The 229,571-nt window shown below is 39.4% G+C and overlaps 6 protein-coding genes and 1 long non-coding RNA gene across 9 annotated transcripts; 1 reads left to right on the top strand and 6 right to left on the bottom strand.

Annotated features, from left to right (window-relative positions):
* Positions 1 to 3,213: 3,213 nt before the first annotated feature.
* Positions 3,214 to 23,309, bottom strand: slc26a6.2 (solute carrier family 26 member 6, tandem duplicate 2). The gene is made up of 19 exons (XM_086159649.1): positions 23,182 to 23,309; positions 22,523 to 22,662; positions 21,334 to 21,444; positions 19,758 to 19,933; positions 19,262 to 19,426; positions 18,814 to 18,966; positions 18,647 to 18,729; positions 18,407 to 18,554; positions 17,592 to 17,705; positions 16,563 to 16,640; positions 15,347 to 15,442; positions 15,004 to 15,110; positions 14,803 to 14,872; positions 13,938 to 14,030; positions 11,653 to 11,775; positions 11,247 to 11,393; positions 10,315 to 10,369; positions 9,381 to 9,508; positions 3,214 to 4,343 (listed from the first exon to the last, which is right to left on the bottom strand). Exons 1-19 carry the CDS (start codon positions 23,307 to 23,309, stop codon positions 4,293 to 4,295), a joined length of 2,166 nt encoding a protein of 721 aa, XP_086015775.1. The 3' UTR covers positions 3,214 to 4,292.
* An 8,675-nt stretch (positions 23,310 to 31,984) lies between these two features.
* LOC147227246 (uncharacterized) lies at positions 31,985 to 32,697 on the bottom strand. The gene is made up of 3 exons (XR_015107115.1): positions 32,600 to 32,697; positions 32,353 to 32,495; positions 31,985 to 32,108 (listed from the first exon to the last, which is right to left on the bottom strand). It is a non-coding gene; the product is annotated as an uncharacterized LOC147227246 (long non-coding RNA).
* Positions 32,698 to 32,917: 220 nt separating this feature from the next.
* Positions 32,918 to 54,478, bottom strand: slc26a6.1 (solute carrier family 26 member 6, tandem duplicate 1). The gene is given in 20 exon segments (XM_086159993.1): positions 32,918 to 32,925; positions 32,987 to 33,041; positions 36,783 to 36,901; positions 37,271 to 37,340; positions 37,342 to 37,368; positions 38,976 to 39,046; positions 39,565 to 39,664; positions 39,792 to 39,887; positions 40,472 to 40,537; positions 40,674 to 40,787; positions 42,403 to 42,541; positions 43,254 to 43,336; positions 44,246 to 44,398; positions 46,441 to 46,682; positions 47,001 to 47,096; positions 47,539 to 47,678; positions 47,810 to 47,917; positions 51,638 to 51,834; positions 52,867 to 52,953; positions 54,395 to 54,478. Coding segments are annotated over 18 exon segments (1,722 nt in total). The 5' UTR covers positions 51,673 to 51,834; positions 52,867 to 52,953; positions 54,395 to 54,478.
* On the bottom strand, positions 53,855 to 61,879 carry wdr6 (WD repeat domain 6). The gene is made up of 7 exons (XM_086159648.1): positions 61,788 to 61,879; positions 61,419 to 61,572; positions 61,175 to 61,300; positions 58,047 to 60,801; positions 57,335 to 57,412; positions 56,939 to 57,055; positions 53,855 to 55,925 (listed from the first exon to the last, which is right to left on the bottom strand). The coding sequence occupies exons 2-7, from the start codon at positions 61,570 to 61,572 to the stop codon at positions 54,917 to 54,919; spliced, it is 4,239 nt and encodes a 1,412-aa protein (XP_086015774.1). The 5' UTR covers positions 61,788 to 61,879; the 3' UTR covers positions 53,855 to 54,916.
* A 146-nt stretch (positions 61,880 to 62,025) lies between these two features.
* Positions 62,026 to 68,202, top strand: fsbp (fibrinogen silencer binding protein). Of its 2 annotated transcripts, none has more exons than XM_086159652.1 (4): positions 62,026 to 62,642; positions 64,941 to 64,993; positions 65,110 to 65,278; positions 66,462 to 68,202. In XM_086159652.1, exons 1-4 carry the CDS (start codon positions 62,381 to 62,383, stop codon positions 66,815 to 66,817), a joined length of 840 nt encoding a protein of 279 aa, XP_086015778.1. In that variant the 5' UTR covers positions 62,026 to 62,380; the 3' UTR covers positions 66,818 to 68,202. The 2 variants fall into 2 exon arrangements, with proteins under 2 accessions (XP_086015778.1, XP_086015777.1); XM_086159651.1 differs by having other exon boundaries at positions 62,028 to 62,675.
* A 922-nt stretch (positions 68,203 to 69,124) lies between these two features.
* celsr3 (cadherin, EGF LAG seven-pass G-type receptor 3) lies at positions 69,125 to 177,180 on the bottom strand. Its single transcript, XM_086159992.1, has 38 exons — positions 174,869 to 177,180; positions 171,391 to 174,742; positions 149,003 to 149,346; positions 146,548 to 146,836; positions 130,072 to 130,294; positions 125,734 to 125,849; positions 125,409 to 125,497; positions 125,088 to 125,102; positions 124,603 to 124,760; positions 118,211 to 118,374; positions 117,956 to 118,081; positions 116,397 to 116,566; positions 116,108 to 116,293; positions 115,007 to 115,117; positions 114,706 to 114,874; positions 105,018 to 105,159; positions 102,230 to 102,350; positions 99,705 to 99,888; positions 98,227 to 98,328; positions 98,034 to 98,128; positions 97,393 to 97,602; positions 92,294 to 92,489; positions 90,660 to 90,842; positions 90,394 to 90,580; positions 89,881 to 90,048; positions 89,275 to 89,401; positions 87,672 to 87,878; positions 84,795 to 84,969; positions 83,977 to 84,089; positions 83,402 to 83,481; positions 80,423 to 80,549; positions 80,207 to 80,326; positions 78,176 to 78,273; positions 77,598 to 77,749; positions 77,322 to 77,513; positions 75,144 to 75,341; positions 72,667 to 73,726; positions 69,125 to 72,308 (listed from the first exon to the last, which is right to left on the bottom strand). Exons 1-38 carry the CDS (start codon positions 176,828 to 176,830, stop codon positions 72,281 to 72,283), a joined length of 11,739 nt encoding a protein of 3,912 aa, XP_086016118.1. The 5' UTR covers positions 176,831 to 177,180; the 3' UTR covers positions 69,125 to 72,280.
* Positions 177,181 to 219,681: 42,501 nt separating this feature from the next.
* On the bottom strand, positions 219,682 to 229,553 carry dalrd3 (DALR anticodon binding domain containing 3). Of its 2 annotated transcripts, none has more exons than XM_086159375.1 (13): positions 229,087 to 229,553; positions 227,658 to 227,965; positions 227,127 to 227,443; positions 226,373 to 226,431; positions 226,163 to 226,264; positions 226,018 to 226,082; positions 224,616 to 224,674; positions 224,442 to 224,524; positions 224,207 to 224,333; positions 222,800 to 222,858; positions 222,429 to 222,545; positions 222,284 to 222,352; positions 219,682 to 221,765 (listed from the first exon to the last, which is right to left on the bottom strand). In XM_086159375.1, exons 1-13 carry the CDS (start codon positions 229,318 to 229,320, stop codon positions 221,646 to 221,648), a joined length of 1,719 nt encoding a protein of 572 aa, XP_086015501.1. In that variant the 5' UTR covers positions 229,321 to 229,553; the 3' UTR covers positions 219,682 to 221,645. The 2 variants fall into 2 exon arrangements, with proteins under 2 accessions (XP_086015501.1, XP_086015502.1); XM_086159376.1 differs by having other exon boundaries at positions 222,800 to 222,846.
* Positions 229,554 to 229,571: the final 18 nt, after the last annotated feature.

Raw genomic sequence — 229,571 nt, 5'->3', positions numbered from 1 at the left:
TCATAGATTGGCTTTACATGTCTGAACTTTGGTAACACTTGGTCATGTGATATTTCCATCATCATGCTTGATCTGCTGGTTCTCTCACTATAGCTGCTTCCGTCAGAACTTTCTTTCTCCTCTCTTTGGAAGGCAATGTAACATGCTGAACACCTAGAATTAACCATTTGTCAAGTTAAAAACATCCCCTCTGAATCTGTACCACAGTGGCATGCCTATCAAAAAGTAATGAGTCTGAATGACGCGGCCAATTAATTTAGTAAAGTGCTGTTTTTCCTTCTGAGGCAGATCAGCTAAAGGGGGTAAATGAGCTCCTGCTTGGGGAAGTTCGACATGCTTGGAGTCACTAACACAGACAATTGGTATTATTACTAGTAAATGTATGTAATTTTGTTTTGTTAAAAAATATCTCCCACTATTGATCCAGAAAAGACAGTCTCGATGTTTAAGATGAACTGCTCAGCAAGGCAAGTGCCTCACCTTTATCTGTGTATGTGCATTTGACGGGGGGGGGGGGGGGGGGGTTCATAAAGGTGAAATGTTCAGGCTAATATTGTGTTGGATTGTTTTTGCTCTTTGGGAAGCTGCAAATTCAAAAAGAACCAATTATGTCATAAACAATCTACCATGTACTTTAAGGAAACTTCCATATCAAACTCTTTGATATGGAAATTGGTGTGTGACATCACACATCACATTCTTTGTAGGACCTTGAAGAGGGTGAGTTGCTTCAGTATATTTTAAGTGTAACTCTTGATGAACATGCACATTCCACGCAGAAAGTCCACCTGTCAGAATTGAACAAGGGACCTTCTTGGTGGAAGGCGGACACGCCAGGTGAAAACATGTACACCATGTGGCACACCTCAAAGTATTTTTACTGTCTTCCGTCACACTTCTATTTAGCTTGTATAATGGGTGTTTTAACCCCATGTTTCCTCTAAAATATAAAAAGTCCTTTCCCAACATTCCCTGAAAAGATCCAGCAAGTTAGGGAGGATAAGTTTGAAACCTTGAGCTGTGTGTTTGTGTGTGTGCGTGTGAATATGTATGCAGTGAAAAAGAGTGAGGAAAATGATTGGTGATGAAAACTATTTATGGATCATTAATATCCCACATAAAACCACCTCAGGACACAGCTGGAATGGAAGTGGAGCAATCAGAAACTTCAGAGTGACCACGCCATTTATGATACCAAATGATTTTGCTAAAATTAGGTGGATGGCATATCTAAGGGGGTCTCCTCAGGATTTTACTGCCATGGTGAGTGGGAACCTTTGGTGATCAACTCTAGTTTCACATGAATACAACAATCGAGAATCATTGCATTTTCTTTCAATGGCCTACAACACTTACAGAGAGATCAAAAATAAGTTGTTTACTTTTCTGCTGTTAGGGTTAGCCGTATGTGGCACCTTGCATCTTAGTGACATTCTTAAACACACTTCTTTTTTTCTCATCATTACAGTGGATGTCACACAACAATGTGATTTGGGAAGTTGCTTATTCATGTTAAATAGTGCTGTTTTGATCAATTAAGAATGAGGACTTGTGATCAAGATAAAAATTGGTATAATAAACAAGAGCTGGAAAAAACAGGGTGGGGTTGCAATGTTATAATAGTCGTTTTAGTTTCACGAGTTCTTATTTTGCAGCTGGATTTTTCACTTATTACTGTGGAAGTCTATAATCAAATGTCTTTGACAAATACATGAAAAAGTTTTTCCCACTCTTCCCCCGAGGCAAAGGAATGGTGGCAGTTGAAAACAGCACTGTCTTTAAAAAAAAAAGTAACATCTTTTATCAATTGCACAACAGAATATGAGCCCTTATTTTATCATTGTTGTAAAACTGTTCAACATGCAATATTAATGAATGGATTTTTCACTGGACCACAAAATGGTCGTGCCCTCTTAGTTCTTGAGCCCAGTGACAGATTGGTTGTTATCCATAAATCTGGCAAGCTGAGTCAGACAGACATGCATGATACATTAGTCATTTATAGACATATATATATTCAAGCAGGTCCATCCTGAACATTTATTGATCCCTAATATCCGTAACATAAAATATTTGGTTCACTGCCTGCTGAAAAGGTCAACCCCCTACTGTATTACACCTTTTGGTCTGTTTCTATTTATGAGCAGATTTGGTGGACATAAGTCCAACAACGCTCTCTTGTGCCACAAATGACATTTACAGGAACCTGGTGTATATTATGACAAAACCTGAGCAGTGGGGTAGCACGTGTTTTAAGTGAAACTTCAAAAATTGCTTTCAGCCTATGAGCATAAAGCATCAAAGGTTGTTGTTGCTGCCATTATCCTTTGTTGCAGAAGCATATCACAAGCTAATTGAAAAAAAACAAACAACTGTACAATCCTGAAAAATAACATTTTATGACATGTCAGTGCTATGGTTAAGGTCTGGTTACAAGTATTTGACTATGAAAACATTATGGCTTGGATTGCTCACACATAAGTCTCTACTTAAGCAAATGATAGGAAAAGGTTGTGGTAAAAGAACAGATGCTATTGAGTCTGCCTTTCTATTTTTCGATCATACCCTGCATAATGGAGACATTATAATTGATTCCTTTATTAAATTCCAGACCACAATCGTCAGTACAAAGAAAGTTCAGCTATGATCCCTATAGAGAAGTCCTGATGGAAGACTCTATTTCTAATGGTGATGGGAAACTAAAACAATGTCAAGTATGTTAGCTTTGAATTTTAAGGAATTTGATGATTTCACCCCAAGCTGAAGTCTCAAATGCTTCACATGTCAGTAAATCTGACCTTTTCTCTGGTTCACTGTAAAGCATTGTTTGTTTTCAAGATTTGTCTGCTTTTTTCACTGATGCATGCTGTTCAAGAAGTATAAAAATAGAAGCTTAGAGTGTATTGCTTAAAATGCGGGATACCATTGTGGGACCCAAACATTTGTTCCAAGTGTTTTTATGTCACGAATTTCTTTGGCAAAGCCCACAACCAAACATTTCCAGCAAGCGGATCATAAAGTTTAAGAAGTAATGTTAACAATAAATAGTAACATAAAGTTAATAGATTAGTATTCGACACTGTAAATATCAACTGCTTCTAAAACTTAATCTAATTTCCATTTCATTAGAATGTAACACTATAAAAGCAGAGGCATTCAATGAGAGCTTTAACTCTCTGAATCTTTATTTGAAAAACATGCCTTAGACTTCCTGTTAGTGACTCAAAACACAAAAACACTTTCTGTTTTTAGTTAAGAGGAGTAATGTGGGTCTAACTTTATAACTGAACACTTATACCGAGCTTACTGCCTCATATTCGCCAAAATAAGGAAATACTCCTTCATCTGTGAAAAAAAAAAAAACATTATGTGGAAAAAGGCCTGAACACAAGAGATTAGATCTGTTTATTGTGTGGGGTTCCTATGTTTAGATGTGGGTTACCCAATAATAAGCTCATATAAACAATTGAAGGAAATTTGACTACCCCCGTTGTGCCTTTAAAAGTTCTTGTAACAAAAATGGCGATACTTAGATGGAAATTGAACAGTTATATTGAATTTACATTCATAAACACAGACATTTATCTTTTCTAATGATATAAATAAAGTAATCATGTATTTAAATTTGTTCTTAAGCAGATGAACAGGAAAAACAAAATAATTATCATCAATCGTATGGAAAAATGTACACATACACAATATAACAGTTTAGGAAACAAATACAGTACATGTTACAAATTGAAATACAACAGACACTATAGACTATGTGAGGTCTTGCAGAATTATTCAAAGAGTGTTATGAGGATTGAACAGGCTCAATTGAAAAAAAAGCACTGCTCTGCCAGTGGTGTTTTGCCATTCATTTGCATCTATAACAGTATTTAACAACAGGCTTTGTCGGTCAAGCTTTTGGTGGAAATCTGTTACGTTCATTTAGGATTTAAAATAGATTTACATTAAATTTGATCCAAACAGTTGTCAATAATTCAAGAAGGCACAATTTGAAATAAAATGAATGGTCCATTATCATTCGGATGATGCAAAGCTGGAGATGTATATAAATGTCCACATTTAAACCCACTCCTGTTTGAGTTCCCACATGAGAAGTCTTTTGGCATTGTTTGCTCTCTGGAGTTTCAGTCTGCATTCTCATTGTCAATGTCACTGTGTTTGCTGCATAGTAACAATGGGTTTGTGCGTCGGCAGTCTCAGTTTTCTCTAGTCAGCTGACACGTATATATACAGTAGATTCCAGAGTATCACTTCATATCCTCCCCTGTTTCTCTCAGGACTCAGAAATGAGTTCCTGTGCTCTCCTGGGAATTGGGGGAGCCAGGGAGATCCTATCAAAGAAATGAGGACCAGAGAGAAGAAAAGAAACACATGAATGCGATCAAGAGAGGATAAAAAAGTGACTAGATTAGTTAGATTAATATGGGGGACACAGCAGCACTATTAACATAGACCAATAAGTATGGGACAGCATGCACCACCTAAGTAAAAATAATGATTCATGTTTGAATTACTGTTTGAATGGGGAAGTGTCTTCTTTTGCATAATCATTTTTGTTATGGCTGCCAGGCTTATTCAATCGTTTTGCAACAATTTTTCCCTTTTTCTGTCTGAGGATTACCTGAAATACCTTGATTTACAATTCCTTTAAATCACATGAACTAATTATAAATATTACCTCGGCACAGTATTGTTTCATATACATGTCAAGACTTTAGTTCACCAATTTATTAAAATGATCTCATTGTCTTTACAAATTCTCTGAATACCACTTTTAATCGATCATTCAATTCTGAAAACAGCAGGTGGATTTGGCATTATTTGTGTGTCTGTGTATTTGTTTCTGTGTGTGGGCATGGGTGTAATGGGTGTGTCTGTGTTTTTTTAATATGATGCAATGATTGATTTAAATGGAAACTAGGCTACATTGTGGGTGTACATTGGCCTGTGCAAAAAACAAAATGAAATAAAAATTACAATAACCCAAGACTGTGAAGAGGTTTGAGATTTTAGACAGGATTTAATTAACTATGATCGCTAATAAAAAGATACTACATTTGTAACTCCCTTGTTCTTCCCCTGCACTGTGATCAAACAAGCAAAACTACAATCCTCAATAATTGTATGGTTCAATGTGCATTTCAAACAAAGAATAGTAAATATCAAAATACGATATGATGTATCTGATATGATATGATATCATATCATATCATATATGTTAAAGAAACCGTCACCTCCCTCACTGCACTTAAACATCCTGTTCATGAAGATCACGAACAGAAATGGTAACAAAGAGCGGTTCTGAGGCCCAACATACAAAGGAAACATACTTGAAATAGTTGGTAGAATAAATCATAGCTCTTTAAATTTTTTTCTACAGAGACTTGGTGACTCATAACAACTCCTATAACAAATAGTATGAAAGTAGCCCTCACAAACAATGAACAACCTCAAGAAAGTATCCTCAGGGACTACCAGGGAGCTGGTTTCTGTTCTGGGACCAGACAGGAATCCACATTATTTCTCCTTAAAAAATGTTCATCAATCAGTAAGAGTTTCTTCCCCAGCACTTTGGCACATGTTTCTCAATGGGACACTTGGCAGTGTAATCTCTCTCTCCCCCACATACACACTGCCATGTAAACCAAGAGAATCCCCAAATTTTGAGAGCCTTCAGCATCACTAGATGAAACTCGTCCAATCCTGGAGCCATGCTCATGAGCCTGTTGATTTCCTCAGTACCCTCTTTTAGGGATATCGGTGAAGCTTTATCTGAGTCTGACAGCTTCGCCTTCACCACAAAAGTAAGGTCACTTTGGGTTTGGATAAGGTGAAAAACTCAACGTTTTTATTCCAATGAACAGTGATCTTGTCTTTGCCTTGACCCAAACTGTGCCTCCAGTTTCTTAGTTGCCTGGCAGTTAGACAGAACAATTTCAAGGCAAAGTCATTGTTGATGGCCGTTCCTATCTCTAGCAAAGTAAGAACACAATGGTGGACACTGGCATTAAAAAAGTTATGCAAACACAATGAAGAAGCCTTTCACCTTGGCTCAGAGGTGCAGTTAAACTACCGATGAATACCAGGGTGCTGAGAGGGCAGACTGGGAGAGCAGAACTCCAGGCAAATGTGAACCACATGCATGATTACCGGACTGCCACAGTCCTTGCACTTTCTGAAACTTTGTTAAACAATAGTAACATCAATGATAATTCACTCCACATAGATGGTGTTGGTCATCCCATAAGACTAGACCGGGATAGTGTTGCCATGGGGAAACATGAAAACTGCCAATGCAGCCTCATCCTCAAACCATATCAAATCCAAACTTGACGGATTTGAGTAGATGTCCCAAATTCATCATTGGTGATTTCAATCACTGCTCATCAGAAAAAGCTCTCAAAGGATTCCAGCAGTATGTCAACTGTAAAACCCATCTGAGGAATACACTTGACAAAGATCCATCCCTGATGCCTACGAAGCGCCCCCCCCTTCTTCACCGGCTCTGAGGCTGAGAAAAAAAGAGGTAAATAAGGAGAACAAACAAGCCATAATAACTGCCAAGCTTAGTTATTAGAATGATGTAAAGCAAACCTTTACAAAAGGGGACCTCTGCTTAGCTTGGCAAGGGATCAAAAATTCGGCCTTGGTGAACATCACCTCCCCCAGTTGTTCACCCATTCCAATCCCAGGGAGTAACCCAACATCACTCCCCAACAACTTCAACTCCTTCTTCACCCACTTTGAGAGTGACAACAGATTCCAGATAGGGGCCTTAATCTCCACTGATAAACTGGGCTGCCCCATCCTGGTCTTCGAATCCGAAGAGGTGTTGAGAGTCCTTAGGAAAACTAGGGTCTCTACGGTGCCTCGTCCAGACAGGATCTGTGGACGTACCCTCAAGCACTGAGCTGAGGAGCTGGGGGTTTTCCATCTTCTTTTTCATAACTCCCTGTCCTGCAGCGCAGTGACCCAGATGTGAAAACACTAAACACTGATTCCCATCCCAAAAAAGAGGACCCCTTAAGGCCCTGAACAACCCCAGGCCAGTGGCTCTCGCCCTTCTGGTGATGAAGGCCTTGGAGAGAATTGTAAAAACTCCCATCTCTATCTCCAATTTGCCTATAGGGCTCAAAGAGGGGTGGATGATGCCAAGATCTTCCTCACTTATTCCATACACAAACACCTGGAAACCCTGCACAACACAGCCAGGCTCTGTTTTGCCGACTTCTTGTCTGCTTTTAATACCCTGCAACCTTACATAGTAGTGGACAAGCTGATTACCCGTTTCTACCTCAACCACCCGCTCATCCAATGGATCATCAGCTTCCTCAGCAACAGATCCCAGAGGGTTCTGGCGAACAACATCTTCTCCGACACTCCTTTTAGCTCCTCCGGCTCACCCTAGGGCTGCATCCTGTCTCCCCTGCTCTTTGTCCTCTACACTGACGACTGCAGGTCCACCCAACAGTACTGTCACCTGGTGTAGTTTGCCGACGACACTGTCCTCCTGTCCCTACTGTCTGGTCCCGCACTCCACCACGGCTCAGCCCTCCAGGACTTCACCCTCTGGTGCAAAGCCTCCTGCCTGAACCTGAAGGTGAGCATGACTCAGGACATGGTCATTACATTCTCCAGGAGGCAGAGGCAACTGGAAGCGCCAATCACCCCCACCTATAGGGGGAGCCAGTAGAAACGGTGAGGGAGTAAAGATACGTGGGCACTGTCCTTGACAACCTCCTGAAATTCTCCTCTAACACTGAGATCATCAGGAAATGTCAACAACGGCAGTACCTGCTCAGGAAGCTCAGTCATTTGAGGTTAGCGGCACAATCCTAACCACGTTCTATCATGCCTTCATTGAGAATGTAATGACCTCCTTCCTCCTTCCCCTGCTGGTTCTATTCCATCACCCAACACGACAGGAATCGCCTGGAGCGCACTGCCTTGGTCTACTCCAAAATAATTGGCCAACCCCTCAGACCTCTTTCCTGCTTCGGTGTCAGTCAAATATTAAAAACAGACAAAAAGATCCTTGCAGATGAGTCCCACATCTGACACCTGGCCTTCGAATTGCCCCCCTCTGGTCATAGACTCTGCTGCCCCACCTGTAAAACTCAAAGAAGGGCAACCTTCATCCCCAGAGCTGTCAAATTCTTCAATTCCCATCAACCCTGCAAACCCATCATTGCCAGACCAGCCCCCTCCCCCACTACGTGTAATTAATGCTGCTCATGATATATTTATGATATAAATGCAGAGCAAATGTAACTACAATTTGCACAAATTTGTATTGTAATTTATAAAGAGTAATTTATATAATTTATATATATATATATACTGCTCAAAAAAATAAATGAAACTCTTAACAACACAATGTAACTCCAAGTCAATTACACTTCTGTGAAAACAATCTGTCTACTTGGGAAGCAACACTGATTCATTTTCACTTGTTTTAAGGACATCACATCAAAGTTGGATCAGTCTGTAGTGTGTTTTTCCACTTTAATTTTTAGTGTGACTCCAAATCCAGACCTCTATGGGTCAATAAATTTGATTTCCATTGATAATTTTTGTGTGATTTTGTTGTCAGCAAATTCAATTATGTAAAGAATAAAATATTTAATGAGAATATTACTTTCATTTAGATCTAGGATGTGTTATTTTAGTTTTCCCTTTTATTTTTTTGAGCAATGTATATACGATTCTCTTTTTAATTTATATTATTTTATTTTATTCTATTTTTTTGATATTTTATTCCTGACGTTCACAATTTTGATGCTGCTATCCCATCTACCCCCCTATTGCTCCTCGGGGACAAATAACTCTTTTCTAATTCTGATTCAGAAGTCACAGTGGTTGTTGAAACAACTTTAAAATCTGTATTACTGTAAAATATTGCTTTGGCTCTGACACAGCGGTTTTCAATCAGGACCTGAAGCATTGAAAAACATTTCCTCTCGATATCTGGCAGGCCTGCTCACAAGATGTTAATGTATTCTATATTTGTAACTTTATCTTATTTCTTCTTAATTTTTAGTAGAGATATTAGATCAGTTTTATTCCTTACTCTATTCTGTTTTACAGTTTATCATGTTGATTTTATGTTTCTTTATTTTCATCACAATTATTAGAAATAATATTTTAAAACCATCTCGTTATTTTAATTTCTGGAATATTGATGGATTAAGAAGCACCTGAACTTCAAAATTGTGATAATTATTGTCACCACCAACAAATTTACCTGTGAAACTAAATGCACAATCATATCAATGTACAATAACAGGTCTCACAGAAACTTCAATTCTTTTCTGTATGAAATGTATTGTTAATATTTCTGAATCTTGTGTGTGTTGTTATTTTGTCACCTGATCCAGGTTCTGTGTTTTTGTAGATTGACATTGAAGAACGGCATCGTGAACAGTTGAGAAGAGACAAGACTTTGTCACTTTTTCATTGAAGAAACCGCCATTTTCCAGGTTTTCCACAACCCCGGCTGAAATGAGATAAATTAAGATGTGAAAAGACAATAGTTCAAATGAGCGATAAAAATTATCCAGAGGAATTAGGGGCAGAAAAGACAGAAGGAGATCATTCTTGTTATTTGTATGTAAATATTCTCTGCTGCCACATTGCAAAAGCAATTTGCTTATGAGATTTTTTTTTTTTCTTTCTTTGAAAAACCAACATATATCCTAATGTACAAAATAGCCCCCATATTTGGGGCAATTATAAGAAGACAAACTTTAACTGCTTCTTTACAGAACAGGGACGAATTTGGCACAGAAAGACATTGATTATACCAATAAGATGCAATGATAACACCCACTATTGCTGAAATTATTTTAACTATGCGTGGCTGTGTGTGTTTGCTTTACAGCTGTGGGACAAAAGGGTATTTGAGATAAATCAGATCACAAACGTTTGTGGTAATCTATCATAAATATAAACAAATGCAGTAAGAGATAGAAAGAGATAAAAAGGCAAATGGTTTGGAACGACAACAAGGGTACCGGTGGCTGTGAATTTAACATTATTTTTGAAAATGAGAGCCATCACATGTTAACACAATCTATCTGCTCCAATGGTGGTGTTGATGTTAACTGAGTATGTATTGTACCCATTTTGAAATTCAGCAATCCTAATGGCCAGGAAAGACAATTAACAACTTATAACATCCAAACTGGCAAAAACATATGTGAAATTGTGGAATTTGATTAAACAATCGAATGCTGACGGGGTCCTTTGGCCTATCTAATCCTGTTCTATTAGATTCTATTTTAATAACCTCAAAGGACCTACTTTGACAGCAAGCGAGGACCACCTCTATACCAATTTCACCATAGTCTTTCATGATCTGAAACAGACAGAGAAACAGGGCTGAAGTCAGATACTAGATCACAGTTTAGTTTACTGTAACTGATTCCCTGAAATGCCAAAATGATGCCGGAAGGAAGGAAGGAAGGAGGGAATGATGGGAGGATGTGATAACAATAGTTAAAAATGAGATTCACCATGTTATATAGAATGTGATGACCTAACAGAAAGTGTGAATTTCTGCAATGTAAACACAAGGATTGGAACAAGTCATCCTGTCATTGTCAGCCTTTTCTCTCCGGACCAATAATGGGACAGAACACAACTTTGAAACAGTTGTTTAGATTACTTTTTTGTTAGGTTTGTTAGGAGTGGAAGGAAATCGGTGTCAATTTTATAAAAGGGCAGAAAAGGACAGCGGAATTTGATCTCGCAATGTATGAATATGTTTATTGTCCCAGGCTTAAGTAAAACTACAACATAGCTAATTTCAGTTAGAATTGTAAAGCTGAAACTCTTAAATGTAAGTAAGTAGAAGAAGACAAAAGCTCAGTTTGCAAATCAATTGAATCCAAAAAGTGGAAGATTTATTTTTAAGTAAATATTTGGGAAATAAAAAAAACAGCCCATGTTGGTTTGCAATTTCAACATTGTAGCTCTCAATTTTTTTTCCTTTCATTTTTCATTTAATTTTTAGAATTGTGAGCAGTCAAATTCTGGGCATGGCACTAGTGCACTAGAAGTCTGCTAGTTTTGACAAATGTGGCCTATCTAGGGTTAGCCCTTTGAATGCACTGGGATAATAGTACAAAGCCCACCTAACACTATGAAATAATACATATATCATAAATGATACATACTGTATCATATATGATACATATAGTATCATAAATGTTTAAATGTCTTTTTTCTCATACGTTACGCAGCATCTTGACTCCAACAGTATCGAGGAAGTTAACTGGACTGAGGTCCAAAATGATGGCTCTGGGGAGCAAGGGATTAGGTGGAGTGTCAATCTCAATCCAGGCAATTTCTTGATACTCCTCGTTGTTTGGCTCCCCCACCTGGAAAGGGCAGAAGCCACAACATGGAATAGATCAACACATGAGGGGTCATAAGACTGAATATTTTGTTCCTTAGATTATGCATTGACAACAATTTTGTCTAAAAGGAGCCTGAATAGGGTGCGTGAGAAAAAAACGTGTTTTCTAATTTGCATTAAATGGTTTTATTAAATCAGTAAGGAAAAGAAGACAGTGATAACTCATTTGCTCTAAAAAAATATGAAGAAAATGTAAATGAAAAAGCTTCTGTCCTCCTTACTTGGTGCACTGTGTTATTTTTTGCGTTTTTTTTGGCCTTTTTAGCTTCCTTCTTTTCGTGCAGCTTTCTTTTGACCTCTCGCTTCCTCTTTGCCGCCAGAAGCTTGGTAATGTCGATGCCAGACTGAAAGACACGAGGAAATCATACTGAGTCAAAAAACAACATTAATTTTTAATTACAAACTCTCACATTTTCTTCATGCGTCATGCTTTCTTTGTATCATTTCCATCTTAAAATATTTGTTCTATAGAACAGCCATCATATATTTGTGCCATAACATAGATTCTTTTTTACTCAGAAGGTATCAAAAAAAAATCTAACAGCTTAGAACCACATGAGAGCATTAGCTCATGGAAGGACATATACAAAGTTTCATTAGTCATTGTACTTCCCCCTCAGTCACCCATGCTAACCCTCAGCGTGACATAACAGTAGGTCACAGTGAGGCCCAAAGAGAGGAAAGAGAGAAAGTTAGCAGGGGGGAGCATCGCAGGCTTTAAATGGATCGCATGTGAATTCACCCATGAAAAAAATTCCAAGATTTAATTACCTAGTTAGATTTTCCTTTTTGTCTGATGTCCTTTTGTCTGAGTCCCACTCACTCATCAAACCTCACCTTGTCTGTTTTGAATATTATAAATGAGTTACTCATGAAATTGAAAAAGAAGCCAAAATGCACAGTGGGAAATTCACTGCACCAAATTAACATAATTGATCCCTTGCTTTCCTCGCCCTTGGGGGGTTGTGTTAACCCGAGATATACAGATAAAGGGAATGGCTCTTGTCCTGGCAGTGGGGGGCAGTGAGAGGAGATGTCTATAGGAGCAGCTATCGAATCTAAGCAGATCATTCACCTCAGACAGTTTAGCCAATGCAGTCATAGTATTTTATTGTCAAACTACATGAAAACAGAGTGTTGCTGGGGAGCAACAAGTGTTGCTGAGGAAATGATCATATTATGAGAAGTCTTAATGGTACTATATATTTTCAAAAACAGCAGCATACATAGGCATTCAGAATTATTATCTCCCGTCTTTGCCTTTGTGAATATTTTATGGCTCAGAACAGGAGAAATTAAAGCTTCAAAATTAAGGATGTTATTTTGCTGAATAGTATATATATATATTAGCGTTCCTCATTCAGTTGTTCCTGCATTTTTGCTGGCACAGACATCTTTGAGAAGACATACCCACCGTGGGATGTGACTGATAGGTACCCCTTTCGCAAGGGAAGAAATTATGATTTAAACTACCGTATCTCAAAGTTAGAGATAAATCTGTAGCAAATGATCATCAAAAAACCAGTGTTCCATAATTCAGAAGAAGAGCAAAGAGACTTCACTTTGAAAATGTGAATCGTCTGCCTTAAAAGTCATTCCTTACACATTGGCTCCTCTCATGAGTAGAGCCCATCAGTCATGGTGCTGGCAGCTCGAAGTATTGAGTGATGAAATACATGGCGGACTAACTCAAACGTCTTCAAGAAAGGAGAATCCTCACATTTTAGTCGCAGACTCACTGATCAGCCAGATCCCCGAAATTAGCCGAATTCATCTGGTGGGAGTTTCACACCGTATAAACAAATCTGCAGCCTCTGCCAGTCCTTTATCCTTTATCAACACATATTTGCACATCAATGATGTGAAAGAAATAAGCGTCTCACAGGCTGACATTTAAATAAATGAGATGTTCCATCATTACTTTTTTTCAGCTTTCCAGCCTCCCTGAATCTTTTACCATCATTTATAACCTTCACTATCCTGTCTCTCTTTTGACCCCAAACAGACAAGACAGAGGAGAGGAGAAGGGTGGGGTTTAAACAGAGTCTGAATTGAACAGGGGTGAGAAAAAAAGAATGGGATGACATTTCGAACCATGCGTGAAAACAAAAGACATGTCACTTGGTAAAATGTCAGGTCAATTATTAATGTGTCACAAATGTTTTTTTTTTTGCTGAAGAAGAGACAATTGTACAAAAATTGTGACGAGATAATAGTTTCTTTTTTTTTGTATAACTGCTTTTCATCATCAGCTGAGTGCATTGGGCCTTATGTTGTATTTTTTTGGAGAAGAACCTTCTAAGCATGTTAGACGCTGCATGATCTAAGAAGTGTGCTAAGGGATTTTTTGTGGGCAATTTGATGGTTAAGACATGGCTTTATGGTTTGTTATAAATATTTTTTGTTTGTTTTTTAATTAGTTAAAAAAACAGCTGAAAACTTTCTTTCCTTGTTTTCTTTTCTGTTGGTCATAAATGCGTGCGTGCATTTGTGTATGTGTCATTACCTTCTCTCCCAGTGCTTCTTGGTACATCTCAGCATTGGCAAAGTAGAGGGTGGCAGAGGAACGAAAGATTAGAATACCAGGCAGCTGCCTAACCTGCAATTTTTGAAATAGAGCTAATCAATCAAACAAATCAAATCTGCATGCAGCACATATGTGGCGTGATGACATCGGCTTGAGATCATAGCATTAACATTTGTTTTACATTCACCTGATGTTGTGTGCATTGTAAGCTGGATGGTGTGTTTCAGGCATTTTATTAGACTAAAAATTACATTGCATTTAAAAAGTGTATATGAAATCTATTTCTGGCAAAATGATAGAAAAATTTGCAAATGTTGTTAATTGTTATACTCTGGCTTCATTATACAATTGCACATTGACAGAGACTGTTTCATTTCTCTCAGAGGCTGTCCCAGTTGGAATTTCATATGTAATGTGTGGGTACGTCAGTTTAAAGGAAAATCCTTATTAGGACTTGCCGTCATTTCCCTGTAGGGATAATGAAACTGAAAAGGTTTTGGTCCTGTTTTTCTATGTGGTGGTATGGCTGTTTCCCCCCTGGTGGATGTACACATCATTCTGCATCAAATTGTAAGCAACTCCAGAGAAAAATACCCACATAACATTTCTGTCTTTCTGATGAGTAGCACTGTTATTAGTAGATGGTGGACTTGTGGACAGAATAGAGAAAGTAACTAATGCAAAAAACTTACACAGGAAATGTGTAGACATCTGTGAGAGCAGTGTATTTGGTCATTTGACTAAATATACAGAATTTTAGCTTAATAATACTCGAGTCTATTGACAACCCCTTCAACCACTTTCCTCATATTAGCTAGAACTTCTGTTATTTTTCTGGTCCCACCTGATTGTAGTCTTCGATTGGCCTGTAGATATCTGTGTCTGGGATCTGTCCTAATATGGAGTATTTAGGCCTGGAAAACAGAAAAACAGTGAACTTTATACTGTATATTGCTGAATATTTTGTTTGAATTAATTCATAACTGAATATTTTCCATATTTGGAAATTAGTGTAGATGTATGATTGGTCTAATTGACTTCTTACAGTTGTGTCCTGATGATGACTGTAAGCATGGAGAAACCGATGGAGGCAGCCAGTCCCAGGTCAGGGTTAAACAGCAAGGTGAGAATAAAGGTGGCGACCCACACCACCTGGAGAAAAAAATTTGAGAATAATGACAATTAAAAAAAAAGGAACTGTGGCCTAAGGTGGTAAAACAGGGACAACAAACTAAGCAGTGATGATAGAACACAAGAACAAACCATCAATTGAAAGAGCGATCAATCAAGTGTCATGATATGCCAATACCCCAAATATAGTTGGATATAATTAATATAAATAAATGAATAATTCTCTGTGGCCCCAGAAAACTTTCTTTTTTACTCACCATGTCCATTCTGTTGCTCTTCCACAGTGCAGGGATGTCAAGGAATTGCTTCATCATACCATGGAGGTTGACAAAGATGATGGCAGCCAGAACCGCCTGCACACAGTTAAAGAATTGTTAAAAAATTCTCTGAAAGCAGATGTAGTGTTGGGGCCAAGCATTAAAAATGAATAAGGGAGAAAGGATTCTTTTAAATTTGTTTCAAGAATCACATTTAAATCTTGGGGTTTCATATCAGTTACAGACCTCCAGAAATAAAAAAATTTTTGGTAATTGTTTGGATGATTAAATTACATTTTGTGCATAGAGATTCATTTTAATAGTATGAAAAGGGCACAACTTTTATTGTACTTTCACACATTGCAGTCTCAAACTTCTTCACACCAGATAGCATTTACCCATTCATACATAAACACAGATAGATAGCTTGATAGATTAAGAAAATGCACCTCTGGCCACTAGGGGTTGCTGTCTTTTTGACTTAATGCTTAACATTTAGACTTAATTCTATGAATAAAAAACCCGAAGAAAAAAAACACAGACCAACATATGAAAAACGCCTTATTTTCTACTTTGTTGCCCAGACTTAACACTCTGCTCTCACAAAATCTCTCTCAGCAATAATACATTATTAATAATCTAATTTTCATGTATTAATGTTCTTCTTTCATTTTCACCTTTTTTATCTATCTATTTTTTTAACACGCCAGCAAAGTTTCAGCTTGAAGCTGTTGAGTTCATTGTTGCAAGAGAAATCCCCAACTACCGGTAAGTGCTGTATCCAAATAGTCTTGTCCATCCCATCTAACCACTCTCTCACTGGAAAAAGTCCCACTTTAAACTATTTTTACTTCTCAGTACAACCATCTCTTTTAGTTTTATTATCAACTCTTGCGGTTTCTCCCTGTCATACAATGCAAGCGATATCCAACTACATCTGTGCGTCCCACCAAACAATGTTCTCATACTGGGTCTCAGCATTGTCTGTAAACATTTCTAAACCAATGTGGTTAAACTGCCTTCTTCTCAGTCTCTTAAAGGCCGAAGTCCTTTGCTTCCAGCAAATTCCTTCTGCTAAACCCTGAGTTAAAACGCACCTCTGCTTTAATGCCACCTTCCAAAACAAGAATCACAATATATACACATACACAAAAATGCACTTACTCGCTCACTCACACACACACGCCACACATACCAGCACACACACAGCAAGTACCTTAGGAAGATCTTCAAATAAAGCTCCGATCCACAGAGTGATAAAAAGAATCACTACGGCTGATAGAGCCCCAGCGACCTGCAGAGAAAATACAAGCCCCGTAAATCCGATAAGAGAAAGAGCATTGACTTGGTTTGTAGGAAATACAAAAGTAATGAACAAGACAACACCTCTGGGAATAATTGATGTCTCCATCCATTTAAGCCTTACCTATAATCTCCTTCGCTTATTTAGCCTTTCAGACAATTTCAGTTTCCGCAGTTAGGGTTGAATGATGGAAGCCAAAAATAAATTGCCTATGTTTTTTTTTTGATGACACTGCTCAGAAGAATACTGTAAGATATGAGGCTAACCTCACTCTTACTTCTGATTGTACCAGATTGTGAATACAGGAAGGGAAAGGAAAGTAGTGCTTTGAAAAAACAACAAAAAAATTCACAAAATTGTCGTCCTTTGGTTTTGAAATTGCTAACCATTTGAGCCGCACCATGTTTTGTTTAACTTGTGGCATCAGAATCAGAATATTTATTGATCCCGAAGGGAGGAATTGCTTTTTGTTGAAAGCAGCTCTTTCTCACAGAAAAAAGTGAAGAAGAATCAAAATAGAATTCTATAAAAAAGTAAAGAATTGTGAAAAATATAAAAATAAATAATAATAATAATAATAAAGAATAAACATAAAATAAAAGAAGATAAAAAGAAATAAATAAAAACCAAGTTAAAGATTCATAATAATATATGTAACTTATAAACTTGTATTTGCAAGTACATATGATTACATGTGGTATTTATATGTGAAACAGGATTATTGCGTAGGAAGTGGTCATTGCACAGAAGGCAATGGAATTATTGCAAAACAGAAAAGTAACGCACATAAATAAATAAATTAATAAATAAAAATAATTATTTATAAATAGAAAAATAAATTAACTAACAAATAAATAAGTAAATAATCAAAGACAAAGAAACGTTAAGATAGACGATAAACATTTCAAACGCTTCAAAAGAAAAATATCAACCCAGACCAACCTGAGTCTTCCCTCCTGTGCTCTCCTGAACCATGGTGCGTGACATGGAGCAACTGATGCTAAAACACTGGAAAATTCCTCCAATGCTGTTACTCAGACCGAAGGCAACAAGTTCCTGAACCAAGACAAGAAAGGTTTTACTGAGTTGGAATACAGTTTTTATGAGGAGAACCTGTAGAGTCAAAAGAACCATAGAATGTGAGCAGAAGTCACAGAACATTAGAAGTTGGAAGGTCATAAAAAAGTACAACATACAGCAAAAACTACAACAAATAAATGAAAAATAGCCAATTGTTACTTAAAATCTGCATTTCCAAAGAGAATTTATGAACTGAGTTTGTCTCCTGATAAGTGATACCAGAATCTACAGTTCTGATAAAATAGACAGAACATCTAGAATTAACAGTTGCCACACTACAGTCCATCAATGACATCACTTGAAATGTGTTGTTCCATGACTTTTATTCCTATACAGTTGTGATGCTTAATTAAAAATGCCAGCATCATATTGATTTGCTCTGCTTAGCCAAAAAACAAGATTTTTCCCTCCACCTTATTTGAAATCTGTCTTGCAAAGGATGACTACCGGTAAATAACAAATTGGTGCTTGGTAGTCTTCTGTCAGAACACGGGACCTAGGACTGTAGCAATGAAAATAATGTTTCAGGATCTGCAGCAACCATATATAGTTAGTTAAGGCCTGTTTGTGCAAATGTACAGTTTTCATATACTGTTTTACTTATTGCACAGCACACAGTAGCGGCTCGAGTGCTAAAACAGCTGCTCATCAGTGTTACTATTTGTCACCTACCCTACCTGATTACTGTCCACCTTGTATCCATATTTCAGGGCAAAGATTCTTCCAAGTGAGATGGCAATGCCATAACCCACCACAGAGATAGCAAAGGCATCCCCAATTATCTCACCAAAAAGGGAAAAAGTTGGGAGAACAGGTGGTTTGAGCCTGGGAGAAAAAAAAACCAAAACAAAACAGACAAGTCCAACAATTACAAATGCTTTTTCCAAGTTATTTACCAAATTTCTCATGTGTCTTACCCAGATGGAATCACTCCTACTACATCTACAGCATACTTTTCATGTATACCGGCATAACTGGAGATCACTGTTGCCAGTATAATCTAGAGAGGAGGTAATGTATAACATGTGGGTACTCATGTGTGTCAATTTATCAGAAACACTTGAACATATTCTTGTATACTTACACCACACAGCTCCACAGGTATGGGGACAGGTATTTTTTTGCTCAAGAATGCATTGAGCTCCTTGGCCAGGATGAGACCTACTATCGAAACAATACTGACAACAAGAGTCCCTATGTTGGTTTGCGGAATAAGATAGCACACCTCCAGTATAGTCTGTATTAAGAAAAGATACCCAATTACAGGTTTGTTGCAAGAATCTGTGAAAATTAATGCACATAAAAATCCATTAATACAGACAGAGAAAACTGTCAGCTATTAATTGAAATAAGGCAAAGTTGCAGTCAAGTAAAGGTGATACATTACAAAGATGCATGAACACACACACACAGTCAGAAAATACACACAACATTTAAATAAATGTACAGAAATACACACAAATTGCTGAATTATCTGTAAAAAAGTTATATATAATATATTTTAAGGAATGAGAGGTTTTGTTGTTTCTTACAAAGATCAAGGAGAAGGGCCCATTGTGCCTTGTAGGGCTAATGCCGAATGTATATTTAAGCTGTGACACGATGACATGGATGGCAGCTCCAGTGGTGTAACCTCGGACTAGTGGCTCAGAGAGATATGTCACCACAAAACCAAAATGAACCAGGCCAAGGAGAATCTATGCAACAAAGAATTGGAAATATAAGCACACAGTTGTATTTACTGTGTGTTAGTCTAAAGTGCATCAGTAGACCAGTGGATATCTGACTGCTTAATACTATCCAAGTACTGTGTCAATTATGTTGTAAGGTATGCATGGCAGCTACAACCTGTAATAATTACAATGACACAAACGTGAGGTTTTAATCAAATAATCTCAGACAAAACTAGCGACTGCAGTTAAAGTGATGGCTGGTTTGTTTTGTAAAGAAGGGAAGTAAAACTTGAGAAAATTGTGATACTAGATTTTATGATTCAACCCAGATATCAGATGGCGACACAAAATTTACCTGAAATAATCCTGATAGGAATGTGACAGCAGCAGCCACTCTGACCCGCTCCTCATCCCGGGAAGCAATGTTTAGTTCACTTGTGTTGGTCACATTGTTCCATTCCATAAAGTCTGAGTTAGGGGCTAATCGCTCTGTGACCCCACCTATCATTACACTCATCACTGCATATGTTCCTGGACAAGAGACAGAATTTACCATTAAACTGAAATAGACTGAGAGCAGAAATCAGCATTTGTGAGCAGCAATATGGCTTCATCCCAAGAAAGAGTACCGGTACTACAGATGCAGTATTTGCTTTGAGAATGCTAATAGAGAGGTACAAGAGAAGGTCAGAGGGAGCTTTTGTGCTAAGCTTTTGTAGACTGAGAAAAAGCATATGTCAGGGTGCCAAGAGAGGAACTCTAGTATTGTATGAGGAAGTCTGGAGTGGCAGAGAAGTTTGGTAGACCGGTGCAGGACATGTATGCTAGCTGTGAGACAGTGGCGAGGTGTACTGTGGGGGTAACAATGAAGTTCAAGGTGGAGTGGAGGTTGGGCTTGATCATGGATCAGCTCTGAACCCCTTTTTATTTGCAATGGTGATGGACAGGGTGACAGATGTGGTTAGTCAGGAATGTCCATGGACCATGATGTTTGCAGGTGATATTGTGATCTGTAGTGAGAGCAGAGAACAGGTGGAGGAAAACCTAGAGAGGTGGAGGTATTCTCTGGAAAGGAGAGGGATGAAGGTTGGTTGCAGCAAGACGGAATATATGTGTGTGAATGAGAGGAACCCGGGTGGAATGATGAGGCTACAGGGAGTGGAGATCAAGAAGTTTGAGGTTTTCAAGTATTTGGGGTCAACAGTCCAGAGCAACGGAGAGTGTGAAAAAGAGGTGAAGAAACAGGTTCAAGCAGGTTGGAATGGGAGGAGAAAAGTGTGAGAGGTACTATGCGATTGAAGACTATCAGCCAGAATGAAAGGAAAGGCATACAAGAGTGGTGAGACCAGCGATGCTGTATGGCCGAGAAACAGTGACATTGACGAAAAGACAGGTGGCAGAGCTGGAGATCGCAGAGGTTAAGATGTTGAGGTTCCCTTTGGGGGTGACGAGGATGGATAGGATCAGGGTTGAGTCTATCAGATGAATGGCACATGTTAGATGTTTTGGAGATGATCTGTTCCTGAGTGAGTTCATGCTAAGTTTACACCAGTTGCTGTCTTTTACTTTGATATTACCAGAGAGTGCGAAAAACTGTTTATACTGCATATGAGAATGAGAAGTTAAAACCAAGTTGAAGAAGATGTCATCTGTATAGAACTAAGACCAGGAGGTAACCAGATGATTCATGTGCTTAATGGCATCTACTGCCTTTCTTTAGTTCATTACTTAAGGACCATTCCCTTGGAAGGTTATGTGCTTTTGTAAGAATACCAAAGAATACTGAAACTCACTGTTGTCTCTGGCTGCTTACAGTGGAGGGAATTTAACACCTTAGTAAGCTTGTGGAGGTCAGTCAGATTTTGTCCCCACATACTTGTGAGGGGACTTACACACACATTTCCCATATTACTAATCATGAATTTACGAACCGATTGAGATGTGCTTGGATGTTCCAAAGATGAAGTAGACCAGGACGGGGTAGAAGGAAGAGTACAGGCCAAAGACGGGGGGAACAGCAGCGAGCAAGGCATAGGCCATTCCTGCAGTGATATAAGAAGTTGAAAATAATCACATTTTAGACAACAAAGTTTTCCAATGAGTGTCAAATGATACAACAAGAAACAAGTACTATTTATATATATATATATATATATATATATGTATATATATACACACACACAAACTGTGTAATTTCCCGGACTATTGAGTGCACCTCAGTATAAGCCGCACCGGCAACCTGATCACTATCTTTGGGTAGTGATATAAGAAGTTGAAAATAATTAAATTTTAGACAACAAAAGTTTTCCAATGAAGACCAAATGATACAACAAGAAACAAGTAATATATATATATATATATATATATATATATATATACACTGTAATATCCGGACTATTGAGTGCACCTCAATATAAGCCGCACCGGCTACCTGATTGCTATCTTGGGCTTCCTCCTGCGCACTAAAACCATTGAAGTCATCCTCATCATTGTCAGAGTTGAACAGCCTCAGAATTTCCCGATCATTTCATTGGTCCGATCTGACGAGGACTAAATATTTTAGCACAGTGAAGCTCGTTAGCCCCCCCCCCCAAAAAAAAATCCATAAATTAGCGGCATCGCTTTTTAAGGGAAAAAGTTGCGGCTTATCGTTCAGAATTTAAGGTATAAATATTTATATCACTCCATCCTCTGCCGCTTATCCTGCACTCAGGGTCACGGGGAATGCTAGAGCCTATCCAAGCTGCCAGTGGGCAAGAGGCAAGGTACACCCTGGACTGGTTGTCAGTCATCCATGGGGCTATATATAGACAGACAACCATTCACTTTCTCACTCACACATCTGGGCAATTTTCCCAATTTACCTACTCCATGTTTTTTACCTGTGGAAACTGGAGTACCCGGTGAAAAGCTATACAGACATGGAGAGAACATGCAAACTCCACACAAAAAGGTCCCCTGTTGGAATCAAACCAGGGTCTTTTGTGCTGTGAGGCAGAAGCACTAACCACTCCGCCCCCCCTGCCGGCCGGTATAAAACAACTGAAAAACAATTTTAACAAGAAGAACATCTATCCTCAGTCCATTTAATTATTTCTACTATCTAAACCTCTGTCTCACCCTGCGGCAGCTGCATGATCCCCACACTGATTCCAGAGATCAGGTCACCCAGTGCATTTTCTCTGAGGGAGTAGCGAGGCAGCCATGATAGGACAGGAACGCTCCCAAGCAGGCAGCTCTTCATCCTGGGACCGGAACATCTGATACAAAAGGAATGTTCATATTGTCCTTCATTGCTGTATTGATATGATTTGACATAAAAATCAATTCTAACCACCAGAGCACTTGGCGGCTGTTTGCAGATCCATCTTTTAGACAAATAAATGATTTATTGAGTACTGAACCCACTTCGTTTAAAGAACAGTCAGACGTTTACAAGTGGGAAATGTTTATTGAAATATTACGAAGTCTGCTCCTTATCTTTTTCATCTTAATAGGAGAAAACAACATTTGCAGGACAAAATAAGTAAAGGCTAAAGAAGTTACGTAATAATACAGTAAAGGCGATTTAAGAAAAAAACTAATTTACAAAATTAATTTGGAACTTTAGAACTGTAAGCTTTGTAGAATATAATTGTTTCTTACCTCTTTGCACGTGTATTTTCTCTTCTCTTAATTATTGTTATATTCATTATCGCCACAAAAAGTAAGAAAACAAAAAGTGGTGGTTCAAATAGACGAATTAAAATAGACAAATTTAGTAGAATAATGATTTTTACCTCATTGAAGTTTTGAGCTTGTCACATAAAGATGTTTTACAGTGAGCTTTTTCTGCTAATCCATCCACAGCTCCTTCATCCAGGATTTCCCTTTGGACGCTATAGTTTGTCCGTCTCCTCTCCTCCATGGCTATGAAAAAGCGGAACATTTGTAAAGTTACAATTTGATTCTAATTTTCAACCATAAAAATGTCAGGATCTGTGAATGTATGAAATTGACACAATTTGTAAATCTCCCCAAAAATTTCAACTTTTTAAACTTATAATTACCTTAAATGCTTTCCTATCTTATGTCTTCTCTGAATAGAAAAAGTTTGTCCAGTGTTGCTTGTCTTGAGTTGACTGTCAGAATGAACTTCTTCTTGGTGTACTCAGTTCAGAGGAAATAAGTCTAACCATAACTCCTGATTCATGCAGGATGGCACAACTCTAAAAAAAAGGTCTCTTCATGATGTCATGTCCATTTTTATGAATAATTAATCCCCACGGTTTAACATCATCCCCAGGTTTTAGAATGAACCTGCAGTAGAGTGCTCTATCCAGCGAGCAATTGATTTTTGCCAAGAAATAGAGTTGAGCACTTGTGGTTGTTGCTTCAAGACAATCAAATATATCACCCCTCTTTTCCCGTGCAAGGTGCTATGTTCAGTTGCATACGGTGTTTTTTATCTTGCATTCTGTTTACAATCAGATTAGTCAGGAATTTAAGCTTGGTCAGGGTTATTCTTGTTCAATGATTACACAATGAGACAGAGGAGAATTGGCCAGCTAATCACTGAAGGAGCAGTAAAAGATCAACCAGGCAGTATCAACAACAAAAAACCAGCAGAGTGCCAGCCGATAGTGAATTAGCCGTAGAGAACTTTCCGTGGCAGGCGATTTTTGGGCATCCTAATAACATGGCCAACCCAGTGGAGCTGGTGAAGGGCCAACTGTGGCCTCAATACTGATGCAGTTAGTCTTGCGGAGTATCTCCATGTGGGGCACTTGGTCCCTCCAGGATATATTGTAGACCAGATGTGTTGCAGGCATCTGATGTATATGGCCTCAAGCATCCTTATGTGTCGTGCGTACATTGTTGTTGTTCGGACAACTGCCTGGTAAACAGATGTTTTTGTGTGGAGGTTGAGGTGTCTGTTCTGAAAAACCCTATTTCTTAGTTGCCCAAAAGAAGATGATGCTTGATTGATCCAGTTTTGTATCTCCCTTTCCATGCTCCAGTCATTGAAGAGGAAGCTTCCAAGGTATTTACAAGATTCTCTAATTGCAAGGGGCTGGACTGAGATGTTAAAAGGTTGATGGGTGAGGTGAGGGAGCAGCTGCCCACTGGAACAGTACCTCGGTCTCGTTTACAGAGACCCAGTCTGCCATAGGCATTTGCAACAGCTGTGAGTATAGCTTGAAGTGCTTCTGGTGAGGGGGCCACAACTGCATAATCATTTAAAAAGTACTGGAGCAAGGACACATCCTTGACGCACACTTGGCCTCCAGTAGTGACACGTGCTATCATCCCAGTGAGGAACTGTTGAAGGTGTGTAACAACTTTTCTTGTGCAGCCAAATATCAGGAGGATAGTTCATAGGAGCTCCCTGTTGAAATCACTCAACAAGAAGACCTTGTCCTCCTTGGGTATGCAATGGAGAGCCTCATCTAATGTTCAGTAGAAGTGGTCCTTTATGTCATCCTTCGATGGAAGAGTCGGAGGATAAACACTCAGAAAGGTATCAATTCTTGGCCAAAGGGATCCTTAGTGACATAAGCCTTTCACTTATGCCAAATGGTGTTTGTAGGTCATGTATGTTCAGATTGACAGGGGTTATTTTCTTCTGTTTATTTCGACCGCTGGATGGAATGTCCCAATGAGTGCGGTGAATAAGGCTGCTTAGATTTACAGGGGTCTGTCGGGAACAGCTGCCACTCAACCCGAGCTGCTAATGACCACTGATAGCCCGGTACCGCAGGTGTGCAGGGTTCTAACTAGGAACCAGCAGAATCAGACCTGCTCCCATTACCAGACACCCCGTCGCCACCTGACGTCAACCATTTCTGGTTGCTGGGAGAGATTAGGGAGATTATTTAGTGTGCCGCTGGGGGTGCGCATGTGCCAGTAGCCCTTCTTCACTGCAGGAGGGTGTAATCCGGTGGCAAGGAGGGCCCAAGACAACCAGCACTCTGGTAGTTGCAGGGGGCTACCGGAGCTCCGGTTTTCAGGAGCACCACCTATCGTGTGCCACCAGCACAATGCTTTTCTGTCAGGATGTGCTCCCTGAAGCTTTTGTCCTCCCAGACTCACTCACAAGGCAGTGGGGCAGAGGTTGATAAGTGCCAGGGTGTATCCACTAGGGTGAGCTTGGGGCTACTCCCAGATCCCCTGCCAAGTTAGCCTGGGTCCACGAGGCACCAGTTTCCAAATGTGCCATGAGAAGGCCTGGCAGGAGTCTTGGTGATGGAGAGCCTTGCTAGCAGGAGACAACTGATGCATGAGTTGCTTCTTCATTCACCACAAGGGCTAGAGAGCAGCAGTTCTGGAAGCAAGCAGTAGCAAGCAAACAGGAAGCAGCCATGCACCTTCCCTCTAACTACTGAACTAGACGCGTCACAACACCCTGTGTTTAGAGACCACACACACGCAGGCACGCACGCACGCACGCACGCACGCACGCACGCACGCACGCACGCACACACACACACAAACACACACACACACACACCCCTATTTTGTGACCTTTAATCCAAGCTTAACTTCAGGACTCATGTCATTGATTGCTCTTACTCTTTCCTGAAGTTATACAATCTGCATGCTCCCCTCCCTAATACATGTATCTGTCAAACATTCAATATCACTCATTGTGATATGCAGCTCCTTAGAGGGGAATAGCTATTAAAGAGATCATTAATAGGGGAGGATTGGTCCTGACTCCTGTTTTTGTCAGAAAAATGAAGAGTTAAATAGGGTTATAGATTCCAGAACTATGAAACAAATAGCTGCAGGATACATATACAATTAATGAACAGGACAAAGGAGTGAAAAAAACAACAACAGAAGAAGAGAGTGTTTAATATGTAAATAAAAATTTGTTGTTACATTCTATGTAAATAAGACATAGCATAACGACTAGTGTGCATACAAAATAGACAGCCAGTATTCAGTTTAGGTATATATTTAGGAAACATGAAATTTAAATAATCCATAACAATAAACATATAAGTGACCCGCATGGGGTAAAATGGCACAAAAGAAGTAAGCTAATAAAATTAATCAGAGCGATTTATTCAAATTTATTAAGTGAGATGAGAAAATGTACCTCCATTCTGTGAAAATGTGTACAGATGCTATTAAACTGCATGAGCAGTGAGGGTTTGATGTGTCACACACGCATTAAGATAACTTAAGATGACTTGTTCTCGGACCCATATCTAATGAACTTAACAACCATGATTCATACTGGCTGATGACAATGTTGAATAAATGCTTGATCCAGACCTGAGCACATTTAAAAAAAAGAAAAACCTTATTATCTCTTACCTTTACTTATAAATGAAGTCCATGCGCCGCTCCTTCTGAGGAAAAGCATCCATAACTTGCTTGTTGAAGTCTTCCTTATCTTTCCTCAGTCTCTCTGTCTCAATAGAAATCACTGCCAGTGAAGACAATCATCCTTGATCAGTCCTGTTCCGACTATATGTTTTGAGTCTTTTCAGTGCTGAGAATGACCGCTCCACCGATGCTGTCCTGGATGGAACAGTGACCATCAGCCGGAGCAACTTTGTCGCCTCAGGAACAGTTTGGATAAGATTCTACTGGGCCAAAAAGTTGAGAAGCTGCCATGGATATTTACATTCATCCCTCACCATTTCTGAGCTATACAGCCCAGTGAGATCGGGAAAAAATAACTGGATGGCTGCACTTGACTTGCTGTTTACTGTAGCTTGCTATTGCTGATTATATTATTTTTTAGCCGAGTAATAAGAAGGATGCCTGGGATCACTAGTGCCCCCTACCACGAGGCACTGTTGCTGCGTGCCTCACTTAATGTCTCTTCACAGTCGTTTTATGATTACAAGAAACACGTAGCAGTTGTCGATGAAAAACATTATAAGCATCAGCTAAACTATGGAAATTTAGTTCATTTATTAAAAGTGTTTGAAAATTTCAATAATGACATACACACAGACAGCAATACGTCTCAGTGCATAGCATGCCAGCACACTTAGCATAATCATTGTGCAATCCATAGTGGCTCAGCTGGTTGCTGTGTCACCGCAAGTCTCTTCTTCATATTTGAATGGTAAATGTGATTTTTTTTTCTTCGATTTTGAAAAAAAAAAAACAACAAAAAACTAAAAATGGTGTAGTTAAGTGGAAAATAACTTCATAGTACAAATCACTGAATTATTTTTTCATTTTACATTTTTTTTCTGTCCATGCTGACAGGTGAGGCCCAGCCTCCCCTATTTCTACTGGCTGCAGGTCACTGAATAGTTCCATTTTAAAGTGGTTTTGCGGCAAGTACCCTGGCTGCAGGTCAAGCGGGAACTGTACTTTGTGTAATCAATGGCTTTTATCTTGCTAGATACTAGGTAGATGACTATTTATAATTCAGTGCAAGTCAAATTACAAACATGTCGCTAATATAGTAAAGATTTATGATGGGAGGGAACACCAGTAAAAACAGAGTAGTGGAAAAAAGAATGTGTATATCCTCCTTCTTTCGGCTTTTCCCTTCAAGAGTTGCCACAGCGAATCAACCTGCTCCATCCAACCCTATTCTCTGTATCATTCTTTCTCACACCAACTAACTTCATATCCTACACCAACTAACTTACAAATTACAAACATGTCGCTAATACAGAAAAAAATCATGATGGGACGAAACACCATGAAAAACAAAGTAGTGGAAAAAAAAGAACCTGTATATTAAACTCCTTAAATACAACTGTGTAATATATTTTATATAATGCCTCAGTTATATGAGTAATATGCATTAATCCTTCTCTCTTATCCTGCATGAGGGTGAAGTAGGTTTTGTGACTCATTTTAAGAAATTATTTACAGCATGTTACAGTGGCTGATGCCTTACAAACAACAAAATGCCATCCACTATTCCATGACAACATTGTAATTTTAACAAAATGAAACACAGATAAAATGCATTATATATAAGGGCAGACAGACATAATGCAATTGTTACATGGAAACAAAGGCATCTCTCATTTCAGTGAATACACAAATGCACATTTTATGGTATTCTGTCTCAGTGTGCAAGTGCAGTTACACCGCAATTCAGGGGGCTAAATACCCCCTCTCCGCCAACTATATTATTACACAACGTGCCAGCTTATTATCTCCGTGGTTTGAGTGGTTTGCAGCATCATTTTGGTCCAAATAATATCTCACACATAGCATACATCTTTGAATCTCTGCCGCTCTAGTTATAACAGGCCTTAGCTTCTGTGATTGTGAGTTTGATTCCAATTTTCATGCGACTGACATCGACTTCTATGCAAATACAGTACAGGCCCATCTCAAAACATTTGATTTTCAGGATAAGTTCAATATTTTTGTCTCTTATTTCAGAAAGTAAACCCATATATTGTATAGATTCACTGCACATATAATGAACTACTTCAAGCCTTTATTTCTTGAAATTTATGATAATTATGGCTTATAGATAAGAACACGCACGTGACGAACACAGAAGTCCAATAACAAAACACCGCTTAGGTTTAGATCAGGGGGCGCATTCCTCCTAATGATGCCCTTCCAAGTCGCACTGTCATTGCCCACGTGAGCGTTTAAGTCTCCCAGTATAACGAGGGAGTCCCCCGTAGGAGCGCTCTCTAGCACACCCTATAGGAACCCCAAGAAGGGAGGATAAACTGAACTGTTGTTGGGTGCATAGCCACAAACAATAGTCAGAACCTGTCTCCCCACCTGAAGGCAGAGGGAGGCTACCCTCTCGCCCTTTGGGTTGAACCCCAACATGCAGGCGCTGAGACGGGGGGGCAAACAATATGCCCACACGGCACCTCTTACCTGGGGCAACTCAAGAATAAAAAAAGGCCAGGCCCTCTGAAGAGGCCTGGTTCCAGACCCCATGCTGTTCGTCGAGTTGAGTACGACTAGATCTAGTCGGAATCTCTCAGGCTCACACACCTGCTTGGGCTCCCTCCCCACCAGAGAGGTGAACCCATGTTCCAAGAGCCAGCTTCTGCAGCTGAGGATCGGACCGCCAAGGTCCCCCGCTCCGGCTACCACCTGGCTCACACTGCACCCAACCCCCTTGGTCCTTCCAAGTGAAGCTACAGAAATAATTTCTCTGTTGAAACACACAATGTTATCTGACAGAATTTTTCACTTTGATGCATGTAGCCCAGTCAAAGTGCTTTACTCTCAGATGGATTTCAGAAGCTTGATACAGCCCACAGTGACCAATTGAGGACAAGAAGACAAAAGTAAGAAAAAAAACCCATAGGTCTTAATGCCCAGCTCTAATTTATACTATGTATTTGCGATGTTTGTTTTTTCATTTTTTTCCTGCTAGCTTACATCTTGTTTTAAATGTGACCCATATCAGACGCCCTGATACGAACTAACTAGCTGCCCAGTAAAGGGAGGACTGAAAAAAGAACAAAAAAATATCCCAACAGGCAAAGCATAAAAGTTACAGAAGGATGAGAAAAGGAATCAATTACACCCTTGCTCTTGGCACAGCAAGGTGCTTTCTAAAGTGCTCGGAATGAGACAGATTCAGCACCAGGAATGTAGCACCTCTGTCTGCATAAAGTGGGAAAACACTTGAGCCTGATGAAAGAAAATCAAACTCCCATGTGGCTCCTAATCATAACTGATCAGCATGTGGGACCCGGGTGAAAGAGAGGAAAGCCCCCCATGGTGAGCATCAAAATATTCTAGCAGTCTCTACAAATGCTTCAATGATTTTTACAAGAACTTTCCATCGACAAGAAGTTATGTTAGTTTGGTTGTGTGTGTGAGTGAGTGAGTGAGTGACGTTTAGGTATGTAGAAGGTTTAAATAGGTCTGCATAATTTTTCAGTTAGTTATGACAATGAGATTGGTATTGAAAGTGTGGTAGGATAAGACTGAATATTGTTGTGTCAGTTCAACAATACAATTGAAATGAATTACTGGTGAAGATACAAACTGTCTCATATTGAACAATTCATCCCTGTCAATGTTTTTGCTTTGGATATTGTTTCAAAGAACAACCCATAGATGTTTTTAAACAGGCAAATACCTGTTACACTAACACATAAAGTAAGAGGAAAAGACACACATAATGATGTACATATTAACACAACCACCACATTGAAGTAGCTGAAAAAAAACTGTTAAAAAAACCCCCTCTTAACCTGGGCCAACACCAACCCCAGAAGTTATATTAAGGAAACTCCCCATGGTCTGTTTGAACTGAAGACTCCTCTCAGATGAGAGGTGAAACGTTTTCAAGAAAAACTCCAGTCCAGTTGCAACAACAACATTTAACAATGATTAACCGTGAGCTGCATGGCTGAGAACCCACATAGATAAAAGGAAGGAGGAAACTCAACTAAATATTTAAGATTCAAAGCGTTTATTGTCACATCAACAGTGTAGAAACGTGTTTCCCTGTACAATGAAATTCTTACTTTGCTGTCCGCAGTGCATTTGGATATGTGCTGATAGGAAGAGTGTAAACATTATTATAAATATGACTATAAGTGTGAATATGAACAGTGCAATAGAACGGGGCAGTGCAATAAGACATTTGAGTGTAGCTTGGTGTGCAACTCAGAAAGTGCAGGTGCAAGGATGAGTGCAGTTTAAGTGGCAGTAGACTTTATATGTGCAAGAAGAATGAGAGTCAGCTGTTTAAGTGTCTGATGGCAGTCGGGTAGAGCGAGTTCTTTAATCGTGTCATTCTACCTTTCACACTCCTGCACCTCTGGCTGGAGGGTCGGAGTATGAACAATCCGTGTTGGGGGTGGGCATGGTCCTTGGCGCTGGAGGCAGCTCTCTGTGAACTCTGCGGTGGTAGCTGCTCAGCGGAGAAGGCAAAGGGGTTCTAGTGATCCTCTCTGCAATTTTAATTCTCGCAGCAGGCGTTTGTGGTCCAGAGCAGTGGTGCTGCCGTACCACACAGTGATGCAGCTGGTCAGGATTCTCTCACCAATGCAGCTGTAGAAGTTGCTGAACATCATGCCAAACCCCTTCAGCCTCCTCAGGAAGTACAGCTGCTGTTGAGCCCTCCTGACTGTCTGCGTAGTGCTGAGTAACCAGATGAGGTCCTCGCTTATGTGGACACCAAGGTATTTGAAGCCACTCATTCTCTCAACCTCAAAACCTTGGAGGAACAGTGGCTGATGGGGTCTCCTCTCCTTACTCATGTCCACTATCATCTCCTTAATTTTGTCGTTGTTTAGGGTGAGATTGTTATCCTCACACCACTTCACCAGACTGGCCACCTCCACTCTGTAGGCCGTTTTGTCTCTGCCAGTGATGCATCTTATCACTGCGGTGATAAGATGCATCTGCAGTTGGTTGCAGCAAAAGAGTCTTGCAGGATGCCCTCTGAATCCAGGGTCCAGAGTTTGATCTTTCTGATGATGGCGTTTTTTTCAGTCTCTGTCTGTACACGTGGTAGAGAAACAGAGAGGTGTGATCTGACTGTTCAAAGTGGGAGCGGGGTGCGGCTCTGTACATGCCACGGACGTTGCTGTACACGTGGTAAAGGGGGTTTTCTTTTCGGGCGGGAATCTCCACATGTTGGCGGTACTTTGGGAGTACGGTCCGCAAGCCGCACTGGTTGAGGGCGGGAACTACAATCACAACGGCATTAGGTGCGCTGTCTGGAGTGCACTGAGGATGTCATGGAGCTTGACCAGCGCTGCCGTGGAGTTAGCCCGCAGCGGGATGTAAACAGTGGCTAAAAACACAGCCATGAATTCCCTCAGTAGATAATAAGGACAGCATTTAAGCAGAAAAAAATCCACATCTGGCAAACAGTGCTTGCTTACAGTCCACAAGTCTCCACACCACACATTGTTCATGATCACACACACACACACACACACACACACACACACACACACACACACACACACACACACACACACACACACACACACACACAGACACACACACACACACACACACCCCTTCACACTTACTGGAGGCTGCAGTCCGGTGCCCTCGGTGTACAGAGTGGTTCTGCAGCTGGATGGCGGATTCCGGGACTTTGAGCCAGGTCTCAGTGAAGATCAGGGTGCAGCACTCCTTATTTCATGCTGAGATGTCTTTAGAGTGGAGGAGTCTGCTCTAATTGAAAAAAGGTGGCATGCGGCTGCATATGGTTGCCTTGGTGGACCATGGGGTAAAAATTTGACCTGGGTTATAGTAAATAATTATAAAAATGACCTTTAAACCCACATGACCTGTTTAGGTCAGATGACAGAAAAACACTAGGATCTCCTTCATTTCCTCATTTGGTATTTTCAGTGTTGCCTTTTTTTTTCCCACCCTGAAAAGTAAAAGTCATGATTTTGATCTCGAGTCAGGCTTTTTCCTGTAACTACATAAAGGTCAGTTTGAAAAACATGTCAAACAGAGCTACTGACTGTTATTGCACGCTCATGCGCACGCATGCACGCACGCACGCACGCACGCACGCACGCACACACTCAACCACACACACTTTCATTGGAAAGCTGAAATGAAACTTTTTTTCTATGTAGCTCAAATGTCTGAGAAAAACACCATGTGTCTTTGTGAACAAAAGAGATTGGTATGAAGGATGAAACTGACCCGGGCAAGTTGCTAGAGACACACAGACACCCTTGGCTTCCAAATTCTCAAGAACCTGTTGAAAAAACACATATACACACTCTGTGACTTCTAGATCCCATCTACAAATGTTTAAACCCATGTTGACTTCAAAGCTTATTAATGGATTACCCTTTGTATCAATTTGATAAAGACAAACCCTTATCAGTACAAATAATATCAATCAAGTGAACTGGTACTGAATGAATTGTCTGATCCTGAGGTCGGCAACCCACGGCTTCGGAGTCGTATGCGACTCTTTCATCCTTACACTGCAGCTCGAGTGGCTTGGGAAAATAAATCATAAGTATTTGATTGAAGTGTATTTTATTTATGTTAGTTCATTTTTTAATTTTAGTTCTAAATTGGAAGATTGTTGTCATCTTGAAATATTAAAATAAAATTATATTTATTATTTTTCGACGCTTAAAATATAAGTCACACTCGCGGAAGTCGGTATACCTGCCAAGACACTGTCAATTTGTCGAGACTTTAAACCACAGGCAGCCAAAATATGAAAAAGAAATACATACAGAGGCACCTTTATTTTAGAAGTCAAAAAGTATCTGCGGCTCCCAGTGTTTTCTTTTCCGTGGAAACTGGGTCCAAATGGCTCTTTGGGTGTTAAAGGTTGCCGACCCCTGGTCTACTCTTACTTACACACATAATGTATTTGGATGGTAAAGATGTACTGCTGTAAGGTGATACAATTACAGAGGCATTTTTCTCATAGCAATAACAAAAAAAAATGGTCTGAGTGGTAGGACTTATTAAAGACGAAACCCATACAACTACCTACTGTATGTCCTTCAAATGGAAAAGTCAAAACATAAAATGAAAGAAATTGCCAAACATTTCACTTCAAGTAGAAAATGGCTGTTAATTTTTCATTTTCATAATATGCCGCTTATCATATAGGCTTGGAAATCCAGAGTCAGGAATAGAATTCATGGTCACCAGATTGTCAAAGATTTTAATTCTTGATTGTTATATATATCTGCAGACTCACAAATCAGTGTACGACACTCCTGGATTAAAACAATGCTGTACTTTTTCTATTTCACAGAAAAATGTTGTGCTCTGTGACAGTTCAAATGCTATGGCCGAGATCAGTGTATTTCAAATGATTGCGAATTTACTCACTGCACAATTATCACTTAGAAACGTTGACGTAGCTGATCAAGACAAGCCCTGTTACCACTAGAAATGGGGAGCCTGGGGAGAAATGGGCTCTAACTTTATTCTATTCATATCTATAACATATGCATATATAATTCTACAGAAGAACAACATCCAAGTTCAGTTGCCCTGACAAGAAGACGTCGACAATAAAAACAACGAGTGTTTGCAAAAGTCTGTTTGTATTTTACTGATTAACTCACTTTGTAAATAGGAAACTTGAATGAATACAATAGGAAAGTAGTGTTAGAAAAGCAATATTTTAGAGCCTAGAAATAAATATGATAATGATAAATGGGGATATGCTAGGTCCCCAGTGCATGGGAAACCAAACATTTAAAGTATCTTGTATTTTACTAAACTGTGGTGCGTGAAAAGGTGTAGGGTGACAAGGTGAGGGTCACCCGATAATGTTTAGTGTACCATTGCAGCAACACATAGTTAACATGAACTGAGGATAAACTGAGTTAATGAGATACATAACTGTTGTCTTTCCTGTGACTGTCAATGTGACTAGACAATGAATATCAGATATAAACCCTGGCTTAATAATGGCTCAATTTTGGTGATATAAAGTGCTTTATTGAAAGTGCACAGTGTAATGATTGTTCATTAATTTAAGGCAGTGCTAAATAATTTAGTGCTTTTCTAATAGTGCAATAAATGTGTCCAAAACCAGGAGTATGATTCAGATAGAATGCTTTAACTGTCTTCATTAAGTTTACTGATTATTATCGGCAAACCCCAATAAACCAGTACAAAAGTCAGCTCTTATTATATCTCATGGTGAAATGATACATGAGGGCATGATAGTTCAAGAAAACCCAGGTGTCTCCAAAGAAATGCCCATGAACAAGTACAAAATCTAACAAAAAGTGGAAAAACAGACCCTTTTTCAAGACAAGACATAAAATAATCCTTTGATAGTCCAATGAAGGTAAAATGTTAGTACCAATAAAATCAATTTTAAGTTCTCAATTGTAAATCCTACCTGACCAAATGCTTCTGACAGCTAAACATTTCTGACAGCCGTTATACCATCATGCCCTGGATTTTGCAAAAATTTCATGCGTTCATCATATAAGTCCTTAATTTATATATTTGGATTCTCCTATCTGTAGGTGAAGCTGTGTCAAAGTTGTGAAATTTTACATTCTAAGCAAAATGAGGTTGTTACAATAGATGTGCCTGTGTGCTCATGTGAATTTAGGATTTTTTTTACATTTTATTATACCTTATCTGTCCCTTACAGGAAATTATTCCTGATCATGAATGAACTATGAGCACATGGTAGCCATTAAGCCGGGAGTGGTTAGGGGTTCAGTGTTGCTCAACAACACTGTGACAGGCCGGTAGGAGCACGGGAATCAAACCACGAATGTTCAAAGGATGACCAATCTAATCCACCGAGCCACACTGTGGCCCGACTTGCACTGCCAAATGAGTTACCTTTCCGGTCACTTCTGTTGCAGTCAAATCTGTTATTTTTAGTTTTGAACATGTATTGACTATACACTTGTGTATATTTGCGTTTTTCATTTTTGATAAAGTCTAATCCAGAAACATGTGTGCTACATTTTTTTAGTGTTAATTGCTTATGAAATCATGTTCATCTTGTGTTGATCCATTCTTTTTGCTTGTTTTTTTGTTATTACCTAATTCTCTTTGTCTCTATCCAACAAGACCTTCTCCTGCCCACTCCTGCGGCTACTCCAACTACACCCGCTAACATAGTCCATGTTTGTGTTCACTGTCTTGTCGGTACCATTAGTACAGTTATACGTGGTGCTGTTACAGCTGTGCTATATCTTCCATGTCTGGCTATATCTGTTTAGTTAACATCTTATTTATATAAATGCATTTTATTTCTTTATTTTTTTTCTTGGTTTCTGCTTGTTCACTTGTCCCATGGACTTGGGTCCACCTGTGTCATGCTTATTGTAATGGTGATACTATTGATATAGGTCATATTCAATACTGCATGCGATTCAGTTTAACAATTACAGTAATGCTAATATACGTTCTTACAAGCTCTTCTTTAAAAGCTGTCATCTTCAACGTAACATGCTTCAACATTCAGTTCAACTATTTTTACATATTTCTAAGCAGCATGGTGTGTAGATTGCCAATTTTTTTGCTTTTGAATAGAGAGAAGTTAGATAAGTTTATGGATTAGAGCAGGTGGCTTTGAAAGTAGAAAAAATCCAAACATTAAAAAAAGGAGTCATGCTATACAAGCCCATTGAACTAAATTCAATTTAGGTGTAAGGAAAGCTGACTTCAGGGCATATCATTACATACTGCATCAGATATACAATTCTTTTAATAGTGTCCATCACAGAGGACACTGCCAAAATATCTACATGTCTCAAAATATATTCAAGGACATGCCATGAATAGATCACCTTGACATTTGATACAGTGTAAGCTCTGCAAGGGGAATTGCAAGGTTATTTCCAAGTTTTCAGAAAAAATGAAAATAAAAAGAACATGTGGGTTGAGTATCCGTCGTTAATATGGGGTTATTTGTATAATTTTAGAAAATATGAAAAAAAGGAATACGTTGCAACTTTTCATGCCACCCACTCTATTTGTTCACCTTGTAAAATGCTGTTACGGCCACAGAGTCCATGAAGTTCACTCAGCTGATATCCAGAACCAGGGGATGAATATGCATCAATAACTGGGCAGAGGAAGACATAGATGTTTGGATGCTTGCTGTTCCTTCAGTTCACGATCCATTGCCTGGATGAGGAGAGCAAAGTTGAAGAAAATTACATCGGTAAAATTTAGAAGTCTAATGGAGAATTTCTCCAAACAATGTTAATATTCCATCCATTTGTGTTCAAACTTGGAGCTCAAACACATGCACATACACATATGCCAAATGCTGATACATTTATTGTACTCAATACAACTCAGGTGTTGTGAACAGTACCGTTTAGACTTTAGTTAAAAGGAATGCTTCCACCACATACAAACTGTGTGTCTGGTATGTGAGAGAGTGTGTGTGTGTGTGTGTGTGTGTGTGTGTGTGTGTGTGTCTGTGTGTGTGTGTGTGTGTTCGCTGCATGCATGCTTGCATGCATGTATCTGATATCCTCACCTGTCTTATTTCTGTGAAGAAATAAATGTCAATCGGGCTTGAGCAGGAGATTAATTGTCTCCCCAGGTACCGGCTTTGCCTTTAAAACATTAATTATTAGTTACACTTTAAATACACATTCATGTAATTAAAGCCTTGTTAGAAGTGTCTACACATGTTAAGGGGCATATCAATTGGACTGTTCCAAATGTCCATATTCTCCCTAAAGAAGAATTATTGTGGCATCTCACTGCCCTTCATAAATGCAATTTCAGTAAGGCGAAGTAAAAGGTTATGTACTAGTTTTGATCAAAAATAAAGACTAAAAAAGAGAGGCTGACTGCATTTACTCAAGAAGTTTGATAAATTCACACCTTAGGGACAAAGAGTTGTTTGCTGCATCTAATCATCACAAATGCATGAGAGCAACTTGATAAAAAGCACTGTGAGGAGTTGCTGAGCATCCACTTGTGTAACAGACTGACGAGAGGAGCAAGTGGAGGGAACCCTCAGAGCCCAGGCAGATTGTCTTTGGTGACAGTTTGCTGTTTTGATGTGTGGCAGATGGCGGTTTTGTTTTTACTGTTTTTGGCTGAGCAACAGTCGTAGGCTCCAGTACAGCATGTTTGAGTGATAATAGACTCACCTTCGCTAGGGAAATTTGCTCCAATTTAAACAAGAAAATTTAACAGCCATTAATAGTGTTCAACAAATACACAAAAGTGCAATTCTTGATCTGAAAAACTGAGAAACTTCAGCTTGTCATCACTTTCACACACGTTAACATACATTATACTCTGTTTGGGATATCAGATACTATGCATTACTTCTTTGGGTATATAACATTTTGCCATCTGTGACAATATTGGGGCGTGGTATTCAAGATGGGAAAAAGCTAGTGGAGAAAAGCCAGATGACAGACTGAAGAGTTTGTGTACTTCACGATTATGCTGGATAAATGACTCCCCCCCCCCCCTTTATTCCAATAAATAATGGTAATTTGTTCTTATTTTGCTAAATTGCACATTCAAATTCCTTGATCCATCATGTTAGAAAAATAATGACTCTTAACTGACATATAATATTAATGCACTAAATCTAAAATGCAGCCTCAGGGCAGCAAGGGCTGAGTCAGCCTCAGGGGAAGGGGGGGCCAGTGTGTCCCTGAGCCGGTCCCAAGCCCGTATAAAAGCCGAGGGTTGCGCCAGGAAGGGCATCCGGCGTAAGACTTTTGCCAAAACCAACCACTCGAATCAAACCTAATAATCAGATCATACCGGATTGGTCAAGGCCCGGGTCAACAATGACCGCCATTGGTAACGATTAGACCAACAGGGTACCAATGGAAACTTGGCTACTGTAGGTCAAAGAAGGAGAGGAGGAAGGTGTGTTCAGAAGCAGAGAGAGAAGAGGAAAGGCAAGAATCTGGGACTGAGAGTAGGGACTTTGAATATCCGGACTCTGACAGGAAAAGGTAGAGAGTTGGTTGACACGATGCAGAGAAGGAAAGTGGATATACTGTGAGTCCAGGGGAACAGGTGGAAAGGTAATATGTAGTATAATACAGGTGGAAAGGTAGTAAGAATATAATCTCTCTCACAGAATAACTTTACTTGTATTTTTACTCTTACTTTGAACTACGATAAATCAGCCAGTTTGATGTTTTCCTGAATGGGCTGTTCTGGGTATGAGACAGATTGAGTTTACCTCAGTGTAGAGTTCCTCTTCTCTGTAACAGTCTGTACCAGGAATATGACCCAGAACAACAGTACAAGAGCCGGAAGATGAGAACATGATGAAAGAGCTGCATATTAATGAGAAGAAGAGCAGGGACAGGATAATATTAAAGAGAATTAGTTGAAGGATAAATGAATGAGCTGGTGAAACCTGTCAGGGCATACACAAAATAAAAAAAATAAAGAAAGTACAATAATCATAGCTGCAATGTGGTCATGACACCTTCTTCTTTTGGGGTTTCCCAACAACCACCTCGGCTTCTCATTGCAGATGTTACAAGTTCTTATTTCTGTATTTCTGTTTTCAATTTCTCATTCAACTAGTTGTAAAAAAAACAAAAAAAACAAAACAAAAACAAACATAGCAGAGCGTGGATTACAAATAGAAAAGTATTATTCATCCGATATCCTCACAAAATCAGATCCACTCTGAGTCTGGTTTTGGAAGATTAACTTTTAAATGACAACTTAAAGTCCTGTCCTAGGTTTTTCAAATGTCGTGAATGTTAAATTTCCATACATCACCAGTGCAATTATGATATGGGACAATAATACTGACTGCTGTGTCCTGTAGATGAACATGAGCAGAGAGAAGATGACTGCCACAGCCAGATCCAGGTTTAAGACAAGAGTCGAAATGAGTGACATGACCCAAACTAACTGAGGAATAAAGGGGGAAAAAAATGAGTCTGAGGGGCAGTCTCTCTGGTGATATTCTATATGAGAGTAAATTGTGTGAGTACTTGCACGTGTCTGAGTAGAAAAACATCTTTGCATGCATGCCCACCAGGTCTAATCTGTCTGACTTCCACAGAACTCACTCATCTTTGAACTGAGCCAGTACTCCCTGCAGGTTCACCACAATAATCACTGCCAACACTGCCTGCAAACACACAACAAACAGACTGGCTGCAACTCAGCATTCCAACTGTTAGTCTCACCCAGCCAGACTATGACGTGGCATGCATCGCTGTCATGTCACCTGATGCATCAGTATGAAGTGAGAAATACAGTTTAATAAACAAAATAGTGAATTCAGATAAAACCCTTTTGGTCACTTTTTGCTCTTATTAAAGCTGTTAAAAATTGCTTTTTCCATCCAAGCAATTATACTGTTTTGTAATTCATAACTGGTTTAAGATTCAGCTATAAATTAAAAAAAAAAATTGTAAAATGTTGAAAAAGAATGACGGATAATTTAAAAGTCCAAAAACTTTAACTTGAGCCATTACCTGACAACTGAAATGTACAGCTTTATTCAGTGAAATCCATTATTTTTTGTTTTATGTATTGATTTTCAGAGTTGTGATCATAGCCATCATATAAGTTATCCAGACTGTTGTACTAGGCATGTTGATATGGCTGTGACTTGAAGGCCAGCCCCCCCCGACCCCAGACATCTCGTTCCTTATCCTGCAGAACAAGAAAGTGTATTGTATCTTATCAACATCAAATATTTGACTTCACCTTTGGCATCTACTCAAAGAGATAACCAATCTTCAACAAAATCGTAGGAATCATCAAACCTGCCATCTAAGATAAGAGATCTAAAAAAGCAGAGTAAAATGGCTGAGAACATTTTAATGGAAAATAAGTACAAAATCAGAGGGACCAATGAAATACTGCACATAAAATGATAAATGTAATGTACGACCTGAAGTATTATTACCTGTGATTTGACTCGAATACTATCCTGAACCATTCTGGGAGGGAAGAAGCGTCTGACAGTGAAGCACAGGAAAATTCTTCTAATGGTGTTGCACAGACTCAGAGCCAGCAGGTCCTGAGGTGGTTCACAAAGTAGGAACACAAACGGTGAACTTGCTTTCACCTTATTAGGCTACTGAATTATACCAGGTTTTTTTTTAGCAATTCACCATACCATCAAACAGACCTTAAAGAGTTCAAACTAAATCTGCCACTTCACAAGTGCATTCAAATATTTTAGTACTTTATTAAGGATGAGGATAATATGAGGATAATTACTGCCAAATCCACTTCTTGTAATTAAAGGGAAATTTAATATAACTGCTAAATGTGTTTGTATTTATATCTGAATATCATCCGGTTACTCATTTGTAGTCATTAATTCTAGGCTAAAAACTGATTTATCGCACTTCTCTCACTCAAATAATTTTAACTAAATGGATAGTCTAAAATGGGGGTAGAATGTTCGATCATAAATGGATCTAACATCTTGGAGGAGGAATGGTTGACCTCACCATTATTATATCTTTACTATGAATTATTTAATGAGCTCTGTTAGCCAATAACAACTATTACAATTACAGACAGCATTACATTCTTTAAAGTCCAATTTTAACATGACAAGGTAGTAGGTTATAGATTTAAACATGTTGAGATTATATTTGTCTTGTCAATTCTGTAATTGACAAACAATTACTGAATTGCCAAGACAATTATAATTGATGGGATAGCTTAAAGTAACTTGATGTTAACCATTGGTATTGCTTTTGTGACAGGTGCACAGTACACATACACTAGAAACGCAATACTTTTACTACTAGAGTTGGTAATGATATGTATGTTGGTGGGTCTTACTTGGCAGTTGTTTGACCTTGCAACATTACCATGTAAAAACATGTTCAACAATTTATACCATTCATAGTTGGTATACACATACAATATCAAAAACTATTCAGTTACTTACTCACTATAATATAAAATGTTTTTATTTTCTTGTTCCCTCCAGATGTCAAAAAGACAGACATGCAGGAATGCAGACTTTTCTTTGTATTTATTCTAGCACCGCTACAATTACTGACCTGTAATTAAAACATCTGTCCGCTTCAATTTGCAATGAAAAGTCCTGGCAGATAAATCCATGCTACAGGGAATACATTCATAAAATATGAACTCACAAACACATTCAGTCTCTGAGAATACTAAAAGATATGTGAGAATACATTTCCTGAATGGATTAGTGAGCTCAATGCATCCAGAACACAACTCCATAAATATCATCATGTTAATCCAGGTCTGTAATCTGCACAAGACTATGACAGCATCATCTTGCCTAGAGGCCATAAAATACCAAGATTGGTAAGAATGGCACGGTGGCACAGTTGTTAGTGCTTCGGCCTCACAGCACAAAGAACCCTGGTTTCCTGGATACCAACAAGGGGACCTTTCTGTGTGGAGTTTGCATGTTCTCCCCTGCTTGGGTTTCCTCCAGGTTCTTGGTTTGCTCCCACAGAGCAAAAACATGCAGGTTAATTGGGAAAAAAGTACCCCGAATGAATGAGTGACTAAATGGTTGTTTGTCTATACAAACAACAAAAATCATACAAAATCCTGCGATTGACTACCGATCAGTTCAGGGTCTACCCTGTCCTCTTGCCCGATGACAGCTGGGATAGGCTGGGATCTAGTCATACTTGACTAGAATCAATGTTATATCCATGTTTCTGGGCAAACATTGAGCCCATGGCTGATAGGAAGCTGAAACCAACGAGAGGTGTCGATAGAGCCGGAATGAATAGCCCCCTGGCCTGGGACAGAGAGGGAAGGGAGAGACTGAAAGGAGAAAAAAAACCTCAAAATTTAAAGCCTTGAATTATTTGATGAAATTACACTACTTATAAGTGCATGAATACCCAGCAGAATTGCAAACTGATAAAAGGGAACATGTGGCTCTTGTGAAACTCTTGCGAAATGACTGTTGTTTTTGCATCAGTTTGATCCATTATTGTGGTTATATAACGTTAAAGGGCAGGTTTCATTACATCCAAAAATTGTCATAGAGAAGGGCACTTGTCTTTTTGCTCAGATCTCTCTGACATTGTTTCAGATTTTCAGCAGGTGTAAATGACGGCCATAGAATAAACACTGTTGGACACAAATAACTCATAGCCAGTCAGATAAATGGAACATGGGATGAAATAATCAATTGGAGAGATAGATATGTTTGAGAAATGCACTTATTTATCATCAGTGAAAGCTTAATTTGCTTATTTTTTATGGTAAATAAACTGTCTGGGTTGTTCAGTCCTGATTAGCAGTATCTTATGTTTACAACTTTCATATTAACATCCCCTCTCTCCCTGCGTTCTAGGCTGGCAGATTGATTACTGAAGATTTATGCGTACACACACATATAGAATTTGATAGAATCACCAATGGTTACCACTAAATGTCACTGCGAGAGTTGCTGAGAAAATACGTCAACACATAAAAAGAGGGGATGAAAACAATCAACAGACAACGGCACGGTTCCAGTTCTACTAACCCAGTGGGTATGTGTCCCGCCACCTGGACCTTGTGCTGTGCAGGCAGATCCATCTGCACTGACACAATGGTGCCCAGGACTATCTGTGTGATAAACAAACAGTCATTAGATACAAATGTCGAATCATTTATTCTGTTTTGCATAGTACATTAACACAGGCACATAAATTAGTATAATCGGATAAGTGTGATGAAGAATGGAGTCCTGGTCTTTGTCTTTTCAGTCAGTTTGTATGTGTTTTTGTGTACAACACAAACATACTGTATGTGGTACACTTTTGTAAATCTGCAGGATCTCACATGTATGATTTCCTGGAAAATAAATGTTCGGTTGGGATGGACCATCATCATAATTATACACTTTTGGGTCACATATAGTCATGCATGGATTCTAAATCTAGGATCCGGAGCGCTTTCTCAAACATCAGACACAACAAATGGGTTAAGATTAGTAATCCGAATTTACAGATTATCTCATTTGAAGATCCAAAACTAAAGTTTTCCCATTTTTCCGAGAGACATTCACTTGTTTGGACCAACTGGGTGGACACTTTCTTGCTCATCCCCCCTGGTAGGCTCTTTACTTCATTCCTGTTTTATTTACAATTGTACTTGTGACTGTTCGGCAAAAGTAAATGGGATTTTGGCACAAATTTATATTTATTAACTGAAATAAAGTCTCACATGACACTAAACATCACCACCACTGTGTCACAATGATGTTTAATATATAAAGTACATCTGTAGACAGCATTGTGACTTAAAGGAGTGATGTTAGATCAGTTTTTGTGTTTTGTAATTAGTGAAAAGGCTGTAAACACTATTATCCATAAGATTTTCAACTTCAGAAAATCTTTTCGAACTGAGGTCTGCAGCTTTGGTTGCATACAGAGCATTGAACAATTTAATTGCAAGCACCATGGATCATAATAGTGTATGTGTGTGTTTGTTTTTGAGAAGGAGCGAGAGACAGAGAGAGGAAAAGAGACTCACTTGTATCAGTTCCCAGGGTATAGCCATAGGCAGCTTGTTTTTAAATTGCTCATTCAGCACCTTGCCTCCTATGAGTATCACCATGGAAACCGCAGAGACTGCCAGAACTCCTGGTACAGCATTGGTCACTTTCCACAGAATGTCTCTTACAGTCTGGATGAGTGCGCGCGCGCGCGCACACACGCACGCGCACACACACACACGCGCGCGCGCGCGCACACACACACGCACACACACACACACACACACACACACACACACACACACACACACACACACACACAGAGTCTTATATGCAACTTGAATAACTGGGGAGCGATCTATAACTGATATTCTTCATGTATTGCCAATAATGAAAAAAACAAAAAAAAAGAAAACAAAGCAAAGCAATTGCTCAATCACAGCGCAGCATTGATGAGCCTTTGAGTTCACAAAGATAACAAATAGCAAGTATTTTAGATTCTATACCTATAAAAAGCTTAAGGGGTATTATCAAATACAGGCTCAGCTGGCATGAGATCCAGGAAGTACTGCAGTAAACCTTGCAGGATTCAGAGTCTTTAAGATTATCATTCCTGTATACATTCTCAAATATTAGCATTATTTTGGTCTTGGACTGAGCCATAAATGACAGGTTAGGCTCAAATATTTGATGTTTGGATATATAACATTCAAATTGCTTCTCACTGACCTTTAATACCCAGTGATTTCTGCTTTTAAGTTACCAACTTGTACTTTGCATTTTCCAGTTTTCTTTTCAGTATGAATATTCCTGTATTATTCTCACTTAGCATAGTCCACTAAAAACACATTATGATGGTTTATTTTCATCATTTTACTCTTGGTGGTTTTGGAGAGAAGGTCAGAGAAGCCAGACTGAGATGGTTCGGTCATGTACAGATAAGGGATAGTGAATATATTGGTAGATGGGTGCTGGAATTGGAGCTGCCAGGCAAGAGGTCTCGAGGAAGACCAAAGAGAAGATTTATGGACATAGTGAGAGAGGATATGAAGGTAGTTGGTGTGAGAGAGGAAGATACAGAGAATAGGGTTAGATGGAGAAAGTTGACTCGCTGTGGCGACCCCTGACGGGAAAAGCCGGAAGAAGAAGAAGACGACTCTTTGTGGTTTTAAGCACACTAGGTTTGACTGATGTGTATGTAGAATTCATGATGATCATGTGAAGCACATGACCACTCTTGAATAATTAATACTTCATGTCTTTTGACACTGTTATATTCCAGTGATGGAGCAATAATTTACATCTAATTATGCCCTGCCCCTGTTGTGGCCTCTCTCTATGTTAGCAACCTGTCAGAAAGTTAGTAGAGGTTCCATGGTGTATTACTCCAGACATTGTCTATTCTTTTCAATACCTCCCATTAAAAGCTGTCTGTGGAGGTTCTCAGTCCTCCGGGTCATTGTTAATTCAAAATCGTTTTCTTATGGCAACTGGGCTTGATTTTCTTCCCTTGAAGCCATTTCACCACTAATCCGAGAGGAGACGCTTGTGTGTGAGAAAAACAAATATTGACAAGAATTTCTCATTAAGAGACGTAATAGCTATAGCTATATAGACAAAATTAGTTCAAAACCCATTTATTATACCAAGAGCAAACAATTGAATGAACATAGATCTTCCTATCTTAATATACAAATTAATCCTTTGAAACATGCAGACCACTTTTTCTATCAATAGAGCTCCAAATCCAAGAGCAACTAAGAATTGACTAAAGCACTTCTTGATTATCAGAACATAACAAACAGAATACCAATTTTTAAAGAAGAAGGCCCTTCATTTTAGTCCAATTCAGTTATACATGCAACACATCTTTATCCACACGTGGATTATGCAGTTTATACAAGAAACATATTTGAAGGAAGGATGGTGTTGAAAATACAGAAAAGGGAGGGTTTCACATGTGTTAGAGCCATCAGTCGGAAATCTTTCTTGTTGCAAATCTGTCAAAAATTGTTTGTTCAGAAAAACCTCCTCTGATTGGCAAAATGTTGGAATAGTGCACACCTTCTAACGTTGCCAATATCTCTTTACTATATGTATATATTAATTACATGTATAAAGTATAAAGATACATACAAATATATAAGTACAAAATGTTAATATGAAATATATGATTTGTAAATATTTCCTCTTAACATAGATGTCTGCATATCGTACTTTTCTATTATCAGACATCGCATACAGTAGATTCCTGGTAGGTAATAGCATTGTTATGTTTATGAAGTATTGTTTCGTGCGTGTGTGTGTGTGTGGACACCTGAATTAGGCCACAGAAGAAGGTGAGTTTAACAGCCACATTTACTTTGACTGCTTCCACATGAACCTTACTCTCTTCAACACTGTTGCTAAGCAACGCCACATTAGCTGTCACAGACCCAATCATGATGGCCAGGACAGCAGAAGTACCTGTGACATGTAAACAGTATATATGACCCTTTTCTCTCTGCTGTATTACTAGTTTGTATGTGATATATAACCACACAGTCAAACAGAATTAGACTTTAATCAATAAATAATAAACCGGAATGTGGGAGTACATTGTAATTCTATACTACTGTACTGGATATTTAAAGAAAATAAGTGCCTTTGGCTTTGTTTTTTCCCATATTCTGTGCAACTAGTAACTTGAAATTTGGATTTTTTAGATTTTTAGGTAAGCAAGCCGCTGAACTTTGAGAGAGCCGAAAATGATTACATTGGGTTATTTGTTTTGTGCATTTGGCATTCACCAATAAAGGTGTCTTGAAGTGCCGAATATGATCAGATGATAGATAGAGGTCTACAGACCAAAGACTGGGGGAAGTCCTGCCAACATGGAATTAGCCATACCTGGGAAAGAAAAATGGAAGAGAAAGACAGAGATGCCTTATATGAGCAACTGATACTTATACAACTGAAAGCAGATCTGAACTAAGAATAATGGAGAACTTATTTATCCATGAATCAGTGATCGTTTTTGTTTTAAACACAGAAAAATGTGGTTTTCTGGGTATCTTTAGTTTCTGAATAACTGTAGGGGAGGAAGAATTAGGAATGTCTGTCATGGAAACAGAGACTGAAAATTCATTGGTGAATTTGGGCTGTTTTGACTGTTGATAAACATTGTAGAAAGCTTGGTGATTTTGACACTAAACTACCCTGTTTTTGCCTTTAATTTGACTTGATTTTGGAGGCTCATAGCCCTTTTTGGCTACAGTTCGTTGGTTTGTAAATATTAAAGATGAGTAAAGTTTTGTAATCGAATTGGTATTTTATTTCATCATTTCCGCACGCTGTGATAGATGCGTCATCCAAACACTGACCCTACAGACCAAATCTCCAATGGTGTTTTCTTTGACGTTGTAGCGAGGCAGCCATGACAGGACAGGAAATAATCTCAGCAATATACACTTCAACTGCGGACCTGAACATCTGGAGAAACATATTTACACAATTATAGACTTGGTTTAACTTCAAAAGCTGTGCAATCATTTCCAGACCCTGAATTCAGGTTGAAGGCCAAAACTGCTACCAAGCAAGATCAAGACAGCGCTTTGACTCACCAACACTGTGCTTTCACTCTTTCCAAAAAGGACAGTGACTTCTTTTCTGCTCGTTGCCCGAGGACCTCCAGCTGCGCCTCGTCCAGGGCAACATTAAGATAAGATTGCCTGCAGAAAGGTTGGCTGTTTTGATTGGTGCTGTTGATTTGAAATCTAACTGATTGATTGCTGGCAATCAGGAACTCTTTTACTTTGTTCCCGTTTCAATGCTGAACATGTGTTTAATGTGTCTGAAGTGTCTGAGGAAGGTTACAGGACAGTCACAAAGGTGCAGTGGTAAACGTAAATGAGAGAGGAAGAGAAAAAGAGAGACACTGACCTATTCTGTATTAGCTCAACACTGTACATGTATGCATGTTTTTTGCCGAAAACCCAGAGAAATGCGGTTTCATAACTCACATGTGAGTCAGGCAAGGCAGCCTTGAACTCTGAACATTTCGGAGAGTTTACAGCCCCTTTTTCTCCTCCCTTTCAACCCCACTCTGAATACCTGAATTGAGAGGGCTCGGCTTTCATAGACCCATTGGTTGTATGTGTGTGCATGTTTACTCATCTGTTCAACTGTGGACCTCAACAGACGCCCTAACAGATGATATTTTGAAGATCCCATACTTTGAGCTATGTGCCAAACTTTCTTATGAATATTTCCACTTTAGATAACAGATGGATGAGGAAGTAGTGCGTCAATACCTAGAACTCCCCCTGGAGGCTTTAACAATGAATATCTTGCTTCTTAAGCATTTCCAATATTAAGAATATTGGAAATGCTTCAAAATACTGCAGTTATCATCTGTCTAAGGGCAAAAAATGCAATAATGGCTGTGAAAGAATTTCTGCAAGAAGTGTTCTTTCAACAGTATAACTTGGTATGTGCAAATATATAACGTAAATAAAAAAAATGAAACCTAATGATGAAACAGCAGAAGCATATTTCATTCCAAAAAATGTTGTATTAAAATAAATCACTTCCATTCACGTTGTGTTCCATTCCATTCACTCAGCGTCATTTAATTGAATTTCTGCTATGGATGTAATATTTATGGAAAGCACAATAACATAGGAGGCGGGGATATTCCAATTCCATTAAATTTCCCTACAATTCTTGATGGAAAACGGTCAAATATGTGCTATATTGAGGTATCTTAAAATGGAAATCCCTCTAATCCCTCAAAGATAAAGTTAAATTAGATTAATATCTTTTGTTTTTATTTTATGATGTTTACTCAACATGTTTTCAATTTGCCGCTTTTTAAAGTGAGTGTCAGGGAGTTGACAGCGGTGTGTGAATATCTTAACCACCGACTAAGCAAAAATGCAAAACTGCTCAACATGCATAGACACATAACACGATAAGATTAATACGTATGTGTAGAGAGGGGAGCATCAATCATGCCTATTGCTACACAATTTAAATTAGTATGTGTATATGACTGTGTTCTATTGTCAGCCAGCAGCCTAGAGTTTAAAATAAAAAGTTGAAATAAAAAAAATTAAATTCAAATTAAAACTGTACTTGAACTCTAAGAAAGTGATGGTCTCTAACCATGAAGAAGATGTTGGATAAAATGCAGACAAGGGTGCACAGAGGATGGTAGACATAAACCACTGTCAAAGTGTATGCATCTTATGTGTGAGTGACAGGCTAGGTGGGGACTAAAGCCCATGAAGAACTGCGGGTATCCATGAATATTTTAATATTTAATCCCCATCTCATATTGCCTTTTGTCAAACACCCATTTCACTGTACGCCTGTTGCAACAAAGAGAAAGAAGTGGACAGTTGCTCTGAAATAGAGAGTAAAAGGGGAGGGGAAAAAAGGGAAATAATGGGTGGGAAACAAAGGGAAATGTATCAAGGGGATCTTATCTCAAAATAAAAGGTAGGGAGAAAGTATGTTGAGAAACAAAGTCAATTAGATGGATAATACAAGGCAACAGGGTTAGTGAAAGCATTGGTGCTGACAAGGTAAAGGCAAGTGAGGGGGGAGGCCAAGGGGGGATATAAATAGAGAAAGAACCTGCTGCACCAAAGCTCACTGATGGTGTCCGATGAAGGGAAGACACCTCCATAGACAAAAAAGAACAAGTAAGAAATCAAGAGGAAAAGAGAGGAAATTTAGGGAGACACGGTTGAACAGTGAGGATCACATGAAATGGAATTTTCTAAAATCCTGAATGCTTGGGATTCATACTGGATGCAGGACAGTGTCTGAATGAAGCTTAATGGATGTAAATCGGCACCATTCTTCAGTGTTGAACTGATGTACGGAGGCAAGTTTAAGAAACAGCTGTGTGTAGTTCTGCATTGCTGGTTACTCGGCACGTGAATTTGTGGTTATTTTTTTTGCCCAATTTAGAATAACCAGGCAAAAGAACCCTTCTGACAGTGTAAAAGGAAATGAACATTTACACCTGCATGATAGCCTCCTGTTACTACCTAGTATTGTCCTTCAATTTGCCCTCAAAGCTTTAACTTAGAGGATAGTGTCATGAACAAGTCCTTTAAGCTCAATGTTTCTTTATTGAATTTCTCTCATGTTTCTCCATGGACTCTTGAGGGGACAAAGCAAGCATTTAAAAAGCTTCTAATATCCATCAAAATATCAGTTTTAGATACTGCTTTAAACAAAATAATTCAACCCATCTTTTTCTTGTTTTTTATTCTTCTTTGTTCATGCAGTCAAGCATGAAAGTGAATATTCAGAGGTTGGCTGTCACCATGCAAAATGATGTAATGAAATTATTTTTGTTTTTAGTTTGGACTCATCAAATTTTAATTCAAAATATCTCCACTTTTAACTCTTTACATTGCATTTAACATCTTTCCTCATGTACAGCTCGTGATCATTTTTATTTAGTGAAATTGTGAACCTTCCTGATATAATGATGGAAAAAATGTGGTAAATTACCTTAAATTTGTTCCCCTCTTAATCATAATGCACGTTAAAGGAAGGTTATGTTCATTATTTCGGCCTTGTGAAATGAAGGCTTGTTTGTTATGGTTGTTTTATTTTTTCCTGGCCTTTATGGAATCTTTCAGATCAAAATAAGAATTAGAAAAACAAGAATTTTCTTTGAAAGCCAAGTAGATTTTTCAAAGATGTCCTTATACTGAGATGGTTTTACTTTGTAGTAACAAAGTAAATCAGTGGTAAAAGTGACACTCCACAAACAAACTGTTTTCCCTTTGTTCTAGTATAGAAAAAAAAATCAGTAAGAATCAACTAAGTTTTCTTTCTTTCTGTTTTTAGGATCAAAGTTGGTGATGTCACATGGACAGCTGCCTGTAATTGGTCAAACTGGGAAAAAAACAGGTGATCCTTAACACCTTCTCAGTAACTTTATACTGAAAGATGTCTGCAAAGATTGTAAACATTTTGTTAAGAATCCCATCATTTTTGACCAGAAGCAAGAAAAATCATATTTACTAATTGCTAAGGTATATTCTTGCTTTGTGTCTTCCTCTGATTGATATCACTTTAAACTGTTCTAATTATTTGATGATTTTTTTTTTGTCCAGTAATTTCTGAGACAGCAGAGAAAATCCTAGCTTTAAAGAGATGATTTCAATATTTCTTCTTATTATTATTATTTATTTTAATCAGATTTAATGATTTGAATAACTAGAAATTACACAACGGTACAAGTACAAATTGACTTCTGGAATTACCAAAATCACTTAGTCATTACTGGAGAAAGTTCACCATCAGATCAGAAGCAATCACTGCAGATCTTTATCAAAACCTCAATTTTCCAATATACTAATTCCAGCACTTATCTACTACCCCATTTCCCACCTTGTATATCCACCAGCCAAGTCCCCTCTTACCTCCCTGGCTCCCCAGCGCCTCCACCATGCCACATACAGACAGCGCAGACAGCACCAGAAATCCTCCTCTTTGTGTCACCTGGGTCCCTCTATTCCCGCCTCAGACACATCAATGTCACCTTGGGGAGGTATGGCTCTCTCTGAATTGTCCTTTGCCTCCATTGGCCTACCACCTTCTCCACCACCTTCTCCATCGACTCCGTATGAGAACCAGACCAAAGATGAAAAAGATGAAAAAGTTAACTCTCAACCATTTCAACCATTGACAGGCCCTACAGACAGCACAGGTAGGATGAGATGAGGAGCACTCCTTATAATGTCTTTAAATTTACTACCGGTAAATTCAAACGAAAACAGCAAGAATGTTTCATTTAATCACATTCTTGATATAGTGCTTGTCATTTTTCAGAATTTACATTTCAGTCTAAATTTCAGGATGATCAAAATATACTGTGTAAATGTCATGTAAATAAGACCCCATTTTCACACACCTTTGAATACAAAATGTATGTGTGCCATGTTGTTTTAATACCACTGAGTGAAATCCACCTTTAAATGTGGAGTTTGCATGGTCTCCCCCCGTGCCTCTGTGGGTTACCTTCTACTCCTACAGTCTAAAAGCATGCAGTAGGTTCACTGAAAGGAAGGAAGTGAATGGTTGTTTCTCTTTACATTGCCCTTCGATCAATTTATGGCTGATCCAAGGTGAACCCTGCCTCTCACCCAATGACATCTGTGATACACTCCAGCCCCTAAATGCAGGATAAGCAGCATTTATAATGGATGAACATTTAATTTAAATGGGATTATTTATTCTGGACGATTAACCTTGGGAAGTAGCTGGATTTGTGAGAACCACAGAAATGAATTCTGCTATCCCAGACTATCTGTTCGGTCTTGTTTTGTGACTATGTTGAAAAGTATGAAATTCAGCAAGTTAGATGGTGATAAAATGTTTTGGTTTTTTTTTTTTTTTAGATTTTAAAAATGTTATTGGATATAAGCAGTGACTTTATGATAACTGAATGGGTGATAGTAACTAGTTTATCCTCTGAAAAGCATTTGTCCCCGGTTTACAGCCACTTACAGCCAACTTAATATTTCAATTTGAAAATTGCATTTGGTGGGTCTTATGAATGCCACTACACTTACAATTCCATGAATTAGCCTAGATTAATATTTTCTGAATCACCAAGCGGTCAAATACATAGCTTTCTTTCATTCCTTACATTTGTGGGTTGAAGCTGGATCTCGAACCATTGTCCTTTATTTAGACTGTCATGCGTGGTTTTATGTTTGATGACACCAAGGTGCAACTGTTGAAACAAATCACATGATCTTAGCAGCTTCGAGAGATGTCACTTTGTATATTATTATAAAATCACTTATGTCAAGAGTTTTCTTCACAAGTAAGGAGCTAGGAACAACACTGCAAGCCACTCTTTAAGGAGGTTCTCCAGGCAACTGCAACTGGTTCTCTGAAATAAACAGCGAGTCATGTTTGGAGGGATTGCTTAATCCCAGTCCGAATTTAGGGGCAGGTAGCTTTTCCTGCTGTAACTTTGTCCACTTTTACCTATGCTATATGAGTCGTGTTATTGCACATGTGGGAAGCAGTTCACTCATTCGCATTTAAAAAAAAAAAACACAAAATAAAAAAACAAAGATTTGTTTGTTTCTTTTTACTCACTTTACAGCATTTTCTACAGACAGAGAATGCCAAAATAAGCAAAGGCAGGTGGCTCAGTATCAGACGTCTCATACTACCCATCTCCCACCACTGCGTCCCATCACCAACCTCAGCTTCTCACGCAGCTTCACCTTCTCCTTCTTTGAACTTCCCCTGCACCAGTCGCCTCAATTTCGGGCTGAACGCTTCAAGAATCTGATGCTGCTTTCGAAGCAGGTACAGTACTGAAGCCAACAGTAATTGCTGCGAGTTCGAGATCTGCTCCTGTTCTGTATTTACAAGACTGGCATTCTCTTTAACTCTCATGTGACGAATATAGCTATTGATTTGGTTATGTATCTGTGACTTTTTTATCTGAAGATCAGGACCAATACATTTGTCACAGTGTAATCTGATATATGTTAGACTTAGATGTAATAAAAAGAATCAATGTTCCTTTACTTACTCTCACCAGGAAGATAATGTATCCCTTTTTTTGTCTCTTGAATTGCATGCATACATGATACAAAACAGTAAAAAGTGTTAAGTTAGGTCAGTTTCCTCTTTTCTTTTTAATTAACCCTCAAAACTTTGTGCTTTCATACAATGTAAAGAGGTAAAACAACACTGACATACGTGCGTGCACGCACACACTAAAATATTCTTTAAAAAGGTTAGATATTTCTTGAGTCTTCAAGAATCTTGTGGATTTCCCTGAAAATAACCCTGACCCTAACCTTACCACTTCATATATTGTGATCAAAATCTATTTTTTGGTATTTCTTCATGATGGAAATAAATTTACAAAAAAAGCGCACAAGTATAATCAGCGCAAGAAACCAAATATGAGTCATATTGCTGTTCAGATACAGCACAATATGCAAATTATAGTTTAGAGTTCCACATCATCCTGGCACGAGATTGGCAATTCATTCACAAAAGATTCTAGCAATAGTAAATTGGAATTTCATAGTACATAATTAAGTTTGTGATTATTCAAAAATCAAGCAATCCTTGATTATACACACACACACATTATATGCATCAAATACGTTATATGTATCAAAGACTTTCAGTGAATTGCTTACAAATTTGTGAGTGGTTGTCAGGGTTGAAAATAATCCCTGTCATTCCTCCCTCCTTGATGCAGAGCTGCTCCCTGAGGAAAGTGGCAGCTGTCCAAAAGATTCAGCATGAGAAATAGGTTGAATGTTACCTTTTCTTTCATCCTGAGCTCCTTTTACCTTTGCATGCTCTGTGAGAAGCAAAATGACTTTTTCTTCTCTTTTATCTGGTTTTGATCATCCAAAAACACAATTCTTTAAATCACTTCTTCACAAGTATTTCTTCACACACTTAAAACTGGAACAATTTTCTGTTTCAAATTTCTGCTTCGTTTTATATTGCCTTTACCAAAGTGTTCAATCATTAAAAACAGTTGTAACACAACAGAGAATGAACACTCTAATAAAGAATAATTTCCTAGCAGACAATGTGAAAATCAATTAAAAAAATTAAAGAAAAAAAAAATAACATGAGCAGCAATAATACAAATCCTACATTTACAACCTTGACAAATTCCAATGTTAGAAATACTTATAGCTTTTAAATCAATTTCGGTTGATTTTTTTTTGGAAAGTTACCTGAATTTTTTCCCATTCCTTCTCTTTTTTTCTTTGACCCTCTGCCCTCGTCTCTTCACCAGTATGTGTGTTTCTAACTCGAACCAGCTGGAAACCTTGGCCACAGACAAGCACCCACCATGTCTTCACCCTTCTTGTCTCATAGGAACGCTTGACCCTGAAATCAGTGTTTACCTCTCTCTCAGTGTCACTCTGGCTGTCAGGCTCAAAGGTTACCTTTGCTTCCTCATCTCTCATCTCACAAACTTGCTCATCTGTCTCACTTGCTGCTTCAACACGTTCTTCCCAATCAGATTTGTCATGTGCTTCCTGCTCCTTCGTGAACCTCCCACCTGTCTCACCGCTTGCTTCTAATCCTGTCTGGCACATTCTCCCTCCCTTGGTTGATGTCTCCAGATCAGACTTAAACCTTGTCTTCCTCTTGGCATCTGCTGCCTCCTCCTCCTCCATCACCTGTCCTTCCCAAACATCAAGTCCAGCAGCATCTGCTACATGGGAGCACAGCACCCTGTGGTGGTTGATACCAGTACTGTTGACTCTCCACAGGCAAACCCTTTGATCTGAGGAAGTGGTAACTATGAAGCCTGGACTAAGGAACTTCAGGGCAGTCAGGGGAGCTGCATGGGCCAGTTGAACATGCAACTGAGAGAGAAGCTGAATCTGAAGATGGCTTTGAGTTTGCAAAGATATCTTCGAAAACCCTCCGCTCCGGCCTTTATCTTTGTAGAGTACCCTTATTGTGGACACTGTGAGCTGTCCATCATCCCCGCCGCTGGAAACAGTTACCAGGCAACCATCATCTTGGTGCTCTGTTTTCTCTGTCCGAACAGCCAATGAGTTAACGCCGCTCTGGTGGGCAGGAATGTCGAGACAGGGGATTGGTGGAATTCCAGTTGATATAGAAGAAGAACAATAGTTGGTCAGATCCCACACGGTGATTTTCCCATCTGTTGCAGCACTGAATAGCAGTTTATAGCTGAAAGAGAGATGGTAACTGATGAAACTTCAATGGACCTCTGCTTCATTTATTCATTTTATTGTTTGGTAAAAAATGATTGTGTCCTAATAGCATTACTATAATGTCACTTGTTCATGAAACACCTTTAGAGGAGTACAGGAGATGTGGTCATTTCTGAGACAGTACCAACGACCCTAGATTTAAACAGACTATTACAATACTTATTCTTCGATAGTAGCAACTAGACAGTAGGCGGAGCTGGAGGTTACAGAAATTATGTTAAGGTTCTCTCTAGGAGTGATGGGGTGGATAGGATCAGGTTTGAGTCCACTAGAGGGACAAGACATTATATATTTTGGAGATAGAGGACAGAGAGTACAGACTGAGATAGTTTGGACATGTATAGAGAAGAGATAAAAGGATGCTAGGCAGGAGGCCTTGAGAAAGACCGAAGAGGAGATATATAGATGGAGTGAGAGAGGACATGAAAATTAGTTGGTATGAGAGAAGAGGATGCAGAGAGTTGGGCAAGACAGCCATAAAAAAATAAGACATAAGATAACTTTTTTCCTTCTCGCTTACTCTGTAAATTGGATTCAATTAAAAAAATTCTATTATCAGAAATCCTTTGGGTCAAAAAGTAGGAAACTGCTTACCTCCTTGTGTTCCTGATGAGATAAAAATGGTTTTATCATTGGGATTCACATCTTAAGCTTTAGGATCCATTTTATCAGTAGTATGTAATTGTGAGGTGTTAGACCAAGGTCAATTCCTGGCATTTATTTAAATTACATTACTGAGAAAGCACACATTCTTAAATGATGGCCAAAATGATAAAATAAGTATTTTAGATGCAACCAACCTGAATAGAAGTGAACGATTGTGGCAAAAAAGAAAGATTCCCAAATGTTTACCGAAATGCACCAATATATTTGGGAAACCCAAAAACGTAATGTATACAGTCAGTGCTTTCACCAGCATGGAGAAGTTTGAAGAACAAAAACAAACCACAACATGAATTTTGTGCTCACCTGTTGCCTTCTCCATATTCCAGACTGCAGGCAGCGACACTAAGCACACAGCGCTGGTGATAAAATGTCTCCCACCACATATCTATTTGATGTTTATCTTCACAAACCGAGAACAATCTGGAAGACAATAATGACAGTATGTAACACAAACAGAGTGATGTAAAACATACCAAATGACAAGAGAAGGAATCAATGCTTTTGTGCAAGAATGGTAGCCATCAAGCAATGCATTAACATCATCATTAATTCGTATGTCTTCTTGCAACCTTTTCACCAACAAAAATATTTATGACTATTGCAAAGATATATTTATATTACATTGCCTCTCTGCATTTCAAGAGAAAGATATGTTTTAGAAAGTAAAAAAGGTTTTATTTCACAATAATTGACAACAACCTGACAGCTCCGTCACTGCAGGCTAGAGCCAGAAGATGGCAATCTGTCCTCTCTGCCACCACTGCTATAGACATGTACCTAAAACCACACAGAAGAAGATTGTAAGGCAATGTCCACAAGAAATTTTTGAGGAAAATGTTAAGAGGCTACTTTTTCCTTTACAATTCAACTCTCCAATCCCCTGCAAATGGAAAATCTCTAACAGATTTATGGACACAAACATTAGGAAACTCAACTTCAGCAGTTTCCAAGAATCAGCAGAATGATTTTTCCTTACATTGGTGTAACTTTTGATCCACTCATTGCAGTGGAGTATCTAATTGAACTGATGTTTTTATATAGCGGACCATCAACTGATCGATGCTGTGCAATCAATACGCTCAGGTGATGGGTCAAGAAAATAGTTATAGCTAAGTATTTATTTTTAAAAACACAAAAACAACATTTTTCTATATTTGAATGTGTATACTGTTAACAGTAGTGGACTTCGGGTCCCATTCATTCTGCTAGCTACCGAGCAGCAGGCATAGTTTTAGCTACCGCTACACAGAGACAGACATTCAATTCCAACACTTGCTACTGGAATTCAGGGAAATTTTCTTAAAGGTTGAATTATTTCTTTCAGTCATCTTTTCACATTTCATCATACAGGTATGTGCTACACAAAACAATGAGTCGATTCAGTTTCCAATCATGCCTCTTATAAACTTGCCTTGTTTCTGGATTCATTTTAACCGTCTTGTGTCGGTTCTGCCTCCTCTCCCACTGTTCGTCCAATCTGTGACTGGACACTTGAATCACCTGGCAGGAGGGAACCAGTCTCTGCTGGTCCCAACTGATTAACAGTCGGTAACACTGCATTTGCGCCCTGCCGCTGGCTGAGACAAGCAGGGCAGAGAGAGACTGGTTTTTATTCCCTCTCTGTGTACACGTCACCACTGCCATGGTCCGAACGCCTGAGATGTGGTCAGTGATTACTGAGAGAACCTCGATCCTTCCAGAGTTGGGATGAATTGCCAGGACAGTTAAGGTTGTGTCTTCCCCCCCTGTCACCAATATTTCCCACTGCTCCTCACTCCCCCTCTCTCCATCTTTGTCATTTTGAGCCATTCCTGTTATTGTTGCCCTCTTCGGAATCCCACTCCTAATTCCTCTCACTCTGCCTAGCCGACAAACACATCCAATCCCCTTTCCATGGATGCCCTCCCTCAGCCCCAACCCTCCAGCCTTTGATGCATTAGCGGCCCAGCCTGACCCCTCTCCAGGAGGTTTGGAGGCTAGGACAGCCCCTTGCTTGATGAAGACCAGCGCTCCATATCCAGGCCAAACCCTTTTGCAGAGAGGCCAGAGACTCCACGAGCGATGGCCGCCACCACAAGGCACAGCTAAACACCTTTCCTGCCTTACTGGATCCCACACCACAAAGTGGACAGCGTGAAAGCCGAGGATGACAAACCTAGCTTCTACTCCCTTGTTCCCTATCGTTAAGGCTTCATCTTTAACATTTCTGTCTTCGCTGCACTGCTGTAAAACACCTAGCTTTTCACGGAAAGGAAACGTGTCATAGCAACTCTCAGTTTTATTTCTAACATCCTTCACTTCTTCTGAAATGTCCGGCTTCAGTATCAAAACCCTCTCCAACCACTGCATACCTTTACAGGCCCGTTGGACTCTAAGAATTTCCAGTTGAGGCCTGTACTTTTCACTCTCTGTAAGTTTTTCTGCTGATGTTTGATTTATCCGAAAAACACGCACGCAGCCGTCCCTCCCTGTGCTGTAGAACAGCCCCTGGTATTCACAAATAGAAGTTACTCCCTGTTTTCCATGAACGCCAAACAGGCAGCTTTGTGGCTGCAGTACTAGGTTAGGCAATTGGTTTCTTTCTGTCCTCTCCTTAAGATCAATTTCTCCTTCAACATCACTGCCGTTTTCCTCAGGAGGTGTGTGTTCTTTGTCTCTACTCTTTTGCTCAAAATTGGCTCCTTCCTGAAACAAAAGCAAGGAGCCTCTCCTGTCACCGCAAACCCACATTGCTGCTTGTGTTGTGGAGTGAAGGCACACAGTAGTTGTTAGCCAACGCTTGGCACATGGGGGCAGTAGAAAAGGAGGGAGGGATTTTACAAGAAGTTCTGTCAAACAGTTTTCATTTAATCTTAACTGAACATACCAGCGATAGACGAGACCATCAGCACCTGATGCAAGTAAATATACACCATTTTCTCCCTCTTGCCAAATCACACTGTGAATCTTTCCTGATCCTGCTTTAAGAAGAATTCCTGATTGAGGATGATAGATCTGGAAGACCTGGATGGACCCACTGAGGTTCCCCACAGCACACAAATAAAACTTTGTAGCAGAGTCTTTCATTCTGATGGCAGTCAATTCCATCACACAATAGGACTGAAATTCAGGGGTCCCTTGCCACATAACTTCCCACTGCCAGTTGCAGAATTGGTAAACAGTTCCTTGATCAGTACATACAACACACCTAGTCTGGCTCCAGTTTGTACTTCCATGTTCTTCATCTACCAAACGAACAACTTTAGGCGTGCCACTCCCGGAAAATTTCAAGTCTGTTAGCTTCTCGACCAGTGTCTCCTCCAGCTTCTCCTCATTCTGTTTACTTTCCTTTGTCCTCCATAACCTCACCCCTCCATCAGCCCCCCCTGTTGCTACCCATTTCTCTTGGGTTTCTTCATTTAATGCTCCCTCACTGATTGCCAGAGCACGAATCCCTCCTGCTCTGTGTCCCTTCAAATTGTGAACCACGGTCCCACCTCCAGCGTAGTCCCAAACCAAACAGGACCCATCCTCTCCAGCACTGAACAGTCTTCCTGGAGAGAGATGCACGGAGAATACCCTTGCTTGATGTCCAAACAGGACCATCAAACAAGTTGGGTTCAAGTCACCACATTCCCCTTCAGGTCCCCCTAAAGCACCTACAGTCCAAAGCCTCACACTTCGGTCATCAGAGGCTGAGGCAAGCCAACCTTTCTCTGGCAGGTAGGCAATGCTGAAGATGACCCCTTGGTGCCCCAGCAATCGCCTTTCAACTGGAGCTTTGTGGTCAGAATGATTCGGCTCTCCATCCCTGCTGCTTACGCCAGGCTTCCACAGAACAAGCTGGTTAAAAACAGTTCCTCCCACTAAGACGGTGTCCATCCAACATTCATGAACCAGGAGAAGGCTTGAGTAAAGAAGACACCCTTCCAAGCAGGAGCGCTGGGCCAATGCACATCCTGTGCTGAGATCAAGAAGCAGTGCACTATTGTGGGCTACAGCCACACATACAAGTGAGTGTTCTTCCCCAGGGAGCCAGCGGAGATCCAGGGCCCAGTCCTGAAGCAGCATGAGGGGTCCCCAGACCTCTAAGTGCAGATGCTCGCCATCGTGGATTCTCACCAGTTGAACAGCCTTTCCACCAAATACTGCCAGGTCGCAGGAGTTGGGCTCGGTTGACCTCAATCCTAGAGTTTGAAATAATTATTTTTGTTAGTTTATGAGAGTAAACAATTAAACTCTGGATAAATAACCAAAGGGCGGTTACAGCTAAGTGTACAGTATAGCTAATTTACTGTGGATGTGTCAGTGTTCTTTGTGTTGTACACATTGTTGTATCACTTAATTGTATTTTTCAGGCTGATGTAATGTGATTAATAGTATTTACTTTGTTTTGAAACCAAGGAGGTTTAGCTGCTACTTTAGAAATACTAACAGGGATCTTCACACTCAGACAAACTCAGCTATGAGTTGTTATGAGCCCATTTTGAAACCTCTAAAAATCTCTCAAAATAACAGATGAACAAAAGTTACTAAAATGAATCATAAACTCTGGCTAACCATGTTCCTTATTCCCAAAGGTCCTTGGTCTTATGCCATGGATTCTGTATTGCTGGAGTACATTCAGGTAGGCACAGGCAGTCGGTCGAGGCTGAAGACGATACACTGTCAATACTGGACCTTCACCTGCGATGAGAAATAGTAACTTGGTTAAATTCGCACTGTGGACTTAATTGGACATAACTGTCTTGCATTAGGATAGTTTTTCAGTATAATTCAATATATTTTGATAGATTTTACTGACCTGTGAGTAACATTGAATCATGAAGGAACTCCAGAGCTGTCACTGGGGCTACAAGTGCTGCGGTTTCCATCTCAAAATGGGTGAGCTCCGTTGAAGACATCATCGAACCCTGAAACATCATTATCTTCGTCTGCATCATCGGCATCAGCAGCATCTACACAGTGGTTCATGGCTGATATATATAGATAGGAGTTTTCAACGAATTGAGTGTTTTATCTTAACAGCAGAGATTTGGGTGACTGAAGTCTCTGTTGACGACTACCGCCATTAGCTCCTCTGCTCACTTTAGCTTAACTATCTGTCAGCGATTCTTCGTAAAATACAATCAATGAAATTGATATTTTTGTTAAATGACGCTCATTGACTTACATTCACAGGCTGCCCAAAATAACTCCAGCGACGTTTTCACCTCGGTAATCAAGACATCTTATTCTCATCCGCGACCAGACATGCGTTTGTTTTCTGGCTTCCGTACTGCGTATTAGCCAATCAGAGAGTATCGCTGTTTTCCTGTTCATTAATTGGCTGTGTAGAGGTTAGGTGTATATTATTGGAGAAAACATATCACGTGATAAAATGCCATGGAACCGTGCTGCCTTCACTGTTTTTTTGGAAAAATTGGACGATCGGAATCGTCAGGGGCAACAACTGAGGATATGTTTTTAAACTGTTTATTGTATTTCTTTTAATCCCCCTTAAAATGATCACATCTTGCACGTCTCGAACAAACGAAATGGCTGGGATTTTGCTTCTTTCGCTCTAACTCGCGAATATCCTGAGCGATCCTAAGAGTAGTTACAGATATAATCTATGTCAAAGTTGGTCAGCTTCGCTGGTGCCGCGTCAGTCGCCGCCTACTTTCCTCTTTTTGATCTGACAGAGACGTGTGTGCTCGGAACTTCCATCAGTTTGTTCGGCGTTGCGGTGGGCTGGGAGTTGGGTCTCGTTGAAGTGGACCGGGAATGCATCGGGAGACGGCATCAGAAGAGGTAGCAGTCCGGCTAACTTCTCGGCGAACTATGCCTGGGAAGTGTAAATTTCAAGATTCCTGGCTCTCGAAGGATATATACAAGGACTGGCTGGTAAAGGACACCCAGGACATTCACTTCGCCCGATGTCGGGCCTGTTGTAAATCTATCAAACTTCAGACCATGGGCGAGGCTGCCCTCACCAGCCACGCAGGGGGAGCTGGTCACAAAGCGGCGGTCCGTAAGCTAGTGGAAGGTAACATAGCTTCACAATTAGCCGGAGAGACAGGTGATGAGATGCCGGCTTTTTTGTTGTTGTTATTGACCCTCCCTTCAAAAGACAGCCGCTATGATGCTTGTGATGTATGTGTGGTTACTTGGCTGTTTTGTGTAGCATTTTGAGGCTGTGTGTGTGTGTGTCTGTGTATGTTTGGCTGTCACAGCAGCCGAGATGTGTGTGTGGAAACTCTGACTCTAAAATCGCCTTCATATCGTCCTCAAAGTCATCTTCATCACCATCGCCCCCCCCCCCCCCCCCCCGATTTACCAGTATTGGTAAATGTTAATGAGAGAAATCGAATATTTAAAAAAAAAAAACAAGAACAAACTGAAATGTCGAGGATTTAGTTATGCAAAGGTATCCGTAAATTTATTTCAACGTTTGAATCGTTTGATTGTTATAAAAGTTAAGATATCTAAAAATCGAATATCATCTCTGAGTTTTTTATGTGAAAACTTCCAAGATTCAGTTTTGCTTTTTTTGGCATTGCTTTGAATCGCACAGCTTGCTCCCAAATCAGTTTGTATAATGTGTGAACTTTAAGAGAAGAATTAACATTTTAACTGGATTTTTAATTTACATATAATAATAATTAAGTGCTGGTGGAAATGAAATTTTATATCTTATTAACCACCCATACCAAATCCAGACTGCAATTACTGCAATTATTGTGTTGTTAAGGTTTTTTTTTATTATGTATAATGGCTTTTTCATTTATTAATTCACTCTGTGAAAGGAATGTCGCTTACATTCTGAAATGGATGGCTCTGGTGTAAGCAATTTTAAAAATTATCTGCTAATCCATGTTATACACCAAATTCGGGATGTAATGTATTTATGAAGATGCATATAGAAAATAGCTTTTAATTATATTTATCAAACTTGAAGTGCTTATTGAACTTCCCTAATCATGAGATTGTTCTCAAAATAGTTTTTAAAATACCCAGAGATGCTCTAACCAGTGACATAGGCTTCCGATGCATCCTGGAATACAGCAGACCAGTTTTCCACTCAAAAAAGCACATGGAAAAATAGATGAAATAAAAATGTCCCGGAAAATCTCATGTCGTCCTGGAAAATGGATTAAGCACTCGCCTGTTTTCCTAATGGAGCTCTCCCATGCATTCAATGCAGCCATTACCCAAGAAAGAGGTCTGACCACATCTGCATTCATATTGATGGACTCGTATGTTGTTGGTATTCTGATTAAACTGTCAGTTTTTTTTTTTTTTTGAAAGGAGCCCAGGTTGTTGAACATTTTATTAAACTTCTTTTTCTTTGTTATTACTTCCTTACAAAGAAATCAAATTACTGGGTTAATAAAAATGACTACAAGAATTACATTTGAGGAAATGAGAATCTGTCACCAGGGTCTTGATAAAGACTGACGTTCTCTTCTCCACCACAGATCTGAACCAATAAGTGCCCTGTCTGTCATACCAGCTTGCTGGACACTGCAATTGTCTTGGAAAATTACTAGGAAATCATCTCCTGAAAGGAGAATTTAGTTTAATTAAAACAATAAGGTTTAGGATTTTCTTTTTTTCATCCCAGCATCAGCATCTGTTTTGGAAAATGAATTTGCTTTAGCTTAAGGGGTAAAATAAACCTCTGGATGGTTTGGAACTTGAAGTCATTTAAGCAGGTCAAGGTGGTCTGGTTTTCTCCAGCCAATATATCCTTTTCCTAAATAATTTCTATCCAACCACCCAACAGAAGAATGTCAGCTGTGAAACTTATAAACCCTAGAACCCAAATAGAATCAAAGCAGAACTGGATGATAAACATGTGCCAGTTTTTGTTGCAGCTGTTATAGTTTTTGCATTTTATACAAAAATATCAGTGTTTTATCACTGCCATTGTTAATCTTTTATGATTATATAATCATAAATATAAATAATAAATAATCAGTTCTACTGCTAACAATGTATTTATTCATTTAGTTAGTAAATGGGTAAGTAAAAATTTCTATGGATAAAACATTCAGAAATGTTTTAATGCATACAGGAAAAATATATGATTGAAATAAATAGGGTCAAATCAGTGAGATGTGTGTTGTGCTGTCTGTGTTTGTTTATTTTCTATTTTGTTAGGGACTTATATCTGAGAAGGCACCAATCCATACATGATATCATCTGTGGTATGATAATTTCACTAAATGTTTTTATGTACCTTCTTTAACCACATGATGGCACCCTCTGCTCAGTTTCCTTATACTCTCACTTGCGTGTCCCCTTCTGACTTTCTGCCTCTCTCCCTGTTTGTCATGAACAGGCAATGTCATGATGATTAATGCAGCTGGGCAAGTGAATGGCAGCTTGAGTCGGGTAAATATTTCAAAATGTCCTGATTTTCAAGACTCTCAAACCAACACTGATAAAGAAGGTAGATGTTCAAGTAGCATGACAGAACAAGTAAAATCCCACTTCGCTCTCCTCCTCAGGCTGAGGACATCAAGGACCATGTGGCCATCTGCCTCCAGCGACACACTTTGGACAGAATAACAGGGAATGACTGGTCAGATCTGCACCATAGCCCCACCACAAATTCCACCTCCCATAATGCAGAGCTGCAGGATGCAGCATTTCCTGCTGCCTTCTTCACAGCACAAGGTACCTACTGACACAGCTCTGCAAAGTTTCCACAGAAGCTTTTTTTCTTGCAGGACATCATTTAGTGAGAATGGTTAGACAAATATTAATTAATGCCCTTGAACATAAAAAGGTGGTACAGGTCTGCCAGGTGTTTGTATAACTTAGAAACAATTTTGGCTTGAATGGGTCCAACATCATTTTGATGTTGTTTTGATAACTTTCAAAGAAGATTTTTGACGCTTTCATTTCTCCGGTGAAGTTTATATATGATTTCCCTCATGCTTTTCAAATTCAAACGGAAATTGATGTTGCTATTCACTAATGTGTATTGCTGCTAGCCTTGCCATTAAGGAAGCCAGATGCAACACAGGACTATTGTTGTTGTGATACAGTTGGTTAAAATAATTGGGGTTTGCTGGCATGAAAGATTTTTGGCTTTACAAGTATTTAAAAGTATGAGATCGGCAAGAAAGAATTTTCTGCATATATTGATCAGATGCATATATGATTGGGCTGTATGATTTTATTAAGTTATCAAGGGGATGACAAAATCTTAACTGTATGAGCTGAGATATTTAAAAAAAAAAAGAGACAAGGAAAGGCTGTATGGAAGTAATGATTTGCAGAACAGAGATATGTCATCCAAGGAAGATGGTGATGGTCAGTTGTGGAGCTTTTTTAAAGACATATGCTGTGTCTGGGAATATATTTTGTTTACTACTGAAGATGAACTAGTCAATTACTATGAAATTGTGAAAAGTTTTGACAGGGATCTGTGAAACACATAGAGGGCAGGTCTAGACCAGTCTTCAGGTCATAGCAGAGTATTAGCTCTAGACTCTTGTACAGAAAATAGCAACACATCAAACATTCACAGGCACCTCAAAGTGATGACCCATTAACCGTTTGGTTGCAATCACATACCCAAGCTGCAGATTGTTAATTTTAAAGCCTTCAACACAAGGAGACAAACAAATGTTCTTCTTTACCAAGTGACATGTCATCACCTGCCAGTGGATTTTAAAAGATTTAAAAATCTTAAGGGTTTCAGTTGTGTGCATGTGGGGTTGTGTGTGACCTGCAGTGTACAAGTTGTGCCACAGGGCACTTTGGTTCATTAGATTTGACATTACGTCGCACCCATAGTGCACAATGCATCAGAAGGTCACTTGGCTTACTTTTTTGAAATGTCACCTCCCAGGCACCTCCCGACTCCTCAGTCAGCGACTCCTCCCAGCAGGCAGTGAGTCGGAGGACCTCCGTGCGCCACAGCAGGACGCTGCTGAGCTGTCACGCCTGGAGCAACAGCAGAGAGCGGAGGCTCTTGAGCAGCAGCAGCAGATGAGAATCCTGGAGTGGGAGAACAGGATGAAGGTGTTGGCATGGGAGCAGGAGCTGGTGAGAGAAAAGAGGAGAGCTGCTCGGCAAAAAGAGAAGGCCTTCAGGATGAAGAAAGCTTACTATAAGGCCAAGCTAAAAAGGATGGGAGAGGACGTGCCACCGTCTTCCCCCAGCAGCAGCGAGGAGGAGGAGGAAGCATCTGATCCCACAGGATGACCTGGTTTTATTTGTTTTTATCACTGTGTGGATTGTTCTTGATTTAATTTGCCTGTATAGAATGCCACTGACATGTTACTGTTTTATACAGTATATTGAATTTGTCCCGAGATGCCTCTCAGTTGCCCCATAAGCCATTTCTTGCCTTTATTTATAGAAAAAAGGACATTGCTTATAATTTTGGTGGATGAATAAGATCCTTTTTGATTCCTCTGAGTTCCAATGTGACTGGTAGGATGTGCAACACGTTCATATGTTTCATGGTTACTGGCAACTGGCTCTATGCGATACAATTATGGCAGGGCAAAATTAAAATAATATATTGAACATCATCAAACTGATACCGCTCCAGCTCAAGATTATATCATTTTACCAAGCCTCTTTTACATCAGTTCTTCTTTCCTTAACAAAATCTCATTTTTTTTTTCTTTTTATTCTGTGAGTAAATTACAAAGAAATCCACAATCAAACAAATCAACAAAGCTATCTACAAATTGGCAAGAAATTAAAGCGCAAAATCATTGAAAAACGTATAGAATGAGCAAAATCTTGGCAGAAAGTTACCGAGACCTCTGAGAATATAGATGAAACGTAATTAGAAAACTCTTTACAATTGTCACACAATTACCCTGAAAATAATAACTGAGAAATTAATTTGAATTTAGTAAAAGATTAGCAAATTTATCTGACACTTCAAAATTAGCAAGTGACAGTTAAAAGGTTCCACATCTCATGGTTATTCACACCGAAGCAGATGGTGAGAAATCAATTTTGAGGAAAGGGCTTCTAAATATCAAAATATTATTTTCTCTCTATTTCTTTCAGCTTAAGTTGCTATTTCCTCCTTCTGTGATGATGATGATATTTACAGTCCAATTCTTTTGCAGCATTATGGATATCTTGTGTATGTACGTTTCCTAAGACAGCTTTTTCCCTCACGTGTGAAATATGTAACTGACTCAGCACCTTATAACAATGACTCAACTCAAGCATGTATCAGGCTTGAGATTAGGTTGTATGATATTTTCAATGATCTATTATTTATCACCTTATACAAGTAGTTCCAGTATTCTTTTTTTACATTGCTATCTCATTTAATAAGCTGTAGAACTGACATCCCTCAAAGGGTATTAAGATAGATGGAAAACATTTTTACTTGCTAAGCTTTTAAAGTGCATGATACCCCTTGAATTGTATATCTGTCTGAACTTAGTAAATGTTTATTACGGCAAAGTCAATACGCACATGCAAAAAAAATCCCCTGTGAACAGGAGAATAAGCCAAAAGGCTGAAAGCATAATTACCTGACCCACAGAGTTGAAATGCAACCAAAACTGTTTGGAGGCAAGTTGTTTGCTTACATATTAAAATTATATATCCTTCTAATCAGTTTTTGTGAAATTCATTAATTTGCTTTCATTTAAAATATGAGAATCAGGACCAATGCATATGTCCCGAAACCTTATTCTAAGCAGCTTGTGGCCTGTAGTTTCTTTTTAGTCCACTGGACTCTAACAGGAAAATAATTTTTTGCCAAATGTAACTCAACATACAGCTGAATTTTGTTTGAAAAACAGTCACCTCTTTTTCAGTTGTATTGGAGGCTGTGACAGGGACTAAAAAGTCATTCCACCCTCCCCTTGGCATGGTAATTGTATATTGTTTTGAATGTATTCTAGTATGTAGCACAGCAGAAACGGTTACCTTCAGTTACCTCGGGGATCAAATAGCCACTGAAATACTGTCGGCTTGTTGAAAGCCAGCAAGTAGAGACCACAGTGTAGGTAACCAAATTCTGCTGTGTTACGTACTAGAATAAAATAATATAAAATTACCATGCCAAGGGGAGGGTGGAATAAGTTTTTAGTCCCTGTCACAGCCTCCAATACAACTGAAAAAGAGGTGACTGTTTTTCAAAGCCAGCAAGTACAGACCACTGTGTTCATAGATTTGAAACATTAACAGGCCTGCAGTCAAGCAATAATGGTAAAAATAGATCTTTTTTTTCTTTTTTCTATACTCTTCATCTTCCTACAGGTTTTAGTCTGAGATTTATTCATGAGTTGACAGACCTTTGCTTTGAACGCAGTCATTCTGTCCAAAGCTGGTCCATCCATTTGACAACCTAAAATCTCTGGTGCTGACAGAAGACTTCCAGCGCCACAGACATTCAGAGAGAACTGGTTAACATGTCCAGCTGTCAATGTCCTTACTTTGATTGTTGCACCTGGAGCAGTCTCTTCCCAGTAACATGTACACACCCCCTTTCTGTGGTGCGCGCACAAAAACGGTGAACACACATTTAGGAATAAGTTCTTTTTTAATGTCCAACATTTCTCTTGTTTCCACAGTAACAGGGGAACAGTTGTTTCCATGCCGTCATACCCTGGCTGACAGCAGGAAAGAAGGCATTTCATAATGAACACGCAAGCAAACAAAACCATCACTTATTCCTCTTCCTCACCCCTGCCCAACTCCCTCTCTCTTCTTCCCCCCCGTCCTGTCCTTCTTTGCTCTTTCTTCAGAGCTTGTTCAACATTTTTATCCAGAATTGGTCTAGTTTTCCTCGGCTGACTTCAGAGGCTCCTGTGTACCCCAGTCAGTCTCAGCCTTTCACTGATCCTGATAACTGTTAGTGTAAAAAAAGTAAATAAAAAGACAATGACTTTGTGTTAGCCATGGATCTTTATAAGTGGAATGGGGGGGGGGTCAGAAGGTTGGATTTGGGACATAACAGCACTATTTACACTTAGTATTCGGCTTGGAAGATATTTTAGTCACCTGTAGAGGATAAAATACATTTTTGTTCTGATTACTTTTACAAGTACTGAAAGGAAACCAATTAAACCAACTCACTTTGTGTGGATTCAATTTCTGAATGTTCTTTGTTCTTTATAAGTGTTTTCAACATCAGATCTTAATTCCATGTATGTGTGTGGGCTTGATGCAGATACTGATTCGGAGCCTATGAAAACTACACATGCAAAAAAATATATTTTGGACAAAGCAAAACAAAACAAAATCCAATATAAAATGGAATCATCAATAATATATCAAGTGTTCATGAGTTATCTGCATGTGTTTAAAAGTAGAATCGTCCAAAAGGTGATCACGTTTACCAAATGCAAACAAGATATTATTTCTTCTGTAGATAACATTTATAGCTAGTTTCTCTTTCTGAGAAATTGGTAATAGGACTGGTCCCACATGATACTCATTAAAACAATCCTTCTGGCAACTTTCAGGGTTCTTACTATTCTTGTCATTTCAGTTGTCTACTGCTATGATAGATTTATGGGAGGCATACTGTGGCAGGAGAACATTATGGGCTATAACAGTCTAAGAACTCTTGAATCTCAGGAATAGCGAGGAGATTAGCTTTTATGAAATGTGTGAGATGAGCATATTTTCAGGGATTTTTTCCTTTTTTTCTGCAAGTGGTCATGTACAAATTGTAATCATTCCTCAGTTTTTATGACCAGCAGTGTTTTCTTGAATCAGAAAAACAAGTTACCCACTATCTCACCAAAGGCTTCTGGAAACAGCCTCTGTTTACATTTGACAAATGCCTGTTGTAACCTGGAGATCTGCACTCAGCACTCTCTCAGTCCATCTCAAGTGCTGTATCTTGAAACCACTTAGAGGCTTTTACCGTTGGGTCTTTTCTGCAAAACTATTCCACAGCGCTGCAGATATGATGCTGGATCTTCAAGGAGGCCCACTCATTGCACTGTGGTGTAAACCAAAAGTAAAACATTGTTTTGAACTAAAACCAGCCCCAAGAGCTCAATTCATTGCAGCTTAAGAAAAACATGCATACAGAAGGTCTAATCCTTCTTTAATATTTCACTGGAAACACCGCGGTTTTGTGTTCCATTTGAAAAGTTCTCCTTCATGATAATAAATATTTTATATGTTGTATGTCAAATTGATCTCTTTCAAATTCATTGTTTATGGTCTGACTGTATTTTCTTAAGGTGCAGTGCATGAAGCTGGTAGAGCCAAAAAGATAATAATTAAAACCTTGTAATCTAGCATTTTTGCGCTTCAAACATATTCTTGTAAAATTTGAGCTGTTTTCATGTCTCGAAGTAAACGTCGGATGATGCACGATTAGTTTTTTGTAGTTCTTTCCACCATCAACAGGTCAAATCACATCCACTTGCTTGTAAACATACAGTATGTTGCCAAATAAAACTCAGTGGGTTTATGTTGAAGCAGAAAATCAACACATCACTTTGTAAAAAATGATGTCCAGGGTTGGACTTGTTTCCATGGCACAATCATTTAGAAACATACCGTAAAAGGAAAACTGGGAAAAACACCTCACACCCTTCACAAGTCATTTTTTGTCACAAAAACAGAAGAACATCAATGTTTCATACTGATTTCAAGAAGTTGTCCCTTTGGCTTGGATTTGAACACAAGTTCTGCTAGAGGACCCTTTATATAAATAAGCGTCTTGGATGTGGCTCCCGGCGGTGTTTCTTGAGGCAGGTTGAGTTGAGAGTGCAAAATACCTTGAGGGGTGTTAAGTAGCTGTCACATAATGAGCCTCACACAAAGAGGCAGACAGATCTCTAACATTCACCCACCAGGTGTCCAGAACACTATAGCTATGGTCTTGTGATATCCATCGATATGGTCTGCTTCAGACAGCACCAGGCACAAAGATACACAGACAGGGGGACACATTCATATACAGAGGTACTTGGAGCACGAAACAGCAAAATCCTCTCAACAAGGTGATACATTTGTGACTGAGCTTTTGTACGTTGACAATGTTGGACATCTTTCTCAGCACAATCATCATGTTCCATCAAAACTCTCGTCTGAAAATAATCCCCTCTATTTACAATCACTTTTTGCCATTTTGATATTTTCCCTTTCTGGTAATCTCATCAGATGCTATTGCCACCTCTCGGATTGCTGTACACCAAGTTGATGGGACTGAGGAATAGTTCGGAGAAACATGGATTTTTAGGGTGGAGGAATTCGGGATTTTTTTTCATTTCTTTTTTCCATGGTCTTCATGTAAGGGACTCATTTTCAGAAATAAATAACACTGCAAGCACACCAACCTCACTCAAAACCTCACACAAACACAGTCATAAAAAAGCAAAACAAATAAAAAAAAAAAAACATCACAAGAGATTTCTTCTTCATCTCCAATGAGAAAGATACAAAATGTATAAAAAAATGTTTTTTTTTTTTTTTTATATTTACAGTCTGTTTCCTTTTAGATCCACTTCTACACCATACTGTTCATGTGGAATATCTAGAGGTTTAGAAGAATGGCATCCTCTATTATGGAGACTCTCTGATTCTGTTTCCTCTGTCCCCTGCTTGTGTTTAGACCCCCGACGACCCCTGGCATTCCAGTGGTTGAGGAATATGAACTTTCAATGTGTCTGTGGTGCATGAAGCACTGTCACAATGCATAAAGGGATCTGGAGGCTGTCATCAAGACTGTCCTTCGCTTCTGTTGGCTCTGAGGTGAAGGAAAGGAGAATGAGTCACTAAAACTTTATGTATAAACTGACTGTGTTTTTACTTTTTAAATCTACACCAAAATAAAGATGAAATTTGTTGGTGGGAGGAAGGAAAAATACAGTCAAAGAAGACATAAAAACAGACTGACGCACAAGGGATGGCAAAGAAAAGGAGCTTTATGTGGAACTGAGGAAGGAGAGAAAAAGAGCTGGGCAAAAAATACAATTACAGAGGCGAAAGAGAGAGTTAGAGAAAAAGAAGGGTATGAAGGGAGGCAAAAGGTAATGCGGATGGAAATTGGGATATGTAAAATATGGTGGAAAGACTAGAAGAGGGCAAGGATTTGTTGGACTTACTCGGAATCAGACACCTCAGATATGCTGTGAGATGTGGCAGATCGGGGAGGGGAGGGGGAGGGTCCCTGGTCAGAGCCATTGGGCCCAGGGTTTAGGGCATTAGGGGGAGGAGTGAGGACATTGGAACTGAAGGATGCCAGGATGGAAGAAAGAATATCCAGGTGTTCACTGGAGGGTTGTCTACCCAGAGGGTTTGGGTTTGGACCTATAACCTGTGGAACAGTCTGTCCAGGGTACCTACATGGAGGTGCTGAGTCCAGCCGTCCTCTGATGTGAGCTGAAGGGGGGAGCTGCTCTTGCTGAGGCTCCTCGGAGATTGGGGGAGGAGGTGAGGAGGATGGAGGTTGGTCAGGGTGAGACGGCTGGCGGGGAGGCAAAGTGCGGAGCCACTCCCGACATGGCTGGGCCTGACCTCCTACACCATTGGACTCGAGCTGCTCTCTCGACCGGCTGCTCATCAACGCCCCCCCAAGGTGCTCCCGGGATGAGGCTTGCCGTCGGGTTAGTGTATTCAACTGCGACCTGGATCCACTGAGATTGCTTTCCATCAACCCACCAGCAGCCCCCCCATTCCCACTCAAGTCCTCCCTGGAGGCATGGGCACTGCTAACATGATGGTTGTCCAGTCTGTCCCTGGATCCTGTCAAGTTCTCCCTGGAAGAGAATCGCTGATGATCCAACCCCAAGCCAGCAAACCCTGCTCCTGGGCCCATCTCTCTCCTCCTTGGTAAGAGGTCCAGGTTGTCCCTGGAACCCCGGGAGTCCAACCGGTCCCTCGACCCCCCAACTGTTTGCCTGCCTAAAGGATCCCTGGACAGCTGCCTCCGGGCCAGTGAATCCAGGTGCTCTCTGGAGGAGTAGCGGGAGCCTGGCTGTGAGAGAGAGCCAGAGCCTCCACCAGTGCCAGCCGTGGCTGAGTACATGCGACCATAAGAGGCCGCAGGAACACCTCTGTGGCCCAGAGTGGAGGTACGGTACCAGTTAAGCTCACTGGGGACACGGCCAACTGTTGAGAGCCCCTGGAGCGCTGGGGGACAGCCGAGGCGATTCTTCAGGATACCTGAAAACCAAAAAAGGCATGACAAGATGAGAGAAAGGCATGTGTCTGAATAAACAAGAAAGAAAACCAAGTGTCCAAAATAGAACTGAATTCAAGAAAGACAGAGGGGACTTAATCCTTTAAGGGTATGGAAGAAGGCCCAAAGGTAAAAGATGAGTGACAGATGATAACTTTGAACTTACTAATGATATTTATGGTGCCTATATAGTGTGTATATCTGCACTGTTATCATTTAATGAATCAAAGACTTGGGCCTGATTTATTTTGGGTTCCTGTGGGAGACTGAAAGCAAATACATGGATCTCGCCAGAGTGAAAATGTCAGCCATTCGTTCATGTCCTTGCCATAATTTGTCACTCACTCTATGTGTTAGTAAAGATACAGATTATTGAAAAAATATATTTAAAGCTTCATCAATACTTTTAGAACCAATTTTAGGACTTGACAGACACTAGGCATTTTTAATCTCCAGATTAGGTTGTCATTCAATAAAATATATTACTAATACTGAAGAAACTAACAGAAATAGCATGACGTAGTTAATTTAAGATGAACACAAATGAATGACTCATGGAGAAGGTGTGGCATCAAATTACTTTCCTTCTCTTCTAAAGGAATGAAAACAAGTTAAAGTTGGTTTAATGATTTCTTGATACGTAAATTTTATTTGTGCATTTTGTTTTCTTTTTTTCAGTGTTTGGAATACAAATTCAATCAATTAATCAACTGATCAATCGACATAAAATTATCTGTGAATCTGGATAAAAGATCAGATAGAAATCACCAAAATGTTGACTGTTGACCCAACATAACAGAATGATTCTGTTGGAGGTCTGGCTTCTTAAAATGGTGACCTCAGCTAATAAACATGAATTAAACAATCAAACAAAACCATGTCGATAGATAGTGATATTTGTGTCTTACATGATACAGAAAGGGCAGTTTAAATGGTTCTGCAGACATATACTTAATGAGCAGTGGTCTGAGTGATGTCTTGCTGAGTCATCATGCGTAGATGACATCTCCTACATCTTCCTGCTGGCAAAATGTGCTATTTTAGCCCCGGTGACTTAGGCAGTGTCAGTCTAATAAAATTCACATTTACCTTTGGTTAACAATTCCCAATACGGTAAAGAATACATTCTCAAGTGCAGGGATGAAAACCTCAGAGACATAAAAGAAAGACATGTGGGATTTTGCCCTGTCATAGATATCCTATACTGAAAAGGAAGAAAATATTTTAGGTACGGTATTCAATATTCACTTTCAATGTGTCATTTTCTAAACTAAACTCAGTATCAAGAAAAAAAAAAGAGACTGACAAGCGAAACCGAAAAATTCCAAAGACAGCGTAGCTTCTGATTGAGAATAACTGTAGATACAAATGGGTTGGTTGTTTTTTTCTGGTCTTCCATACCCTTGCGATGCCTGTGTGGCTGGGTAAGGCCGCTCTCGTCACCACTGGTCAACGCTGCATCTGGATGGTTGTTGTTGTTAGCCGCATCCTTGCTGTAATCTGCCCCTAGGGGGCGCTCTGAGCCCCATTTTTGGAGGGTGTGCGTCTCACAGTCTTCCAAAGCTGGCCAGTAAGACAGAAGATCATTGCCATCCAGATCTATTACACACAAAATTAACAAAAATGCTCAAATAGTTTCTTTTTTTGGTATAACACATGTTGTGTAATCTGTTATCGCAAAAACAGCGAACTTTGCCAAACATTAAAATTCTCAATTGTAGGAAAAGGGTCAGCACTGCTATTCTTGCAGTCAAAACTGCCTGATGACAATTTCATATGAAAACACTAAATTGAATAAAAATTTGAGAAAATACCAATGGTTTTATTCTTCAAGCTCTGGAAGCCTGTTCTTGTGCACCTATAATTGCAACGAAACAGGTGACTTTAAAATAGGGGGAGTTAGCAGACAAATGTGGAATATGAATCAAAGTGTTATACAGCCACAGAACCTATTAAACTGACGGAGAAAAAATTATGTAACTGATTAGCATTTAAAAACACAGCTTTAAGTGTAGCTTCAAATGTTTACCATCTGGGCTGTATAATTTTGAAAACCCTATCATGGTAGAATGGGAATGTCCATCTTCTATCTGCAGTTAGTTTAAAGTAAAAGTAAAAATAAAAGTTAAGGGTTATTTTTCAATCAAAATTTTGTAAACAGAATAATTGAAAGTAATGAAGAGAAAATTTTATCACATTGAAAAGCTTTTATCATTATACAAGTTTTAAGATATATAAAAATGTATAACTTTGTTTGGCCTTTCTTTTGAAGCAGATGCTTTTTATTTTAAAATTATCCATATTCTAATCACAGTGCCAAAATTGGTTGATTGGAATTCACTGAAAAATTGCAGAGATGTGTGAATGAGAGACTGAATAGTTATTGGTCTCTACATGTGGCCCTGTGATTGACTGGTGACCAGTCTAGGCTGTATCCCGCCTCTTGCCCAAATGACAGCTGGGATAGGCTCCAGCATCCCCGCTACCCTGACTGCAGGATAAGTGGTAGATAACGGATGGATGGATAATCATAGTGTCCTGATTGGGTTGATGGCTCAGCCTAATCGATGGGGAAATTAATTGCTCATCACGGCTGATAGGATACATCTTGACAAGGAAGTGACCTTTCAGTAACAAGCTCTCATCCCTCTTATTAGTTGATTGTACCGTTCTTAATCCTCAACCATTCAGCTGATAGCCTTAGTCAGTGTTTCACACCGACATGAGGTCACGTGATCCATGCGGCTAATCAAGCAAGTATTGATTGAATGATCAATTGACTGATTGATTTGAGGCTTTATAGATCAGTCCTTTCACCTTTTTGAAGTATTTCATGGAACTTGCATAACATATCTATCAGGAACTTTGAAGTACCCCAAACTGATAAATCATACATGATGTTCATTTGTATCACAAGAAGTAGGGTGTGGATTCATTATTCAATATTTCATGTTGCCATGTTTTCTCATTTTAAGTGTTTTATGTAACTGGGTGCTGTGTAAAGGGGTCTCTCTGCCAATTTCAGTTAAAACTTTCGGCCTATTTTTATTTGCAGCCGAGTTTTCCTTTTTTCTATATGTACAATATATGTATTTAGCCCTGTTTTGCCTTATCAAGTTTTTTTCTAATAATGGTGAAATATTATTAAGAAAACAGCTCTTTTAATTGAATGATATCTTAAATTAAGTCAACCGAAAAAACAAAGTCAGTATGACCATTGAAGAGTTTCATTTTAGTTTTGGTAAGATCTTAAAGGCAGCATTGTATGATCAAGTCTCATAAGGCAACACTGTTGTCCTGAGAGTTATTAATTATTGAATTAGTCAACGTAAATGAAAATATTTGTGAACAAATCAATCAATCAATCATTTTAATGTGAGCTATAATAATGTTGCAGGGGGCCTTTAGTAAATTATAAAAATAAAAAACGTGAAACCTATGAAAAACGGAAAGAGAGAGAGAGCAAGTGAGCGAGAGACAGAGAGAGAGAGAGAGAGAAAGAGAGAGAGAAATGACTTAAAGGGACAAAAAAGGGACAGTTATAATATTGTTAGTGTTAGATCGCTAAAGGCCAATTACCTTTGGTACTATTGTGAGTTGGTTCAGTGAGGAGACGCTCGCTGTGATTGGACCGTTTGAAGCGTCGCTGGATACGCCCACGGAGACGAACATTGTCTTCACTCTCAGATGATGGGATGGATAGACTGCGTTCCTCTTCCATGGACAGGTCTGAGTCAGAGTCTGAGTCTTCACCTGGGGGGAAAGGAAATCCATTATCTTCCTCCAACATTGGTTAAATATTTGATGATTAATATGGCACATGAATATAGGAGGAGGAAAAAAAAAAGTGAATTTGACAGTACTGCTGCTTGTAGCTGTGTGTTTCTGAATGGTTGTGTGTTTGCATGTGTTTACCTCCATCTCTATGGAACATTGCAACATCCAGATCTGTAGCCCCAGTGTTAACAATGTTTTGTTCCAGAGTCTGACGAGCGAGAAGATTTTCTCTGATTGGGACATGGGAGAAGAGTGACTTTAAAAAACATAGAGTTTCACACACACACATGTTTACAGTAGCAACTACTGCATAACACATGCAGACATAAAGGCCCATAAACACTGAGCTCTAAGGGAACAGCCACCTCCCGAGACCATTAGCGCTGCTCTACATTCATTACAGTGCACTGTTACAGCCAATTTTCTTCATCCCTACCCCACTGACCCACAAAGTACACAACAGGGTTTTTATCAGTGAATCAGTTTTTCCCTGAAGCCACATTACCCCAAATCTAACCACTCATGGAGTCAATGAAATCTGACATGTTGCCGTACAACAGAACGCTGTTCATCTTGGACTACACAAGAGATTTTTATGTTCTGGGCCATTTTTAATGTGTTGGTGTGTATTTGTGTGTGTATGTGTGTGTCCTTACCTTGCAGAGCTGACAGATGAGATAGTTGAGGTTCCCAGGGTGATGCGGTGGAGCCCACTTTGTTCGAGCAGTGATGCATTATGATAAGGGTTCTGTGTCTTAACACAATAACGCACATGAAAGTTAGTTCAGTGAATGATAGCTCAGCACTATCATTTAGCCATTTAAACATTGTCTGCAGCAATGTCCAACTGGCGATGTCAAATACATGGTTAAAACAGTCTTCAATTGTCTTAAATCCATGGCCTTTTCTGTCTCAAGTACATAATTTGTTGTTCTTCACAAGAAAACAAAATATTTTGTTTTTCATGTTTCGCTTGATAGTGGTCTTAGGTCACTCAGGAAAATGACACAGAATAATGCACATCATCAGCTCTGCACCACAAATGTCTTGATCTATTTTCATCTGGACAGATGAAGTGGACTAACTCACCCTGGCCTCCCTGGAGCCAAGTCTCTACTATAGCTATAAAAAGGGGATCAATTATGAATAAAACTAGGGCCCTTGAATTCATGCCACTGCTTAGGTCAAAAACCCTTTCTCATCATGGGCTTCCCTTTGCATCTGCTCCATAATGCAATGTTAAATGCAGGGCTTCTATCTGACTCAAGGTTTCTATCCATGTTCTACATCATAAGATGACGATAAAAATCAGATGACTGAATGCTGCAATTCAAATAATTCACTTTGACTACTGACAGTGAACTTCCATCACCCCAGGACTCCCTTAAGTGTTATAGTGGGGCGATCCTTCCCACACAAAACTTCCTAGAACGTAAATGATGCACAATCTTGTCTAGAAATAGCACATAGGCTCTCTATAGCTTAGGAGCCCAGTGCAGTCATGAATCATATAGTGTGAATCAGAGTAGTGCTCTCATGAATTTACACTGCTGTCCATCAGGAGTTAAAAAAAAAAACATAATCTTTCTGGAGCTAATAGTTGTTTTACCAAGGTACTACCGTTATGCTTGCCATTTTGCTGCCCCATACTGATGGATAGGGGGAGCTTTGGTGTAAATGGAGGGGAGACAGTGAAATACACTTTCCAAACCAGCACACCCCTACACATACTTGGGTTTAAACTTCAACACAAATGACCGATACCAACACATCAAAACCATGTGCAAAGTTTCCTGAAAAGAGAGGACTTAAAAGGGTGGTAGAACTGTGCATTTACACCCACAAACACACACACAAACTCTCTCTAACACACAAACACACGGAGGAAAAGAGAAAATGCATGACTTTAAGAAAACAGCGGTTAGAGTGCAGTGAGCTATGAACAAATAAACACACCCGCAAGATAGTCGAGAAGGAAGAGAGAAGTGACGGAAGGAAAGGGTCACTCACACACAAACTCAAACAAAAACGCAGTGGTCGGTATAGAGTTTTATCTGGGTCAGCCATAAACCCGGAGGGCAGAAGGAGTGTAGGGAAAGAGGACAGGCGAGATAGATGGAGGAGAGGAAGAGTCTGGGCAGGAAGGCTTTGTGCTCTCAAGTAATGAACACAATGACAACATACATCCAGACAGAGAATAAAACATCTAGCTAACTCATTGATAACTTCACATTACGGTCACGCTGAACATTTTCCTGGCTTATCCAGGGGCATGTAAATACCTTGGCTCAAATAAAGTTTAGGTCATATTTTTAAATATATATTGTATTTGATCCTTCCCCTGATGTGGATAAACCGTGCAAACTGAGATGTTGGTGACTCATAAAATGTATGACCAATGAAACCAAGAAAATGTAGAAAACACATTTTATCTTTATAGATAGGTTATTAATTAGGTCATATGTGCCTGATGATTTGTAGTCAATTAAATCAATTTATAAAAGTTTATTGTTTTTTTTCTTAATTCTATTTTTTTCATATTTATTGTCTTTCATATCAGTGTTTGCATGTACAAACACAAGTGAGGAGGCAGAGCAGACCACAAGGACACAATAAAATGTAACAATTTCTACTTTGCGAATCAACAGGCTTTAAGCGCAACACAATATATCAAGATGGAAACTTACGGTGTTCTGTGGGGGTCTGGGAGGGTCCTCCCCAGGAGTTTTCTTTCCCAAACAAGCGACTCTCCAAGCCTCCATCACCTCTGAGTTGAATACAGTGAAGACCAGCATCACTGACAGACCCTGGAAGAGGGAATCAATGCATGAATAAACAACACTCATTCATTAAGGAGTAAAATAATCAGAGCTGTGCTTTCATATCATGCACCTGACTCATACCTGCACGAGGCAAAGGACATCAAATATATAGTAGAAGGCCAGGATGCTGTTGTTCACAGCCATCAGTCCACTTAACCAGGTGGCGGTGGCAACCAGCAGCAGCAGAATGGCATTGCGAATTGTGGCACTGAAGAGAGACAATGTAAGAACATAAACTGGGGGCAAAAAGGCAAGATATGGGTTGAACAAGCAACTAAAACTATACAGAGAAACAGAGCGAAGCTTTTATCGCTACTGATATATATCATATCTGTATAGGCGTTTAGAATCACCAGCATTAACTCAGTTAAAATATATTCAGATATAATATCAATGGTGTGATAAGAATTTGCTGTAAGTACAGTAAACCATGTTCTTATACAGGATATCGTATCAGGTGCCGTATGTGGCTGAAAATTATGACTTTGCACCCTTTCAATTGCTTTTTATTTGTACAAACACTTTTGCCCTCATAAACCCCACAGCTCACTTCCAATTTTGCATTTTATGAGATTGTACTGCTTTTACATTTTTCATATACTGTATACTGAATTCTGTGCTGAACCACTTATGATGCAATTCTTTTGTTTTATTGAAATTTATTTATTTTTGGCTAATTGCCAGATCCACAATTACATATGAATATATAATTAAAACAGTGTCAATCCTCATCACCTGACACTTTGCAAAGTGTTTTCTTGTGAGTCATTGATAATTTTTTTCTGATTTCTATGGAATGTTCTGTTAAATTTAGGGCACTCATTCCTGATTTTTCTGCATTTTTTAAGTTAGTTTTTTATTTGTTTTTTAGCAAGTTTAAGGTCATTCATTGCTGGTCACATTTCTCCTAAACAATCAAATATATTGGGTGAAGACAAATTTGATAAATAAGCATTTTTTCCCAAATGATCAAGAAAAAAAACAGATCCTAAAACAAACAGAATCATTATATTATCGTTAGGGCACATTAACATTACATCAATATATGACCTGACCCTGGTAAGGATGAATTAAGTACCAGTTTTTGAAATCTTTTTCTCCTAGCTAGCCAGATGGTCCACAACTCAACCTTTAATACTACAATTATGGAAAAAATGCTATCTGCTTTTCTCCTGCTGACAGAACAGATGTGCCTCTATTGTCCAGAGTTCATGTATCAGTGCATGTTACCCTCATGCTGTATGCGTTAACTAGATCCCTGAGCAAATTTTACACAATGTGGTCAATCTAGTGTGTCTGTTTGTTAAGCTCTGCCAAGAAGGGAATGACCAACAAGCATTTCTGTACCTGAATACAACTTGTGAACTCTTTGGCAATACCATTGTGGTTGTTCTTTGACATGCATCATATTAGTGATTACACTGGCTACTTTGATGAATTTTTATCTTCATTGTAGACTGCTGCTTTGGAGATGAGCCAAAACTATTCCATTTGAGTAACAGGTGCAAACATTTTTCAGTAGAAACAAATTAAACCATGGACTTATTAATAACTAAAAAGTTAATGACCAAAAATATTTCCTTGGACTTTAAAAAAATGTCTTATTCTTCCTCAAATCTTTTCTTGGTAACTAGACATAGAGGTTTCATGTATCATCCCAGAGGCTTCTCCACTTCTAACAGGTGATCGGGATTTTCTAGTATATACTGTAAGTGCTGGGGTTGGACTTGCACTGCATTGCACTGGTTGATGACGGGTTTTTAACATCAATGCGTGAATTGTGAAGCAATTGGACTGAATGGGGTTGATAGTTTAATGTATGTGTCATTATGTGTATGTCATTTGGAGAACAAAAGTAAGAATTTGGGATCTCACCTGCATGTCAAGCTGCAAAGGTAATTGTTAGGCTTATGTATATATTGTGTAAAACAACAGAGGTCTGTTAATTTACTTGGTAAAATCTCAGACGGGGAATCACTGGGACCAAGTTTCGGTCGTTGACCTTTCCGTGTGAGATGTAGGGTTCAGATGGACCTGCGAGTATACAGTATGTGTGTTCATCTTTCTTGGGACTGAACTCAGCATGGAGACGTATGTTGGTGAAAGGTTGTGATCCACTTGTCTATTCAGTAAGGATCTCTCCAGTTGGAGAGATGGCTTAAAACAATGTCTGTGGAGATTCTCAGAAATCATGGTCAATTCTTGTCAAAATCTTATTGTAGCAACCGGATTTGACTGAAGAAAATCAAATCCAATTGCTACGATAAGAAGATTTTGACAAGATTCTCTCAAACCATCTGTCATATCTGGCCATAATGAAGACATTGCAGTCTTCAAAGGAGTGGCCCATGTCTTTCAGGTGTAGATGGAGTGCGTCCCTGATGATTTGTCTCTCCTGTGTTGAGCCAACTGTTTGTGCAGAGGCGGATTTTTCTGACCAACATAGAGGTCACCACATTCTTGATTTAGTCACTGGGTGTTCTATCCTTAGGGTGTATCAGTTTTTGCCTAAGGGTTTTTCGGGGGATTGAAAGGTACTGGGATTTGATGTTTGTTGAACACCCTTTTTAGTTTTTCATTATTGCCTGAGATATATGATATTGCAATGTTCTTGCCAGTGTTTCAGGAGGAAACCCAAACCAGTCAACTCCTACTCGAGGCCAAACCCAAGTAAATCAACAGATTTATTTAGTTTTGCACAATCAACCTATTCAGAGTTCAAGACAAGTGAGTCCTCTTGAATTCTTTCCTCGTTACCCAAAAAATGCACACAATGTCACATTACTCTAGCAACTTAATTTAATCCAATTACTGTGCAGCAACTTTATCAAGACTATAAGAAACCCTTTCAATTTGAGCCAATGTCCAATAAAACTTAATGAATCCAGACAGTACAGTTATAAAACACTTTACAATGTACATATGCAGAACTGAAATTGCACAAACAAAGAAAGACTGAAGACTCACTATACTATAAAGCAACTTTAGCATTTCCACTATAAGTAAATTATAAGGATATATAACTGTGGAAAGTCAGGTTTTGAGTGAGGGAAAACTCACATGACAGGTAGTTTCTTGGTCTCCTTCTGGGAGGGGTTGCAGGACATCTTGGCTACAATCATGAAAATACCTCCATTAAGCTAGAAAAAGGAAATAAAAAAAACGTAAAATCAAAACAGTTGAATGCAGATAACGGACATGTGACCTCAAAAAAGGGGTTTTACTTAACATGGAATACATTTGGCGAAATTTCTTCAAACATCTTTTCTGCAAGCACACTTTTTTCCCCCCAACATTAATTTAAACATGTTGATTGCTCTGATATAATGGGAAAGTGTAACTTTGTTCTAGCGAATTCTTTATTTAAAGTTTCTCCTTGCACTGTATTCAGTTTTTTTTGTAGTCAGTTTCCCATCAATATCTACCATGAAATATGAGTCCTTTAGGTATTTGTCCGACAAGATATATTTTAGGCATTAACAAAAGGCATATTTTGAGTAAGCCCATTTAAGATGGAGGAATAAGTGTTCACATAATTAACTTCCTATATAACCTCTCAAACAAATAAGCATAATGTTAACTTCTTCATCTAGCATCAACTACATCAGAAGAGAAGATGTCAGAATGGTAGATACCAGTATGACAATAGCGATAGGACCAGCAAAACTCCAGATGAGCTTGTCGTAGACAGAGATCCAACAGAAATCAGGATTTCCATACCCCTCTGGGTCCAAGCCCACAGCCAGACCTAAAGAGAAAAAATAGATCAATAAAATCAAGTTAAAATCGGGGGGGGGGGCGCATCTGCATGCGTGTGTGTGTGTAATTTGGGGAAAACAATGGAGGCAGGTGATTTGATTTACATAGATGATGAGCAGGCTTTGTTTGATGACTGGATCACCATCTGTGGCATGAGACCTTTGATAAAAGTTCTATGAAATGTTTTGACAAACTTGATAGATATTGAGAGAACTTCAACGTGCAGAGTTTCCGTGTGTGTGTGTGTGTGTATGTGTGTGTGTGTGTGTGTGTGTGTGTGTGTGTGTGTGTGTGTGTGTGTGACAGTATGAGATGTGTATGTGCATGTCAAAAATGACTGTGTATAACAAACTGAGAGATTATTTTCTTGCACTTTGTGCTGACAAAGTGATTGGACTCCAGTATGGTTGTGTGTGTGTTAGTGTGTGTGTGTGTGTTCCTGCACTTTTCTATCTTTGTATTAAAATGTCACTGGAACCTGTTTAATACAGGTGTCAGAAGGACACCATATCTACCCAGCCAGACCTGCTGAGTTTGTTTATGTCTGTGTGTTATAGTGTGATGGCGTCACTGTCTCCATGAAGACTACTTCATCTTTCAGCACAGTGATATAATGACAAGTTTCTTACACATGTTGCAGAAACATATATGTCAAAAATTGCATGTTTGTGTGTCTTGAACGTGTGTATGGTACCAGTGATGATGGCAGGGACACCCCAGCCAATGGCGTAGTAGAATCTCATTGCTCCAAAGTTGATGTTCCGTTGTTCAGTCTGCATGCGGTAGATATGGAGGCCTTCCACAAACATCCAGGCGAATGTGGACATGAAGAAGTAATGCAGAAGGATAGCGACCACTGTACACAGGAACTGTGAGAGAATGAGATATAAAGCTGCTGATTCAGGCACACAAGCATAGTAAAGGTTTGCAGGATATAAATGAGAAAGATTGATTAAGGACTATCAGAACAAGGAAAACCAGTGCAAAAAGAGATCCATAACTGAAAAGGGGAAGGAAGACAGGTGCCAGGCAGGCACCCTTTGTGAACACAGATAATGGAAAAAAAAAAGAACAATTGATTGTATTGATTTTCTGACACTTGCAGACCAGATGTCAAGCAAGTGACCAATAAGTCTTTACAACACAACAGATGAAATTATGCACTCATGTTTCTTTTCAAAGCAATAGGCAGCGGTGAATTTTCACCAAATTGGGGAAATCACTGATATGAATGTAAATGACTAATTGTTGAATGAGTAAATAATAACCTGAGTGTAGTCTCTAAAATTATCAATTGAGTTAAAGCTCAATGAGCCTATTCTAATAAGTGCTAAAAAAACAAACTGCATTTCTAACACAGATAATGAAAAAGAAATTAATAGGGAGATTACAATGTCACATTTCTATTATCTCTTGCACTTCAAACACCTTTTTTCCCGCTCATATATATATATATATGATAAAAAGCCAGAAAAAGTATCAATGCCCACCAGGCTTCGATGTGGCATGGATGGTGAAAGGATGCCATAATATTAAATTCCATGGTCAGTTCAATTTCATGAAAATATTGAGGAATCAATCTGAGTAGCTTTTGCCGCAGCGGTAGATTATCCCCCAGGTCCCTTTTTGTCAGCTTGCTGCTTCTCCTTCCCCAGTAAAGTAGGGATTTTACAATAAATGATATCAAATATTAGAATTTGAACTGTCAAATAAATCAGCTCTTGGCTAGCTTCGATCATGTCTTCAGACAATTTTTTTTTTTTTTTTGTAGTACACATAACCAGTTTTGCTTGTGTGGTCAGATAAGAAGGATCTCATTTAAAGGTAATTGGCACAGAATTACAGCATGCAGGTATCTGAAAGTGCCAGTCATCATCTTCCAAGAGCACTGTTTGTCAGGAGTAAGAACCAAACCTTGAATAATGATGAGGAAAAAATAAAACACATGCGACTGTGACTTTAAAAAGATAGGTTGAGACAACTCACTGCCTGGCTTTTCAAACCGAATATAAAAAGCAATCTGAACTTCAGTTGCTATTTCAGTTCTTATCACCTTAAGCAGCAGAGTAGGTAAATCAAAACCTCCCAGTCCATCGTGTTTAGGTTTAAAGAACTAAAATCTGATTTGCTTTAGCTCTATGCCAAAATGTGGCATATCTAACAAAGCACTTCTAAGTGGAGCTGCTTCTTGGTAGTCCATGTGGATGAGCAGTGAAATCTTAAATCGAAAAGTTCCCTCACAAGGATGGGCTTTATACAGCACAAGTTCACATATGGTTTTACATAAAAACCTGACCAAATGAAAACTAAAACAATTCAATAGCTAATTTGTAAGCATAAGATGAAATATACAAATGGTGGTTTCTTTACTGTCATTAGAACATACAGTAGCGTACTTCCCCATGCTTCACTAAATAATCATATCATTATTATGAGAACACATCATAATAAGCAAATACAGTAAGTTAGAAATTCAGTCAGTCTTGTCTGAAAAATACCCTTACATTAAGTTGGGCACTCACTGTTACACGAGGCACATACAAAGTGGATTACAAGACCAAAATACTACATCCTCTGTGAGGACAAACCTGTTCACTCGAGCATGATGTAGATGCATTAGAGATCATATTGTTGAGTTAGAAGTCATGTCGTAGGAGCTACAGAATGGGATGTGTGGTGGTGGTGGGGGCTTAATTAATGTGATTTCATGCTGAGTGAGCACATATGTGCAGCTCACTCATAGCAGAACTCAATGCATTCAATTGTGATATAACAGCAGAAAGACAGCCATCAAGATATGGGATGGAAACGAGCTGTAAATAGAAGATAGAAAAGATAGTACTGGGATAATAGGAATGATGAGCATAGAGACAAAGAAGCAAAACATGCATGTATTTCGTGATGCAAATTAATTTGAGCAGGAATGAAAAGCTGGAGGCATAAATAGAGAAAGAAATACTATGTTTCAAGATAAGAGATCTAACAGGGCCATTATGTTGATAAAAAAAGCAACAAGGGTAATAAAATATCCCATCAATACATGCGAATATGCCTGTGAGATGATAAAGTTGGAAAACAATGTGCAAATAAATCATGATAAATTAGATCTTTCTTTACTCTTTCATGGTAAAAAACCTAATTGCAAGTATAAAGAAAAAAAAGCAATTGTGGTGAATATGGCAAATGCGTGCTATCTCTTGATTCATGATTAAGGCAAATTAGAGTTCAGATTTTTTTTGATGCTCCACACCTCAGATAAGTACACCTCAGTGGTCACTGCACTCAATACACTTCAAAATGCTTTACAAATGGTTGGATTTTTTTGACATATTGCAATCATGCATTTTGCAGAATATCATGACAGATTATAGATGTGAATATTTAATGATATTGTTACATTTTGTCTTATTTGCTGATTTTTCAAATGATCAAAAGACTTGGAGGCAAAACGTACTTCCCATCAACAAAGAAAAGTTAGTGACTGGAGAGACCTTTTTTTTTTTTAACCTCTGTTTGTATAAGCTGTAATGTTACATTGAAAGAAGATAAAACCAAACAACACAGCAGTTACCTGTTGTTCAGTCTGATTGACCCCCAGTAGAAACAATAGCTCTGACAAAAACATGGCAGCCGCTGTGTTTGAATGGATGCTCCTGGTGTTCGACTTGAGACCTCGGAGGCAGGAGAGCACCAGTACAGTGAGGAGTAGAGCCAACATGGAGAGGCAAAGGGAGGAGTAGGTGACCAAGGCCAGTGTCTCCAGATCACCCTCCAACTGCTGCTCAGGGTGAGATGCAGGAAGGGGAAGGATAGAATTGGTGTTAATGCACCCATGTCACATTTGTAGGAGGTAGAGGACTTTATCATAAAGTGGTTGCTGGTTGTCAATTATATTTTACTAAGCTCGCCTGATAAATGTTGTTAATTCTGTTATCATAAACCAACATCTTATTTTGATATATGAAAAAAGCAAGTCACAGGTATGTGAAGAAAGTGTAAAGGTAAACAAATATAAGAATTCTTTTGAAGATGCAGTGATTAATTGAGAGGGTAACTTAATGGCTTGAAAAATCTTTCAAGAAGTAATTAACCATTTACAAACCAAATGAAAACAAAGTATCTGCTAATTAAAATCATTTTAATAATACCTTAAAAGATCAGATCTATGATACTGTCAGATTTAATGGGTTTAGATGTTCAGGCTAATGACCATCCCTGTTCTACAACGGTAGCCCAATTATAATTTTGAATTACACACTCATCATCTCCATTTGGCAAAGGTGGAGACGGAACCCAATTAAAAACTCTTCCATATTATAGAGTTTGAATTTCCGCCTAAAAGTTGAGATTGTGTCCATGACTGCGACCCACTACTTAGCAGGTTCTTTCACTTCATGTGATACCCTGCAAGACCTCTGTCCCAACCTCTGTCAACAAAGGAGTAACTCAAGAAAAGAAGACAACACATATATATATATATATATATATATATATAAAATGCTGATAAAATGCAGCTAAAATGCTGAACATTTATAATGGGAATACTTTCAGGTTTCAGCCAATTGCTTAAGGCTTATAAAGAAGTTGAGAAAAATATAACCTCTATGTATTGATTCAACAAAGCTTAATTGATTGCTTAAGCCTGTTTTCAAGGGAGCCTTGAGGTCATTCTTAGAGGAAAAAGTAAAGCATACATGTGGTATTGTAATTTTTTTTTACCTGCTTTGGCAATCAAGAGTGTTGGAGTTCGTCTGTACAGAGAACGCTTGCAGCAAACATAAATGACACCAGCAGAATTGCATTTTTCTTCTAAAGCTTCTTGCATCGTTGGATGTGTGACACATTTCTTTTATTGTGAAAGACTAATGTGATATAAATTACATTTAAACTGTATCTAGATCCAGTGTCTTATTATTGAGTATGCCACAGCAAGATTGAAAATGGGTTTGCAATAAACCATGAAAATCCTCCACATTTGTGACAAAGATTACTATTGCTTCAAGTATATCAGTCAGAATTGATATTTGTAAGATTTTAAACCTCTAATAACTCATGATAGATACAGCAATCTACAGCAATAATAGAGGAGTAAAAACAAAAACTAAACCCATATGTGGCTCCCTAAAGGGTAACAATGAATACATTATTGTGATGTTGGTGTGTGTGTCACTCACCTCTCTCTGGGAACTGTCCATTAACACCCCAAATGTACCCAGCCTTTGGCACTGACAACGGACATGGGAGGTGTTCCTGTAGACCACCATACAGTCCCTCACTGTCCAGCAGCCTCCAATCTCATGCCTGAAGGGAGAGAGAGGTAGAAAGATAGGTAGAGAGTAGAGAGTCAAATAAACTAATGAAATACTCATAAAATTGACCTGACAAGAAAAAACATGACATTATGTTATGTTTTTATATTAATATTGATATACAAACTACTGATGTGTAATTGCAGGCTTCTTCAAAACATGGTGAGTATTTGTGAACCCATCATTCACTTTTGATCATCAGATACACATTTTCAGTGATTACTCTAAAAAAAAAAATAAATCTTAATTTCCAGTTATTTTCTTGACTGTTCTATTTTTGTTTTCTTTTTGCCTTTCTGTTTTTTTTTTAAGAGTAAAATCCTTGTCTGGTGCCTCTCATTAGCTTTCTCGCCTGGATGCTCACCCAAAGACATATATAGAGAAACCAAATTATTATAAAAACCTTAAACATTTGTTAATGATTCATTAAAACTAATTGTAAAATATTTATATGGATGACTCTGGACTCACTGGCTGCTGTGGTTCCACTGCACACACAGCGGCTTGCTGCGGTTCGTTGTCTCCAACAGTTTGAACTCCAGAAGAATTGGCTGGTCCAAGTGTCCACCCACAAATGTCTGGTTGTTGTAGACAGAGATACTTACCACTGGGGAGTTCATTACTGGGTGCCTGGGAAGCCTTGGGCCAAAGGAGACAAGCGTTACATATACTTGCCGACGACTTCATTACCTGCACTGCCACCAACATCATCCAGCTCAGCAGCCTATAAACTAATCACAATGTTCATTTTGGATTGTTGTTGCCATATAATTATCCTGACACTTTTACATTGGCGATATTGTGAGAATATGAAATTGAGACAATAATGTTTTATAGAATTCAAAGAATAATTCATAACAAAAATGGCATAGAGGTTTGCAGAAAAAAAAAAATCTGAAGTGGACAGGCAATGCCTCCTTCCTCAGAGTCCCTAAAGGCTGCTGTGATTACATTTGGATGGTTCAAGGAATGTCAAAGTCTTACCTCACTCCCCGTCGGTCTGTGTGGTACTTAGGTGGGAGTGCAGCTCCCAGACTGCGATAGATCAGCAAAATAACAATGGTAATGGGTGGTTCAGGCATTGCTACAGTTCGTCTGGCTGCAGTGTATTCTCCCGTCTGATTGGCTAATATACTGACAGACGCAGACACAGTGTTTTGCGGCATGGAAGCTGCAAATAAGGAAATCTGTGTCAGAATATTCTCCTACCAAAATCTTGAATTGATGTGTATTTGCGATTGTGTGCTCACATTCTTTTTCTGTCCGCTCCTTCCAACTGTGTTGCTGTTGACGTTGAGGCACCAGGGCAGCAGGGGGCAGCACCACGTGAGTATAGGGATCCCATAAGGCTTGACCTCGAAACAAGGTGGTGTGGTAACGGGGGAAACGTCGCCTCACGTGAGTGTGGTTTTCCACACGATCCAGGTTCATTACTGAAAGAGATGATATGGTCTTGAACAATATTAAACTGAACTGGACTCAAATTGGACTCAAGATTGAAGCTCCACTTGTTGCCCACGTTCCGATCTACCAAGACCGACCATTCACACACAAATAAAATGACTATCAAATTTAACAAACTTTTGAGCAAAAAACAAGAAAGTGAGTGATGATATTTACAATTCAATCTGTGTCTTTGCTTGTCTGATAGAATGTGCTGATTCGTTTTGTCATAGGTGATTGCTCTTACCTGTCTTTCTTAAAATGGGCCAAATGATAATTAAAAAAGGATGATAACCATGCAATGTGCAGAACACAGGAAATACAAAGCGCAATTCCATAGAATGTTAAATGACAAAAATAACTGAGCACAACCACTAAAACACTTGAGTCTCTACTTTAACTTTACATTCCCTTTTGGAAAACATTTTTCACTTAATAACCACTGATATTCCCTTTTCACATCAAATTTAAGACAAAACCTTACTGTTGATGGATTTGTGAAAAGACAAGACAAACTACTTGGTAGAGAGTGTTTACTCTGTATTTGTTAGGTGGCAATTTGATATTTTATACTGGCTGCTTGTCTTTTGCTTCCTCTTCCACTAATGATATTTAACTTTCCTTTATCTGGGAATCCGCACTAGACTGCTGTTGTTTAATTATTTCAAATTATTTTAGAGTTTTCTGAATAGGCAAATACAGCCAAGTGAAAGATTAGTAGACAAGTGAAAGATTAGTAGACATGCAGAGAATGCGTAAATTGGCTAAATCCAAGAGATATGGGAGTTTCAAAGTTCTCTTCAACACTCCAAGACAAAATGTTGTTGATGATCTTATCACCTCAGCAACACTTCTAGTAGGAATATTAATGTGTTTGAATTTTTTTGTACATGTGTGTGCTTTAGTGTGTGCTCCATCTAACATCTATATGTATTTCTAAACTATCTAAATCACTTTTTGAATGAACCAAATGCTTAAATATATTCATACATTTTGTTCATTGATTTTATTGGCAACGATGATATTGTATTGTGATATCAGTGCATATCAGTGCACTTCTGTCTGTTTGTGTTTGGCATCTGTAAATCCAAATGTTGCAGGCTGCCCAGCTTTCCACTGCTCTAGGATTTTTGTGCATTTTCATTTGCTGGAGGCATTATCACTGCGTGTGTATGTGTGAGTGGGTGTGTGAAATCCATGTCTGTGTGCTGGTGCCAGCTCCCACACTGTGCCATCAGCATTTGCATTAGCACTGCTCATCTCCCAGACTCATTTTAGCTGATTTCACGGCAGAGCTTATCAGTATTATGAGAAAACCTCAGCAAATTGTTTGTAGAGATTTGATTACTGGCTTATTCACTTTTATTGTTTAGAAATCACCATTTACTTGTGATTGTACTGCCTGTGTGGGTTTTTGTATATTAGGTTAATCTGGACTAACCTATGTTGGGAGCAACCAGCGCCACAGGGTTGAGGTAGGTGAGCTTCATGTTCTGGGCAAGGTTCTGTGTGTACTGTTCCAGTAGCTCTGTGAGTTCTGCTGGGCCAACCGGGATGTGGTTCTGACCCTGAGCAAGAGCTCTCCAAAGCCCCGCCGTCCCTGGACCCAACAGCACACTGCAGCCACGCAGGATGTTCTGAAGGAAACAGATGAAAAAGCATTTGTTCAAGGATAATAATATGATGATAATAATCGAAATGCATTTTCGATTACAGTACAGTATAGTATAGTATAGTATAGTATAGTATAGGAAAGCATAGCATACCATAGTATAGTATAGTATAGTATAGTATAGTATAGCACAGTATGGTATTGCAATGTATTTAACATGAATTACCTTAAAAGGAAAAAAACTGCATCAAAATCAGAAAAGCTTTCTTTGTATAGTATAGTATAGTATAGTATAGGAAAGCATAGCATACCATAGTATAGTATAGTATAGTATAGTATAGCACAGTATGGTATTGCAATGTATTTATCATGAATTACCTTAAAAGAAAAAAAAAACTGCATCAAAATCAGAAAAGGTTTCTTAGTATATTAGACAAAAATAACCTACGAATAAGCTACAAATGACAATCAACCTGTCAAGATTTGGCTCAGTTTTGCACAGACAAAGAATATTGTCTGAAGTTTAATACAGTTAAAAGAAATTATTAGACTTCCTTGGTAATTTTGTTTATAGAATTTATACAAGGCACCAAATCCTAAGGTGACTGGCTGTAAAAGTGAATACACAATGTGACTGGGAATACAAATTATAGTACGAACAGAAAAGAAGATGGAAAGAAGTTGCATGATTATTGGCCAAGTCAAACTCAAGTATCTTCTTTTTCACACAGTCACAAAGAAAGGTGGTTAAATATGCCCTGCATATTTGCATGAGTGTGACTGTTTATGCACAGTGCCATACTTCCATACTGTTCATTGAGTATTTATGAATGTGAACAGAAGCTCCTTACACATGTAGGTAACAGCTTTTAGGAACATTTTGAACAAGATTGAGTGAAAAAGAAAGAGAATAATAATTCTTTGACTGCACCAGATCCAATGCTCTGGGGAGAGCGTAGACAGAAAGGGTTCAGCCAAACATGTTGGTATGGGAAGAGAGTAATAATATGTATGGAGAATGAAAGGCAGGAAACTGGGGATAATGAGGAGGTCTCTCTAAGTGAGAAACAAGTAAAATGGATGTATAAAACCAACAGGGGTTTTAGTGAGGTGAAGACACGATGGCATCTCAACATGTACATTTCATATTAAACTGTTTGTGCTCTTTTATTCCATTATCCAATCCCCAAATACTACTTTGGTCCAATTATAGACTCTTGACTCTTATGACTCACAAACATACAAGAATAAATATTTCCAAATATATCTTTGATTTTCTAAAGAGAATACATATTATTTGAATGTGGGTTTTTTACAATGCAGTGCATATCAATGATCTACTCACATAAACAAAACAAGCCGTAAGGCAGCATATGGAAACATGTAATTACTGATGTATTAATGCTGTACACTGGTTTCTATCGAGAAGTAACTTGGTATATGGACCAAGTAGCCTGTTGAAGTTATTTTGATTCATTTGTGCTTTACTGTTATTACATCTAGTAATATGTAAATTTGATGTTTGTCCATCCCTTTAACTGAGTATGAGGGCACTTCCACAACAACAGCAGAAACATAAAAGACTGCAAGATAACTACTGTGTCATTTTAATAATGAAAAAAAAAACTGTCAATGAGAAAGTAAAATCTGAATGACTATTTCTATAAGTTGCTGAAAATCAGGGCTTGTGTAGCCTTTGAATTTCTAGGCCATAACACAAAGAGCAGATCTAGGGATATGTTTTAAAAATATTTTACATGCTACTAAACAGCAACAGTAGTCACATTTAAGTAAAATGTAAGTATTTTCCATTATGTCAAGTTTTAGTATTAATTTCTTCATAGGGATAGCTGAGGGATTACAGTATTTGTAAAGAGGGTAAAACAGTTTGTAGTATCAATTCTGAAAACAACTACTTTGAAAGGCATTCATGGTTATGAAATTATCAGTGGAGTATTTCTCCATATGCTTGGTTAGACAGGGATTTTATCTTGAGATAACAAGGAGAGCCTGATGCATTTGGCTGAAAGCTTGAACATGACGATTTCCATTTTCCAGCATTCATCACAAAATTCCTTGCACGACAACTTGGCTTTCCTTCCTGCATTCCCTTATTTGGTCTGCAGTGACAACGTGCTGTTAGTACCTCTGGGTTACTATAGTAACAATTTTCCATATCCCCTTTTCATCTAGTCTGATAACTGCCATTTAAAGGACAAGTGTGGTGAATTTAAATGGCTCTCGAAGCAGAAATGCACAAAACAGCCAGAACATTTGCTGTGACAAATAAAAATAACTCTCACTAAAAACAAGGGCAGTTCAATAGCACCAACTTTCACAGAATAACAGTAAAATAAACAAATTCCCACAAAATGGCTCAATAAAAAGAGAACATAACAAACCTTGTCAAGTGATGAGACTTTTTTTTTATAGCAGAAATTATACTCTGCAATAAACCAGTCACTGATTTTATAACTGCAAATTAACTGTATAACACATATCTACCATGACAATTCCCCAAAAGTGAAAAAAAAGGTTTACTGCATTATAGGCACGTATAATGGCAGAGCAAATATTAATAGATTAAGTATCATGATGCTGTAAATTTCATAATATTATATTATTGGTTTACTTAATTCATTTCAATGATCATATGAAAAAGCGAGGAGTTTTTGCATTAATTACCCTACGACCACCATAAAAGTAAGCATTGACTAAACTATCATATAGTGTCACTGGCATTCAGCAGGCAATCATTCAATAACATAACATAACACTCTTGGCCCACAGCACTCTTCCCTTTAAAATGTCAAGGATGACAGGAGGGTTACTCGGATAGCTACAATTTTGAACCCAAGTAGCGAAAGCCTCTCAATCCTCCCTTCCCCACTGTGCTTTTGAGGTAAACCAGGATCGACTCATTAACTCAGAATGACGAGTAGGTTCTTGTTCACTCATGGAATTACAATAATGTGTTTAGCCACATATACCCCCTTCCACATTGTACAAACATTCTCAGAAGACATTACTAATCATCATGTTTCTGATTAACTGTCAAGTGTTGTGGTTAAATGTAATGTCAGGCAGGAAAGGATTTTAATTTTTACTCACTGTAGGGTGTCGTTGCTGGCTGTGTTGCCTCGGTAACAATCCATGTTAAAAACTTACATTGGTTATTCAAAGCAAATAAGCTGTATTCTGTCCAAGGCTCCAACCAAGATACTGTTTAGAACATCAACAATTTTCTTTTCTTTTTTTCCTCTTCTTTTTGCCCACAGCCCCACATGTACAGCAATTATGTATCCAGACAGATAAACAATTGAGGCTTTCATATTATTGTTAATATCAGAAAGCGGCAGATGCCACTGTTCTTTACATATTTTTAGAACATAAACCATATGAAATAACAATTTTTTTATCTTTGTGGTAATAATGGTAAGCTCAATATTGTAGGCACATTTGTATAAGAAATGCTATGGTTAAACTGACAATATAGCACAGCTAATAACCTAGATCAGATTCCTTATGTTATGATTTATGAATCGTTATTATAATTGTTACTTCCACAACCAACCTGATTCTACAGTGACCTACTAAAGCTGTATGATAAGAGGATACAATAGAAAAACAGGAATTCTAAATAATAGTATTATCCATCAGATGGGAAAATTCCCCCTTAGCAGAAATATTAAAAAGCTTCACTGTATTGAATGTAAATGTTGAAGAAAATGATTAGAGCCTGAGTAAGTGCTTTTTACAATAAATGGCTTTATGTTCCCATAATGATTATGAATTAATCACTTCCTGGCATCTTAATGAGAAGGTTCATCCTCTGAAGAAGTATTATGTGACACAGTGAAGATACACTTAAAGCTAGAGCAGACCTGGGCATTTTACAGCCCCAGACCCCATCCGGCCCTTTGGGCGTCCCTGTCCAGTCTGAGGTCAGGCAGAACATGAACCATAAAAAACATTTAGTTTGTTGTGTCAAGTGTGTTAATTTAGAAAATAATTAAATTTAAAAAAAATGTTTTTTTTTTATGTTAGGCCTTACATATGCACCTCTATGATGTGGATGCATGAACTGAGGCAATTGATGCTAGCCAGTTAACCCCTCGAAATGTCAGTTTATGCCAAAAAAAAAAGTTGATGCCGAACGCTGTGTCTTCAACAACATATGGGCAGCTAAATATTTATCTGCAGAAGCCAAAGGTAAAGCAGACAATTTGAGTTGTCACTATGTGGCCAAACATGAAGGAGGATGCAAAGACTTGTCTAATGAAAGTCAGATATTTTGCTAGCAAGACTGCAAGACCAACAAGGCTATTTTTGTAAAGCTTTGCACACTAAGACATGTAGCTTTGCTATGCCAAAAATCCACAAAATCCACAAAATCGCCAGAAAAAGTAAGCTGTTTTCGGTTTACTAAAGCTTGTTTTTCAAACACAGCAGCGGTAATATGCTATCACAAAACAATAATAAATAAAATTGCTTTTTAGCGTTTGTGAAGGTCAACGCGTAAGACGTTGTGAAAACACTGATGTAATGACTGATTTTGGTTGTATTGTTTATTATTTTCTTATTCTGATAACCAGCAGCATCTAATCAGGATATGCAATCTACTGCCTTTTTCAATTAGGCATAATGTGATAATAATAATATTGAGCAGAAATAAGTTTAAGTTATCATTGGTTTGGTCCTCCAACACCCTTGTAAATATGAATTGCCCACCTCTGATTGAGAGACATTAGAGAAAAAAAAAGATTACAGGGTCAGCACCATAAATTTAATGATAGATGCCCTTCTGCTCCCTCACCCCTCTCCCTCATCCCACTACTACCATTTTACTAAAACATCTATGCCAAACTAAAGCAAGAAGAGTGTGAGTATGTGTGTATTATGGATGTGTCTGGATGTGTGGTTGTTACCTCATTAAAGTGGGCATCTTGAGTGGCTGTGAGACCAAACCCTGTCTGTTGGGTTTCGAAGGTCAGGAGACGGGACAGCAGCCGCTCTGCTATCTGCAAGTCATTGCCATAGAGACGGGCGGTGGCCTCGGTGACATCACGGAGCTGGTGAGCGAGTTTCTTCTCCATGATGGTGCTGAGCTCTGTTTCATTGCGCTCCAGAGAGTCAAGCTAAAAGTGATATTCAAAGTGATATTTTGACTGATGCAAAATGAAACAGACAGAAATACCATTACAAATTCAACAAATACATAACGATGAAACTTTGTTTATATTAATTCGAGAAAATTATCCATTTTGGTCTTTCAGTCGCTGTAGCCATATTGTGCCCCACCCATTCCCTTCCTGAAATGTCCAAAGTGCCACTGGGAATTACTATGGACCCACCCCCCCCATCCCCAAGCTATTGACCCACCCTTGTATTAAAACTCCCCTTAACAATGAATATGGCTTAGCAGGAATAAAATATGTGGGAATTACACTGACTGGGAGTGAGTCTAAATAATGAAGCAATTTTCTGGTTGCAAGTTCAGAATCTATGAATGCACAAAACAAGACAAAAATGAATACACCAATGCAAAACACAGAATTATTTAACTTACAGCAGCGTTGAGGTCAACAAAAGGAGGCGAGGTACAATTGTAAAGGTCAGGTTCAAGCCACCCTCTCTCCACATCACAGTGTCTGATTGCTGCGCCTTTAGGGAGGAGAAACAGCAAGTTCTGCAGAATTCCAAAACATAATGTCACAAGGACAGGGCCTGTGTTGATTTAATGCGAGTGTGAGAGCACTGACCGATGGAACCCTTGGGACATGGCACGGCAGCAGGCAAGTTGAACTTGGTTCGTGGCCACCAGATCCCCTGAGTGATGGTTTTTGGACAGCCATCATAAATGACTGCAAAAAAATCGGGAACAAAAATTCTTCCTTATCAGTTTGCTGGAAAATTTAGCTCACAGAGAAAATTAAAGTAAGAGGACCAAACACTACCTTCAATTTGCACAGTAAAGTAAGTAAACCAAAACACATCAAAACTGCTAATAAGAAAAGACAAATGGATGGAATGAATTTAAAGATAAACTAGAAGATACATAGTCTGAACTGTTTCCTTCTAGTTAAGGTTTTGACACAATTCTGATTAATTTACCTAATTTTGAAAGACAATCTACAAATGACTCAGAATTTAATTAATACAATGTTACCCCTTCAGTGCTCCTGTTTTAAACTGGATTTGTGTCTGAAAACACTCCACTTGAATACCGAATTTAAATCCACCTTGATAAGCCTTTTTAAAAAATTCCAAAGAGAGTTTTCTGTGGTCTATCTCAGGATTGTCTGTTCGGTTATAATCATTTTCTTCATGCCCTGCATTTTCAGTAGGATGTGGAATAAATGTATACAACATTGCCAACAGGAGAAACTTCTCATACACTATTAGTGTGGCTATTCATATTTGTTGGTTTATTTATGTATTTATCACTTATGTGTTTTTTATCTATATTTATTTACTTTTAATTTGGACCTTCACACAGAAAGTAAAGAGCTCTCTTACGCTGATTCTCAACCATTGTATGGTGGCAAACTACAACTGGTATATCATAGCACATACTGGTATACTAGTAACACAGATTTTACTTTGAAAGGAACTGTTAAAAAACGTATTGTATTGATGTAGTTATAAAATTTGCATTTGAGACCATACTCCTGACCGGAAAGTCTTAATTGACATTTCAGCTAATGTGCTACCAGAAATAGCACAGAACCCCCCCTCCCTTGGGTATATTAAAATTAGAAACTCTCCAGAGGAAATAAAGATGGCCTTGATTAGTTTTGTTTTTTGGCTTAAGTACATTTACAAAACAATGGTAACAAATCCAGTTTGGAATTCATCCCCACATTACCCATTAAACAAAGTAGTGGTTGGAACAAATTATCCTCCCTGATTGATTTACTCCCCCGATGAGAACAAATATGTTATTTTATTCAACAATCAGCACTCACAACAGATCTCTCTCTAGCCTGGAGAACAAACACAATTTTGTATTGCTTTTTTTTGTTTGAAAGAAAAAGGTGATGAGACTCCGCGTTAATGAATAAACAGCATCCATATTGGGTGAAACTACAATGGATTGAGATACATATTATCCTCTTGTTTGATAAAACCAAAATCAAAAACAAACAAAGCACTTGTTCACATCACTTCTGATGAATCCCCTAAAGGCACCATCACACTAAATGGATAAAAATCGAGACAGTAATCTGTCCCTGCTCACCTTCACAACCTGAGTTTGTGACCTCGGCAAAGGGGTTGTCACATGTGTTGCACTGGCGCCCGATCACACCTGGTCTACACTGGCACTGGCCACTCTCTGGGTCACATGACCGGGAGAAGGAGCCTACTGGGTAGCAGTCACATGGTAGGCAGGTGTCAGATCCCTTTTGACGGTAGTGAAACTCCTGGACACAAACACATAACAAGACGGGTGTGAAACCCTGACAAAGTAAACTATATCACCAGGTTTACATTAGAAAACAAGGCAAATGAAACATCTTGACTCTTGCAAAGGAAAAAAAGAGGCAGAAATATAAGTGAAAATTAACAGATTACTTGATAAATTAACTGGACATATCTATAACCACAGCAAGGACATTTCATTGGAAGTCAGTTTTGGCTCCAGAGGACTAAAGTGGGATGAATCGCAGAACCAAGCCCCTTGCATTCTTTATATCTGTCTAGCACATGTATTTGTGTTGGATGGAGAATGGCATCAAGGTCATAATAAGCTAAATTTGACCGGAATTTGTCATTTCAGAACAAGCTTTTTGCTGATTGTGTGACAAGCAGACCATTGTCTTGCTCTCATTTAGAAGACATTTTTGTCCCCTCAATTTCTCTATTTGGAAACATGAGTAAGGGCTTTTGGTGTCTGGAATCTAATGAAAGGCAAAATGTTTTCTGTCAGAATTACAGGGACTTTATATTTTTTATTATATACTTTACATATGATCTCCCTTCTCATCTATGGCTTCACATAGCACAGTTGATCTGGTGTTATGTTCATTGTTGAGTCAATAAACCTGTAGTGTGTAGGTATACCCTAATCTCAATTGCCTGCTGGCACCCTAACAATGTAATGTAAGCAGTTTTAATTGAAGGAGGAGCTGCTGGATATTTAGTGATTTTTAAATCCAGTGCAGTGAGGGAAGGGCAGATGCATGAAAAGGGACAACAGTAATAATTTGACAAAGAATTGTATGTCAGCCTTGACCGACACTGAATGAAAGCTAAATGAAAACACTTGGGCATTGTGAATATTGAATGCAGTCCTTTCTAAAATGGGACACAAGGACACAATTTGAGAAAGGACAAATCATCTACATTTTCCTGATTCAGTAACCCTTCTGAAATAACCTCCTGATGCCTCTGTCAAGGCTTCAGATAGTGTGTGTGCAATCATTAGAGAAAAGCCACAGGAGCCACCCTAATGTTGTCTGATGCGTTCTTATCATGAACCCTTCTTTTCTTTTTGGGTTTTTTTTAACCATGACTGGGTATATTTCTTATTTTTTCTATTAACATCAAAAAAGTAATAATGATAAAGTCATGCTCTGCTGCTTAGAAGGAGCTGGACTACAAAGGGTGAAACATTACAGGGCAGGCCGTTAACACTCTACTGTCCATATCCAACAATTGCATAATATGAATATGGTATCACAGTAAGATGGTATTGAATGTACAACTATATACTTTTAATTATTTAAAAATCATACAATCTGATTTTCTAGATTATTGTTTTCGATTATGTCACTCACAGTTGAAGAATATCAGCAAGTGTGTCAGCAAGTGAAAAATCAGCAGTGTGTCAAATACTTGATATCCCCACTGTGCTTTATATACATATATATATATATATATATATATTAAAAACACACACATATATATATATGTAAACCTATGTATATATAAACACATACATATATATGTATATAAAACACACACACATATATATATATATAAAAACACAGTGTAAACACAGTATATATATATATATATATATATATATATATATATATATATACCCCCCGTGGCCTTTCTTTAATGAAAAAAGGATCACGGAAGTGTCAGTTATGATTTGGACCCTATATCAATAATAAAATTAATTATGGTTTGGTTGAAAAAAAGTGACAATGGCATCAATAGCAATAAAATAATATGTATGTGTGTGTGTGTGTGTGTGTGTGTGTGTGTGTGTGTGTGTGTGTGTGTGTGTGTGTGTGTGTGTGTGTCTATCATGGACACACAACATGTATATAAGGGTTAAACAAGAGGCCAGTATCACAGATTACAGATTAGGGTCAAAAGATCAGATTAATACCATCAGGAGCATTCTGGTTACACTTGAATATTTTAATGCACACACTGACACATTCAGGCAAATGTCAATATGTGGGGATGATCAGCATAGCATGCTTGATGTCTGGACTAGGTCTGTCATTCAGTAAGATGATTATGGTTTGTCTGCTTAAACCAAAGGGATCTGTAGCATTATACTACATAAGTCTTTCTAATACCAAACCAACAGTATTATTATTCAATAGAAAGCTGTACAAAAATCTTATTTAAAAAAACATCAACTCTGTAATGTAAAAAAAACTACCTTATGCTCAAACAAGTTAATGCACCCTTCCAATGTAACATTAGAACTAATATTCAAAATCCAATGAATGTTTTACATATTGCTGAATTATATCAAAATAACCTTTTGAGTCACAATTCTGCAGCGTTTTCTTTTCCTACCTTGCAGTGACAATGACCGCTGGTCTTGTTACAGTCGGGATCAAAACCCTTATTGGCGTCACAGTCACAGGGCCCACAGGTTGGAGACCCCCACCAACCCCTGGGACACTGGTGATCAATCCTAAATGTGCATGCAAAAAAGTATGCAAACAGGAAACACTGAAAACTAGAACCACTTTTTGAAGTTTGATGCTTTTAAATCCTTTTTGTGAGTCAATATATGCAAACGCTTCCTGCATTCAACTTTTGTCATGAAAGGTACCGTGGTTCTCTACCTTAAAAGTCAGAGATTTAAACGCCCGATTACTGCATGTCAGACTTCCTCTATAAGCTCTGTGTATTATATACTGTGCTTTATAAGCTTGTCCTGTCAGACTAATCTGAGAAGCTGATGTTGCCATGAATACAGATTCTCTTTTTCATCTTTTTATTATTATTTTATTGGGGAGCTTTGAAGACAAATTATAGAATCACAGTGAACTAAGGTTATCTATGTTTTTACAGAGATTTCATATTACAAAGCTGAACAAAATCTTAGTTAAAAATGAAATCTCTTTCTCTCTTTTATGTGCGGTTTGGCCTCTTAAAAGAACTAAGAGGGCGGGATAGATGCATCCAGTCAGACATTACTGAGTCTGTTAATAAGAAGCACAGCGGGTGAGAAACTGGGCAACAAAAGACAAATTCTGCTTAAATGCAATTAACTGTACTTCATATTAACAGTTATGCACACAATTAAATACACCATGTAAAGAATGGATTTTACCTGTGCAATGTCAGCAAATACATATTTTTTCTTGAACAGAGTTTGCCTCAGAGCTGACACACATTCTATTTGTAGTTATGTTCATATATTTGTTCCATTTGTATATTAAACTTTGGTTGACTGAGCAGATTGGCCGTGACTTTTTTGTTTTGTTTGGTTACAGGGCAACCCAGTTTAGTTTTAAGAAATGTTATATACCAATAAAATCCTAAAATTTTTCAGTGAAGTCCAGTTCATAATTTTGTGGACAGTGGCTGATAACTGTTATGGCGACTAAGTTAAATTTAAAGATAACATAATATAGGGCACAAGTGTTACTAATTATATCAGATGAATGTGGTATTTCCTGACATTGCAATGAATAATTACATTTTGTTACAAAGTCAAAGTCAGTCTGGAAGCATTACACTGAACTAGTTTTTAATCTGTCAGGTTATGAGCAAAATTTGAAAACTACAGTTTGACCACAAGCTGCTTCAGTTTTGTTTATACTCCACCAACATTTAAAGGGATGGACCAATAATTAAAATCTTATGAAACCTAGTCTTCAATTTTCATTGCTGTGTGAGGAATTTGGCAACAGTAGCTGGTCAATAAACTGGGCTGAGTAAACATTAAAACCAGACCTGCTTCTGACAGCCCGATTCACAAAATGGTGTTCATGTATGAAAACCTGTTTGTGGTTGAGTCTCTATGAAGTTTAAATGAGATCAAAAGGACAGGTAACTCCCACTCCATTTGTAACTCTGAAATTTAAGGAGAAGCTTTTTAATCACGACTAACTGAAATACAAATTATGTCAGATATTGATGAATTCAAGTTAAAAACACAAAGTATGGAGGTTCTATAAATGAATGTCTAAGAAAATTCAGGAGGTACATCTGGTTCTTAAGGAGAATGTGAAGAATGACTTCACTGGCCCTTTCATATGAGAGCCATCTTTTAACAACCTATTTCTCTGACCCCACATCCTGCCGTAGATGGCCAATCAATGCAATATGAAAAAAGAGTTGGTCACATCATGCAGGCCGTACGCTTGGAAATTAGACCCCCACTTGTGCTAGGTCCAAGATCCCGAAAACAGTGCCCTCGGAAGGCTAATTAAAGTTGAGGAGAAAGAGACGGACGTTTGGCACATCAGGGGAAATTAAAAGAGGGTGAGATCTTTATCTGCACCTGACAACGTCCGTGTGTGCTTAAAACCCACATGACTGTGCCAGGCACTCACAAAGAAATTATCTTAATTTATAAATGTTAAGTGACTTGGATTTCTGGGTAAGGAAGCCAAAAAGAATGAATATCAGGTTTGAGGTCAAGCCTGCTTCACACAGTCCAACACACGAGTAACCCTGACGTATGTGTATGTGCAACGTGTATCTACTGTATTTGCAAAACATTATCACGATAAATCTGCATTCATCTCACAGTGGGTTACATGCAAGGCAGGAGATGTGGGACAACATGGCTGAACTAAAGCTACTGACAGTCTGAGGAGGTTCTCAGTCGTCCAGGTCATGGTGAATTCTTGTCTAAATCTTCTTGTCGTGAAACTAGGCTTAAAATTCTGCACTTGACGATGTTCCCCCCTCATCTGAGAGGCTTCTTCAGTTCTGATGGCCTGTGGGGAGTTTTCGAATATAACTGCAGTTTTGGCCAGGTCTAGGTTATGGTGACTTGTGATGCAAATGGAATTTACATGATAACAAGCCACCTACACAACAAGCCCCCAAAACCTAGACCCACCTAAAACACCTAGCAGTTATGTTCAGAAACTCCCCATGGGTAATTAGAACTCAAGAAGGCTCTCGGATGAGGGGTGAAACATCTTCAAGTTAAGAAATTCAAGTCCAGTTGCATGACAAGCAGATTTCAACAAGAATAAAGCTACTAATACGTAAACACTTTTGAGTGAAACTTAGCTGGACTGCAAGGTGCATTAAAAAACTCTAGGCACTGGCATCTCACAGGTATACTTATGATGCTGAATTAAATCTGTCAACAGAGGATGTGTGTTTTTTGTACCTGTGTTGGCAGTACTGTCCATAGTGGTTGTCTCCACAGTCACAGATGTATCCATGGGAAGAGCTGGGCTTCCTGTGGCACTGAGCCTCATTTTCGCAGGGATTTAAATGGCAAGCATCAGTGCAGCCTCTTCCATAGTAACCTGCAACAAAGAGCAAGCAAAAAATTGATAGCACTGTGGTTTTGGTTGCAGTGTCATTATAATCTATCACCATTTTTTGGACTAATTCTCCTTTTCAATGTGCACAGTCTAAGAAGATGTCTTGTTAGTTTTGAAGAAAACAAAACAAACTAAATAAATATCTAAAAAAATTGAAGATTTTATACAAGGGTACAATAAATATTAAAATACACCTGTGGAATAGCTGCTTATTTAAATCAAGGGTATATTCCTTTTCTTACAATATTATTAGTTGTTTATGCCAATTAATCAAGCAAATTTAGGGACTTACAAGGGAATACAAGGTACTCTGATGGAACAACATTCAAATATTTCAATATTTCCAAAGCTATTTTTAATATTTTTAAGTTATATAAAAATAATATAGGGAAAAATGTGCTTGTGATCAAGTCAGGAAAACTGTTAGAAAAGCATTATTTTTTTTTCTGATTTGAAAAAAAAGAGAAAAATTAAGAATTCTGAGTATTGTATTATATTTTTGAATAAGCCCGCACTGCAACATCTTATGACTTATTATGCTCACCAACATACATATTTTTAAATGCTACGACACAATATAAAAAGCAAGCACAGATGAGCACAAACCTGGGCACCCAGCAGAAAACACAAACAACTTATAACACAGTGAGGAAGCCCAGCAAACCCCTCTGTTGTCTGATCACTAAACAAAGTCTTACACACAAAAGCAGATGTGAACCTAAATGAATTAAACACAACCTATTTCCAGATAAAAAGGAACAAACCAAGACATTTTTCTCTTTAAGTACTTGGAATCAGACTTTGTAAATTCTTATGTATCTATGCAACAGCTCAATATCAAGTTTTAAGAATGATCAGTAATCATTCAGGTTACCTCCAAAGAAATTAGCAGATGAAAAGTGTGGCAGGAAATACAGTGGCTGGAAATACAGAAAAAATGGCCAGAAACAATGATACTCATGCTTTTACACCTGGGAATCTGACAGGCGTATGTATTTAAGAGCACTTTTCTGTCATCATCAGAGATTTCCACATGTAATTTAAAGCAAAATCAATGCTTGGGACTCCTCAAATATTTTGTCTTTGTTTTAGAACATTTTCATTGTTCAACATCACATCGGGATGCATTAACAAAGATGTGATTAAACATCTTTAATGTGTCATTGAAAAATTAATTTTAGCTAATTGGAAAATGTTATAGATATCAGTACAAATGCGTCTAGGAATCTAGCCACTCTACTGTCATGAGAAATGCATCAATGAAAACATACAAAAACGTCAAAAGCTGCATAATCATAACTGTACAAAGCTTTGACGGAAACCAAAATGTAGTGTTTCATTGTACGGCATTTCATCAACGAAGCAGTTTAACGTTTGTTATGGGGTAACATTTAGAAAGAAATGTCTACAGTGAAAAGAATGTCAGATAGACCTATGAGTCTGAAATTGGAAATTGAGGGTGTGATGTTCAATATTGTTAGCAGCTATGCCCCACAGGTGGGATGTGAATTAAAGAAAGAAATTGTGGAATGAGTTGGATGAAGTGATGCAGAGCATCCTCAGAGATGAGAGAGTGATAAATAGCGCAGACTTCAATGGACATGTTGGTGCAGGCAATAGAGGTGATGGAGAAGTGATGGGCAGGTTTGCTATCCAGGATAGGGACACAGAGGGACAGAAGGGGGTAGACTTTGCAAAAATGATGGAAATGGCTGTAATGAATTTTTTTTTCCAGAAAGACAGGAACATAGGGTAACTTTAAAGAGCAGAGGTAGGAGCATGCAGGTAAACTACATCTTGTATAGGCAAGGTAACCTGAAAGAGATCCGTGATTGCTAAGTGGTTGAAGGTGAGAGTTTAGCCAGACAGCATAGGATGGAGGTTTGTAGGATGGCTCTGGTGACAAGGGAGATCAAGAGGAGAAAGGCAGAGCAGATGGTGGTGGTGTACAGTTTTCAGGGAGGAGTTGAGAAAGGCTCTGGGTGGTCAGGGAGAGCTTCCAGGACAACTATAGCTAATGTGAGGAGACTTGGTGGTGCAGGTGTATATACAGAGAATGCGGTTAGCAAAGAAGTGGGACAATGAGGGAATAGAAGAGAACAGATAGGAGAACAAGGAGATACACCGTAAGGTAAAGAAAGAGGTAGCAAAGGCAAAACAAAGGGCGTACGATTACTCGGCTGGACAGTAAGGAGGGAGGGAATGATTTATACAGGTTGGCAAAACAGAGAAATAGAAATGGAAATGATGTACAGCAGGTCCGGGTGATTAAGGACAGAGAGGTCAATGTATTGACAGATGCTAGAAGAGTGATGGGAAGATGGAAAGGGTACTTTAAGAGCTGATGAATGAGGGGAATGAAAGAGATTCAAGGGTAGAAGAGGTGACTATTTTAGACCACAAAGTAGCAGAGATTTGTAAAAGTGAAGTGAGGAAGGCATTGAAGAAGATGAAGAGTGGAAAGGCAGTTGGTCCTGAAGATACACCTCAGGGGGTATGGAAGTGCCTAGGAGAGTCAGCGGTAGAGTTTCTGGCTAGATTATTCAACAGGATCTTAGATAGTGAGAAGATGCCTGAGGAATAGAGAAGAACTGTGATGGTGCCCATTTTTAAGAATAAGGGGGGTGTGCAGAAGGGTGCCGGGAGTGGAACTATGTTGTAGTATTGTATGAGGAAGTCTGGAGTGGCAGAGTAGTATGTTAGACTGATGCTGGATATGTATGCAAGCTGTGAGACAGTGGTGAGGTGTGTTAGATGGAGGAGGTTGATTTTCTGTGGCAACCACTGACAGGGAAAAACCAAAAGCAAAAAAAAGGAGAACTGTCTGCAGAAAATACAGAGGCTTTGGCTGCAGGGGAAGAAACACACACAAGTTTCTATCACTCTACAAAACTCGGGTCTTTCATGAAGTTACCGCACATAGACTGGATACAACTACACACACAGGTCTTGCTTTTCCCTTCTTATACACAAACCCTATCAGATTTTTTTTTCCATTTCCAATATTCTGTTCTCATGCCTACCATGTTCTAACAAATGTTTCAGTAATTGCACAAACAAAAAGCAAGAGTAATCAATCAAACCATTCAGCTCTCTTTTCATACATGAACTCAAAGGTATGACTGAGTGGTTGTATACAAACAAATGCTGCTTTCAGTCTGTCTCTTGTTTTCTTATCTCATGATCCCTGTGTATAAAATCAGCCATTCTCAATGACTATTGTTTCTCTCTCTTCCCCCCTCTCTCTCTCTCTGTCTCACACACAGACACCAACTCACACACACACACACACACACACACACACACACACACACACACACACACACACACACACACACACACACACACACACACACACGCACAAACAAAATCACTTTCCATCTGCCCTACACATCTTTACACTTTCACCATGGCAACTGACAAAGAAGCAGCAGTGGCCTTGGTGGTTTTTCCAGACATTTCTAATGGCATAGGCTTAGTCTCAACAATATCAGAAAGAACAGAAAGCCAAACAAACAGACGTGCACACATACAAACTCGTAAATAGCTTGAGACTTTAGCCTGTGACAACAAATTGTGGAACATCACATATGTACTGTATTTTTCATTCATTTTCAAATTACGTAGGGCATTGAGGATATTCTGGTCCACCATCCGGTGGCTCAGGGGGGGAAGCAGTGCTCCATCAATACTGTGTACAGTGCGAGCAGGGCGGTTGACCTCAACTAGTGTTGTGTAGATTGGTGGAAGGAATACTTCCACAATCCAGTTGAAACACCTTCCAATGAGGAAGCAGAGCTATGGGACTCTCGACTGGGCCCACCTATTTCCGGGGCTGAAATTGCTGAAGCAGTCAAAAAGATCTCCAGTAGCTGGGCCCTGGAGGCGGATGAAGTCCGCCCTGGGTTCCCCAAGGCTCCAGATGCTGTGGGGCTGTCCTGGCTGACTCGCCTCGGCAGCATCGCATGGACATACGACGTAGTTACGACGGAGTTGTGGCCATTTTAATGAAGGTTAACATTCGTGGAGAAGTTCATGTGCAACTATGGCTTTTTTTCCTTCATCGTATGAACATGCAATGCTTCAGAGCGAGGTCTGCCGGGTCATTGAACCTCGGCTCAAGTAGGAGCGGTGTGGTTTTCGTCCTGGTCGTTGAACAGTGGACCAGCCCTATACCCTCAGCAGGGTCCATGGGAGTTTCTTCAACCAGTCAAACGTGTCTCATGGACAGTCCTATGAGGGGTGCTCCAGGAATATGGGGTGCCGAACCCTGTTAAACAGACTATGTCTCTCGGCTGGTCTGAGAATGCCAGGGGATCCCCCCAGAAGGGCAGGACCCCCGGAAGAGCAGGACCATGTTACTGGGGAAAGAGAAGTCTGGGTCTCTCTACTCTGGCTGCTGTCCCCGCAACCCAACTTCGGATAAGCAGTAGAAGATGGATGGATTCTGTTTCATGAGTTTCAGGGATAGGTACCTCTCTGTAAATCTTGTTTCACTCACAGCCCTCCAGTGCAACATCCTGATGCCTGGTCAGGGCTACATTTCACAGCAGACCTATTCTATTCTTCAGTGACTATTCTAGTCACTGAATCGTTAATTTATAATACGTTTCCAACTGTGTTCTTTTGCTTTGTAGGAAAAAAAAAAGTATGAAATATCAAAAACATATGCTTTTGTATGAAAAACATTGACAACACAAATTCAAATGGCCCAAATGGCCTTTTTCTCGGAATGGAAATTACGACAAAAGTTTGACCTGGTTCACTCTCTAGCTTAATTTCACCACCTCAACTGTCCTAATTTTCTATGAGAGAAGATGGACCCACTGTGATTAGAAAATGAACAGTATTTATACCCTTAATATATAGAAGAACTTTCACGATCAGTTTATAATTTGCATTGTAATTATAATTGGCTTTTAAAAAAGGAATAGGGATTGAAGGGTTGGTTTGATTTATAGATAATAACTTTTTAATGAAATATAACATACAGTTCATGAACAATAGAAATGTTATTAGAATGTCCAAAGTGACATTTTAATCAAGAATCCAACAGATTAGATCAGTGAATGAAATTCTATTGGCGCCTCCAGGGTGAAATCAAAATCAACCTAAAACCTGAGGTAGAATGTAGAGAGAACGCAGTTTTTATTTGCAGTATTTTTGGATGTCTACAACAGCTAGGTTAATATGAGAGTAGCATTGGCTAGGAAGGAAAAGACACTGTTTAGTTGTTGGCTGTAATTGCACATTGAAATCATTTTGTCGTTCTAAATGGATCTTAAAGCAGCTACATTTCATAACCCCACTGCTAACAAGCCTTGTCCTTGTCATTCTGTTTGTTTGTTTGTTGTTTCTCGGTCTGTTATCACAGCTTTCCAACTCTAGTCTAGCTTTCCAAGTCACGTAATGTACCAAGATATATCATTGTAGATTAGCAGAGAGAGATTTTTCGAGTGATCCCTCAGATTTAGAATGATTGAGTAAACAAAAATCAATAAAATACATATCAAAAAATATGTTGCTTTCTTTTGGATCACTGTTAGTGATCCTTAAACTTATTCAGTGTAGATGGAAACACTGACACCTACATTACACCTTTGGAAGAGGAGGCATATATCATTCGTCTACAGCTTCACCTTGAGTCAGCCCCTTAAGGACTTGGGTTTATTCGAGAATGGAACATAGAAAATCAACTTTTAAAAACTGCTTGAAGCTCCCTGCACTTGCATGATGGGATGGGCCTTGCAGTGCAGGGAACTTCTTCATTTGGCATTTACTACTTTAAGTAGCTATTATATTATTTTGAAAAAAAAAAAAAAAAATGCAGACTCACTTAAAATACTGTGTCATTCAGTGCCCTGGTGTTTGGTTATTTTTAAACAGGTCAGAGCACAAAAGAAGGAGAGCAAGATAAAATTAATCATGTTGGAATTAAATCCCATTTACAATTGTAATTTAGTCTACTAAGTGTAACATGAAGCACAAACGCACACAGTACTCGTACAGTAATTCATCTAAAACACATAAGAGAGCAGGTACCTCTGTACTTTGCTTTGTCATGAGGAGCTTATTGTGTGTATTTCTGCGTGTATGCATTTTCCAGGATTTTGTGTTGCACCAATCAAACATGCTGTCAGTTGCATGAGAGACATGTTAGCTTAGTTTCAGCATCAGAGTAAATCCAAAACGCACAAACACACATGAAAGAGAATTATTCAGATGGCACCTCTCTTCGCCCTTTCTCTCTCCGCTTTTATTAAACTTTGATTTGTCTCTAAGCTGCTTCCATTGTAAAACATTCTCCATATTTAATGCCTATTGTGCTGATGAAAGATAATTTAAATGAGTTGTGGTTGTGTGTGGTTACTGTAAATATGTGCATGCAGGTAGTATTAAATGAGTCTGATCGTATACATGTGCGAATGAATCAAGCTGCGTGTGTGTGTGCGCGCGTGTGTTTGTGTGTGTGTTTGAACAAGATTGTGCTGCAATAGAATAAGTCAAGGTACTTGAATTTGCTCAAGGGCTGGTACAGGATGCTATGGGGTTATCAGCGTGTCTTTGCTTCCTCTCTCTTGCTGCCAGGCCCGAGGTGCTCTCACTTCAACACACTATATCCTCTATGTAACACACACTTAGACATTCTTCAGTTGCTCCCCTCATCTCCGCTTGAAGGTTTTACTCTCAACTTCTCAACTTTTCTTTTATTAACAACTTCTCTTCCACTTTCTCCAGAGTTAAGCATGGCTGTTTAAAGGGCTGAGAGTCAACCCAAGTGCATATGTAAGACTGACTTTGGCTTTGCCACAAGCTGTGAAAATGAAAGTCAGTTTCATCCCACTATGTTGATTTCCCCTTAATTGAGGTGAAGATCATGAACAGATGGTTCTGGAATATTCAACCGCTGTAAAAGAATAAGGAGCTGTTCAAAATTAGTTTAAATAACTTAAAAGTGAAAAATAAATTAGTATTATCTTTAACTTGGGAGATATATTGAATTTTGTACACATAAACAAGGGACCTGAAACCCGGAATAAAAATCCAATAGCTTGAACTGTCCTCTTCTATGTTCTATGTAGATTTTTATCATTTTTATGCGTGATTTGCCTTCACTGTCCATTTGCATTGCAAACAATGACAAGATAAATAAGAGTTAAAAACACCGACCTTCAATAAATGAAAGATTGTTTTAGAGGAAATTGATTTCGCTGTTTACGAAAGAAATTGATTTCTTTATAAAAGAAAAGTTGCATCTTTAGATTGCACAAGGAGTAATTGCCTCATTGCCAATTTGTCTGGCATCGGTATCCTGTTTAAGTGTAGCTTGACAACACATTCTCTTTGTAATGAGGTTGATATTCTTTTACCAAGTATTCAAATTCGTGTCACAGCTTTTCTTCAATCTTATGTTTGTTTAATCATCATTTCTCACTAAATCTTCGACTCAACTCAACTCTCATCAGCCGTTATATATAGATCCTTTCCTTTGCTCCTGCTCTCTGTTGTGGGGCCTCAACATGTTAATTTTTCTCTCTGTAGATCCATCTGGCAACTGTGTCACCAGTGTTTTCAGGCTGTTTGCCTTTCTGACTCTCATTTTTTTCTCATCTCTCCATTTGGCTTCAAAACTTTTAGAGCCCAATTTATTGTATTATCGTCCATGTTCTTTCCCTCTTTTAATGAATCATTAACAACCCCGTTCCTTTTCTTTCCTCTTGTGTCTATATGTTTTCTTTGTCTTCTCCAATGCCTCTGCTCCTCTACTCCGCTTTTAATAAGCTTCTTCCCCTTTACATTAATTTTGCTTCATTATGTTCACCTGACTATGGAGATTAGGGAAGATAACCCCAAAGCTTCCCCCTTTCAGTTTCAAGTGGATGGGATCGCATTCTGCATTACCAAATATCTGTTTAAACCAGCTGTAGTACTTGCACCCGTGGATAGATATGGCCACATTACGATGATTCCTCTCAAACATTGCTTTCCCCACTCATTTCATGTCAGAGGTGAAGTGTGAAGACTTCTGGCAGTGTTGTTTGCAAGCATTTCATAACAACATTTGTTTACATACTCTAGGCTCACTCAGAGCATCAATGTTCAGAATAACTTGTGTAAAATGTTCATACTAGATTTTTTTCACTTGTTTATTTCCCTGGAATGTTCCCCTTTTTTCCCTAGAGGGTGACTATATTTTAAGAAGATGACATAGAAGGTAAAAATAGAGCCCTGACTTTTACTAAAACTAGTTTAACATATTGCATTTCAGTATGAGTGAATCAAAGTATTTGATTCAATACAAGAGTTGGTTAAAATGCAATTTCTTTTTCTTCATGCTCCTGAGGAACTATAGTCTGTGACCAACACAGCTGGAGGAATACATTTCAGTTTTGTTTATGTTTCCCGACCTTCACTATTCAAGATCTGCATTGCGGTTTGTATCTATTCCTTAGTGTATTTTTGCTGTTTTATTCTCTAACGAATATGGCAGAAACAAAATGTTTAACAAATACTGCCAGCACTCCACAATTTTTTATTTATTTTCCATACAGCAATGTCAAATTTTCTTTGTCACTGTTAAGGTTGGATGCTTAAGTGTAAGTAATTGTAATTCTAAGTAGTACAGTGAGCCAAGAGCAGCTCTCTGATGTACTTAAGATATGCAGCTTCTAGTTCTTTTGGTACTGACTTCTTCTGATATACATGTTCTTTTTGATGGTACATTTTTCATTTCCCCAAGCTATACTTTATTGTAAAGGCAGCATAATCCAGATATTCAACACACATGACAAAGATATAAACATTACTTGAATCAAGACCATGTCATCTGATATATTTTTTAACACAATTACATAATGTTTTCTTTTAGACCATTTTTTGCTGGCCAAAGAAATAACTGAGCAAGTCGAGACTACACAATTCAAATTATTCATTAAAAGCCAAATATGTTTATATATGCAAATACACTAGTAAAGGGTCAGTGATCACTTCACCTGTCTGTTCACAAACACACCACAAACAGTGTGCTCTCACACACTTGATCAGCTGTCATCAGTTAAAATAAAAACATTTAATGTCAAGCACATCTACAGGAACAGAGAATTCCAACAGAATTATTTTTTTCCTCATGAGATAGCCTTATAATATATGTCATCAGCAAATGTTTAAATCATATAATATACTCATATTTATTAATGGCTTTGAGTTAAACGCCGTCAGTAATGTTAGTAACTTGTAAGTAACGATTAAGAAATATTAATGATTGAAATTAGTAGCACAGCTAACTTATTGTTGTGTTATGTGAAAATTGTTCTCTTTAATTGGGCCATTTAGCTCTACTTTAACTGAACTATGCGTTATTTTGTATTATGAATGAGAACTTACTGGTAATCAAATGATGTCTGATCAATGAACCTCAAGTTTGCAAAGGTCAGTCACAACAAGTGAGATCCATTTCTTCATCTTACCTCTTTCACAAGATTACATTAGCACATTTGTCACAGTTGCATCATCTCTCGCTCTACTCACCAGGTTCACAGATACAGGTGTGTCGCTCCCATTGGTCAGAACAGTGGCTGTGGCCCGGGCAGGGGGAGGAAACACAGGGGTTGCCGACATTGCAACCAGCCTCCACCTTGATGGATTTTGATGGTCTGGGAAGGGGAGGGGCATCTGGCCGCACACCTAGGCGAACACCCTGTGAGCAGAAAAGAATATAATAAGAATGAATTGACAGAATAATTTAGCAATTATGACCTCTGTCTGTGTAAAATCATGCCTTTCACATAATAATTTTCCAACTTCCAATTATCTCCCCAGTTCCTCTCACCTGTATACATCCTCGTATGCCGCTCTGAACCTCTCCTGAGCCCAGCACTCCTCCCACGTGCAGATGTTTCACTTTTAATCCATGAATCTCACTTCCAACAATCACTGTTCCCTAATGTTGAATGATGGAGTGAGGAAGGGAGAGGGGCAAAGACATGAGGAAAACAGTTATTGTAATTAATAGCTTTACTCATATTGCGTTACACACACAAACACACACACACACACACACACACACACACACACACACACACACACACTCATAATATTTATTTATGTTATTACATCAGAATTTAAATATCGACGAAGTCTGCTGTTTCAGGATCCAGATTTAGTAGGCTTGTGTATGCCTGGCATCGGACAAAGTCACTCCCAGTGACAGTATTGTAACGGATCTAAGAAGACGTCAATATTGTTCAAGCTGCAGTTTATGATTGCGTTGTTGATATAAACACAAACGAAATGACAACACACAATTGATTTTGGAGTAGGTTAAAAATCCTCTTGGAACTCTGACAATGAAGCAATATAGAGAGGCAACTTGGCAGCTATCATGAAATCAGAATCCAATAGTCTTATTTATAGGTGATTTATCAGCTATAATGCAAGGCTGGCTGATAATAGCTGCACATGTCCCCATTCCAGCAGAAATTACTGTCTAAAGTGTAGCTACGGCTATTCAAAAATTCATGCCCTTATGCACGTTCTCTGTCACTGATTCTGTTTGTTACAAGTAATACTTTGAGAACTGCCTGGTAGGCTCTGCGGTGTGTTTGTGGGTGTGCCTGTGTGTGTGTGTGTGTGTGTGTGTGTGTGTGTGTGTGTGTGTGTGTGTGTGTGTGTGTGTGTGTCATTGAGTCGCTATAACTAATTAAAATATGTAAATTAAAAACTTAAGTGGAAATATAGCCTTATGAGTAGGAAAAGTAGCTTTATGTTAGCCACACCAACAAAGTTTTGATTACATCATATTTGGTTAAAAGATGCATGATGGTGCTGTTAAGAATTCGTTGTTCCATCTGCATGTGAATCCATGCTGTCTATGCAGTTTGAAAATTAAAGGAAAACAGAAAATTACACAAATGTTTTTTTTATCTCTTACCTGAAAAAGTCCAAAGTCAAGACGTAGCGTGGCAACATAACGCGTCTCGCGTCCACTAGGAACGTCTCGCAGCTCCAGCTGGAGGTCATGCCAGCGGCCATCTGCCACCTGAACTTGGTCCAACCGCAAACGTACAGGCCTTGTTGAACCACGGGTCACTGAAAACACTAGTTGACCATTTATCACCTGGGAGGAGCCACAAATCACAAGTACAATTAAACAATTGTACACCACAGGTGCTTATGTGTGTTTTGTGTGTGTGTGTGTATGTGTGTGTGTGTGTAACTACCTGGAATAACATGCTAGTATACTGTCCTGCCTGTGCCTGCAGCAGTGTTCCTTCTCGTGCTCTGGTTCGGAACACCAACCCCAGGTACCACGGTGTGGAGATGGTTACGTCATTCTTTAGATCCCACCACAGGGCACTGTTGCCCAGGAAGCGATGGGGGTGTGGCATCACTGAGTAGTCAAAAACAGTAGGTTTTTTTTTGACTGCCAAACTTCTAAGATTTTCTTAACATTTAATCTAGTAACAGCTTTCAAGTGGCTTGTTGACCTAATTTAAAGTTGCCTCTGATAATAGGTCACATTTACTTCACAAAATCTAGTTTTAACATGAAGTGAAGGCAGACTAATTCATAAACCACGATTTAAAAAACAAACAAACACATATTTAAAATCTGATTAATTATGTTACAAATCTATTTTTATCAACAAAATGAATTTAAATCTTTAATTTGTAGGATGCAGAAATATAGATTCAGTCTGTACAAATGGTCTTCCATACAAATGTATGCTTTTTTTTTTAATGTGCATCTTTTCATCTAATGCACCTCAATATGACATATATAGGTTTTGTTTTGGCCATCAAATGGTGTGTTAAGGTTCCTCTGATATGATGTCTAGGTGGGTATAATGGCATGCAGCCGCTGTCTCACTAAAATAGAATTGCCGCTTTCTAATCCTCTTCAGTCTTTCCTTCTTATCTCTACAAAACATATCAATGGAGAAATTGAAACGCATAAAGCAATGGTACAGATTTTGTTGCACAAAATAAATTAATCTTATGACCCACATCTGGGAGAGTGAATAACCACACATACAACTTCAAGCACTGAAAGGCAGAATCTGACTTTTTTCTAACACACTGCTATCTCCGCGTTGTCCAATCCCATCACAGCAGCTGGGTTTTTTATATTAAAGATGATGGTTTAAAGATGTTCACAGATTATTACATTGTACATTATTTACACACCTCTTTATGCGCGCCACATGAGTACGATTTCAATGTTCCTTTTTGGTTACCTTTTGTGAGAATTTTTCCTTCCAACTGATTCAGAATATATATAATACCATTACTATAACTTTTTAATGATACATTATCCCTTTATTTCTATCATTTTACCGTTCCTAAGGACTTAAAAAGTTGCTGCTGCATTGCTTCATTGATAAGCTTAAGTTTAATTGTCACATCATTGTGTAGAGCATACCTACATATATGGTATTATGAACATGTATTAAGATGTGGATCATACATAGGACATAAAGCAAAGTACCTTCTATAATAAACAATCTAGAAATAAAGTGAAGCATTATACTCTAAATTTTCATTATTCAATGCTGTGTGCTCAAAGTATATATTACCTGTAGCATTTTTACACTTGAATGATTTCCCCATCAGATATTTAAGTGCAAATGACAACAGAGGCTAACAATAAATTCTGCAACCGTACAAGAGAAGTGAGCAGAGTTACCCCAACTCTATTTTCCAGTACCTCAACAAATATTAAACTGCTAAAGGATGCCTTTTGTCAAACTGAAAAAAATAAAACCAGGACAAGCTCTTACCATGGCTGCAGTCTTTGCCGCCATACCCAAGTGGGCACTCACAGGAAAATGTTTCCCAGCTCACCCTGCAAGTTCCTCCATTCTGACAGGGGTTGGACTTACAAAAGGAGAGTTTGGCGCTGCAACCTGTAAGAACCGTTCAATACATATGCTGTTCACCTTATCATTTGTAACCATTTAATCAGTACTTTTATTCCACATTTAAATTCTTATATTTGCTAGTTAGTCATGGGTATTTGAAATGAGAGTAATGACCAGGAACTGTTCCATTGTTGGCGATAAATCCAGCGAGGTCTAGTGGCTTGCTGTCAATGTGCAGCTCCTTCATGCAACCAATAAACTCCCTAGCACCAAATGGAAAGTTGTCTGGTACGTTGGGAACACCACCCAAAAACAAGGGACCAGTCAAATCCAGAGACCTGAATAACACAGAGAGAGCAAAGAGAGGAACCAGTAAGGTAAAGGAGAAAAAGACAGAATATGGAAAAAAAAACAAAAGTAGGAAAGGAAATGAAAGAAGACAGAAGGAGTGTAAAGTAGCCAGAGGGATTGAACAAGTCAAGAGATTAAGCCGATGAATGTCAGCAGGAACAAAAACAGCCGTAAAAGGAAGATGTTAGGGAAAAATCAAATGATGATGATCTTGTTAAGGATAAAAATGTTGACAGCAGGGCAAAGAATGAAAAGGGGAGAAAGAAAAGACCGACAGAAAGAATGGTAAAACAGCCAATTAAATATGATTTACACCAAATATTGGGAAAGATGATATGAAGAGGGATGATGCAGCAGAGGAGAAAGAGATTGGAGCAGAAGAATAAAAGGAAGTGGATGTTCAGGAATATCAACAATAATAAGGGAAGAAATATGACAGAGGGGAGATGTGGAGGCAGCTGAAGTGGCAGCTCCATAAAGAGAGTTTAAGCATCAGTTACAGCAAATATCAAGCGATAACATGTCTAGAAGTGGATAAAAAGACACTCGTACATACATTCTGTGACAAAAAATTGAGAGGACATAAGTTGTGTTGTCAAATTTAGAGCATTACATTTCTTTCTCTCTTGTGTGAGCTTTGACAAGTGTCACATTTATGCACTGGAGGGGCTGCGACTTGATATGAAAAGAGTCTAGCACACAGGAGATTAAGTGCAAGCAACAGCTGATATCAACAAAAAAGTGTTATTAGAACTAGACGTCATGACAGGGGAAGCTATTAAAAAAGAAAGTGAGCTGGAATGAAGGGAGAACATCTCAAAGGGTTAGTCTTTGGCCTCCCTCCTTGATCCATCCTCTCCTTTCCAAGGCTCACTTAACACTGACAGAATACAGCAAACATGATTACAGCTTACAGAGCAGAGGCCAGACATCAACACAATTGCAGGGCACTTTTTGACTGCTTGCGTGTGTTGTCAGACAAATAAGGAGGGCAGACCTCAAAACTTTGACAAGGTCATCACTTGAAAGTTATGATGAGTATTTCAAGTTGCCAAATTTAATGATTGTGTATGAAGAGAACAGAGAGAGGGGAACAGACCATGCGTAGGAAAAAATGAAGTTCAACAACGGACAGTATGATATGAGTAACAAGACCATCAGAGAGATAAAGATAGACATGAACATGAAAATTGAAGCCTCATTATAGGGAGGACCTAGTTTTGAGGTCTTCTGAAAATGGTTTTAAAAAAATGCAAACTGTTAAAAAAATGTATCAGCAATTGAAGAAAAGATATTTATTATAATCAAATATAATATAATATGATATCCCCTCCTTGAGCTGCCACCTTATCATGGTGATGGGGTTTGTTGTTGGGGCTTTACGCCCCTGGAAGGGTCACCCAAGGCAAACAGGTCCCTTGTGAGGGAAGCATGGCTAAGAAGACCCATTATGATTAAAAAAGGAACTGGACCCAGTTTTCCCTGCGTCACCAGGGCCCCCCCCGGAGCCAGGCCAGGGGCGGGGCTCGATGGTGAGCGCCTGGTGGCTGGGCCTGCACCCATGGGGCTCAGCCAGGCACAGCCCGAAGAGATGACATGGGTCTCTCTTCCCCTGGGCTAACCATCCATAGGATGTTACTCTGGAGTTGCCACCGCTGAGAGGCACCAGGTAGGTATGGGCATATTGATTGCCCTCCGACTTGGCGCCTGTGCATTGGTGTTCAAGAGGGTAGTGGACAAGAGGGTAGCCTCCCTCCGCCTTCAGGAGGGGAAGGCTTTTTGCCTGTTGTTTGCGGCTATGCACAGAGCAGCAGTTCAGTTTACCCACCTTTCTTGGGGTCCCTAGAGGGGCTGCTTGAGAGCTCTCCTACTGGGGGGGGGCTCATTCTACTGGGAGACGTCGACGCACACATGGGCAACGACAGTGCAACTTGGAAGGGCGTGATTTGGAGGAACTTATCCCTCAGATCTAAACCCAAGCGATGTTTTGTTACTGGACCTCTGTGTTTGTTACGAATTGTCCATAAGAAACACTATGTTCAGGCACAAAGGTGTCCATATGTGTCCGTATGCACCAACGCACTTTAGGCCGCAGTTCTTTGATCAGCCTTGCAGCGATATCATTGGACTGTCAACTGTCAGAAGGAGTTTCAACCCCTCGGCGCCTGTCGGGACGGCAATCCTCAAACCTAGTGGTGAGGAATGGCGTAAAACTGAAGAAGGAGTCCTATTGGCCCTTTCTGGCCTGTGGAGCTCTGGAAGCAGCTGACAGGTACCGGCAGGCAAAACGGCACATGCTCTGTCGGTCAGTGAGGCAAAAACTCAGGCATGTGAGGAGTTCAGGGAGACCATGGAGAAAGATTTCTGGAGGGCTTTAAGGAGATCCTGGTCCACCATCCGGCCGCTCAGGAGGGGGAAGCAGGGCTCCGTCAACACTGTGCACAACGGGAGCAGGGCACCGCTGACCTCAGCTCAAGATGATATAAATTAGTGCAAGGAATACTTCCGAGACCTCCTCAATCCTGTTGAAACACCTTCTAATGAGGAAGCAGAGCTGGGGGACTCTTGAGCGGACCCACCAATTTCCAGGGCTAAAGTTGCTGAAGCAGTCAAAAAGCTCTTCAGTAGCAGGGCCTCAGGGGTGGATGAGGTCCTGGCTGAAGGGCTGTCCTGGCTGACATGCCTCTGTGGGATTGCAATGACGTCAGGGACACTGCAGCTGGACTGGCAGACCCAGGTGGCTATTCCCCTTTTTAAAAAAAGGGGATCAGAGGGTGTGCTCCAACTCCAGGGGGAACACACACCTCAGCCTCCCTGGTAAGGTCTACTCAGCGGTCCTGAAAAGGATCTGTCGGGTCATTGAGCTTTAGATCCAGGTGGAGCAGTGTGGTTTTCTTCCTGGTCATAGAACAGTAGACCAGCTCTATACCATCAGCAGGGTCCTCGAGGGGGCATGGGAGTTTGCCCAACCAGTCTGCAAATGTTTTGTGGATCTGAAGTCGGCATTCGAGCATGTCCTGTGGGCAATCCTGTGGGGGGTGGTCCGGGAATATGGGGCACTGATCCCCGATATATGGGTTGCTCGGTCCCTGTTTGACTGGTGTCAGAGCTTGGTCCACATTGCCGGTTGTACATCTGATTTGTTTCCGGTGATAGTTGAACTCCGCTAGGGCTGCCCTTTATCACCGACTCTGTTCACAACTTTTATGGACAGAATTTCTCAAAGCAGCCAGGGCTTTGAGGGGATCCAGGTTGGTGGCCCCAAGTCTCCTCTTTTTCAGATGATGTTGTTCTGTTGACTTCATCAGTCCATGTTCTCCGGCTCTCGCTGAAGCACTTCGCAGCAGAAATGCGAAATGCCCGGGATGAGGATCGGCATCTCCAAATCCGAGAATGTTGTGCTCAACCGGGGAGGTCTTGCCCCAAGTGGAGGAGTTCAAGTATCTCGGGGTCTTGCTCATGAGAAAGGGAAGGATGGAGCTGAAGATCGACATGCGGATCTGTACCCAGCTGTTGTGGTGAAGAAGGAGCCAAGCCAGAAGGCAAAGCTCTCAATTTACTGGTCAAGCAGCATTCCCACCCTCGCCTATTGTCACAAGCTGTGGGTAGTGACCAAAAGAATGAGATCATGGATACAAGCGGCTGAAATTAGCTTTCTCCTCAGGGATGCCGGACTCTTCCTTAGAGATTGGGTGAGAAGATTGGCCATTTGACACACTGGAGAGACTTTTTCTCTAGGCAGGCCTGGGGACACTTTGGGATCCCAAGAGGAAGAGGGAGGTCTGGGCCTCTCTGTTCCAGCTGCTGCCCCGCAACCTGACTTCGGATAAGCGTTGGAAGATGGATGGATGAATGGATAACATAACATAACATAACATAGCATAGCATAGCATAACATAGCATAGCATAGCATAACAATCATATCATATAATTCCCCTGGTTTATAACAATTCAACAGTTGTCATCAAAAAGAAGCATTTTCTTACAGGTGTCTGTAACACATACTGCAGTTCAACATTTGAACAATTTTGTCAGTGTAGTTATGTCGTGTCCACTTTAATGTTTCTTCTGTAGTATTCTTAATTTGGAAATATGCCTATATTCTGGGACTCCCTTGTCCTCATGCGGCATCAAAGACCACCCACAGGGTTCAGAACCAAATTTGCATCAATGACAACACTGTGGAATTGAATAATTCAGACACAGCATGTAAAGGAGGAGTCAGGGTGGAGGTTGCCTGCAAAGCAGGGTGCAGGAGAAGCAGAAAATGTAAGCTGACAGAAAGACATTTTGCCAGAGCAGTATGAAGAAAGAAATTAGCTGAGCAAAGGGATGAAAATCATCATGCTGTCCAGGTTATGTAGACTGGGATCAGCTGATCATCAGCTGACTCAGCAGAATGGAAAGCAGAACAGAACTGCTTTCCTAGCCATACTGAATTAAGTCTGTGCTTGATTTTCATAAGAATGGACCAGTGAGCGAACAGCGAAATCTGCAGTCAAGTATTGTTTTCAATCCAAGACAACATAAATCCCCTGATTACAGTATTTTTAAGATAAACAACTGCTATTTCATGTCTCATTTGTAAACCACAATATTCAAGGGAGTATAAGGAGACTAACATAAAACCCATTGGGAAGCATCGATTTAAGCACTGAGAAGTAAAAAATATTTGGTGGTGCAGTGGTTAGCATTTCCACCTCACAGCAAGAAGATCCCTGGTTCAAATCCAACAGGGGGTCTTTCTGTGTTGAGTTTCTGTGTTCTTCCTATATCTGCATGGATGTCCTCCTGCAGTAGGTTCATTGCAGAGCCTAAATCGCTCGGATGTATGAATTTGAGACAGTGAATGATTGTTTGTCACTATATGTGGCCCTTCAATCGAGTGCCTCTCGCCCATTAACAGCTAGGATGGGATGGGCACATACTGTATCTCTCTATACAGCACCACTAACAGGAGACCTCCACTAGCAGAGTATGTTAAGTAGTATGCCTTTCTTTAACCTACAAACATGCACATCAACACTGAAAGCAAGCCAGAGATTCTGTCTACTCTTACCAGAATTTTTGGTTTTCTATTTGCTATTAATAGATTTAAATGTCTGCAAATTCAGTCCAAGATGTTTTCTGACAGCTAAGGGTTTGTTATTCTGAAATATATTTATTTCACAGTATTTGTCCAAATACACTTTCCAAAAATGTTGTTCCAAGAATACACTACTTCACAGCCTCAGATGCAGGTATTGGACCCTTGTAGTGGTTTCAAGGTCAGGGCTTAAATCTGACTGGTTTTGCTGTCAGGGCCACTTGACTACAGTGAAAGACTTAGGTTTTCAGCTTATTTTCAAACATCTGAAGAGAGCGGTAAGCACTTTTCACAAAAATAAAATAAAATAAAATAAAATAAAATAAAATAAAATAAAATAAAATAAAATAAAATAAAATAAAATAAAATAAAATAAATCCATCCATCCATCCATCCATCCATATAAATAGCAAAAAAAGTCATTCATTTTGCTCCCTAGTATGTAATGTTTGCTTGAAAAATCAATTAATTGCATGTTTTCTAGCGGTAAATCTGCACATTTAAGCAGTTTCTAAAAAAAAAATTATCATGCCTTAGACTCTTGATCATGTGGCAATCGCTCTGTCCCACAACAAGAACTCAACTACCTTTGAATTTACACAGTTCACAATAAAGTGGATATCCCTGCTAACAACGGAGTGGATATGAAATCTTCTCCTGTCAAATGTCTTTAGCTTTCCTATACTTTTTCCAGCACCGCACTAATGAGGTATATTCCGTCTTCTACTGGTTGTTTTTTTTTTTTGTTTTTGAACAATCACTGTTCAGTTTTCACAAAGAAACAAAGCAGTGTTTTGCATATGAAAAAATTCCCCTTACCTTCTATTAACAAGTAGGAGTGGATAATGTATGACCTTTCACCTGCCAATATTCCATAATGATTGGTAATAAATAAAGTTATTCACCTATACATTTTGTGCTTGGTTAACAAACTACTGTGGAGTTAACTAATAGATGCTTAAATTCATTCCGGTCCTGTTGAATCTCAGTCTGCAGTTTATCAATAATATAACAAAAACTTGCTTCTGCTGCCAGTTTAATAATCCAAAATGAAGATATAAATCATCCAACTGTAGTGTTATAAGGTTTAATGTTCAAAGAATCTATATAGGCAAAAAGATCAACTCACTTCTTGCTGCTGGTCTGTTTTCCTTGGGCCGCACAGCTGTAATTTCCGAGCTGCGTGCCGAAGCGAAGCGACAAGGCTGTATCACAGTCGTCAATGCTCACCACAGCAATCTTTTCATCTGACGGACCCTGGGCTTCACCGCTCATACTGCGCTTTGGCTGACACACACATACAAAAACACAAATAATATTATAATAAACCAAAGCGGAGATATGTCAAGACATGAAGAGGAATATTCATTACGCATAGTTTTACTCAAAACACATTGCACTATTTCAATATACTAAAGAACACATAATGTTTTGAGGAAAAAAGGGAAATATTGAGTTAGTCACACAAGAAATGAGTAAGAATGTAGTGGAGGGCAACAGAACAAACAACAGATCACACTCTCTCAGTACTGTCAGCTAGGTGAAAATGACAGAAGGAGACAAACAGAGAAAGAAAAGAAGTGTATGTGCACTCTGACACACACTCATACTCACATAGCGTATAGCTGGCTGAGGAAAATAAAAGAATATGAAGAAAATTAAAGGATATGCGCAGAGAGTAGTCGTGAATAAAACGGTGATGGGCAAATGCCCACATAATGGTGCACACACAAATATTTCAGCTCAAATCAAAGTGATTTGTCGGCATGAAAAGCATTTGTGGCAATGCAACAGGCGCATAAGAAAAAGTTGAATTATCGCCACAAGAATACTCTGCATGAACCCCATCAAAACAATATCAGTGTAGCAAAATGTGAGCTCATCTATGATATTAAGAAACTAGTAAGTCTCAATCAAAATGATTTGTAAACTCACCTTGTTGTAGTAGTGGATGTGGACTGAGTGCCAGTTGCCATCGCTCACACCTCCGGGCAGGAAGGGACTCACCTGGGTGGAAGATTCACCTTCAAAGGGATATTGGAAAGGGCATTTAGCAGGTAATCAATCAAAAAGGTTATCAAAACAGCTTGTTTTAGAAAGAACCAATTTATTTACTGACTGTTTTTCTTACTTTACATGTCACGGAATATGAAAGTTTGTTATTGTGACTGTGATGCTTTTGACTGTTGCTGTTTTTATTTGATTTTGACATGCAATGTGTGATGTGCAATGGTTGAAGAGACGAAGAGAGGTCGAGTACCTGTGGAATATTTCAGCACCACTTGTCCCTCCTGAATCTCCAGAGCAATGAAGTCATGTTTCTCATTGAAGCGTCCATTATAGAAGAGAAGGCCGTTGCGCTCCAGGGTTGCAAAACTTAAAATGGAACAAACAGAACCCCAAGTCCATTAGAGAAATACAGAACATTTTTGCAATGGTACTATGATTCTAAAGTATTCCTTTAGAACAGCAGTATCCTGAAAACGTAAAAGTTCCTTTTTTTTTACATTTACATATACAATTACAATTTTCTTTACTATTGAGAGGGATCTCTCCTGCCTTAGCAAGTGGAACATTGAATTTCAAATGCTGTGATACAGAATTCTTCACTTCAAATCATAAGCAAACGTTACTCCTGAACTGCCCGAGAGGAGCAAGCGTAATGCATTCAGATTGTATTAATTTTAATAAGCCATACTTCTACAGACTTCCAGCCTCTGAAGATGCTCACACTACATACAATCGTCCTCTTTCTGCAGCAAGGCCATGGGAATGGAACAAGGCTGAGCCTGTCATGTTAACAAAGCCTGATCAAAACCACTCTTTGACAGTTCAGTGCAGATGACATCTCCCCTGGCAACAACATATACTTTAGGCAGGTCTTCACTGCAAAGAAGTCTTTTTCAATGTTTTTGTCAACTATGAAAGAGGCATTAATCAAAATAATGCAAAGAGGCTACATTTCAATTGTGGATTCACGGTCGTAACCTCCTGTCTGTTCATTCTTTAGCAACATTAAAACCAGATGCCGTACCATTCAAAAGATCACGTTAATCCAACACTTCACACATCATCAAATGACAGCACCAGTTATATTCACACACAAAAAGGTCTTTCAGACTTAAAATGGGAATCAATATAGGATCTTTCTGTCACACAGATCTTTCATATCTTTCATCTGTTAAGAGGATTCAACTTCAGGCTTTAACGCAGAAAAAGAAGAGAGGTGTTTTGTTTCCCTCTCTTCTCTGCATGATAATGTATGTCCATAAAATTGAGAAATTTGACTGCAAAGTTATGGACTGTCATCTAGATATCAAGCAAGTACCAAAACTCCAACTGTCTTTTAAATTTACATCTATAACATTCATCATTATACATGTTTGCGGGTGTTTCCGCAGGTGTCTGACACACACCTGATTGTTTTAAAGCATGCAGTATTCTTTTATACTGGAATTATGTGGTATAATTTCTAGCCTCTGGATGTGGCCTGCACCAAAAGTTTCTATCCTTTGCAAGTGCAATTTTAGGTTAAAGACAGACAACTGAATCAAAAGAATCACCGGCAGGTCACACCCTCAGTGGCGTATCAAATATATATCAAATGATTGTGCAATAATCCATGTGCGATCCCATGGAGAAACAAAATAACTTTCATGACGATTAAAGCAAAATATATATTAGTACCAACCCTACTTGTGGGGTAAAACAGTGGGTCAGTAACCAACATTGTCAACATCATCAAACAGTTATATTGTCACTGTAACAACATGTTATTGTGATATAGGAGAGTTTATATGGAGAGTGTAACATTGTGAGGAATATGTTTTTTTTATCATGTCTGTGTGATGTTGCTAGCGTTATGTGCGAGAGGTACTGGTATTGACTAAAGAAGGTTATTCAGTACCCAGCATGAATCTTGTTTTTAGTTTAGCTAGAGCTCTTGCAGAGCACTGCATCATTCTGTCGGGCAACTCGCAGATCTCACCTTGAAGATAACAGAAATACCTGTAAGGTAATGTAACCTGAACCTTGCCAGAGAAATTGAAGTTGTCTTTACTGAGCTTTAGACACCCAAATGTTTTATATCTTTAAGGTATGGTTATTGTTCTTAGTTTCTACTTAATTATGCAACTATGATCATAGTTGGCGATGGTTTGAAAGATGATGGATATCATACATTCATTTGTCTATGATATCTGTGAGCATATGTTACATTTTTTATCCAGAAGACCTCATTAGCAGTAATGAGCTTCATGCTTTTCTTTGTTTAGAGGGCGACTACACATGGATTTCACCCCACATAACAAGCTCATATTTATCTGTTTCACCTCCTCAGGTATAGTTGGAAACTCTCGGAAGGTGAAAGATGAACAGTCGAAAGATGGACACTATTCGCAATAATAAAAGGAAACAGCTTTGGGAGAAAGCACGCAGCATGAATAATGAGCAAATCCTGGTTTGACCTGACGTGAAAGTCAGGCCAAAAAAACATTGCTTGCAGCAAACAGGATGCTAATAAGACATTGACTTATGGATAAGGGTTGACAGTCATAGCAATTTGTATCTACAGCTGAACACCTGTGAGTTAGTCACCAGTGGGCAACGTGGAAGTGAGAAAGCGTGGAGGAGAATGGGATTTGACTGTTTTACAAACTCCCAAGATTGAGACGCCCCTGAGCAAAGCCCAGGTTCCGAGGCTGACACCTTACATTTAGGTGTGAAAGTTTACAACATAAGAACAGACAAACTATCTTTCCTTGCAAAGGTTCATAAAACTATCGAATACTCAACATAGTTTTAGAAGAGGGAAAAACATTTATTGTCACATACAGTTATACATTGTGCGAGAAACAGCACGTTAGATGTTCAGGAGAGAAGGTCAGAGAAGCCAGACAGATGGTTCAGTCATGTACAAAGGAGGAATAGAGAATATATTGGTAGACGGATGCTGGAATTGGGGCTACCAGGCAAGAGGTCTCGAGGAAGACCAAAGAGAAGATTTATGGACGTAGTGAGAGAGGATATGAAGGTAGTTGGTGTGAGAGAGGAGGATACAAAGAATAGGGTTAGATGGAGTAAGTTGATTCGCTGTGGCGACCCCTGAAGGGAAAAGACGAAAGAATAAGAAGAAGAAGAAGAAGAAGAAGACAGTTATACATAGTGCACAAGATCAGCAAAATTCCACCACTGTATTCAACCCATCATAGATGCACCATAAGCTGTAGGTGGCTGAGGAGCAGGACCAGAGGAGCAATTTGGGGTTCAGTGTCTTGCTCAACAACACTTCGACAAGCTAAGAGGAACCGGGAATCGAACCAGGAACGTTCATTCCAAGGATGACCACTCTAATTCCCTGTGCCATGCCGCCACTGGTGTTTAAAAGAAAACACATATTCTTCTTTAACTGCACTTTATTTCTTGACTATGGCTCAAAAAGCCTGGGGTCGCATGTAACTGTTATGCAGCACTAAATGCACATCAGTAATGCACAAAGGCTAATTTGTAAAAAAAAAATATGATGAGCAAAGTTTCTAATATCAACCCCTTTACAGTGGCCACAAAACAACCCAGACGCAATGCCACCATAGAACTATCATTAGACTGCATCAATGTGGGCAGCAATCATAACCTAGTGTGACCACTCCTAAGGACCACTTTAAGTCTCCCACACACAATCATTCAGAATGCCAAAAAATGGTAAAGGGTATGCAGAACAACAGTCCCTCAGCTGTTAAATAAAGAATAACCCCCTGCAGTGTCATTAGCATTCCGTACATATTTACAAGTATCTTAGCGATAAAGAAAAATGAATGCCTATATATTCACGGGCAGCTTGGTATCGAGGAAGATTTTATAGAAACTCATATGCTTTAGTAAGGACAATTGATGTTCATTTTCTGACCTTGCTTTATAAAATTTTGTATTGATTTCGACAATAATTATTTAATGTCATCAATTTTTTTTAGGTAGCATGTTGTTGTATTTAAAAAATGGCTGAATTTGGACTGGAAATTGATGGAGATTATGTGGATTTTGTTGGAAAATAGATAATAAAAAATAGAAAACATAACCATGCATAATGTTTTTGTTTGACTTTGACATTTAAAATCAGATTAACACTTAAACCCTCCACCCTTTTCTGATAAAATCAATGATTAAATGAGTGTAAGAAATATATCAGGTCATTTCATAGAGAAGCATAAGATAAAAAACAGTCTTCTCTGAAAAAGCTATTGAGATGTCAATGCAAGGATGGTCAGGTACATAGAGTGGAAGGAGAGAATTTAGAGATCTTCGCAGCAAACCAGTAAATTGACAGATGAAAGAGGATAAAGCAAGCATTTCAAATAAGGAGGCATTGAAGCAGACAGACACACAACATGAATTACAGCTTCAAACTCTGAGATGGAGATGAAATAGATTAAAGGGAAGAGAAGAGAGACTCTTAGAGGCAGGGAATTGAAACTCGGATTGGTGTGGCAATGGGTTTCTGTCGCATGTCCATAGAATGACCAAGGAATGAAAAACAACACAGAGTTAAGTGCGTTCAAAAGAAAAACATACGTAAGGGTTATTTTATCTTATCTCTACTTACGTTAAAGAGATGGAAAGGTGAAATCTCTGTCTGAGGCCGCGGTACATGGCGAAGGACTTGGGCGGAAAGGAGCGAGCGGTGACAGTGCAGTACGGCCTTTCGTAACCCCCTGGAGGACACTCGCAGCGGAATCCACCACCTGAAACCTCCCTGCATGTCCCTCCATTGCGACACACTCCCGGAACACACCTGCCCTGCCTTCGGTCGAACTCACATCGGTCACCTGGGGTGAGGAAGAATCAAAAGACTGTCAAATCTCAGTGGGAGTAATTGCATTTACAGCACTTTTTTCATTTTTTTTATCACATTATTAACATACATATAGTACATGTCATCCACTTTGCTCACACATTATTAGTACAGCCAGTTCCTTCTTGCCATATGGCATTCCATCACTACTGACTCTGACTTATGAACATGTATATTCGTTTTTCTATTATATGACTACAACATGTTATTGATTCCCGTAGAGCAATAAGAGGAATGTAAATTATTGCACATAATGATTCATCAGATAATGCATTTATAAAACAACATAATTATTTGACAGAAAACTTATGCATGACGATTGGGGTAGCATATAAAAACAAAACCTATTTTTATGTGATTCAGTTGGTATAGACAATGAAAAAAATGAAAAAAAAAATAAACACAAAGACAACACCAGACATATTTTGCTGGCAGAAATGAACACACGCCAGTCGGGAGTGTCTCAAGAGGCAGAAACACCCACGTTACACACACACACACACACACAAACAGACATACAAACACACACAGAAGCTCAAACAAGCTAGTCATACTCGGTTTTCACCTTTCCTTGAGCATATTTGGACACACGCATTGTCTGACGTTTAGCAGCTGCTCACAAAAACCCCAATCCCTCTGCTCGCATATAAACAGAGCAGACAGGGCTTGAATGTAGCCTTAAGACAAAGTGCTCCTTCAGGATCCACTTCAGAACCTGCCAAGGGCTTCAACCACACACACAGACACACACGCACACACAGAGACACACACACACACTAACACAAGTATAGACACAAATCAAAAAATAAAATGCATGCACAAAATTATGCACAAACACACACAAAAATACACATAGATACAGACACAGATCATTGTCCATTTCCCTGAGGCTGTAGGGTTTTATCGTGTACCTGCCTCTGTAGGCACTTTGTCTGGGCTGTTTTTAGATGCCACAGTGCCCACTGGCAGAATCTTTGCAGCCCAAATTCGAAACACATACGCACGCTCAAATACACACATACAAGTAGGTATGCACTGATAGCTAACGTACCACAAATATGAGTCAATAGAAACCTTTATCTTTTATTCATTGTACTTTGGATTCTTATATCATCTGACATTCAAGATATTTACACACACAAAGACTGGCACATTGCTACACAGACACAAACACACACACACACACACACACACACACACACACACACACCTCAGGGTAGGTCATGACAATGCACACCCACACATACATATACACACAAAAAAAAACCTCAAACTCACTTACAAACACATGCTGACAGAAAGCATGGTGCGTAAATTTCATCATCCATTTTATCCCTTCATCATCCAACTCAACATTCTATATACTTTATATGTCTTGATTATTATATGAGCTATTATCATCAACCACTAGTGACACATATTACTTTTGAGATATAGACTATTTTCACATAGTGTCCAGTTACCCTTCTTCTCTTTCCATGTGGACTTGAAGTTGGGTCAGTCTGTTTTTCAGGTGTTTTTTTCAGCCCAATCTAATCTTCATTCCTCCAGCCTTCAAGCCTCAAGGAAAGAGATATGAAACTGAAAGGGCAAGTCTGGTTCGATGTCATTCCACAAGACCTTGCAGGTTTTTAGAGAGATCGAAAAAACAGCAACTCCAACTAGCTGCTTGTATCCCTGATATGGGCAAGAGTTTCACAAGGTTTTCTGGAATAGACTGTTACTTTGAATTCCCTATTTACATATTCTCTTGATGTGTTTGATGGCCTGTTTTGCCGATTCTCCTATATTCCATTTCCATGCCTCTTTCTCTCTCCCTGCCGTTATGTCCATTATTTTTTACTGACATTTTCAGTTTCTCACAACAAAAATAACTCAGAGGTCAAAACAGTCACACACACACATATCTTAGTCAATAAAACCCTGAGGACATTGAAATTACATCTGTCTGTCCTTATTTTACTCTCTGATGGTCTCCCTCTCCAATTTGACATATAATTTCATGTAAGTTGAAACAACAGGGAACCAATTAAAAAAAACCAATCACATATATTCAGACATACACACATGTGGTTCTAACACAGCACGTTTCCCCTGCCTTGGTCTGATGGACCCAGTCATCTGCACAGATCTCCTCATTAATATTAAAATAAATAAATAGACATTATTTCTAATGAATAATGCATTTAGAGGCACACACGCATATATGCACGCACAAACAAATTTAAGCAGACACACTTAGTGATTCATTTTCACACATATTTGTGGACAGGCTGAGATACTAGTAGGAAATAAGTGGATGGAATAAGACATACATATGTATGGTCACATAAACTGTAACTAAAATAAGAGCCACAGACCATAACACAGACACACAGACACGGACGAGACATGCACACCCACTCACACATTAATTAGCAGAACTAAACCAGAAAGAGATCTCAGAAGACAAGATTTTAAGCTGACTCAACATCAGTCTATTTAGTCTCTCCTTTTGCCCAGACAGTATGAAGGCGGTTCCCTTTTCAAGGCCGCACAAACACATATAAACTCACACCCTCTATACACACATAGACACCAATGGACACAAAGACCAAGCACTTTCTAATCAGATATCAGCCTGACACACATTGTCTGCACACACAGGTACACATAGAAATACAGATCAAGTCCCTGAGGGACCATTTTGTTTTACTTTCCTCTTTAGTGTTGACATATTTTAGTGAAATTTCAATTTTGAGATTTGCTGGGTTGCTTGAGTATGGCATGGCTAGTTTTATTTTTACACTCAAGACAAAACAAATAATATATGACTGAGGAGAAAGACCTCTTTCAAACAAACAATAAGAAATGGTATAACACTTCAGACAAGTGCATTAGAATAGTCATTAGAAAATATGAGGGTTATGACTCAAAGGAAAATCTAAATAACACTAATTGCTTTCCACTTATTCATTCTCACACATGCACTTTATCAGTTTTCTTATTCAGTAAATTATCACAGGCCACAGAACAGGTCGCTCAAGTTAAGCTCAGAAATCTGTTCTGGCAGGTAGGACTTAATTGACTGGATGTTAAACATGAATTTGTTTAAATTGTCATGATTTCGGATCACCTTGATGTACTGTCAAATCCCTACATTCTAATGTTGCTACTGGATGTGTAGTTCCCCTCTATCTTAAAAAAGTGACTCAGCATTAATACCCCAAAAATATAAGACAATGGAGACCTTCGATTTCCTTGAAGATCATAGTAAGATTTATAAACTGCCTTGTCATCCCTTTAAAAATAAATGTTCAGCATTTTTTCAGTACAAAAGTGACATCTCTTCTCTGTACTTGCAAAAGATGGCAGAAATTTGTATTTCACCACTCAGGCACTTAGAGAAATAATCGCATCCTAAAGTATTCGGCATGAAGTCCTTGTTTTGTATTAACTAAGGAGATAACAGTGTTATTTGATTTTAGATAATGAAGTCCTATCATGATGAATTTACAAGTCATAATATTTGCATTGGGGATTTTTCAGTTGATCTTTTGAGACAAACAGGCTACAAATGCCAAAAGCAAACCTTCATTCCAAAGAATGGATAATTTCAACCAGCAATATTTCGGTCTCTTTATTTTGCTTGGAACTACACATACTTGACTACTCATTCACTTTGTGGTATCGCCACGCATAATTCAAGTCTGCACATTAAGTGAAGGAAACAAGTCTGACAACTATCACTTGTGTTTTCCATCTAAAACGTAGAAAACAGTTTTCCTTTCAATCCATTCGACTCGGTTCTTGGCTCCTTCCTTCCGTTTCTTACCACCCCCTTAGATCTCTAAATAGAATACATGTCAAACTTTGCTGTTCTTTTCTTCATCCTCTCTTCATCGCTATTCTTTATCTTTTATATTTTTTCCTCCCCTCTTCTTACTCCGTAATGTATTCACACCACCCCTTCATTCATGCAGATGTTTTATTCATCAAAGCCGGTATCTTTCAGCCGCCCCCCGGCATCTTAGTTTGCCCCGCCCTACCTCCCATCCCATCATCCCCCTCCTCCACCCTAGCACATGGTGCATCCCTGAGGGCCGGTACACTCCCAGCAGCTCCTCTTTTTCTTCCTCTTGTCTTGCCCCTGTAGGCCCTGATCCCACTCCTTTTTTTTTTCTGGCTGGTTCTTTTTTTTTCCCTCCAAGACTCCCTCAAGAAAAACATAATGAGTCAAAATATCCCGATTACCCTGATCTGTGACTTTTTACACATATAAATTCTGTCATCTATTAAATTTACACAGTTTAAACAGGATCTTAAGCGATTTCTTCCATGTGCAGTTCAACTGATCAGTAGATGCTGATCCTACAGAAAAACCCTGTGGTATGCATGATTGTGCTTTGTGTTGTTTTCTTTTCTTTTGCTATTTTATATACAAGATGCTCAATAAATTTAATTTATTTTACTCTTGTGATTAATGTTTGCCTGGCTTTCTTTAATTTATTTGCTGGAACAGTCTCTTTTGCCCTTCTGCAGGCATCTTGGTTTATGTACATTTATTTATTGCCGTTCATTTAATGTCCTTGACTCCTGATTTTGTCCTTTTCCTTGCATTTTTTTTCTTTTTTTTCTATTTTTATCCTCCTGATGCATGATTATCATTACTTCTCATCATCTGTACCAATTTGCTGTTTCTGCTCTGTTTCCTTTATCTATTGACTAGTGCATAATTTCCTCTGTATTTCTCTGCCATCAAACTTATCACTCTTATGCCTCAACCTTCTTTCCAGTGTCTTGACTTAGTCTCTTCTTTCCTTTTCCATTTCCACTCTAAATTACCTTGATTGATCTCTCAGTTCCCTCTCTGCCTTTTTCAAACTGATTCCTTGTTATTGATAACCTTTGCTTCACACACTTCTGACACACATTTTGATTATTTCTACCCTCACACCTGTGTGTCTTTCCATATCTTTTATTTCATTTTCCAATTTCTTAATCATTCCTTTGTATCAGACGTTGTCATTTTTTCAATGTTGAATAATCTTTGCCTTGGCCTTTGATATTTTGTCTAAAAGTGAATTTCAGCCCCGTTCCAGTCAATATTCACTACACCCTCAAGTCGATCGATATCTAGTTTCTGTTATTTCACAGGGCCCCCCACAAGCACAGGAAACAACAAGATCATAACCTTTTTCTCTCAATATCTGAATGCTTCTAATAACTGCACTCTATAGAACACCTGATTATTTGGGTGAAGTTTATGATGGAAGTTTCCAGCCTACAACAGGAGTAGAGCCCCCTTGGAACTTTCTGATTTTATAGTTGCAATTGGAATTTTCAAGTCAGCTGAGTGCAAACTTGAGGCTATCAAAGATGTCACTGAAGAACATTTTGAAGAAAATTTTCAATGAGAGAGCAGGAAATAAGTCAGTATCATCAAACAAATATGTTCAATGTTGGATTTGGGAGAGCAATGGGCTGTTTATGTGATTGTTGAGTTAGTGAATTGGTAATATCCTGTGACAATCATGTTGTAATATCCCAGTATTCAGATGCCGTATGACAAATGTGTCAAAGTCAAGGCCTGCGGGCCCGGCGTGTAATCATATTCGGCCCGAAAGATAATTTTACATTATCGTCATTAATGGCCAGTCGATATGAAGCGCTGATAACACAATACTATACAATACTACAAATCCCATAATGCAATGCTTCAGCTGCCTTGCAGCGCTTTTCCCGCATCAATCAAGTCTAGCTTCTGTTGCCATAAGTTATTGCGAAGATAGCCTCTCATGATGCCGAAGAAAAAAGTGGATTCTGAAAACAGAGAAAATAATGGACAATAAATCGACACATGGGACAACGACTGGGAAAGACATTTTTGGAAAAGTATGTCAAAGTGTAACCAACATGAAACTATCCTGGAAAAAACTTATTGGACGTACAACTGATGGAGCACCGGCTATGGGCAGTGGAAAAAGTGGACTGGTAGGAAGAGTGCAACTGAAGATGCAGGAGGAGAACTGTATTGGTGAGTTCAACATCATACAACAAGAAGCACTATATGGCAAAGTCATGAAGATGGATCATGTAACGGGCACTGTAATGCAAACCGTAAACTTTATCCGAGCTAGAGGGTTAAATCACCTGCAGTTTCGGTCTTTTATGCAGCAAATAGATTCAAAGTTTGCCGGCATTCCTTATCATACAGAGGTGCGTTGGCTGAGTCGGGGAAAAGTTCTCAATAGAGTTTTTGAGCTAAGAAACGAAATCTGTCGGTTCATGGACAGTAACGGAAAAGACTCAACCATCTCGAGGGATGAAAAGTGGAAGTGCGCGTTGGCATCTCTGGCTGACATAACACTTCATCTTAACGCCTTAAATCTGCAGCTCCATGTATGTGACCGCATGATCACTGACATGTATGACGCAGTGGAGGCATTTCAAGTGAAGCTGCTTTTATGGGAGACACAAATGCAATCGTGCAACTTGCCTCACTTTCTCTGTTGCCAAGTAATGTTGAACCAAGTCGGCACAACGGTGTTCCCAAAAACGCACTGAGTTTGCACAATGCTTTAGTGACTTTGAAGCACACAAAAAAGAGTTTTCAGTTGTTGCAACCCATTCGCCATCGATGTGTAAACTGCACCTGTGCAGATTCAGATGGAACTGATTGAGCTGCAGTGTAATGGGACACCGAAGGCAAAGAACAACACTGCGGGGCCCACACAGTTCGTTCACTCCATCCCCGCAGCAATGCCCCAGCTCCGTTTACATGCGGCTCGAACCTTGTGCATGTTTGGTAGCACATATCTGTGTGAGAAGCTCTTCTCAGTGATAAAGATTAACAAATCAGCACACAGGAGTCGTCTCACTGATGAGAACCTGCAGTCTGTCCTGAGAATCTCCACAACACAGAACCTCACACCAAACATAAGCCAACTTGCTTCCAAAAAAAGATGAGTGGTGTCCGTGTGCGAGCAGATGACATAAAAGCAAAGAAACTGAGTGATTTAATTTGTTAATTCTGAAAAGCACATCTTTTATGTATATTTCCAGGTTTCGTGGCATGTTCATATTCCTAACTTGTATAATTTTGACATGAGGTATTTTTATCTTGAGCAAAATCTTTTGGAATATTAACAGTTTATTTTTTAATTACATTGACATAGAAGCAAAGAAATTTGAATTTTATTTTGATGTTTAGTTGTTCATAATTCCAACATGTGTAATTTAACAAGATATATTCTTATGGTGAGTAAAATATTAAACACAAATTATTAAATTTTAAGTTTATTCCAGAATAATATTTCTGTCTGTTTTTATTCATATTTATATTCCAAAAACATTTAGTTTTGTGTTTTTACTAAATGTTTATCCTGTTCGGCCCGCAACCAAAAGTGTGTTTTGAATTTTGCCCCCCTGTGCAATTGAGTTTGGCACCCTTGTTGTAGGAAGTGAATAGGAAAATACCCCAGCTGGAATGGGACTCAGACACCACATCTGATCGTCCTGCAAGGGATTGTTATGAAAAGAGGGTGCATTTTTGAGAGGGAGGCTGAAATAGTTAAAACCACTGATAATGCGCCCCTAATGTCAGTGGTCAAGTGATGAGTAGGAGATGACCCTAACTCATTTATCAGCACATTTCCCCCATGAAATACACAGGATATTCCAAAGTCATGAGGGATAATGAGATCATGTCCTAAGGTTTCAATATCATATCCATCAATGTCAACACATTCAGTGAGAGAGAAATCTGTATTAGTGCATGTTAAAGACAGCGCAACTGAATTATAGTCTCTGGTTACCTGATTGTGATGGACAAAAAATCTTGGAAACACTAACAAAATTACCTATAACACAGAGTTGTTACTTATTAGATATTTGATGGCTTTTGCATTGACTAAAGAGATGGCAGTCTCCTGTGCTTCTCTGAAAATATAAAATCATTCTAATCATTTTATAAAAATGTATATGGCTATTGATGTTAAAGAATATCTAAAACATATTTACAGAAAAGTTAATTTTTTCTATTTAGTGTATATAAACATAAAATAGCAAATATTTGATTGTAAATAACAGATGCATTGTATTAAATTAAAATTATGATCCAAGCATTTTGCCATGAGGGAAAATATTGGTAGCTTGTGATTTAATGCTATTGCCAGTATTTGGTAGCAGCTCTGCATCAGGAACAAAGTGGCTAATAATTGTAAATGCTTAATGCACTGCTCAGTGAACTATAAACAGAAAAGGAAATGAAGGTAACATACTGTGAAAATGTGTAAGAATCCCCCGGGGGCATCTCAAAAGAACAGTACAGTGATCCACCGAATAGACAGACATGAAAAGCCTCACTTAACATGTATTTCACCCTTAAACACCTCATAGAGACCTGAGGTACTTTGTAATTGCTCCGAAGTAATTTACTTCACTGCTCTTTAACACGCACGCGGCCAGATACATGCATGCGCTCTCAGTCACGCACGCAGACACACACATACATGCACATGCACACATGCACACACACACATGAACACACATGGGGCATAAAATAGTAATGACTTTTGTCATAACATAAGAGTCATAACATGTTCTATCATACTATACAACTATTGATGTACAATTCCATATAATGTAATACTAAATTTTACTACTATATTGAATGATCATCATTACCCCAGAAACATGAAGTTTTAAGGACTCAGTTAGCAAACCTAAACAAAAAAATAATTCACTCACTCGTTCAGGGCAGTTTTCCCAATGTCTTCCAATTAACCTGCTGCATGTTTTTGGACTGTGGGTTGAAACCGGAAAACACAGAGGAAACCCACGCAGACATTCAAACTCCACACAGAAAGATTTCCTTGTTGAAATCGAAACCAGGGTCGGAAAATCATAATAATAATAGTAATAATAATAATAATAATAATAATAATGGTTACTATTTCTTTTTTCTCTTTTAATTAACATACACCTAACATAGGCCAATATTTTAAGGCAGCTTTTTTTTCTTGTATTCTGTGCATTAGACTCACAAAGTTAACTCAACCATGTTTAAGTAAAGAAATTGATCCGCCTGATTGAGATTGGTGGAAAATAGAACAAATAAAAAAATCTGCAAACCGCATATCTCCTGGCTTTCTTTTTGTTTCAAGCTGCATTACCTCTACCAAGAAATGTAATTTCTACTTGAGCCCTTTCCACCTGCTGCATTCTACTTTATTTCCTCACATACTAATTTAGTGTGTGTCCAAGTTTCTGTTGCTCTCACTGTCTCATCTCCTCTTTCAATCAGTCTACCAAGGCCTATCAGTCATATGATGTCTTATCATCATTCACACAGTTATTTCCAATTATTTTCTCTATCTGAGTCTGCATCCTTAAGTATGTGGGAAAGCTTATTCATCAACTTTTGGCATGTAGTATTTTTTAACCAAAATGTTGACTGAGTTTCTAATTAAGGGGCTTTTGTCTTGTTTCCTTCTACAATATTTGTTTTATTTTTATTCTGAAAATGCGAGGGGTTAGAAATCTAGAGTTTATCTTAATTAATATTATATTCATATTAATTAAAATGTTAATTAATAAATTGATTAATTAATTGAATTAAATTATATTCATAATAATTATCTGAAATGTGCTTCTGCTGAGTTTGGCATAACAGTGGGAGACAGGACTGCAAATTTTATACTGCATCCTTATACTCCAAGGACATGTACTTTGGAAATAGAGGAGCTTCTCTTTTTTTTCTCTTACAACAGTAGATGCTAATTAACCTCATATTAACTACTTCCTCTCATATCATTAAAATACTGTTACTCATTCTATGGACTCAGATTGCTTTATTAGATCTAAACTCCACTTTCGATGATACAGTAAGTGAAAAACTCCCTTTCCAGAATCAGTCAGCTCCTATTTACATTGCACTTTTAAGGCATGTAAATTCTTTAAATAAAATATTTTTAAAATAGCAATACAACAAGAATCTATTTACTTTCCAGAATACCATTAGTTATAAATCTTCAGATGGGTTGATAGGTAATTGTTATGAGACGTAATAAGATCATTAAACTTATTGCTTTTAGTTTCAAAGAAGGACAAACATTAGCTTGTGATGTTCAGACCAGGGAGGGTTTGAATTATCATTATTGATAAATATCAAACAAAGGGCTTTTTTTTCTTTGAAAGCAAGGACTGAATTCTCCATTGATGACTCTGATTAAACGTCTGTTTTCCATTTAGTTATCGATTTGTGTCAGAGCTTCTTCTCTGGGAGAGAACAAAACTGCAGGGACATAATCAGACTTACAGTACTTGCAATATGCAGAGCAAACTGGAATAGCTATTCAAATAAGGCAGGTTAGATGGAGCAGGACGACGAGTAGAAAGTAAACAACATTGACAAGTCAAATCAACTGCGAGATCGATTGGACTAGATACGGACAGCCTATATTTCACACACCTCAAGGTAAGGCTCCTGCAATGTAACATGAAGAAAGCTATGGACTTTCCACAGTTGAATTTCAACTGAAACCTTTACCTTGTAATCCCCCTTAGCACCTAAAATGTCACTGAGAGCCTGGGCCCAGGCTGTGTATTGAGTTTTTGGGTGAAACGTACATAAAGTAGACTGACGTTCTCTCAGTGATCAGACCGCCTCACTTGACACCACATCTCTTGGGTTAAAGCTGTAAAGGTAGTGATAATCTTTTTACATAGCAGGCTTTATTTTCTCTTGAGTGTCCCCTTTCAAAGTGCCACATCCTTCTTATTCCTGGGTTAAAGGTGACAATTGGGAGATGGTTAGCCTGAGGTAAACAGAATTTTTAGAGACGGACGTTCAGTCATACTTGCAGAATACGGTTTTGAGCTACATGAAACATTAATTTCCTGCAGTCACAAGGATTATCTTTTTGAATTGATATCCCTTTTTCATAGTTTATACTGTTGGGGTGCTGGAACCAGTCCCAGCTAATATTAAGGTGAAACGCGGGATTTACCTTGAATACCCCCCGTCAATCATAGGACCACATACAGATACATACAACCATTTACCATCTCACTCACACCAATACATTTTCAGTCCTTACTTAACATACTTGTTATTTTTCAATTGCATCTTTGTGGGATTGAACCAGAGAACTCAGAGAACACAAATAGAGAACATGAAACTCCAGAGGGTCAGAGATTGGATTAGATAAAGTCAAAGACTGAGCCCTCGGCCAGAAGACTGGACGCCGTATTAACCGACTTTTTCTGACTTTATTTGACAAAGCCATCGCCACACAAAACCAGCCGCTTTGGCAGAAACATCACAAGCATTTGAAAGCAAATTACATCTGACTCAGGTTTCTCAGAGAGAACCATTCTTAGCTGGAAAATAGTTCTCACTCTCAAGGAAAAAACGTTTTCCCCCACGGCTTTGCTTTAAAAAGTCAGAGCAATCCATAGACTAAAGAGTGAGAGGTATTCATAGCTACCAAAGGCACATGAGGGAAAGGGTGCAGGGAAGATAGATGGAGGGATGAAAAATCTAGTGGATGACAAAACATGGATGAAAGATGTCTGGAGATTTCAGTATTCTATTCATTCTTGACTATACCCACTCCTATCCCCCCCATTTGCCCCAGGTGTTGACAAGACAGTGCAACACCCTACGCCTACGCAGGAAAAGCACAGCGCCAACTACCCAGAGCCATCAGATTTCATTTGTTTAACACCCCGCCCAATATGCTCATCACAACAAAACCCCTCATCGCGAATTCTCCAGATTTTCCCAGAAGTCTTGCTCTTCCTGTTTTCCTTTGTGATTTCATCTGCATTGCTCTTCTCTAATCATGCTGTCAAGTCTCTCTGTACTATGTCATAAATTTTCAGCCATCTATTTTTTTTCTCTTCCTCCTTTGTCCACTTCTTATCTACCTCTTAGGTCTCTGCGATGATGACAATCGGGAGCTCTGTGGTTTTTTGATAATGCATCTGTTCGTGGTTAACTTGCCTTCTCATGAACTTTATAATTCAGGATGCCTCAAGGACATCCCTCAGTGTTGCTCATGTTGATTGGAACCTAAAGACAGAATAAGTAATGTGTCTTGGTCAAAAGTCAAATCTTATTTAAAATTTGCTTGTTTTTTTTTTCTCTATCATAAGTGGTTTGGTCCAGTAATTAGTAAAACTGAATTTCTCTTGATATAATCTCATCAAAGTGTCCCCAATTCATTTTTAAACATTGGTGGGTTAAAACAGTTATCTCTTTTGTCCTTTTTCTAAATCCCGTGTCATTTCAGAAAGGTGTTTGACAATGGTAAAAATGGTTAAGATATTAAGCATGAATTGGTCTATAGATTTTTTGGTATTCTAATTTATGCTGTTGTGTGTGCGTGTGTGTGTGTGTGTATGTGTGTGATAAAATTTGACATGGTTGCAGTGTTTGGGCCCCCAGAAGTAAACAACTTGTGCAGAGTTTTAAAGCTGATTGAAAACAATTGAAGACAGCTGTTCTTCATTGCCATCATATCCATTTGTCTCCGTTCTATCTTTCTCATTCCATTCCATGTCTTCCTTTTCAAATTATGACCAAAACTAAACATCAAATTTGGGGATTCCAGCCAATCCTTTATCTCTGTCTTTTTCCCTCTCAATCAAGAAGTAGAAAAGAAAGCCCTTTATTTAGTTACATATAAGGCTATCAAGGATGAACCATGAGCACCAGGTGGCCACCAAGCAGCACCCGAGAAGAAGTAAAGGGCTCAGTGCTTTGCTCAACAACACTTTGGCAGGCTAAGAGGAATTCAGGAATTGAACTAAGAGCATTCTGTTCAAAGACAACTGCTCTACCACCTAGCCCATGCCGTGCCTTATCTGCCCCTCTCTCTGCTTCCTTTGTTCTCAACAGGCTCAAAGTTTCAGCTTCCCTTTGCTTTTTTCCTCTGTCTCTCTCTCGCTCTTTGTCTGTTTTTAACTGAAGGTGTCAGAAGGAAGTTGGAAAACACTTTGATTATCTCATGAGAAAATCCGTTGCTTCTCCTCTGCCCAGCTTTGTTTTTAAATGAAAGAAAAGGCAAGGTAAAATATTCAAGAGTTATAGATGCAACCTGATATCCACAGCATTTTTCCAAATTTAAAGCTACCTGTTGGCTTGTAGATGGGAGCAGCAGTTTGAAGGGGCAGATCAGAGGAGAAAAAAGGGCTGAAATTTAAAAGAAGAGGAGGAGCAAGAATGAGGCGTTCATATAAACTGTTGGGGCTGTGTGTGCTTGCATGTGTCAGACTTTTTGAGTTCAAAAGAACAGGTAGCGTGTGGAGAAGTTCTCCCATGAGGCAGAGTGGGTGTTCGTGATGTTGTTCAGCGCAACATGACAAAAGAGCGAAATCAGAGCAGATCATACAAGAAGTCAGTATGGAGCTCAGTCAGCTTTAGTTTCCGCAGCTGCAGTTGACTACAGGCTACCCCACATGAAAACCCCTTCACTTTTTTTTTCCAATGCTTTATCAAACTAAATAAATATTCACATCTGCAGCCATTCCCTTCAAAGGGCACAAACAGGAATAAGAGTCACACTGCTAAAGATTGTTCTTTGATTGACATTAAATTGTTACATTTGCCTTCTACAATTCAAATGGCTCTTGTTATGATAGATTGTTACAAACCCACAGGAAGAAGCTTCAAAACTACCATTCTAGGATTCCCACGTTTCCATATGAGTTGTTCATTTATTTTTATATACATGTATGGAGCCTGGAGTCTATCCCAGCTTTTATTTGGCAAGAGATGGGTTTCACACTTGACCGGTCACTAGCAGATCATACATTTGGGTGATTTAGGGTCTCAATGAACCTACTGAATGTTTTTAGACCATTGCAGGAAACCTAAGATTCCGGTAGCATGCAAACTCCACACAGAAAGGCCCCGTCAGAATCGAACCAGGGACCATCGTACTATAAGGTGGAAGCGCCAATGACAATATGTAGTGAATATATGTATGTATGAATGATTTTTGTTTAGTTCAGGACATCATCAAAATTATGGGAAAAAAAAACAGTGCATCATTTTGATTTGAAATGGTAATAGCTAATACAGTTATAGAACATTTTGACAAAGCCTCTGAAGTCATGAGCACACAGTGTTTTCTGGAGTTACTCCGACGCGCAAAGACTATAGTCCTGAAATATTGTTTGTGGTAGCAACCTGCATTTTATGCATTATCCCAGAGTTTGACAAAATAATCCCATCATTGGGAAGCTTTGACAACGTCCACTCCTAGTTCATAGGCTCATGCCTGGAGGAGACTATCACTCAATGCGAATGGCAATGATGATAGAATTAACTTATTCTACTGAATGTCTTATATTAGAATTGTTAGCCTGTCTTTTTGAAATGTATTCCCATTTTTCACATTTCTTTCTGTCCATGAAAAAAAAGCCCTTTTTACCTTGTGAAGTATTTCAGAACGTTCCAAAACTAGATCCGAATCTGACTGGAGGGTAGGAACAGGCCATATGGCAGTGATATGGTGTTGATATTAATGATTCAGAGAAAGGGTGAAATTATTTCTATCTAATTAAATCCATTTTAATCCGTCCATCTTCTGCCGCTTATCCTACACTCAGGGTCCAGCTATCCCAGCTGTCATCGGGCGAGAGGCGGGGTACAGCCTGGACCAGTCACCAGTCAATCATACATACAAAGACAGACAACATTCATTCACTCATTCGGGGCAATTTTCCCAATTTTTTAAAATCACTGCATGCTTTCTGAGACCCGGAGAAAACCCACAAAGACAGGTCCCCTCGTCAGAATTGAACCTTCATCCTGCAGAGGCGGAAGCACTAACCATTGTGCCACCCGAAATACATTTCGAGTATTATGCAATCTCACCCAGAATCTATGTGGTACAAAGTACAAAAAAAGGAAGTAAATTCATAAACAAATTTAAACAGTTGAAAGAACTAAGACAAATCATCAGTGTCTTTTGCATCAATCTTTTGGTGAAAAAATGTAGTTTTAACGGAATGGGGTTGCTGAAGTTGATCAATATAAACAATGAGATTGAAGTAGCAACTCATAGACAAGAAACAGCATGTGCTGAGCTCCAGGACTCAGATTCTTATATTTCCAGGGGCTTTGATTTTAATAGTGCATTGAAAAGCTGTTCAAAATGCCACATCTTCCAGATTTTCACTGGGATTTTACTCATTTTGCCTTGCTAGTCACAAAGAGTGGAAAATGTTTTTTTTTTTTTTATTGTAGCAATGGATTTTGACAAACTAGCATAAAGTGGTGATTTCATCAGTTGGCATGAATTGAATTTTATGAAAGAAATTCCACAAAATGGTTGTGATTCTTGAATGTTTTCCTATGCAACTAATCAAGGCTACTTATCTTGCAAATCATTCAGTATCTGGGCAGTAGATAACATAAAACTTCCACTCAGACGAAACGTGAAGCACATGAATTAGATGAAAAGCTCTCAGAAAATTTGAACAATTTGTTTTTGTTTTCCTTTAAGTTTGCTGTTCTTTGGTGTTCTTTTAAGGCAGGTCAAAGCCCCCCAAAAATGAGAAGAAACTTCAGAAAAAATTGACCTGACAAGGACGCTGGATTCTCAAGATCGCATTGAGAGTGACAGATGTTACTGTAGCTTCTGCTAAAATCGGTCTTGGAGATTTTGTCATTAAAAGAAGAGCAAAGAAGAAAAGCACTGACATCAACTTCATCAGCAGTAGACAGATGGTTCATCTGGTCACTTGCCTGCCGATGTCTACACTTCACAGGTTTGGTGTCATACTCAGTGCAAAACACAAGTTCAAAAAGATGCTTGTCAGGAAATCAAATCAATGATCTTTTGAGCTTTACAAGTGAATGCTCTAACAAACACGCCACATGTCAATACACAAAAAATCCCAGTCAAATTCATGGGTATAATGAATGGTAACCCCACAGGATGTAGGCAAATGTAGAGTTATTGTTGAAACATTTCATTCCAAGCAAGTTGCTCAGATCAGCGAGACATGCATCAAATTAGCAGTTCGTATTCCCCCTGCCGCTGTCCAAACATATACAGCTCCATTAGTGAATGAGTGGACTTGAATAGAAAATTACCATTAAATGAGTTGGCCCATGACAAGAAAAACATTCTTCCATAATGAAACATTCTCAAGCTGCTAAACTCAGCTTTGACAAAAAGGCATAAAAATGAGTGCACGCAGTCACCACGCATCCCATTTCCCACTCACCAGTGAAGTCTTCACGGCAGATACAGGTGTAGCCTCCCTCTCTGCGGGCACACACGCCTCCGTTTAAACAAGGGTTGGAGTAGCACAAGTTTATCTCTGTCTCACAGTAGTCGCCTGTGAAGCCAACTGGGCAGCGGCAGCGTAGGCCCGCAATGGGGTGGATGGGCCGGAACAGAATGGAAGGTGAGGAGATGAAGGGGGCAGAGCTGTTGAAGCGCAGAACAGAGATGCACTTCATGTAGTTCTGGCACGGCTCACGTAGACAGACATTGTCATCAAACGGGAGGACCTGGAGCAACAGAATAGGTATTGTTTTTCATTAGTGGGAGGAATTTTGTGTTTCAGAATAGATGATTAGTTATGTGTAGTTGCAATTCTTTTCTTTCAGGTGGTCTTCAGTAAATCATTGCAACATTGCGGAAAAATTCAAGAAAGAAAATTAAAATAGATAAGACTCATGTCTAACTGTAATCTGTATGTATATCATCTGTGTTTCAGCTTACATTAAACTTTGCACAAAGATTTCTAACAAATTAAATGTGACGCCTTCAGAATCTTCTTTAGTGAGTCTTATTTTTACATGGAATTATACACAGATTACATGAGATGTGGGATTCACTGAATCAGGACATCAACAGTGCATTGATAACAGAGTCAGCATACCCAAAATAATACCCTGTAAGTTGTTGGATGATGTATATTATTTCTGAATAAATACACAAATGAATGAATGAGCGATTCATTTTTTTTTTTGACGTTTTCCTTTTGGTACTTCTCAATTTTACAGCACTTTCTTAATTGTAATTAGTCATAGAAATAATAGTAGTATTGATATTATTAAACATAGTAGTCTAGGAGATTATTTGACCATGTGTGAGGATGTGAATATGTGTTGTCTTATGTAAAATGTTCCTGGTGTGAATAATTTCTAGTTTTAAAATTGTTGCCGTGACACTGCATTTTCCCCCTATGGGACAAATGAGGTGCTCCATCTATCAATCAATCTATCTATCATCATCATTATTCCAATTATTATCTTATGGTTTGTGTGTGTGCGACGTGCATGCGCGCATGTGTGTGTATGTGTGTGTGTGTGTGTGTGTGTGTGTGTGTGTGTGTGTGTGTGTGTGTGTGTGAGATGACGTGATTGGAATACAGCAGTTTTGAATATCAGCATACTTACAGCGTTCAGCAGATGACCTTTAGTCTACATGTTGTTTCATCACTATTGTTATTCTCCCTCACTTCCAACTATAAGATCTTTTATTACATACAATAAGTCCTGTGTTGATCAGATTCAAATATAAAAATAATAAAAATAATAGCCACCGCTTGGTTGATTTTGCATCCCAAGCCTGAATAAAGAAGATAAGAGACTATGTGATGAAGCAGGTATGCCCTACAGTTTGTGCCAAAAGAAAACAGAGATGCCATGTTGACATCTTTTTGACACGAGTTTTTCTTACAGCAAGCAGGCCTTGATAAAACCTCAATGTGCTATTTAATCCTACTGCTTGCTGTCAGAGTCAAAAAAATCTGATGTTCTGACAAGGTTATGCCTTCATTGGAAGTCAAATTGTGTCTGTTAAGTTTGTATTCATGGACGTTTTCTATGACAGAGCATGGTGGGCGAAGGTCACATACTCTCATCCCTCTCTTAACAGTCGTGTGCTTTTTTTTTCATTTTCACATAAATATTTCCTGCTTTAGTTTCTGTCTCATGCATCCAAAGTGATGTTCGCAAAGTGTGTAACTAATAAGTATGCATCTAATGTGCAAACTGTGTCCAGGTGTATGAGATTTCATGCATGACATTGTATGGTCGTCATATCTGTGTATTGTTGCATAAACCCACATGGTTGTACTGGAAGAGCATCTGTTTCATCAGTTTACATAAAATTTCCTCAGGAGGTTTCTCTTTCTCACATTTTAACTTTCATGTATCAGTACATATAACCCAGATTCCAGCTGCTGCTTGCCTGGCTGTGTTTTTTTTTTTTTCATTTTTCTTGTTTTATTTTGTTTTCTGGTGTTTTTAATGGATTTCAATGAGAAAACATGGTGCACTCCTGCGGATGTGAATACACCTGAAAATGAAAATTTAAGTGTTGCTTTAACAATATATCAATATCAGTCATTTGTACTTGTATGTCTAATACACGGTCTTTCATTTTTAATTTGAGTTTCAAACTGCTAAATACATTTACAGGGGGAAAAAATCTGTATCTACACATTTTATATGAACTAGCCTAATTACATTTTTTTTTAAAAATATCCAAAATATACCACTGGCAAAAAAACACCAAATCATCAAATAACTCAGTGTAGCAGCTACATTTTCATTGAGGCTGAGCTTCTCCAAACATTTCACCCTCTTCTGCTGGTGTATTTTGAGTAGGTGAAACATAGATCCATGTGAATAAAAAGGCTCAAATGTGTTTGCCAGTGAACCAACCTCCATCTGCGTGAGTGACGTAAGCCTTGGCCTGTTCAGGTACAGCTGCTCCTCCAGGGCCTCAGAGGGAAAGAAGTGTCCGCCTGGCAATGCGGCTGAGAAGCTCACATTCAGGATCCCTCCTGGAGCCGCGTCCAGGTCTGGCTGAATATTGAAGATGAAAACATCCTCGACAGGAACTGACAGCACAGCTGACACACCCTCCAGGAAGTGACCCAACAGAGGTGACAGGAAGTGTTCCTGGGACACATTTTGAAGCCGGACAGTGACGCTGCTGCCCAGCATGTCTTCAGTGATGATGAGGACCCGGAGGATGCAATCAGCTGAGATGCGATGAGCACCATCTGCAGAAAAATGAAAAGATCGAGTTGGGAAAACCTGTAGAAGTGAGTAGTGAGGAGTAAACCATGTATGGAGGCCAGAGGATGACAAATTGTAGGAGCGAAATAAGGGGTTTGGACTGGAAAAAAAAATAAAGACAGAAAAAGGAAGGAGATGAATGAATGAGAATTGGGACAAAAGTTCATGTGGTCGCATCTAAGTTATTAGAGATTATTAGGGTGCTCATTCATTCCGTCATGTCTGACAGCTTTTACATGAATAAAATTCATCTCATCCACCCTTTTCAGGAACTTGGGAATATGGAAAGTCAAGCATTCATGTGTGTGCGTGCATTTGTGTGTCACATTACAGAGAAAACTGTGCAGAGGGCCTGAGTAAGAATAGCTCTAGTGAATGAGGTTCTTGATAAATATGTTTAAAATAATGTAAATATTAAGCACAATTAGTGCGTCTGCAGCTGTAATGAACTTTAGTTCTTTAACATTGGTTAATTCTGACCACGAATGTTGTGTCATTTCTAATTTAAAGCAATTTTAGCACACACCCTACATCACGCAGCTTAACGTCAATTTTCAGTCAGTGTCTTGTTTAGTAATGTAAAAGATTCCTTCAATTTCCTCAGGGCAGACTTTCTCCTCTCTTGTTTTGGATGTCCATTTTTTTTTTCCCTGTTCCCCAATGATCTTTGGCTGCTTAAATCTGTTGCTGGTGTCAAGGAGGTTACAATAACATCCTTATAACCCTATATAGTCACTTAGAGTGTCTAATTTGAAAGTATTCAAGTGGACAACTGATAGAGTCTACTAAAAAACACTATAATAGCATCTAAGATTGGGATATCATTGCCCTGCAGATGTTTTTGCAGTAGATTGAGGAGAATAGTTCATTACAAAGTACAGATTGTGTTGTGTAAATCATTAAAGCACATTATGGTTAAATTCTGCTGACTGAGATATCACACCCCATCCTAAGGTTCATCAATATTGTTTTAATATTCAATAATTAACAAGCAAAGTGTTCCCCCAGCTGCTTTTAATATCATCAGTATAATTTTTTGTGTTTCTTTTTTCATTCCATCGTAATGAAAAACCAAACAATAGGTCAGGCTGTCTTTTTTCTTCTTAAATAAATTTCTTCTTTTTGCATCTTAAATAAAAGCCTGCTGCTTTCCACAACATTCAAACTTTAAATCTCAGGTATTATCTTTACCTCGATTATCTCATACATTTTGACAAAATCATTACTTTGTAACACAAGAAACATTTTTTCCCCCTCTCATTGATGAGTTTGATTTCTAACTTGTAAATCATTACTTGCACTCATGCAGTTCATCATTGGATCTTTATCACAGTCCTCAGATGTGAACGATAACAGATTTGTTGATAGTTCTGACATCCATCTCACTTTCCAGCACAGATGGTGATGTATGAAGGCAATGCTTTGGCAAGAGGAATCTACATCTCTATGTGACTTGGATTCAAGCCTTGTGCAAGGGGCTGAAATATTCAGAGAAATACATGGCCCTCTCTTCAAGAATACATCTCCCACATTCAGTGTTGGAAGCAAACAAAGCTCAGCTTTCTCTGAAACCTGTCTGCACAAAATGAGTTAATATAAATCCCAGCAGGTCACAACCCTTCACAAAACACAACAGTGTGTCTTCCTACATGTAACCCCTAGACAAATTTCATCTGGAACAAAAGCCAATCTGGTGTTTGGATGTATGGTGTTGTAGAGATTCTCCACAATAAGTTGGCTAATGGCAATATAGGACTACAAACATGCACAGCCACACAAGCATGAGCAGGCAATTTATTGCAACGGCACTGGGCATTAAGAAGTGATAAAGCAGAAAGAAAGAGAGGAAGGCAGACAGTGAAAAAAAGAGGTCTGGGTGCCCTGCAAGAGCCCTGTATGTGGTGGAAAGAAAAATGAAAATGGGGGAAGGCAGGAGGGGCCTCAGCAGCCATGCATGGGAGATAAGGGTTGAGAAAGACAGGAAGGATGTTGATACAAGGAAGAAGACAACGAGGAAGGAGAGGGTAAAAGAGGTTCATTAAAAATAAGAAGAAAAAAACAGAGGCATATGCTGGAGGAGAATTGAGAAAGTAAATAAAAGTGACCTTTAGGTAGAGATTCATGAAGTAGAAGGGAAAGGATCATGATGCCAGCTCATAAAGGAAGAGTCAGTAATCATTAAACATTCAGGTATTACTGTGAATGACTGATTGATTATTTATATCAGGAAATTTGGGGATATAAAGTGGTGTGAAAATTGTTTCTGTGTGGTGTTTCAATGAGCAAACTATGGCGGAAACGTGGAGGAATTTAGTATTTTAAAATAGAAACACCAAATAACAACAACAACGTTGAACATCCGGGATCACCATAAATAACCGCCTTACCACCCCCCCCCCCCCAGCCCATAGTCCCGTGGGGTGAGAGGCCACGCCCTTAAGTGTCCGCCACAACTGAATATATTATGTAAATTCTGACAGCTATATTGTTTTTCAAAGCAGGAAGCTGCAGGATGAAGGCAACATTAAATCTGAATATAACTGGTTGTATGGCTATGAGTTGTATGAGTAGAAAACTAGGAAAACCATTAATTGTTGCGCGTCTGAATAGGTGAAGCCTAATCCGGACAGGGAGACATAACCCAATGAGAAAGGAAGGACTGGATGAAAGAGAGCAACAGAAGGAGAGAGATGGGAGATAAATTGAGAGATGGGGGTTGGGTTGGGTGGCAGCTGGTTTGATTACCAGATTATGAGGAGCCTTGCTCCCTACTGACCTCTGACACACACACACATACACACACACTCAAAATAGTAGACCCTCAATAATTGAACAGCCAGAGGGAGGAGTGACATATTATAAAAGAAGAAAAAAAACGTATACAAAAAATGATTTTAATGAAAATTACATGAATAAATGCAAAATTAGAGAACTACACCAACACAAAAATACAAAGATAAAATCACAAGAGTTGACATAATTGAATGCCATCCGTCTTTCGGGGCTCGAAGCCAGTATTATTGTCACGCCCTCAGTCACAATGCTAAGATGCCACAACAAATGACACTGATCTTCTATTGTCATTGAAATAAGACAGGGATCTATGAAAAGACCTAAGATTATCTCCTCAAGTAGGACTCAATCTAAAAAGCTGATACATTCACACTAACTCTTGATGTAATTCCTCCCTGACCTTTCACACACCACCTCTTAAACAGATGTGCTTCTGAGACTTGTTTAAGTTCTAAAGGATAAGAAACTGTTTGGCCTCACATTTTTTTTTTCATTAGATGCCATTTCACACTCCAACAAGTCCAGTACTTGAATTGTTTAATTATTTCAGCAGCAGACCAGTAAGTTCAGCAGATATCATAGTGTTGTGCACACAATCCTACCAATAAAAAACTGAAAATATTCTCTCTGAGTCACAAGGTTCCAGGACACATCCTCGGTGACTCATTCCAACAGGAATACTTGACCAGCCATCAATCAGACCAAAGTGGTAACATGGTAATCTAATCAGTTTCTACTTCAATGTGACTTTATCAGCCTTCAGGGTTCTTTTTTTGCCCAGAGCAGCTGTTAAATTCAGACAGTGAAGCTGGCATGCACTTAAATAAACGTACCCAGAGAAATAGCTTCATTTGAATTTGTTTTGTGGCTTTGGTCCAGCTAATTTGGCGACTGGCATCAGCACAGGGATCTTCACTCAATCCTATGTTTCAAAGCCATGTGGCGCCATGAAGCTGGACAACAACAATTTCCGCTAAATTCATTTCAGCAATGAAAACACCAAACTCTGCCCTGTTAAGATCACGATAAATCAATAATAAATCCATCTCGTTCCTTTTTAGCATACCAAGATAAGCAGAAGAAAACCCAAGTCATAACCTACATTTGTTATGTATTAAGGACATTTCCAACATTCATGTTACACACTAATGGTAAAAATGCATCTCCATTATACAGTGATGATGATCAGGTAAAAATACGTGTGTGTGTGTCTGTTTTAAAGTTTAATAGCAGTGGAGTAAAAAAACTATTACACGTGGGGTTTTAAGTTTAAGTTTGGAAGCGTAGCACTGTGACAGGGGCTGCACATATATGTTATGGACCATAATAACACTTTGCTAACCTTAGGGATAACTAATTGGTGTTGAGAAACAGGGAGAGATATCAAGTTTAACATATAGGATATTTGGACCTTATACTGATATTTGTAAATAAAAAAGTATAAGATTGATCTGCTGATATTGAATGAGGTTTGAATATAGTCATGCTACAGCTGATATCAATTTTGAGCAGAAGAAAGATGTCAGTTTGTGTGCCACAGATATATTTTAGCCATATTCAATTTTGATAACTTCCCAATGTGAAAATCCAATGCTGAAGAACAGAAAAAAAATCATCTGACTGTCAGGAAATTGCCTGGTACATGACTCTGAATTATAATTCTAGACATTCATTGAGATCAGTCCAACAGTCCAAAAACTCCAAGATGACTTTTACCATTTATTGCCATGCAAAGTTTTTGTGTGTGTGTGTAACACACACATTTCTATATTATTAATCAAGTACATTTAACTTTCGAGATATTTGAGGAAATTCTATCAGACAATAATATTCCTGACAATATCTGGTCAGTATTGAGGCAGTCCAGAGATGTCAAAAGAAGAATCCGTCCTCTTTCAGGGAACTCTACATTCATGGAGGCCTTGTAAATTACTTTTTGGGCCTGATGGGAGTTGACCAAAGGTGATCTTGTCCATAACTTCCCATTAAAACCGGAAATCTTTAAAAATGCATTGCTTTCTCTTCGCTATTCTGCTTTAGCGTGCGTGGAGACAATAAAACATTAATATCATACAAGTTTAAAACTCCATAAATGGAAGGTTATTTTGGCATCTTTCGCACTACAGGAAAAACAAAGAATTTCGTAAATAAGTACTCTGAGAGGCTTTCACAGCTCCTTTGGGCTTCAAGCCAACAATTTCCTACTCGTGTGTCCGTGCTTCAAAGAGGTAACAAAGCTCATAAAGCCTCTCTGAATGAAATTCTGGTTTGGAATCCTCATCGTGGTCCCACGGTTGCTTGAACATCAAGCAATATAAGGGAGAGACTGGTTTCCGATCAGCGCTCAAGCTTTAAGATGCTTGGTGGGTATGTGGTCCCCAACGTTTCAAAGGGTTGAAGGGAGTTCAGTCCTATCTCTCTGCGCCAGGTAGCCTTGACTAATAGCGCACTCAAAGCTCTTTGAATGTCAGAGCATCCCAAGCTTGCCTCATGGAAATCCAGATGGAAATAATCTGCAAAGTAGTGTACAATAGGAGTCCACAGCTGGAGCTGAAACAGCCTGTGAAACATTTCTAGTTGGAAAGCATTGCAAGAGGAAGGCTCACAAGGCAGAGTCCCGGCATTTCCTTACACGGAAATGGGAATAATGTCACTGTGAAGAGCAATTGGAAGGTTTGGTGGGTAAGAAAGGTTGATATAAGTTTTTAACTAATTGAAGACATAAATAATTTAAAAACACTCTCCCATATGGACTCAGGCTCTATGGAAGCTGGTTGGTTTATTGAGGACATTTTATCCTGTAACAGGATACAGTGCAGATTTGAATATGTTGTGCATTGATACTACCTGGACTGGTCGCTAATCAATCACAGGATCACACAGAGATATACACCCATTCAGTCTCTCGTTCAGACCCACCGACAATTTAGGCTCTTCAAGTAACCTGGTGCAAGTTCTTGGACTGTGAAACACCAAATATCAAAGATTCAGAAATACATATACGCTGGGGAAACTTTAAAACTCATGGGCTATTCAGTAAGTAAACAACCTGGCCTCTAAGGGGAATTGTACATGTTGTGATAATTTTGAGAAAAGGACCAAATAACTTACCGGTAAATGGATCCTTTGCTTCCTCTCCTTATTTAGGAGCTCCATGCAGATAGTAGAATCTCACAGTCAGCATGAACAAATCTCAAGACTTTAAAGCATCTCATGGCCATGTACTGTCTATTTTATATGCAGACTCATACATCAGGTTGAAAAATTAATTGAGTTACGCATCATTTTTTATCAGATGTAAAGCGACAGGAAAAAGAGTGAGCCACTAGTAATAACAAGCAAAAGCAAGCAGTTCTTATTTTTAATCAGTGCTTTAGATACATTGCTTTTGAGAACTTTTTTCAGCTCATTCCTCTCACAGCAGCAGTGAGAAGACCTTAAAGACATATGTAGATTGGTAGGTTTTTCAGCTGTTAAGTTTTTACTAGCACAAAACTTTTTTGTACTGTAATATATTTGAAACAAAAAAGCAACCTGAAAAATGAGCAAAAATTATAATGAGCTAGAAATCGGTTGAAAACTACCAGAAAAAAAATCCAGAATTAATGCAAAAACTGCCTCAAAATTACCCTATAATCATATAACATTTTTCCTGCCAGACTTTTCCTGACGGTTAAGAGGAACTATGTAAAGAAAACAATGCCCTATTTGAAGGAATGTGAATGTGAAATTAAATGTGACCTACTGAAGAAAATGTAATCTTATTGTGTTTCCTATAAAGATTTCTGTGAAATACCAAACTGCCCCCTTGATGTAAGATGCATTCAGTCATTTGAATGGGGCATAGATCAGGCCATATAGGATAAATGGTTTAACTCTGTAAATGTTTCACTCATTTACACATGACATTGACCATGTCAAGTTGCCTGAGAGGTTGGGATTAGAGGAAAAGTAGGAAGGTCCCTTACAGCTACCATGAAAAACCTAAAAAACAGTAAAATTGGATTTACTCTTTACAAAAGTCATATGCTGCTTTTTTGAAACACGCCAAATTCTGTCATGGTGCCTTCAGCCCATTAGTTCGCAGGCCGTGTACCCACAATCACATGGGTTTAAATCCCATTTCACACTGTGTTGTCACATCGTTTTTGTTTAGTCCTTGTGCGCCTCGCCTCTGAAAAGCCCTAAATACATGAGCAGGTCGATCACAAAACACCGGGACTCAAAATGTGAGAGGAATTTAAGAGTACTGTTTTCAGCTGTGAGAGATGCCCTGGAGAAATTAGGCCCAGAAGGCTTTGTTTGTCCTTTTTAAGAACACATAAACCCCAAGACGAAGACACAAACAACCATCACAGTCACCACCTATTGATGACAGCAACTCCCCGAGAGAGAGGGAAAATGGGTGCAAAGAAAGTAGAAAGCATTGAGAAGCGATGGTAGAAAACTACTATTAAAAATATATAGATACTAAAAAAAGTCTCCATCTCACTCATTCAATCTCCCACAAACATAAACTACATACACACACATGGCTGGGCAGTGGACTGGCATGACAGCTGATTTCTCCCATTTGTGTTTTAAAGCCTTCCTACCCCTGAGGTCACTCATTGTTCTCAAAGTGGAACACAGTTACAAGCACACAGGCGCACATTGGCACACACATACACACACACACACACACACACACACACACACACACACAAACAAACACACACAAACACACACAAACACACACACTCAGAGCAACACTGGACACATTATGGTTTAAACCACTCTTTTACAACAGAGGCTTTAATCCTTTACATTAAACCACACATACACAGATAGTCAAGACAAAAAGCCTGATGCATGTTAAGTGCCTGACCATTAGCCCATATCACAGTGGCACATATTCTGTGCCTGTTGTGCTCTTCAGTAAATCCACAGCATGGCACAAATTCACACGCTGACCTTGCTGACATACAGACTTGACATCAGTTAGCAGCTGTTAGCAGCACTCAGCTTCCATCCTTCATCTGTCCTCAGTTTGTTTACTATCAGTTGTTTCTGCCAAAAGTCCAACTGAGACATTAAGTTTACCTGTTCTGCAGTGAAACATTGGTTTAGAGATGTTTTTTTTTTTTTTTTTCGGGGGGTGAATTGACTCTTGTGGCAATAATCCAGTTACTCAGGTAGTTTCTTGCACTCATGTTTTCAAGTAGGCCTCCTGCTCCTGAAAATTTCCTATCTTGGCTGTGTGACATACCAATCAACATATTTAATATCAAAATTATTCATCTATTAAAACCATCAAGAATCACCTAAACATGAAATTGGTGAGCAGTTGTAAAGAGTTGCTAAGAAAATTATGTCTTAAATGTTCAAATAACATATTTAAATGGTAGATCAGTGATGTCAGAGACTTTTGAACATTCTTATATTGTGCATCTTTTTACTGATTTCATATTCATAAGTAGATAAATAAAGACATCAAAAGAACTTCTGATTATCCTGATGTTGTCTTTTTTTATACTGAGCTCAGTTAGAAATATCTTATTCTTCTGCCTTTTGAAAAGACAGATATAAAAATCTATACAGTCAACAACTGACAAGCAAATTACTTTCCTCAGACAAATATCACCAACCAACTTGCAAACAAATCAAACAAACAGAATACAAGATATTTAGTGCATGTTTAAATGCACTAAGAGTTCAACAACAGACATAGGATTAATACTTGTATTCAGAGGCATTTCTGTTGCTCTTTTCACTCAGGCCAAAATTACACTCCGTGTCAATTCAGGCTAAATATTTTAATTGGTCTCTCTGCCTCAACAAAAACATCCTATGCTCACACAGCAACAGAAAACATTTCCAACCATCCAGGAATAACCAGATGGTCTGGAAGCTGAAAGGTTTTCATGACCCTCCCCAGACTGCACCATAGAAATAAAACAGATTTGACAGGAAGAGTCTGCCCTCGTGGTTCACATGAATAGGCTGTGACATTCTGTTAGCTTTTTAGATCTTAGACCATAAATTTAAATACAAGAAATCAGGCAGAGAATTATACATACTTACATTTGGTATGTATTGTAGCAAGTCATGAATGTTGAGGTTTATGTTGATGCTTGTCTCTGTGTGATTTTGGGGTTGCTGGGAAGTTTGTGGGTGTGGTTTGAGGTGCAAGGAATTCTGGGTTTTGAGCGAATTGAGCGGAAACAGGGGTTGTTTTTTGTTTTTTTTTAAGGTAAAATGTCTGTTTAATGAACAATTGTCTACAATACAACTAGCTGTTTTTGTTTAAAAAAAAAACAAAAAAAAACTGCTGTTCCCACTCAATTCCAGGTAATAAAAAAAAACAGAATATTTTGCACCCCAAACCACACCCACTAAATTCCCAGCAACCAAAAAATCACACAGAAACAAGTACCAACATAAACTCCAACATTCATGACTCTCTACACTGTGTATAAAAAATATATGCACACATTCAGTATATCGTGTATTAGTCGCTCAAATGGGAGAGCGCATGTGAAATGTTTTCGAGATGTACTGAGGTGAGATAGTGAATATATTGACAGCCGGATACTGAGTTTGGAACTACAACGCAGGAGACCTAGACGGAGACTGAAGAGGGAGATTTATGGAGGGAGCGAATGAGGACATGAAGTAAGTATGTGCGAAAGAAGAGAGTACAGAGGATAGGGTTTAGACAGGGCACATGATTTGCTGCGGTGACCCCTTTACCAAAAGGTAAAGACGAAGAAACATATACCATGTGGATGGGCCTGAGTACGATATTCTTCCTGAGGAGACTGAGGTCGTTTGGTGTCCATAGCGGGCTCTTCTCGACCTTCTACCTGTGCATGGTAGTCAGCGCACTCTTCTTCGATATAGTGTGCAGGTGGTGCGGTGCCAGGACTGTTGAGGTCAACACGCTCAACAAACTAGTGAGGAAAGCCCGCTCGGTGGTGAGACTGAACCTGGACCATCTTCAATCACTGGCAGAGGGGAGGGTGAAGGACAAACTGGGAGCTATCCTAAACAATCCTTCCCACCCCCTGCATGACGAGCTGTGGCTGATCGGCAGTTCATTCAGCCAACGGCTCATCCCGCCCTGGTGCAGAACTGTATAACAGCAGTCTGGACAGCACACAACTCTGACTGGCCGGAGGTGAATCTGTGCTGTGCTACCACAACTTCAGTACCTCACTCATTCACGTGTCATGCCCTAACTCCATTGTCTATTTTTATCCATGTTGGTCTCACTCAATTCGCATCATGTTTATTTTTTGCCATTGCTATTGTCACTCTGTCTATGTTCTTATCCCTGTTGTTTTGGTTGTCTATTCTCACTCTTGCTGTCTTTTTTCCCCATTCTGTTGTCTATTCTTTTCCTTGTTGTTGTTGTTGTTGTTGTTCACTCTCCCGTCAATGTACCGTATTTATGGATGTGTTTTGCTATCTTTTACTTGTCTCTCTATGTATATTTATACCCATATTTTTTGATACTGTAATTGTTACGCTGCTGTCACAAAAGTATTTCCCTGTTGGGGATCAGTAAAGTATATCTTATCTTATCTTATCTTATCTTATCTTGATTTATCTTATCTTATCTATATCTATATCTATATCTATATCTATATGTGTGTGTATGTGTGTGTACATGTATTCATTTTTAATTTAATTTAATTTTTTTTTTCTTCCCAAGAGACTGATTAGAAGTGAAGTCGATTCCCAAAACACTAATGTTACATTCAAAACAGCTCTTTATGAAAGCTGATGTGTGACTTTGATATTCTGTTATATGTCTCTGAAAAGACTTGAATAATTTTTGAGATTATGGTAAATTATCTTGATTTTAAAAAAATATCTTGTTTTACATTGAACTATGTGTAAAAAGTCACCCAGCAGCCTCTGATTACTGACTTAATCAAATTATTGTGTCTCAGCTGCATTTTTTTTCTCCTAACTGGACACCATGATCTTCATTGGACAGTTGTAATTTCTTTAAAAAACCATCCAACCATGACTGTGTTTGTTAATTTAATGGATGAATGGCTGCAACTGTGGTTATAAATAGACCAAATAGAGACCATTTGGTAGGTTATGGTTAGCAAATGCAGATGTTTATTCCCCTTCCTTATGTTAAATAAAGTCCTAGTTTGATAACAGTAAGTTTAGTTACTGTAAAAGGAGCCTCTCAAGAGTAGGCTCACAAGATGGCAGTTTGGCGTTTGGCTGTAGCTTAGCTGGTGTGTCACTGATTTTTTTATTATAAACTTAAAGAAATTTCATCCTGCAATCTCTGACAAGTGCATAACGCGTTATGACCATTAATAAGTACATTTTGAGGCAGTAAGACATCATGCCGCAGAGGATGAACGCAAAATTTAATAAAGCAGGGGAGTCTAGCATGAGGTTCACACCAGAGGCGATGACAACCCAGCGGGATTTGAACCTGACCTTAATGAAGCAATATTTGAAATTACGGCCTATGACTTCAAAATCATTGGCAACAAACTTGGGCCTGCAGTCAAAGATACAATGGGAAGAGCTGAACAGTCATAATAAACGGATCACCTAGAGGATATTGTTGATCCTGATAATATTAAAGTGACTGCACCAGAAAGGATGGGTACATGACATGAGCAACCATATTGATGATTTGGAGAACCATGAGCAGAGGATAATTTCCGTAAAATCGGACTCCCAAAAGGTGTTGAAGGTGATAATCCGACATTTTTTAAGTTCTGGCTCCTGGAAAACCCTGAATGGTCAAACAAAGACAGCAAAAATTAAGCTTGAAGGGCAAGTCATTCCCTTGCTCCCAGGCCTAGCCCCCCAGCAAGACCATGACATGTCCTGGTGAGATTTCACAATTTTCTGGACAAACGCTGTGTTATGAATGCATCAAGGGAGCAAGAACTAGCAGTCACACATGAGTAGACCAATGTGAGGAAATTCCAAGACTTTTTTGCAGCCGTGCTTTGAAGGAGTAAAGAGTTCAAGGAAGAGAAGAAATATTTGCGACCTATGGGTGCTGAATATAAGCAACTTTACCTGGCTGCATAAAGAGCCAGCTTCCACAGCTCGACTGAGACATTCCACGACCCAGCTGAAGTAGAGCAATTTATCTATAGCTGGGGCAAACGTGTAAAATCGGACAGGCTCAAGACTTAGATGTGTGCGGTGGGTTCTTACGCTTTTGCTGAATTTCAAAGGGAAGCATATCATAAGGTATGTAGATTATTTGCCTACAAGTTATAATTTCTCAAATCATGTTACCTACTTAACTCAGCAGGAAATATATGCAGCACCACCTATAGGCCACCTTATTTATTTGAATAGGAAGTTCCTGGCACTATTAATTTTTTAAAACTGAGAAAGGACACAACCTTAACCCTCATATTATGTTAAGGGTCAATTTGACCCATTGGGTCAATGGGTGAAATGGGTCAAATTGACCCTTAACATAATAAGAGGGTTAATACAAATGTTTGGAGAGTTCTTGATATACACTAGTATCTGAATATTGAATACTGTAATAAGTAAGAACATTTTTCTTCCATGAATAGCCTTGAGTCAAACAACATTGTAGCATTATTTTGAAGCATTCATTTTTTTATGGTGATATGCTTGAAAAAACACTCAGTCACACTTATACACAAACACACACACACACACAAACACACTCATTCACGAAAAAGAACAGTGTCCGAAAAGCATACTCAAGAAATGGCGTTCTCCCAAGACAACGGCAAACATCTCACCACAGAATTTAAAATTTGTAGCTACTCAAGTTTTGTTAAAGTATAAGTTTAACAATAAGAAAGAAATGGCTTCTTCTGAGTCACTCTGCTGAAATTTTCTCTACAAATTATGACCACTTCAATGCCAGCAGTCAATCTTCAAAAGTTAAAGTTAATCGTGCCCAAGTTAAAAACACACACACACACACACACACACACACACACACACACGTTAAATGTAAACTGATGTTTAGAAAATTGAGACCACAAAACAAAAGCACATTAGTATTACTATGATACTATGATACTATGATTTCAAGTTGCTACTGTTTTATTAAAAATTGAACAAACAAATTGAACCCTAGAAGATAAAGAATACTTTGCAATGAAATAACCGCAAACTTTAATTTTATCTTGCGTATTGTTAACTGGATTAACCCACTTTCTCAAGCAAGCTTTTCTGTATATCCATCCATCCATCGTCTGCTGCTTATCCTGCACTCAGGGTTGAGGGGGATGCTGGAGCCTATCCCAGCTGTCATCGAGACGTCGTACACACTGGACTGGTCGCCAGTCAATCGCAGAACCACATATACGGACAATCATTCACTCACTCGTTTGGGGCAATTTTTTCCCAATTTTCATTCAATTCACCTGCTGCATGTTTTTGGAATGTGGGAGGAGACACGGGGAGAACATGCAAAAACCACACAGAAAGCTCTCCTTGTCGGAACCGAATGCTTTGTGCTGTGAGATCGAAGTGCTAACCACTGCGCCACAGTGCCATTGCTTTTCTATTTATTAGGTTACTAATTCAAAATCTTCATTTCCAAAAATTGAGTACCATCTTCAAAAATTAGCTTTTATGAGGTGTAAAAGAAAGCAGACGTTTGTTCATATCACATGCAAATATCACCTTGAGACCATAAAATGGTAGCTTGTACGGATGAAAGGCTACTCTTGCGGATGATACTGATGCTGGCGGATAGTGCTGTCAAACAAAATCAACCATAGAGGTTTCCTGGATGTAGATCCAATGGCTGCAGGGGCTAAGGCATATGTTTGAAATCATTATCTCACTCACTAAATGCAGGGTAACATCCTCTTAGATCTGTATGTATGCAATAAATTATACTCTTATTAATACAGGTTTGCCCTTTACTTTGTCACCATCTGAATTTTAAAGTGTATCTGGAAGGGCTCTTTACATATAACAACATCCCTAACTAACCCTCAGGCCACTGGATGCCTCTAGCCTTCAGTGAGTGACAACCTCTACAGAACATCAGACTGGTGCCTTCTGCACTCTCACACACTGACTAGATACTTAAAAGAGGGATTATTGATCACACTACAGAGACGCTCCTCTGCTGCGAGGCATCCATTTTGCTCACATGGCTGGTCAGTTTTGCGCACAAGCCTTTTTTGTGTGTATAATTTGCCAATGTATAGTCAAAACATATGATCTACATAATTTCCATGTAAAAGTATGCCGGTATAAAACGAATGAGATCCTTTGTTTAATCCAATTATCATTGTCATGCAACACATCCAGAGAAGACTTGACTCCCCCTGAACCATATATTTCCAGACGGATGGTAGGCGCCAACTAATGGATTCTAATGGGCTTTTATAAGTCTCTCTATAGTGCTGCAATATGTGGTATGTAATGTATGTATTTTTTTCCAATTCACTTGGTTTTATTATATCTTCTGTCTGCGTTTACTCTTACGCAGAAGTATCTTTTCATGTTTGTTTTCAGCTCCATTAGATCCTCATACAAACATTTTGCAGAGGCCTTTGCTTTGCATTGGTTTACAGCAACCTCTTTGCGTCCCCTCATACTTTGCAGTTTGTCTGACGACAACACTTAAGGTCCAGTTGGTCGACCAAAAAAAAAATACAGGAAACTGATTATTGTAACATGTTTTGTACTGTTTTTATTCTAGCTTGATGTAAGTTTTATTTCTATCATTATTTGCACAGTTTTTTGTATCTTGATGCAAGTTGTCCACACATCTTGAAACCGCTTGATTGTCTCTGTTTGACTATTGTTCATATATAAATTGGTTATACTATTTGTTCAATATTATGCCTTTAGACTCCTCACAACACATAGCACTTACGCTATAAGTAGACATGTAAGGTAAGCAGGGAATAGTTGGGAAGTCTTCAAACAAAACAATTGACACCAGGTTTTTATTTCAGTCCAAAGTATGATTATTAAGATTGATTGTAAGTAGCAATATCAGCTGGTTTTGCCCAAACCATGTACATTTTTTTACACCAACATCTTAAATTGCATAATGGCATCTGATGCAGGTTTATCTTGATTGTACTGGCAACAACTACAGAGTCGAGAATGCAAAATAAGAATAATTTTAACATTACAAAAATACAAAAGATTCACTAGATGCTTTTTTGGCCTTGGCATGAGCCAGTGCTCAAGCAGACACACCTTTATTAAGGCAACGCCAATGAAAGCAAATAAACTCTTCACTATATGATGTTCATTGGGCACTATGATCCAATGCAACTTCAATTAAATGCACTCACATGTAACAGGGATTGTACTTTCTACAATCAATGGGAGGAATCCATTTCAATGACAAATTTGGAGTATAGCTGTTTTTGTTTGTATGTATGTTATTACATTTTTTTAACTTAATAGTCATCATACACTTTTAACCTGCAATCCAGTTTGTATTCTAAAGGTAGTCATGAATGTATGAGCAAAATACATTTTATGGGTAAATAAATTAATTTCTTGAAGTTATTTTTTAGGCAGTATTGTACATGCCACTTATTGGCAGATAAAAGACTTGAGTTGTAATGTAGGGACATGCTACACTGTATTAGCACACATATACACATGCACAGACACACTCACACAAACACACACACACACATTTTGAAAGGGCTATTATGTGAAACCACTTCGTTTTGTGGTGAGGCGAAGCCTGTAAGATATCCTGGGGCTTCAGGCTCAAACCATATTTTCTTCTTAACATGACATTATAACTGGCCTGTGGCTTTTGTTCCCCGATGTTCTAGAAATCTACAAAAATGATGTTTTTCTCCCATTGTTTAAATTATTAAATGCTTGTAATCTAACTAAAATAGAGATTTGATAACCAATTAGAATTAATATGCTAACTCACACTACAATGATAAAAATTCAGTAAAATTGTCCTTTCTCAGCTGACCCACCTAAATGAATTAGATTCCTTACCCTTGCATTAAAAGTGTGTTCACCCATTATACAGTTTTAACATCAGCGCAATGACCTCAATACGGTTAAAGTGTATTCATGGTGCATTGACCTGTGTTCAGGCATACTGTAAAAGGATATAATAAACCAGAATGTGATAAAGCAGAAAATGTAGCCACAGGATATACAGTAGATATTAGTTGAGAGCAATATGCACATATGTTTAATGACCATTTTAGTAACAAGTGACATGTATCTGTACCTCATCACATGTACCTCTTCGCCAAGCACTACCCAGCTAATCATACTGAGCCCCTCCCCACAAAAAAAAAAGGATGAAATGATAGTATGTATGTATATGGTTCTGAGATGGCTATTTGGTTGAGTGGTCACTTGCGATTTCCAACTACTGGTACTTCGTATCTTCGGTGACTGAATTGCACTTGTAAGTCGCTTTGGATAAAAGCGTCTGCACAAATGACAGTAATGTAATGTAATGTAATGTATCTGCTCAATATTCGTTGTACATACTAGCATCCAATACATTCAAAAATGTGCTTTTACCATTTATATGTTTGAGAGACATATTGCATTTTGGCCAGCATGGTGGCACAGTGGTTGGTGTTTCTACACGAAGGTCCCTGGTTTGATTCCAACAAGGGGCCTTTCTGTGTGAGCTTTTCCTCAATTTCACAATCAAAAACATGACGTAGGTTAACTGGAGACCCTAAATGTCTCTCGTGTGAGTGAGAGAGTGAATGGCCTAATGTCTCTATATGTGATCCTGTGATCAACTGGTGACCATTCCGGAGTGTAACCCACCTCTTGCCTCGTGACAGAAGGCTCTCGGCCCCAACAGGCCCAACAGCACAACAATTGGTACAGATAGTGAATAAATATTGAATTTTCAACATAACTCTATCTCTTTGACAGCTTGCTTCCTTTGTGACAAAGACTCTTCTTTAAAGAAAATATCCTAATATAATTTAAATCAAATCATCACAATTTCATATATTCCTTCCTTTGAAAACCATAGAAAGTTGAAGTATAACACAAAAAAATGACAAGATTAACAAGATTCAAAATGATTACTATTAATCATTAATCAAAAGTAACAAAAACAGTATCTGCATTTTTGTCACTTTTTTTAAATTACTCCTGTATGTAGGTGATTTAAAAAAGACAAAATAAAATATAAATATCTGTAGCAGCTGTATAAATTGTGCTATATTCATTTTTGTATTACCCAGTAACAGTTGGAAAAGGATCCAGCAGCCTCCCGACCCTAAGTGCAGGATGAGCATTAAAGATGATGAATAATGAATAGTGAATGAACAGTATACTGCAGACAGGTGAATAGATAATGCACAATTTTCAATTTGTAAGCATACTTCTATGATAATTTTCGAATTCAGGACATTTTCCCTCCCAATATCTTTTTTTTTTAGCCACCAGAATTTAATTCTATTATCTTTTAAATCTTTTTTTTTCATCCACTGCTTGTATGTACAGCATTTGGGTACTTTCTGACAGTGATCAGTTTTAATCTGCATATAGCTAACAGAAGTGTTTCTTCTCCCAAGTGACCAAAAAAAAAACCAACGTGTTTTTTCCTTTTTTTTAAATGTCCCATTATCATAATTACAGATGTGAATATTCAGAAATAAGGAACGGCTGGATGTCTTTCAAACTTATGCATAAATTCTGGGAGTTACCTTTTGGGCAGTTTACCCATTTTCTCAAAGGGATCATTCAGCACATATTGAGGGACTTTGAAACATCTGTCATCTGCCATCAAACCTTACATGTTCTTAATTTCCAACATGCAGGGTATATGTGTCTTGTAGCTAATCAAACGAAATTAAATAAAACTTGTGCCAGAATCAAAATCATTCACCCATCCATCCAGCTCATCCGACCATTAACACTATCATGCCTCATCCTTCATTTACCCAGTAGAAATATTTGTCAATTTTTTTTCTCCTTTTCTCCAGTAAATCCCTGCTTTGCATTCAGTTAACCACATGCTCACATCAGAGAGTTGGCCAGTAAAATCTCTCAGCCATTGGAACAGTTTGATTGCTGAAGGGCATCTTGTGCTCCTGCCCTTTGGGTGTCATGCAAAAAAGTTTTTGTCATCATTCAAAGGTGACCCTGAAGCCAGCTTTGTGTGTGTGTGTGTGTGTGTGTGTGTGTGTGTGTGTGTGTGATTAACACATGCACATATTAGCATGCGCTTCAGCCAATAATTGTGGATCCAGCATTAAATTGAATGCCTATTCTAGAAAAAAGAATCATCCTGAGAAAACTAATACAAGAGAAGACTGAACAGAGAGTAGGAAAGAGGATAAATAAAGGGAAAGACAAAAGAGAAAATGGATAGAAGATCTTGTTTAAGACTGAAGTAGCAGAGTAAGAAGTCCCAAGATCGCTCTGGCCTGCATAGATATTATTCACTGAATGGACAAGAATACACTCTTGAGAGTATATGTACGAACATGCTCTCTCTCTTGCTCTCTCTTTCACTTTCTTATACACACACACCAAACATGCCCACAGATACATAAACACAAAAAAATTCTTAAAAAAACAAACAAACAAAAATTATGTGTAGACACTTTGTTTACACAAATCATTCTTTCATTAAAAAAAGGGTGTTCAAACGCAGATATAAAAAACTATATCATACCTGCAACATTACAAACACAGAAACAAACACATTAGGCATTCATGGGCTTATGTGTTTTTGGGCACATAATTAAACAAAAAGTCACATGAGGATTGAGGGAAACAGAAAAGTGGAGGAAGGAGAGGCATAGATGAAAAGACACCCATGAGATTTCAAAGGATTACAGGAAAGTGTTGAGGGTGAAAGAGAAGTGTCAGATCAGAGAGGAACAGGATGCTGAATATGAATAAACAGGCAAGGTTGGGAGAGAATGAGGAAAGGTAGAAGAGGGATGGGTAGAAAAATAACTAACAATGAAACAGAGGAGACGGATGAAGGAGGAAGAATAGATGAGAAGGGGAAAGGACAATAACCAAGAGTGAGGAGAGGGAGAGAAAAGTAGATTAAGCAATAAAATAAATGAGAAGGACTAATACTGTACATCATCCATCTATCCATCCATCCATCCAAGGATGGGCAGAGTAAAGGAAAGTAGGGACGGGTGGTTGCAGATAACACCGTACACACAAAGGAAGTAACAGCATTGCTCCAAGCTTGACTCTGACTGTTGTTTTACTATAATCTCATAACTGTCAAATCCCTGAGCAAAGAATGAGGTGGTGGAGGGAAGGTGGTGGTGTGGGGCTGTTAGGAGAGAGTCAAATGTTTTTGCAGTGCAGTGCAGGGGAAGCTGCATGAAAATTAGAAATCAATCCACATGTCTGGATGAACCAAACTGTATGTTGATTGAATGCATACACACACACACACACACATAGACACACACTCTCTTTTAATTGCTCACTTTTTCAGTGATTACACAGCATGCTGGCTGCATCAATGTACTTTGTCCTTTATTTGATTTGCAATCATTCATATTTCTGACAATTACTGGTTTAAAACGCCCTCGTCCCGTCACATGTGAGTTGATTCAGTCAGTGGTTTGGTTGTTTGCTAGTATTTTCCTCAGATTTATGTTTTAATTTTATTGTCTTCAATAGTATTGCATTTGTCACCTGATACACTCACTCATTTACCCATTTACTTTCTCACTTATTTTGTGCTGGCTTCTTTTTGCAGCCTGCTCCAGACCCAGTGCCAGGACCTCAGATATGGTACAAAGGATGGGGTGGAGGAGACTTCTGGGGAGTTATACTATAATTCAGGTAGTAATGATACTACCTATCAATACGTATAGAACAGCAATTGTGTCCAAGTCCATCCATCCATCCATTATCTACCACTTATCCTACTAGGGGTCAGAGTGGATGCTGGAGCCTGTCCCAGTTGCCATTGGGCGAGAGGCAGGTACATCCTGGACAGCCAACCGTAGGACCACAGACAACCATTCACTCTCTCCTTCACACATCCAGGCATATTTCCCAATTTTTCCAATTAACCTGCAGGCTAAAATGGCTTGAATCAATACTACAGTTGTATTTTTCAAAAATTTTGCACTAATATTTTGCACAAAAAATTGGCATTTTGTGAAATACCAGGATCCTTAATGTAGTCCGAGACTGCTGCCTTAAAACTGCAGTTTCTGCATGTGCCTTGTTTTCAAATACATCTCTGCCTTCTTTACACATTCCCTACTCTAGTTGGTGATATATTCTTTCAATAACATTCTTCCCCATTCTCTCCCTCATCATTCTCGAGCACATACTACCATTCATCCCTTCCATGTTCATCCCTTCAATGTTATCCCATTCTATTGGTCACGAACTTCACTTATTCTCTCATCATTCATTCAGCTCTGTCTTTGGTCTCCTGATGGGCCTGTCACTCTAATACACTCATACATCTAAGATTTCCGCAACTTGAATGTGTATTATCTGGTTGTCACCATCAAGGCCACTACAAAACCAGAGTAAATAGGTTAGCATGTCACACACACATTCCCAAGCCAGCATTCCTACATTAAAGATGTTTGACAGAATACAAACACACCACCAACCAGGTCTTCAAAGCAACCTTGTTGCTCAGTTTTTTGTTTGTCTCTTTTCCTATATTTACGCTCTGATGCTTTGATCACTGGTACCAAAGAGGGCTCTACATGGGCTTTCCGGACGTTTGTTTATTTAATTCATTATTTATTCATATTACTTACAGCCAAAGCTTCGAAAAGCTCACAAACAAATTTCGAAAACAATGTTCATTTTTATCAAAATGGCTCCTTGAAAAAAATCATCAACTAAAAGTAAGTCTGAAAAGTATTCACGGTTATATTACCCACATGGAAGTCGAGCGGATAAAGATTCCTAACAGCTACAAGTAAAAAAAATAAAAAGTAAAATAACGAAGTAAACAGTGTTTGAACAATTAAAGCACAACACTGGATCGTTAATCCATATCCAAGAGTTGCACCTTTACTTCTTTTGCGAAGCAACAAGAAGACTATTAGTCTCAAATCTCTGAGGGGATCTTCCAATTTAGCCAACAGACCAGCAAAATGTTCTTTACACTTCTTAGTCTCTAAAGTAAAAAGTAAAAGTATGCATAATTATGAGTTGATACGCTTGTACACTGTGTCTCATTTGTAAAATCTATGGCAATGTATGTCAAATTAAAAACATCTCACATTCCAGACTTTTTGGGGGAGTAAGATGTGAAACTGCAAAAACTAAAATGTATGCCTTTATGCATGTGCTACACAGTTAGATGGGGCATGGAATTAGGCTGGCATTCAGTGTAAAAGTAGCAAATTATTTTACATCTATATAAAAAATTTACTCTCAGGCATTTACTGTGAAGTATTTCTTTATCGCACTACTATTACTACAGTACTTTGTACCTGTCACTGCATGGTTTTGGGTGCCAGAAAAATTCAGTTGATCAAAGTTCTCTAAGATGCGGGGAATAAATATTTCCCGGATTTGTTTTTTTCTTTTTACATTTCTCTACATAGAAGTGTAGCTGCAATGCGTTCACCGTGGTAGTTAAAACTCTTATTGGCTCTGTCTTTTTGAACAGAGCTTATAACTTCTCTGCTGATCGCAGTTGCGTAGTTCTCATTGCGACTGATTGATACCACTTATGAATAATAAACATGCTTTTACCTGACTATTTAATTTGCATGTCATTTTAATCACTTCCATGTTTATCGGGGCCAGCTAACATCACTCACCTAGGACGTTACTTCACATGCTTTCAGATCACTTTACTTGATTAATTTAAGCTCTTCACTTCTTTCACAGAGGCATCCATGGAATTTCTCCCCTGAGCCTTCTTCTACAGTGACTAAGGTCGATACAGCAGATGTGTGAGGCACCGGTTTTGTTTTCTACGCTTGTTTTTCATTGTCTTTCATAAACTATTTCACTGAAAAGTAATGAAGTATTTTTGTTGTTTAAATTATACTTCTGTCCAACTATGAGATGCATAGTGAGGTACACCATCGCTATCATCCCCGCTTCATGCACACGACTCGGAAAAAATGGAAAAGTAACCATAGCCTTCTACTGTAAGTGTAACACTCATACAGAAGCCTGGAGAGTCACAGTTCTTATCTTCACAGTATTTGTCACAGCGGATGCACCTACAGGCAGTATCTAAACACACTACACATGACTCCAACTTCCCCGTCTTTCCACGCATTTTCATCACCATGCTCTCTTACCTGTGACGCTGATCAGCATGGGGGCCACCAGAGGCCTGTTATTATCTAGTTTCCGGCTCAGTCGGATCTCCCCACTGGTGTGATTCAGGAGCAGCAGGTGAAGCTCGTTCCCTCTTTCGATGGTGTAGTAAAGACGGTCAGACACGTCGGGATCGTGGGCAGGAACTTTCCCGATTACCCCGCTGGGAAAACTGTTTGACCGATTGGACACAAAGTTGTTAAAAATGATTTGGAAGTCCTGGAGCGTTGGCGGGTTGTCGTTCTGGTCCACCAATCGGATCCGCACAGTGGCCCGACTGACTAGAGGTGCTGACGTGGCCTGCACTACAATGATATATTCATTGCGGGCTTCATAGTCCAGATCAATGAGTGAAGTGAGTTCCCCTGAAAAGATGTCCATCTGGAAGATTTCAGGGATGTTACCCTCCACAATTTGGTACATGATCTGAGCATTGGCACCCTCATCCGGGTCTGTTGCTGTGATCTGGGCAACCACAGTGCCAACAGCACTGTTTTCTTTTACTAGGACCTCAAAGTCATCAGCGGGGAAGACGGGGGCATTGTCATTCACATCAAGAACAGTAACCTGAATATGGACAGGTGTTCGCTGAGGGGGCACACCCCGGTCTACAGCATAGGCGGTGAGCTCATAGAACGGTACGCTTTCACGGTCCAAGCGGCGAACAGTACGGACAATACCAGATGTTGGCTCAATTGTAAAGTCTCCATCTCCGTCCTCACCATTTTGGAAGGTGTACTGAACACGGCCATTGGCATGTGCGTCACGGTCGGTCGCTGAGATTTGGAGGACACTGGTAAAGGGAGGGGCATCTTCACTCACCGTTCCCTGATATCTCGGGGTGAGGAACTGAGGTGCGTTATCATTTACATCATTTACATTCACCTCAACGTAGGTGGTATCTGATTTCTGGGGTATGCCATTGTCTTTAGCGGTTATGGCCAAAGTATAGGTCATCTGGTCCTCGTAGTCGAGTTCTGCCTGAAGTGTTATAGCCCCTGTGGCAGGATCTATACGAAATTGGGGAATGTTGTCCTCAAGGAAATACGTGATCCGGGCATTTTCACCAACATCGTCATCTGTTGCACTGATAACAACCACAGTGCTTCCGGGTGGCCGATCCTCGTTGACACTAACAGAATAGTGAGCACTCTGGAAGACGGGCCGGTGTGTGTTGGCATCAGTGATGTTGATGTGCACCTGACAGGTGTCATGGAGTGTGCGGTCTGAAGCAGTGACTGTTAGGACGTAACGCCGCTCCTGTTTATAGTCCAATGGGAGAGCAAGGGAGAGAAGCCCGGCGCCTCCTGCGGTACTGATCGCGAAGCGGTTCCTTGTGTTCCCACCTGTTATCTGATAAGTCACAGCGCTGTTGACGTCACGGTCCACAGCAGTAACAGTTACGACACTGGTACCTACAACGGCATCTTCATTCAAGCGGGCATAATACTCCTTTTGGAGAAACTCAGGTCGGTTATCATTGACGTCCATTACTGTGATTGTAACACTTGCGGTCGCCGAAAGAGGAGGCATACCGTAATCCCTTGCCTCCACACCAAAGAAATAGTGCTCGACGGATTCTCTATCAAGCAGGGAGCTGACAGTGACCCATCCTGTCGCAGAATTTATGAGAAATGGAGTGTCTGAGCTGGTGCCAGTTAACCTGTATTCCCGTCGTGCATTATCACCAGAGTCGGTATCAATGGCTTGGATGTGAAGGATGGAGCTTCCAACAGGGGCGCTCTCAAGAACAGACGCTTGAAACGGTGTGGAAACAAAGATCGGAGGGTTGTCGTTGACATCTGTCACTTGCACACTGACAATGCCAGTGTTGTTGGAAAGAGGTGGTCTGCCATTGTCCTGAGCGCGAACACGGAGCGTGTACTCCCTCTCGGATTCATAATCTAAAGGTGCCACAACCTGGATTTCCCCAGTGACACTGTCAATGGAAAACTGTCCACGGCTGTTACCGCTGATGATATTATAGTGAACAGCAGCATTACTATCCTTGTCCTGGTCTGTGGCACTGACTCGGAGGATCTCAGAGTGAGGCCGTACATCCTCTTTCACCGCCACCACATATCGCTTTTCACTGAACTGTGGCACGTTGTCATTTTCATCCAGGACGGTGATGAAGACCTTAACTGTGGCAGAACGTGGCCCCGGTTCCTTCCCCTGGTCACTGGCCTCCACCTGGAGAGTGTAGTGCTCATTTGTTTCTCGGTCTACAGCTCCACGAGTCGTGATGAGGCCAGATCGTGGGTCAATTTCAAAAGCGGCTCTTGCCATTACAGCTGAGTCACCGACAAACCGGTAACGGATATTGGCATTTGTGGGGGAGTCTAAATCTGTGGCTCTCAGCTGTAAGATCGGATACCCCTCCTCTACATTCTCCCTGATAGTCTCTCTGTACTCGGTCTGTTCAAATATAGGAGAATGATCATTCCTGTCCGAAACAGTGATGGTCACCATTGTGGTGGCAGACAGGCGAGGGGAGCCGTGATCAGTTGCTGTGACCCGGAAGTGGTGCTGATCCATGTGTTCTCTGTCCAGAATCTGAGTGGAGGTGATTAAGCCCGATTCCGGGTGGATGTGGAAATAGTCCGACGATCGACTGTTCATCAGCGGAGCCATCGAGTAGCTCACTTTTCCTGCATCCCCGGGATCTGTGTCCAATGCAGACATGACTATGACGGAGGTTCCGGGTGGCTGGTTCTCAGCTATTTGCACAAGAAAGTTATACTGGGCGAAATGGGGGTGCCTGTTGGCTGCACGACGCGAGCGAGGCCATGGCATCGAATCCCTCCTTTCCTTTTCTCCCTGCAGGCTTTTGTCATCTGGCACCATTATCAGTTGTTCCAGGCTCCTCTCTCCCCTTGAACTGTGCCTTTCCTCCCTTCCAACCTCCCCCTCTACCTCCCTCTCACCCCCCTCTCCTCTCTCATAGCTTTCATCTGCTGGGCTCTCCTTTTTCCTCCCCTCGCTATCTAGCTGTGTGATGGTGGTGGTGGTTCTGCCCCTATCCTGACCCTTCCCTCCCTCTGCCTCTCTCTCCCCTGCTAGGGTCGGCTTTATCAGTCCCTTTTCGCGCTCCCCCTCCTCCTCCCCGCCCTGCTCCTCTCCCCCCGGTCCTCTCCCGCCCATCAGCCGCGCCTCTTTTTCTCCCTCCCCCGCCTGTAATTTTCCTCCCCCAACAGCAGCATCAGCAGACCCCTCCGAGGCTTCTCCCTGCGTCCCACCCTCCCTCTCCTTTTCTCCCTCGCCCCCCATCTGCCGACTTTCTGACTGCCTGACACCCTCGAGTTCCGACGCTTTTCGCGCACCGGATCCCATCTGCATACGCTCACCGTTCGCCCGCCCTGTGTCTGAACAGGAGGAGGACGCGCTCTCCTCGCAACCCGCGTGGAACCGCTCGCCCGGCGCGCTCTTCCACGGTGCGGGCCGCCGCGTATTTTCCACCTCCGATTCAAGAATATAATCGTGTATCTCCTCGCCCCCCTCCTGTTTATTGTTGTTGTTACTGTTGATGTTAAATATACTCAACGAGAACACGGTATGGGCGGGAGGGGGAGCTGTCCATTGTGCTGAAATCATGTCCGGCCGCGGAGAGCCTCCCCGCGACCCAGGCAGATTCGTTCGCGACCAAAAAGAGCGCAGTTCTGCTGTCGAGTCATCCGGTTTTGCGACAGACACGGCGGGGGATTTCACGGGAAACTTCTCAGCCGCGTAAACGCTCGGGTCGCCGGCGAGCATCGCCTCCGAAGTTGGTTGCACTTTCTCGGAGGAGTTGGCGCACTTCGATGGAGTTTTCTGAATTGTGTCGGGTTGAAAATCGGCCGCTTCTACTCTGTCGCGTTTTGGAAATTGGATGAGGGGATTCCTGTCAGCTGTCCCTCCCACTAGAGCTGAAAATTCGGGTAAATGTCTCTTGTCCACACACAAGCACCCAAGGGGAACGTCTCCGTTTTCCCCCCGGGTTCGGCTGCTCCGCCGCCCTGTTGGTGCTGATTTCCCCAGCCGGAGCTCATTATCTGCCCTACATATGAGCGTCAGGATCGGAAAAACCAAATCATTATCCGGATAATTAGATAAATTAATGTGCTTGTTGCCTAGGCTCCCCCATCCTCCCCCTCCTCCCACTCCCTCTTTCCTCCCATCTCTTCCCCTCACCTCCACCTGATACCACAATGCTTTTGATTCACGTGTATAAAGGTGTGTCCCGGTGCCGGGGTTGACCGCTGCCGGCGCGCTAAGTGTATGCTCTTCCTCCCCCTCTTCTTCCTCATCCTCTCCCGCATCCTCCGCGGTGTCCCTGCTCCAAATGCACTCGGGCAAACGGCCATCCTCACCCTCCTCCCTGCCGCCGATCGGGTCGATAAAGCTGTGCCTGCCCAAATGAGAACAATTACCAGCCCTCCCATCACCGCCCCGATCTCCGGGGTCGTGACTGGTCCCGTGACCTGCACGCAGCCGATTTTCGTCCCCAGAAGATTTACAAGTTGCACATATGAAACTGTAGTCCAGTTTCGCGACATTGGTGCAGTCTGGATTGCCGGTGAGGCGAGGTTTGATTCTGAAGGCGTGATCTGACGCCTCGCTGCGCGGTGAATTGTATCCAGGCGGGGGTTGGATGCAACAGGAGGGGACGGTTGACGACGGACCGGGGGAGGGGTGGGTACCGGTGATTTCACGGGGCCGCGGTGCATAGAGCTTCCTCACCTCACCGGCCCCCTCCCACGTCTCCCCACCTCTCCTCTCGCCACTTCCGGGTGCCCTGTGCAGGCCAGAGGCGCGCACAAAGGCTCCGCCGGCGCCACGTTTGGTGAGGTGTGGCACCCACGCCGGTCGTCGTTGCGCGCAGGTTCTAGTCCTTTGTACTGCCCGCTTTTTCCCGTTTTGAACCGGCGACGGTGTGAAAGTGGGTGAAGTGGGAGGTGAAACAACGCCCTTCCTCCTCATCCTCTCCCTCCCCACACCTACTCCATCGGAGCAGTCCCTAGAACCTGGGCGGGGAGGAGGAGGTGGTGCCGGCGGGCCGTCTCCGTTCTTCCAAAACGTCCCGACTCCTTTTAGTCTCTCCTGCCGTGTCCCTCTCTCCCCGGTCCGGTAACATCCCCACAGAGTCCCGCCGACATGCTGCACTCCACAGCATCCCTCGGTCCGTATCCGCTTTCCGGTCCACCTGCTGGGATGTAGATTCCGGCTGCCCCCCGGCGGCACCCTCAGCTCCTCGCGGTGCTGCTTCTGTAGCGGGCTCCCTTTACCAGCGTCTCGGTCGTAGAGACCCGGTGTCCATGGGTTCGGAGCCTCTCTTGGTGTCACCGTCCGCAGGGTGAGGGCGAACAAAGGGCCAAGGAGAAGCAGGTGGAGTACCAGAGGCGAGAGCAGGAGCGGGGTGAAGCCCGGTAGCGGTGCAGCCATTTAGTCTCTTCCTTTATCTGACTCTCCCCTTCTTTCTCCCTCTGCCTTTCTTTCTTTCTTTCCTTCTCACCTCGCTTCCCTCCTTCCCTTCCCTTACTTCTCTCTTTCTCTGTCTCTCTCTCTTCCCCCTCGTTCCGGCTAGGTGGCCAGTTCCAGGACCACCGGCACCGCCCGACACCTTCCCCCAGGCTCCCCCGTTGCTCCGTCGGCCTGGAGAGTTGGCATCTACCCGCAGTGGTCCGTGAGACTGGAGGTCTGAGCGTCAGGAGCGGCGCGGCAGCAGCAGCAGCAGCAGCAGCAGCATCTCTCCTCACTTACATTCACATCCAACATGGCTTACACACTGACTGCCTGGCTCACACTATCCTGCTGAGTGTGTGTGTATGTGAGTGAAGCCGGTAAGTGTGTGTGTGTGTGTGTGTGTACTCCCATAGCCCGGTGGTAGGCTATCCATCTACAGGCTCACAATCACGCTCTCCTCCTCTTTCCTTTTCCACCCTTCCCCCCATGGCTTGCATCTTTGCATCTCTCTCTCTCTCTTTCTCTCTCTCTCATAATGGTTGGCTCCGGTGAGCAGGCACAGCACCCACGGCAGCCATATCCACAACTGGAACAGGAGAAGGACAGAGCCCGGTCTCAAACAAATCACTATCTCATCTGAGGAATAATATCACCTTTTCATCCCCCCCCCCCCCCACATCCCCTGCAGCTTTGGCGCCCTGTGACAAAAGCGTCGAAAATAAATGAATGAATTGATTAAAAAAAAAAAAAAAAACATTCTGCCAATAAAATCATGACAACATTCCCATGTTTTACAGTTAAATACAATACAAGCATGCGATCATGCACGTAACTGCAAGACACCAAGTTCTGGAAACTTTGCTCAGGGAAAAAAAAAAAAACTATGATTTGTTTCAGACAAAATGTGTTACAAGCGCGTTTTCAGATAAGATACTATCTTTAAAAATAAAAATAACCTCGAGTTTGTTTGTTTTTTTTCCAGTAAAGTGATGTAATCTTTGTACCGTCAAGTGCGCTTCAAGTAAACGTGACGTAATCCCGTATTATGGCCAATGAGTAATTCACACACACACACAGACACACACACACACAGACACACACACACACACACACACACACACACACACACACACACGAGTCACAGCCTTGAATCTGTAGTCACTGACTCCAGTGTGCGTTTTCAGTGAGGACAGAATACAGTGATGCCTCAGGTCAGACTACCCTGGACGCCACTCACTGGATTTCTGTGGTTCCTTTTGTAATCTGTGCACATGCGCAACGTCCCAATATAACATTAATTTGCACATAGCTAAATGGACAGATCTATTTCCTGATATTGGTGAAAAAAAATGAAAATCACATTATGCAAATAAGCAGGTTACAGATTTCCTCCAGCATCCACTCAACGGCTCCTATTCAATACCAATTTCTAATTCCTCCACGTGGAGAGCATTTTCTAATGACACGGGTGGAATTGGGTGAGATTTCCTCCTGGTGCTGATGGGAGGAGATATGAGGCATGTCAACCAGGAGAGACCTGGAGAGGACGCCATGAACGTGCACACTGGTGCACACAGTTGACGTGCTGAGTATGGCCTTGGATGATTGTTGCTTTTACCGTTTACCTTGGGGATTTATATAATTTGTTTTTTGCTTGCGTTGGTGCTTCAGAGGTTCTGGTCAAAAACAGATATGCAATTCTTCATGTCCCCCTTCTTATTGTGAAGTAATACATTAATTGACTTAATCACACATCGTGTAATTTGTTTTACAATTTGTTTCTTAACAATTTCAACACATCCTGATAATTGCCAATTCGCTAATCAGCAGTTTTGGCACAATTACTTTTTAGTTTAACTCAATAATTGCTGTAACACTACCGGGTCTCCCATTTTAAGATACATTTCTAAAAGTTGTCTTTTTTTAAATCATTTCCAAAGTGAGAAAAGTTTTATATGACATAAGTTATGTAAAAAAAAAAAGTTTGGCAGGGGACATTCTTAATGTGTGTGTTTATGTGAGCTTTCTAGTCACATTGGATCCCTGCCTCCCGTTTTGCTCTGAGCTGGAAGAAGATTGGGGTACAGTCCCAGCAGAACAATACTCTAAAATGCACATCCTTCTTTTCAGAGTAAAAATTGAATGTAGAAAAGATAATGTCCCCCCCTCCTTGTTGTCGGCAACCTCCCTGCAGCCTTATTCTCGGTCTATGGGATTTGTTACTGTTTTTCCAATGCGCCTCCAATACCATCGCAGGGCTCTGTCAGACAGTGTGATTACTGTGGAATGTAGGTTATTTGGCGCAGGCTAGCGGCCTTAATAGGATTTGGAATGGGTGCGTGTCGGGGGAGCACGGGGACGTCGAGGCAAGTTCTGACTTGGCACTGTATGAAGCAGTGTGACAGTATCGCTCACTTTACACACTCTGTAATAATACGAGATATACACTGATATGCTGAGGAAGCTTTGTTTTTATTGTGCCACCCAACAAGGAGGTCAGAGGACTCAAGTGTCCCAGGAGAAGAAGGGAGTTAGCGTTTGATACAAGGACATGCCAGGCGGGAGATAATAGCATGGTTCTGGATTTTTCCAGGTGAAGCAAAGGTTTTGCTTTTTTTGTTCCCCAAATCTTAGAGAAAGACTTGGGTTAGTATGATAATTCAAATCACATAGAAATTTAGCAGCCTCATTGTCTCAATCACAGTGATTATAGCAGAATTAATTACATCTCATTAATCTCATTATTTCTATCCCTGCTGACTACGAGGATAGCTCTGTGAGAGTCTGACACAAAACTGGCTGAAAATGGAAAAACTGAAAACAGCTCACTTTCTCTGCAGCCTCATCCATGAATTCACTCTGTAAAAAGCTGACATGAGTAGCAGTCACCAAAGCTGTTGTTTTTTGACTGAGGTAAACTGAGAATCTTAAAAAGGAGAGGAGATGAAGTTGGGCAACTTTGGGATGGTGAAATGTGACAAATTACATTATCTGTAAACTAAACACAGAGCAAACCCAAAAGGAATACAAATACAGAAGGCGATGGGGATTATGGGGCATATATAAAGATATTTCCACCCCACATTAATGAAAATGGGAACTAGTTTAATCCTTGTTTGTCCTTGAATGTCTTTGAGACAGAAAGAGCCTCTGGTCTATTAGGGTGAATAGAATCCAGACAGCAGTGAATCCACAAGGGGAAAATTTCTGGCATGAAGTCGTTTTGATTCCTATTCTGGAAGATGAGCGATTAATTACACCAAGAAGAAACTTTAGTGACATGACAGCGATGATGAAAACCCATATGTCCGTTGAACCCTGTTCAGATAAGGACTACATTGTGAAACTGCCTTTTCCTTATCAAAGTGAACAGATGCAACATGTACAGTCAACTCAGAGTGGGTAGCTTTTGGCTGTTAGATTGAAATAGAAGCGTTAAAGTAAAATATAAGTAGCCCAAAATTGTGTACTACCACTGAGGTACAGTAAATCAAAAAACAGCTAATATTAACTCACTTCCCCGATACACACAAATAGATGTACACATAACATACAGACAGAAGGACAAATAATTCATTATATTTACTATTTATTCTGTACTCAGTGTTGTGGGGGCTCTGGAGCCAACAGTGACAGAAAATTAAATGAAAAGATACGATGAAATACAGGGTAAAACAAAGTGGGAAAGCTAAATACAACAAGGAATTCAAAGAAACCTGATGGTCCAAAAGGGAACCATCACAAAATAGAATGAATACCAATTTGCCCTCTTCTGTATCACTGTATGTCAAACACAAACAGTTCAAGCATCCATTTACAACACACACTCTGGGTTCGATTCCCGACTAGCCTGTTGAATGCGTTGTTGAGCAAGACACTGAACTGCTCCTCTGAATTTCCTCTCCTGCGTTAATAAAAAAGGTTGAAAAGCTGCACGGTGCTTAATACTTTCCATATCCTTGACACTGAACGACCCTCAGCTACTTTTCTGGTGAGAATCAATTCTGGCAGTCTAGGCCAGCAAAATCCAGTTGTTTCTGAGGTAACATTCAGAATAGATTCAATGCGCATTCATTCTTGACCGCTGCAATAATATTTAGTATATCAATAGTATCTACAGGCAAAGAAGACTCGATTGAGACTAATTGTCTGCCGAACAGCTTGTGACTGAGGCGAGGTAAGACTCTTTATTCTCGCCATGACAGTTGATTTATCAGGGTGAACCATGAAATGCCGGATATATGGAGAGTCTGTGAAACTCCCTGACACTACAAGCACACACAATGTTGCCTCCAGGCTGCCAAACCAATTGGCAAGTTATTTCTGCTGTGAACACACAGCTCCAACTTGACAGAAATATTGTGGTAACTCTCACTGAAGAAAAAAAGTAAAGAACTGTATTGAACCCTATATTTACAGCAGCATAAGCACACATGCTGAAATCCCCCCGTGGTCTGTTTAATGTCAGACAGTCAGACAGTTAATGTCAGACAGAGATAAGCTGTATAGATTCTCATTTGTGAGCAGAAAGATGGGCGTTTATTACACAAAACATCTTGCTGTATCCAGAGATTATGCTAAGGCGAAATGCTTAAGTGCAGTCAGAGAACTTGCGAGGAAGCAAATCAGTTTCAACCTCCCTGGGAGAAGCTACATAGTCAGATTCATAGTGAAAACCCCTTGTTGTCAATGAAGAATCTGTCATCTTCCCTTTAAGTTGTCATAGGTAATTGATGCCTGTACTTATAATGTGCATATCTTTTTTTTTGAGACTTCACAACAGGTTTGCTTTGCTTATTGTGTCTGACAAGATTTGCCCTAAGCCAAAAATGAAGAATTCTTGGTTTTGTTTTTTTTTTTGTCACGCTCTAAGCTATTTCTATTTGCACATTTCGCTTTTTGATCTAGTCAACTTTAAGAATGTTTATGTTCCTTTCTCTCTCTCAGCTTGAATGAGGGAACTTACTTTTGGCTTTTGCATCTCTTCTATTCAGAATATTTCGCAAATATCCAAGAGCTCAGGAAAGCCATCTTTCTAAACAGGCAAGACCCACATATGTCTATAATCTGTAAGTGCAATTTAATTGTGACAAGACACACGCCTATGGCATTCTGTAGAATAAACATTATGACAGAGTTGTAAACATATTTGAAAAGTGAACACTCGCACTTTTCATGTCAACGAGATTTTCCAACTGTAGGGTATGAAGAGTGTATGAAATAATGCCAAAGTTGATGTGAAGTTGAAAGTCATCTACTTGAAAGCAATGGCAAGTTTTTTTAGACTTTGTGTACAAATCTGGGGTTAACTGTTACTTTGAGTCAGATCTGACTTCAGATCAAATCATGTGACTAGATGCCCCATTTCTATTTTATGAAAAAGTCTCATGTCTTTGTTCGTTTTGAAATATCATTGGACCGTACGTCAGTTTATTGAAGGCTGTTAATTAGTTGGTGTCAGTCAGTTTCTTTATAAATCAAATGTTTTGGGGTTTCCTTTTACATGAAAGAAAAAAATAATCTAAGAACCATAAGTCATAACTCCAAAGTCAACAGTGGATACAATAGACAACTGCTGATTATCTTTGAAGTGAGACCTTCGATAGCGGCCCTTTGAAGACAGCTGTCATATCAAATAAAAAATTGCGACCCGTTTTTTCTGAAGTTTTCTTTTTTTCCACAATGATGCACTTTTATGGGTTATGAAAAGTAACCATTTCATCTTCAACTTAATGTTTGTCAGAGAAACTGGTCAGATTGATTAGGTTGAGCAGGAGGTGTAATCAACAGTGTTGAGTGACAGCAAAGAGGTTGTGCTACAGCACTTAGAGCTATTTATAATGGATCAGAGGGGCTCAGCGGACGATAAACACTAAACGAAACTGACTGACAGACACTTACTACAGCACCCTGTGGGGGTCTGACATCAGAGAGGATCCTGGCAGGCAAGTGTGAGGAGGGAAGCGGAGGAAATGGGGGAAAGGAGGGGGACTTGTAGGAAGGATGTGAGGAAGGCAGTTAAAATGCTGTATTACATTCGACTTGGAAAATTACTGTACTTTTTTTTTAATGCCCCCCCCCACACCAGACAAGATGACTGAACATTTTCCCACATACAGTATATTCAACCCAAAGTAAAACAGCCCTTTGACGAGTCAAGTAAAATAGATATATTCATATGTATTGTAGGAGTGTGTGCACAAGTAGGGAGGGAGTTATTTTTCCCCACACCAAGCGCTTACGATGTAAAACAATCAACCACCATCAATAACGCTGGACGGTTTATTATTAAAGTTATTAATTTATGATTTAACAATGTTTTCTCTTGACTTTTAAGGAAAATCTTATTTTTTTCTGCTGAGGGCCCCCCAATTAATCTTTTTTATAGACACCTTGGATAGAAGGAAAACTGAAGTTCTGTAGTTTTAGAGTCATGGTTGGTTGGGACTTGACTTCATATCAAGAGACTGTTAAGTGCGACTACTTTCAAACTTTTGTAAATGAATTTAAATAGCATTGTTTTCAAGGGCATTCAAATAGCATCAGAATAACATCCATACTCTTGTGATTATTTTGGCAATGGGGTTAGACTGACGTCTGTATGTATAAACGCCAGCGTTTCTTCTCAGAAAAGTGTTTGAACATCTTCAGAAATTTGTGCCTTTCTTTCTGACTTTCCCTCTAGGAATGGATACAATCTTTGCTGTTTTGTCACCTTACATTAGCTAACCTTCATAGCAGGAAGGCACCTCATGTGCAGGAAACATCCAGGACCTCAGCAATATGCATACACGTTTTGGGTCTTATTGATAAGCATTGGACATTTCGGCTATGGAGAATATAAGATGCACGAATTCATAAATAAGCAGGTCATTGACCATGCTGACCCTGAAATGCCCTAAAAAGAGGGCAGACATATTTTGAATGATGAAAATCATCTGAGTGTGTTATAGGTATTTAATATGTTCTAAAAACAGAACCAAAACCAATATTTTTCTGTCAAGCGTGACCAAGCAAAAGTGAGAACCAAAGGGCACGACTCACAGGCAAGTAACGACTGAATAATATTTGACAAAAGGAAAAGGGAGAAATTCTCAATAAGGGAAAGGCATAGAAATCAAGAGAAACCAAATTGAGCTAATCCAACAACTAAATTCCAAAATACAAAGTGGAAAGGAAAAATTATTCACAACAAGGAGCAGAGACACCGGCCATGGAATCATAAATCCAAATTTCAACAAACCTGACTCTGGCATGGAGCAGGGTGACAGGAACAGGAAAAACTAGAAGAGGACAAAGGAATCACAGGCCATGTACATGCACTCTAATATGGGAAGAAGTACAAACAATCAAGACCAAACTGAGGAGGAGGAACAGGTGTGGACAATTCACAGCCAATTCACAGAGAGTGAGATAGGGTTTTTCCTAATAGCTGGTCAGGACATGTCAATGTACTGGAAGCAATTCGGTGTTAACATGTCCAAATTACTTTGCCACTGTGTGCTGGATGGCCATGAAGCAGGTGCTGCCAAAATAGTGAAGAATTTGCATTTGTTCTTAACATAAACACACATAAAGTCTAATTGGTTTACTTGGTTTATTTCAATTTTTTTTTCATAAGCCTGGGTTCCGACCACAGCTAAAAATGTCCAATGTTATTGAAATGAATTGTTTCTGTCTAGCTCAAATTGTAGTGCAGATTTTGTACCTTTAAGCTTTAACATGCAACACACAGCAACATCCATTCAAGAACATAGAGATAAAGACAAAGATCGCTTTATATATGAAAACATTTTGCTCATAGTATTTACTTATTGCGCAACATTGTGGTTAAGTCATTATTGCTTCCGCCTCACAGCAAGAAAAACCTTGGCGCAACTCTCACAGGGGGCCTTTCTTGATGGGTTTCCTATAGATTCACTAGTTTTCTCCTACAGTCCAAAAACATGTAGCAGGTTTATTGGGAACCCTAAATTTCCCAGGTGTGCAAATGACAAAATGAATGGCTGATATAATCTATATGTGGCCCTGTGATTGACTGACGACTGGTCCGAGGTAAACCCCACCTCCCGCCCGGCGACAGCTGGGGTAGGCCCCAGCCCCCTTGTGACCCTGAGTGCAGGATAAGTGGCAAAAGATGGATGGATGAATATTTACTTGTTTATTTTTTTTCAACAACATGTTCAAATGTACCATTCTGTACTTTTACTGTGTGATCTCAGCTTAAAATATTAATTGAAGGTAGGGTCCAGAATGCTTTGATATAAACTGATCAGTTAAAAAATACTATGACATGGTGTTCAGGATCTTATTGCATAATGTGTAATGTTGTCTGTCACAAAAAAAATGACTATGACTTTCGGCCACAATTCACTACACGGTTCAGCTTACAGCTTTTAAAGTCACTCACCCCAGAGTCAGAGATGAGTGGATCTAATTCACATGAGAAAATCTTATTCCCAATTTAGCTGAAGTAATGTGGGTCAGGAACAGCTGTATCCAGCTGCTGATCCATTGCTGCCGGCTGTTCTACAATCCATTAATAGCTGCTTTTATTGAAGCATGAGCAACACATCAAATATTGTCTCCTAAACAAGAGAATCATGCACGTGCCATTCAGATTCACATTGTAATGACTGCATGTTTTGCTTCTACAGACGCAAAAAATCTTCTGAAATAAGATAATGTTGTGTTGGGCGAAGACTGGCCAGTAGAACCCCGGAATCATTTGTGAATGATGATGACTGTTCGGAGCTTCTCTTGGTTCTATGTTAAAGAACTCTTTGGTTGAATGACTGCACAATGTTGGGTTCAATGTGACACCAACCTGCACCGTTATTCATCATAACAGGGAGTGCACCCTAGGCTTACTATTAGCACTGAGAGAGACACCCTCTGGGTTTCCACTGGTCATTTTCTGTTGAATAATAACCATATTCTAAAGAACAATTTATCCTCGACTCCAATTGTGGCTTTGCTAACCCCAAGCTCACCCCAATATGTCTGATGGAAAATCATTCATGAAAATTAAGGAAGCTTGAAAAAGTTTAAATTTCTTGGTTTTTCAGTTGATGAAAATGATAAATGTTCACAAATACACAAATTGTATCAGTGCAGTTTAGAGTGACTATTTTTTATCTTGTTTATTACCCGTATTCACATTGACATCAGAGAAAGTAAGCCAATTTCATCCGCAATTTAAAAAAATGCCAAGCTTGAAGGAGCAGACAACATTTACACAATTTCCTTTATGACATGCACAATATCTTTGATGCTGTGAAAATGGATTTTCACAAGCTTTCAAGAAATTATTCACTTCATTGCTCAGCTGTGTTATGCTAGAAAAAAAACATTATGACGGGGTTTTTTGGGGGGTGAATTGTGTATTTCACTCCAGTGTTCCGTTCTTAGAAAACTGTGAACATAACCACGCTGAGGACTGTGTTACTTCATTTGTCCAGGTGTTACCTGTCGCTGATGAAATTACCATGTATTTGTTTAAAAGGTGACGCAATTTGCCTGTAAGACAACCTGTGGCACACGTGAAAATTGTTTGTGTGTGAGTGTGTGTGTGTGTGTGTGTGTGTGTGTGTGTGTGTGTGTGTGTGTGTGTGTGTGAGTGAGTGCGCGCACACGTGCTCCAAGCCAGTCCATTGGCTGACATGCACTAAGGGATCAATAACTGACTGACTCCTCACGGGAAATCTCTACAGTCCCTCAAGCCTCCAGGCAGTGGCCGGTGTGCTTTCTGTCGGTGTCGGTTTCCATGGGAACAGTGAAAGTGTGTATGGTTGATGGCTACACTGAGGCTGGTGGATCACAACCACTCGTGTCTGTGTGTGTGTTATTGGGAAGAAGAGACAGAGCGTGAAAGACAGAGGGAGGGAAGAACAAGACTGAGGAGGACAAAATATAAACTAAAGAAACAGAGTCAGAAAATGAACAAAGGAAAAACAAAGAGTCAATCCTGGATGATCCTTGTGTCCTCATTGCATTGCCCCGTTTACTTATACACTCCTCTAATTGCCTGCTGCCTTCAGCCTTTTTTCTTCTCTGTTGATCCCACAGGGAGGGGTATTGGGGCTGCGGATATGAGGGGGCAGGCCGCAGGCTGTCTGTAACCATGACACTCCCTCCAGACAAGCGCTCCCCCCCGAAAAAACCCCGGAGATCCTGAGTGGCGGGCCAGCAGGTGGCCACTGTGTTGCAGCAGTGATGCATGACCTGGGTTGAAAGAATAGTGTGTGTGTGTGTGTGTGTGTGTGTGTGTGTGTGTGTGTGTGTGTGTGTGTGTGAGCGCACGCACGCACACATGCAGGGACAGAGAGAGAAAGTAAGGGAGGGGAAAGAGGGAGAGAGTGTGAGAATGAGAGAGGGAGAAAGAAAGAGAGACACCTCCTGCCATTCAGATGGGCAGTCACTTGCTGGTAAAGACCCCCTCTCCACAAACACAATCAGAAACACACGCACACACACACACACACACACACACGTACACACACACACAGTGTGAGGATGGCATATGGCAGCAGCTGCCCGGCACGTGTTGTGACTGTGTGAATTAGAAGCAGCGTGGGGCCTGCGTGCATAATGAGCCTCGCCTCTCCATGGGGACGAGCATCACATGATGTAAAGAATGAAAGAATGATAGGAGGGAACATGGCAAAACACTAGTGAGCCGCAGAACTACTAAATTAACTGCCGGCTACTAATCTCATCATTACTACCTCTGTCTTAGGCTCCTCATCCCTGACCCACATCCAATTTAAATTTGCTCACTTTGGGTCATTTACTCCATTTCTACTCAGACATGGTTTCGGATGTTTGCCGTGCCAGAGGGAATTCGGCAGGAAATTTCAGGGTCATTTTAAAACCAGAGGCGAGAGGATATTGAACAACATAATTACCACAATTTTCAAAGCCTTTTTTTTATATAAATATTGATCCATATCACATTTGCTGAAGTATTAAAATGATATACGATAAACACTGAATGATTTAGTAAGTGAGTTGACATGATTAGACTTAATAGATTCCCACTAAATGTTAATGTTTGAGAACTACAGTTCAAAAGAGTTTTCAGAAGCTTTTCAAATGCTAAATAATTAAACTTGTGAAACTGTCATAATCCAAACCTTTCAAAAGATGCTTTTAAAAATGGTTTTGTTACAAAATTTTGATTTTTCTTTTGCGGAACTTACAGATGGCTAAGATGATTTTGCTTATTATTAGATGATTATCAGATTATTTCTTGGAGTCTTCTTCATTTGAAGATGATTTTGGTTTCTAATTGATATTCTAGTAACTCAGTGGACATTTGCGCAAAAAGACCAACATGCACACACATACATGCATGCCAACATCCATATTTTTTAAATTCAAAGTGTGTGTAAAATCATATAAAACAGTGAAACAATGATTCCACACGACTATTTCTTGTGAGGCCTCTCTCAACTGTTGCAAGCTGATCCTTTATGTTAAGTGCATGAGGGGAAAAAATATCAAACATTGAACCACAAAGGCAGAAACTAAAGAGAATCCTTAAGACATGGTAGATCAAACCACAGAGGATATCATCCTTTTTGGAGGTGAAGGGATTGAAGAATCCAACATGCGAATAAGATATTTTTCTGTTTCAACTGAATGGTGAAGTAACACTACTTCCCACGCACAATATTTAATGTGGTCTTCAAATCTTTTTCACAAGAGGAAGAAATTCTTTCATTTTCTTGGCTGTAATGTGCTACACGAAGATTTAAAAAAAAACCCTGAAACTTAACACTCAAAAGGATTCTAATGTAATAAATCCGCTGAAATAACTAATATTTATGTAACAAAATTGAAGTCCTCACAACACAAGAAGCTGACTGAAAAGGCATTGTTTAAAAGTTTTAGGGAGAAATGTCAACTGCACCTTCTTACCTCCGAAACACATACATGTGGATAGATGTCCTCTAAATTTAAGTTAATTGTTAACTTCAGAAGTGCTGCAGTCCTATACGGTATACCTTTATATATATATATATATATATATATATATATATATATATATATATATATATATTATCTTTTTTCGTCTGTCCCATAGTACCCCTGACACTTATATTCATCCATTCCAACCTGCTTGAGCAAATATTGCATCTGCAGTGCTCTTTCTGGGTATGAAGTAATACTGCTGCTCACAAATGCTGAACTCTGCTCTCAATCTAGTTTCCATTACTGTTTCCCATAACTTCAATGTAAGGCTAATCAACTTTATCCCTCTATAGTTAGCGCAATTCTGCACATCCCCCTTATTCTTAAAAATAGACACCATCACACTTCTCCATTTTTCAGGCATTTTCTCACTTTCTAAGATCCTGCTGAATAATCTGGTCAGAAACTCGACCCCTGCTTCTCTTAGACACTTCCATACCTCTACCGGTATATCAGCATGACCAACTGCCTTTCCACTCTTCATCCTCTTCAATGCCTTCCGCACGTCACTTTTACTTATCTCTGCTATTTTGTGGTCCACAATAGTTTGCCCTCAGCTCTCTTGCATCTTCCACAATCTTGAGCTCTTAAACTACCCTTTCCATCTACCCAGCACTCTTCTTGCATCTGTCCATACATTTCCCTCTCTTAATCATCCACACCGGTTGTACATCTTTCCCATCTTTATCTCTCTGTTACGCCAACTGTATAGATCATTCTCTCCATCCTCACTGTCCAACCGAGCATTCAAGTCATTGTTTTGCCTTTGCTACCTCAATCTTTACCTTATTCTGTATATCCCTGTACTCCTGTCTGTTCTCTTCAGTCCTCTCAGTGTCCCCTGCACTTCCTCATTCCACCACCAAGTCTCCTTATCTACTTTTCTTCCAGATGATATACCAAGTGCTCTCCCACCTGTCTCCCTGATAGCACTGGCTGTGCTTGTCCAACCATCTGGAAGCTCTCCCTGACCACCTCGAACATTTCTCAACTCCTCCCCGAAAACCATACAACAACCCTCCCTTTTCAGCTTCCACCACTTTGTCCTCTGCTCCGCCTTTGTCCTCTTGATCTTCCTTGTTATCCCACAAACCACCATCCTATGCTGTCTGGCTACAGTCTCACCTACAACTACTTTGCAGTCACTGATCTCTTTCAGGTTACCTTGTCTATACAAGATGCAACCTACCTGCGTGCTCCTACTTCCGCTCTTGTGAGTTACCCTATGTTCCTGTCTTTCTGGAAAAAAGTGTTCACTACAGCCATTTCCATCCTTTTTGCAAAGTCTACCACCATATGTCCCTCTGTGTTACTGTCCTGTATACCAAATCTACCCATCACTTCTTCATCCCCTCTTTTGTCTGCACCAACATGCCCATTGAGGTCTGCACCAATCACCACTCTATCATCTGTGGGGATATTCTGCATAATTTCATCTAGCTCATTCCAGAACTTCTCCGTCTCCTCAAACTCTGCTGGTTGAGATGGTTCGGTCATGTACAGAGGAGGGATGGCGAATATATTGGTGGACGGATGCTGGCATTGGAGTTGCCGGGCAGGAGGTCAAGGAGAAGATCAAAGAGAAGATTTATGGACATAGTGAGAGAGGATATGAAGTTAGTTGATATGAGAGGAGGATATAGAGAATAGGGATAGATGGAGAAGGTTGATTCGCTGTGATGACCCCTGAAGGGAAAAGCCAAAAGGAAATGATGTATTTAGTTATGTTGTATCTATGTCGTGTTTGTGTCTGGCATTGAAATCTTACTTTGTCATGTGTCATGTTACCACACCCAACAGCATTTCAGAATCCAACTGATTTATAAACACTAAGAGGCTTCTCACTGACAATTAAACTGTCTTTGTATTTTCTCAATCCCCTTCGTCTCCTTCCTTTAATTTCTTCCTCTGGGGTCTCCTCATGAACCCCAGACTGTCTTTTCCCATATTAGGTTTCTTTGTTCTGCTGTTCTGTCTCCTTTTTCTCAATATATATCTCTGCTTCTCTCTCTCTCGCGCTCTCCCTCTGTCTCGCTCTCTCGCTCTCACTCTCTCTCATTACCTCTGGCGTCCAATTGGCCAGCATTGTACCAGCTCCAACCAAAAATGATGTCATTAATTATTTGGAAAGAGATTATGTGATTAAGTCTTTGTGTGGACTGCGAGTCTATGGGTGTGTGTGTGTGTGTGTGTGTTTCTGTGTCTGTGTGTGTGATCTATCCGGTGGCAACATTATTAAATTAAAATGAGAAGAGAAAGCGCAAATGTATTTATTTGTGGAATTGTAGAAATGGTGCAAATTACGCAATATTATAGAACAAAAAAAAAAAAAACACAGAATGTCCTCTACTAATCCCTACTGCTGCGAAAAAGATAAAAATCTAGCTGAAAGTGGCATGAGAGGTGGGGAGAGCTCGAAGCCTCACACCTATGAAATCTGAATAAGGAATTAAATCCACAATCATTTTTTTCTTTATATTAAAAGCTCGTGATCAGTCAGTAAAGAGGCCATTGAGATGCCAAGTAATGAAAGCCAAAGTGTGATTCACATCCCCAGGTCTAATAGGTAGTCTTTTACAAATGTTAATAATATCTGCAGAAGTCTGCATTTTCTTCATCTATGACTTATTTGATTGTAAAGCTCACTTGTATTTTCTGTATGTATGTTATATATGTGATAGCTTCAGACTGTCAAATCTGTTGAAATGTTTAGAGCTTTTAATATTGGGGAACACGAGTGGTTCTGGTGTTGTCAATATCTCAGAAAGACAAGTGAAATTTTTCTGTAGAATCCTGCACTCAATTTCGATTAACTTTAACCTTGGACTGTGAACAAGTCAATTGTTTGTTGTTTTCTCTAAAATCTGCCGTTTCAGATATTTTTTAATGAAAATTCAATTCAATTAAGATATCATTCTCATGGGTAATTTTGCTCAACTTTAGTACCAGTTAAACTGATACTGAAATTTATATTCCAACAGAACTGAGGACAGACATATACATACGGACACACACATACAGTGGATACGCTCCCTTAATTACATTTCAAAATACTTAAGTTTCTAGAAAAGACAAAAAATCTGTCTTCTGTTGTCTATTGATTATTGATGATATGGTCTTATCATACCTCGTGCCTGTGCCTACCAGCCCTCAAATCCCCATTTGTCTTTGTCACATTCTTACTTCCTACGCTGTGTGCACAATTCTTAGGCAAGATGTATTTTTGAGGATTAATTTTGGTATTCTACAACTGCAGTGCTCTTGGTCAATCCAAAATAACAAACCCTCAAATCCAAACATTTAAGTAATAAAAGTGCACTATTAATAGGCAACCATTAGTGTGCAGAATTATTATGCAACTAAATGAAAAACAAAGATTTTCCCATCTCACCTCTTTATTTTTGCCTGTTGAAGTGAGAAGAATAAACTCAAAATTTACAAATAAACATTTCTGAAAATAAGAAAATAAAAAATGTAGCCATTATAGCTACCTGTCACAAGCCTTCCATTCACAGAGTCAGTAAGTTTCTTGATCTGGTCAGAATCAACTTTTTGTGCAACCACAACCACACAGACACTGTTCAGAGAGGTGGACTGTTTACCTTCACTGTAAATTTCCTGGGAATTTAAGAAGGGACCAAAAGTTCTCACTTGGGTTGAGGTCAGGGGAAGAAGGGGGCCATCCCATTAGATTTTCATCTTTAAGGCTTTTACTGGCCAGCCACGCAGTGAAGTACTTTGATGCATGTGACGGAGTGTTGTCTTGCATAAAATTAAAGTCTTCTTTAAAGATGCAGACTTTTCCCTGTACCACTGTTTGAAGAAAGTGTCTTCTAAAAATTGGCTGTAGGTCTGAGAGTTGATTTTGAGTCAATTTTCGACCCGAAAAGGTCCAAGTAGCTCATTTTTAATTATACTTGCTCATACCAGTAGCCCACCTCCACCTTGTTGGCATCTGAGTCATAGTAGAGCTCTGTGTCCGTTACTGATCTAACCAATGGCCCATCCATCTGGTCCGTCAAGAGTCACTCTCATCTCATCAGTCCACAAAACCTTTGAAAAATCTGTTTTCAGATATTTCTTGGGCCGTTCTTGACGTTTCAACTTATGTGTCTTATTCAGAAGTGGTTGGTTTTCAGCCTCTCTTACTTTGGCCATGTCTCCAAGAACTGAACACTTAGTATTTCCTGACACTCTAGGTAGGTTGCAGTCGTGGAATATGGCAGCACCGGAGGATAATTGGTTCTAGGTAGCTTCATGTTTAATTCGTATCAAATCTTTGGAGGTTAATTTGTGTCTTTTCTTCGCGACACGTTTCTTGCAACCCTGTTGACTATTTGCAACAAAATGTTTAATTCTATGTTAATGCCCCAATATCTTTGCTAGTTCAAGAGGGCTTAATCCCTCTGAAAGACTTTTTATTTTTGACGTTTCAGAGACAGTTAAATCTCTTTTTTGGCCCATTTCTCCTGAGGAGAAGAATCTGCCTAATAATTATGCACACCTTAATATAGGTTGCTGATCACCTTAGGCTACGCCCTCCATTGCTACACAAATACACATGACCTGATGTGCATTAAATCCAATAAGCATTCAAGTTTATGCAGCTTAGAGTTGGAAATTATAGATAAAATGATGATATGGTCAAAATAATCACTTTCCTAATAATTGTGCACACAGTGTATATTGCTTTTCCTATATTTTGTCAACAGGGGTACACTTCCCTTGTTGTTGGACTAAAACGATTATCTGAATCCAGAATTCACTGTCTTTACGCAATGTAAATGAGAAGTCTAGTGCCTTACAGTTGCTACATAGATCCACATCACGTTATTACTGTAAGCAGCATTTGCCAAAAAAAAAAACAGTTCAAAACTTGAGTGAAACTTAATCAGTTCAAAACTGTTCACATGGTGTTGCATCTTGATATCAAAAAATCCATAACTCTACAAGTAAATATAAGGTCAGGTAAAAAAGAAGAAATACAGATATAAAAAATAGATGCAGAAAAATAAATTCAAAAGGTAAGGATCTAATATGTGGCAGATGCGCATTCATGACCAAAATAAACAAATGTGTTGCAGTACAGAGTCAATTAGGACCTAGGCCAGATTCTGACCCATCATATGTATGTGTGTGTGTGTGTGTGTGTGTGTGTGTGTGTGTGTGTGTGTGTGTGTGTCAGAGTAGAGGGCAGAACGGTTTATAGACCAGCTGTGGGTAGTCCTTCACTCAATCAGTGACCTAAATCACAGAATAAAAAGAGAGAGGGAGAGTGAGAGGGCAAAAGCAAGAGTGGGAGAGTGCGAAAGAGAGGAATGAGGTTTATAAGATGCAGGGATGTGGAGGGTGGATAAACTCAGACGAAGTGAGGAGGAGTAAGAAACAAAGGTTGGGGAGAAAAGAGGCATTTGGAAAATAAAAAAAAAAAACTGTGTTGACAATGCAGCTCAAAGGAAAGAAAGAGGAGTGAAATAGATGACATTTATGAGGAAGAATTTATGCAGCTTGGTTATAAATATCTTTGCTTGTTATGCCTTTCCTATTTTACATTTCCATAGCAAGAAACTTCCCAAGTGGAGCATCGGATGAGTGCAGCAACTCACAGCTGCTGCCCAGATTTTATCTCTGTGACTGTGCACTAAACACAGCTTGCATAATGGAAGAGTACATACCCAAAGCACTGCTTAGCCACAAGTACAACACATAGATTAGTACAATTAGCTGCATTTGGATAGTTACACACCATCATTTTGAAGTACCTCCTGAAAAACAACTTACTGAATTGCATTTTAAAAATTATCTTTTTGTATGATCAACTGCAGAAAGGGGTCACTGTAATTAACCATTCACAACATGCTTTAAATATATACATGTAAACATTATCATGGCCGACTCACATTCGTGATTACAAGCAGAGAGAGAGATCAGAAATAATGGCAGAATGCATTAGCGTCACGTCACCAAAATTCTGCAGGTTCAAGCTCAGACATTTTCATTTGCTCAGCTGTTAAAATGACACTATGTTTATCATCTTGAGCCCAATCATAAACCTCATTCAAAATTCTTACCATCAAGTCATTCTTAAAAAGATAATAATTAACTTCCATAACGGATGAATAGAGTTTAACGGGTGCATTAGTAAATTACAGTTGACATACTTTGATCAGACAGGTGACACTTCATGTAAATGGAAGCCGTTTACAACTTTGAGCAACGATGTGACAGAACTTTGTCCACACTATTCATGAACACAGACTGATGTTTAAGGACTCAGGAAAAACCCTACTTTAGTTTTGATTTCATGTTTTTTTTATTAAAAATGGTGAGAAAAGTTAAATTGTCAAATCATGAACCGAATGCCTTCACATTGAAGTGATATTTGTTTGAATAAGCAGATGGTGATGCAAGGTTGGTCTCGTGCCTAATGTTGAAATGATCATTTATGTAAAGTTGGAGCTATCTGGCAAAATAATTTCCTTCACAATCTTTATTTAAATCAGTCATTTTAGTATTGAGATAATGTTAGCATTAGTATCAACGTATCTTTTTTATTAGTTATTTTTAACAGTTGCTCCTCCCATCAATGTTTACTATTACTTTTAAAAACCATAAAGGTAAAAATATCACATGCACAAAGACCTAAGCAGTTCTGCCAAGTCCTAAAAAAAAAAAAATGAAAGCGCAAAGTATTCCAAAAATGATAATATAAGAAGAGCGTTACCTCAGTTGCCAATTTAAATGAGCTGCCCACATCCTTGGACAGCTTGGCTTTGGCAATATTACAATGTGGACAAAATTTCAAAGAGACTCATAAATAAAGATATTTTTTCAGTGGGAGGATTATCCAAAGATATAATGCATTACATCTGGCTCTAATGCTATAAAATAGTCTTGTATCTAAATGTTGGATATGTGAGTGCTTGCTTTCATTTGCATCTTACTCTAATATGGTTTCTTGGGGACACAGACACAAGGATTTTATTATTTTAGGAGTAGACTTAGCATCTGCACAAACATGTTATGTTTATCATGATACTTCCTTATTCATGAGGCTGAATAGTTTTTGGTTTGCAAACTGAGTAGGCACATGGAATGTTGAGAAGTCCAATTATAGCAAAAAAGAGGGGGCTTTGGCTCCTCACTTTTTCCATGAAGGTGGTTCCAGTCTAAATGGCAGTCTGTGGCAGCCATCAGGTCCAGTGAGCCAGCAGGGTATTCACCAACCCAGATTGGATGTGAATTAGTTACACATGGCTACATGAACAGGCCTCTATGTCGGGCAATTCTATTTACAGCAGTGAAGTCATCTGCATTACAGAAAATTAAAGACTTCTTATACTCACATATTCTACAATAAGACATGGAAGCCTTAGAACGATTTAGTTATTTAGCCAATTAGATTTAGATGCTAAAAGATTTGAAAATAGTACACAATACTGCCTTCATTTCAGTTCACATTGAACTTTGTCACTCAACATCAGAGACCGATATCGCTCCCACAATAAATCAATGGATAACAATAGTAATAATTTACCAAAGTATTTAATTTGCACATCGAAAAAATATATACTACATGTACAACTTACCTTCTTGTTTTTCTCTTTAGTGCTTCTCTTCACAGCAAATCATCTTCCTACATCTAACATTATTTTCTGCATCCTCTTCTCGCACACCAACGAACTTCAAATCTCACAAATCTCCTCTTTGGTCTTCTTCTAGACCTGCAGCCTGGCAGAGCCTACCTCAGCATCTTTCTAGCCCTCCTTGGTTTGTCTTAATCCAATTCTATCAAACCATTTGCTCTGGTCTGTAATGTGACAGATTACAAAGATTACAAAACATAATATCCAAAGTTCCTCCATTTTCCTCCTTCCTTAATTTCTCTCAATCACATTATCATCATTCATCATTTCCCCAAGCTTCAATCTGCCTGGATTTCATTCAACATTGCTTCAGATCCCTTCTTCAAAACAAAGAGAGACGTTCTGCAGATAAGACAACGGAAGTGGTGATCAAGCTCGAAACCAAATCTGTAATCTGACTTTAAGTACCTCTCAACACTGGATGGTATTTAATTTTGATGTTTCTCTTCTGGAATGGAGTCACACTATTCATATTCAGATAAGCATAGCTTTGTACAGCTCTGGCTCCCTTTCCAGCATCATCCAGTCCTTCTGTTTGGCATCGTGCTCATTGTCACTCAGCAGCCAAAGCTCAGATGGAAATCACACAAAATTGGATCAATGTTGAATCCAGCAGGGAGAAAGCACTGGAAAGTAGGCTCCTGATTACCTGCAATAGGATTACAGTAATACAGAGGAGAGGGGTGGCAGCACCTCAGCGGACTAATTTGACTTGCATGGTTTAAGGGAAGAAAAAAAAAAAAAAAAAGGAGGGATGTGGTTATCCGACTGAATTTGATCAGTACTTAACCAAATGGCTTTAACTGGATAGAATCTGGAAGTTACTAATTTTGTTTAAAAGGATTATGGATTTATAGAAAATCTGATTTTGAAAAAAATAGCAACTTCTTCTCAGCCTTTCAGCTTTTTGTTTCAGGGGTTGCACCAGCAAATCAAACACTAACTTCCTGTCCTCTTTCACTGCATCCATAAATCTTTGGTCCTTTGTCTCGGCCTCCTGGCTGACAGTTCTAACCCGAGCATCCGTCGACCAATATACTCACTATCCCACCTCTGTACCAAACCATCTCAGCCTGGCCCCTCTGACCTCATCTCCAAAACGTCTAATATGTGCTACCCCTTGATGGACTCATTCCTGGTTCGATCCAACCTCATCACTCCCAAAGAGAACCTCAACATCTTCATCTCTGCTACCTCAAGCACTGCTTTATGTGTTTTCCTCGGTGCTCCTCTAAACCATACAACATCGCTGGCCTCATCACTGTCTTGTACAACTTTCCTTTAAGCTGATACTCTTATCAAACATTATCAAAATGTCGATAGAGTCACACTAACAATAGTTATTGGAGGTTTTGATTGAACTACGGTATAAAGAAAGGATGCAGCACACTTAATGTACACTGCTCAAAAAAATAAAGGGAACACTTAAAAAACACATCCTAGATCTAAATGAATGAAATATTCTTATGAAATACTTTGCTCTTTACACAGTTGAATGTGCTGACAACAAAATCACACAAAAATGATCAATGGAAATCAATTGTATCAACCCATGGAGGTCTGGATTAGGAATCACATTCAAAATTAAAGTGTAAAAACAAACTCCAGGCTGATCCAACTTTGATGTAATGTCCTTAAAACAAGTCAAAATGAATCTGTGTTGCTTCCTGAGTAGACACTATGATTTCACAGAAGTGTGATTGACTTGGAGTTACATTGTGTTGTTCAAGTGTTCCCTTTATTTTTTTGAGCAGTATATATTGTCTCAACATATAGCACTCTTGAAGCACTTTACACAAGAAACCAATCACATACACACACACACACACACACACACACACGGTAGCAGAGCTGCCATGCAGGGCACTATCAGGGCCATCAGGAGCACAAAGGGGTTAGGTATTTTGATCAAGAAAACTTTGGTATTAGGACAGGAGGAGCCAGATATTGAACCACATACCCTTCCAATTGGCCAAATGCCCGCTCTACCAATTGAGCAACAAGCTATTCGAGATATGGAAAACTCAAAAGAGACGATCTGTGTGGGATTAAAGATGAAGGTGTCAAATATTTCTAACTGGTTTGAGGTTAGCTAAACATGTGGCTAGACCAGAATTTTTACCATCAAGTCAACTGAAAGCTAATATTGTGGGCTCCTTTTTAAAATGTAGTTTATCAAGTCTGATGATGAAATGTGAGGCAAATACCTCTCTTTCTACCAAGTCATAGAGAAATACAGGGATTTCCAACAGAATGATCAAAACCACTGAAAAGGCCAAAGCCCTGACATGTTAGAAGAGACTGAAATATCATCATCCTCCTCAAATCTGTATACGTCTCTGTAGATTGCAAGGCATTTAAGTACATTTTAATTGCTAGCGTACTCCCACTGATGGTGCAGTCAGGAGTTGGAGAAATCCAAAAGGTCATGTTATTTTACATCCCTTTCAGTTTGACAATTCAAGCACAGACAGGGGAGTTTTTCTGAATAAGTGTCTCAGTTTGAATTCAATTTGTCTATGGCTGCATTTTTAAGATGCTGTAGACAGCTGACCACTTCCGTCTTGTAAGTGTCTGGTCTGATGATACTGTTGGGAGAGAGGAGTGGGGGGGGGCAGTCCTGTCGTGTGTTTGAGTGACTCACCTGTGTTGTTGTTTGGGTTCTAGCAACAGGCACAAAAGTTTCTGAGGCCGTCCGGCAGGCTGTCTGTGGTGCCTGAATGTTCAGCCAAGGCTTCTGGTTGGGGAACTTCCGAATTCTGGTGGGCACGATGTCGATACAAGTGCTGATGTTCCCCGTCACATACTCAGTGTACTCCTGTATGCTGACATAAGAGTTCTCCTGAGTGGCAGCGGTCTTGAAAACACCCCAGTTGGTTGTACCAAAACTGTCCATCAGGTTGCCCTCTGAATCCAGAGTTTGATTTCTCTAGTTATGGCATTTGTCTGTGCGCAAGGTACAGAAAACAGAGGGATGTGATCTGACTGTTCGACGTGGGAACAGGGTGCACCCCTTTACGCAGCACGGACCTTGCTGCACACATGGTCCAGGGTGTTCTTATCCCAGGTTCGGAATGTCCACATGAATGTCCCAGGGATCACATGTTAGCTTGCAAGAGCTTGGTAGCTGTGTCAGCTCGCTCTGGCTTTTAGCCTAGCATGTAGGCCACCCGCTTATGTCGCAGTCTCCAGGTGCCATTCATAGGCCAGTCTGTCCACTAGGGCTCGGTGCTTTAAGGCCATCCTGGGGGTGGTTATCGCAGGAGTTTATGATGATCTGTAGCTCTGGTGGTATGAATCCTGTAAATAACAGCTGTGTTTGATTGTTGGCGATATCAAAAAGTGTCTGCCTGCTGCAGAATAGCAGAGGCATTCACACTGTCAAAAAATTGTGTTTATAGTGCTGGAGTCCACTAATTACAAAAAAAAATTACAGCCTGCTCGTTCTGCAGCCGCAGAATGAGCAGGCACATCTCCTACAGAGGGCGCCATGTTGCATCATAGACATGGAGATTGAAAGGAGGGGGGGGTCACTGATAACATATTTCTCTGCCTGGGCTGTTTAGTTCTCAGCCAACAGGACAGGAGTCTGGACAGCAATTTTAACAGGAAACCTACACAACCAGACTTTACTCTTCGACTCACACCACCCCCTTGAGCACAAACTTGGGGTAATTGGAACTCTACACCGAAGGCCGCAAGACCAAGGTCCATCATATAAAGTAAACCCCAATATCCTGTGGCTAGCCTAATTGTGCCTTTGCTAATTCAGAAACAACCTGACGCAAGAGCATAGAACATGAAGACAAACAGAAGAACATGGTCATACCATATGTTGAAGGTGTCGGAAAAACGCTGAAGGGTTTTTAACAAACACCATTTAGATTTCAAACCCCACAACATCCTGAGGCAAAGGCTGGTGCACACAAGGACGTAACACCCATGCATGAGATCGAAAACATGGTCTATGCAGTCACCTGCACTGAGGATTGTGGTGACGTCTACATCAGGGAGACTAAATAACATCTATACAAACAGATGGCCAAACACAGGAGAGCCACTACATCAGGACAGGACTCTTGTGGTCCACTGACACCTGAAGGATAAAGGCCATTCCTTTGAAGACAGCAATGCCCACATTCTGGCCAGAGAAGACAGATGGTCTGAGAGAGTGAAAAATAAATAAATAAATGGCGTAATCTTTGACAAAGCACAAAATGAAAAGACCCACACTAATCAGAAGAAGGGGCCCTAGGCATAACCTTTTGCCGACTTAACGCTGTACTGGGATCAATCCAGATTGAATATTTTGACAATTCACCATGATCTGGATGACTGGGAACCTCCACCGATACTTATCCTCATCATTACAGCCACTCAGACGGGAGGAAATGCAGAAAAGAGGAACATGGCATTGGCATCCGATCTTGTTTTGTCAACCTTCTTCGATTCCATTTTGGTGTGTTTACATATCCAAATGCCACAATAACAGAGAGGGATGGGGGAAAAAAAAAAACAACTTTAGATCCAGCAACAGATAAGCAGTTACCTGAAAAAACACTGAGGGCAGGAACGGTATGCCAGGTAGGGGGGCGTGAGCTTGGTGCTGTGGTGGGGAGAGTCCATCTCCTTCACCTCAAGGGAAGGCTTCAGTGCAGGAGTCAGGCAAATGACAGATCTGGACAGCATGGTAGCATCAACCTCAAAGAGGTTCAGACAAGGTTCTCCAATCTTCATTTCCTGGTCTTCAGTTCGACCAAAAGGACAAGGCAGCATCTCATATGCTGCTGACCAGACTGGGGTTGCGCTACAATCTCCAGTCTTCAGCCACCTGTCACTAGGGGACTAATGAGAATACATAAAAACGAAATCTAAAAGGGGTTCACGCTCTGGTCTTCAGATGTGTCAGGAAACAAACAACGATACATAAGGCCACATCAGTCTGTGGTCTTGGGATGAAGGGCAAACGGGACAGGATATGTAGGGACAAAGCATGGTTGGGGGGGTTGCACTCCATTCTGGAGATGTAATAATTTATCCTTTATTAATCCCCATGGGGAAATTCATTCTCTGCAATTAACCCTTCATGGATGAACCATTAGCAGTATGCTGCCATCCACCAGTGCCAGGGGAGCAGTTAGGGGTTCAGGTTCTTGCTCTAGAACTCTTGAACACACTAGAAGGAGCCGGGAATAGAACCAGGGATGTTCAGTTCCAAAGTCAATTGGTCTACCTTCTACACCATGCCACCAAACAGGACAGCGTTTGTAAGGCACATCACAAGGACACATAAGATATACCTCACAGAGGGTTCGCACTCTGGTTTCCTGTCACCAGTTTCTGGTCTGTGGTCTCCGCATGTACAGAAGATGTGCTAATAACCTGGCAACCAGTGAGACTGCAGCTCTCACTTTTGAGTTCTTACTGATTGTAGGTAATTTGTGGCAGCTGTGGGTCCTCAACACACGGTTGCCGTGAGGTAAACCCTAAAGCTTTTGTTGTCTGGAGTCATGATAACAGCAAAGTGCACCAGATCGTATGACGGAATGGAAACCATTTCACCAACCATTGTTATTGTTTGTTATTTAAGATACTTTTTTTGTAATTGGGACAGTCATGAAAAATCAGAGAAACGGGGGAGAATTAAATTAGATCCTGAAAGTCATACTGTTACAGCAGAGGTACAGTGGAAAAGTAACACCACTGATAAATAAAACAAGGTTCATGATGACCTACAATTCTCTTTGCACATGGATACAAATGAAAATACAATAGCAAATGCAATACAACAGCGAGTCCTACTCTTTGTGTGGATTCTATTTCCTGATCTGTATTTACAGTCTCCGTATCAACCAACTTTTTTACTAAAATGATAAATCTTCTTAGTCACCCAGTGGTTAATTGACCTAAATGTACATCCAAGGAGGCGTGAGTCAGTCTTTGTTATATGCAGAAATGTGTGTGTGTGTGTGTGTGTGTGTGTGTGTGTGTGTGTGTGTGTGTGTGTGTGTGTGTGTGTGTGTGTGTGATAAAAGCTGACCAGTAGTTTTCATAGGGACATAATATAAGACTTAATGATGCTTGAATCGAATTTCAAAGAACCTCTTTAAAGACGAGGGGTAAACTGAGGGCCACGATCACTGGATGTCAGTGCAATGTCTTAATGAAAAAACATGTCATACCAGATTATTGCAAAACATCTCAGCAAAGATGTTTCGGGAAGTTGAGGATATTTTGTTCTGTTCAAGAATATCTAAGACATCTTTAGGAGGTAAAGTGAGACTCTGGATTTGGTTATGGTGATAGTTAGTCTTGAGGGCGAGAGAAGCACCCGCGGCTAATTGCAAGTATCTATCAATTATTCACTCATTGTTTTTTTTTTCCTCCTAAGTTCCAATTTAAAGCTTTACATCATTGCATAAAAATGTATTAAAATTAATCTTGACAAAAGATTTTAAAAATGGAGTTGGAGCAAGACAGAGAGAGCAGGGAGAGGGAGCATAATGGCAGTTTCAAGTGAAAATGTATCCTTGTATGCAGGTCACAAAACAGACAGGACGCCATTGCCAGTGTGTTGACAAATACTAAAATTGAGCAAAGCTGATCTTTTATAATGAAGCCAAGGCTGAAGAGAAAACCTATATGACTCGTATCAAAATTAAGCTTTAAATCTGCAGAAATTAGAGGGTGAATCTCCGTTTTGCTGACTAACTTACCTGTTCATAAATCAATTATTTGGGGACGAGCAAAGCTTAATATGTCATTGCGATTAACAGTGATGTTAATGTTAACATTCAAGCGACCTGAATTGAGACTCAACATCGAGCATTGTGAATCTGAAAATAAAAAGAAATATTGAGTCAATTAAGTTTTGTTTACAGAACAGCAATGAAAAAAGCCTGGACAGATGCATTACTTCCAAACTGCACAAGAAGATATTTATTAATTAATATATTTAAAAAATCTGATCTATCTCTTTTCTTCATCTTCAGTGAATCCAAGCTTTATATTTAATATCACACAACCAAGAGGTTGGAATGCTAAATCTTTTAATTTAAAGTTTTTTTGTCCCTTGTAATGCAAATAAATGATCTTTGGGCAAAATGAGAAACCTACATTATAATCTTTAGTTTGCAATTCATTAGGTAGTATGATACTTTTTTTAATCTTCATTATAGTTTTCCAATATTTTTCAATTGTGATCAATTGTGCCATTGGACATGTTTAAATTTGAGAAATACAAATCCTACTGGTCAAGCAGAGACAGGCATGTTCAGTTGTGCAATTCCTGCGATGCTTACAATTTCCTTTGTGCCTGTGGTCAAAAAATTATGTCAAGGATTGTTCATGCCGTCTTGTTATCCTCTTCAATGTCAGTACATTTGTGTAAGAATCAGACAAAGTGTAGTATTTCAGACACAGACAAGACTGATCCGAGACGCGTCTGTGTGAAAGTTAAATCAAACCAGATTTTAAAGGGCTCTGTTTCAAACCTGCTGTGACATAGTTTGCATTCTGGTGTTGTCAGAGGGAGGTTACCAAAAATCCCTGCATAATCAGAATCGCTTTATATTTGAGTTCAGTCTCACCAGTACATGTGCACAAAAATATGACACATCACTAATATGAGAGTAGTTGTTCAAACCTGAAGGTCAAATCTCCCAAATAGATCCAGAGGGGAGTTGATTTTGGAATTGCAATACACTTCTCTTATAATCTGTCTGTGGCCCTAACTCTTTTCCCACTTTGCCTGCTGTTCTGATGTCATCTTGTCTGTTTTAACTTTGGTAAATGGAGCATGGCCTCCAAACAGCAAGGGGTCGTGGAAGTGATTGTGAATGTCAGCGAGGATGTGTGTAAGAATGAGTGCTGCATCCTTCCAGTTCAGACCTTCTCTGGCCCCAAAAAATCACAAACTACAGAGAGCTTTTAACACAACGGGGGCATCCGTTGTCATACACACGCATATTCTGCTAAGGCTGCTAGTACTGGATATGCTCTGTGATAGGAGTCTATGTGCGTGTTCGGTACCACAAAGAAAAGAGAAAATTAGCTAATTAGCATATCTGTTTACCCGCTTGCATGTTTAAAGAGCTGATGTGTGTGTGTTTGAGTTTGTGTGTGAGTGTGTGTGTTCTGGCAAGGGGCTTGTATCCATTCAGAGTTGCAGCATAATAAATTGACTTGAAGAGACATCTTGAAGATGAGTTGGAACATTGACAGATTGTGTAGCATCCCAGTGAACCCAAGCAGAATTAGGCTAAATCCAATTTTAATAGCTTCAAGGCGGAGTCAGGGATTTTTGAGAGGGATTGTTGATATTTGAACTAAAAACCCAAACAAACACCCCACCCATCAACCCGCCTCTCAAGTTGCAGCAAATGCATCAGCACCATTTTTCCATCTGTGCCCGAGTGCTTTTGCCAATTTGATGTGGAAAATAGTTATCATAATAGATGATATTAGCAAGAAAGTGGGGTTAAAAGACAAACTGAAATGGTAAAAATTGGCAAATGATGTCATACTTCACTTCACTAACAGTTTATTAACAAACCATCTCTGTGAGTGTGAATTAAGCATGACTAATGTCTTTGGAAGGCTATGAAAAATAAGATCAACGCAGTGAACAGTCTGGCTGTCAGAGTGATCAAACAAGCTTAAGCAACTGTTTTATTCCTGGCAAGACTGGGTTGAAAGTTCAGATAAACAAACCAAGGTCTCAGTCCAAAACACAATTAAATGCAATGAAAGCATCCCTCTTATATCAGGTATAAAAGGATGAACTGAGAATTACTCTTATGACATGAAATAAAATGAGATTACAAATTGATAGGGGTGGCGCAGTGGCTAGTGGCTCGGTCCCTCTGACAAGGCGACCTTTTTGTGTGGAGTTCACATTTTCTCCCCATGTCTACATTGGTTTTCTCCAGGTTTCTCCCATAGTCCAAAAACATGCAGCAGGTGAATTGGAAAAAAAATGTGAAAATTGCCCTGAATGAGTGAGTGAACAGTTGTTTGTCTATACATGCGGCCCTGCAATTGACTGGTGACCAGTCCAAAGTGTACTCCACCTCTAGCCTGATGGCAGCTGGGGTAGGCTCCGGCATCCCCCACGACCCTGCGTTCAGGATAAGCATCAGATGATGGAAGCATGGATGTACAAATTGATGGGCTTACAGTGGTTAATTTGTGTCATTGTCAAAATGTTGTTTTTTTTCACACTACTTTCATATTTCCAATGTAAACCTGAATGTATCCAGATATCATCCCAATGACTTTCTTTGGGAATCGCTTGTATTGGAAATAAAACTGACCTGTCAGTTCCCGCCCAGATAAGGCCAGAAAAAGAACACCTGCATAGGTCTATATCAAATGACGACCAGATTAATTATCTTTTTTTGGTTCAGACCTGCAGTTTGGTGATTATCTTTTCAGTATGTCCTTATAACTATTTTACAGCTTTACCCTCTTGTTAATGTGCAATTGAGTCAATATGTGGAAGAAATGTCTATCTGGGGAATATTATGAAAAAAGTCAAAGAAGAGAAAACATTTTGTGGTGACCCAATTATAAAATAGTTATCTGACCTCTGGGTACGGTTTGCACCTGGTCCTGCTTCTGTACACTGCCCATCGCCAAAACTAAGCAGAGCATTTCCAGCCGCTGAGAGAGCATCTGATGTTCACAATGTTTACCTCGTGTGTGAAAAAGCACAAGAGGAATCAGATTTACTGTTGACAGAACAAAAACCAAAGAGCACTTCATGTCCCTGTAATTGTGCAGTAAATCTTACTGGGAGAATGGGAGGGTTGGTAAACTGAGATACACCTGGCCATCAATAGCTGAAAGGTTTCAGAGCTACAAAAAACGACTGTTGAGTTCATCAAACGAACTCTTCAAAACCCCATAACTACTCAGAACATATTTATTTTAAGAAAATAAGACACGCTACTTTATTATGACTATTACTTTCCATTTTGGGTTAATCTGACTGATGAGTAACAACACACTCACCTGGACTGCATGCATCTCTGTTTTTGTTGTTTTGCCCCTTTGGGACATAATAGCTGCCATTTAGCATTTTCCACTTAGTTGTACACTTAGTCAGACATAAGCACATGGCCCTATTCTTTTATACCGTCAGCAACCTTTTTGAACCAGTTCATTCAAATACTTCATGAAATTGACGTCCTGCAGTGTCATATTCTAAAATTTAGATTGATACTGAGACAGCTATCTGTTCCTCAATAAAAAGATGTAAATGATCCCTAAACGTACAGGAGTACGAGGAGAGTTAGCACATAACAATTTGTCTCCTGCTGTTGGTTTGAAAACTGTGAAAGGATATTTTAATGCTATTAAGGCATAACCATGTCCATAAGACTATTCAAAACACAATTCAGTTTTGTGTGAATTTGATTTTTGATTTCTCGAACCAGTGCCAGGATCAGTCCGCTGTAGCCTAAGGGAAGCACAAGCTATTGTCTTTTTGAGCACGTCCCAAGCCCGGATAAACGGCATAAAACTTGTGCCAAACCCAAATATGCAAATTAAACCAACGACTATCATACCGGATTGGTCGAAGCCCAGGTAACGACAGCCATTGATACCAATTACCTACGGCGTACCAATGGAAATTGGGATGATGTGGGTTGGAGAGGGAAAGGAGGGGTCAGGGCTGTGACCCTGGATGCAGATTAGATGAGATAAACAGGGAGAAGGCCGTCTTATGGAGCCGGGCAAGCATCATAGGTAAAGCGCAGGTAGTCAGGTGAGTAACAAGTAGAGGAAGTCAGCGCTTTCCGATGAAGGGTCATGAGACGGAATATATCGGACTGTATACGTGCTAACAACAATCTAGTGCTAAAAACAGGGAAGCAGGGAGTCTAAGTAAACCAGGACTTGTGACGCAGGAGACAGGAGACAGGTGTGCAGCACGATCTCCAACATGCAGGGGGAGGAGGGGACACAGGGAAGAGAGAACAAGAAAATCAAGGCTAAGAACACAGCAGCTGGGGCCGTGTCACATGAAATTTCTATGTTGAAGGTCATCATAAAATGCTGTTTGTCCAGCTTATTGTGTGTGTGTGTGTGTGTGTGTGTGTGTGTGTGTGTGTGTGTGTATGTATGTATGTGTGTGTGAGGACTATGCTGCCTTGGATTAGGAACATAATGGACAATACATAAATTGTCCTATAAGTAAACTCAAATGCACATGCTGAAATACTGACTTATGAAAGGAGAAATAGAGGCAGAGAAAGACATTAAGCTTGTGAGGGAGGCGGGGGGGTCATAGACAGGCTGGGTCTGGGTGACAGATGTTGCATCAAGAGTTTATCAGATTAAATCTGACCATCTCCGCTGAGGGAGGGAGGGACCTAGTACACCGAGGCTCCAAAGGCACAGAAATAAACACACTAAAGACGCACTTTTTGTACTTTGATTTAAACACCAGATAGGTCGGTCTTTCCCCCCCAAAAAAAACATTTTACTTTCTGCAGTGATAAATCTTCTCTTGACTATATCCTCTCAGCTTTAATGTTAGTCTCACATTATGTGATACAGAATGCAGATGTGAGTAAGCTAAATTCCAACAGTGGTTTCTGCAACACTGATTTCATTTTGCAGCATGATCTTTAAAGTTCATGTAGTGAGTCAAAATAACAGCATGACATTCACTGAATGTAAATAACGAATTCCTCTAAAATCAGATTTAAATTGAGTGAAACTATTTCTCATAGTGTCAGTGATTATTATCTGTTTCAACTTTAATTGATATTGCTATTAGTGAAAAATGTCACTCGTGAGCTTCTTTTTGTTGCTGATGGTTGAAACTAGTATTATTCTTTCTAAGCATATCCTTGAGTGAACCCAGTTAATAGCTGTGAAGTCCGCACAAATGTTTAAACACTTCCAGTTAAAAAATATTGAACTATCTAGCGTTTAGAAGTTGTTAATCTTAGAGATTTTTCATTTTTACACAGGTAATTAATTGCAGTGATCTCTCAAATTTGCCTCAACAATACAGCTCAGTTAATTTATATTCATTACATCTGTGGTTCCTCTAAGAATCAACGGAAGTAATAAGTCAATTATTCTTTGGGTTAAAATATGGGAGTTAGTCTCTACAAAGCATCTGCTGCAAATCTAACAATGGAGGTTATAGAAGTAAAGGATCAGGATCACGGATGTTGCGTTTGGTCTTTACTGTCCAATTTCACTCTGTCACAATCCATCAGCAGTTTATTAGGGGTTAATGTGATTCAATGACAATTTGAGAAATACTGCTGGCATAACCCGTGCTACATTCAGCGGCAAATAAGAGAGAAACTTCACTCTCAGAAAAATGCTGTAATTCAGCATGTCCTTTGTTAACTAAAAATGAACCCCAAAAAGTGCTAACTAACAAACTTAACTATCACTAAAGCAGGATCATACTTAAGTCTAGATCTTGAACTGTTATCCAAACTCCCTAACTATTTAATCAGTTTTGTGGTCTGTTTATTACCCCTAGGCCCTACCCATCTAATAAAATCTGCTTTTATTTAAATCAGAATACAATTACCAAAGTTTCTGCAAGGTCAGGCATGTATTCAGTTAACATGAAGGGGAATTAAATGCCTAAAGAAAAACCCGCATTGAATGTAAAAAGGACTCAACATTGAACTCTTTTTTTTTTTTCGCCTTTCTTTCTTTTTGTCTTTCGACTGATTCCAAAAGCTTTTATCACTTGAGACATGGACTCGACTCAGGTCTTCAGTCTACTGCAAGTAAAGAGACTTTATTACAACAGTGGTTTAAATCCTCAGTGTACATATGAAATCTCCAAATCCCGATCACTCTGCTTCTGAGAGACAAGCATTAAGATTATACTGCTTCACCTTTTTGTCTTATTCAACTATAGTGACTCTAATTGTTTCTAAAGCAACCCGAACTTCTGGGGAAGTACATATATGTGACAAACGATGGGCTTTTTTTTTGAATGTTTCAAAAGAAAAGCAGAATAATTTTACTCATAGGAAGAACCTGGTCATGTCTTATTCCAGCCCCTATTCATCCACAAGCTGTAGCCTTGGGCAAACAGCAGCAATTCCCAGCAATTAGAAATGCCCAGAATCCTAATTTGTATGATTTAATTTGATTCATTTTTCAATTTATTCAATTATTGAACAACACAATGTCTGAAATATCCAACCCATCCCCCACCGCTGTCCTTGTCTTGACCCAACTCCTGCCTCGTGCTGCACTTGACAGATTTGTTCTTGAAATTAATTGAGAGCTTCACTTCAGAAAGTTCTCCACATGTTGAATCCAACAGGGAGCACAGTCTTTCATGTAGAGATTTTGCGACACAAGTAACCACAATAATATGTTTTTGGATACCCACTTCATTTGGAAAAAAAAAAATCTGATATCAGTGCTCTGCCTAAACTGTTTTCGCTTGTTCAATTAAACAGGGATATTATGGCTTTAACTACACCATAATTACTTTTTAATGCATCAAGATTATCTCTACTCATTATACTGTCAGTCAAGAGTCTGGAGAGGAGAAATTCCAAAGATATGTTACAGAAAACACTAACTATCTCCACTGCATTTTTTTGTGCACAAAGATTTCAGTTTAAAATGTACCTCTTATCTATTTTAGGCTATTTGATTTTAGTCTCGATAGGTGGAAGGCAATCAATGATTGCATTTCAAGTATAGTTTAAATAAGCCCAACTATTACAGTGTACCTTTATACATATTTTTCTTTTGTTTACATATGATAAGCCCAATCCAAATTGTGTATTACATAATTTATCATGTAACTTTCAAGGGTAATCAAAGCCCTCCTGAAACTCTCAATAGTTACCAGAATTTTATCAAATGCAAATTCTGACATTTCAGTCAGAATCACATCCTTACTAGAATGGCCATACTGGAATGAATGGATTAGCAGCTTTGTGACTAAAGATGTACATCAAGCATATTACAAGTCACAAGCACAATTATTGTGACATGTACGCACCATTGTGAAGCCAGCGGTGTCGAATACCAGCCTGACTGCAGCAGCCTTCCCATCATCCTCTTTCTCCCTCTCTGGGCTTTCCTGCTGAGTCAGTGAGAGATTTGGGCTTGTGAAGGATTGAAAAAGATCAAAACACAGTTTCTTAGCTTCCAAATATGTGATCTATGAGCCTAGTATCAGCCCTCTACAAGCCTGTGTGTTAAACTAGTTGATATGAAGGTGTCAAAGAGAAGGGTATGAATAATCAGAGCTTAGCGCCCAATAATACATACATGCTGTACATTTACTTACAGGAAAATCCTGAGATCCCATTGCCATGCAGCTTTACGGATATACGCATTTATGTATACTGTGACTGACAAAGAAAATAAGATATAATCATATATATGTGCATACATATTTTTTCTTAGTTATGGAGTATGCTTTTGATAAATGTTTGTTCAACATGATCTCATGCATGTTGGAATTATGTGGTTTTGTTCTTGCCTTGTGGTTTATCAAACAGCAGTCCCTGTACTAAGATGTGAAGTATGCTGCTCATGTTACCATGGCAGATGTTTAGTATACTGTTTTATCAATGTCTCCATGCCCACGAGTAAATAAGAAGGGTCAAGTGCTCCCAATACTGGCTGGACTAATTGAATTTTGAGGCGGACTTTATTTACTGTTGTTTAAATGTGTTGCTTAAGAAATGTATTCTGATTTGTTTTTAATGTCTCCCTGGACTCCAGGATGGACTGAACAAGGACTGACTCAGGATTGGTCAATGGTCAAGGCAGCTGTTACTTCAGAACCATCTCATTTTTATAAACACAAATTACTCATAGTTGTTTTTCTTTCAGCCAAGATCAACATCTCACCCAATACATGGGTGAATTAGCCAAAACACCAATATAACACTAAGCTGGTCAGCTCTCATACCCTTATTAAAACTGGTTTTTATGGTTCATTTATAGTTTTATGCAAACCTACCAGGGACAAAACAAAACCAGTCTTTCCCACAAAGATCAATGTTCTTGCAGGGAAAAGAGAAAGACAAAAAGTTATTTATGGAAACAGTGGGTCACCCAGTATGCAGTGGGTGGTGAAGGAAATACAGATGAAGATAGTGACAAGAATTTGCTTGTCATGCATTGCTCTTAAAACTAGACTGGACTAAAAACAAAGAGAATAAACCAGATTGGACTCCAAACCCAGACGCCATATACAAGAAAGGTCAGGCTCAGGTCTTTCAACATCTGTAGAGCCATGCTGCAGATGTTTTACCCCACAGTGGTGTCCAGCGTCGTCTTCTACGCTAGAGTGTGCTGGGGCCGTAGGCTGAAGGCAGCCAACACTAACAGACTTAATAAGCTCATCAGGATGGCTGGCTCCATCCTGGGAGTTAAAATTGGACTTGTTAATGGAGGTGTCTGAGAGGAGGATGCTGAACAAGCTCTCACCCCTTGCACGCTGTACTGAGGTCCTACCAGAGTACCTTCAGCCATGGACCAAGACCACCGAGGAGCACCACAGAACTCCTTTTGGGGGTTTGGGGAGATGCTGAACTGTGATAAATCTCAAAGGAGAACTCTTTTCTGTCCAAAATCATATCTAGTGTTACGTTTGAAAAGTCATGATGTAGAATAATGTTCAGAGTCAGGGTTGATGTGATTTATGCCACTTTTACTAAGAGAGAGCGCAACAGTAAAAATGACCAAAACATTCTGATGGTTTGTTAGTTTACGCCAAAACAAGAAATGGCTGATTGATGTTGTGCGTGCGTGCTTAATTCTATGGTTTATTACATAACACAACAAGGCTGCCGATACCAAAGATGCACACTGATTCAAAACTCCTGAAAGAAAACTCGTGGTGAAGAAAACTGACAGGCTTTGAAATGTTGCAGACTAAACTTTCCAAGTACCAGAAAGTTTCAACATATGCTTTTGCAAATGTTTGTTCTCCTGAGATTTTAGCAGAAGCTACAAGTCTGTCATTGTTTCTCTACATTTCCCATCTTTGATTGGTTGTTTTCCTGTTTCCACTACCACTGCACCTATATTTACTTAAATACTTAAACTTCTCCTCTTTCTCATTATCAACTTTACTCTAAGATCTTCCAATTTACCTTTTAGATTCTTGGATCCTCTTCACTTCATATTTCTCTTCAGTCATCTGAACATTATTTATTGGTTGTCTCTTTAGTCGACCATCTTTCCTTCCGCTATCTTCATTTTGTCTCACTGTCTTCCCTTCCTCTATTCATTCTCTGGGGCATCTCTGACCCCATTCATTCATCTTTCTTCAACACACTGGATCTACTTTCAGCCATTACTCTATCGCTTGTTTTTTAGCCATCTTCACATCCACCCCTCCCACTGCCCCCACTTCCCACCACCGCCACCACTCCTGCGTGTTCATACAGCCTTTCTCTTGCTCCCCCGCTTTGTCTCCCGCCAACCTATTGCCTGAGGGAAGTGATTGATAAGCAAGTAGGGCTCTTATAAAAGGATTTTTTTTTGATTGGAAGCGAGTGATATGAAAAGTCTAAAGCCTCCTGGGCCTGCCCTGAATGAGCTGCTTTAAAAATATCAATTAATTATGAAGCAATGTCAACATTAATCTTTTCTGAATTTGCATTTCTTTGACAAAAGTCAGCTTTAGTTTACCATGTTTTTACAGGTGGGAAAATAAATTACAAAATGCAGATGACACCAAACCTTATTTACATCAATTAATATATTTCAGGAAGAAGCCCTCAGCAGTTCAAAATGTTAATGGCTCTTCTTGTAGGTAAACTGACTTGAAATATCTAAAAATCTATACACTGGGAATAGAAGTCACAAAGCAACTTATAATTATATTGAAAGATTCTGCAGTTATCAATCATTTGTGTGTTTGTGTTATCTGCAAGTCATCTGCGAAACATCAAAAAATGTCTAAAAGACAATTGCCAGTTCACATCTTCAGAATTTGGTGATAGGGAAGTAAAAAAAAATCCCAAAGTAGCCCAAAAACCTGGACAGGCAGATACACTGGTCCACAACACCCCAAAAGACAAATGTGAAGTTCCTATGTGAAAATAGGTGAAATGTGAGATTCCCTGCTCCTGCTTGTTAATTAGTATTAAAACTTCTGTTTTGTCTTGAAAGAAAAAGAATAATCATCTCTCTGATTAAAATGTGATGTCATTTCTGTACCATACCTTTTACAGTAGCCCGCTCATCTGCATCTGGCCAGTGTGGATCTTTCGAATCTGCCCATTGGTAACCTGTCTCCCCCACATGGTGAACATCACAAACTGCAGTGAAATCATATCTCAGATTATCCTGCCTGTTTCATGTTTACAGCGGCCGCCACCTCAGTATAGTGGAAGGGTTTGCATGCCTCAGTGATCTGAGGAGCTCGATTGTTGGGGGGCTTTACGGTTTGCCTTGGTAGGGCAACCCAAAGCAAACAGGTCCTAGATGAGGGACCAGACAAAGTGTGGTTAGGAATACTGCAATGATGAAAAATACCAATGCATTTTGTTTTCCCTTGCCCAGTGGATGCGAGGGTGGCTTCCCTCTGCTTTTGGGTGAGAGTACAGACAGCTGACAGTTGTTTTCTCCTATGCACCAAACAGCAGCTCAGAGTACCCACCCTTTCTGGAGTCTAAGGGTGGGACAAAAGACAATCCTGTCAGGGACTTTCTCGCTCTGTGAGGAGACTATAATGCTCACATGGCCAACAACAGTAAGACATGATAGTATTGGGAGGTACCAACCCTAATCTGGACCCAAGCAATGTTTTTTTACTAGACATCTGTGCCTGCAAAGGGTTTTTTCTAAACAAACACCATAATATTAAAGTCCAACTGTGTACATATGTGATCTTGGCACCAGGAAACCAAGGGGGATTATTTACTTTGTGTTCATGTCATTGGAATTGCAGCTGGATCTCATGGACCCTTGGGTAAAGATAGAGTTTTTGGGAGACCCCCCTGAGATGGCCTGTTCGACCAGTGTCTGAGCTTGGTTTGCATTGCCAGCAGTAAACTGGATTAATTTCCAGTGTTCCAGAGCAGCATTCTGCTCTTAAATTTTATGGACAGAATTTCTAGGCACAGTAAGGGCATCAAGGAGTTTGGCAGGATTTGGTCTCTCCTTTTTGTGGTCCTGTTGCCACTAGACCATGATCTCTAGCTCTCACTGGAACAGTTCACCGCTGAATGTTAAGCAGCTGGGGTGAAAATCCGCACCACCTAATCAGGAGCCATGAACCTCAGCTGTATAAAGCCAGAGTATACCCTTGTGGTCAGGGCTAAGATCCTGTCCAAGTGGAGGACTTTGAGTAACTCAAGAGCCTTGCTCACGACTGAAAGAAGAATAGAGTGAGATATTGACAGGCAGATCGGTGCAGCATCAGCAGTAATGTGGGATCTGCATCCATGCATCATAATAACGAAGGAGAGTCAATTCACTGACTGATCTACATTCCCACCCTCATCCATGGTCACAAGCCATGGGTATGAGGGGCTCAGAATAGAGCCGTTGTTTCTCTTATATATATATATACACAGTATATATATATCCTTCACATGAAGTGGCTCAGACATCTGGTTAGGATGCCACCCTGTTGAGGTTTTACAGGCACATCCCACTGGAAGGAGGTCCCAGGGAAAACCCATAACACGCTGCAGGGACTATGTCTCTCGGTTAGCCTGGGAATGCCTCAGGATCCCCCCAGAAAACCTGGGAGAACCAGATGAGCAGGGGGAAGTCTGGGTGCTTTGGTTGCCACTCCCGCAATCTAACCCCTAATGGATGGTTGGATGGTTTTAGTTGAACGCATTAATGTAGAGGGAGCTGTGTGCGAGATCAAAATCCCCTGAGGAGTAGCTCACGTGTGCACACTGTGACAGAGATGCGTGTGCCATTTTTAATAATGCAAATGTCTTTTTTAGAAGACACGCACATTATTTCTGCTGTTTTCATGCACACATTTTGTGAACAGGGAAAATAGGAGAGTAAGGCCAGCACATGCAGTTCAGCCAAGCTCGATAATAACTTACTTACACTGAAGAGTCTTCTGTGTGTAATTCATATAAACATGCAGAAATAGAGTGGAAACTCCAGAAGCAGATGTTCCAGTTCTATGGCTGAGCATCCATCAGATGCCAGGAGAGGAACATTTCCCCAAAAGAGTAAAACAGTGACCCTGTAACACACACACACACACACACAGAAACACAGACACAAACAGACACATATTGCTCAGCTTGCCACATTAGGTATTTACTGTGACTCTTAGTTCAATTGATTATGCAAAGCATAAAAAATAGCCATCATCAAACCCAACCGAGACCATAATTGTAATATGGGGCATGTAAATTACATTCTGATATCAGGACCATTATTTTGCAAGCTAAAGAAGATGTTGTACCAGATATGATCCTCAAGAGATAACAAAAGTTATACTAAAGTCAAAAAACTGAAGATCCTCTAAACCTTTGAGTTACAGTCTACTCAACCCATAAGTTAAATGACCAATATATATCTGGTTCAGATAGTAGATATGTTAAGATATTAACATAGAAAATACATTAATAACATAGATATAAACAAAAAAAAAACATTGAGGTATCTTTTCTTCCTTAAATGCTTGCTCGAAACGGGATTGTAATAAGCAGTGTAAACATTGTTTTATTGTCTTGTGTTTTTCAAGCTGTAATTTACATGAACATAAAGGCAGATAAAATAAGTCTGATGAGCTTCTTCTTTTACCAATTTATTTATTAGTTTTCAATATTCCTATGTAACGAGAATAATGGAATATGTTGTATGTCTCTTATTTTTCAATTTAAATATTTGACCTGATTGTACCACCAACTGATATGAAAGCAATGCAAAGTCTTGACAAATTACAGATTAATAAGAATTGGCAGATTTTAATGTATTACTTTTTGAATATCACCCTATTCCTGACTTCTCTTTGACCCTCGCTGCCATTAGAAACTATTTTATGAAATTTTATTTCAACATTTGCATGTACTTTTTATTCTATTTTCACTTTAATATGATGATTTTAATTTAAAAAATAAATAAACACACCAATTTACCAAAAGCAGAGAAGATCAGAGGTTAGTAATGCTGGATGCAAATTTAAAGATGAATAAAATATGACTTAGCAAGTACTGAAAATGAAAATGATCTGAACACAGTTGTTAGATCTCAAGGCTTCACAAAACCGTTTTAGATGAGTTAAACACAAAACAAACTTATTTGTTGACATTAAATTTCCATAAATTCATATTACATCATTTTAGTTAAATACAAGAGAAGAGCAAATCTTTTATTCTGTAAGATTTTTAAATAATTTGACAAAAATAACTTCCATCTTACCATATCTACAAAACAAAATATGTGTGTGTGAGGAATATATATATCGAATATGACATGTGCCTCTTTTGTTAAAGTTATGTGTTTAGAATAACTATAGACATATTGACATGTATTTAAAATATTTGCTTTTTTTAATTTGACATATTCAATGGTGAAGGATATCATAATAAGGAAATTACTAAAAATAAGTAACACAATCAGAGGGACACTTACTTGAGGTGATAGGGGGGTGAAAATGAACAAGGGCTTATCCCAAAAATGAATAGATGATAGGTATTATATATAAACTTTGAGGGAAAAACATGGACATAATTCTAATTCATCTCATGTAAACAGTTTGATGTTGGATTGATCAGAGATGATACATCTTATTTTGTCTTTTCACATTTTTTTAGCAAAAACACAAGTCTTTCACTGTGGTTATTCACCAGACAATGTGAATTACTTGCTCTGTAGATAATTTCCTGAAAGAAATCACAAGTATCTCTCCATCTATTCCCTTTATGCGAGCCCTGAGGAATCAGTCAAAATGGTCAATGATCAATATCAACATAATTTGGCTTGCAGAATTGTGTCAAGAGAAGGATGTTTGGATATTTGTTTGTGACTCTGCAATTCTTCCTTGTGTTCCTGGGGCAGAAACTGCAACCTGCTCTCACTGGAATATTCTGCATCTGTCATGTGGAATATTCCACTTTGAGTTCTGTGCTTTGTCATGCCTCTTTGTGAATGAGTGCTTCAATGAGGCAGCTCTCTGGTGAGAGAGCTATTCACCAGTCTGTGGCACTGAATGTGTTCAATTCCAAAAAAAAAGAGAAATCTGAGGAAAAATGCAGTTACTCTGCATCTTAAATAAGCATTACATTACATTACATTACATTTGGCAGACGCTTTTATCCAAAGCGACTTACAATAGAGGACATAGGGACTGCAAATACACTTGCAAATACACATAAGCAAATCATTTCCCAAATGAGCTGCACTGCAAGCTTTCATTTATTGCTCAAGGTCATATGTAATTATTTCAGCAGAACTGTGAATGTTCAGAATGTTAAAACTGGCCTAAATATGGTAAGATAAAGTGTCTCCACAAGTGAGACACTGTGTGACTATATACATATATGTATCAAGTGACATTCAGATGTTGATGGGCAGAATTTGTTATAGTGCATTTTAAGAAGCAGCACGTTTGGTATACGATTTAAAATCAGACATAGCGGACTTACTGGAAGTGAACAGAACAGTAAACATACTCTCCTTTCTGTCAGCCATTGCATGTGGTGTTCCACAGGGCTTTGTGCTTGGACCCTTACTTTTCACAAAACTGACATGAAGGCTGTATGATCATCTTGCAAATTCTGGTTCCACCTGTTTCACATAAAAACAAATAAGGTAACCAAAATGATAAAATAAAGAGGCTGGTGATGTGAGTGCATAGTTCACTGAGTAAAATATTTCATTGTACATAGACAAGTGTATAGACAAGCCATATTATGAAAAAGAATTAAGGTAAATTAAGGTTCCGTATTAATCATACCAAAATAAAATTATTTGGAACTGTTTAGCAAGAAACATATCCATCAACAATTTCATTACATTCTAGAGTTAATTTTCAAAGAAAATCATTTCTCAATAATTTTATGTTTGATTATGGTGGTTTAATTTGCAGCTTTTTTTTTTAAAATAAAAACACTTGAGTGGTAGCAACATATCAGTAACCAATATAAAGCTGAGGTTTAAAATTGAGGATTTTCTTACATTAAGTTTCAGAGGTGAAAAATGTTCAAAGTATGGAAGCAAACAGACAGAGAAGGGGGAAATGTGAAGAGAAAATGTGGTTACATCACCACACTTGTCTCTAGATGAATCAAAAGCATGCAGTAGTTTTACATAGGATGGATTATGTTAGACAATATTGCCTGAGGGCATCAGTTTATCTGCAGTAACACTATCAGTATTTATTACTGGAGGAGGAAAGACTGAGCATTCTGCAGCAGCCCCAAAAGAAGCACTCTATCTTAGTAATTCTGTCTGCAAACCAAAACGGCAGACAAATGTATGGTGAGCCGTTTAACCCATAAATACACCGTGAAAGGTGTGAAATATGAACAAGAAGAGAAAATACAAAAGTACCCGTAGAATCTTCCAAGGTTTTATTTTACGTCCCTCGAGTCATCTTCTTCCTAAATGACATAAAATTAGTATGACATAAACTGTTCTTAAAAGAAACTACTGATTAAATAATACAAGAATTGGGGGCATGGAAAGGAGAGCCGAGGCTCCAGCTGTGCCCAGGAAGAGAGTATATAATACAGCACCTATTTAAGGGATACACAAGGGCTTTTAGCCTGGGCAGAGGAGCAAGGGAATAATGAGAGGCTGGGGAAGCAGGTCAAAGATGTTTCGGCCTGGGGGCAAAAATATGGAAGCCGGAGAAAATAAAGCAATGTTAGACCAACAGTGATCATTCTATATGCATGACAGAGAAAAGGATCGGATAACACTTTTCACTGGCAATGTTTCAATATGAATTATACCATGGTATCTAATTTAGTATACAAAATCTGGTGAACTGCACAACATAGGAAAATTGTGTCACATAGCGAGTTTCTTGTTTGCTACTAGAAGCAGAGGCCTGTTTAAAGTGCAACAACAATGGACTGTGAAATAGAAGTAACTTCACAACACTAATATGCTGTGCCAGTTGATGAATACATTTTCAATGCATCAATCTATGTATTTTTGTATTCCCTGGCACTGGTCTTATATTTAATGTTCATTTAATAACTTATCCTTTTCTCTGCAGTGTGAAAATTGATAAAGAAACCATTATATTTGTAATAATGATAATATTTTTATTATTATTTAGGTTTGGTTGTGAATGTACATGAAGTATTCAGAAAATAATAAAAATGTCCCAAAAAAAAAAAAAAAAAAAAAAAAATCTGAATTACTTTTGAGGATATTAAAAAACAGTTTTGTTTTGTTTTTTTATTTGTTAAAGCATTATAAAGAAAGAACCTCATAGATCAACACTTTTACATTTGAATTAGAAAAGATGTCTTTTCGATGGAATCCAATTGATAACTGATTTTGCATCAATTTATTGCTGATTTCTTGTGAAAGTAATTTCTTAGATACTATGCCTACAAATCTGAATTTATACCTATGATATGAAAATGAAAAGAATACCCAATGTTTGAAATGTCAGGGCCTTTTCTTTTGCACAAATCTTGTTAAGTCTTTTGTAAAAGGAAAGAAAAGGTGGACATCATTTGTGATTTCTCCTGCTTTAATATAATTACAGAGGAAGTGAACATAATTTACTCTAAATAATGGACAATTTAGAAACACCAGCTACAATTTTTTATGTAATTGAAATATAACTTTAAAAAAATGTAATTACAAACAGCAATCTGGGACAAGCAACATTTGCAAAGGGCAAACACTTCATGCAGTGAATGGAGATTTGCTTATTAAAATTTACAGTCATCACTTTTGTTTGCTCCAAAATAAAATGTTAACTCATATACTTATGTACAGCACGATGCTCAAACAATAAAACATGGTATGGCACATTTTAGTTGAGATGAACACATCATTTTACAGGGACATTTTCATGTGATTGTTTTTAACCTCCCGACATTTATAATTTATATTCTTAGCAAAAACACTTCATATAGCATTTCCTTTCATGCATTTAACAAGACTGAACGCACACTGCCTTAAATGCTGTCAATAACATAAACCTGTTTCTATTGTGTATCAACAGAGATACTGGGAGGATTCTGGATAATCACATAAAACCAGCAATTAAGACTCATATGAAGAATATCCATTCTGTACACATCTCTATATAGCTGAATAAATATATATGGCATTTCTAAATGCAAGATGGTTAACATATATAGGGAGGACTTTCAACAGAAGGCTCACTAAAAAGTACCTTATTAAGACAATGCAATAACTGTATAATTTATGTGACATTAATTGCTTGGAAAATGACAAGTCAGCTTTTACCATAAAACTCGTAGAGGAGGTCAAGCAGGCATTAAGATAAATAGGCTTATAAGTTATCTGTTGTCTGGTCCCATTACTCTTGTGATTTTTCAGAGCAAAGCTCAAAATAACAGGATAGAGCACCAAGAGAAATCCATCCCATTCTTGGGAGTTCAGGCTTGACGTGCCTTTTAGAATTATTAATATTAATCTCAAGTTGGGGATTTCACAAGAACCACCTTGAGGACATTTTTGTTTTCTTAACAATGGCACACAATTAAACAAAATCTTTATACACTGTATGCAGTGTCAATCATTGGACATTTTTTTCTGTGATTTGTATATACCTTCTCAGGTTTTAGGTCCCTAATTAATTTTTCAGATAAGTCTTAATACAAATTTTCAAGCATATTGAGGACATTTCTGGAACATCAATGCCCTCTAAGACCAACCGCTCAATTTTTATGCTGAAGATTCAACTACTTGTTGATAAACAGCACTCAAGATGCCAACATGTACTTTTGGCTCCAGACACCTGGGTGGTCAGGTAGCCCTGTAAACCAATTCCAACTGCACATGGCATCGATGATTATAAACCTGACTCAACTGATTTCCCAGGAAATTCACTTCTCTCCGGGTTAAAGCTGCACTCATCACTCTGCACGAAGGACTGAAAAAGTGTGGATGATACTGTAGCTCATATGGAATTGTATGCGAGATGCTAAAACTGCAAAATAAAGGCAATAGCATTTGTGTGTGTGTGTGTGTGTGTGTGTGTGTGTATGGGTGACCACAAGCTATAGCTGTCTGATGGGGGGGAGGTTGAGTGTGTCCAGGGCGCTATGGTAGAGCTCTCTCAATGCTCTGAGCAGATATAGACGGCAAAACATCTGGTTGAAGAGATGAGGCATCGGCTCCTGGTGGAAAAAAAATAGTAATAATACATTTGACAGTCAAGGGAAGTAGGAATAGTAAATGTGGCAATTTATTTTTCTGCCTCACATTAGGAACTGAGACTGAGCTTGTGCACAAGGCGGAAATGCACTCTATGCAAGCAACTAGATGTTAATGTTCTATGAAATCTTTAATCCTCGTATTTAGATCATCAACACTATCAATCACATTGAGTTTTAATCTAGACAGGACACTTTCATGCAATGTGTCAAAATGTTCTCGTCACTTCTGATTAATTTGCATGCATTTCTGGGGGATTTTCATGTAATTCCCTACTCAGTTTAAGGGTATTTCCCTCTAATTTACGGAATAGTTACTATGTAGTTGCATCTTAATCTTCAGATAAAATGTTAGTAATTATCAAGTTCTTACTGTAAAATTAAACCATTTTAGTGTTTTTTTCCCTTTGAGTGCAGCAGCAAAGTCAACTGTCTTCAAAATCTCTTTTCTGCAGATACAAGTTAATGAATAAAGTCCTCACCCCCAGAATATGGACTCTGTTGTAGTACGAGCTGAAGTCTTTACTGAGAGACACCAGGAATTTACAGATCTGAGGAAAACAAGCACAGGTCTGTCTTGAAGTAATCACACACATATTGATAGTCCATGGATCATTAATCTTTTACCTGCTCTGTCTTCATAGTGACACGGGCGCCTCCCCCTTCGCAGTCTAACGCTTGTCCTGATTGGTCCAGCAGCTCAGCGAAAGGAATGAGGTAATTGAACAAGAGGAGCCACTCACCCTTCGAATTAAAACGCACAGGAGGGAAGATTTTTCAGCTTATAAAAGGAAATGATTCTTCTTCTGCTAACAATTCTGACCTTTGGATTTGAAAATGTCATGAGTGGATTTTAATTACTTCTTCCTTAAGTCTAATTTGAAGAAAAATATTAAATATGATTATGAGATCTTGTAGCTACTAAGATGGGATGAATGTAATATCATGCTAATAATGGCATGAAATAGTAAATCAAAGTGGTATATAAGACGCAGTACCTCCTCTTTGAGGGCAGTGAAGTCGAGCTCGTAGCCGTCAGGAATTTCTGGGTAAAGACCTTCACATGAACAATCAGACCACTTATATAAATATACATTTTCTTCTGCATGTATTGTACATAATGCATTTTTTAACAGAACTGTACATGCTTATCATGCTAATTTACCAGCTCAATGGGGTAAATATTGGCCAAGGGTCTTCTTGAAGTGGAGGTCAGAGGGTGATTTTCAGTCAAATTATTTATTATCAGATGAATTGTCAGTGTCATTTTTAATAATATATTGAAATAAGTATTTGTGAATCACATCGATGAAAATGAAAGCGAATCAATTTCATAAAGCTATGAGTGAGAGATCAATGAAAATTTGTGGCACGATAACTCAAAATCATCCTTTATCATTCAAAAAATTTGAACTGAATTTTTGCATGAAAAGCGGTAAATGTTCAAAACCTTGCTGAATAAATTGCCGACATCATCTAATAAATATTAAATTAAATATATGTTAAATGTTAAGTCTGTGTTGATGAACATTTAATGTGGCTTATTTACTAGACAGAGTGAATGACATATACTTGAGCTTAGATCTTAAGCATTATGTAAAACTATAAACTTGTAAACTCATCTCACACCATCTGACAACTCAAGTCTCAGCCCAGTCTAAGTGTAATCTGAGACCAAAGACTGTGGATCTTACATTTAATGGCTTTGCGGAGATTTTAAAAAGACTTTTGGAAAACTACAACAAGAGTCTTTTGCCTTGCACTGTTTGCCCATCATGCTGGTACCAGGTTACCTGTTTCCAGTTTTGTTGGAGCTCAGCTATTGATTGCCGATTCAGTCTTTACGGGGACATAACAAAAACTTGCAATGATATCAAATATGTTTGATACTGTTGTAAGCCCTGAAAATAGGCAAGGACTGAGCTATGACCACACTAGGACTATAGGACTACCAACTACTCAACAACCAAGATGACGGCACCATGCTGCTACTCCAGTAAGACTCCCATATGAATCTTTGAATTCCAGTTTTAAGTCTGTGACTGGAAAATCGGAAGGTGCAAGCCCGGCATAAGACATTACCATGAAAATGATAATCGTCTGACCATGAAATGAGATTCCACCACACCACTCCTCCCTTAACAATGAAGAAAACAAACCCATGGTTCCATCGCTCCACAATATTTCAATAAGGATGTGGCCACATATGGGCCACAACAAATAGGAATATTGTTTGAGAGATGGAACCAAGGCAATGACTTCATCTGGGATCACTCAGGTAACAGCAAGGCCTGAATTGGTTTGACATTGTTTTGGAGCTGGAGGGGAAACTCAAAGCCAAAAAAGTTGAGTTTCTGGTTGATGTAAGATTATTTATCTGAAGGTGAAGCCCCCCAGCTACCCACCTTTCTCCACTCCTCTCTCGTAGCTGTCGAACAGGGTGTGCAGTCTGGCGCAGTTATACATGACAAACACTCCTCCTCTCGGTCCTTTGGTCGACACACCACCTTCCCTCTGGACATCCAGTGTCACCTAAACAAGAGTGGTTCAAACACACCCGCTGAAAATCTGGCCATTTGGGACAACGTATAAATAGCACACCGGCAGCTACATGACACATTGGAGTGCGAACACACTTACAGGACTGGTGTGGACTGTCGAGAGCAGCTCAAATCTGACAGTGGCAGAGGTCATAACCCTAATGATGTCATCCCATGTCTGGCCTGTGAGAGATAGAGGACAGATTAACTCACTTAATCTATAGTGAATGACAGTAGTCCGCATTGGGTTTGTTTCACATGCACGCACACGCACCTTCTACTTGATCTCCGTATTTCATCTCTGAAGCCTCCTTCATCTGACCTCTTCTTAGCCTGGAGGATGAGACACACAATAGAACAAAGTTGGTGTGTAAATAAAGTTACTGATGTGAAAAAGAAATGATTTGTGATAATTATCCACATTTTTACAATAAACAAAGCGTCTGTGTGATATTATTACCAGTATATCAAATCACCTTCCAGGAAATCTATATTGTATTTTCCAAAGTAATGTGATATTTTTACATTGGGTATTTTGATACAGAATGGTACAGCCTACCTCCCTCTTTTCCTTTGTATTTTGCTTATCTTTTCCCAAATGCAAATTTCGTAATAGTTTGCTGACTCATAATAAATTAACAGTAAAATCAGGGGGAAATTAATAGGAGAAATACAAACCAGCAAAAAACAAATATCATCATATATATTAGTGAAAAAATACATTTAAACAGACCAAAAAAAGAAAAATATATTGTTGGAAGAAAGCTTTGCAAGCAAATAAGCAGGATATTACTTGCAAAATACACAAAATTTTACAGAAAAATTTGAATCACATTTTTTCAAGAATTAGAAGTAAATGACTGTGAGATGGCAGCTTGCCCTATGGCAGCTATCTTAGCAAAAACGCTTGCCCTATGGCAGATATCCCAGCTGCCATGGGGCAAGAGGCAGGACACAACCTGGACTGGTCTTTAGTCAATCGCAGGGCCACATAAACACCAGACAACTATTCGCTCTCATTGACACATCCGGGCAATTTTCCCAATTTTTCCAGTTAAACTGCTAGATGTTGTTGGACTGCGGGAAGAAACTGAAGAACCCAAAGGAAACCCACGCAGACACGGGGAGAGCATGCAAATTCCACAAAGAGACATCCGCTGTCAGAATCAATTCAAATCAGTTTGTTTTTTTTCCTGAAGATTTGAAGACAATTTTAAACAAGAATGGAATTAAACTGAAGAGGACAAACTTAGTTAATTTATTTATGATCATCTGACATCGGCTTTGCGGATACGATGTTGAAGCGTGAAGGCCTCTGAAAATATAGATTGAGTTTTTACATGTCATCAAACTTGATTTCATAAGACACTTGATGGATACTTCTGTTAATGCAATACCATAACAAAGGGATGAGTCATATACTTTGCATGTAAAACAATAAATTGCCCTTGCAAATCTTATAAAATGACAAAGAAAATGCTGATTTTAGTCTCGACACTTCCCGTCAAGTAAGAAGAGTTTATTGTAAATGCTTTAAATGACCGACCTTTATGTTTGAATTTGTCTTAAGGAAGATGAATAAGCTGAGGAGAGGCCCGGAACAAGATGAGACACGGAGGATCAGTGCACATTAAAGGGAAAAGACAGATGAGGAAATAAGGGAGAAGAATTCTTACTGCAGGTACTGAGTGGCTGAGAGGTGGGAGCCAAGGGTCTTCACCGGCCCACACACCAGCTGTCTCTGCAAACACAGCACAGAATGTTCATGTAGCACCACACTTGCAGCAGCACAAGCGGATTATTTGTGTGTGTCTGTGTTACCTGAGTGTGTGTTGCTCCGCTGGCTCTCCAAAGCATCGCTATCTGCTGCTGCCGGAACTCATCCTGACAGGATGTCACATGCAAAGCTGTTGCCGTGGCTACCTATGAAAAAAGCAGCAAAGCTGAATAAATCAACACTGTCTGCCCATTACATTTTAATAAACAGAGCTTTGGTGTATTTGTGTATGTCTGTGTGCTGGATGTTCTTACTGTACAGTCGGCAGAGGCGAGATCCAGCTGCGCCAGATGGGAAACACTGTCTCTGTGTACTGAAGGACATTGACAATCTTTAATGGAAAAATTCAAGAACAAGTTGTCCTTCAAATCTTTCACTTACAAAAGCTTACATTGGTAGTAGTGATGCATGTATTCATATGTATGATAAGTATTGCTAAACTAAAAATTTGTAACAGAGATTGTTTTTCTATTTATTTTTTTAAAACATTATGCTACTCTGCCCAACTTAGATTTTCTCAACAAATGCCTTTGATTGTTTTCAAGATGGTGGAAAAAAAATAATTATAAATAAATATCAACCTGACAGATCTGCAACAAGAAATTGCTTGAAAATGAGGCAGAAATTACCACAGAATCAACAAACTAAAATAATAATGTAAATGAGGAACAGGATATTAGAATATTCTGTATGTTAATTGCTTCTTTTAACTGTTTGTAATATTGTTATGTCTGTAACTTATTGCTGCCTCTTGGCCAGGACTCCCTTGTAAAAGAGGTTTTTAATCTCAACGGGACTTTTTCCTGGTTAAATAAATGTTAAATAAAAAAATTAAAAAATGTTACCATTGAAAATATTATTGATATAAAGAATGGTCACAGCCTGGATTTCGAAAGAAACGCGTTCATACCCAATTCCTGGTATAGAAATAAATTACACAGACCAGCTTGAAGGTACACTGGCAACACAACTAATAATTTTGGTGGAGTTGAAGAGCAGTGGATTCACCTGTACAGGTCCCGAGGCTTGGATCATATCCCAGCAGCCCCTCCACCTGGAACACTCGCTTCAAATTAATCCTGAGTGCTCCTTCATTCTCCCCTTCCTCCATCTTGTTCCCTCTTCCTCCCAAGCCATTGCTCCTCCTTCCTCTCTCAGTCTCCCTCTCTCTGTACGGCGATTTCTCCAGGGCTTCCTGTATCTTCTCTTCCCGCTCATCATTGGTCCAGTTGGACGCAGCCGTTGGCCAATCGATGCCCAGGGTTTGGAGGAAGGCAATGATATCGCTGTCCTCGGGAAGCACGGGGCAGTAGGTCACTGAAAATCTGAAACAGAAGAGTAGATGGTAGATGCAAATGAAATGGACAATAAAATCATTCTGAAACTTCTGTGATATCTCATTTCAAATCAAATTGTATTTTGACACCTTAAAAAAAAAAAAAAAAAAAAAAACATCCAAAGCTTTGGGAAGAAGAGGGACTGGGCCTCAAAACAGCTATCCAAATCTGTATGTCATGCTGGGATTCTGCTCTCACTCACCCCTGTCCTCTCAGCAGCGCCCCCATGTGGTCAGCCAGCAGAACAGTCCTAAGCTGGCCCAGAGTCAGCGTGTCGGGACTGGGAATGCTGGGTTTAGGGTGCAGCGCTGGGCAGTTGAGAACAACGCAGCCCTGCCTCTGAGTTGAAGGAGTCAGATACTCTGTGGCTCCCCCCACCAGGACGGCCTTGAAGGCGGCTGCCCGGTCCACCTTCACCCTCAGGCCTTCACCCATCATCTCCCCGCCTGCCACAGGAAGAACTCCTCTGCCACGGAGAGACAGGACTCTGGACATCACTGTGGGGGGAACCTGGGAACAAGAACAGACAGAGGCTTTTAATTGTAAAACCTTAATACACGGTCATAGCTGAAGCGCACATAGGTTCATAACCTTTATTCCTTTAGCCCTCCTCGACATTACTTGTCACTATAATGGCAACATACTAGTGTGCAGATGTTGCCAGAATGGGGACATGCTTGCAGAGGCAAATACGAAAACCAATCCATTATCAATATTCATTTATTTCTACATTTTGTATCTAGGGAAAAAAGGGGGATATACAAAATGGTACAGTGATGCTGTATGGTTCAGACACAGTGGCATTGAGGAAAGACAAGACACAGCAGAGATAAGATGTTGAGGTTCTCTTTGGGAGAGACGAGACGGATGGAATCATTAATGAGCCCATCAGACGGACAGGACATGTTAGATAGTTTGTCGGAGGCCGGAGTGAGATGGTTTGGATGTGTAAAAAGGAGATATACTGACTAGCTGGAGGGAAGGATGCTCTGAGGTTGGAAAATTAGAGGAAGACCAAAGATGAGATTTATGGATGGAGTGAAAGAGGGCATGGAGTCACTTGGTTGGAGAGAAGAGGACACAGAGGAAAGGGTTAGGATGGAGACAGATGATACATTGAGGCGACCCCTGAAGGGAACAACCAGGAGGATAAAGATGATTTAGAGAAAAGAAGCAAAGACTACGGGGATTGAAGAGTGTTTCAGTTCCACTGAACTAAAGCAAGTGGTCATGACTTAAGAGTATTTGACAGATGACGAAAAACACAAGAGGGCGTGTGTGGTTCCAGCCCATCCAGCTGCGTGACTGTGTGTGTGTGTGTGTGTGTGTGTGTGTGTGTGTGTGTGTGTGTGACCCACATTGTGCGGTGGCTCTACAATGACCTGCCCGGGGCACCAAGTGTCCGGTCGATTGAGACGCGCCAATAGCAACTCTTACGAGTCCGTTTTCACGCCTGTCTTTTATCAGGGGTTTTATAATCCCTCCTTTGCTACCTCGTTTTGCTATTAGCCTTGTCAGACCTCAAACCGTTACATCTCGGAGGCAAGATGACGACAACCGGGAGTTTAAAATCAACATACGTAAAGCGCCCGGGCACAAACAGTGACAAACACCGTCGCAGTCCCACCGACCTGTCCGTCCGCGTATAGCGTGGTCAGAATGGTGGTCGGAGACAGGAAGTCCCTGTTCCGAAGGTTTTTAGCGCTGCTCTCCTTGAACCATAGCTTCTCCGGGTCAGGAAACATCCTGTCGTCGTCCCCGCGGCTTGAGTCGCGAATATTTTCCGGCTTCCCCCGCAGTGCGCTGCAGAGCGCCCGGACCGTTGGAGTGATCCGGAGGGCCGAAGACTCCTCGATGTTCTCCATCGCGGCGAGCACACGAACAGGTGAGCTCACTGTCCGACTATAGGCACATCCACGCCATGGCCGGGTGGTCTGCTTCAATGTGACGTCCTGCGGTCCAGGCAACTGCGAGCACGGACAAGGTCAAAATACACGCTATGGTTTAAATAGCGATCGATGTCTTGTATTGGCTGGCAAAGGGGGGGGGACTACAATGGCTGTTTTCCCCCCGTGCGGAACGAGAGCGCACTTATGTGTGTTTCATCCAGGGTGAT

Source organism: Fistularia commersonii, chromosome 14, assembly GCF_037954325.1.
Source record: "Fistularia commersonii isolate RoL2024-O1a breed Wild chromosome 14, RoL_Fcom_v1.0, whole genome shotgun sequence".
Taxonomy (NCBI): Eukaryota; Metazoa; Chordata; class Actinopteri; order Syngnathiformes; family Fistulariidae; genus Fistularia; species Fistularia commersonii.
The sequence above is the reverse complement of the archived record's forward strand: the minus strand, read 5'-3'. Positions and strand labels throughout refer to the sequence as shown.

Coding starts and splice junctions, on each gene's coding strand:
- slc26a6.2 (XM_086159649.1), bottom strand. CDS start 23,309: ATGGAGGAGAGGAGACGGACAAACTATAGCGTCCAAAGGGAAATCCTG. Junction 16,641..17,591: donor GCACAGGAGGGAAGACTCAG/GTTGGTCTGGGT, acceptor TTTTCTCTGCAG/GTCGCTGGGGCTCTATCAGC. Junction 14,873..15,003: donor GTCATCATCAGGACACAACT/GTAAGAAGTCAA, acceptor TCTGTTTTCCAG/GCCTAAATACTCCATATTAG.
- wdr6 (XM_086159648.1), bottom strand. CDS start 61,572: ATGCTGCTGATGCCGATGATGCAGACGAAGATAATGATGTTTCAGGGT. Junction 60,802..61,174: donor CTTTGGGAATAAGGAACATG/GTTAGCCAGAGT, acceptor TTCAAACTCTAG/GATTGAGGTCAACCGAGCCC. Junction 55,926..56,938: donor GAATATGGAGAAGGCAACAG/GTGAGCACAAAA, acceptor TCTCTCTTTCAG/CTATAAACTGCTATTCAGTG.
- fsbp (XM_086159651.1), top strand. CDS start 62,381: ATGCATCGGGAGACGGCATCAGAAGAGGTAGCAGTCCGGCTAACTTCT. Junction 62,676..64,940: donor ACAATTAGCCGGAGAGACAG/GTGATGAGATGC, acceptor TGTCATGAACAG/GCAATGTCATGATGATTAAT. Junction 64,994..65,109: donor TGAATGGCAGCTTGAGTCGG/GTAAATATTTCA, acceptor TCTCCTCCTCAG/GCTGAGGACATCAAGGACCA.
- celsr3 (XM_086159992.1), bottom strand. CDS start 176,830: ATGGCTGCACCGCTACCGGGCTTCACCCCGCTCCTGCTCTCGCCTCTG. Junction 146,837..149,002: donor CGTCACTCACGCAGATGGAG/GTTGGTTCACTG, acceptor CTGTTGCTCCAG/GTCCTCCCGTTTGATGACAA. Junction 90,581..90,659: donor GGAGCGGACAGAAAAAGAAT/GTGAGCACACAA, acceptor CCTTATTTGCAG/CTTCCATGCCGCAAAACACT.
- dalrd3 (XM_086159375.1), bottom strand. CDS start 229,320: ATGGAGAACATCGAGGAGTCTTCGGCCCTCCGGATCACTCCAACGGTC. Junction 226,083..226,162: donor GCGGAGCAACACACACTCAG/GTAACACAGACA, acceptor CTGTGTTTGCAG/AGACAGCTGGTGTGTGGGCC. Junction 224,334..224,441: donor CGACAGTCCACACCAGTCCT/GTAAGTGTGTTC, acceptor ACTCTTGTTTAG/GTGACACTGGATGTCCAGAG.